The sequence below is a fragment of the Bos taurus genome, chromosome 13 (genome assembly GCF_002263795.3).
Source record: "Bos taurus isolate L1 Dominette 01449 registration number 42190680 breed Hereford chromosome 13, ARS-UCD2.0, whole genome shotgun sequence".
Lineage (NCBI taxonomy): Eukaryota > Metazoa > Chordata > Mammalia > Artiodactyla > Bovidae > Bos > Bos taurus.
The window spans coordinates 33381969-33670326 of record NC_037340.1 but is presented as its reverse complement, the minus strand read 5'-3'; the positions used below and the strand labels follow the sequence as shown (position 1 = coordinate 33670326).

Below are 288358 nucleotides of genomic sequence, written 5' to 3'. Positions count from 1 at the left end.
GCTGCACAGTGCATCCAGAAAAAAAAAAAAAACTGCCAAGTTAAAGCATGTGCACACCTTCAAGCACACAGAGCACCCATTTTCTACTGGGACTGTATCAATGTATACTCCTACCAGCAAGCTACTGGGGTTCCCATTTCCCCACATCCCCTACATCTTTGCCAGTTCTTATCAGACTTCTAATCTTTGCCTTTCTGATAATTTGCTGCCATTTTAATATTTTTCCTGGATTATTAGTATGGCTGAGATCGCCACACTGATCATTTTAGGACCCTTTCTGGAATCATCTGTTCACATCTTTTGCTCATTTTTCTGTAAATGAATAACTATTCATTTACATGATTCATTTATACAGGGTGGATTCATCCTTTGTCACTTACAGAGATTGTAGATATGTTATCTGTCTCTGTGGCTTGTCTTTTTTACTATGGTCTCATTTATGATGCATGATTAACACTAATATAGTCAAATGACCAAGCCTGTCCTTTGTCATTTGTGTTTTTTTTTATCCTAAGAATGATTCCCCTACCCTGATGCCATAAAAGTATTCTGGTGTGTTTCCTTCTTAAAGTTTTACAGTTTCTCATGAGTCCCTAACTTGTAAATGAAGTAACATGAAAACATACTTAATGAGACCCCTGTCAAATGCCAAGTTACAAAATATAGTCTTTTTCTGAACTGATAATCTGTCCCACTGGTCTGTTCATCCAACCTTCACCAATTCTACTCTCTTTATCATCACAGCTTCAAAATAAGCCTTGGTATCTACAACAGTCCCCCACCCTGCCCAGCCATTAGTCTTCCACAAACCCACCTTTACTATTCATGGCCTTTTCTGCTTTACCATAATTATTTTAGAATCAACTTAGACATTTATCAGTCAGGAGTAGAATTGCATTGCATTTATAAATTAATGTAGAAGAAATATGAACTTTACAACATTGAGCCTTTCCATCATGATGATATCTCTTTACTTATTTTGATGTCTTTTGATACACTTTGTAATTTTTTTATAAAGACATTATTTTGTCACATATCCTATTGCTATTTTTGTTGCTATAAAAAATGCTGTCTATAATTGCATATGAATTGAAGTGAAGTGAAGTAGCTCAGTCATGTCCGACTCTTTGCAACCCCATGGACTGTAGCCTATCAGGTTCCTCCGTCCATGGGATTTTCCAGGCAAGGGTGCTGGAGTGGGGTGCCATTTTACTGACAGTTTATTGCAGGTGTACAGAAGGACTATTAAGTTTTGTACATAAGTCTTATATGGCAAACTTGCTGAATTCTCCCATTATTTGTCTGCAGTTTAAAATATAAATAGTGTAGATACTTATACTCATCTAATAGTTTATCTGAATATAAACAGATACATCTGTTATTAATGCAGCTTCGCCAGTTTTATTAGTATCTGTTTTTACTTTTTTTTTTTTTACCATCTGCAGGGACTTTTTTTGTTTGTTTTTTTTTTTTATTTTATTTTTAAACTTTACAATATTGTGTTAGTTTTGCCAAATATTGAAATGAATCCGCCATAGGTATACCTGTGTTCTGCATCCTGAACCCTCCTCCCTCCTCCCTCCCCATACCCTCCCTCTGGGTCGTCCCAGTGCACCAGCCCCAAGCATCCAGTATCGTGCATCGAACCTGGACTGGTGACTCGTTTCATACATGATATTATACATGTTTCAATGCCATTCTCCCAAATCTCCCCACCCTCTCCCTCTCCCACAGAGTCCATAAGACTGATCTATCCATCAGTGTCTCTTTTGCTGTCTCGTACACAGGGTTATTGTTACCATCTTTCTAAATTCCATATATATGCGTTAGTATACTGTATTGGTGTTTTTCTTTCTGGCTTACTTCACTCTGTATAATAGGCTCCAGTTTCATCCACCTCATTAGAACTGATTCAAATGTATTCTTTTTAATGGCTGAGTAATACTCCATTGTGTATATGTACCACAGCTTTCTTATCCATTCATCTGCTGATGGACATCTAGGTTGCTTCCATGTCCTGGCTATTATAAACAGTGCTGCGGTGAATATTGGGGTGCATGTGTCTCTTTCCCTTCTGGTTTCCTCAGTGTGTATGCCCAGCAGTGGGATTGCTGGATCATAAGGCAGTTCTATTTCCAGTTTTGTAAGGAATCTCCACACTGTTCTCTATAGTGGCTGTACTAGTTTGCATTCCCACCAACAGTGTAAGACAGTTCCCTTTTCTCCACACCCTCTCCAGCATTTATTGCTTATAGACTTTTGGATCGCAGCCATTTTGACTGGTGTGAAATGGTACCTCATAGTGGTTTTGATTTGCATTTCTCTGATAATGAGTGATGTTGAGCATCTTTTCATGTGTTTGTTAGCCATCTGTATGTCTTCTTTGGAGAAATGTCTATTTAGTTCTTAGGCCCATTTTTTGATTGGGTCATTTATTTTTCTGGAGTTGAGCTGTAGGAGTTGCTTGTATATTTTTGAGATTAGTTGTTTTTACTGTCAACATTTCCGTGTCACTATGCTTTAGGTGTGCTTCTTATAAACAGCACTGGATTCTTAAACATCCAGCCTAAGCCTCTATATTGTAACTGGTGGTAAAATACATTAAAATGTATCACAATTAGCAAAATATTTGGGTTTATATTTATCACTCTCATTTCTCATTACATTCATTTTTGAGACAAATAAAAGCTGAGAGAATTGCTGTCAAACCAATAGTACAAGAAGTATCAGAGCAAGTTCTTCAGGCAAAAGGAAATGATACCAGGTGGCAGATGGATGTTGAAGAGAGACCATAATAGGCGGAAATGGGTAAGTCTAAAGGATTTTATTATGTTTAACCTTTTTTAATTGAGTTCAGTTCAGTCGCTCAGTTGAGTCTGACTCTTTGCAACCCCATGAACCGCAGCACGCCAGGCCTCCCTGTCCATCACCAACTCCCAGAGTCCACCCAAATTCATGTCCATCGCGTCGGTGATGCCATCCAACAATGTCATCCTCTGTCGTCCCCTTCTCCTCCTGCCCTAAAACTTTCCCAGCATCAGGGTCTTTTCCAATGAGTCAGATCTTCACATCAGGTGGCCAAAGTGTTGGAGTTTCAGCGTCAACATCAGTCCTTCCAATGAACACCCAGGACTGATCTCCTTTAGGATGGACGGGTTGGATTTCCTTGCAGTTCAAGGGACTCTCAAGAGTCTTCTCCAACACCACAGCTCAAAAGCATCAGTTTTTTTGTGCTCAGTTTTCTTTATAGTCCAACTCTCACATCCATACATGACTACTGGAAAAACCATAGCCTTGACTAGACGGACCTTTGTTGGCAAAGTAATGTCTCTGCTTTTTAATATGCTGTGTCGGTGGTCATAACTTTCCTTCCAAGGAGTAAGCATCTTTTCATTGCTGCAGTTGCCATCTGAAGTGATTTTGGAGCCCCAAAAAATAAAGTCTGACACTGTTTCCACTGTTTCCCCATCTATCTGCCATGAAGTGATGGGACCAGATGCCATGATCTTAGTTTTCTGAATGCTGAGCTTTAAGCCAACTTTTTCACTCTCCTCTTTCACTTTCATCACGAGGGTCTTTAGTTCTTTTTTTTTTTCCTTTAGTTCTTCTTCACTTTCTGCCAAAAGGGTGGTGTCATCTGCATATCTGAGGTTATTGATATTTCTCCCTGCAATCTTGATTCCAGCTTGTGCTTCCTCCAGCCCAGAGTTTCTCATCATGTACTCTGCATATAAGTTAAATAAGCAGGGTGACAATATACAGACTTGACGTACTCTTTTTCCTATTTGGAACCAGTCTGTTGTTCCATGTCCAGTTCTAACTGATGCTTCCTGAACTGCATACAGGTTTCTCCAGAGGCAGGTCAGGTGGTCTGGCATTCCCATCTCTTTCAGAATTTTCCACAGTTTATTGTGATCCACACAGTCAAAGGCTTTGGCATAGTCAATAAAGCCAACTAAAAAAAGAAATAACAGTATCAGGCAGTTCAGTTCAGTCACTCAGTCATGTCCAACAGTTTTCAACCCCATGGACCGCAGCACGACAGGCCTCCCTGTCCATTGTCAACTCCTGGAGTTCACCCAAACTCATGTCCATTGAGTCGGTGATGCCATCCAACCATCTCAGTCTCTGTTGTCCTCTTCTCCTCCTGCCTTCAATCCTCCTCAGCATCAGGGTCTTTTCAAATGAGTCAGTTCTTTGCATCAGGTGGCCAAAGTATTGGAGTTTCAGCTTCAGCATCAGTCTTTCCGATGAATATTCAGGACTGATTTCCTTTAGGATGGACTGGTTTGATATCCTTGCAGTCCAAGGGACTCTCAAGAGTCTTCTCCAACACCACAGTTCAAAAGCGCAATTCTTCAGTGCTCAGCTTTCTTTATAGTCCAACACTCACATCCATACATGACTAATGGAAAAATCACCTTTGACTAGACACACTTTTGTCAGCAAGGTAATGTCTCTGCTTTTTAACATGCTGTCTAGGTTGGTCATAACTTATCTTCCAAGGAGGAAGCATCTTATAATTTCATGGCTGCAGTCACCATCTGCACTTATTTTGGAGCCCAAAAAAACAAAGTCTGTCACTGTTTTCACTGTTTCCCGATCTATTTGCCATGAAGTGATGGGACCAGATGCCATGATCTTTGTTTTCTCAATGTCAAGCTTCAAGCCAACTTTTCATTTTCCTCTTTCACATTCATCAAGAGGCTCTTTAGTTCTTCCCTTTCTGCCATAAGGGTGGTGTCATCTGCATATCTGAGGTTATTGATATTTCTCCCAGCAATCTTGATTCCAGCTTGTGCTTCTTCCAGTCTTGCATTTCTCATGATGTACTCGGCACATAAGTTAAATAAGCAAGGTGACAATATACAGCCTTGACATGCTCTTTTTCTGATTTGGAACCAGTCTGTTGTTCTATGTCCAGTTATAACTGTTGCTTCCTGAACTGCATACAGAATTCTCAAGAGGCAAGTCAGTCGGTGTCGTATTCCCATCTCTTTAAGAATTTTCCACAGTTTGTTGTGGCCCACACAGTCAAAGGCTTTGGCATAGTCGATAAAGCAGAAATAGATGTTTTTCTGGAATTCTCTTGCTTTTTTGATGATGCAATGGATGTTGGCAATTTGATCTCTGGTTCCTCTGCCTTTTCTAAATCTAGCTTGAACATCTGGAAGTTCACCATTCACGTACTATTGAAGCCTGCCTTGGAGAATTTTGAGTATTACTTTGCTAGCGTGTTAGATGAGTGCAATTGTGCAGTACTTTGAGCATTCTTTGGCATTGCCTTTCTTTGGGATTGGAATGAAAACTGACCTTTTCCAGTCCTGTGGCCACTGCTGAGTTTTCCAAATTTGCTGGCATATTGAGTGCAGCACTTTCACAGCATCATCTTTTAGGATTTGAAAGAGCTCAACTGGAATTCCATCACCTCCACTAGCTTTGTTCATAGCGATGCTTCCTCAGGTCCACTTGACTTTGCATTCCAGGATGTCTGGCTCTAGGTGAGTGATCATACCATCATGATTATCTGGGTTGTGAAGATCTTTTTTGTACAGTTCTTCTGTGTATTCTTGACACCTCTTCCTAATATCTTCTGCTTCTGTAAGGTCCATACCATTTCTGTACTTTATTGTGCCCATCTCTGCATGAGATATTATCTTGGTACCTCTAATTTTCTTGAAGAGATCTCTAGGCTTTTCCATTCTATTGTTTTCCTCTATTTCTTTGCATTGATCGCTGAAGAAGGCTTTCTTATCTCTCCTTGCTATTCTTTGGAACTCTGCATTCAAATGGGTATACCTTTCTTTTTCTCCTTTGTCTTTTGCTTCTCTTCTATCCACAGCTATTTGTAAGGCCTCCTCAGACAACCATTTTGCCTTTTTGCATTTCTTTTTCTTGGGGATGGTCTTGATCCCTGTCTCCTATACAATGTCACAAACCTCCATCCATAGTTAGATAGTGCCACAGATAGACAGGCACTCTGTCTATCAGAGATAATCCCTTGAATCTATTCATCACTTCTGCTGTATAACTGTATGGGATTTGATTTAGGTCATAGCTGAATGGTCTAGTGGTTTTCCCTAGTTTCTTCAGTTTAAGTCTGAACTTGGCAATAAGGAATTCATGGTCTGAGCCACAGTCAGCTCCCGGTCTTGTTTTTGCTGACCAAAGAACTTCTCCATGTTTGACTGCAAAGAATATAATCAATCTGATTTTGGTATTGACCATCTGGTGATGTCCATGTGTAGAATCTTCTCTTGTGTTGTTGGAAGAGGGTGTTGCTATGACCAGTGCATTCTCTTGGCAAAACTCTATCAGCCTTGCTCTCCTTCATTCTGTACTCCAAGGCCTAATTTGCCTGTTACGCCAGGTATTTCTTGACTTCCTACTTTTTCATTCCAATCCTCTAAAATGAAAAGGACATCTTTTGTGGGTGTTAGTTCTACAAGGTCTTGTAGGTCTTCACAGAACTGTTCAGCTTCTTCAGTATTACTAGGCAGGGCATAGACTTGGATTACTGTGATATTGAATGGTTTGCCTTGGAAATGAACAGAGATCATTCTGTTGTTTTTGAGATTGCATCCAAGTACTGCATTTCAGACTCTTTTGTTGACTAGAATGGCTACTCCATTTCTTCCAAGGGATTCTCGCCCACAGTAGTATAACAGTAGAGTATAGAATGTGGTTTATGACACATGTAGGACAATTAAGAACAATAGCATAAAGGAGGACAAGGGACACCTCACTATTGCTGTAAATGTCCTACACCAGAAATGAAGTGATATAGTATTATTTGAACATAGACAGTTATAAGTTAACAATGTACATTTTAAACCCTAGATCAACCACACAAATAAAGAGGCATGTATAACAAGCCAAGAGTGGAGAAAAATGCAATCATTTAAATGCCTAATACAAAAGAGGGCAGATAAGGTGAAAAAACAAACATAGAAAAGATGAAATGAACAGAAAAGAGATAGTAAGATGACAGATCTAAATCCAATGACATAATAAAATACATTAAATGTATATGTTCAAACACCACAATTAAAAGGCAGAGACTGTCATACCGGGGACAAGGGGGAAGCAAGTACTCAACTACTACATGTTGTCTACAAGAAACCCATTTATGTTTAAAGACACAGATAGATTAAAAGGATGGAATATATACTCCATGAAAACAGTAATCAAAAGAAAGCTGGAGTAGCTATACTATTATAAAACAGTAGATTTCAGAAAAAGAAATATTATCAGAGATCGTTACTGTTCTTCAGTCACTCAGTCACATCCAACTCTTTGCAACCCCATGGACTGCAGCATGCCAGGTCCCCCTGTCCCTCACCATCTCCCAGAGTTTGCCCAAGTTCATGTCCGTTGCATCAGTGATGCCCTCCAGCCATCTCATCTTCTGCCACCCTCTTCTCCTTCTGCCCTCCATCTTTCCCAGCATTAGGGATTTTTCTGCTGAGATGTCTGTTCCTATCAGATGACCAAAATACTGGAGCTTCAGCATCAGTCCTTCCAATGAATATTCAGGATCAATCTCCCATACAATTGACTGGTTTGATCTCCTTGCTGTCCAAGAGACTTTGAGGAATCCTCTAGCACCACAGTTTGAAGGCATCAATTCTGTGGCATTCTGCCTTCTTTATGGTCCAATTCTCACAACCACACATGACCATTGGAAAGACCATAGCCTTGACTATACGGACCTTTGTCAGCAGAGTAATGTCTCTGCTTTTTAACACACTGTCTAGGTTTGTCAGTTGCCTTCCTGCTAAGAAGCAACTACGTTCTGATTTCATGGTTGCAGTCACTGTCCACAGTGATTCTGGAGCCCAAGAAAAGGAAATCTGTCACTACTTCCACCTTTCCCCTTCTATTTGCCATGCAGTAATGGGGCCAGATGCCATATCTTCATATTTTTTTAAATATTTAGTCTTAAGCTGGCTCTTTCACTCTCCTCCTTCACCCTCATCAAGAGGTTCTTTAATTCCTCTTCGCTTTCTGCCATTAGAGTGGTATCATCCACATATCTGAGGTTGTTGATGTTTCTCCTGCCTATCCTGATTCTAGCTTGTAACTCATCCAGCCTGGCATTTCTCATGATGTGCTCAGCACATAGGTTAAACAAACAGGGTTTCAGCAGACAGCCCTGTCTTACTCCTTTCTTGATCTTAAACCAATCAGTTGTTCCACACAAGGTTCTAACTGTTGCTTCTTGATCTGTGTACAGGTTTCTCAGGAGACAGGTAAGATGGTATGGTATTCCCATCTAAGAGCTTTCCACAGTTTGTCATGATCCACACAATCAAAGGCTTTAATGGAGTCGATGAAACAGTTTTTCTGAAATTCCCTTGCTTTCTCTATAATCCAGCAAATGCTGGCAATTTGATTTCTAGTTCCTCTTTCTATTCTAAACCCAACTTGGACATCTGGAAGCTCTTGGTTTGCATAATGCTGAAGACTAGCATGCAAGATTTTAAGCATGACCTTACTAGCATGGGAGATGAGTGAGACTGTCCGATGGTTAGCACATTCTTTGGTACTACCCTTCTTGGGAATTAGGGTAAAGAATTGAGCTTTTCCAGTCCTGTGACCACTACTGGGTCTTCCAGATTTGCTGATGTAATGAATGCAAAACCTTGATGGCATCATCCTTTAGAGATCTGAATAGTTCTACTGAAATTTCATCGCATCCACTAACTTAACAGCAGTGCTTCTTAAGGCCCACTTGACTTTGCATTCCAGAATGTCTGGCTCTGGTGACTAACCACACCATCATAGTAATCTGGTTCATTAGTATCTTTTTTATACAGTTCTTCCATATATTCTTTCTATCTCATCTTGATCTCTTCAGTGTCTACCAGGTCTCTACAATTTTTATCCTCTATTGTGCCCGTCTTTGGGCAGAATGCTCCCTTTATGCTTCCAATTTTCCTGAAGAGATCTCTACTCTTTCCTCTTTTGTTTGCTTCTATTATTAAGCACTGTTCACTGAAGAAGGTCTTCTTGTCTCTCCTAGCTATTCTTTGGAACTCTGTGTTTAATTGGATGTATCTTTCCCCCTCTCTCTTGCTTTGTCCTTCTCTTCGTTCTTCTTCTATTTGTAAAGCCCCTCAGCTAACCACTCTGCCTTCTTGCTTTTTTCTTTGGGATGGTTTTGTTCACCACCTCCTGTGCAGTATTACAGACCTCTGTCCACAGTCCACAGATCTTCAGGCATACTGTTAACTAGATCCAGTCCTCTGAATCTTCGCTACCTCTACTGCGAATTCAAATGGGATTTAAATCATACTTGGCTGGCCTATTGTTTTTCCCAGTTTTCTTTAGTTTAAGCCTGAATTTTGCTATTAGAAGCTGATGATCTGAGCCACAGTCAGCTCCAGGTCTTGTTTTTGCTGACTGTATACAGTTTCTCCATCTTCAGCTACAAAGAATGCAATCAATTTGATTTCAGTATTGACCACTTGGTGATGTCCATGTGTAAAGTTGTCTCTTGTGTTATTGAAAAAGGGTATTTGCTATGACTAGTGCATTATCTTGGCAGAATTCAGTTAGTCTTTGTCCTGCTTCATTTTGCCCTGTTATCAGACCCAGGGATCGAACCCAGGTCTCCTGCATTGTAAGCAAGACGCTTTACCGTCTGAGCCACCAGGGAAGTCCTTATCAGAGATTACATGAGATTAAAGAAGGATATCTCATAATGATAAAGAGGTCAATTCACCATGACCTCTTTATATGAAGCAAAAATTAATAGAAGTGAAAGGAAAAATAGATAAGTATACAATTATACTTGGAGATTTCAACACTCCTTTCTTAATAATCATTAGAACAAACAGAAAATCAGTAATTATCTAGAATACTTGATAACACTATTGACCAACTTGATCTAATTGATCTGTTACTTTACTCAACAATAGTAAGATTACACATCATTTTAAAAGGTACACAGATCATTTTCCAACATAAACCAAATTCTGAGCCATAAGTCTCAATAAATTTAGAAGGACTGGAATCATGAAAAGTACTCTATCTGAATGTAATGCAATTCAACCAACTAAAAATTAATTATAGAAATATATTTAGAAAGTTATCAAATACTCAAAATTTTAAAAACTTGCTTCTAAAGAACACAAGTCAAAAAAAGTATTTTGAATTGAATGAAAATGAAAACACACCATAACAAAACTTATGAGATATACTCAAAGCAGTGATTAGAGGAAATTTGTGGTATTAAATGCTTACTTTAGGAAAGCAAAGTTTCAAATCAATTAACTAATCATCTACCTTAAGAAAGCAAAAACAAGAGCAAATTAAACCCAATGAAAGCAAAAGGAAAGAAACAGCAAAAGAGCAGACATCAATGAAATAGAAGAAATAAAAATAAAATTTTTAAAACAATTAAGAAAAATCAATAAAGTCAGAAGATGGTCATTTTAATAAAGAAATATTATGAATAACTCTATGTCAATATATTAGACAACTTAAATAGACAAATTCCTGGGAATATATAAACTTCTAAAGCCCACTTGAGCGCAGCCGAGAGGAGCTACCCCATGTCCGAGGTCAGGGGCAGCGGCCGAGAGTGCCAGGCTGTGATGGTGCAGGAACGCCTGAGAAGAGCCACGCAAGTCCGAGGTCAGGGGCGACGGCTGAAAGGAGCTACCCTGCGTCCAAGGTCAGGGGGGATGGCTGAGAGGACCTAACCCACGCCCCCACACCCAAGGCCAGGGGCGGCGGCCGGGAGGACCAACCCCACGTCCAAGGAGCGGTGGCTGCGCAGGCGCAAGAGGGCCTAGAGGAGCTATCCCACGTTGAAGGTCAGGAAGGGCGGCGGTGAGGAGATACCCCTCGTCCAAGGTAAGGAGCAACGGCTGCACTTTGCTGGAGCAGCCGTGAAGAGATATGCACGCCCAGGTAAGAGAAACCCAAGTAAGATGGTAGGTGTTGCAAGAGGGCATCAGAGGGCAGACACACTGAAACCATACTCACAGAAAACTAGTCAATCTCATCACACTAGGACCACAGCCTTGTCTAACTCAATGAAACTAAGCCGTGCCCGTGGGGCAACCCAAAACGGGCGGGTCATGGTGGAGAGATCTGATAGAATGTGGTCCACTGGAGAAGGGAATGGCAAACCACTTCAGTATTCTTGCCTTGAGAACACCGTGAACAGTATGAAAAGGCAAAATGATAGGATACTGAAAGAGAAACTCCCCAGGTCAGTAGGTAGCCAACATGCTACTGGAGATCAGTGGAGAAATAACTCCAGAAAGAATGAAGAGATGGAGCCAAAGCAAAAACAATACCCAGCTGTGGATGTGACTGGTAATAGAAGGTCCAATGCTGTAAAAAGCTATACTGCATAGGAACCTGGAATGTCAGGTCCATGAATCAAGGCAAATTGGAAGTGGTCAAACAGGAGATGGCAAGAGTGAATGTCGACATTCTAGGAATCAGCAAACTAAAATGGACTGGAATGGGTGAATTTAACTCAGATGACCTACTACTGCGGACAGGAATCCCTCAGAAGAAATGGAGTAGCCATCATGGTCAACAAAAGAGTCCAAAATGCAGTACTTGGATGCAATCTCATAAACGACAGAATAATCTCTGTTCGTTTCTAAGGCAAACCATTCAATATCACAGTAATCCAAGTCTATGCCCCAACCAGTAATGCTGAAGAAGTTGAAGTTGAATGTTTCTATGAAGACCTACAAGACCTTTTAGAACTAACACCCAAAAAAGATGTCCTTTTCATTATAGGGGACTGGGATGCAAAAGTAGGAAGTCAAGAAACACCTGGAGTAACAGGCAAATTTGGCCTTGGAGTACAGAATGAAGCAGGGCAAAGGCTCATAGAGTTTTGCCAAGAGAACGAACCGATAATAGCAAACACCCTCTTCCAACAACACAAGAGAAGACTCTACACATGGACATCACCAGATGGTCAACACCGAAACCAGATTGATTATATTCTTTGCAGCCAAAGATGGAGAAGCTCTATACAGTCAGCAAAACAAGACCGGGAGCTGACTGTGGCTCAGACCAGGAACTCCTTATTGCCAAATTCAGACTTAAATTGAAGAAAGCAGGGAAAACCACTACACCATTCAGCTATGACCTAAATCAAATCCCTTATGATTATACAGTGGAAGTGAGAAATAGATTTAAGGGCCTAGATCTGATAGATAGAGTGCCTGATGAACTATGGAATGAGGTTCGTGACATTGCACAGGAGACAGGGATCAAGACCATCCCCATGGAAAAGAAATGCAAAAAAGCAAAATGGCTGTCTGAGGAGGCCTTACATATAGCTGTGAAAAGAAGAGAAGCAAAAAGCAAAGGAGAAAAAGAAAGATATAAGCATCTGAATGCAGAGTTCCAAAGAATAGCAAGGAGAGATAAGAAAGCCTTCCTCAGCGATCAATGCAAAGAAATAGAGGAAAACAATAGAATGGGAAAGACTAGAGGTCTCTTCAAGAAAATTAGAGATACCAAGGGAACATTTCATGCAAAGATGGGCTCGATAAAGGACAGAAATGGTATGGACCTAACAGAAGCATAAGATATTAAGAAGAGGTGGCAAGACTACACAGAAGAACTGTACAAAAAAGACCTTCATGACCCAGATAATCACGATGGTGTGATCACTCACCTAGAGCCAGACATCCTGGAATGTGAAGTCAAGTGGGCCTTAGAAAGCATCACTAGGAACAAAGCTAGTGGAGGTGATGGAATTCCAGTGGAGCTATTTCAAATCCTAAAAGATGATGCTGTGAAAGTGCTGCACTCAATATGCCAGCAAATTTGGAAAACTCAGCAGTGGCCACAGGACTGGAAAAGGTCAGTTTTCATTCCAATCCCAAAGAAAGGCAATGCCAAAGAATGTTCAAACTACCGCACAATTGCACTCATCTCACATGCTAGTAAATAATGCTCAAAATTCTCCAAGCCAGGCTTCAGCAATACGTGAACCATGAACTTCCTGATGTTCAAGCTGGTTTTAGAAAAGGCAGAGGAACCAGAGATCAAATGGTCAACATCCGCTGGATCATGGAAAAAGCAAGAGAGTTCCAGAAAAACATTTCTGCTTTATTGACTATGCCAAAGCCTTTGACTGTGTGGATCACAATAAACTGTGGGAAATTCTGAAAGAAATGGGAATACCAGACCACCTGACCTGCCTCTTGAGAAATCTGTATGCAGGTCAGGAAGCAACAGTTAGAACTGGACATGGAACAACAGACTGGTTCCAAATAGGAAAAGGAGTACGTCAAGGCTGTATATTGTCACCCTGCTTATTTAACTTCTATGCAGAGTACATCATGAGAAACGCTGGACTGGAAGAAGCACAAGCTGGAATCAAGATTGCTGGGAGAAATATCAATAACTTCAGATATGCAGATGACACCACCCTTATGGCAGAAAGTGAAGAGGAACTAAAAAGCCTCTTGATGAAAGTTAAAGAGGAGAGTGAAAAAGTTGGCTTAAAGCTCAACATTCAGAAAACTAAGATCATGGCATCTGGTCCCATCACTTCATGGGAAATAGATGGGAAACAGTGGAAACAGTGTCAGCCTTTATTTTGGGGGGCTCCAAAATCACTGAAGATGGTGACTGCAGCCATGAAATTAAAAGACGCTTACTCCTTGGAAGGAAAGTTATGACCAACCTAGATAGCATATTCAAAAGCAGAGACATTACTTTGCCAACGAAGGTCCTATATCTGGTCAAGGCTATGGTTTTTCCTGTGGTCATGTACGGATGTGAGAGTTGGACTGTGAAGAAGGCTGAGCGCTGAAGAATTGATGCTTTTGAACTGTGGTGTTGGAGAAGACTCTTGAGAGTCCCTTGGACTGCAAGGAGATCCAACCAGTCCATTCTGAAGGAGATCATCCCTGGGATTTCTTTGGAAGGAATGATGCTAAAGCTGAACTCCAGTACTTTGGCCACCTCATGCGAAGAGTTGACTCATTGGAAAAGACTCTGATGCTGGGAGGGATTGGGGGCAGGAGGATAAGGGGACGACAGAGGATGAGATGGCTAGATGGCATCACTGACTCGATGGACAGGAGTCTGAGTGAACTCCGGGAGTTGGTGATGGACAGGGAGGCCTGGCATGCTGCGATTCATGGGGTCGCAAAGAGTCGGACATGACTGAGCGACTGAACTGAACTGAACTGAAAGCCCACTAAAAAACTAAGATAACCATAACAGCCCAACATTTGTTAGTTTTTAAATAAATTGTAGTTATAATTCTTCTCACAAATAAAACTCCAAGTAGTGAACTCTACTACATTTATTACATTTTAAAGGAAGAAGTAATACCCATTTTACACAAACTTTATCTACCTGATAAAGGACACATATGAAAACAGCTAATATTGCCTTTAATGGTGAAAGACTAAGTGTTTTATCCCTAAGACTGAGAACAAGACAATAATGTTCACTCTTACTATTTCTATTCAATATTATATTGGAATACCTAGCCAAAAATATTAAGCAACAAAAAGAAATAAAATGCATAGAGACAATATGATCATCTCTGGAGAAAAACCTAAAGAATATACAAAAAAGCTCCTAGAAATAAATAAAGTTCAACATAAAATATTGAAACAGTTGGAAATTGAAAAACAATACCATTTATAATGGCATCAAATGTATTCATTATTATGGGGATATTTATCAGTCAAAAAAAAAAATTCAAGACTAATGCACCTAAAATTAACAAAATACTGCCAAGAGAAATGAAAGATGACCTAAGAAAATGAATAGATATATCATGTTCATGGATCAGAAGACTCAATATTGTTAAGCTGTCAGTTCTCTTGGACTTAATCTGTGATTTCAAGAAAATGCCAATAAAATTTCAGAAGACATTTTTGGTAGAAATTTATAAGCTGATTTGAATATTTATGTGGACATGCAAAGGATCTGAAGTAGCCATAACAATTTTGATAAAGAACAAGTTGGAGGAATTATATCATCTGATTTAGAGACTTACTAATAAAATCTAGCAAGTAAGATAGTGTGATATTGACAATGAAATGAACAGGGACTCCAAAAACAGACCCCACATATATGGTCAAGTAAGACAAAAGTATGAAGATAATTCAATGGGAAAAGACAGTCTTTTCAACAAATTGTGCTGTAATAACTGGATGTTCATATGCAAGAACATGAAATTCAACCATTATGCCTCATACAAAAATTAACTTCAAATGGATCACAGACCTAAATGTAGACTCAAAACTATAAAACTTCTAAAGGAAAACATAAGGCAAAATGCTTATGACTTTGAGTTAAACTAAGACCTTTTAGGTAGGCTAAATTAAGCAGAACCATTAAAGAAATACTTGAAAAATTAGACTTCATCAAAACTTAAAACTTTTGCTTTTTGAAAGACAGTGTTGAAAAATTTAAAACCAAGCCACAGACTGGGAAAAATGTTTATAAAACATATATTTGTTCTGAACTTAAGTTCATAAAAAACACTTAAAACTCACTAATTAAAATAAGCCAATAAAAATAAGAAAATCTGACCAGACTGTTTACAAAAGAAATATGTAAATGGCAAATAAACAAATGAAAATATGTTCAACATTACTAGTCACTAAGGAAAAGCAAATTAAAACCGCAAGAAGATTCCACCAGGGAAGATTCGTTCCCTACTGGGAAGGCTGGAAGTAAAGCGCCGAGCACACTATGGTAGGCAGACCAGTGGCCTGCAGAGATGTCCATCCAGTCACTGGAACGTGTGAGTCTTGTGCACAGCTAACGCTTGTTCCTCCTTCCACCTACTTCCTTCATAGACACATTTTCTGATCATTCTTCACACTGCTTTTAGCTAACATAGTCATTTTTTTCCCTCACTAAAAAAAACAAAATTTATTTATTTGACTGCACGGGGTCTTAGTCGCAGCACATGGAATCTTTGGTTGCGACATGCAAACTTTTAGCTGCAGCACATGAGGTCTAGTTCCCTGAGTGAACTCACGCCCCCTGCACCGGGGGCATGGAGTCTTAACCCTGGACCACCAGTCCCCTTCCCTCACTCCTGATTATAAGTCTAAGAAGATACTCTTCCATTCTCTTCTGATCTCTGTTGTTAGTATTAAAAAATCTGCTGTCATTCTAACCACTGTTACCTTGTATGTGATCTCCTATCTCCCTTTGTTTTGCAGGTTTTCTCCCTTTATTTAGTATTTAATGTTCATACAGGAAGTATCTAGGTGTGGGGTTAGCCAGCTTGGGGTTTCCTGGAATTCTTCCATTGAGGGTTCACAGCTTTAATCAGTTCAGAATTATCATCTATTTTCTCCTCAAATATTTCCTCTAATTCTTTCTCTCTCATCTCCTTCTGGAACTTTTATTAGCTTTGTATTGGACATTTTCATTATTTAAATTCCCTTTCATGTTTTCCATTTTCTCTCTCCGTGCTGTTTCTTTTCAGCAATTCTCTCCTCCAGTAAGCTAATGCAGTAAAATCACTGAGATTTTTGTTCAATGAGTATATGTCAGGGACTTGCCCGGTGGTCCAGTGGCTAAGACTCCATGCTCCCAGTGCGGGGGACTGGGGTTTGATCCCTGGTCAGGGAACTAGATCTCACAAGCTGCAACTAAGAGTCTGCATGCCGCGATGGAGACTGAAGATCCCACATAACTAAGACCTGATGCAGCCAAATAAATTTTTCTTTTTAAAAAAAATTAATATATTTCACATTTCTAGAAGGCCTATTCATTATTTTGCAAACTTTCCTTCTTTATTTACAGTGTCTTGATCTTCCCTCCAGGACTTGATTCCTTCTTTTATGTTTTTAAGCATTTTTAGCATACTTTCCCCCCTCTCTCTGATTGTGCCTTTATTAGCTCAAGTTCAAGGGACTGGAATCTTGCTGTTTGTTGTGTCTGCTGACTCTTGCTCACAGCGAATTATTTCATTGTATGTTTCCTAATTTTTTAAACTCATGAGCTCATCTTTAATGAGGCTCATTTACTGAGAAGGCACAGTGAGGCCAGTGTTGTTGGAGAATCACTGCTGGGTGATTCAGGAGGGCAGACATTCCAGGGGTGTTCACTCTGGGACAGATTGTTATGTTTATTTCTCTGCTTGGAGTTTTCTTGAGCCTTGCAGAGATATTTGCATGCTTTCTGAGTGGAGTAAAGACATGTTTTGGACCCAAAGCCCAAGGGCAAGCCCAGGGCTTCATTTTTCTCTAGGGAGACTGTTTCCTTCTACTCGAGCTAAGCCAGCTTCCTCGTCTCCTCCTTGTGCCAAGAGCCAGATTTCTTCTAATCCCCCTTTCCACTGAGAGTTCAGCTCTTCAGATGTCCTGACTTAAGACTTCTCAGGATTCCAAAACCTTGTCTCCTGTCCTCAACTGGGTTTCAAGCCCAAGCTCCCAAGGTTTACTGGGAGCAAAAACAGACTCCCAGGTCAGTTCATGGGCTCACATGGCTCTGATTTTCAGTCTCCTCCTGATTTCAAAGACTCATGGCCTTGGCCATGCAGCTTCCAAGGGTCACATGCATCCTGAGTTCCCTGTGTGTTTGGGATAGGAGGGATTTCAAGTCTCTGAGTCCATCGTCTTTCTGGAATGAGAACTCTCCTCCTCCACTTATTCACGTGGCCACGTCCCAAAAAACATAATTTCAGAGTCATTCTCTGACTGTTTACACAGCCCTGAAACACATTAGTTTTGTTGAAGCATTCAGCCAATCATCCAGATGTTTTTGTCTGCACGATGCCAAATATCCAGATGTGCATCCAATTCATCTGCTATTTCCAAGCAAAACAAACTTCCATTATTAAGTACATCGCTATTTCACAAACTCAGGGATCCCGTGGCTATAATCCTGCCCCTCATTTGCTGAGACTAATGACATTACAGCCCACGACTTTCCTTCAGTCACACTGACTTCTAACGCTGTCATTCTTTTCCTTGTTGTTGTTACTGTTGTTCTTTTTTTTTTCCATAATACAGTACTGAGGTCAATAAGTATTTATTAAACTTTTGGCTGAGGGTGAAAAGAAATATCCCCCCACTCTACCCCTGGGGGATATTAAAATCTAGCTGTATTTATTTATTCGTTCTTTCATTCAATACTTTTTTGTGGCGCAGACACCGTGTTCCTGGGCAAATCATGATGAACAAGACTGGTTCCCTACCTTTGTGAAGTGGACCATTTAGTGGGACACACAAGTAATACATAATAAAAGAATAATAAAAAAACAGAATAAAAACAGTCCTAAGTGTTGTGTAGGAAAGGAGAAGTACTGTGACAGAGATCACGCATGGTCTCAGCTCAGTCTGGGGAAAGGGATGGCCTGTCTTAGCAGTGACCTAAATGGTGACCTGAGAGAGGCAGGTGGAGAGTGAGGAAAGAAAGTTCCAGACTGAGGAGCCACAGGAGGGGCCGTGGGAGGGGCTAGGGCCAAAGGAGCTCGGAGGCTGAGGGAACACAGAGACTGGCAGGGAGACTGGGAGTGTCTGCAGGAGCTGGCGTGGAAACCAAGCTGGAAGAGGAGGCTGGCATCTCATCAGGTCTGAATAGGACAGGGTTTGGATTTGGGGATTGTATTCTGAGAGCAGTAACTCCCCTGGCAAAGTCCTGGAGCAGAGGGATGACCCTGGTTGCTGGGTGGGAAGGGAGACTCAGAAGGAAGCAGGTGAGTTAAAGCTTAGCAAGAGGATGGTGGTGACGAATGAGAAGTGACGGTGGAGACAGAGGGAAAGAGATGATACAGGGCAGAGTTGGGATGTAGAGACGGACCTGGGGAGCGCGGAGAGGGCGGTAACAAGCCCAGCTTTCGCACGAGTGGCTACAGACATGGAAACACCATTCCTCAGACAGGGAAGCGTGGAAGAGAGCCAAATTCCTGAGGGAAATTTGCTCATTTGGGGCCATCTTAATTCTGAGATTAGCATGTGAATCAGTCGGTTACCTTTAGCGGCTCGATCTTATTACACTAACCTGTCATGAGACACATAAGCAGAGCCATCAAATGGATAGCAGGATGCCTATGTCTGAAGCTCAGAGGAGGCAGGTGAGGTGTGAGTGTGGGGGTCAAGGGCATGTAACTGGTCTGTCAAATCATGAAAATGGTGAACGATGATGTGGTGAGAGACAGACAGCAGGAAAGCTGTCAGAGAAGACAAGGAGTGTTGTTTTTTCTTTTAAAGAAGACTGAGTCATATGATATCACTCATAAGTGGCATCTAGTTTTTTTTAATAATATGAATAAACTTATTTACAAAACAGAAACAGACTTATAGATATCAAACACAAACTTAACAGATACCAAAGGGGGAGCATTCTGGTGGAGAGGGCTAAATGGGGAGTTTGGGATGACTGTATACTCACTACTAAATTTAAGACCGGTAACCAAGAAGGACCTACTGTATAGCACAGGGAACTCTACTCAATATTCTGGGATAACTTGTATGAGAAAAGACTCTTAAAAAGTGCAAATATATATGTGTGTGTGTGTGTGTGTGTGTGTGTGTGTATAAATGAATCATATTAATGTACAGCAGAAACTAACTTATTGTAAATCAACTATACTCCAACAAAAATTTTAAAAAATTAAAAAGACTAAGTTAGGAATATCTACAGTGGAGAGAAACAGGAGAGCTTGGTGTCATAAAAACCCAGAGAAGAGAGAGTTCTAAGGCAGAAATAGGGGGTCAACTTTTCGTTGAAAACTTTAACTTCTGAAAGGTCAAGTGAGATAAACAGTAAGAGGTGGCGGCTGGGGAGGGTGGATGCCAGAAGAGTCCCCAGAGTGAGATGGGTTAAAGCTGCAGATGGAAATGAAGAGGCGGAGCTAGAACAGGGTCCACGCTCCCTGAAGGGCTGTGGAGAGGAGACGGACTCAAGAGGAGCCCCAGAGGGAGCAGAAGGCAAGGTGGTGTGGGCGGCAGAGACGCAGGCAGAGGAGCTGGGGAGAGCTGCCTGACGAGATGAGCCCTCAGATACCAACCGGGCAGGATCTGGGTAGACAGGGAGGGCAGGAGGATTTGGGCCTGGGGACCAGTGTAGACAAGACCAAGTGAGCAGAGGTGGTCAGAGGATGAAGGGGACCCAGGAGAGACCGGGATGCAGATAGCTTTTGTGTCAGAGCTGAAAAATAAAACTGCATGGGAGGGCTTGAGTCTCTCTCCTTTTTCATCTGCCCACTTCTAAGGAAGGGTCATCATCTTTAGATGACCCTCCCCTGCATTCCAACCACAAGGCTGTAGAGGGGTTGCAGTCATGGTACCCATGCCCACCCACCAGGGACATGGGACCCCAACAGGCCAGCTGGACACACACTCCAGCCCTGAGGGCCCTGCTGGCAGAAGCTACAGAGATGCTCCTGTGCAGAGAATGAAATGGGCCTTTGGGCGGCAAGAGAGGCAGGCAGTGGGCACAATCCATGGCCTCAAGGCCACTGGGGGCCCACAAGCACCACTGTCCTTTAAGACTTTTTTGATGTGGACTATTTTTAAAGTCTTTCTGAAATTTGCTAAATACTGCTTCTGTTTTATATTCTGGTTTTTTGGGCAAGAGGCATGTGGGATCTTAGCTCCCCGACCAGGGATCAAACCCACACCCCTGCACTGGAAGGCAAGGTCTTAACCACTGGAACCATCAGGGAAGTCCCCTCAATGTATTCTTTCCTCAGGCCTCAGTGGGTTTTGCAGAGCATCACTTGTCACCAAGAGTGAGGTGGCCCAGGGAACACAATCACCCACTGTGGGGCTGAGCTGCGGGTTGAGAGGCAGTGCCCCACCCAGCCCCCAGGAGGCTAGAGGAAACTCTGCCAGGAATCACGGAAACACCCAACATCTCAGAACTAGCCCACCCCTACCTGTCTACCTGTTAGGGACAACTTTTGAAATCTTTAGTTATAGCTGGTTCATAGTTATGGTTAATTCCATTAATTTCACTTTGAAATGACATCCAAACCCCTTTTCTCCCCAACCTCAAGGATTAGCTCGTGTCAGAATCAAGGCACCAAGACTCACTGGTCTGACACAACACAAAAGCTCTCTCTGAGGAATTCACATCAAAAACTCTACAGATAACAAGCGCTGGCAAGGACGTGGAGAAACAGGAACCTTCCTATACTACTGGTGAGAGTGTAAATTGGTATAGTCACCATGGAGGACAGTACGAAGGTTCCTTAAAAAGCTAAAAACGGAGTTACCGTGTGATCCAGCAATCCCATTCCTGGGCATATATCTGGAAAAGATGAAAATTCAAATCCATAAACATACATGCAACTTAGTGTTCACAGGAGCACTGCTTGCAACAGCCCAGACATGGAAGCAACTTAAATGTCCAACAACAGAAGAATGGATAAAGAAGATGTGATATATACATGCAATGGACTATTACTCAGCCTTGAAAAGAATAAAATTCTGCCATTTACAGCAATGAGATGGATCTAAAGCATATTATGCTTAGTGAAATAAGTCAGACAGAGGAAGACAAATACTGTATGATGTCACTACATATGGAATCTAAAAATAATACCCATGGATGTATATGCTAAACAGAAACAACATGACGGGTCTTTAAACAAACCTGTGGCTACCCCTGGGGAGAGGGAAAGCGGGAGGGACGGAGGGGGACAGGAGATAGGACGGCACGGACTGCTGTGAATTACACAAGTCAGGTACAGGGATATATTTACAGTACAGAGAAATAAACTCAGTATTATCTTGCAATAATCCATAATAGAGTATAATCTGCAAAGATACTGACTATGCTGTACATCTGAAACTAACGTAATATTGTAAATCAACTATACTTCAATTTAAAAAAAAAAAAAGAGCAAAGGAATACAGAGCTTGCTGGTAAGCTGAGCTCAGGTCGTAGGTCCACAGGCTGGAGGTGGTTTCCCGCAGAGGGAATGAGCTGTGGGTTTGTGGTAGGTCAGAGGTAAGAAGATTGGGTTCCTTGCCAAAGAAGTGACAAGGAGGCATTTCCCAGCCTCCCAGGCTCTGTGGTCCATCCTCTGCTCAGGGCTGGATGCCTTATTTGGGTTGCATATATGCATAGGCGGCCCCTGGGTGCCTGCAGGCTGAGATGTTGGGCTGCAATCACTATTCCAGTCCACTTTTAGGAAGCGGCCACCAGAGCCCTGGTTCTCATTCGATGTCTGCAGAAGTCAACTTCTAGCATGGGCGGCGTGGCACTCCCATAGCCCACAGAAGCTCCCTGAATTCACACTCCACTCAAAGGGTAGATGCCAGGGCCAGGCCTCTTTGGACCACTCTGCAGGGACATGATCCCTAATGTTGTAGGGAGCGCCCCTTATAAAGAGACATGGAGCCTCAAAGGCTTCCTAACTTGGGAGACGGTCATGATATAGTATGTGAAGAATTCAGCTTATAAACTGTGCGTGGAGCAATCCCATTCCTATAAATACACATACGCATACAACTCTACCTGTGTTGTGTACATACATTTAAAAGATTGTGAAGTGACACATGCCAAACGTTAGCTGTGGTTACCTTGCAGGAGGGAGAGGGGCCTGTCGGTGACTATTACTTTATTTCCTATTCTTAACTATTTCCCCATTTTTCTACCATAAACACATAAAGGATCATTTTTTATACTCTTTTTTAAAAGCACACGTGGCAAGTGTCTTAAAACAAGCATTGAAAACCCAGAGTTTAGGGATTTCACTGGCAGGCGTGGAGGGCGTGGCTTACAGGAGGTGGACGTTGGGTGGTGTTTGTTGCCATGCTGTTTCACTGCAGTGTAGCCGCGGGGCGGAGGAGCCCACACAGTGTCCGACACACCACACTGCCCACAAAAAATCATATCCAGGGTGGCTCTCTGTGTTGCCATTCTCACTTGACTAACCATAAATAAAACCACTAGATAATAGCTGGCTGGAACCAGGGCACATAATCCCTCCACAATCAGGCTTTTATACTCCATCCAGATCACTACATGCTCACCGCTTGCTGCCCGAGGTTGGGTAGAAACCACTTAATCACAAAGCTCCAACAGACCACCCCTCTCTCAGCACTAGTAGGTAGAGTCACGGAGGAAGCCAAGGTGCCGTCTTATACTCAAAATACTTATTAGCAGTTCTTAACAGGGCTTACACATCCACGTGCAGCCTCCTGGCTTTATCCTGGGACCCTTAGAATTGAAAAAACTTCAGTGGATTTCTTTCTCAACTAACCTCACTGTCATGGAAACCCACATGCACACAGGGTTATCTACATAATGCTGCTGCTGCTGCTAAGTCACTTCAGTCGCGTTCGACTCTGTGCAACCCCATAGACGGCAGCCCACCAGGCTTCCCCGTGCCTGGGATTCTCCAGGCAAGAACATGAGTGGGTTGCCATTTCCTTCTCCAATGCATGAAAGTGAACAGTGAAAGTGAAGTCGCTTAGTTGTGCCGGACTCTATCGACCCCATGGACTGCAGCCTGCCAGGCTCCTCCATCCATGGGATTTTCCAGGCAAGAGTACTGGAGTGGGGTGCCATTGCCTTCTCCGTATCTACATAATACACATACACAAAACAGTACGTATGTGTCTAGTGCCTAAGAGCGTGGATTTTGGAGTCAAATGATAATTTGCTTTGGGGGTGTGATTTTATTTATCACACTAACCCTACAAAGGTATTCATGCCGTGTTCCATTTTATAGATGGGAAAGCTGAAGCTCTCAGAAACTCACTCAGGGTCCCACAGAAGGTAAGCACAAAGTAGAAAATGAGGCCACAATTCGCTGACCCCACAGCCTGAGCTTCTCATCCCCTGCCAGGCTAGTCCCACCTCTCCTACCTGGATCTGGCCTTGGGGATGTGTCCGTCTTAAGGATGGGTGTCACCATGTCATCTGAGATGGTTTTCTTTCCCAACAAACTTTCCAAGGAACAGACTGGACTGTCTTTCCCATTTTCTTCTATCTTCCTTCCCTCCCAATTTGCATATGTGAGCATGTACACGCATGCACACACAGTCTTTATGAAATAACCATTTGCAAAGAGTCTAAAGGGGGCTTCAGACACTGCAGGGGCCACAGCACAGCCCCCCCACCCAGCAGTGGCGCAGTGCCCAGCAGTGGCACAGGCAGGGGCTCACTCCCTGCTCTGAGGATCAAGGTCCCCTTCAGAGAGTCTGAGTTGGGGCTACCCCCCGAGTTTGTTGGGGTGATGTAGGGCTCAGTAGTGTTTCCTAAACCTCCTTGCCAACCACAGCTGGAGGAGCCCACGGAGAGGCTGTGGTGGCAGCCATTCTACGGAGGATCCCAGGAGTTCAAGGGGCTTCCCTGCCCTCAGTCTACTTCACAGGGTGGTTGCGAAGCTCTCAGGTTTCCTGCGGATGGAGGAGCCTGGTGGGCTGCAGTCCATGGGGTCGCTAAGAGTCAGACAGGACTGAGCAACTTCACTTTCACTTTTCACTTTTCATGCATCGGAGAAGGAAATGGCAACCCACTCCAGTATTTTTGCCTGCAGAATCCCAGGGACAGGGGAGCCTGGTGGGCTGCTGTCTATAGGGTCGCACACAGTCGGACACAACTGAAGCGACTTAGCAGCAACAGCAGCAGCAGGGGGCTTCCTGCAGGGATGGATTTTGACAAAACATAGAGTGTGACTCCTGTGAAGGCATCATCACCTCTGAGTGGAAGCTGGTCACCATGGTGACCATCCTGTGGAGTGTCCGTCAAAGCTCCCGCAAGGACAAAACCATCCAGAGCCCACAGACATGAGGGAAACCTAGAGGGCAGAGAAGCTGGAGGGAATTCTTGGGACACAGATTTCTTCATCTGAAAAACAGGGCTAATCATAAACAAGTGTGTGGATACACCCAGCACAGCGCCTGATGTAGAGCAAGCCTTCCCAGATTCTCTTGTAGAGCAGATCTAACTTGGTTTTCAAAACTTAGTGTCACAAATGAACTTGTTTACAAAACAGAAATAGACTCACTGACATAGAAAACTTCAGTTACCAAAGGGGATATGGGGGAGGGGGAAGAAGCAAGATAAATTAGTGGTTCAGGATTAACACACACACACTACTGTATGTAAAATAAACAAGAACCTGCTGTATAGCACACGGAACTCTACTCAATATCTTGTAATAACCTATAATAGAAGAGAATGTAAAAAAAGAATAAATTAATATATATTTATATCTGTGTGCCTAGTTGCTCAGTTGTGTCTCTTTGGGTCCCCATGGACCACAGCCCGCTCCTTTGTCCGTGGGGATTCTCGAGGCAAGAATGCCCTCCTCCAGAGGATCTTCCCAACCCAGGGATCGAAATCAGGTCTCCTGAATTACAGGTGTATTCTTTACCGTCTGAGCCACCAGGGAAGCATGTATTTATATATGTATGTATAACTGAATCACTTTGCTGTACACTTGAAATTAACACTGTAAATTATACCTCAATAAAATAATTTTTAAATAAATAAACATGCAGGACTGCAGAGCAGAGGGATTAAAGCCATCTAGCACATGCACAAAAGAGGTGAAATCTAACCCCGACTCCAGGCACCATGTAACTGACCACATTATTTCCAACAGGAATTCAACCGGTGTGTGTATCGCATGACTGGAAGGCTGGGTATAGTTCTGATATAAACTCACGTCCCCAGATTCAATCCTGAATTCAAATGGTTTTTTAAACCAAAAAAAAACCTTAATATCAACCTCAAGACCCAAATATTAGCCCAGCCAGCTGCCCCTCCCGCCTGCAGTTTCACTTGTACAAACAAACCTGTCCCCCCAGTAAGGAGGATCACACTGACTCATGCCATTGTTCACCAGGCAATTATTGTAATGAGGCAAAGCAAACTGAATGCAGGGCTAATCCAGCTGCTGTGTTGATAAAGCATAATAAGGGTGGCCGCTCCAGAGCACAATGGCAGTGTTAATTTGTGCTTTTCTACACGAGCCTGACGCTGCCTGCACCGCCAACTGCCCTCAAAACTAAACAGGAGCTAATTATGCATGTTAATTACCCAGCCCTGGGTCAGATCCCAGCGCTGGTTACAGACAGCCAAAGGCCACGCCCACGGTGCTTCCTTTGAACCCTGTGTGCGTAGAGGCTGTCAGGTGCCCAAACCCTTGCACTGGCTTCTCACTGCCTCGAAGATATATTCTTTGCACAAATGAAGATAATTCTGAAGATGAAGCTGGTCACGTCCCCACTTCCTCAATCTTGTCTTCCAAGATTCACCCAGCCTCAAATATTTTCCCCTCTTTTCTTCTCTCTGCACAGAACATTATATGGAGAAAACTTCAGCAAAGGTTAACAGGGACTTCCCTGGTGGTCCAGTGGCTAAGACACTGCTCTCTCAATGCCGGGGGCCCAGGTTTGATGTGGGACCGGGAAACTAGATCCCACATATCACGCTAAAGAACCTGAATGTCACAACTAAAGATCCTGCGTGCTGTAACTAACATTCAGCAAAGCCAAATAAATATTTTTTAAGTTAATAAATTAATAATAAACAAAAGGGCTATATGCTGTATGATTCCATTTATATAACATTCCAGAAAAGGCAAAAGTATCAAGGCAAAGGACAGATCAGTGTTGGCAGAACTGGGGATGGAGGGCAGGGCTGACTCTGAAGGGAATTTGGGGTGTTGGAACTTTTCCTATACAATTAATTATACTCATGGATATACAATTCTTAGAAATATGCAGTTGTCAAAACCCACGAGACTGTACACCACAAAGGGCATATTTTACTGTTTTGTACTTTACATAAATTAAAAATAAATTTAACCAGAGAATAAAACTTGTTCTGACCGTCTTTCTTGTTAATTTGTCTTTATTATTAGAAATTACCATTTTTTTCTGACAAATGAAATCTCTGAAATCCTAGTAAAAATGAAGAGAGGAGAAACGATTTTTTTTTAACTAATTTGTAACAAATGCACTCTGTTGTGTTTGAAATGATTAAGCAGGTGTGTATTGTTTTTTCCCTAGGAGTGCAAAACGAGTATCTATGAAGAAAGAGCACAGCAAAGGTTTGAACAATTTTCCAGTGAGATCAGTCGAGTCTTAATCTCCATGACGCCAAGACTTGGCTACAAAGGAAACTCCGGTCAATTCCCAGCTGTTTCATCTCTGTGTCCCCCAGTCTATGTGGCTGTTCAGGTTTCAGACTGTTTGCTGGTGCCACGGAGACACCATCATAGTTGGCAGCTTTCCCCAATGACACAATTGTTTTTACCCTTCCTCAACTCCCTTCACTGGGGCAGCTACAGCCTCAAGTTCTTTGTCATCTCATCTAGGCAGCAGTTGCTTAAAACACAAATCAGCGACTTTATGATGAGCTAGAATACACATCATTCTTTTCTTCTCCTTGGAACACGCACGGCAACTCCACATAAAAGCTGATGCAACATGGCAGCCTTAATTATCCCAAAGGTCATTCATTGTCACGGCAACCTAAACACTTCCACCATTTCCAAAACAATCACACCAGAACTGACAGACAGTTTTGCATTCATTTGTAATGTTAAGTGCTTAATCAACAAGTTAAATATTCTTCAGGTTCACAAGAAGGATGACAACCCCTGAATAGTTTTCTATCACCTAAGTGGGGTTTGTCTGATTAGGGCTGACAGATGTATATAAGAAAACAAGCAGCTTTACCTACACTTTTTTTTTCTTGTTGGGAATATGATAATGTAATAAAATTAGATCTTAAGATGCCTGCATGTTTGTGCCTTGAGAATCGTATGCAAACCTTTGCTGCAGAAGCCAAAGGAGAGGAAGTAGACAAATACCATAGGATATCACTTATATGTGGAATCTAAAATATGACACACAAATGAACTTATCTAAGAAACAGAAACTCACAGACACAGAGAACAGACTGATGGCTGCCAATGTATTGCAGAGGGGGATGGATTCAGAGTTCCGGGTTAGCAGATGCAAACTAGAACATACAGGATGGATAACAACAAGGTCCTACTCCACAGGGAACTATGCTCAATATCCTGTGATCATCCCTGATGAAAACAATATGAGAAAGAATGCATATATAACTGAATCACTTTGCTGTACAGCAGAAATTAACGTGACATTGTAAATCAACTATACTTTGATTTTTTTAAAAATCAGCTTAAAAAAAAAGAAGAGGAAGTAGTCTTAAAGTTTGATTCCTAATGCATCTGCTCTCTGTCCACCATGTGCTATCTGCCAATAGTGGGGGGTGGGGGCATACCGTGGATGTAAACCCTTAACTCATTGGCAAAACCACAGACTCTACAGTTAGCAGAGGCCTGAAGAGTGCCTGATTAGCTTTTCTTGAGTGCAGGGACAAAGAACACTTTACTTCACTCAAGGAATTGAGAGTTTATTATAGAAAAACACATGAACTGGCTATGAAGCTGAAAAACTCTAAGGAACCAAGACGGCTCTGGGACCCAGGACTAGATTTGTCTCTCTCTGCCACAGGCTCTCTCTGTCTCTTCCCTAAGGTATCACTGCCTTTCTTAGTCCACACACTCCCTCCCACACCTCCCAAAATGAACTTCTTCCAAGTGCCTCCCATTTTCAGCTTGCTCAGGGCCCTCTGTGACTTCTCTGGCCTCTCCCTGGCACAGAACCATTGCCAACTTGCTGGTTCACACTGTACTTCTCAGTTTTTACAGCCAAGAGCGAAGGTTTGATTGGCTCAGCACATTTTCCCCCTCCAGGCCCAAGTAAGCATGTGTCACCATCAGCCAGTGAACTGACAGCCCTGGGATCAGGCATCAACCTCAACTGCTCAGTTAAAAATGGGGGAACGTAACGCAAAACACAGCCCCTTGGCTGCAGGGGCTCCGGGTGGGCAGCCCCCATTAGAAAGCAGGGGAAGGCTGAGGGGGTGCTGTGCCCAAATCTAACAGTTGAGTTTCCTCTACTACAGGGTGTCAATTCCAGGGCTTACAACTCAGGGGGCAGGTGACAGAAATGAGCTAAACTGCCCTGGTCAGGAGGATGCACTGAACGATGGGAAACACTCGGAGGAACTGGAGAATACCGCCTAGGGTCAAGAGAAAGAGACAGCTAGCTCTGGCTGATTGTGGTCAGTATGCAGAAAAGAGGGCTTTATGCTGACAGATCCTCCAATTTTCTCAGCAGAAGTCAGAAACTTGATATTGTATGTAAAATCTCCCCAACTTTAATGTTGGCTCAAACTTTTTAACTCACGTGAGTCAACTGAAACATTCCCTCACTCTTCCATCTTCTGACCAACTGATGGCCCTCACCTTTTAATGCTTCCTGAACCACAGCAATGAGGAGCACGTGGCCATCTTTGAAGGAAGCCCAATCTGTTTCCAAAAATAATTTAAAATTCCTTCATATATTTAGAATTAATATTGTTAAAATGGCCATGCTACCCCAAAGCAAACTACAGATTTAGTGCGATCCTTATCGAAATGCCCATGATACTTTTCACAGAACTAGAATAAATAATCCTAAATTTTATATGGAACTGCAAAAGACCCATAATTGCCAAAGCAATCCTCAGGGGGAAAAAAAAAACAAAGTTGGAGGCATAACACTCCCAGACTTCAGACAATACTACAAAGCTACAGTAAGCAAAACAGTGTGGTGCCAGCACAAAAACAGACATAGAGATCAGTGGAATAGAAGAGAGCCCGTAAATAAACCCAACAGTCAATTAACCTTCAACAAAGGAGGCGAATATATAAAAGAACAGTCTCTTCAGCAAGTGCTACAGCCACATGTAAATCAATGAAGTTAGAACACTCCCTCACACCATACACAATAATTCATTCAAAATGACTGGAAGACCTACATATATGACATGATACCATAAAACTCCTAGAACACAGGTAAAACATTCTCTGACATAAATTGTAGCAATATCTCCTCAGATCAGTTTCCTCAGCCAATAGAAATAAAAGCAAAAATAAACAAATGAAACATAAACAAACTTTAAAGTTTCTGCACAGCAAAGGAAACCATAAATAAAACAAAAAGACAACCTACAGAATGGGAGAAAATATCTGTAAATGATATAATGACAAGGGATTAATTTCCCAAACATACAAACATCTCATACAACTCAATTTTTTTAAAAAGCCAATCAAAAAATAGGCAGAAGATCTAAATGGACATTTTTTCAAAGACATACAGATGGCCAACAGACACATGAAAAGATGGTCAACATCTCCAATTACAAAAGAAATGCAGATCAAAACCACAATGAGGTACCTATCACCTCACACTGGTCAGAATGGCCATCAATAAAAAGTCTACAAACAATAAAAGCCAGAGAGGGTGTGGCAAAAAGGGAACCCTCCTCTACTGTTGGTGGGAATGTAAACTGGTGCTAGCACTATGGAAACCAGTATACAGGCTCCTTAAAACCTGAACATAGAGCTACCATACGATCCAGCAATCCCAGTTCTGGGCGTACACCCAGAAAAGGTGAAAACTCTTAATTTGGAAAGATACATGCACACACTGTTCACAGCAGCACGATTCACGACAGCTAGGACAAGGGGTGTCCACAAACAGATGATCAGTTTAAGAAGGTATGGTACCATTTTACAGCAGAATATTACTCAACCATTAAAAAAAAGAACGAATCCCATTTGCAGCAACATGGAATGGACCTAGAAAATATCATAAGTGAAGTAAGTCAGACAAGTAAGTCAGAGTACATCGTGAGAAACGCTGGGCTGGATGAAGCACAAGCTGGAATCAAGATTGCTGGGAGAAATATCAATAACCTCAGATATGCAGATGACACCACCCTTATGATAGAAAGTGAAGAACTAAAGAGCCTCTTGATGAAAGTGAAAGAGGAGAGTGAAAAAGTTGGCTTAATGCTCAACATTCAGAAAGGTAAGATCATGGTGTCTGGTCCCATCAGTTCAGTTCAGTTACTCAGTCGTGTCCGATGACCCTTTGCGACCCCTTGGACTGCAGCACGCCAGGCCTCCCTGTCCATCACCAACTCCCAGAGTTTACTCAAACTCATTTCCATTGAGTTGGTGATAACATCCAACCATCTCATCCTCTGTCATCCCCTTGTCCTCCTGCCTTCAATCTTCCCAGCATTAGGGTCTTTTCAAATGAGTCAGTTCTTCAAAACAGGTGGCCAAAGTATTGGAGTTTCAGCGTCAACATCAGTCCTTCCAATGAATAATCAGGAATGATTTCCTTTAGGATGGACTGGTTGGGTCTCCTTGCAGCCCAAGGGACTCTCAAGAGTCTTCTCCAACACCACAGTTCAAAAGCACCAATTCTTCAGCCATCAATTCTGGTCCCATCACTTCATGGCAAATAGATGGGGAAACAGTGTAAACGGCGACAGACTTTATTTTGGGGGGCTCTAAAATCACTGCAGATGGTGACTGCAGCCATGAGATTAAAAGATGCTTGCTCCTTGGAAGGAAAGTTATGACCAACCTAGACAGCATATTGCCAACAAAGGTCCGTCTAGTCAAGGCTATGGTTTTTCCAGTGGTCATGTATGGATGTGAGAGTTGGACTGTGAAGAAAGCTGAGCACCGAAGAGAGGGTGACAGTATATGGAAGAACAATCCAGGTGAGATGGAGGCACTTACATCCAACTGTTTCAGTGTTTTGGGTTTGTTTGGTTTTTCCCCCACAGCTGCTTTCAAGCTCAAGCAGCAGCAACTCTTTTCTGCCCACCTGCTCCTGCATGCCTCCCCCAGCCCCCCAGTACTCAGAACCCTGCTATGGCCCAGATCAGCCACATTGTGGGTTGTTAGGCCTTTTTAAGTTCATCTGGGGGCCCGCCCTGCATCCTCACAGCTTGTACAGAACACACGTTCTCTCCGATGGTCCACTTACAATTCACCTGAGAACACAAATCACGAAGTTGGCTCTGCCTGTATATGAGAAGCTGAGGCATCACCAAATGACATGACTCATGACCAAAGGAGCACAGAAACCACAGGGCACCGAAGAATCACAGGCACTGAAGAGACAGAGCCACGGTAGTGCAGGTGGCGGGGCACGGGGGTTTCCCTGGACACCCAGGAAGTGTGGGGTCAGCTATGAAATGCAAGTGAGGTTCTTTTCTGATGTGGACCCTTTTTAAAGTTGAACTGAATTTGTTACAATATTGCTTCTATTTTACTTCTTGATTTTCTGGCCAGGAGGCAGGTGGGATCTTACCTTCCCACCAGGTATCAAACCCTTACCCCTACATTGGAAGGCAAAGTCTTAACCACTGGACCACCAGGGAAATACCTAGGCAGGGTTCTGACCAACCCCTTAAAGATGGGTGAAGAGCAACAGATACAGGATGAGTGGGCTGGTAGGAGGGGTCGGGGGGACTGACTTTGACCTTGGGGGAGCTTAAGGGGAGCTCACCACGTCCTGAGGCGCAGGGCACTGTCTTCCTGGCTTCCGTTCTTAGTGGAGCAGGTTCTGACTGTACATGGAGTTTCGTAGGGCAGCCACTGGCCCTGCTGCTTTGCCCCAGGCTGCCCAGGAACCTGGCTCCAGTTCCTTATGCCAGCTCTCTGCAGCAAGCCTCGTCTTCAGGTCAGTATGGCTCCGGAAACATCTCTGAGGTCTAGTCAGGGCCCAGGCCCTGCCCAGCACACCTAGGACCAGGACAGTAGGGAGAGGTAGCCAAACCTTCTAGCTCGCGCAGGGCACGCATAGCCAGGTGGGCGGGACCACTGCACCAGAGGGGCGGGGCTGGGAGCAAAGACCAATGAGGAAACCTTCACAAGAGGGCTTCATCCACGTGACCTTTCCCATCACGAGGATGCAGAGCTGAGGCTCCACACCTGGGCGCAAGGGGCGGGCACAGGGCCAGTCAGAGTCTAGCTTCTCAGCCAGGAATTTGAGTCAGGGTCCTACGCTTACCGAGCGGGACCAGCAACTTCTAAATCTCAACTTTTCTCATCTTTAAAGTGGATATGACAGTACAGTTGGTTCTATGATCCAACAAAGGTGTTCCTAAAAAATCCTGCTCTTGTGGCGAAGCTGGGGCTGGGGGCACCCAAAAGCTAGTAAGGGCTTCCCAGGTGGCTCAGCGGTAAGGAATCTGCCCACCAATGCAGGAGATGTGGGTTTGATTCCTGCGTCGGAAAAATGCCCTGGAGGAGATGGCAACCCACTCTATTATTCTTTCCTGGGAAATCCCATGGACAGGGGAGCCTGACGGGCTACAGTCCATGGGGTTGCAGAAGAATTGGACACGACGAAGCGACAGAACAAGAGCCAATAAAAATGGCAGCACTGTTTAACACGTGTTCTGTGGTTTAGACATTCATAACTACTACAAGTAAGTTTGGTGACTTACCTTGAATAACACCTTAAGTTTGCTTGGTAAGTGGGTGTCAGTGTGTGGGCCGGGAGGGCAGGAGGCGGGCTATCTGAAATCTGACGTAATTCGTAGCACCTGGTGTGGATGGGCGTGGTTCCCTGTAGGCAGTGAACCAAGGCCGCTGGCAGTATTGGGAGTGCGTGCGCGTGTTGTGTGCTCCTATACCTGCAGACTCACAGTTCTGCCCAAGCTCCTCGAATCCAGCCTCAGCGGCCGCCTGGCTAAAACCTCTGTGTAGTCCACCAGACACAGAATGTGCTGCAAGACCCAGGGCTTGGGCCTGCCTGGCCTAATCCTCCAGGAAAGACCGGATGAAACGGTCTGTTCTGGCTGGGTGACCCTACACAAGCCTTCCGTTGCTTCCACTAGACACACAAAGCTGGCATCCACATGCCTCCCTGGAGTGGAGCAGTGACCAAGCAGAACTTTGTGACAGGCCCCAGCTGGACTTCCTGGAAACCAAAGCTTTGGCTTTCCAGGCGGCTCCGGGGGCCTGGCTGCGGGAGGCTCTGGTGCAGATGGGGTGGGGGTGGGGGTCCAGCTTGAGGTCTTCTCCAAGCCCTCCTGAGAGCAGTGTCTGACCAAATCATTTCTTCCACTTTCCACTTTTAAGGTTACTGTTGGCCTGAGCTGGACTGGAACCTGAGCTATTTCTCAGGTTGTCTGAAAAGATCCAAATGTCCTGAAGAAGGATTTGGGCCTACCACCTGGAGACATGGCAGCCCGGGGCACTCTAGGCACCAGCTGTGTGTTGCCCTCCCCCGACCCTTACCTTCAGGCGATGGGACCTACCAGAGAGAGTTTGGTCATCAGTGATCCCCCAGAAGCAAGGTGCCAAGCCCCTCTTTTTCTCTGCACAGTGCCCCCCCACCAGATGGATGACTAATGTATCGATTCCTTAAACGAGGGGCCCCATAGGATTCAAGAACGTCCTGTGTGTTTATGGCAAAGCCCAGCTCTGTGAACCCAGCTCTGCTTCCCCACCCAAGAGGGGGCATCACTGGTTGTGAACTTCAAGATACTCAAGGTATTCAACACATCAGGGTCCTTCACAGGGGGCAAACAGTATAAGGGTGAGGCCAAGAGGACCCCATTGGGACCGACATAACTTTTGGGCTGGCAAGAAGAAAACTTGTGTCTCCAGACAGCAACAGGACTTACCAGCCTCCCCAGTGACCCATCACCAACGGAAGCCTCCTGAGGACTGCTCTCCCATCCAGCTTCTCCCATGTGCACATGGTGCTTCTCCCATGTGCACAGACTAGTCGTTGGTCTTCTTCCCTCTGTTCCAGCTCATCTCCTGGCCCCCTGCCAGCTTAACCTTCCTAAAAGATACATGTTCACTTTTCTCCTTGAAAACTTCAGATGCCAGTTTGCACAGAGCTCCCAGCTGCGCATCCTGCCTTGATTCCCATCATCCTGCTGCCTGGGGCCCCCAATCCAGCCAAATCTTGCTCCCCTCTCATAATCACACATCCACTCAGTCCAGTTTGTTTATGTCAATTTCCAGCCCCCAAGTGTCCCTTCAAGAGTAGTGTCAGCAGGAAGGATGGTGAAAGCTCCTGAACATCCTCTCTGAGGACCGCTGTGCAAAAATCATCACAGTCATCTTTTGCAGAATTCAGAAAATTAACAAAAGGCTTGCAGCAGTCAGGGAGTGTTTGCTAGTGGGGAAAGGCAGGATCTCAGCAAGAATGGTGACCTTTATGGTGTTGGAACTTCACTTACTCTCATCCCCCTCTCCCCAGTATGCTTGAAAACCAACAACCTTCAGTCCCCAAGAAAACGCTTGAGCCCCTTGCACTGCAAGGAGATCCAACCAGTCCATCCTAAAGGAAATCAGTCCTGAATATTCATCGGAAGGACTGATGCTGAAGCTGAAGCTCCAATACTTTGGCCACCTGATGGGAAGAACTGAGTCATTGGAAAAGACCCTGATGCTGGAAAAGATTGAGAGCGGGAGTAGAGGGGGACGACAGAGGATGAGATGGCTGGATGGCATCATTGACTCGATGGACGTGAGTTTGAGCAAGCTCCAGCAGTTGGTGATGGACAGGGAAGCCTGGCATGCTGTGGTTCATGGGCTCACAGAGAGTCAGAAACAATTGAGCAACTGAAGTGAACTGGCAAAAGGGGGTCAAAACCCTGTTCTCATACCTGTCTGGTGGTTCCCTGGAAGATCCTGCTTGCAAGACTTGACTTTATTTTGGAATATTACTCAGCCATAAAAAGGAATGAAATTGGATCATCTGTAGAAACATGGATGGACCTAGAGACTGTCATACAGAGGGAAGTCAGTCAGAAAAACAAGTATGTATTAATGCACATATGTGGAATCTGAAAAAATTGGTATGGATGATCTTATTTATAAAATAGAGACATAGATGTAGAGAACAAAGGTATGGCTAGCAAGGAGAAAGGGGAGACACAGGTGGGAGGATACGGCAGGTTGGGACTGACGTGTACACGCTACTGACACTGTGCATACAACGGAGGACTAATGAGGCCTGGAGAACATGGGAAATGCCACTCGGTGCTCTCGGTGACCTCAACAGGAAGGAAATTCACAACAGAGGGGACGCATGTATACACAGAGCTGATTCACTTCACTGTACAGCAGAAACTAACGTTGTAAAGCAACTAGACTTCAATTAAAATTTTAAAAAAGAAACAAAGCCAAATAAATTCTAAGTAGCAATAAGCTACAAAAAAAAAAAAAAAATGACTGGTCTGTATTTGACCCGACTAGAAGTTCACTTAGTGAAAACAGTCTCTTCCGTTGCCTCCTCGCTGTCCCTGACAAGACCAGAAGCCCTCTCAGCTCAGGGCTGTTGCTACCGCCCGGTGCATCCTGCCCTGGATCCACGAGCCTCACTCCCCACCTCCTTCAAGTCCTTGTTTGCACGTCGCGTTCTCAACGAGGCCTTCCCTCATTGTAAACTGCACCCCTGCTTCACTGTCTACAGAGCACTTAATACCTTCTATTGATAACATACCATATACTTTATTTGTATTAGGCTTATCATCTGTTTCTCCCATGAGAAAGTAAGTTCCCATAAAGGCAAGATTTCGGGTGTTTTCTTCAATGTACTCTCCATCACCTAGTAGAGTACCTGGTACAAAATAAATGCTCAGTATACACTTACTGAATGAGTAAGTGAAGGAAGGTTTGGGAGTGGGGAAAGTTGGTAGAAAGGTGGGGCTTCTTGTGAAGCTTGGCCTGTAGTTAGTTGTGTCCAACTCTGCGATCCCATGGACTGTAGTTCGCCAGGCTCCTCTGTCCATGGAGTTCTCCAGACAAGAATACTGGAGTGGGTTGCCATTCTCTTCTCCAGCAGATCTTCCTGACCCAGGGATCGACCCCAGGTCTCCTGCATTGCGGGCAGATTGTTTACCATCTGAGCCACAAGAGATGGGAACTTATTTGCAGGAGAAATTGGTCATTGAGTCTTGAAACACTTCCAGGGATAAAACCAAATCCTTTGCTTTCGTCAGCACCTCCATGCCAGGCACACAGCACATTTCTGTGGATTTATTTGAGACCAGAGTCTGGCCTTTCTCCAGGAAGTCGTAAGAATACAGAAGCCCCCAGGAGTCCCCATGAGCCACTGAAGGTAGATGGGAGTGATTATGTCTAAAGGAAGTTGACTTATTTTTGTTTGGTTTTGTTTAACAAACAATCCCTTCAGAAGTGATACTCCAAATAAACATGTTCCCTCGGAGGCCAGTGTGCATTTCAGCAATATTCCTAGAAACATCTTCATGGTCGGCAAGTTTTTTTATTGTACACAACAGCAAATTTTCACTTTTGCAAAGTGGGCTTATTTTTGCGAATGACCCAAAGTTTCTTAAAGCAAAAATCTAGGAAGTAAACCAGCTGAGAGGATTTGTAACCTACTGAATGGGTCAAGCGTGTGTTTGGAGTTGAAGGTCGGGTGGTCACTGCTTTGCACAGTTCCTGCTCCGATCCTGGTGGTCTGTCCACTGAGCTGCTGCTGCAGGGTCCTTGGCAGTGGTCAGCATAATCCTTTGGTGTGGATGGCTCCCTGGGGGGATGAGGGACACAGAGGTGGGGATGACGCCCAGACTCCGGGGGTGGTGGGGGGGGCGGTGCTTTGAGGAAGCAGTGTGTGGCAACGTCCCTTGACAAGCCTCAGCAAGGGCTTTTGGTGGACAAAGGAAAGCCTGTTGGATTCTGAATCAAAACCCAGTGTTTTTAGATGCCCGTAACTTCCTGGTTTGGGAAGTTATGTGGTTGACCATATCTCAGGAGGGAGACAAGGTAACTCAAGTACCCCCCATCTCACTTCCTTCTGCATTTTTTCAGTCCTGCTCTGTATTTCCAGGATGCCCAAAGTCTTCTCCAAAAGATGCCTGAGGACCAAGGGGAATGCTGCAGAAATGGTTTCCCAGGCTGCCATCCGTGCTGTCTCAAAGCTGTAGCGGGGCAGAGGGGTGCTAAGACTTTCTGTTTCTCCCTTCTCAGGGTTTCTTAATTGGTGTCTTTTTATTTTATTTATTTATTTTGGCCACACTCTGCAGCATGCAGGATCTCTGTCCCTTGATCAGGGATTGAACCCAGGCCCCCTAGGTTGGGAGTAGGAAGTCTTAACCACTGGACCACCAGGGAAGCCCCTCAGACTTTCTTTTCTTAAAAGATTAGGTCTCCGGACCAAGATGGAGTAGATACACCTCTCTTTATTCTTCCTATAAAGTACAAATAGAAACCCTGGAATTAACATGTAATTTTATTTATAAATTTACATTTAATAATAAATATATTAAAATATTTAACATACATTTTCCAAATTAACATCTAAATATTTATAAAATAAATGAATTCTATATTTACATATGTACTCTTAGACCACATAGAAAGAAGAAAGACCATATAAATAAGATAAATACAATATATTTCTTTTCTTGAGTTTTATAAATTTTGTTTGGTTGAAGCAAAAATTATAACATTATTCAATGAGGTTCTAAATGTATAGAGAAGAAATACTTAAAACAATTATATTTTAAACAAGGTTGAGTGAAGGGACTTAGTGGGAGGTAAAGTTTGGGTACTTTACTCAAACTGGTAAAATGTCAACAGCAGTTAACTGCTATAAATCATATATGCATAATATAATATCCAGAGCAACAGCTGAAACAGCTATACAAAGAGATATACTCAGAAACACTATATAAAAATTGAAACATGACTCTAAAACAGATGTTCAAGTAACCAATACTAAGATGGGAAAATAAAAGCAAAGAACAGAAAACAAAAAATAAAAGGGCAGACTTAGGCCCTTCACATACCAGAAATTACATGAAAGTAAATAGTCGGTAGCAATTAAGAAACTTAAGTGAAAGTTGCTCAGTCATATCTGACTCTTTGGGACCCCATGGACCAGACAGTCCATGGAATTCTCCAGGTCAGAATTCTAGAGTGGGTAGCCTTTCCCTTCTCCTGGGGATCTTCCCAACCCAGGGATCGAACCCAGGTCTTCCACATTGCAGGTGGATTCTTTACCAGCTGAGCCACAAGGAAAGCCCAAGAATACTGGAGTGGGTAACCTATCCTTTCTCCAGGGGATCTTCCTGACCCAGGAATTGAACCAGTGACTCCTGCACTGCAGGCAGATTCTTTACCAACTGAGCTATCAGGGAAGCCCCCGGTTCAATTCCTGGGCTGGGAAGACCCACTGGAGAAGGGAGAGGCTACCCACTCCAGCATTCTTTGGCTTCTCTGGTGGCTGAGACAGTAAAGAATTCACCTGCAAGGTGGAAGACCTAGGTTCGATCCCTGGGTTGGAAAGATCCCCTGGAGAAGGCCAGTATTCTGGCCTGGAGAATTCCATGGACTGTATGTAGTCCATGGGGTTGCAAAGAGTTGGACATGACTGAGCGACTTTCACTTTCACTCTCCTGCGTTGCAGGCAGATTCTTTACCAGCAGAGCTGCCAGGATGATTCTACTTAAATCACATTTTCTAAATGATAAAATGAAAGAGCTTATCAAGGGATAGGAATGATGAGAGGAACAGGGAGACCTTTGTGGTGAGTGGAAGGTTCTGGGTATTGGCTGCAGGGAAGGTTACACAAATGCACACATGTGATAAGATGGCACTTATGTGCAACACAACTGTATCCATGTCGAAGTCCTGATTTCCACATGGTTCCATTGTTGTGTAAGATGTTACCTTTGGATGGAACAGGATAAGTGGTACCCAAGGCCTCTCTCCACCATCTTCACAGCTTCCAAGGAACCTACAGTTACTTCGGAAGAGAAGGGATGATGGCTGCAAAGAGCTGTCTGGATTCTGACATCAGGTCTGATATGCTCTGGGGTGGGAACTGTAGTGAAGTTCCAGGCTCCCGCTCTTACGCTTCCCTGACACCCCCAACACCCTGGCCCACCTGGCAGTTAGAAAACTATCATTTTCAAAGTTCTTACAGTTTTGGTCTTCTAAGGAGATATGAAGTTCTCTTAGGACAAAATGCTCCTTTTCCTGGGGGGAAAAAAAAAAAAACACTTTAGGCTGGAGACAGTAAAATTAAGAACCAGCTGAGGAAACTGAATGTAATTTGGAAAAGACATGGAAGTTAGCATTTCTCTTAGTAAGATGAAGTGAGTGTGTGTTCACAGCATGGCGTGGTTGTTTTCTGTGGAGAAATGTCTTGTTTTGGGGGGGTGTATACTACATGGTATAAGTTCCAATACTTTGGCCACCTATTGTGAAGAGTCGACTCACTGGAAAAGACCCTGATGCTGGGAGAGATTGAAGGCAGGAGGAGAAGGGGACAGCAAAGGATGAGATGGTTGGATGGCATCACTGACTTAATGGACATGAGTCTGAGCAAACTCTGGGAGATGGTGAAGGACAGGGAAGCCTGGCGTGCTGCAGTCTAAGGGATCGCAAAGAGTCGGACACGACTGAGCGACTGAACAACGACATACGACATGGTGCCTGTGGATGACCTTGTTCTTACAGCACCAGGCATGCAGTTTGCTGTTTCCAAGAAGACGGCACTGAACAGAGAGGAGGATGGGAAGGACAGGTGGGCCTGCTTCTCCCCTGGCCCGGGAAAAGAGACAGGGCAGGAGGGCCGAGTCAGACTTGCCATCTCACACATGATGCTGTTTATGACAGAAGATTCTAGAACATTCCAATCCTGGAACCATACGTTCTATGGGATCACGGTGGGCTCTGCAGCCAATCCGCCTGGACTCAGAGGTCAGCCTCTGCCCCCATGCACTGTGGAGTCATGGCTCAGTCACTAACATGCCCACGCCCTTCTCTGCAACTGTTCAGTGGGCACAGTGACAGTAACTGCCTCAGAAGGCTGTGGGCATCCAAGACTTAGGGGAGCTAAGTAAGCTCTGCAATTTTATCCTCCTCCCAGTGTTCTGGGGAAGTCTCTCAAAGGCCCAAGGATGCACGAATTTCTGTGTCGCCTGGGAAGATGGTTTGGGGCCAAGAACTGAGCTTGGAGTGGGCGGGCGGGGGAGTGCTGTCTTCTCTGTGAGCCTCCTGTCTGCTTCCCTGGACCCTGCGGCAAGGAGACGGCCACCTGGAGGCTTCCGATAGTGGGGGCACATTCTCTCCAGCTCCGTGGACCCAGCGGGTAAGCTAGGGTAAGGAAAAGGGGCCCTGGGTCAGGTTTGGGTCTGTGGCCTCAGAGCAGCTACTCCTGAGAGAAGCTGAGAGTCCCTTTCTCTTCCGTGTGTGCTCAGGCCACAGCCCTTGGCTGTCTACTGCACAGCGTCATCAGAGGACTGGGTCTTACTCTCTCTCCCCCTCAGACTTTCTCTGGCAGCCCTGAGTTCCTGGCCTTTCTGTGATCCCCACCTTTCCCATCGCCCTCCACCAGGAGGGAGAGGTAAGTCCCTCCAGCTTCCATCAGCCACACGGCCCTGCCCACCTTTGCAGGACAGGGTAGGGACAATTCCACAGGTAACCTCCCTGGAGGAGGGACAGAGGCAGAAGGTTTGCTCACTTGGACTGTATGTGCCTCATGAGGGGAAACGTGTCAAGTTCTTTATCAAGGCTTCTCTCCTGGGTACCCCCTTCACTGACTCCCAGGCTCTGTGGCCCTGAGGTTTGGAGCCTGACCAGCACAGACACAGCCCCTGAAGCCGTATGTTTTACTGGGAATTGCCAGAGAGAAAAACCGTGGCTCAGACTGAATTCTATTTATTCCAGTGGGCTCGCTGCAACAAAGTATCTGTTGTTGCTGCTGCTGCTAAGTCACTTCAGTTGTGTCCAACTCTGTGCGACCCCACAGACGGCAGCCTACCAGGCTCCCCAATAAATAAATGAAAAGATGCTCACCATCATTCATTATTCAGTTCAGTTCAGTTCAGTCGCTCAGTCGTGTCCGACTCTTTGCGACCCCATGAATCACAGCATGCCAGACCTCCCTGTCCATCACCAACTCCCAGAGTTCACTCAAACTCACATCCATCGAGTCAGTGATGCCATCCAGCCATCTCATCCTCTGTCGTCCCCTTCTCCTCCTGCCCCCAATCCCTCTCAGCATCAGGGTCTTTTTCCAATGAGTCAGCTCTTCGCATGAGGTGGCCAAAGTATTGGAGTTTCAGCTTTAGCATCATTCCTTCCAAAGAACACCCAGGACTGGTCTCCTTTAGGATGGACTGGTTGGATCTCCTTGCAGTCCAAGGGACTCTCAAGAGTCTTCTCCAACACCACAGTTCAAAAGCATAAATTCTTCGGCACTCAGCTTTCTTCATGACCACTGGAAAAACCATATGCAAATGAAAACTACAATAAGGAATCACCTCATACCAGTCAGAATGACCATCATCAGAGAGTCCACAAACAACAAGTGCTGGAGAGGGGGTGCACTGCTGGTGGGAATGTAAATTGATACCACCATTATGGAAGACAACATAAAGATTCCTTTAAAAACTAGGAATAAAACCACCATATGATGCAGCAATACCACTTTTAGGCATATGCCCTGAGGAAACCAAAGCTGAAAAAGACACATGTAGCCCAATGTTCATTGCAGCACTATTCATAACAGCTAGGACATGGAAGCAACACAGACGTCCATCAACAGATGAATGGATAAAGAAGCTGTGGTACGTATATACAATGGAATACTGCTGCTGCTAAGTCACTTCAGTCGTGTCCAACTCTATGCGACCCCATAGACGGAAGCCCACCAGATTCCCCCGTCCCTGGGATTCTCCAGGCAAGAACACTGGAGTGGGTTGTTGTTTCCTTCTCCAGTGCATGAAAGTGAAAAGTGAAAGAGAAGTCATTCAGTCGTGTCTGACTATTAGTGATCCCATGGACTGCAGCCTACTCAGCCATAAAAAGGAATGCATTTGAGTCAGTTCTAATGAGGTGGATGAACCCAGAGCCTATTTATACAGAGTGAAATAAGTCAGAAAGAGAAAAAAAAATATCATGTATTAACACATATACATGGAATTTAGAAAGACGGTACTGATGAACCTGAATCTTCAGGACAGCAATACAGGTGCAGACACAGAGAACAGGCTTCTGGACACAGCTGCGGAGAGGAAGATGCAGACATAGAGAACAGACTTCTGGACACAGCTGCGGAGAGGAAGGAGAGGGTGAGATGAGTGGAGAGAGTAACATGGAAGCATATACACTACCGTATGTAAAATACACAGCCAAGGGGAATTTGCTATATGACTCAGGGAACTCAAACTGGGGTTCTGTAATAACCTAGAGGGGTGTGAAAGGATGGGAGGTGGGAGGCAGATTCAAGAGGGAGGGGACATATGTACCCCTATGGGTAATTCATGTTGATGTATGACAGAAATCAAACCAATATTGTAAAGCAATCATCAAACAATTAAAAACAAATAAATATTTAAAAAATCTGTTGTTTCTGCCTGTCCAGTACATATCCATTCCCCCTTCTCTAGAACAGCCCCCAGATTTTCCTTGGGGACCCACTCTCCCTACAACCTCAGTGATCATTCTTGGATCGATGAGAAGACTTCTGCGAAGTCATGAACAAGGTTTTGCTCTTAAAAAGAGATGCAAGAAAGGGCTTAAAGTCCCCATTTCAGGTAGTTTTTCTTTTTCAAAGTTGTTTGGTTATTCTAGGTCCTTTGCATTTCCATTTGAATTTTAGAATCAGTGGACGGTTTCTACATAAAAACTACTGGAATTTTGGTAGATATTGCCTTAAATCTACAGACATTTTAAAATTTATATTGAGTCTACTGATACCATAACAGGGTAAATATATTTCTCAATTTTTTAGGTCTTGTTTAATTTCTTTCAACAATGTTTTGCAGCTTGCAGTGTACAGATCTTACATATTATCTTTTGTCAAATTTATTCCTAATTTCATATGTTTGATGCTATTGTATTAGGTTGGTGCAAATGCAATTGCAATTGCAATTTCGGACTGTGAATTTTTAAATCACTGTAACTAGGCTCAAACACATCTTTATTAATCAAAATAGGAACCATTACAATCAACATATTTTGCCAAAAAGAAATAAGTTTATTACTGTAGCTTAGTAAGCTGAGGCTCAAAATTCGACAAACTCTTGAAAGCATTTTCTGCCTTCTGATGGTTGTGGAAGCATTTTCCCTGCAAAAAGTTGTCGAGATGCTTGAAGATGTGCTAGTCGGTTGCCAACACGTCAGGTGAATATGGCAGATGAAGCAAAACTTCGTAGCCCAACTCATTCAACTTTTGCAGCATTGGTTGTGTGACATGCAGCTGGGTGTTGTCGTGGAGAAGATCTGAGCCCTTTCTGTTGACCAACGCTGGCTGTGGGTGTTCCAGTTTTTGGTGCATTTCATTGACTTGCTGAGCATACTCCTCAGATGTAATGGCTTCACCAGGATTCAGAAAGCTGTAGTGGATCAGACAGGCAGCAGGCCACCAGACAGCAGCCATTACCTTTTTTTGGTGCAAGTTTGGCTTTGGGAAGTGATTTGGAGCTTCGATTCAGTTCAGTCATTTGAGCTGGTTGTCTCCAGTTGTCATATAAAATCCAATTTTCATTGCACGTCACAATTCAATAGAGAAATGATTCATGGTTGTTGCGTAGAATAAGAGAAGACGACACTTCAAAATGAAGATTTTAAATTTTTGGTCGGCTAATGAGGTGTCCACTTATCAAGATTTTTCACCTTTCCAATTTACTTCAAATGTCCAATGACTGTAGAATGGTCCATGTTGATTTCTTTGCCAACTTCTCATGTAGTTGAAAGAGGATCAGCTTCAATGATGCACTCAGTTGGTTGCTGTCACTTCCGATGGCCAGCCTCTGCACTCATTTTCAAGGCTCTCATCTCCTTAAAAAACTTCTTGAACAACCACTGCACTATACATTCGTCAGCAGTTCCTGGGCCAAATGTGTTATTGATGTTGCGAGTTGCCTCCACTGCTTTATGACTTATTTTGAACTTGAATAAGAAAATCGCTCTAATTTGCTTTTTGTCTATCATTTCCATAGTCTAAAATAAATATAAAATACACAGCAAGTAATAAGTCATTAACAAAGATAAAGTGAGAAATGTGCATTAAAATCATGTATAGCATAACCACGTTTATTTAAGAATGTAATACATTACCAAACAGCAAAACTCAACAATGCAAAACTGCAAGTACTTTTGTACTTGGGCTTCCCAGGTGGCACTAATGGTAAAGAACCTCCTGCCAACGCAGGAGACATAAGAGACTTGGGTTCGATTCCTGGGTCAGGAAGATTCCCTGGAGGAAGGCCTGGCCACCCACTCCAATATTCTTGCCTGGAGAATCCCATGGATGGAGGAGCCTGGCAGGCTACAGTCCATAGGGTCGCAGAATTGGACATGACTGAGGTGACTTAGCATGCAATATATGATTTTTTTTAATTACAATTCTGGATAGCTTATTGCTGGTATATATAAATAAATTTTATTTCTGTATTATTAATATTGTATCCTACAGGCGTGCAATATTTACTTATTAGTTGATCATATTGACCATAGACGGTCATACTGTCTGCAAAGAACGATACCTGTTGCTGCCCCCTTTCCAGTCTGAGGGCTTCCCTGATAGCTCAGTTGGTAAAGAATCCACCTGCAATGCAGGAGACCTTTGTTCAATTCCTGGGTTGAGAAGATCTGCTGGAGAAGGGATAAGCTGCCCACTTCAGTATTCCTGGGCTTCCCTTATCGCTCAGCTGGTAAAGAATCCACCTGCAATGCAGGAGACCTGGGTTCGATCCCTGGGTTGGGAAGATCCCCTGGAGAAGGGAACGGCTACCCACTCCAGTATTCTGGCCTGGAGAATTCCATGGACTGTCTAGTCCATGAGGTCGCAAAGGGTCGAACATGACTGAGCAACTTTAACTTTCCAGTCTGAATGTCCTTTATTTCTCTAGTACAAACGTCGAATAGAAGTTGTGAGAGCAGGCATCTTTGTCTTCTTTCTGATCTTTAGAAAAGGAAAGGATGATCTTTAGAAAAGGAAAGGATTTTGCCTTTCACCATTAATTATAACATTCAGAAAACGAAGATCATGGCATCTGGTCCCATCACTTCATGGGAAATAGATGGGGAAACAGTGGAAACAGTGTCAGACTTTATTTTGGGGGGGGCTCCAAAATCACTGCAGATGGTGACTGTAGCCATGAAATTAAAAGACACTTACTCCTTGGAAGAAAAGTTATGACCAACCTAGATAGCGTATTGAAAAGCAGAGATTTTACTTTGCCAACAAAGGTCCATCTAGTCGAGGCTATGGTTTTTCCAGTGGTCATATATGGATGTGAAAGTTGGACTGTGAAGAAAGCTGAGCGCCGAAGAATTGATGCTTTTGAACTGTGGTGTTGGGGAAGACTCTTGAGAGTCCCTTGGACTGCAAGGAGATCCAACCAGTCCATTCTGAAGGAGATCAGCCCTGGGATTTCTTTGGAAGGAATGATGCTAAAGCTGAAACTCCAGTACTTTGGCCACCTCATGCGAAGAGTTGACTCATGGGAAAAGACTCTGATGCTGGGAGGGATTGGGGGCAGGAGGAGAAGGGGACGACAGAGGTGACTCGATGGACATGAGTCTGAGTGAACTCTGGGAGTTGGTGATGGACAGGGAGGCCTGGCGTGCTGCGATTCATGGGGTCGCAAAGAGTCGGACATGACTGAGCAACTGAACTGAACTGATACATTTGTTTCATAGCTGCCTCTTATTCTGCTGAGAAAGTTCCCTTCTACTACCAGAGTTTTGTTTTTTAATCAGAAACAAATGTTGGGCTTTGTTAAATGTTTTTTCTATGGCTACTGAGATAATTATATAATTTCTTCTTTGACTTGCTGGTTAGTTATAAATGTGTCATCCCATGTATAATTATTTGGAGATTTTCCAAGTTTCTGTCACTGATTTGTGATTTAATTCCACCACGGTCAGAGAACACACTTTACAGGACTTGAATCTTGACTTTTTTTAGTCTCAGACTGGAGTGTGACCCATCTTGGTACATCTTCGCATGCACTAGCAAGGAAAGTGTGTTCCGCTATTGTTGGGTGATGTGATCTGTAAACGTCAATTGGGCTGAGTTGGTGGAGGGTGTCATCCAAGCTGTCTACATCTTTGCTGATCTTCTGTCCACTTGTTCTACTGATGAGTGACAGCATGGTGTTGAAATCTGACTGTAATTGTGGGTTTGTCTGTTTCCTCTTGCAAGTCTATTAGTTTCTGTTTCATCTATTTTGAAGCTTTGTTATTCAGTGCATAAACATTTAGAATTGCTATGTCACCCTGATGAATGGATACCGTAATCATTATGAAAGGACACTTTTTAATGCCTGATATATTATTTGTTCTATAATCTGCTTTGTCTGATACTAATATTCTCTCTCTAGCTTTCTTTCGATTAGGAGCTAGCATATCTTTTTTCAATCCTTTCACTCTTAACCTACTTGTGTCTTAATAACATCGCCTTTCTTGAAGCATACAGCCTTCTCCTGGTTAGAGTCTTCAGCTTCTTCACATATACAACAATGAACAGGGCCCATCAATCTTCCTTCACACTCATGCTCAATTTTCTCTTTGACCTTGATGGGGATTAAATGGAGGCAAATGGTAGGGCTGAGGCAGAGCATACAGAGAGGAGCTTTAGTTCACCCTGCCATAAACACTATCTTATAACTTAGGTTGAATCCCATCACACATCAGCCATATGTCCTTGGGCAAGCTCCTTAACCACCCTGAGCCTCAGTTTCCCCATCAACAAAATGAATTGAATAATGTCGGCTTGGTAGAGTTATAAATAATCTGCGCATAACGCCTTCCCCAGGGTCCAAAGCTCATTTGGTGATAGATACTAACCCGCTGTTATTATTACTTCTATATTAATGTATGTACCATACACATGAATATATTTACATTACAAATCAACCTCTTATGTGAGCACAAAGCAGTCATCATACTTTTTTTTTAATTAACTTGCTGTGCCAGGGAGGTAATAAAAGGAATGAAATCAGCATGTTTTTTCCAACGTGCTTGTCATAAATTAAGCCCCTAGTCAAGTGCCCTTCTCAGGGAGGTTTGGCTAATGGAGCTTGCTCTGGAATCATGTGATTATAACTCCAACCTTGCAGAACCTTGACAAGGAACAAGGGTCCTAGGCTTTCATAGGGCGCTACCCCTGGGTCTTTTGCATCTGACATATTAATTCCTGCCTCTTCCTGTAAAGATAATTCATGCTCCTTGGCAGCATTGTGGAAGGCACAATGCCTGGTGCCAGGAGTCTCCTGCAAACTTCAGCAGGGCCGTATTATAATGTGCCACTAGATTAATCCAGCCATCTAAAATATATTTTTTAAGAGCCAAAGGTCTTTCCCATGAATAACCTGGCGAGTATTTGAGCTTCATTATAATTTCGCTCTAATGGAGTTTGGGGAAATGAAATGGGAGTTATTAGCCAAATTTATAAGACTGTCTCCTGCGAAAAGAGGGGATGACTTAGCAGACGAGGTGCACTGGCTAACTCCCTGGCCCAGGAGACACAGCCAGCCTCCAGTTTGCAAACACAAAAATATCCCCACCTGATACCCACTTTCCTGTGCTCCCAGTACAGGGCCGGCAGAGCATTTAGAACCGGAGGGAGCACTGCACACACACCCCCCAGTGGGCTCCTCTCCTCCATGTTCAGAATCCTACTCTGCAAGCCCACCAATCGGTTTTTGTCCAAAAGAATTGAAATTAGAATCTCAAAGAGGTCTTAGCACTCCAGTGTTCATTACAGTATCACTCACGACAGTCAGGATGTGGAATGACCTAAATGTCCAGCGACAGATGAACAGATAAAGAAGATGCGACAGGGACATGCAAAAGAATACCATTCAGACTTCAGAGAGAGAAATTCTGCAAAATTGGACAACACAAGTGAAGCTTGAGGACATTATGCTCAGTGAATAAGTCAATCAGAAAAAACCCTGGTTCCACTTATATGAGGTATGTGAAATGAAAAAGTCAAACTCCTATGGTATCAAAGAGTAGAACGCTGGTTACGAGAGACTGGAAACAGAGGGGAAAGGGAAGTTACTGATGGACAGGCAGGAAGTTTCAGTCAAGTGAAATGAACAAACTCTAGGGTTTGCTGTACCACACTGAACCAACAGTCAAGGATTATAATCATCTGATGTCACTCACAGGATACGTGAGATATAGCGACACCAGTGAACTTGTTTACGAAAACACAGAATCACAGACATAGAGAACAGATTTGTGGTTATCAAGGGAGTGGGGGAGGGGCAAATTAGGAGTTGGGGATTAACAGATACAAACTGCTATATATCAAATAGATAAACAAGGATCTACTGTATAGCACAGGGAACTATAACCAATATCCTGTAACAAGCCATAACGGAAAACTGAAACACTTGACTATACAGAAGAAACTAACACAAGATTGTAAAGCATCTATATATCAATAAAAATAATAGTAAATTTAAATAAATTTTTTAAAAAATAATAGATTATATACTTAAAAGTCTGTTTGCAATTCCCCTGGTGGTCCAGAAATTAGGACTCAGCACTTTCATTGCAGGGGCCTGAGTGCACCCCCCTGGTCAGGGAAGTAAAATCCTACAAGCCAGAAAAACAAAACCAAAATTTTGTTAAGTGGATGGATCTCAAGTTAAGTGTTATTAACACACCAACATTTTTAAAAGTTCATAATAGAGTTAAACATTAAAAAAAAAAATTACCCCACCACAAAAGACCATGGTGTTGGTGATCCCACTGGAGCCTACATGAACACATTCTCCTGCTGGTATCTGGAGAGTTTTAAAACCACCTCACTGAAGGGCAGAGGCACCTTCAGGAGGGAGTATCTTGAACAAGAAAACGGCTGAATGAGGCTCTTGAAGGATAGAGACTCACGTTCCCTCTAGGGAAGTCGGGAGCCATCATCTGGGGAGAAACAGTCCCGGAGGGCGGGGAGTGACAGAGGATGGGGCCCCCAGGGACATGCCCAGGACCCTGGGTGCCCAGAAAGAGGAGGGGCTCCAGGGGCCTGGAGGTGGGACGGGCTGCGTCTGCCTGAAGGAGAACTCTCAGCACGGCTCTTAGATCGTAAGGAACTCAGGGTGGAGAGAGAGACCACGAACAGCAATGACACGGACATTGCTACTGAGCACATGTGTTCAGATTAGCACGTGTGTTCACTCAGTAGCACATTGCTACTGAGTTCATGCAGGTGGTCCTAACAGAGGACCACAGGCTGGAGGCTTAAACAATGTGGAGGCTGGAAGCCCAGGATCAGTGCATCTGCAGGGAAGGTCTCCTCCCAGGCCTCTCTCTGGCTGGGAGATGCCGTCTTCTCCCTGTATCCTCACGTGGTGTCTCTTCTGTGCATGTCTGTGTCCTAATCAACTCTTCTTTTAAGGACACCAATCACATGGGATTAGGGTCCATCCCAGGGACCTCATTTTAATGTAATCACCCTTATAAAGAGTCTCCAAATACTTTCACTCTCCTGAGGTCCTGGGGGTTAGGATGTCAATGAGTGTTTGGGGGATGTAAATCAGCCCACTGGGCTGTAACTCTTAGAATCTGTATGTTTATCCTGTAAAGCCACAATGAGTCCCATTCATGGGTGTTCCCTGGGCTTTCTCATGCACCTGATCTGCAAAGCATACCTGTGAGATAGGCAGCATCACCGTCCACGCTTTAGAGATGAGGACATGAGGCCCAGAGTGGCCAAGCAATTCACCTGGTTTGAAGGCAGGACTGACCACAGCCCGCCTGCGACCTGAGGCTGCACCTTAGATCACATCACCTGCCTCTATTCCCGGGCTTGTTACAGAAAAATGTGCAGGACCTAGAAGAGAGAGGATGATGACGACTAAATAAAAGTCACTCACAGTCCCACCCGTCTGGACTCTACACATAGACTTGGATTCTGCCGTGCAGTCTCCCTGTCCCATCGGACATCAGCTTCCTTAACTCGGGCTAACGTCCTGAATGTCACTTTGCTGGGGACAGAGCCAAAGGAGAGCTAATGACACTTGAAAACTGCGTCCATGAAACTTCAAGGATGGGGACATCGATGATGCTATGGTGCTGGGTGTGAAAAGCTGATTCCTATACACCGTCTGCAGGATGAGCCCAATTGAAACAAACAAACAAAAAAGACAACACCAGACTGCTAAGTGTAGATCTCTGGCTCAGGTGGAACCATGGGTGATACTAATTTTCCTCCAAGATCACCTGTATTTATTTCCTGTTTCTCAAATGTGCCATCATGAGTGTGTGGACAAAATGACCTCTGGGAGCAGAAATGAAAACAATAAATGTCGTGAGAGAAAAACTACCCCACGCCCACTCACCACACTGCAGGTGCAATTCACTGATGGGGCCTCAGTTCTGGAAGATTCCTCCATATGCATTTGGAAAGGAAAACAAAGGCAGCACACAGTGTCTGTGAGGAAGTCTCTTGGCAACAACATCCTGAGTGAGAAGTGATAAAAGAACCACATTCCTAAAAGCAGCCCGAAGTGGCCACTCAAATAGTAAAACTGACGCAGGGGTTTGAAAACAAAGTCCCAGCTTTCAGCCGGCGTTTCCTGAGCCAGTGAGTGCAGCCACTGAGGAAGAGGAAGCTGGTGCCCCCAGAACCCCCCGGGGGCCCTGTGCTGCCACCCACGCTGAGGCCCTTAAGGCCAGAGGTCTCCATCCTGTCGCCCCAGGTGGAGGAGCACCTGCCTCAGGTGCCCTTGGGGACCCAGCCCACGGCTCTGTGGCTCTGTCTGCCCCTCCACTGGCGCCTGGGGAGGGGGGCTCCCAGGCTCCTAGTACAGGGAGCAGGGTGCACTTGGATGGGGACCTGGGCAGGCCAGGGTTGAGGCTGGGCACAGGTCCCACCTTGGGCCACCTGCTTCCTGCCGGGCTGCAGAGCCAGGCAGACACAATGGGCAGGCCCCACGTCAGACTCTTAGGGGAAGAAACTCACTCTTTGTGGACCGAGAGATCAGGACAGGATATCTATAACGGTTTAAAGAAAAAAAAAAGCCTGGGCTGCAACCCCCTCTTTCCCCAAGCACTTCCGAAATGTCGTGCAACACACCCAGCTCTTTAAATATCCAAACCCAGAATAAATGTGCCGACAGCATTTCCCCCGGCAACCCGGGCCCCATGGCTGGCGGCTGAGTCAGGCTCCGAGTGACGGAGCTGGAGTGGGCCACCCAGATCAACAGGCTTGGCGGAGACCGGGGCGCCCAGCACTCAGCACTCCTGCCCTGGTGCCCTCTCCCCAAAGTCCCTGCCCCCATCAGGGGACACCTGGGTGTCCCTAACCACTGTGCCCCCTGCCTTCCCACAGTGGGGCGCACTCCCTGCTCTTGCGCTGGTAAATGAGCTACAGGATTGAGGGAAGAAAAGGACCTTCTAATAAGATCCAGGCAGAACCCGGCTAAACCCTGGCACCGATTCCCATCCTCCTGTTTGTCCCTGGACAAAGTGGCCACTTGGACCCAACAGCTCTTTGTGGGGGGCGCTGTCCCATGACCGAGTGGGTGACGGCTCTGGACTGGACAGATCCTTTTAAGATCCTTACAAATATGTTTAGACAGGCGTTTCTCCTAAGAATTTTGAATGTCTACCCAGTTGAATTATACATGCTACATGCTAAGTCGCTTTAGTTGTGTCTGACTCTCTGCAACCACACAGACTATAGCCCACCAGGCTCCTCTGTCCATGGGATTCTCCAGGCAAGGATCCTGGAGTAGGTTGCCACATCCTTCTCCAGGAGATCTTCCCAACCAGGGACCAAACTGACATCTCTTATGTCTCCTGAACTGGTAGTCCAGTTCTTTGCCTCTAGTGCCACCTGGAAGTCCAGTTGAACTATATATATGTATGTGTGTTCTTTTTGCAAGTTCTGGTTTTCTGTTAAAACATGTTTTGGCCTCTGGTTGAATACAGTGTCTACCAGACCTCAAGGTGTGAGGCAGATACAAGCAGAGTTGATTTGGTTGAGGTGGGGGCTGGGGCTCAATGCTCATTCACCCAGAGACATATCCTGGGACCCTGAACAATGGACCAGGTAATAATAGTATTCTATGGGCTCACATACCTGAGAACCCCTGATTCACCATCATGTGAGTCCGCATAGTGCAGGGAACATCCTTAGGGTTTGACTCACTCCTTCTCCGCTTCCAATAGAAAATAAGGATGAGAAGAGGTTGTGGACCTGAATTAAAATGGAACCAGAGGCTCACAGTGAAATGAGGCAGAGCCAAGCCCAACAGAAATCATTCATTTTGTTAGTCAACAAAAACATGCTAAGCACTTACCATGTGCCAGCCCCAGTACGAGGCACAGCAAATGATATACAGAAAAGTAATTCAGTCTTTATCCATGTGGAGGTTTATGTTCTAAACAAAATTAACATAAATACAAAAAAATCATAAATGGAAGATACAATTTATTTTTTCAGGGATCCATTTACATGAGCTACCCTTTCAAGCAGTGGTGATCCAGGACTTCCTGGAAGAAGTGACATTTGAAGAAGGGTTTGGTTTTCACAGGTGGCGGGGAGAGGATGGCCCTCTAGAACAAGGAAGCAGCAGGCACAAAGGCCCAAGGCCCCCTGGTCGCACAGGCTGACAGCTCCAGGTAGTGCATTCATGGAGTCTGTCGAGTCTGCCGCCTGGCATCTGCCCTGCTGGAAAGCTCAGACGTGATCGGGGAAATAGGGAGGGACCTGGATAGAGCAGCAGACGGAGATCAGATGCCAGGGTGAGGTTGCAACCAGAGTGCAGGAGGCCTGGGACACCAGATAAGGTGCTGTCACTCCACACTGTGAACAGTGGGCAGGGGCTAAGGGGCTTTAAGCGGATAAGTGACACCAGAGGGTGGCTTTAGTAAGCCAAGCCCAGCAGGGGTGGGAGGGTGTGATGGAAGAGGAGAAAGATGCTGGAAGGGACCGCTGATGGGGCACCTGTGGATGGAGACAGGCTGGGAAGGCAAAATAGAGGTGAGAGATTAAAAAAAAAAATTCCCCCAGGAGACTCAGCCAGACCTAGCAAACCCCTACCTTTGGAGGCCAAGGGACAGGTCACGGGGATTAGAGGCCTGGTCTGGGTGCCTGGGGAGCAGTGGGTGCCTCCTGCACACTTAGGGAAGAGGGCAGGCATGCTGGGGCTCTGTGGACATGTGGGATGCTTGATTTTTAGGCTGGAAGGTTTTGGGCGTTGGAGGGAAAGTTCAAAGAACCAGATCAACCCTTGAGCAGGGCCTTCCCCCTATCCTACACGAGTGGATACAAAAGCCCCTGATGCTGGTGGTGAGATGGTCTGCCTTTGGGTGAGGGTTACCGATTACAGCACCCACATTCCCGAAGCTTCCATCAGGTTCCTGTCCCTCCTCTTCTTCCCTGGAACACGGGGCTCCCAAGGGAGGAAAGCTGGAAAGGAGACTTCCTTATGGACGATGTGGGCGACAGTTACCAGAGCAAGAAAGGGGACTCCCCCAGTCCCGTATCTTCCAGTTGAGCGACGCTGCTGAGGGTAAACAGCAACCAAAACAATCCCAGTTGCTTGCCACTTGGAAGATTATTATCTGAGCAGTTGGTGGATGGGAACTGTTTTTCAAACAAGCTATCAAAACAAACCCAGAGAGCACATGTGCGAGGCCACTGGCCTGTGAGTCGCTGAGGAAGGAAACCAGCAAACCAGCGGCCCCTCCATCACGTGTCCTCCTGCCAGGGGGCAGGTCCCCCAGATCGCCTGGGGTGGGGAGGCCCAGGGTCCAGCAAGGGAGGGTCTGGAGAGTGAGGGTCTAGCGAGTGAGATGCAGAAACTACCTCTGAAAACAGGGAGGCTTAGGTGACCGGGCTGCAAGCCAGTAGGGCAGGGCTGGCAGCCACTTGTCCAGGCCATCACCTGAGAGCCTGAAACTCTTGAGTGCAAACATCAGATGTTATTTATAGCCGTCTGTTGAAATCCGTGTTACAAGGATTATGATGTTTACAAGGATGAATCGTAGGTACCTCTCCTTTCTCGCCCCTCCGGCTCAACCTAGAGATGTTTTCATGTGCAGACTTCTCTTTCTTGAGCTCATTTTTCTTTAAAAAAAAGAAAAAGAACTCACAAGGGTAGGACAACAAATCGTTCTTATTTAAAACCCTGGTGAGGCCGAGGCACCTGAGCTTCCTGGAGGGAATGAGGAGCAGCTTTCTAAACAAAACTCTGCAGGCTGTCTTAAAGGGGTTTGTCTGCAGTCCTGGTTGGGGGGGGGGGCGGGATTTTCCTAGAGGGGCAGAATTCCTCCCTTCCCTCTGTTCTACCCCGAGCATCCCCTACATAAAGCTCATAAACACCCCCTGACTCTTGCCCCAACTTTGTGTTGGCTGCCCTTATTTTCAAATCACAGGCTGTAGTTCGTCTCACACAGGCGGGTTGGAAGTTTGGAGGAGTCAGTTTAATGAAAAAGGGGAGTGAGGCAGAGCTAGAGAAAAAACTAGTGGTTACAGTGGGGAGGAGGGGAAGGAGAATATGGGGTGTGGGAACAGGAGGTATAAAACTGCTGGCTTTAAGATGGGCTCAGGGATGTCTTATACAATACAGGGAAGATAGCCAGTATTTTGTAATCGCTGTAAATGGAAAGACATCTTTAAAAACTGTACAAAAATTTTTTAAAAAATGAAAAATAGGAGTCCCCTGGTGGGCTAGTGGTTAGGATTCCAGACTTTCACTGCCATGGCCCAGGTTCAAGCCCTGTTTGGGGCACTGAGATCCTGTAAGCTGCGCGGTGCAAACCCCACCTCCAAAAAATAAAAATTAAATCTTGTCAGTGCTGGCCAAAAAAAAGCAGTGCTTAAGGAAACACTAGAAATAATGTAAAATCCTCTATGGCCACAGCCTTAAAACTGGATTTCTCTTAGGAGTTTGGGGTTAACAGATATACACTACTATATATAAAATAGATAAACAACAACAAGCTACTGTATAGCAAAGGGAAATACATTCACTATCTTGTAACAACCTATGGAGAAGACTCTGAAAAAGAACAGGTATATCTGTGGTAGGTTGTGGTTTAGTGGCCAAGTCGTGTCCAACTCTGCGACCCCATGGACCGTAGCCCGCCAGTCTCCTTTGTTCATGGGATTTCCCAGGTAAGAATTCTGGAGTAGATTGCCATTTCCTTTTCCAGGGATCTTCCCAACCCAGGGATCAAACCTGGGATTCCTGAATTGCAGATAACTTTTTACCATCTGAGCCACCAGGGACCACACCAAACAGATGAACAGACCAAATGAAACATGCACAGGGAGAGGCGGCAGCACGGCTGCGCTTGCAGACGCGACACCGTGACACGAGCAGAGAGTAGCTGGGCACTTACTCACCCGAAGGCAAAGTGACACCTAATCCATGGGGACTGAGGTCGGAAGAGGGCTCCCACGGGGCTACTGCCTGGGAGCTGGGAGGCCCCGTGTCTTGGTCTGGGGGCGGCTACACAGAGTATAAAGGTTAAACAGTGACTCGGGTGTGTGTAAGACCACTGCACTGCACGCAGGCAGGCAGGCACCTCCACAGAACATCTTAAAGCGGGATGCTGTGTCCTACATGAGCATATTTGCTTCCGTAATCTAGACAGCATATTAAAAAGCAGAGGTGTTACTTTGCCAACAGAGGTCTGTATAGTCAAAGCTATGATTTTTTCCAGTAGTTATATAAGGATGTGAGAGCTGAACCATAAAGAAGGCTGAGCAACAAAAAACAGATGCTTTTGAACCGCGGTGTTAGGGAAGAATCTTGAGAGTCCCTTGGACTGCAAGGAGATCAAACCAGTCAATCCTAAAGGAAATCAGTCCTGAATATTCATTGGAAGGACTGATACTGAAGCTGAAGCTCCAACTTTGGCCACCTGATTGATGCAAAGAGCTCATTAGAAAAGACCCTGATGCTGGGAAAGATTGAAGGCGGGAGGAGAAAGGGACGAGAGAGGATGAGATGGTTGGATGGCATCATCGACTCAAAGGACATATGAGTTTGAGCAAACTCTGAGAGACGGTGAAGGACAGGGAGGCCTGGCATGCTGCAGTCCATGGGGTCGCAAAGAGTCGGACACAACTGAGTGACTGAACAACAACATCTGCTTCCTGTTGCTGCTGTGACAAATTATCACAGAAGCAGTGGCTTAAGATGGCTGAAATGTATGATTGCACTGGAGGTCAGAAATGAACCATCAAAGCATCATCAGGCCTGAGTTCCTTCTAGAGGCTTTGAGGAGGAGCCTTTTCCTGCCTGAACAGCCTATAGAAGCCACCTGTGTCCCTCGCCTCGTGGCCCCTTCTCATATCACTGGAGCCTCTTGCTTCTGTCATCACACCCCGACTGTTGTCAGGTTTCCTTCTTTGCTTTTTTGGCCACACCCCCACAGCTTGCAGGATGATCATCAGTCCCAGGACCAGGGACTACCGAACCTGGGCCACTGCAGCGAAGGTGCTGAGTCCTAACCACTGGACCACAGGGACTCCCTGGTTTCCTTCTTGTAAGGATCCTTGCAGTTAACTCTGGGCCCATCTGGATAATCCACAATAATCTCTTCATCTTAAAAGTCCTTAATTTAATCACAGCTGCCGAGTCTTTCCTGCCATGTAAGGTCACATCCTCACAATTCTGGACATGAGGACATGGATGTTTCCAGAGGGGGAAGGGGCATTATTCAGCCTTCATAATAAGGGGACATGGAGGTCAAGGCCAAATAAGACCACCAAAGGTATTAGGATAATTAATATAATAGCTGCTGTTGGGACACAAGAACCCCCAAACCTCCATGGCTTTATACAATAACAGGGGCTCTTGTTTTATTTTATGGGTTTTATGGCCATGCTGTGCAGCATGTGGGATCTTAGTTCCCCAACAAGAGATTGAACTCATGCCCCCTGCATCAGAAGTGTAAAGTTTTAACCACTGGACCACCAGGGAAGTCCCCTAATCTAGGCCCAGGATCCCCATAGGAACCTTAGAATTCAGGGGAGCTGTGAACCCAGATGGGAGAAAAAAAATCTTTATTTTCTCTAAACTTAGCACTTCAATAATAAATGTAGTCAATAAGTCACATTAGTACTGGTAGTATTTGTAATAGAAATTAGACATTTTCACATCAAGTTACAAGTTACTTTGTCTATATCAAAATACCCTTATACTCATCACTACTTCAAAAGGATTCTGGTTATGAAATCTCCCCCTGTATATTATTTTATAATGGACTAATAAAGAAGTGTACATATTAAATTATCACAATTTTCATATTTTACTAACTGTATTTGACTATGAATTTTAATCTAGTACTCTATTTTACCCACTTTCAGATAACCCCCCAAAAAATGCTTTTTGATTAAAAAAAAAACATTTCTGGGGAGAAATCTACAGGCTTCACCAAATCAACAGAGTGGTCCACAGTACCCACACAGACACACACAAACACAAACAAAAGAGGCCCTGAAATGCGGGAGTCTTTTTCACTTCTAGAAGTATAACGCAGGCCGGGTGGCACCCTGCACTGCAGCTGTCCCACTGGGAACATGTGACCTTCAAGTGACCCCACAGGCCCTGTGGGTGTGGGCTTCTTACTGGAGTGGGAAGCTCCCCCAGACTCCCTGAAGCAACTTCTCCTTCAGATCACAAGCCTGGGGCAGAGGCTCCCCCAGGTCTGCAGGGAGTTATTTATGAAGCACTCCCAGCAAGCCATTTGGGCCGGGGTCCCCATCCCCTGGGCCATGGCCTATTAGGAACTGGGCCACACAATAGGAGGTGAGGGGTGGGCGAGTGGATGGCAGCTGCATCTGTCATTACTCACATCACCGCCTGAGAACCATCCCTCCACCCCCCATCCTTGGAAAAACTGTCTTCACCAAAACTGGGCCCTGGTGCCGAAAAGGTTGGGGACTGCTGGTTTAGGGGACAAAGCTACTTTTTTCAGAGTGTGGGGACCAGGGTGGCCTACACACACCAGTCTAAAGGCTTGATGTGTTTTCATGACTCCTCCGAGCTCATTCTAACTCCACCCTTATGCATCCCCCAGACCATTATGCTCTCTTCTCTCCAAGCATAATGAAGGCAAGAGTCTCCAGTGTGCTCTGCTATGGGACTGGCTTCCCACTCCCTTCCCTGGGTACACAACCCTCAGGCGTTGGCTCACACCTCAGACCTTCCGGACTGCTTCACCACTGACCCATCCCTGACCTCGTTCTTGGTGGCCCGTGGCTCCTTCAGGGAGGTTCAGACCTTACCTTCCAGTCCTGGTTCCCATCTCACCTCGACCGCCTCTGAGCTCCTCCAAGACACCCCTGTGCTACAGTAGGTGGTCTTGCCTCATCCAGACACAGTGACTCACCCGGATGTTTGAGGGGAAGAAGCAGAGACCCCACCTGGGCCATTTATCCTTCTTTCTTCTTCGAAGTCTTCTCCCAGGTTCCCCTTTCTGGTAAAGGCCAAAGGCCCTTCAGTAGAACTAGAGGAAGGGCGCTTTTCCACTCACAACTGTTGACTCCAGGCTCCCACCGGTTTGGGCCATTCTTCTTGGTCCAAACTACAATCTTCTTCCTTTTCCTCTCCCTGTAAGAATCCCTAACCCCATGCTACATGCCTCTGAGAAAAAGGGGAGCCTTGTACCCTGAGAAGCTCATGGTAGAAGGGGCCCTATTCATATACCACTGGTACCAAGAAAATTCTCCACCCTTCCCTGGAAAGAGGAGCCACGAACCAACGCTCACTCCCACCCGCTCCAGGAGGACCCTCCTGAGACAAGAAATCAGGGCTCAAGTCCAGGATGTAGACTTGGCCTTGGGGTCTGACTGTGGGTGGGTATGTTAGGGGGGTCACACATCCCTCCCCGTGGCCTCGCCTGGCCCCCCACCTGTGCTCTCCCCCCTCATCTGGCCCCCACAAGCTCCCTGACTTCCCTGTAGCTCAAACAGTAAAGAATATGCCTGCAATGCAGGAGACCAGGGTTCAATCCCTGAGTCAGGAAGATCTTCTGGAGAAGGGAATGGCAGCCCACTCCAGTATTCTTGCCTGGAGAATTCCATGGCAGAGAAGCCTGGCGGGCTACAGTCTGTGGGGTTGCAAAGAGTCAGACATGACTGAGCGACTAACATGCACAGCCCCCTGAGTCCAGATCTCCAAACCAGGGCCAAAAGCAGGAGGGACTCACGTTTGTGGCAGGAAGCCCTGTGCCCTCTCCCTCTGACCGTGAGCCATCTGCCCCCATCCCCACTGCAGGCGGGCTCCGCGCCCACCCCTCCCTGCCCAGTGTCTGTCTCCTCCATCGGCCCCTGCTGCCTTGCCTCCAAGGTCTTGCCTGTCCCTCCCCTCTGTTTACAAGGCCCAGTGACCGTGGGACGGGCCTGGTCCTGCTGCCCCCTCAGAACCACGGTTCAACAACGTGGAACTCACCTTCTTTCCCTGACTCTGCTGCCCCCTCCATGTTCAGCACCCAATGGGTGGTCTGCGGGCCATCGACCCCTGCCTTCCCCACCACCCCTGCTGCTCCAGCTCTGGCCTGGCCTCTGGATGTGTCTCCACAGCCCCAAGTCCCTCCCTCTGGCCCCGCAGCCAACTCCTCACCAGCCAGCGTCCCTCCAGCACTTCCCCGATGGTATCTACAAGGAACTTTGGGAATACCTGCCTGATTATTTCATTCCAAGCAACTCTTACCTGTTTTGAGGCTCTAAAAACTTTTCTAGGCTCCTGTTTGCCCACAGGCTTTTCTCAGTCTTGTCCCAGCCCACCTGGCAAAGCCATGCACCCCACCTTCCTCCTCCCACACCCCGACACGAACACCCATGTACCCACACGTGCACATGCATGTGTAGACTACGCCCATCTGCTCCTTCATATGTGTGATTATTTAGAGTTGACAAGTCTTTGCACTTGGGAGACGACACCTGTCACCACTTCTTAAGCACATCGCACACGGGTTTTCTGCGCTTTCCCCTCTCCACTGGCTGTGACTAGGCCCCACAGCGCCCCCTGTGCGGCACCGTGCCTGCTTGCTGGGCGGAGTGAAGACCTTCTGCATCTCTTATGTGTCTGCCTTGATGGGAGAGGCAGAGGGGTGGAGATGACAACCCCTTCTGGAGGGGACAGGAGTCACTAATATGTGTCCCAAGACCAGGACCAGGGCTCAGCATGCTTGCTACAGAAGCGAGTGAGCAGATGTCCCTGCGGTGTTCCAAGTGTTCTCGAAGCTTCTCTTTCACCCCCAGGAAGCTCCAGCCCCAGAGCCACCGGGCTGTGAACACCAGGGGATGATGCAGTCTCAGGCCCCAGCAGAAGTGAGGCAGTGTCCTGGAGGTTGGGGGTGGGGTAGGCGGAAGGGGCTGCCCCGCCTGCTACGGCTGCTGCTGATACTCACCACAGTCACACCCCTCCTAACATCCCTTACACTTGGCTGGGGAAACAGAAAAAGTCCCAGTCAGCCCCTAACGTGGCATCACTGAGACCCCAGCCCGTCATCTGAGGCCTCACCTGTCCCTTCAGTCCAGCTCCCCCTGGGACCAGGTCATGGGCAAGAGGTGAGGGGTTTACTCCCAGGGGGTGCCTGGACTTCCCTGGGGTGGGGGACAAAGGAGCCAGCATCCAGAGCCTCCTCAGTTGTGGCCTGGAGGCTCTCACCCCCCCACCTCCTGCCCTGTCGGAAGCAACACTGCGGTGAAACATTCAGGACTTCTATTTTTTGGAGGAGTCTCATTTGGCTTACAGGGTTGGTTTTTTTTTTTTTTCCTTCCACTTTAATGAACCAAGTATTTGGAAAATTAGCTCACAGAGTCATGCCACCAACACCAAATTAGAGCCATCTGTACAGATAAAACAGTTAGGAGCTTTTGTGCCACTGCGGGCCGAGATGTATGGCTCATTCAGGCTCAGAGGGCCCACTTTATCCCTGAATTCCTTTTTTTTCCCCTAACACAGAAGAAGCCTCAGTCAGCGCGTAGGAAACAGGAAGGAACCCGTTGTTTTAAATAGCAGACGGCAGAGAATTGACTCATTATGGTCTGTTCATTCAGCGAGTGACAGCCAGAAGGCAGCCCGCTCGCCACCCCCCTTTCCCTGAGATGCAGGTCAGGGGGCACGGCCAGGGTTTTCTCACAGTCTGGAAGAATCCAGTGCAAGCCCTTTCCAAGGGAACTGGTGAATGCCAAGGTTTCTATCTTGCCAGGGACTTTACAATATTAGTGTCTTTAAAAAAAAAGAAGACAAAAACAAGAACGCCAGTAAAACCCTACAAGAATAGCCGGAAGTCAGACATCCTGTGTTTCCCTTCCTCAGCCTGATCTACTCCGAGGAGGCAAACACCCTTTCGAGCCTTCCTTTCTTATCTTGGCAACGGTCTATTTTCATTTCTCCGGGATGTGAGGCAAGAGGAGGGGGTGGCCTCTGGGGGGGACAGGGCCCCCCTCAAAGGCAGCCTCACGCAGGGAGAGGGGGTGCCCTCGGGGCTGTTAGTCTCAGGAGCTCACGGTTTAATCTGTCTCAAATCCATCGCTGTGACACCCAAGCACACTGATTAGTCCTGCCTGAAGCTATCCTGGCCTCTGAATTTAATTTTTTTTTAAGTGCACTGTGTTGTTTTCAATGTTCAAACTGGAATCCAGGTGTCAAGATGGGGCCTGAGGGAGATGAGAGCATGAGATCCCAGGGTACTGCAGCTCACATCCGCCCTCCACTGTCCGCATCTTCTTGGTCCAAGGAAACCCAGGGTCACCTAATTTCCAACAGATGAGCTGGGGGACCTTGAAACTGACCTGCCTACATTCTCTTTCCAAGGCTCCCCAGCCATGAAAACCCACAGCCTCAAGATTCCCCAGCCCAGAGTACCGCACCTCCCAACCCAGGCACCATTGTCAGAGCTCACAGAGCTGTTTGGGCTCTCGTTTTCACCTGAAACCGAGAGTGATTCCTGTTGCCAACAGGAGTAATCTAAACATCACTCCACAGCCTGAAACTGCAACCAGGATGCATAATAAGGAATTTGAAACAGAAAAAAAAAAAAAGTCACTCCAAGTGTCAGTACAACCCCGGACCCTCACGGCAGCAGAGTCAGCATTTTCTGGCGAAGTCTTTCCCCGCCTTGGCCCCCTTCTGAATATGCCCCACAGTTAGGGCTCTCAGATCCTCAGGAGGTGGGCTAAAATCCTAGAGGCTGAGGTTAGGGGAAAACCTGGCACTTTTTCATTTTCTTCAAAGCCATTTTGCAAGCCTACAGGTGTCAGTATAAGCCAAAGAATGGGTCTTGTCACAGATGAAAAGTCAGAGTAATCATACCATTTCTTGTCTAAATCTGGACACTGTTGATAGTGAAAAGAAAAGCTATTCATAATCATGCTGAAACACCAAGCGTAGAGGGTGACTGTCCCAGGCAACCGGGACGTACAGTCACCCTGTGAACTGGGAACTCTTAAACTGGTGCTGGTCCAATGTTGGTCATCCATTTGGTTTCTTTTTAATACAACACCCAAGTGCCCCTAAGTCTGATGGGTGGAGGGGTTGAAGAGGGCAAGGAAGGCAGGGGTCAGCCAGCATGCCTAACAGCCACGCGAGAGTCGGGAATAAGGAACAAGGGGATTTTTTCATCCTGGAAAGGTGGGCTGTACTACAGACTGGAGAAAACCAGGTCACTTTTCTTGCATGAGCTGCCAGCTGCTCTTAGCAAAGTAATTGAGTTCTGCCAGCATCCTCTCCAGCTGCAAAGAACAGCAGAGTCCTGAGTCCTGAGGTTGGAATTGCAAGCCAGCCTCTGTGATATCTATCAAAGCAGATAGATATACTCACTCATCTTGGCTTTTGGTCCAAAGACCCAGGGTGAAGGCGTTCTCCATCGTCCTCTCTAACAGACACAGTGACAGATCCACTGATCTAGATGCTCCCTGTCCTGAGCAAGGCTAGAGGACCAGATCGGAAATCCTTCTAGGCCTCCCATCAACCGACCAGGCCAGCAGTATTGTAAATGACAACGTCCTCTGTCTTCAGAGGCAAATTATCTGAAGTAGTTACATTTTAACTTTTCTCTCCTCAGATCTGCCCCCCACTTCCACCAAAATCAAAAAGGTCTTAACTGTTTGATGGAAACTTGCTCATTTATTTGAAAAAGGTCTTCTTTTTTAGGGTAGAAACACTCCACTGGCCTACAAAATGGTATTCTATTACATACCTGATCCTCAACCTCTAGGCAAAAAGTACATTGAAATAACACTGAAATGATCCAGTGGTTACAAAGATGCAATTACTCTTCCAGAAACATCATACACTGAGCATAGGATCCAAGAAACCTCCTTTATTTTACAACATATTACTTGATAGGGAAAAAGGTCCCCTGTGTAACCATAAAAAGAAACAAGGAATAAGCATATTTTTAGTATCCTCATCGGAGAAGGCAATGGCAACCCACTCCAGTACTCTTGCCTGGAAGATCCCATGGACGGAGGAGCCTGGTAGGCCGCAGTCCATGGGGTCACTAGGAGTTGGACACAACTGAAGCGGCTTGGCAGCAGCAGCAGTATCCTCATATCAACTGGACTGAATAACAGATTAGAATTTAAAATCAGTTTTTCTCTAGAGTCAGTCCTCATAACAGTACTTCATTTTCCCTGGTTACAGTTACTGTTGGTGGTGATTACCACAGTCTTTTACTAGACTGTGATCTCCCAAAACGCAAGGATTCTGCTTTGTTCATGTATTTATTTCCAGAAAGGTGTTCAATAAATATAGGATAAATATGTAAAGTCTAAGTATCAAATTATGGCAATAAACATAAATGGCTAAAATTTCTTCAAAGCCTCAGATTAAACTGAAAAACAAAATCTAGAACTTTTTTTGCTTTTAAGAGTTATATCTAAACTTTACAATATTGTATTAGTTTTGCCAAATATCGAAATGAATCCGCCACAGGTATACATGTGTTCCCCATCCTGAACCCTCCTCCCTCCTCCCTCCCCATACCCTCCCTCTGGGTCATCCCAGTGCACCAGCCCCAAGCGTCCAGTACCGTGCATCGAACCTGGACTGGCAACTCGTTTCATACATGATATTATACATGTTTCAATGCCATTCTCCCATATCTTCCCACCCTCTCCCTCTCCCACCGAGTCCATAAGACTGATCTATACAACAGTGTCTCTTTTGCTGTCTCGTACACAGGGTTAAGTTTAAAAATAAAATAAAATTTAAAAAAAAAAAAAAGAAAAATGAAAGCATATGGTCATACAAAAACCTGTATACAAATGTTAATAATAGCCCCAAAGAGATATAAGCCTCCAACTGATAACAGATAAATAAATGTGGTATGTCCATACAATGAAAAAAAAAAAAAGTTATATCTAGAGACCTCCCTGGTAGTCCAGTGATTAAGATTCCACACTCCCAATACAGGGGGCCAGGGTTTAACCTCTCGTCAGGAAACTAGATTCCACTTGCCACAACTAAAGAGTTCACATCCAGTTAAAAGTCTGTGTTTCACAACTGAGAGTTCACATGCCACAGCTACAGATCCTGCACGCCGCAATAAAAACTGAAGACCCTGTGTGCCACAACTAAGACCCAGCACAGCCGAATAAACAAATACAAATATCTGAAAGGTATATCTCAAATATAAAATACATGGCCCCCAAATGCTAAATACAATAGGACTGTGCTAATCACAGAAAACTAGTCAATCTGATCACACAGACCACAGCCTTGTCTAACTCAGTGAAACTAAGCCATGCCCTGTGGTGTCACCCAAGACGGGCAGGTCATGGTGGAGAGGTCTGACAGAATGTGGTCCACTGGAGAAGGAATGGCAAACCACTTCAGTATTCTTGCCTTGAGAACCCCATGAACAGTATGAAAAGGCAAAATGATAGGATACTGAAAGGGGAACTCCCCAGGTCGGTAGATGCCCAATATGCTACTGGCAATCAGTGGAGAAATAACTCCGGAAAGAATGAAGGGATGGAGCCAAAGCAAAAACAATACCCAGCTGTGGATGTGACTGGTGATAGAAGCAAGGTCCGATGCTGTAAAGAGCAATACTGCATAGGAACCTGGAATGTTAGGTCCATGAATCAAGGCAAATTGGAAGTGGTCAAACAGGAGATGGCAAGAGTGAACGTCGACATTCTAGGAATCAGCGAACTGAAATGGACCGGAATGGGTGAATTTAACTCAGATGACCATTATATCTACTACTGTGGGCAGGAATCCCTTAGAAGAAATGGAGTAGCCATCATAGTCAACAGAAGAGTCCAAAATGCAGTACTTGGATGCAATCTCAAAAACAACAGAATGATCTCTGTTCGTTTCCAAGGCAAACCACTCAATATCACAGTAATCCAAGTCTATACCCCAACCAGTAACGCTGAAGAAGCTGAAGTTGAACAGTTCTATGAAGACCTACAAGATCTTTTAGAACCAACACCCAAAAAAGATGTCCTTTTCCTTACAGGGGGCTGGAATGCAAAAGCAGGAAGTCAAGAAACACCTGGAGTAACTGGCAAATTTGGCCTTGGAATACAGAATGAAGCAGGGCAAAGACTAATAGAGTTTTGCCAAGAGAATGCACTGGTCATAGCAAACACCCTCTTCCAACAACACAAGAGAAGACTCTACACATGGACATCACCAGATGGTCAACAGTGAAATCAGACTGATTATATTCTTTGCAGCCAAAGATGGAGAAGCTCTATACAGTCAGCAAAACAAGACCCAGAGCTGACTGTGGCTCAGATCATGAATTCCTTATTGCCAAATTCAGATTTAAATTGAACAAAGTAGGGAAAACTACTAGACCATTCAGGTATGACCTACATCAAATTCCTTACGATTATACAGTGCAAGTGAGAAATAGATTTAAGGGCCTAGATCTGATAGATAGAGTGCCTGATGAACTATGGATGGCGGTTCGTGACATTGTACAGGAGACAGGGATCAAGACCATCCCCATGGAAAAGAAATGCAAAAAAGCAAAATGGCTGTCTGGGGAGGCCTTACAAATAGCTATGAAAAGAAGAGAAGCGAAAAGCAAAGGAGAAAAGGAAAGATATAAGCATCTGAATGCAGAGTTCCAAAGAATAGCAAGGAGAGATAAGAAAGCCTTCTTCAGCAATCAATGCAAGGAAATAGAGGAAAACAACAGAATGGGAAAGACTAGAGATCTCTTCAAGAAAATCAGAGATACCAAGGGAACATTTCATGCAAAGATGGGCTCAATAAAGGACAGAAATGGTATGGACCTAACAGAAGCATAAGATATTAAGAAGAGGTGGCAAGAATACACAGAAGAACTGTACAAAAAAGATCTTCAGGACCAAAATAATCACGATGGTGTGATCACTCACCTAGAGCCAGACATCCTGGAACATGAAGTCAAGTGGGACTTAGAAAGCATCACTACAAACAAAGCTAGTGGAGGATGGAATTCCAGTGGAGCTATTTCAAATCCTAAAAGATGATGCTGTGAAAGTGCTGCAATCAATATGCCAGCAAATTTGGAAAACTCAGCAGTGGCCACAGGACTGGAAAAGTTCCGTGTTCATTCCAATCCCAAAGAAAGGCAATGCCAAAGAATGCTCAAACTACCGCACAATTGCACTCATCGGAGAAGGCAATGACAACCCACTCCAATACTCTTGCCTGGAAAATCCCATGGACAGAGGAGCCTGGTAGGCTGCAGTCCATGGGGTCACTAAGAGTCGGAAACGACTGAGCGACTTTACTTTCACTTTTCACTTTCATGCCACGGAGAAGGAGGTGGCAACCCACTCCAGTGTTCTTGCCTGGAGAATACCAGGGACAGAGGAGCCTAGTGGGCTGCCGTCTATGGGGTCACACAGAGTCGGACACGACTGAAGTGACTTAGCAGCAGCAGCAGCACACGCTAGTAAAGTAATGCTCAAAATTCTCCAAGCCAGGCTTCAGCGATATGTGAACCATGAACTTCCAGATGTTCAAGCTGGTTTTAGAAAAGGCAGAGGAACCAGAGACCAAATTGCCAACATCCGTTGGATCATGGAAAAAGCAAGAGAGTTCCAGAAAAACATCTATTTCAGCTTTATTGACTATGCCAAAGCCTTTGACTGTGTGGATCACAATAAACTGTGGAAAATTCTGAAAGAGATGGGAATACCAGACCACCTGATCTGCCTCTTGAGCAACCTATATGCAGGTCAGGAAGCAAGAGTTAGAACTGGACATGGAACAACAGACTGGTTCCAAATAGGAAAAGGAGTACGTCAAGGCTGTATATTGTCACCATGTTTATTTAACTTATATGCAGAGTACATCATGAGAAATGCTGGGCTGGAAGAAGCAAAAGCTGGAATCAAGATTGCCAGGAGAAATATCAATAACCTCAGATATACATATGACACTACCCTTATGGCAGAAAGTGAAGAGGAACTCAAAAGCCTCTTGATTAAAGTGAAAGAGGAGAGTGAAAAAGTTGGCTTAAAGCTCAACATTCAGAAAACTAAGATCATGGCATCTGGTCCCATCACTTCATGGGAAATAGATGGGGAAACAGTGGAAACAGTGTCAGACTTTATTTTGGGGGGCTCCAAAATCACCGCAGATGGTGACTGCAGCCTTGAAATTAAGAGACGCTTACTCCTTGGAAGGAAAGTTATGACCAACCTAGATAGCATATTCAAAAGCAGAGACATTACTTTGCCGACAAAGGTCCGTCTAGTCAAGGCTATGGTTTTTCCTGTGGTCATGTATGGATGTGAGAGTTGGACTGTGAAGAAAGCTGAGTGCCGAAGAATTGATGCTTTTGAACTGTGGTGTTGGAGAAGACTCTTGAGAGTCCCCTGGACTGCAAGGAGATCCAACCAGTCCATTCTGAAGGAGATCAGCCCTGGGATTTCTTTGGAAGGACTGATGCCAAAGCTGAAGCTCCAATACTCTGGCCACCTCATGAGAAGAGTTGACTCATTGAAAAAGACTCTGATGCTGGGAGGGATTGGGGGCAGGAGGAGAAGAGAACGACAGAGGTTGAGATGGCTGGATGGCATCACCGACTCGATGGATATGAATTTGAGTGAACTCCAGGAGTTGGTGATGGACAGGGAGGCCTGGCATGCTGCGATTCATGGGGTCGTAAAGAGTCAGACACAACTGAGCGACTGAACTGAACTGAACTGAATGAAATGTAAAAAGAAACATGAGCACAGAGAAAACAGAATTGACAACACTGATATAGAAGTAGAATTTAAAGCTGTGGTACATATACACAATGGAGTATTACTCAGCCATTAAAAAGAATACATTTGAATCAGTTCTAATGAGGTGGATGAAACTGGAGCCTATTATACAGAGTGAAGTAAGCCAGAAGGAAAAACATAAATACAGTATACTAACGCATATATATGGAATTTAGAAAGATGGTAACAATAACCTGGTGTACGAGACAACAAAAGAGACACTGATGTATAGAACAGTCTTATGGACTCTGTGGGAGAGGGAGAGGGTGGGAAGATTTGGGAGAGTGACATTGAAACATGTAGAATATCATGTAAGAAACGAGTTGCCAGTCCAGGTTCGATGCGCGATACTGGATGCTTGGGGCTGGTGCACTGGGACAACCCAGAGGGATGGTGTGGGGAGGGAGGAGGGAGGAGGGTTCAGGATGGGGAACACATGTATGCCTGTGGCGGATTCATTTTGATATTTGGCAAAACTAATACAATTATGTAAAGTTTAAAAATAAAATAAAATTTAAAAAATAAAAAATAAAAAAAATAAAAATTAAAAAAAAAAAGAAGTAGAATTTAAGACAGATCATTAAATCAAATAATTTTATATTGTCACAGATAAAATCAACTGAATTTGCCACAGAATTATTTATTTTTATGGGTTTCATTTGTTTGTTGAGGGGTGTACTAAACAATCATTCTAGGATTTATTCAGTCCAATGCTTTCTGAGCAAAACAATCTGAATATTCATTTGCCGACTATGACAACAAATTACGTAATGTAGAAAAAAAACTATTTAGAAAAAAAAACTATTTATATACACATATTGACAGAAACACAATTGCCAGGGGATATATTAATAGATCCATCATGCCCCAATACTAGACAAAGTAAATTGAAAAACAGATTTAAACAATAATGGTAACATCTTGTGTTGAGTCTGCTTCTGGGTAGGACGTAGAAAGTTGCAAGCGCATCTCGCTCTCACCCTAACAAGTAAAACAATCTGGATGAACTACAAAACCATAGTTTTTTGGAGCTTGTCATGGAACACTGGATGCAAAGTAAGCTCAACCATCAAACATGACAAGCTATTTGAGGGTGATAAGATACCTACAGCTTCTCTCACTTCTGATCTCTGGTAGTTTCAGGAGGAGGAAGAATCCTCCATAGTTGTGGATAAAGAGAAGCCAGCTGAAATTGTAAAAGCCCTTTTAACAACCGTGTGTGGGCTGGAATCACTGGAATTCCAAGGAGTCCCAGCCTCAAACTCAGTCTGTTCCCAACACTGCTTCCCCATAGACTTCACTGAGTTTTCAGAGCAATATGCCAAAGGATGAGATGCCAAACAGGAGACCTGAGAGAGACATCACCTGAAGTATTTGGGTCCCCCACCAAGTTCAAGGCAGCCAATCTGTGACAATAGAGTGAGAGCAGAGTAGGAAAGCTGAGAAAAATCAATACAAGGTACACCAGATTGCTAGCTTCCAAGAGATGGAGGCAAGGAAGGGTGGCTGAGAGAAACTGTTCTAGGAATACCTTTCTATACAGGTATAATAAGCCTGGGGCAAAAGCAGAGAGCAAAGAAAATGCCTCATAACTCAGAATCCTGATAACCTGTAATGCAATAGGAGAGACCACCTATGGCTCAGAAAACTGGTCACCCAGCTGAAAAGAACAAAGAATTCTCCAGAATCATAGCAGTACTCAGAGTCCCAAGGCCTAGAGAAGGGAAAGTCCTGATTATACTCTCAAAACAGTTTCATCTGTTTGTCACTCAAAGAAAGATGAAATAAAACTCAGCCCCAATTACGCAAATTTTAACTCAGCTCCTCAATTTTAATGTCCCTACCTGGAGGTAAATATTCTTTACTTCACCCTCTGTTATTTTATACAAAATCATGAAACATCTAAACAATCAGAAAAATATAATTTATGATCAAAAGAAGAAATAATCAATAGAAGCAAACAGTAAGCTCTGATCCAAATTTTAAATTTTTCAGGCAATGATTTTAGAATAACTATGAAAGTAATGCTAAAGGACCTAGTGAAGTGAAGTGAAACTGCAAGTCGCTCAGCTGTGTCCAACCGACTCTTTGCAACACCATGGACTATACAGGCCATGGAATTCTCCAGGCCAGAATACTGGAGTGGGCAACCTTTCCCTTCTCCAGGGGATCTTCCCAACCCAGGGACTGAACCCAGGTCTCCCACATTGCAGGCGGCTTCTTTACCAGCTGAGCCACAAGGGAAGCCCAAAGGACCTAGTAGGAAGGTGGAAAACATAATAAGACAAGTAATTTCCAGAGACAGAGAAATTGTAACAGAATCAAACAGGAATGTTGGAAATTAAAAACCACATTACAAATAAAGGACTCAACAGATGGCCTTAATGGCAGGCTGGACTCAGCAAAGAAAAAAAAAATCAGCAGACTTACAGACAGGGAAATAGAAATTTTCAGATGGAAACCAAAGGAAAAATGAGTGAAAAGAACAATACAAAGAATTTGAGATCTGTCTGTGAGGCAATATCAAATATCTAGTATCTTAATATATGTGTAATTGGAGTCCCAGAAGGAGAGTTAAAAAAAGAAAAGAGCAGAAAATTATTCGGGCAGATAATGGTCAGTGAACTTCCAAATCCACAAATCCAAGAAACCCAGCAAATCTCAAGTAGGACAGATTAAAAGAAAACCTCAGCACATCATGATCAAACTACTGAAAATCAAAAGTAAAAAGCAAATTTAAGAGAAACCAGCAAAAAAGGACATATTATTTCTCACCAGAAACAATGTAGGGCCAAAGGCAATGGAATATCTCTTAACGCTGAAAGAAAAAAAACTGTTAACCTGAAATACTATACCCAATACCAAGTTGCTTCAAAACTGAAGTCAAAATGATGGTATTTCCAGACACATAAAAACTTGTCTCCAGTACACTTGCACTTACACTTAGTACTTCAAGAAATGCTATGAAGAGTTTCCAAACTTAAAGAGTTATGTCTTACTGAAGGGAAACAACATACCAGATTGAACCCCAGATTTGCAGGAAGGAATGAAGACCAACAAGAAGGGTAAATATCAGTGCAAATAGTTAATATATTTATTATTATATTTATTATATATAATAAATATATATAATATATATATATATATAATATATATAATATAATATAAAGTTAATATAATAATAGTAGTAATGTTATATGTGCGTGCATGCATGTTTATAATATTCTAAAATACTTTTTAAACATACTGACCACTTAAACCAAAAATAATAATATGCATTCTGGGTATTATAGCATAAGACAGTAAGAACACAAAATATGAGCTAGAACAAATTAAATTCTTACATAGCTCATGAAGGATGTATTACTAGAAGGCATGAGCAACCACTACAAGAAATATAACAAACATATAAAAAGTCAATATAGGAAATAAAACAGAATATTAAGTATTACTCAGTTCTCACACCCCCAAAATGGGCAGAAAATGGAGGGAGGGGAAATAGGGCTATCAGTCAAACAGTACAAAGTTTCAACTATGACACAGTATACAGTACAAAGTTTCAACTAAGATAAATAAGTCCTCAAGATCTACTGTATAGCATAGTCTATACTTGATAATACTCTATTGTACTCTTCAAAATTTGCTAAGAGTACAGATCTTAAGTGTTCTTATTGAAAAAAAGATAAAAGCAAAGAGAAAGCAGGAGGAAGTCTTTGGAGGTGATGGATAGGACTAAGGCACTGATTGCGATGATGATTTTATAGACGTCCACTTATCTCCAAAGTCTTGAAGTGTGTACATTAAATATAGACAGTTTTTTTGTACGTCAAATTTCAATAAAGTGTTTAAGTTAGGGACAAAAAAATCGAAAGAATGAAGAATTAATGAGATGGATAATAACCAATTCAACTGGGAGACATAAATCCAATCATATAATAATGACAATGAATGAAAATGGACTAAATATAGCAATTAAGGGTCAATTTGACAGACTGAATACAGAAGCAAGATGAAATATGTACTGTTAAATATAAAGACACAGGTTGAAAGCAAAAGAGTGCAACACACCACACAAATTTTAATCATGACAGAATCGTGTGTTAGTCGCTCAGTCGTATCCAACTCTTTGTGACCCCATGGACTGTAGCCCGCCAGGCTCCTCTGTCCATGGAATTCTCCAGACAAGAATACTGGAGTGGGTTGCCATTCCCTTCTCCAGGGGATGTTCCTGACTCAGGAATCAAACCTGAGTATCCTGCATTGCAGGCAAATTCTTTACTGTCTGACCCAACGGGGTTGGTATGGCTACAATACCGATCAAACAAAGAAGCCTTTAAGTAAAAGAGTATTACTAGAGTTTTAAGACAAAGAATATTGACTCTTTAGGTCAAAGAGTATTACTTTAAGTCAAAGAGCATTACTAAAGAGGATCCCTTCCTAATAATAAAAGGATTAATTTGTCAAGAAAACAAATGCATGCAACTCGTAAGTTATCCTCAAAACACATTTTTTTTTAAATCAAAAAAACCAGGGACTTCCCTGGTGGTCCAGTGGCTAAGATACCCCACTCTCAATTCAGGGGGCCCAGGTTCTATCCCTGGGCCAGGCCAGGCCAGGGAACTATATCCCAGATGTTGCAACTAAAGATCCTGCACAATGCAACTAAGACCCAGCTCAGCCAAATAAAAAAATAAAACATTTTTTAATCAAAGAAATTAAAGGAAGGATAGGCAAAGCCACAGAGATAGTGGAAGATTTTTTAACATCCTTCATTCAGTAACTGACAGGGAAAAAAATACCAGTAATAATACAGATGATTAGAACAATATGATCAATTAGCTTTACCAAATTAACATCAGATATGAAGATGACACCACCCTTATGGCAGAAAGTGAAGAGGAACTAAAAAGCCTCTTGATGAAAGTGAAAGAGGAGAGTGAAAAAGTTGGCTTAAAGCTCAACATTCAGAAAACTAAAATCATGGCATCTGGTCCCATCACTTCATGGGAATTAGATGGGGAAACAGTGGAAACACTGTCAGACTTTATTTGGGGGGGCTCCAAAATCACTGCAGATGGTGACTGCAGCCATGAAATTAAAAGACTCTTACTCCTTGGAAGGAAAGTTATGACCAACATAGACAGCATATTGAAAAGCAGAGATACTACTTTGCCAACAAAGATCCATCTAGTCAAGGCTATGGTTTTTCCAGTGGTCATGTATGGATGTGAGAGTTGGACTGTGAAGAAAGCTGAGCACCAAAGAATTGATGCTTTTGAACTGTGGTGTTGGAGAAGACTCTTGCGAGTCCCTTGGACTGCAAGGAGATCCAACCAGTCCATTCTAAAGGAGACCAGTCCTGGGTGTTCTTTGGAAGGAATGATGCTAAAGCTGAAACTCCAATACTTCGGCCACCTAATGCGAAGAGCTGACTCATTGGAAAAAGACCCTGATGCTGAGAGGTTTGGGGGCAGGACGAGAAGGGGACGACAGAGGATGAGATGGCTGGATGGCATCACTGACTTCATGCACATGAGTCTGAGTGAACTCCGGGAGTTGATGGACAGGGAGGCCTGGCGTGCTGAGACTCATGGGGTCGCAAAGAGTCAGACACGACTGAGCGACTGAACTGAACTGAACTGAATATTTTTCAGACACCAAGTAGGCCATAAACTGGGCAGTAAGTCTCCATGAATATCAAAGGATTGAAATAGTACACAGCGGGGACTTCTCTGGTGGTACAGTGGATAAGAATCTGTCTGCTAATGCAGGGGACACAGATTCAATTCCTGGTCTGGAAAGATTCTACATGCCTTGGAGCAACTAAACCTGTTCCCCACAACTACTAAGCCTGCGCTCTAGAGCCTGAGAGCTGCAACCACTGAAGCCCATTCACCTAGAGCCCACACTCTGCAACAAAGAGGCCACTGCAATGAGAACACCAAGCAGCACAATTAGAGAGTGGCCCCCACCTGCCGCAACTAGAGAACACCCGCTTGCAGCAACGAAGACCCACAGAGCCAGTCTATCTGTATGGCTGATTCACTTTACTATACAGCAGAAACCAACACAACATTGTCCCCCAATAACAATTAACTAAAAAGAAGAAATATTACACAGTGTATTTTCTAACCTTAACTGAACTGTTGACTTATTTCATGGCTCTTAAAAAACACACAATGCACATTCTTTTGGAGTTTATATGAAAGTTATAAAACTGATAAAACGCTAATTAACAAAAACAAATTGCCTAATACATTTTTTTTCATTTCAATAAATGTATTTCCAAAGATTACATAATCTTTGTATTTGCAGATGATTTATGATGTCAAGAACTTCCCAGGTGGCTTGGTGGTAAAGAATCCACCTGACAAAGCAGAATCTACAGGAGATGTGGATTCTATCCCTGGGTCAGAGGGTCCTCTGGAGTAGGAAATGGCAGCCCACTCCAGGATTCTTGCTTGAAAAATTCCATGGACAGAGGAACCTGATGGGCTACAGTCCATGGGGTCACAAGGAGTCGGACATGCCTAATAAAATTTTGCTCAGAAAAAATTTCAATCTATCTTCTGTGATCTCAAATGATAAAATCCAAAATTCAAAGTTTTATACTAAAACAATGATTTTTAAAACCCTAATCAGCTGGATATTTTTAAAAATACCCTTCAAAGTAGCAATGGTTTAAGAAGAAATTTAAGAATATAATGGCAGGCTATTTTGAGAAAAACAATAATGAGATCACTTTTGAAACCAACTGCTCAAAGATGAGATAAAAAAGGAGGAGAGATGAGCAGGTAGAGCACAGGGGATTTTTATTTTTTTATTGAAGGTTAATTGCTTTACAGAATTTTGTTGTTTTCTGTCAAACTCAACATGAATCAGTCATAGATATACATATATCCCCTCCCTTTTGAACCTCCCTCCCATCTCCCTCCCCACCCCATCCCTCTAGGTTGATACAGAGCCCCTGTTTGAGTTTCCTAAGCCATACAGCAATCCCTGTTGGCTATCTACTTTACATATGGTAATGTAAGTTTCCATGTTACTCTTTCCATACATCTCACTCTCTCCTTCCCTCTCCCCATGTCCATAAGTCTACTCTCTATGTCTGTTTCTCCATCGCTGCCCTGTAAGTAAATTTTTCAGTACCATTTTTCTAGATTCCATATATACATGCATTAGAATACTATATTTATCTTTCTCTTTCTGACTCACTTCACTCTGTATAATAGGTTCTAGGTTCATCCACCTCATCAGAACTGACTCAAATGTGTTCCTTTCTATGATGACTAATACTCCATTGTGTACATGTATCACAGCTTCTTTATCCATTCATCTGTCAGTGGACATCTAGGTTGCTTCCATGTTCTAGCTACTGAGAAAATAGTGCAGCAATGAACAATGGGATACATGTGTCTTTTTAAATTTTGGTTTCTTCAGGGTATATGCCTAGGAGTGGGATTGCTGGATCATATGGTGGTTTTATTCCCAGTTTTTTAAGGAATCTCATCTTCCATGGTGGCTGTATCAATTTACATTCCCACCAACAGTGTAAAAGCATTCCCTTTTCTCCATACCCTCTCCAGCATTTATTGTTTGTGGACTTTTTGATGATGGCCATTCTGACCAGTGTGAGGTGATATCTCATTGTAGTTTTGATTTGAATTTCTCTAATAATGAGCGATGTTGAGCACATTTTCATGTGTTTGTTAGCCATCTGTACGTCTTCTTTGGGAAAATGTCTGTTTAGGTCTTTTTCCCACTTTTTGATTGGGTTGTTTGTTTTTCTGGTGTTGAGTTGTATGAGCTGCTTGTATATTTTGGAAATTAATCCTTAGTCAGTTGTTTCATTTGCTATTTTCGCCCATTCTGAGGGCTGTCTTTTCACCTTGCTTATAGTTTCTTTTGCTGGAGCACAGAGGATTTTAGGGCAGTGAAAATACTCTATGATACTATAAGGATGGATACACGTCATTTTGCATTTGTCCAAACCCATTTTATATACAGAATGTATAACACTACAAGTGAACCCTAATGTAAACTGTGGTCTTTGGGTAATTGTCAAGTGTAGGCTTGACAACTATAACAAACATACCACTCTGGTGGAGGATGTTGATAACGGGGGAGCAATGTATGTGAGGGGGAGGGGAGTTTATGGGAAATCTCTATACCTTCCAATCAATTTTACTGTGAACATAAAACTGCTCTAAAATATAAAGTCTGCTTTTAAAAAAAATAGTTAAACTCAGAGGAAACATCATAGCCTTGTGCTGGTTTAGTCACTAAGTTGTGTTCGACCTTTTGTATCCATGGACTGTAGTCCACCAGGCTCCTCTGTCTATGGGATTTCCCAGGCAAGAATACTGGAGTGGGTAGCCATTTCCTTCTCCAAGGGATCTTCCTGACACAGGGATCAAATCCAGGTCTCCTTCATTGCAGGCAGATTCTTTACCAACTGAGCCACCAGGGAAGCCCATCATAACCATCAATATTCTTTTTATATAAAAAATTTAACAAAGAAAATATCTTAAAATTAATATAGAAGCAGAAAAAATAAGTTAGTAAAAAAATGAATTAAGTAAATAAAAAACCTGGTTCTTTGACAAGAAACAAAACTGATAAACATCTGGCAAATATAATAAAGACAACAGCTTTAACAAAAAAATTAATAAATTGGATATGAGGAAGTGATAAACATCAGAGATAAAGGTACAAAGGCGATTAAAACTATTCACAATTTTACAGTAATAAACTTGGAAATGACCACCAAAAAATGCTTCTCATAGTAAATATAAATAATCAGTACTTTTGCAATGAAAATCAATGCAATTAGATTTAGAAGGCTTGAAAAGATCAAGATCTGAGAAAGTTAGGTAGGAACCACCATCAAAGCAGACCTGGAACTCTGATGGATTTCCTGGTAGATTTCTTTAAATTGTCAATGTGTGATTAACTCCTATGTTACATAAACTTTTTCAGAAAGTACAAAAAAAGTGGAAGGAAAGTTATTTAATTTACTTAATAAATCACATAACCTTGACACCAAAATCTAATGAAGGTGAAAAGAAAACAGGTAAGGGGAGGGCAGAGAATCTTTGGCGCAGGGGGAGCAGGGCTCCATGCAGATCGCTGATCAATGGTGCTAGGCAGGGAGAGGAAACGCCAAGATACACCCACAGGGTGGACACAGGAAGACATGAGTCACTTCCATTTCTGAACCTCTCCACACAGAAAGAAATAAAGAAATGCCAAAACAAATTTTCAAATATAATAACATTTGACAACCACTTTAAATACTTACAAAAATATAAACAAATGCAAAACTATTAAAGCATCATGTGGAGATAATGCCAAGAGTAGATGTGAAGCTTTTAAGGAAGTGAGATCCTTCTAGCTAGCACACCCCCTCCACACACGCGTGCACACACACACACACACACACACACACACAGATGGACTAATGCTAAGAGCAGAGTTTGTAAGAAGCAGCAGAAACAGAAACTTTATAAACATTTCTGGTAACAATGCTTTATGTTCCTGCCTCCTGAGTGTGAAGCACCACGAAGGGTATAACTTGGTTGTCAATAACATTATTGTAACAGAGAAGAACAAATCTGACTCCATATTAGACCTGTTTCCTTTACTTTAACCTTTGTATTTTGTGCTTTTTCTACTGCCTGAAATATACAGGATAGTCCATTCTCAAGGCCCTGACCTTTAAAGGCATAACATTTTCCCATTCATAGAGATAAAAGTTGCAGAACAGAGAATAACACTTGTATTCAGTTCAGTTCAGTTCAGTCACTCAGTCGTGTTCGACTCTTTGCGACCCCATGAACTGCAGCACGCCAGGCCTCCCTGTCCATCACCAATTCCCGGAGTTCACTCAGACTCACGTCCATCAAGTCAGGGATGCCATCCAGCCATCTCATCCTCTGTTGTCCCCTTCCCCTCCTGTCCCCAATCCCTCCCAGCATCAGAGTCTTTTCCAATGAGTCAACTCTTTGCATGAGGTGGCCAAAGTACTGGAGTTTCAGCTTTAGCATCATTCCTTCCAAAGAACACCCATGGCTGATCTCCTTTAGAATGGACTGGTTGAATCTCCTTGCAGTCCAAGGGACTCTCAAGAGTCTTCTCCAACACCACAGTTCAAAAGCATCAATTCTTCGGTGCTTAGCTTTCTTCACAGTCCAACTCTCACATCCATACATGACCACTGGAAAAACCATAGCCTTGACTAGACGGACCTTTGTTGGCAAAGTAATGTCTCTGCTTTTTAATATGCTATCTAGGTTGGTCATAACTTTCCTTCCAAGGAGTAAGCGTCTTTTAATTTCATGGCTACAATCACCATCTGCAGTGATTTTGGAGCCCAGAAAAATAAAGTCTGACAGTGTTTCCACTGTTTCCCCATCTATTTCCCATGAAGTGATGGGACCGGATGCCTATGGTTGGAGGTTTATAGGAACATTGTGACCAGACCTATGGGAACAGCTGCAAGAACAGAGGATTCCCACAACCAGGAAGTCTTCAACAATGAGCCACAACCCTCTCCCTTTTTAGTATGAAAGCAGCCTGAATCTTAACTCAGGTAAGATGTTTCTTTGGGACACTGTCCACCATCTTCTGTGTCTGCTGGTTTTCTGAATAAATTCACGATTCCTTCCCCCAACAAGTTGTCTCCCCATTTATTGACTTATGCAGTGAGCAGTTTGAGCTTGGACTCAGTAACGTGATCGTTTATGATGAAATACTATCAGAACAAAATAGTCTAGGGATGGTATGGGGAGGGAGGAGGGAGGAGGGTTCAGAATGGGGAACACATGTATACCTGTGGCGGATTCATTTTGATATTTGGCAAAACTAATACAATTATGTAAAGTTTAAAAATAAAATAAAATTAGAAAAAAAAAGTCTTTATATGATTATCCTTATTATATGCTATTACCTCAAAAGTTCTAATAATGAAATTTGCAGAAAGAAGTGTTGCCAATCTACCTTATCCATCTCCGGCAGGGAATACCTTCCATGCCTCAGTTTCTGCTTCCCAGACCTGTAGAAAGCCTAGGGCCAGGTCTGGATAGGCCAAGGACAGCCTTGTGTTAGCCCAGAGCCCCTGCTGCCTTCTTCCCTCAGGTGCTGTGCTTATTCTGTCCCGCTGCTCCCAACTCCTTTGTCACATTATAATTTTTAATAATTTATTTATTTTTAAAATTAATTTATGTATTTTAATTGGAGGCTAATTACTTACGATATTATAGTGGTTTTTGCCATACATTGACATGAATCAGTGGAGAAGGCAATGGCACCCCACTCCAGTACTCTTGCCTGGAAAATCCCATGGATGGAGGAGCCTGGTAGGCTGCAGTCCATGGGGTCGCTAAGAGTCAGACACGACTGAGCGACTTCACTTTGACTTTTCAGTTTCATGCATTGGAGAAGGAAATGGCAACCCACTCCAGTGTTCTTGCCTGGAGAAAACCAGGGACGGGGCAGCCTGGTGGGCTGCCGTCTATGCGGTCGCACAGAGTCAGACACGACTGAAGCGACTCAGCAGCAGCCAGACATGAATCAGCTGTGGGTGTACATGTGTCCCCCATCCTGAACCCTCCTCCCTCCCCATCCCATCCCTCAGGGTCATCCCAGTGCAGCCCTGAGCACCCTGTCTCATGCATTGAACCTGAACTGGTGATCCATTTCACATATGGTAATATACATGTTTCAATGCTATTCTCTCAAATCATCCCACCCTCGCCTTCTCCCACAGAGTCCAAAAGTCTGTTCTTTACATCTGTGTCTCTTTTGCTGTCTCGCATGTAGGGTCATCATTACCACCTTTCTAAATTCCATATATATGCATTAATATACTGTATTGGTGTTTTTCTTTCTGATTTACTTCACTCTGTATAATAGGTTCCAGCAAAGATACTCAGATGTCTCTTGGCCTCATTTGGCAAACTGGCCTCCTTCACAACTGCATGTGGGTTCCAGCCAATTGGACATTAACAGAAATGGTGTATGCAATTTCTAGGGGTCATGAAAGGAGGAGATAAGCCCATATCTTCCCCTTTTCTCCTTCCTGCTGGCTGAAATGCAGACACGAGTGCTAGAGTTAAAGCAGCCATCACAGGCACGAGGCAAATTTGTCAACAGAGCACAGCACAATGGAGCAATAAGATATACGAGCCCAGGCGGCTGGCTCACCTTAGGATGAGCACAATTTCCCCAAAGTCTGTGTGAATCTGGGGCCAGCAAAGAGGAGAAGAGGCTGGAAGGTAGAGGCACAGCACTGGCCTCCTCAGAGGAGGCTCTGTCTCCTGCCTGATGGGAAAGGTATCTGGGTTCCTCTTTGCCAAGTTTCCTCCTATCAAGCACTGCCTGAGATGCTCACCTCCTAAAGTTGCAACATCAGCTGTCACCTGCTCTGCATAACCAGATGCCATTCTTCTTTGCATCAGCTAGACCTCCTACCCACTTTCAGCTTGTAGAAAGATGCCAGAGAAATTAGGTTGGTGTCAAGCTGGGTGCAATTAACACCCCTTCCTGCCTTTATCCTGGATTAGTTTAATAACTGTCTTTGCAGGTCTTATTCAGAGCTCCTCACAATTGCTGCCAAACACCTCCTTGGCTCTACATGCAAGAGAATCAAAAGCAGCTATGTCTCAGGAGCCCATGTGTGAGTAACCCATGTAGGATGAACATGCCTGAGAATCCCTTTTAGACAAGGAGTCCCATTCACTGGTGTAGGTACCCCACCTGACACCCTCAGGAGCATCCTCCCAGCCTTGGACCCCTGATTCCTGCCTCCCTGCCCTCAGGTGGTCCGTCCAGGTGGAAGCTCCTACTGTTCTTTCCAGAGCTGAGAGAGAGAAATGGGACTCTACTCCTCTTCAAGATGACTGGCAGGTCTGGGGAGGAAGCAAGGGGCTGCAGCTGCACAGACCTCCCCCAGCGAGGTCTTGATGAACTCTGGGGAGAAGGAGCAAGAAGAATCCAGGGCAAGTAAAGAGAGAGGACAAAGATGTACTCTAAAGACCCTTCTGAGTCTTCTCTGAAAACTGCCCTGAGCCTGTACTTCCCCATCAATGGTGAGTTGGTTGTACAATGCAGTGGTGACCTGCAAGTCAGCTAAATCTTCAGTCCACTTAAAATCTATATAAGGTTGGCTCCACTTCTTCTCCCATGACTCTCAGGTATTCAGAGCACTCCTAGAGATTTCACACACTCATTTAGGGGCTTCAGTTGTCACATCATTTCTGCCACTACCCTTGAAATCTTGGACTCACATACTTCTGACCAAGACGTGACGGTCATACCATCCTTGACTTGTGCACACTCAGGATGGCACTAGATGTACCTGCCCATCAGGGCGCAAACACTGACCATCAGAGTAGATGCCAGCTGTTAGCACATGGCTACCAGATGAACACAAGCAAGCAAGGCAGAGAGTTCCCACAGGCACACACACTTTACAAATTGTTGAAAGCTGAGAGGAGAGGTCATTTGTATACCAAATAATCTTAGATCATCATTCTTACTCAAAAAGTTACTGTGGTGACACCCCCATCAAGGCCCCCACCTCTCATGCTTTTCACTCACATCAGACACCATGAGATGTCTCCCTAACAGCCACCTCCCGCCTTTCTCCAGGTAACGAAACCTCATTTTTATTCAAGCTTGGGGGCTATGCTCTCCAAAGGTGAGCCCTCCCACAGGACCAGTGGATGAACCACAATGAGCCTGACTGATCCTGACAATCCCATTGATGTTGGTCAGGGGCAGGTAAAGGTATGGACACATGAAAACAGGGCAATCAGAGCTAGCCAGGGGTAGCCTCCTAGAAGCTTCTGGAAAATAATTTCCTTCCGAGTAAAATTTATAAGATACAAAAGGAAACACCCTCTCCTGATCCCCTTCTGCCCTGCCTTCAAATGCAATGGCAAGAAGACTGTCTGCCCAGACCTGGACAGATGTCACACCACCAGAAGGGAGGGTGCCCAGGCTGAGGACAGCGGGCAAGAGCCTGGGTCCTCCAGAACCACTGACCTCAGACCCCTTCTCATGGAAGGCTGTCTCCCCTCCCGCGTTCCAGCCACTTTAAGAAACCTCCTGCTTCTTATGGCCACATGGTCTTTCACCAACTCAAGGTCCTCTGCCTTCGCCTCTGAGATCAAGTTCTCATTTTCTTCTGAAGTCTAGTTTAAACAGATCTTTCATTGCTTGGGTCCCCCGCAAAACCATGCCTTTCATAGTGTCATTTTTATCCCAAAAAAGTTTAGTCAACATATTTTCCCAAAGACTATTCTCTCCCTAAGAAAAATTCTGGTGCAGCCTTGAGTAGGCTTTTTGTCTACAACAGGGCAGCTCTCTCATTCAGGGATCTGCAAGAGACAACAGCCTCCACAAATCACGGGATGCCCTGTTGTCCTCTGTTGATTTCACACTTAATGGTTGTAGAACCCAGAGTAAAGTTCAAGTCGTTGCAGTCTCGGAAAACCCACACTCCCACCCACAGGGACCCCTTCTAAACCTTGATTCCTGGAGGAGCTGGACCTTGGAACAAGGGCCTCTTCCCCTCTCACGCCAGGCTTTCTTTCCCGCCTTCACCTCCCAGTTCTGCTACTGACACATCCTTCTCCTCTCCGCAAACTACGTAGTTCCCCCTGTTCTTCCCGACCCAGCATCCTTCTCATACAACCATGCCCTCTTCTCTTCTTTCTCCCTTTTTCGTCCAATTCCTTAACATCCCACATGAACCCACGCTTGCCAGTCTCCACTCCAAGCACCTGCCTGATATGCAACAAGCACTTCTGCAGCCCCCATGGTTGCCAGCTGCTGGATCAGGCTGGGGAACCAGTTGTAATCAAGACAGTCCCAGACTTCCCTGGTGGCATAATGGATAAGAATCTGCCTGCCAATACAAGGGACATGAGTTTGATCCCTGATCCGGGAAGATTTCACATGCCGCACAGCAACTGAACCTGCACAGCACCACACAGGTTCAGTAGCTCAGAGCCTGCGAGCTGCAGCAACCGAAGCCTGCATGCCCGAGGGCCCACGGGCCACAGCTCATGAGCCCCGGTGCTCCGACCACTGAAGCACGTGTGCCTAGAGCTCTGCAACAGAAAAGCCACTGCAGAGAAAGGCCCACGCCCCACAACTAGAGAGTAGCCCCTACTGGCCACAACCAGAGAAAGCCCATGAGCAGCAACGAAGACTCAGCACAGCCAAAATAAATTTTAAAATATTTTACATACCCTGCTTTCCAACAATGGACAGATGTCAGTCTGGAAACATGGACTTAAATTACACATTAGACCAGATGGATTTAGCAGACATTCACAGAACTTTCCATTCAAAGGCAGCAGAGTATGCATTATTCTCAAGGGCACATGGAACATATTCCAGGAAAAAATTATATGTTAGGCCACAAAGCAAGTCTTAAAAATTTGAGAAGACTAACACTGTATCAAGCATGGGACTCATGCAGCAGCAGGAAGGAGCAGAACAAGTGACGGGTCCCCTTGCTCCCCTGGGAGGAGAGCGAGCTGGCTCCTCAAATAAGGTGGTGGTGGGCGTGGATCGTGGGTCCCACTGGAGGCGTGGCTTAGGTGGCTGCCCACCTGCTTGGTGGTGCTCTGTGTAGGGGTCACTGCACAGTATCCCTTGTTTTTTCTCCCAGCCCCTCCGAAGTGGCAGTTGGTTTGTGGCCTTTCTATATCTTATTGTTCATAAATGCCCTGACTGTGCCTGAGTGTAGTTATTTTTAGTCCCGTATAGTTTCTCTGCTGGAAGAGATGTCTATTCAGCTGTAAGCATTGCAGTAAAGGGTCCTGGGTCCCAGGTCTCATCCTAGCTTACCCAAGAAACGGGCTTGGAGTGACCCCAGGAAGGAGCAGTGCAGAAAAAGGGTGGGAAACAGGGGAGGAGGGGAACCAGCCTGAGGACTTGTCAGCAAGTCGCCTTAGGTGGACACCGGGACCCAGTCTTACCAGTGCCCACCCGAGCATGAAGGGGAAGCCATCCCACAGTCGCTCTGATGGCCACAGGTCCAAGAAGCCTCTGAGGCACTGATGCTTCCGGATGGCACACCTGGGGGTGCGTACAGCCTGCAGGCACTGCCCACGCCAAGGCTTAGGAGAGTCCCAGGACAGAGACCTAGAGGCCAAGGGGAGGCGCTGACAGGATGCACCTGCACCAGCTGGCGTTCATCAGAGGAAGGGGAAGAGGCTCACGTGTGCCCAGGAGGCCCCCGCGCATGCACTGTCTGGGCGTTACCCCTCAGAGCGTCCATCTAGGGGACAGAGCGGATGTGTGCCTAACTGAGAGAGGGAGGGAGAGGAGGTGGAACAGAAAGGGACAGAAAGAGGAAAAATGCCTTCATTTATTCTATCAATCCTTCTTAGTCAGCCACATTTCCCCTGCTGCCCCAGGGAAAGAAGCCACAGATTAAACAAGAGAGAGAGAGACCTACAAATGGTTAATTCTCAGCTTTGAGTTTCCAGTGGCCTTAATGAAGTGTAAGGGGTTTTCTTCAAGATTAGTTTCACCTGTACTCGAGTTTTGCTTTACATTTTGATTTTAAACATAAGTCTAGAATATGATGCTACTTACACAGCAAAAGGGACTCTGCAGTTGTGATGAAGGATTCTGAGGTGGTGAGATGATCCTGGATTATTTGGGGGACGGCAGAGCATAATCACTAGGGCTTCCCTGGTGGCTCAGATGGTAAAGAGTCTGCCTGCAATGCAGGAGACCTGGGTTCGATTTCTGGGTCAGGAAGATCCCCTGGAGCAGGGCATGGCAACCCACTCCAGTATTCTCGCCTGGGAAATCCCATGGACACAGGAGCCTGGCAGGCTACAGTCCCTGGGGTCACAGAGAGTCGGACACAGCTGAAGCGACTTAGCACACATGCACGCTTGCCATAGTGTATTCACAAGGATCTTCCCGTTAAGGGAGAAGCAGGGTCACAGTCAGAGGAGGAGATGTGACAATAGAAGGGAAGGTCAGAGAGAATGATTTGAAGATGCCACCCTGCCAGGGTGAAGATGCAAGTAGGGGCACTCACCAAGGGTGTCGGCTGTCTCTGGAAGCTGGACAAGGAAGGAAACAAGTTTCCCCCAGGGCCTCCAGAAGGAACACAGCCCTGCTGAATTTGATTTTAGGACATGTGACCTCCAAAACTGTAAATCTGTGTAGTTTTCTTTCTTTTTATTTTTGGCCAAGTCGTGTGGCATGTGGGATCTTAACTCCCCAACCAGGGATTGAACCCGTGCCCCCTGCATTGGGAGAGCAGAATCTTAACCACTGGACCTCCAGGCAAGTCCCAAATTTGTGTAGTTTTAAGCCACTACATTTGTGGTCATTTATTACAGCAGCAGCAGGAAAGCCGACACAAACCTGGACAAGCATATTTCCTCCTCTGGAAAGGGAGGGTCATCACTGTGTCTCTAACCACTGTTATGAGCATCAAACCCAATGTCGTAAATGCCATGCTTACACAAATGAATAATGATAGTTCAGTAAACGATAATTCTTCTTCCTCACTGCCCGGCTTGTCACCTCCACCTGGAAAGCACCTCAGAAAGCATTAAGGAAAATACAACACGGAGTTAAACTAACCAGTGAGGTGGGGAAGCTGGTTTTCATGTAAGGTCACCACTTTGCATATGACACCACGGGGGCTCTGGGAAGTTAGGCAAATTGCCCAACGTCAACTGCCCAAGGTCAGTGGGAAACAGAATCAAACTGTTTCACTCCTGACCCTTAGTTGGGAGGGTAGTTGACCACAGTCAGGCTTCTCATCTAGGGAGTCCTTTCCGTAGCCACCCACATGACTGCTGATTCAGGCAGGCGGTGCCCAGGAACCTGCGTTTCATCCAGCTCCCTCGGTATTTGCATACAGGCTGGTGGAGTGACCCCCAGGTGAGAAATGCTGCCCCACCTGTGTGGCCAGACAGCTGTGAGCTGTCAAATGCTTCCATCTGCTTCCACTTCTTTGAGTATACTGGAGGCCACAGACGCCCCACCATGTTGTTGACTTTTTATTTTGAAAAATTTCAAACATACGGAAAAAGACTACATGGATGACCACCCACAGACCCACCACCCAGACTGAAGAACTGCTAGCGTGGCTGTGTCTATATTTACAGCCACATATTTTCCTTTTCGCCTGAACCATCTCAAAGTGTGATACAGACAGTGTGACATTTTAAAAACTGCATCTGAAAATGAAAGCTATTTTCCTACTACCCACAAGAATTCATCACACTTCACAAACTGTTTTCTAAAGACATTCTAATGAAGAAGCATGACTTCAGTTTTCAATATTCCCTAATACTGGTTCATATTCAAATTTCCCCAATTTCCCTCCAGATGTCTTTAATAGGTGACTTCTTCCTTTTTTTTTTTTTTAAATCAGGAAGTGTCACTATCACTTTTGAGGTGACTAGTCTAGACAGTTTGAGGATTTCCAAGGTGGCATGCTGACAGAAGGTTTTCTGTGCCCAGAGGAGCACTGGGTTGAAAGGCTGCCCCTCTCCCTCCCCAGCACCCACCTGCCAACATCGCTGCCCTCCTCCCATATTCTTTGGCCCTTTCATAAGATTGACAGAACAGCATTCCTCCTCCCAAAATGACAGATCCTCTTCCTACACCTACAGCTCTCTCTCCAGGTTCTGGGAACCACTCAGACCCAGATAAGACAGGGGATCCCAGTTCCCCCCAGCCCGAAGGTGCTGTACCTGTTGCTTTCCTTTCACCATGCTCTGCTGCTGCTGCTGCTAAGTCGCTTCAGTCGTGTCTGACTCTGTGCAACCCCATGGACTGCAACCCACCAGGCTCCCCGTCCCTGGGATTCTCCAGACAAGAACACTGGAGTAAAAAAAAAAAAAAAAAAAGAACACTGGAGTGGGTTGCCATTTCCTTCTCCAATGCATGAAAGTGAAAAGTCAAAGTGAAGTCGCTCAGTCGTGTCCAACTCTTTGCAACCCCATGGACTGCAGCCCACCAGGCTCCTCCATCCACCAGGCATTTTCCAGGCAAGAGTACTGGAGTGGGGTGCCACCGCCTTCTCCTCACCATGCTCACAACCCTGTAAATATCTCTTTGTAAAACCCTCTTCAATTACCCCATTTCATGGCACCTTCCCTTTCCCATTGACACTCTGACTGATGAAGTCACTGGTATCAAGGATGGGCCCAGAGGAACATAACTCTCATGTGAGATTCAAGGATGGGACTGCTCACATCCTGGAGATGTACTGGGATGAACCCCTCACCAGAGGGAAAGAACCTGCAGGTCACCTATAAAATACAGTAGCATCATACTTGCTCAAATTATCCCTGGCAGTGGCACTGGAGAAATGCAGATGGAAGGCAAGACGTCGGTAGGTGGAGTGGCTTGGCTGTGCTGACAGTGGTGATTACAGGTCTGTGGGGTAGGATGTCTTCTCTGACAGCCCCGGAGACCATACACAGAAAAGGGACAAACTGAAGGTCCTGAATGACCAACTCGGAACATGGGTAGAGATCCCCAAGTCCTTCATGGTAGTCTTGACGGAGTCACTGATGGCCTGTTGGGCAGATATTCCCAGGGTCTGTGGGAACCAGGTGCAGACATGCAATTACATTTTCAACTCCACCAGACTTCTTATCTTTTCCACTGGTTGCAAAAGGTGGGATCCCGACCCCCAGGCTGGGACATCTGAGCAGACAGACGTGGCTGCCATGTCACCTCAGGACCATCCCACACCCTTCCTGTGGCCTTCATCCAAGCCCATGATCAGAGTTCTATTCTAGGATAGCCCAGATGGAGACGGACACAGCCTAGAACAGGAGGAGAGGGCCTGTAGGCCAAAAGGTTCATAGGAAACCAGCAGGAATCCATGCAGCATCTTCAAAGGAAGTTCTAAGGGCACTGGGTGGAGATGGATAAAACATAAGACTGGATCAGAGAGAATTTAATGAAACAGTCATGTTCACTGAAGAGTCAGAATTCCATGTGCTGGTGTGAGCCCCTGGGAGGGGAATCTGAGCTACGCTGGACTCAACAGTGGCTGGAAGAGGAGGAGGACTTCTCCAGCACTCTGAAGGAAAGGAAAATGTAGGCTCAGGACATGAGGAATGTTGGCGGGACCTCTTCTACACAACATCATAGCCACACCTACCCCCTCCCCGAGAGGCCCAGACCATAGCTCCCTCCACGGGGGCCAGAGAATTCCACTGTCAAGCGTTCACAGGCCTCCCTGAGAAGTTCTTCTCGGCTGTTTCCTGGAAGCAGGAAATGACAGTGGGAGAGGCTGCAGTGGAATTAGGCTCCCTGATGTTAATGGCAAAGAAGTGAGATTCCAGCAGAGGAGGGGTCGGGGTCGGGGTGGGGGGGGCAGGGGGTGGTTCAAAGACACAATGCACACAGTCATAAGAACTTGGCCTGGAGCGGTCTTGGGAACATTTGGGCCTCCAAGGACCTCTGGCCCTGGCTAACGGATCATGGGGTCCCTGGCCTGTGGAGATGTGCAGACTATTAAGATGCTGCTTGATGGCACTTCCCTGGTGGTCCAGGGGTTAAGAATCTGCCTTCCAATGCAGGCGATGTGGGTACGATTGCTGGAACTAAGATCCCACATGCCACAGGGCAGCAAAAGCCCACACACTGCAACTACTAAGCCTATGGGCCTCAACTAGAGATTCCACATGCTGCAACTAAGACCCGAAGCAGCCAAATAAACAAACACTGAAGAAAAAAGAGATGCTGCTTGACATACATAAGCAGAAAAATTCTGGGTCTAGTGGGCAAAATCACAGTGGAGAAACAAAACTTAGCCCATGTTTGGACCCAAAGGCCCAGGATCCCTTGACTTGGGGTGGGGGCAGGGATCTCTGTGAGCAAGCATGTACAACGCAGCCACAGGTCTACTGTGAACCTCCCCCCGATCCTCCCCAGAAGACACCTGGTGCCACTGAAGAGAAGAGGGAAAGGGAACTATCCAGACCTTCCAGGGACTATTAGGTACTATTAATATTTCTCATCTCATGCTAACCACAGGAGACTCAAATTTCCGCAACAGACCCACAGTCAGAGTGTGAACTCATGGAGATCAGGCCTTACAGTGGGTCCCTGAGGGTCTATCCTGTTGTCATTTCCCCAGAATGTATACTAGTAATAGATAAGTTACTATTGTTCCCTGAATCTCACAGTGGCTTGCTGACTCATGGAATGAAGCCCATTATGGTAGTAAGGCCCAAAAGGAAACCATCTCCTTTCAAGTGGAACCTCCCCCCAACCCCCGCTACCAAGATAATGAACCCAAAGAAATATCAAAACCCCTTAGAGAATTGCACAGCTTAGTGCAACCATCAAATACTTAAAAGACGCAGGAGTGGTGATTCTGACCACATTAATATTTAACTCACATTTGACTGGTGCAGAAACCAAACAGATCATACAGAATGACTACAGATTATAGAGTGGTCACATGGTGACGCCAAGTGCAAATGCAGTTCCAGATGGGTATCTGTACTAGGACAAGGCAAAAACACACTTGGCACCTGATAAGAAGCTCTAGTCCTAGGGAAAGCATTTCTTTGATTCCAAGTAGCTAAGCTGATTGCCTTCACATGGCCGGGACGCCAGTATACTCCACCTGAGGCTTTATGTCAGGGCTGAATCAACCATCTTGTTTTCTGTTGTACTACAGTCCACAAGAACTTGATCATCTAGATGCTCAGAGAACATCACTGTATTTCATGGGTGTCACTATGCAAACTGGACCTGGTGAGCAGGAAGTAGAAAATATTTTAGGTGCCTTAGTAAGTCACATGCATTTCAGGGGACTGGAGATAAACCCCATGAAAGTTTGGAGGTGTTTCATATTATGAATTTTCTAGGGACCCGGGGGTCCAAAACAAGGGTTCCAGGAAAACATCTACTTCTGCTTTATTGACTACGGCAAAGCCTTTGATTGTATAGATCACAACAAACTGTGGAAAATTCTTAAAAGAGATGGGAATACCAGACTACCTTATCTGCCTCCTAAGAAATCTGTATGCAGGTCAAGAAGCAACAGTTAGAATTGGACATGGAACAAGAGACTGGTTCCAAATCAGGAAAGGAGTATGTCAAGGCTGCATATTGTCACCCGCTTATTTAACTTATATGCAGAGTACATTATGGGAAATGCCAGGCTGGATGAAGCACAAGCTGGAATCAAGATTGCTGGGAGAAATATCAAAAATCTCAGATATGCAGATGACACCTTATGGCAGAAAGCAAAGAACCTCTTGATGAAAGTGAAAGAGGAGTGAAAAAACTGGCTTAAAATTCAACATTCATAAAAGTAACATCATGGCATTCAGTCCCATCACTTCATGGTAAATAGATAGGAAAACAATGGAAACAGTGAGAAATTTTATTTCTGGGGTCTCCAAAATCACTGCAGATGGTGACTGCAGCCATAAAATTAAAAGACACCTGCTCCTTGGAAGAAAAGCTATGATCAAGCTAGACAGCATATTAAAAAGCAGAGACATTACTTGACTGACAAAGGTCTGTCTAGTCAAACCTATGATTTTTCCAGTAGTCATGTATGGATGTGAGAGTTGGACCATAAAAAAAGCTGAGCACCAAAGAATTGATGCTTTTGAACTGTGGTGTTGGAGAAGACTCTTGAGAGTCCCTTGGACTACAAGGAGAGCCAACCAGTCCATCCTAAAGGAAATCAGTCCTGAATATTCATTGGAAGGACTGATGCTGAAACTGAAACTCCAATACTTTGGTCACCTGAAGAACTGGCTCATTGGAAAAGACCCTGATGCTGGGAAAGATTGAAGGCAGGAGAAGGGGACAACAGAGGATGAGATGGTTGGATGGCATCACCAAAGTGATGGACATGAGTTTGAGCAAGCTCCGGGAGTTGGTGATGGACACGGAAGCCTGGCATGCTGCAGTCCACGGGGTCACAAAGAGTCGGACACAACTGAACGACTGAACTGACTAACTGAGGGGTCCAAAAAATGTCGGGAGTGAGTGACAAAGTGCACTTCCTAATACAAAGAAAGATACCATATTTGGTAGACCTGTGGGTTTGGGGGTTTAACACACACCACACTTCGGTATGCTGTTCTGACCCATTACAAGGGCAATGACTGAAGCATGGATCTACAGTGATTCACGAGCAGAGACTAATGGGTTGGCCAACTAGTCAAGAACTTAAACAGAACGAGATTGGAAGACTGGTGATGAGGTGGGCTTGGAAGAGGTATGCAGATGTACTCTCCATACAGTATATGGAGAGTATATTATTCCCTGAGCTGAATCATCAGTCACCTGGGGACACGTTGATGACACTGAATCCCTTCCACCATGGTGGGGGCAGCAATTTGCCCTTGTAGGAACAGGTGCAATAGTCTACATAAGTTTTTGCTTTCCATGACCATAACACTCTGCCAGCACCATCATTCCCTATAGAATGCCTTTTTCAACATAGATCACCTGTTGCCTAAGACCAGGACAAAATGTTCTTTAAGTGCAAAGAAAATGCAGCAGAGGGTTTATTCCAATAATGCCAGTCCATGGCTCACCTGTGTGCATCCTGTGTAAAGGTCTTCAGCCCCATGCATGTTGAGACAGCTTTTCACCAGCCTCTGAATAGACAGTCAAGAAGTCACCCAACAAGGCTCTACTGTGGTCTCAACTGGTTCAAACACTAGCTTGCTTGCTGGAAGGGTACCATGGACTGAATCTGTTTTCCCCAAATCCACATCTCAAAATCCTAACCTCTATATTTCAGGTGGGGCCTTTGGGAGGTGATGAGGTCATGAGGGTGAAGCCCTCAGGAATGGGACTAATGCCCTTATCAAAAGACTCCCACGAGTTCCATCCTCTCTTTCCACCACGCGAGGTGACGTCAAGAAGTTGGGGGTCAGTAACCTGGAAGAGGCCCTCACCAGAACCTGACCATGCTGGCACCTTGATCTTGGACTTCCAGCCTCCAGAACAATGAGAAATAAATTTACCCAAGTCCGTGGCACTTTGTTAACCAGTCTGAACAGCCTGAGGCAAGGGTTCTGGAGCACTGGACTCACTCACAGCAACATCTTAGGAAGAATCCCCCAAATGGTGGGCCAACTGGAGTGCTGCAGACGAGCTCCAGAAAGGCCATGAGAGAGGACCCCGCCCTCCAGGACAGCTGGGCAGGTCCTGAGCAGCTGAGCCACCTCACTGAAGGCTCCCAGGAGGGCAGCCAGGGGCACGGAGTCCGATGGCATGCACATGGTCCTGAAGGCACACAGGAGAACAACGCCCCGCACCTGCGGCCCTGCCCCCTGGCCCTGGGCTCGGGCAGCCAGTCACAGAGTCTGCAGCTGCTGCCCGTGAACGAGGGGCCCATGCGCTGCTGGAGGACCTTGTGTTCCGTGTGCCCAGAGAAGGCCCGTGGGGGTGGGGAGGGGCTCCGGGCAGGCTCAGCTCAACCTCAGCTTCACTTACACTGGACACTTTCATCGTGATTTTGGGTGACAGGCCTTTGAGTCGTCTAAGCTAACTGAGGAAGCATCGCTCTAAAAAGGCATGTTCACTCTCCCAATAAGAACTGCTTTATTAAAAAGAGTTGATGGGAACTAAACTAGTTTAATTTAGATCAAACCAGTCAATCTTAAGGGAAATCAACCCTGAATACTCATTGGAAGGACTGATGCTGAAGCTGAAACTCCAGGATTTTGGTGATCTGATGCAAACAGACAACTCATTGGAAAAGTCCCTGATGCTGGGAAAGACTGAAGGCAGAAGGAGAAGGGGACGTCAGAGGATGAGATGGCTGGACGCCATCACCAATGCAATGGATATAAACTTGGGCAAACCTCAGGAGATGGTGAAGGACAGAGAGGCCTGGCGTGCTGTGGTCCATGGGGTCCCAAAGAGTCGGACACGACTGGGCAACCGAACAACAACTAGTTTGGACTTGAAATTCTAGTCACATCGTCCCTGACACACAAGTCACCATTATACATGACACGAATTATACATGACACGAAAAAGGAGCTGTTAAGATTCCTTAAATACAAATCCATATAAAAACAAAAATACATGTATTACATATATTTACTAAATATATTTAAATGTATTCTATTTGTTTACATATAAATATATACATAACTGTAACAGCTGTAAGTATGTGAATGGTGTAAAACACTGTATCACATCCTATCACTTAGTACTACAGAAACATCTCCTCCATGCACCGCAGTTTGCCACGTAAATACTGCTGTTTTCTTGGGTGCTATGTGGTGGGAAATGCTGGAAGCTCTGCCCTAACATATTAGAGGCCCTCATTTCCCTGCCTCGACACCTGCCAGGCCTAGAGCAGAGCAGACAGACCACAACCAGGGGCTGATGGCCAAATGGAATCTCCCTAAACACAACCTCGCCTCTCATCATCATCTCCCTCAAAATAGCAAAAATAACTCCCCACAGGGTTAAAACCCTCCTTCTGGGTTTTTTATATGGCAACACACACACACATGCAGTGTCTTCTGAGGTGACCCTGACATAAGAGTATGAATCAACCTGGGAGGAGATGATGGGTTTTGAGGAAAAAGAGGGACAAAATAACCAGTAAATGATAAAGAAAAATTCTACCTAGAACCCTGGTGTGTCATGGGGACTAGGTTAGTTAGCCACAGCTGACACTGACACATCCGAGGTTGAAATGTCTGGGTCCTCAGGTTTCTAGATCCTTCTAGGAATCCAAATAAAGAGGGTGAGCTTAACAAAAGAGAGCAGGAGTAATGTGAATGAGCCAGACACAAAAGAGTGTACTTTCTGACTGCATTTTACAAAGAATAAAAACAGGCTAAATTAGTCTACGACCTTAGAAATCAGGACAGTGGTTAACACGGGCAGATGGGGGCGGGGGGCAGGCGGGAAGGCGGGAAAAGGCCACAGGAAGGGCTTCTGGGCTGTTGACAATGTAATGTCACTCAACATAAATGTTGGTTACATGGGCTCTTTCTGTTTGTGAAAATGTATAGAGTTGCATACTTAGACAAGTACTTTTGTGTTTGTGTATTCTGCTTCAGTGAAAATATTTTAAATAAAATGGCAGAGAGAGAGACCATACAAACACAAAGTCCTTGCTAGTCAGGCACTGGGTGTGGAAGACAGAAGACAAAGACAAAACTTCCAGGGGCCCCAGCTGACCAGAAGCTCTGAATGTGAAGTAACAAGTCATGTTACTAGATGCAAAGAAAGCAAGCCAGCCTGACAGCTGGGCTATAATAATGGATGCTTGTATGACTTACAGAGATTCAAAAGTGATTCTTCTGTGATTTCATGTAGCTCCTTGAGCCCTGATCAGAATAATGGGGAATTTTTATGAACATCCTTTCAAAAGAACATTGAGAACTTTAACAGATTCAGAGAAGAGCAATAGAGATGATTAAAGACATGAGAAACAGACCCTCAAAAAAAGGTTACAATTAATGCATTTTTATTAAAAAATGGGTGCTGGTCCTCTAACCTTGGTAAGTGGTGAGATGACTCCCCAACCTTTTCCTCTAATCCTCTGGTCCCCTCCCTTTTTCCTATGGGCTGGAGGACCCGGCCAAGCCAAATAAGTCAGCTGGTGCTAATTTATTGAGCAGATATGTCAATGTCATCCTGAAAGAAAAAAAGATGTTCAGTTGTTAAAAGCAGGAGTCAGAATAATTGGGGTGGCTTAGCTTGCGTAAGAGATTTCACTGGCCTTAAAATAGCTGAAGAATTTTGAGAAGGGAGTTGATCAGTTACTCTTCACCTCAGACAGAATGGAAGTAAACCATCTTAAAGCACAGATTTCAGCAGGACCCCAGAAAACAGAAAAATGAATCACCAGGCCCCGAGGATCCTCAGGAGGAAAAATTGGGCCACTCTGACCAGGTGAGGTTCTTACTGACATCATAATTTTTATTATCTCCTGAGTAATGAGTTCGATTTTATTTATAACAGGGACAATAGCTTACCCTTGTACAGCCTTGGAGTTCTCAAGAGATGCTTTTATGTGCATTTGACTCAACTTAGAATCTGCTTTTAAACCCGTGTCGCCAGAGGGAAAGTGGAGGCTGAGAAGTGGCCCCAGGGCAGCCGGTGGGCAGGCCCTGCAGCCCTCCTGGTCCCTGGGGCTGGGAGCTGGGGCAGGCCTGCCAGGCTGGGGGTTGGGGGGAGCTGCAGGCAGGGGCTGCCGGCTGTCACCCATCACCATGGTGACCTCTCAACCAGCAGCTGCTACGGTCCCCACCCTTGGGAAGGCATCTGAAGGGCTTGCTTCTGCTGCAAGTTGGGCCAGGGCAGGCCCCGCAGAGGCCTGTAGCCTCAGGAAACCCTGGTCTCTTGCACAGCCTCTCCCGCGGCTCCCAGCAGAATCCAGGGGCCGCTTCAGAGCACGCACTGCCAGGCCAGCCTGAGAAAGGTCCCCGGGCACCCACATGCTCTCGCTGCTGTGTCTCGTCGTCCTGGGAAAGTCCAAGGCCTGGAGGAGAGACCACGGTTGGAAAGCATTTTTTCAAGTGAAAAGGGAATGACGTGGTCTCTTTGGTTGAGGCCAAGACTCGATCCCCTCGTCCACCTGGCACTGAGTCCACGTCGGAGCTGATGCTGGTGGGGGCCTTCCGGGGGACCCCTCCAGGCCGGAATCCTGGAGAGCCAGCTGCCCCTTCATCTCAACAACCTGCTGCCCCTTGAGCAGCCCCAGATCCCCGACCCCTCCCCCACCTCAGAGCCCCCTGCACACTCCAGCCCCCACCCTCTGCATGGCACCTGCCGCCTGGCACACACAAAGCCCGGCCAGGCCAACGCCCGAGGGAGCCAACAGCTGGCAGGCCATCCCTCAGGCCGGCGCCTGCCCCGCTGGGCCCCAGGGAGGAGGGGGGCTCTTGATGGGGAGCCTCTCTGGCAAGACATCTGCTCCCCTGGCCCCGAGATCTGAGGGGCGGATGCAGGAGCTGGGAGGGGGCAGTCCCTTCTCTGCAGCTGTGCCAAGCGGGTCCCCACCCCACGCCTTTCATGCCTGCTCCTCTCCCCCTCCACCCCCGTCAGCTGGCGTCTCGGGAAGAGAAGTGTCACAAACAAAGCTGTCTGCTGGCGGCCGTCCAGGCGCCCCGGGGGCCCTGCACCCCCTACCTCAGGCCTCTCCCTGAGCACAGCTCTGGGCCCCAGCCAGGCCAGGGCAGGGTACTGCCCAGCCTGGTCTGACACAGATATGGGCGGGCAGGGTGGGGGGCGGTGTGGGGCTGGGGCCACAAGTGACAGATGAGCGGGAGGCCCCTGTCACTCCATCACCAGCCTGGAGCCTCCCTGGCGGCAGGACAAGCAGCAGCCCCCGACTCCGATCAGGTCTTCTCTCGCCCTTGGCCAGAGCTCCCGACTGAACGGGGAAGCAGCGGGCAGCAGACAAAGGCCCAGGAGTGGGGGAAATTAGTTTTGGGGTGAAAACCGACATCAAGGACCCCAACCCACTTCTATGAGCCTGGCTGGAAGCAAGTAAAAACCCTGTCGTCATCCCCTCATTAGCATAAGGATGTAAAAAACACACAAGCCGTTCTGCCCCTGGCCTTGCCAGAGAGAGCAGTTTATAAAGCGACTGAGGGGCCCAGACTCTCCTGTGGCCCGAGACTGACTCCTCTCTAGGCAACTGCTGGCGGCGCCCAGAATAGGAAGTCATGAACTCAGCGGCAGGTGGCGACGGCGTGACCTCCAGGCCCTGTCACTGCAGGGGACCTCATCCCCCCTCAGCCGCTGGGACCCGTGTCCAGGACACAGCCCTGTCCCGAGGGCCTGAGCAGACACGGACGCACCTCTGGGGAAGCCCCAGGCCAGGGTGCAACAGCAGGGGTGCTGGGGGCCTGGAATCACATCTGCCCAGATTTTCTGGGTTTGCAGATCATGCTTCTAACTTCCTTCCCACCCCTGGCGACTCAGAGATGCGTCAGAACAACTCCTAGGCAGAGGAGCTCACATACTAGGTGAGCGTGGGGCAGGGAGTCCCGTGACACATCATTCCCGTCACTTCCCCGATGCCAAGCTGGGCACTCCCTGCTGGGTTCTGAGAAGCTCCAGCCGTGGCAGAGAGCGGGAGGGAGGCCTGGGGCATCCTGAGAATCATACAGAGCTTCCCCCTGCATGGCTTGGGCATGGATGGTCCTCGAGCAGACCAGGACATCACGGGGCATCACAGGAGGGTGGGTGGGTGGGTGGGTGTGTGTATCACAGCACATCACAGGAGCCTGTGTGTCTATGTACATCATAATGCATCACAAGAGCCTGTGTATGCATATCACAGCGCATCACAAGAGCCTGTGTGTGCACATGCACGCGTGCACGTACACACACACACACACACACTGAGGTAAGCATCACTCCCTGCCCAGCTCCTCCTTTATCCCTCCTCTCCCCCTTCCTCCCCACCCGCTGCCCCGTCTGCACGCCATCACTGAGGGCCTTGAAGCTCACATCTCATTACTCTGCTCACGATGCTGCCACGACACTGACGCCATCCGTTGACTCGACTCTTCCCCTCTCTAGTTCTGAGAAGTGACAGCAGTGGCAGTGCTTGTTTGTGGTCGAGGACAGGGTGCTCTTGGCGTGAACAGAATCCTCCAGACGGTTCACCAATGCCCTGCTCAGCCATCCATCCCCCAGGCCCTGCCCCAAGGGCCAGGCCCGACGTGAGCCAGCCTGGTTTCCTTGACACTTCAGCCGTCTCAGCATCCACACCACAGCAAATGGAACATGTATTTTTAATGAATGAGACAAGCCCCATGCTTTTAATAGGGCAAAAGGAGGGAAACACTTAGCCACAGACACGGAATGGGCTTTACTCTCCCAGGAGTTCTTCCAGAGACAAGAGTGTGAGAGGCGATCAAAGCAAGAGAGAGAGGGAACCGTCCTGCATCGCCCCATGCAGCTCTCAGCTGTCCTCAGACTCTGCACCTGAGCCCCTGAGAGCCCGGAATAAGGATGCAGAAGGCATGACAGGGGCCCAGGGCACCCATGAAAAGAACAGTACTCTGGGCGCCCATCAAGGCACCCTCGGATCCACCATTTAACTTCTCTGAAATTGTTTCCCTACAACATAAACATGCCCTGCCTGCCTCACTCGATGGCTGTGAAGGACAAATGGGATCAGAACCAGAAGAGGGTCAGGCAAGCCCAATGCTCCCTTCCATGGAAAGGTGAGCCCTCAGAGGCCAGGGCACAGGAAAGGCTAGGAGGGCCGCGAGGAGGGGAGTGGGCCCACCTCCCCCTCCCCCCTCTTCCCCATGCTGCTCCCGCCACAGGCTGAAGTGCCCCCCACAAAGATCAGAGGTTGACGTCTTAACCCCCAGCACCTCAGAATGTGGCTGAGGTCTTTAAAGAAGTAATCAAGTGCAAACAGGGTCCTGGGGGCGGGCCCCAACCCAATATTCCAGTGTCCTTATGAGCAGAGGAGACTAGGCCACGGATGCACACAGAGGGAAGGCCTGTGAAAGGCTCAGAAGAAGGAGCGAGGCCTCAGGAGAAACCAACCTGCCCACACCTCCACCCCTGCCTTCCAGCCTCCAGACCTGTAAGCAAATGTGTTTCTGTTGTTTAAGCTCCCTGTCTGTGATACTTTGTAACAGTTGCCCTGGGGAACAGATACAGACCTGACCTTTGGCCCCAGGTGCTGTCCTGCAGAACTGCCGACTCTGCTGAGCGCTCATGACGCCTGGTCACAGGGTGCTCCCACCGGTCAGGCCAGGACACTCTCAGTGAAAGACACCCACTGCAGGGGTGGTTTCTGTCCCACTGCTAAGACATCTGGGAGAGTGTGACCTGTGTATCTCAGACAAGGTGCAGAAGGGGGTCTCAAAGGGGTGTCCAAGTGTAGCTGTCAGGATCATCTGGGGAGACTGATCAAAATGCAGACTCCTAAAACAAAACGCAGAGCTACCACCTGAGTGTAATCCAACCCCTGGTCATATACACAGAGAAAACCATAATTTCAAAAGGCACATGCACCCCAATGCTCACAGCAGCATCATTTATAATAGCCAAGACATGGACATGACCTAAATGCCCATCAACAGAGGGATGGAGAAAGAAGATGTAACACATATATACAATGGAATATTCAGGTCAGTTCAGTGACTCAGGCATGTCTGACTCTTTGCCACCCCATGGACTGCAGCACGCCACGCCTGTCCATCACCAACTCCCGGAGCTTGCTCAAACTCATGTGCATTGAGTTGGTGATGCCATTCAACCATCTCATCCTCTGTCATCCCCTTCTCCTCTTGCCCTCAGTCAGGGTCTCGCATCAGGGTCTTTTCTAATGAGTTGGCTCTTTGCATCAGCTGGCCAAAGTAATGGAGCTTCAGCATCAGTCCTTCCAATGAATATTCAAGACTGACCTCCTTTGGGATGGACTGGTTGGATTTTCTTGCAGTCCAAAGGACTCTCTAGAGTCTTCTCCAATACCACAGTTGAAAAGCATCAATTATTCAGCAGTCAGCTTTCTTTATAGTCCAGTTCTCACATCCATACCATGACTATTGGAAAAACCATAGCTTTGACTAGACAGACCTTTGTCAGCAAAGTAATGTCTCAGTTTTTTAATGTGCTAAGTTGGTCATAGCTTTTCTTCCAGGGAGCAAGCATCTTTTAATTTCATGGCTGCAGCCACCATCTGCACTGATTTTGGAGCCCAAGAAAATCAAGTCTGTCACTGTTTCCATTGTTTCCCCATCTATTTGCCATGAAGTGATGGGACTGGATGCCATGATCTTAGTTTTTTGAATGCTGAGTTTACTCAATCATAAAAAAATGAGATAATGCCATTTGCAGCAACATGGATGGACCTAGAGAGTGTCATACTAAGTAAATCAGAGAAAGACAAATAACAAATATCATATGATATCATTTACATGTGCAATCTAGAAAAATGATACAAATGAACTTATTACAAAACAGAAACAGGCTCACAGATATGAAAAACAAGCTTATGGTTACCAAAGGGGACGGAAAGAGGGATAAATTAGGAGTTTGGGATTGAAATATATGCACTATCATATATAAAATAATGATTGCTGCCCCAGTACTTAATGAAGGAGAAGGAGTGGGAGGCATGGAAGGCATGTATCCCAAGGGTGAGCCATCAAGTGATGGCTGGCATCATCAAAATGGACATCATGAGGCCCCTTCCACTCACAGGAGGTAAACAGAATAAGGATGAGGACTTCCCTGTGGCCCAGCAGTTAAGAGTCCACCTGCCAACACAGGGGACACAGGTTCAATGCCTTATTCAGAAAGATCCCACGTACTGTGGGGCAGTGCTCCCAAGAACCACAGCTACTGAGCCTGTGCTCCAGAGCTCGTGCCCCACAACAGAAGTCACTGCATGAGAAGCCCATGCGCCACAACACAGGGCAGCCCCTGCTCGCTGCAACTAGAGAAACGCAGCGACAAAAGCTCAGAGCAGACAAAAATAACATCAATAAAAATGTTTTAAAAGGAAGATGGAAATGCAGAAACACCCGATCCTCTTCATCGCCAAAAACCATGAACAATTTTGTGTCCTTTGACTTTAGGGTAGCATCCCAATCTTCTCATGAAGTGCACCTGCTAATCTCTGGACATGCTTTTAAGCGCTGCACAATTTGGCTACAGGGTTTCCTTGGAAGGCCAATTACAGACACTGCCCAAAAGCTGATGGTCAGGACCCCAGGGGAGCAGGCCCTCCTCCTCCTGCTGAGGGGGACCTGCCACCAGGCCCACAGCAGCTCCAGGAGCAGGTGAGGGTAGAGACGCTCCCCCTTGTCCTGGCAGCAGGTCTGTGAGCCCAGGCGCTGTCTCAGGGCTGTCTGGGTGGGCGCCAGGGGAGAGGATAGACAATAGGGAACCAGACTGGGGCTGTTTTCTTTTCTGAAAAGATCTTCATTTCCACGTTAATTGCAATTTCTGGCCAGCCTGGGTTTCAGACTCAGTCACAGCGCCTTTCGGCAAATCGCTCCTGGCCTGCTTCCTCCAACTCCTTTTTCTCAGCCAGATGCAGCCAGTCATAAGTTGACAGGGAAAAACACAGCTCTCCAAATTATTCTGCTGTCTTGTCTGGGGTTATGTGGTTGTTGCCGTTCAGTTGCTAAGTGGTGTCCAACTCTTTGCAACCCCATGGACCACAGAATGCTTCCCTGTCCTTCACCATCTCCCAGACTTGGTTCAAACTTGGAGTTATTATGGAGCTTGGGACAAACTCCAAATGGGTCTCAGCTGTCAAGGATGCTGATCTGAGCTGCTGCTGCTGCTGCTAAGTCGCTTCAGTCGTGTCCGACTCTGTGCAACCCCATAGATGGCAGCCCACCAGGCTCCCCTGTCCCTGGGATTCTCCAGGCAAGAATACTGGAGTGGGTTGCCATTTCCTTCTCCAATGCATGAAGGTGAAAAGTGAAAGTGAAGTCGCTCAGTCCTGTCCGACTCTGAGCGACCCCATGGACTGCAGCCTACCGGGCTCCTCTGTCTATGGGATTTTCAAGGCAAGAGTACCGGAGTGGGGTGCCATCACCTTCTCCGTGATCTGAGCTTCCACCTCTCAACTTCCCCATCTCGTCTTCATGCATGCTCACTGAAGACAAGTGAATTCTTTCCTCTTGACCCTCTCTACACTGCTCCACAAACCCAGGACCACATGGAGGGCCGAGATGGCCCCTCACCCAGGACTGGACTAACCCTCCCATTTGAAAGGCCTTTTCTGCTAGTACTTAATGAGGCAAATGCCCTTAAGGGCTGGACTGTGGGGCTGACCAGATGTGGATGGAGAAGGGGAATGTGGAGGGTGGAAAGGAGTCAGCAGAGAAGAGAAAGGGATTCCAGCAGAACCGAGCCCAGAAGTGGGGACAACACAGCCCGTCTGGTTTAATTAGAGCAGTAGTTCCAGGCCTCAGGTGGTAAAGGCAGAAGTTTGTGTTTTTAGTACTTGAGGGCAAAACCAGGGATCAGGTTAGGTGTTCTGCACAGAGTAATGATGGAAGAATGTTTTTTTCTCAGGGTGTTAACGAGCTGACGTTCAGGGCCCTGAAAGGCTCATACACCTAAGTCCTGGCCTTCCAGCCCCAGTGAAACTGAAATTTACAAAACTGATGTATTTCGAACGGGTCCACTTTCTCCTTGGGGCAATTCATCAGTCAGATGTATCACGGGCGCTAGTGGAAAAAAAGGAATTCTCTAAAATTCGGAGGGAAAACAAACCCTGAATACAAAGGTTGTAGACCAACTCATTTCACCAAATGTCCAAGACTTAGAAACAAGCCTACAGGAGTCCCAGGACTGGGAAGACGGTAGATGGGTGCTCACTGCTGGGTGCAAGGCCCTTCAGAGCCCACGCACAGGTGGGGTGGGTGGGGCAGTGGGGAGGGGAGAGGATGGTGAGCCCCCACCTGCACCGGTGAGAGGAGTCGGGCTCTACCTGAGGCCCTGACCCCGCGTCCCTTCCGGGCGTCCAGGTGGGCGACAGGGCCCTCGCACAGAAAGCGGTCTTTCTGCTCCATCAGGGACCAGGGCTCGCCCACCAGGCCTGTGCAGGAGGCTTTGCTGTGATGGAGAAAGCAGTCTTCCTTCAAGCAACATCCTCGACGTCCCGTCGGGAAGCTTTGCACGTGACGTAGATGTGCTCGGACAGACTCGAGGTCAGAAGCCGTTAACTTAAAACCACAGCAAAGTCCGGGCAGGGCTGAGCCTCCAGCACTCGAACGGGGCTCCAGGCACTAGGCTTAACCTCAGTCTACAGCGCAGCGGTAACCACGGCGACCGCGCCCGACCCTAGGTCACGCCCGCCCCGCGGTCACGCCCCACCCCTGGAAGCCCCGCCTCCCTACTTCCCATTGGCCACACGTTCCAGCGCTCCCCAAAGCCACCAATCACCGGCCACGTCTCCTTACAAAGGGTGAAGAGACGCCTATGGCCAGAAGCTGTGCTCGGATGAAAGCTAGGTTGATGGCTTAATTTAGGTTAACGTAAACTCCAAGGAAATGGCAACCCACTGCAGTGTTCTTGCCTGGAGAATCCCAGGGATGGGGGAGCCTGGTGGCTGCCGTCTATGGGGTCACACAGAGTCGGACACGGCTGAAGTGACTTAGCAGCAGCAGCAAACTCCAATCGAAGCAGCAAAAAGCAAGCAGGATGATCTAATCGCGTATATATAAAGGAGCAATCCCAGAGCAAAAGCAGCTCCTAATGACCGGCTCTGGACCGTGTCTGTGCAAAGAGTCATCAGGTTGAGCTACTCCTGGATGTCTGTCTGTCTAGACTGGAGTTCAGGCTCCATTACTTCCTGACTCGGTGTCACTTCTCATCCGGGGGGCCTCGGTGTCCTCAGTTTAGAGAGAAGGCCTGCACAGTCTATGAGAACCCTTCCAACTTCAGATTTCTCTAAGCTGCCGAGTCTAAGTTACTGCACGGGACCCAACGCTGTTCATCGTTCAGACTTGAACGGGAAAGCATTGAGTGGGAGGCTGATTTAACTTTGCTTTTTTTCCCCTTTGCCTGTGTCTGCAGAAGAAGAAAGAGCTGTCTCATTCCCCTCTGCCAGAGGAAAAAAATCAATAGGTGTTTAATCTGCAAGGGAGATGAATTTCCCTTCCAAGTCAAGGAAATGCCGGACTGCTCTGGGCTGAGGATTGATAGAAGTGTCAGATGCCAGAGATGACAGCGCCGGTAAACAATCCCATAAAACACCACCCCCACCACCGGCTTTACAGATGAGGAGTCTGTGGCCCAGAAACGCTAGGGGACTTGTGCAAGGCCGCCCAGCTGTCAGAGCCAGGAACAAATCAATGCCCTTACTGCCACACACCACCGTGGACAGCTTTGGCCACTTGCTTAACGTAGGGACCCCCTTTTCCTGTGCCGCCCCCTCTTCTTCCTCTCATATCGCCCACTAATACCTGGAAACATACAATCCAACCCTGGAACTTCAGAGGCCAGGACTAAGCTGAGTGTCTGGCGCATTCCTTTTAAAAAGGAAGAATGGGCTACCTTTAACTTGGCCACGATCTGAAGTTCTGAAAATGCTAGTGATTCTGCAACACAAAGGCTTCAGCTTTACAGGACTTGCAGCTGGTTTCACAAACTTTCAAAGCCTTAAAAAGCAGAGTGATGGGGGTCAGAAAAACAGCAGATCCTCTTATTTCCCGATTGTCCCAAATCCACAGAACAGAATCCACTGGATTTGTCACCTGCAAAGTCTTACAGCCGCCATCCCAGAATCAATTCCTCCATTTTACCAAACCTACCTCATTGCCTGTCATCTTGGATAACCTCCTTTACCCAGCATCCTATGTTCCTGAACTCCTATATAGTCTCAGCACATATGAGACAAGAGGTAATCTCAGAAGCCTCTCTCTGGTCTATTTTCACCCTGTTGCCTCTGCCCACCTTCCACCCAGGGCTGTGGCCTCCTGCTTTCCCATCATGCATGCCAATTCAAAACACTTTTCAGGCTTCCCATGGTTTTCTCCTAGTTTTCTAGCTAATTCCAGAAATCCAACTTCTCTGTTGCCTCCAAAGTTTGTCCAGTGCTGCTCTGAGACAGCCAAAGAGCAATCAGCCAAACCGGTTCACCAACTGCAGAAACTGGAAGGTGATGTCACCAAGAAGGAGGAGGGGAAGAGGAGGAGAAGAAACAGAAGAAAAAACAGAAGGCAAAGGGCTGAAATATATCCCCTTCAAAAAGAATCTAAAAAAGCATAGATACATGTATAACTGAGCCACTTTGCTGTACACCTGAAACTAACACAACATTGTAAATCAACTACACTCCAATAAAAAAGAAAATAAAAATGGATCCCTTTTCACCCTACAGAGCAAAGCCCAAAATCGGTTCATAGCAGAGCCTACCCATCACTAACTGCATCACTCATTCATTTAACCAACACTTGGAGCACCTCCTCTGTGCTGGCCCTGGGGGTACACTAGCAAATGAGCCAGGCAATTTCCAAGCCCCTCAGAGCCCACAGGCTTGGGCCCCCAGCTCAGAAACAGCGTGAAATGTTCTGGTTGGACAGTGCAAGAATGAGAGGAGGGAGACGTGACTGGAGCCAAGTTCTCAGAGGGGATGAGATTGGGGGGGGGGGGGGCGGATCTCCCAGAGCATCATACTCAGCGTCGAGTTAGAATTTTATCTGTATCTTAAGTACAATGAAAAGTTTGCAGAGTTTGAGCAGCACAGCAGTGTGATCTGATTGACATTTGTAAACCCGCTCTGGCTACTGTGGGGCTCATGTAGCATTATCCAGAGAGGAGTTTTCTTGGCCTGAGAAGAAATCCACGCAGCCACCATGACTAGACATCCTCTTCTGCACTTGAATCTGCTCCAGGAGGGGATTGCTCATTCCACCCAGTCTGGCTTGGGGCATCATTGACTGGGGACCTCCAGGTTTGTAAAGCATTCTCTTATGCAAAGTTATGAACTAGATTTTGTCCAAAGTCTTTCCTGCGAGCGCCTCCTGCCTACAATCCTCTGCCTTTTTTTCTTTTTTAATATTTATTTGGCTGCACTGTGTCCTAGCTGCAGCACGTGGGATCCTTAGTTGCGGCATGAGGGATCTAGTTTCCTGACCAAGGACCAGGCCCCTGCATCAGGAGCTCCAAGTCTCAACCACTGGACCACCAAGCAAGTCCCTCGCCCTCTGCTTTAAACCACTGTCATGTTTGCTGAATGAACCAATGAAATACCAAGTAGATGGCTGGCTGGCTGGCTAGTGGGATGAAGTAACGTGGGCGCATGTTGGAGGGAGCCAGGGAAAGGTCCAAGGGGAGAAGAGATGATCAAGGGCAGCAGTGGAGACGCTGATCTCACCTCTTAAGTGGCCGCCCGCTTACTCTGGTTCAGCCCTCGGTCCACCTTCACAGCTCTTTAGCTGCCTGGAGACCTAGCAGATGGCCTGAAGCAAGCATCACAAATCTCCCCAAGTGCCCTGCTCCTTGAGGGCAAATAAATCCCCCCTTCTCTTCAGACCCCATGATTGCGTCCCCCACTCTGGGCCACAGGATTTCCAACTCCCTAGATTTCCACTCCAGCCCCGGCGGTGTTAGGAGAACCCAGGAAGAAAGAAGGGAGGTGCAGGCTGCTGAGACACCAGGTCAGGGTTCCCTGTGGGGCCAGAGACAAAGATGGAAGCAGAATCTACCCCTACCCAAACCACAAGGCTGGTCCTCGGATTCCCAAGGCCCCTCCGTCCTGCAGTCCATGGGGTCGCAGAGTCGGACACCACTGAGTGATGAACAACCGCGCCCTGCCCACTGGTGTGTGCCACTGCAGTGACAGGCAGTGCCAAAGCTCGCCAACCACGCCACTGTCCCCCACCACCCAGGGAATCCAGGCCATCCACGCCTGCCGTGTGTGAGGCTGCCGCCTCCCCCAGGAGCCGCTTTCAATGCTTTGATCTGAATCCTGTGTCAGATCACCCATCCCCTTCCTGGGGACAGAACCTCTGGACAGAGAAACAAGCTCCATGTGCCGGCTTAGGGGACCAAGAGATGCAGAAGAAAATGCCACCACCTCAGTGTGAGGCCACCCTACTTGGGAAATCTGGCTTTTCGGATTCTGAGGGGGAGCCCCACTTTCATTAGCAAAAAGACAGAGGGAGAAGGAGGGAAGGAGCCAGGGAGAACGCCAGGGCCAAAGTACTCAGCAAGGTCTGCTTTTGTCCTCCTGCGAGGGGTCCAGAGGGAAGGAAATGCTTTCCCCGTGGTCTAAGTTAGGAGGTTTCTTTGCCCCGGCACTTGATCACTTGATCCCTGGACACAGCGGCATGTGAACAGTTATCATCCCATAGACAGTTTCCAGCAACAGAACCTCCCTGGCTGGCTCCACTCCCCCCTCTAAGGGAGGTGACTGTGTTCCCAAGGCATCCTGCACCTGCCCCCCCAGACCCCCCAGGGCCAGGACACTCATCCTGGCAGAACAGGAAGGGCCTGCGGCAAAGGATGCCAATGGGGGCCACTGTCTGAGGTCACTCAGGCTTCCTGTCCAGAACTGCCCTCCCTGGGGCCCCTGGGCTCCACAAATGCCCCAGACAGACCACGGTCCTCTCCTCCAGCAGGCAGATGAATTCACAGGAAGACAGACCCAGGGCTGGGGGAGAGCACTCTGAAGGACGCTGGTAAGCACAATAGTTACAACAGATTTCCTAAGTCACTGTAGGCAATTTGTGATAAATAAATATAAAACACTCCCTTAAAATGTATAGGTTCTCTGAATAAGCATTTCCACTTCTAAGAATCCACCCCTTAAAGCTAAGCCAGGAACATGGCAAACAGGAAAAAATGGGAAACAACCCAAGTGCCTAATCACAGGGGACTGAATGGTGTCTTGTACTTTGAGACAACAGTTACAGACCCCTAGCAAACACAACATTTGAGTACACATCCTGATAAAGGAGTATTTATTTATAATAAGTTGTGTATAGGTACTATGGCACTAAACATGTGCATTTAAAACACATAATATGGGCATTTTAAGCAGTATTTTAACTTTAAAATTTTTATTTTATTCATTAGTAGCACAGCAACATTTAGGCTTCAAGAGAGTAATGTGATTTTTTGGACATGCTCAGTTATTTCTTTTTGCATTTTCATGCCATTCATGGGGTTTAAAGGAAATTAACCCTGAATATTCATTGGAAGGATTGATGCTGAAGCTGAAGCTCCAATACTTTGGCCATCTGATGCAAAGAGCTGACTCCCTAGAAAAGACCCTGATTCTGGGAAAGACTGAAGGCAGGAGGAGAAGGGGACGACAGAGGATGAGATGGTTGGATGGCATCACCAACTCAATGGACCTGAGTCTGAGCAAACTCCAGTAGATGGTGAAGGACAGGGAAGCCTGACATGCTGCAGTCCGTGGGGTTGCAAAAAGTCGAACATGACTGAGCGACTGAACAACAAGTTATTTCTTAAAATCCTTAGTGGTACACACTTTGTGATACAACTGTTGAAAGTTCAATATATTTCTCTGCTTGGTTAGAAAGCTGCCATAATCGAAAACAATCTTTTGTGAAGGCAGATACAAATAGGAGAAAGCCATACCTGGGCACATAATAAATCAAAATAATTTTTCATTCTTATATACATGCTTAGTATATGAGATTTGTACTGGAAATGAGCTAAGTAAATTTTCCACTTCTATGATGTCAATTAATCCATTCTACATTTTTAAATATTTTTAATGAATGAACCCAAAACACTAACAATTTCATGGGAAGATCTTTAAACAAGTTAGAAAATTCTTTTCTACATTTTCGAGTGAGTAAATATGACAGTGTGTATATATAACTGCACTTTTCCAGCAACAAAATAGCATAACATTGGAAATCAAAATGTTCTCACTACTTCACTCAAAAAGCACTACTTTTCATTGTTAAAATGTCACCAAAACCTGAAGGGAAGATCCCGTGTATTTGTTTTGAAAGTTAAGTGACACAGTATGAGAAGCCACCAAATTCGTGTTTTTTTAGCTTTTTAAAGTAATTTGCTGCATGATACACATCCAACCCTGTGTACATAAAACACTTTTTTTGGTCATTCCCTATGTCCTTAAAAATTATTATAAAGATTCTGCTATATATTTACAGCTTTGTTTTATAAATGGAACCAGGCAAGAATACTGCAGTGGGTTGCCATTTCCTGCTCCGGGAGATCTTCCCAAACCAGAGATCAAACCCACATCTCCTGTGTATACTGCATTGCAGGCAGATTCTTTACCCACTGAGTCATTAGGGAAGTCCATATAAATGGAGCCATATCCCTGATATTCAGTGTAGAACTTTGTGCTCCAATTTCAAATTCCTTGCTATAGTAATTTGTTCATAAATAAATTTCAAGCACGGCATAAATTATCAGCTATTTGTGGAACACTTACTAGGCGTCAGGCATAGTTTAAGCACTTTACATACATTAGCTCATTTAACTTTTGCAAGTATGTCTCATGCAGATACAATTATTATCCTCATTTTACAGGTGAGGAACCTGAGGCCCAGACAGGTTAAGTAACTTGCTCAAGTCACACAGAAGCACTGGAATTTGAACCATGATGGTCCAGTTGCAAGGACAATGTTCTTCCCCACTGGGCAGACCACTATCTATGTGTCTATGTCTATCTACTGAAGTTCAAGAATCTTCTGGTTAAAGCAGGCCTTCTATTTTCTATCTGCTCTTATATCTACATCTTGTTATTGGTGTTTTTAACCATTATTGAAAGCATTATTTAATACTGAGAATATACACCCTTCAATTATCCTTCCTGAAGTGACTTACGAAAACGTAATTCATGTGTTTTGCTTTTGAAACAGAACTCAGCAAATGTTGTAACCCGGTGGCTCAGTGGTAAAGAATCTACCTGCCAATGCAGGAGACCAGGGTTGGATCCCAGATCCTACATTGCCAGGGCAACTAAACCTGTGCAACACAACTACTGAACCCACGTGCTGCACCTTCCGAAGCCCCCACGCTCTAGAGCCCGTGCTCCTCAACAAGAGAAGCCACAGCAATGAAAAGCCTGCACACTGCAGCTAGAGTAACCTCTGCTTGCCACAACTTGAGAAAAGCCCGTGCGCAGCAATGAAGACCCAGGACAGCCAAAAATAAAATAAATTATTTACATCACACCAATGACATAATACCATACCAATGTTTTCTTAGATCAGTCTGCCAAGGAAACAGAAATAAAAGCAAAAATAAACAAATGAGACCTAATCAAATGTATAAGATTTTGCAATCAAAGGAAACCATAAACAACGCAGAAAGACAACCTACTGACTGGGAGAAAATATTTACAAATGATACAACCAACAAAGGTTTAGTTTTCAAAATACACAAATAGTTCATACAACTCAAAAACAATAAAACAAACAGTCCACTCAAAAGAACCAGCAAAAGACCTAAACAGACACTTCTCCAAAGAAGACACAGAGATGGCCAAAGACCCATGAAAAGATGCTCAACATTTCTAATCATCAGAGAAATGCAAATCAAAGTCACAATGAGGTATCACCTCACACTGGTCAGAATGGTCATCAGCAAAAGTCTACAAACAAATGCCACAGAGGGTGTTGAGAAAAGGGAATTCTCCTACACTGTTGGTGGGAATGTAAACTGGTGCAGGCACTATGGAAAACAGTATGGAAAACAGTTCCTTAAAAACCTAAAAATAGAGCTACTATATGATCCAGCAATCTCACTCCTGGGCATATATCCAGAAAAGGTGAAAACTCCAATTTGGAAAGATACATGTACCCCAATGTTCATAGCAGCACTATTTACAATAGCCAAGACATGGAAACAACCTAAATGTTCATCCAGAGATGAACGGATAAAGAAGATATGGTCCATATACACAATGGAATATTACATAGCAATTAAAAAGAATAAAGTAATGCCATTTGCATCAACATGATGAACCTAGAGATTATCATACTAAGTGAAGTAAGTCAGAAAGAGGAAGTCAAATACCATATGATATCACTTAGACGTGGAATCTAAAATATGACACAATGAAATTATCTGTGAAAGAGATTCACACAGAGAACAGATTTGTGGTTGCCAAGGGGGAGGGGAGAAGGACAGAGTGGGAGTTTGGGGTTAGCAAATGCAAACCATTATATACAGAATGGATAAACAACAATGTCTAACCCTATAGCACAGGGAACTATATTCCCCGCTGGGTAGACCACTATTTACGTGCCTATGTCTATCTACTGAAGTTCAAGAATCTTCTGGTTAAAGCAGGCCTTCTATTTTCTAACTGTAATAAACTATAATGGAAAAGACTATAAAAAAGAATCTAATATATAACTAAATCATTTTGCTGTCCACCAGAAACAAACACAACATTGTAAATCAACTATACTTCAATAAAATAAATTTAAAAAGAAAAAGGTGTATACATGCACATGACATTTATTACATAAACGGCAGGGGCAAAAGCTTCATGCCGTCATCACCCGTGCGGACCCGCACCCTTTGGGCTAAGTGGGTGTGGGGTGCACATGTCCTCCTGGAAAGGAGAGAGGGAACACAGCAGCAGAGCTGAACTTCTGTGCTTGGGGTATCGATGCAGGATGGGGGTGGACGGTGAGCCAGGAGATGCCTAAAGCCTGGTCCAGTCCCAGATGCTGGGGCTGGGGGACCAAGGGGCGGCAGCCCATTTCCCAGTTTCCAGCCCTGATCCTGGCAGAAGACTGCCTGTCAGCTTGGTCTCAGCAATGACCGGTGCTATTCTAACGCTATTTTTCCAAAGGATCCTGACCAGACTTCACGTCCTGGGCTCACGTGTTCAACAACGTTTGGGTCCTGGGTCCAAAGACGGTAGTCTTCCCAAGTGACACAGAGATGAGGCATCAGAAACAGGAGGCCCGTGGTCCAAGGCTGCAGACCGCACTCCCTGCTGCCCCGGGCCTGCTCAGCCTTCCGTCCGGGTACCACGGCCTCCACTCCACATGGGCCCGTCCCCCACGTCCCCCACGTCCCCCACGTCCCCCACGTCCCCCACGTCCCCCACGTCCCCCACGTCCCCCACGTCCCCCACGTCCCCACGTCCCCCACGTCCCCCACGTCCCCCACGTCCCCCACGTCCCCCACGTCCCCCACGTCCCCCACGTCCCCCACACACGCCTCTCCCCGCCCCCGACGCACATCTCTCCCCTCCCCGCCCCCCACGCACATCTCTCCCCACCCCCACTCACGCCTCTCCCCACCCCCGACGCACATCTCTCCCCGCCCTCTCGCCCGCCCGACCCCGGCCCAGCAACGCGAGGGTTCCTTTGGCCTCAGGTCCAGGCTGATCTGGAACAGCCGATGGGGGCACCCAGCCTTCGTTCTGACCTCTACTTTGGGAGGCCGCCCAGGCCCGGCAGGAGCCCAGCACAGATCCCTGGGGTGACCTGGGACTGACTGCCCATCCCTGGCCGGAGGGGATGAGCCGGGGGTCCTGAGTCAGCTTCACCCCGCAGGGCCTGGGCTTCCTCTGTTGCAGACGCTCATCTGAAAGATGAGGTTCCCACCAGCTCGGCTGCTCAACCAGCGCTGGGCACGGCAGTGTGTGGGGCCAACAGGTGCCTCCTGTACCTGGATCTAAGCCTCAGGCCGGAGAGAGAAGTTGAAGATGTGATTTCTTGCACCTGCCGTGTACTGAGCCCCAGACCACGGACCATTTGCACACGTGCTGTCTTTAATCCCATGAACAGCCCTGGGATGGTCGGCTCTTTCATCTTCAGTCTTACAGATGAGGAAACTGGCTCGGAGAAGTTGAATAAATAAATTGACTAACATCTCGCAGACCGAAAGCGGGAAGCCGGACCTGTGAGCCCGGGAGTGTGTCTGGGGACCCTTCAGTCCGTCCTGGAGACAGCACTGAGCAGTCTGACCAGTCAGCAGGTCCTTCGGAGCCCTGTCGTGAACTCTGTCCCAAGGTCCACTATGGAACCCACCTACGACAGGGCAGACCAGCTGGCTGGCATGTGGCCCCCAGGCAGCAGTGGGCACAGGTTCTCAGACACAGTTCCTGCCACTCATTGGAACTTCACTCCCTAGCCCCGCATAAGTCCCTGGACCAGGCCTTCCCAAACCGTAACGGCTCTTCTCTGAGATGGTGGAGGACAAAGTGGAGGGGACAGAACTGTGATTTAACAGAAGGGCGGCTGGGACGGGGGGCAGCCAAGGTCTGTATGGAAATACAGCTGAGTCTGCAGTGAGCCCGTGTTGCAGATTATCTAGCTTCCTGGGCCCCCAGTTCAGCCCACTGAGATGCATGTGAGGGCATGTGTGCTTGTGTGAGTGTGAGCACATGCCCAGTGTGTGTGTGTGCATGCATGTGTGCATGAGTTCATGTCCACATGTGAGTGTGTGAGTGCATGTCCAGTGTGTGTGCATGCGTGTGCATGTGTGAGTGTGTGTGTGTGAGAGCACACGTCCGGGCGTGTGTTGAGGAGGACACAGATTCTCACCAGCTGGGGTCGGGGAGGTATTTTAGTTTGAGGCGCCAGAGCCCACATGTGCTCCTCTCTCACCGGCTCCGACCTCCTATTTTATGGGGGGGAAGGAAAGCCCCAGGCAAGCTGAAGAGGCCACCAGGAGAGCCGATTATGATGTTTAAGAGCTAATGCTACCACCCACGACTCTGTGTTTATGAAGGACCTTCGCTCACCATCACTCTCATAAACTGTGTGCAGGGCAAGCACTTGGGGGGCAGGGCCATCAGCCCTTATCCCAGAGGAGGAGAGGGGCCCCTGCTTCTGGGCGGGTGAGAGCACAGAGGCCAGGAGGCAGACACTCTTGCCCGCTGCCTGGCCCCGGCCACGTGGCCAACTACAGAAGGTGACAGATCCCGCTAAGGGATGCCACCTGGCACACACAGGGGGGCCGTTCCCATAAATCAACAGTGGGCCCACGTCTCAGGAAGGCCCCTGCAAGCCTCCTGCCTGGGAAAAGAGGAGAAAAAAAACAAAGAAGGGGTCAGTGGCTGTCCTCCATGACTGAGAACAGGGCCCTGAGGGCAGAGTTAGGGCAAGAACCTCAGGAATCCCTAAACTCCCTAATTCTCCCAGGAGAATCCCAGAGCTCTGAACCAAAACCAGGTTCCCTTAAACCCAGTTCCTCTGCCAAGTTTGTGATTATCCAAAACTTTATTCCCTTTCTTGCCCTCTACCCATTCTCCTCAAGATGGAGTTATGTCAAAGGAAAGAGGGGACTGAAACCAAGAAGGGCCCTGTGCGGCCCTCCAGGCACAAAAGCCCCTGTTTCTTGTCTGTAGAAAAAGGCTATAGTCTCCTAGGTCTTGCCTGAACTCCAAAGAGCAGACTGTGTGTGTGTGTGTGTGTGTGTGTGTATGTGTGTGTGTGTGTGTGTGTGTGCGCGCGCGTGCGCATGCACACGCGCACATGCTCAGTCGCATCTGACTCTTGGTGACCCCATGGACCTCTGTCCACAGGATTTTCCCAGCAAGAATACTGGAGTGGTTGCCATTTCCTCCTCCAGGGGATCTTTCTGACTCAGGGATCGAACCTGCGTCTCTTGTGTCTCCTGCATAGGCAGGCAGATTTTTTACCACTATGCCACCAGGTCAGACTTAAGCCGTTGCTAATTACGAAAGCTAGGGAACACAGAAACAAAGAAAATGCAGTTAAGAAAAAATAATGACGCTGGTTCAGGAATAAAACAGAGTCCTAGTTCAGAATTCCCTGGTAGTCCAGTGATTAACACTCCACTGCAGGGGGCTCAGATCTGATCCCTGGCTGGGAAACTAAGATCCTTCATGCCACGTGTGGTGTGGCCAAAAAGAGCGATCTAGTGGGTATATCTGAGTTTTCCTTTAGGAACTAAGGACACCCTGCCCCCCCGGTGGAGAATGCTGACCACATGCTGACCACAAGCACTAGACCCCAGACTGGTTGGAACCAGAAGTTGACAATTGAGATTCCTACAACATCACCCTGCACCATCAACCAATCAGAAGAAAGTCATGCATCCTTCAGCCCTCCCCACAAATGTGGCCTTTAAAAACGCTCCCCTGAAAATCATCAGGGGATTTAGGTCTTTTAATCATGAGTTGCCTGGTCTCCTTGTTTGGCATCTGCAATAAATGCTATAACTTCCTCCATTGCAGCCTGGTGTCAGTAAGTTGGCTTTGCTGCTCTGAGGGCAAGTGAACTTATGTTTGGTTTGGTAACAGAACCCCTAGGGTGGTCGACATGGGTGAGTGCTGCCCAGTCCAGAACAGACAGTCCTGTAGTCGCTGAGGAGATGCTGGTTCCCTTGGGAGGATTTGCTTCCGCTCCTGCATCTACAGCTCCAAGGTACTCTCCCTGAGAACCACCATGATCTCTTCTGCAAAGTCGGTGCAGAGTTAGTTCCTTCCGATCCTTCCAGCTCCTCTTATTCTGAGTCTACAACTGGGCAGAGACTCCCGTTGAAGGCGGGACGGAAGATGGTCCTAGCACCTCCAAGTGGGGAGAGATATTCCAGCAGGCATGGAGCCCACCTCCTGCGCTTTGTGGATGAGGAGACCTGAGCTGCAGAGATATCACAGACATGCCCAAGGTTAAGGATGAAGCTGAGGGCAGGACCCAGGCTTCTCAGTAGCCTGAGGCAACAAGGCTCCGCTTTGTGGCTGCTTGATTTCTGAAATGGCACTTGTGCTCGGAAACAGTGACGCTGAAAAAAAAGCTAACCGGTTTCTAGCTTTAAATAGTGATTGGTAAAAATAAGAAAGCCTCCTGCTCCAGCTCTTTGGTGTTGTCCCCACCCCCCACCCCCATCACCTCCTGCAGGCAAAGGCGGGAATTAATCACTGCTGTTCACAGAGCAGCACTGTTCATGTAGCCTCTCAAAGATGCTGAAGCCTTGGGAGAGGGTGAACATCGATTTCCAATACTGTGCAAACAAAGGGGGGTGGAAGAGAAGGAGAGGCAGGATGGGGTGATAGGAGCCCGGGGAGAGGCCCCGTTCTAGGTCCACGTGGTCTCTTCACCAGCCCAGGGCCAGCCTGGCCATGTGGACTTGATTGTAACTCTGTGCGAATTCAGGAGAACCACACATGTTGGGGAGCACCCAGCTGCCTCAGGCAAAACCCTTTGCTTTTAGAAAGGCAAAACCTCTTTTGAACACAAATACGGATCTTTCTAAAATGGATGGGAAAGTTGCACAACACTGTGAGTGTACTAACGCCATTGAACTTACATTTATTTAATACAAAGGGTCAAAATGGTAGATTGTATGTTACGTGTATTTTAGCATAGTTTTCTAAATGGCGAAATCTCCTAATGGGAATAAAGAAAAAACTGGTCCATGTTTTAAGAGATCTGGCCTCTAGAGAGATGGCACAAGCCCTTGTGCTCCCAGGAGTCTGGAACAGCATTGAGCCCAGAGGGCTGGCCCAGGCGAGCTCTAATTAATGGGGAAACAGTCCTCAGAAGCCATGTTCCAAGGCTACAGTCACTGAAAGGGAAACAACCATCAAAGAGAACTGATTCAGCTTGCCAGAACCCGTATCTAGTAGACACAGACCTTGCCCTGCCAGAACCCCCAGGAGATGCACCTAAGTCTTGTCTGTGTGGGCACAGTGCCAGGGTAGGGGTTACGGCAGCACACAGCAGGACACTGTCATAGAAAGGATCAGACTTGAGGACTTGTGCCGGGAGGGGCCTAGGGCATCAAGTTCATGTCACAAAAACTGACTTTAAGAAATACATGATCCGAATTCCCTGGTGCTTCAGTGGCTAGGACTCCGTGCCTTCACTGCCAGGGCTGGGTTCAATCCATAGTCAGGGACCTAAAATCCCACAAGCCACACAGTGCAGCCAAAAGAAAAAGAAAAAAAGAAATACACGATTCGATTTACAATAAACAAAAAGACCTGGAAACAACCAAAATGGCCATCAACAAATGAATGAATAAAGAAGATGTGGTACATATAAACAATGGAATACTACTCAGCCACAAAAAAGAATGAAATAATGCCATTTGCAGCATCATGTATGGACGTAGAGATTATCATACTAAGTAAAGTAAGTCAGACAGAGAAACACAAATATCACATGATATCATTCACATGTGGAAATCTAAAAGAATAGTACAACTGAACTTATTTACAAAACAGAGACAGACTCACAGATATAGAAAACACACTTATGGTTACCAAAGGGGAGAAGGGAATGATAAATTGGGAGCTTGGGGTTAACATGCACACTATGCTATGCTCTGCTTCAGTCGTGTCCGACTCTGTGCGACCCCATAGATGGCAGCCCACCAGGCTCCCCCGTCCCTGGGATTCTCCAGGCAAGAACACTGGAGTGGGTTGCCATTTCCTTCTCCAATGCATGAAAGTGAAAAGTGAAAGTGAAGTCGCTCAGTCATATCTGACTCTTAGCGGCCCCATGGACTGCAGCCTAACAGGCTCCTCCGTCCATGGGATTTTCCAAGCAAGAGGACTGGAGTGGGGTGCCATTGCCTTCTCCGGTACATAAAACAGATAACTAATAAGGGCCTACTGTATAGCACAAGGAACTATATTCAGTATCTTGTATTATTATTTAATGTAAGAATTGTTTAAAAGACTATAGATATAGACATATATTAAATATATGTGTGTGTGTAACCAAATCATTCTGTACACCTGGAATTAACACAGTATTGTAAATCAACTATACTTCAATTTTTTAATCAGTTCCTCAAAAAGTTAACATAGAATTACTTTATGACCCAGGAATTCTACTCCCAGGCATGTGCCCAAAAGAGTTGAAGGCAAGGACTCAAAAAGATACCTGTGCCCTCATGTTCACAGCAGCATTATTCACAACAGCCAAAAGGAGGACACAATCCAAGCGTCCATCAATGGGTGAGTGAATAAACAACAGATGGTGTATATCCAATGGAATATTATTCCACCGTAAAAAGGAAGTAAATTCTGACACATCCCACAGCACGGATGAACCTTGAGGATGTTATGCTAAATGAAATAAGCCATTCACAAAAGGACAAATGTGGTATGATTCCATGCACATGCAGAGCCAAGAGCAATGACATTCACAGAGGCAGGAAGGAGATGAGGGGTTACTAGGGACTGGGGAAGGGGGAATAGGGAGTCAGTATTTCACAGGGACAGAGTTTCTATTCAAGGTGATGAAAAACTTCTGGAAGTGAATAGTGGTGATGGTTGCACAACCTTGTGAATATACTTGAGTTCAGTCACTCAGTTGTGTCCGACTCTTTGCGACCCCAACCACAGCACATCAGGCCTCCCTGTCCCTCACTAACTCCCAGAGTTCACCCAAACTCAAGTCCATTGAGTCGGTGATGCCATTCAACCATCTCATCCTCTGTCGTCCCCTTCTCCTCCTGCCCTCAATCTTTCCCAGCATCAGGGTCTTTTCAAATGAGTCAGTTCTTCGCATCAGGTGGCCAAAGTATTGGAGTTTCAGCTTCAACATCAGCCCTTCCAAAGAACACCCAGGGCTGATCTCCTTCAGAATGGACTGGTTGGATCTCCTTGCAGTCCAAGGGACTCTCAAGAATCTTCTCCAACACCACAGTTCAAAAGCATCAATTCTTTGGCGCTCAGCTTTCTTTATGGTCCAACTCTCACATCCATACATGACTACTGGAAAAACCATAGCCTTGACTAGATGGACCTTTGTTGACAAAGTAATGTCTCTGCTTTTTAATATGCTGTCAAGGTTGGTCATAACTTTCCTTCCAAGGAGTAAGCGTCTTTTAACTTCATGGCTGCAATCACCATCTGCAGTGATTTTGGAGCCCCCCCAAAATAAAGTCGGCCACTGTTTCCACTGTTTCCCCATCTATTTGCCATGAAGTGATGGGACCGGATGCCATGATCTTAGTTTTCTGAATGAATATACTTGCTGCTGCTGCGTCACTTTAGTCGTGTCCGACTCTGTGCGACCCCATAGACGGCAGCACACCAGGCTTCCCGTCCCTGGGATTCTCCAAGCAAGAACACTGGAGTGGGTTGCCATTTCCTTCTCCATTGCATGAAAGTGAAAAGTGAAAGTGAAGTTGCTCAGTCGTGTCCAACTCTAGCGACCCCATGAACTGCAGCCCACCAGGCTCCTCCATCCATGGGATTTTCTAGGCAAAAGTACTGGAGTGGGGTGCCACTGCCTTCTCCGAATGAATATACTTAGTGCCACTGAATTATATACTTAAAATCATCAATTTCATGTATGTATATTTTACTACAGTTAAAAACAATTCTTCAGTTACTTAATTCCTCAGCAGAAAACCCACTTCACTCCCAGGTTTGCTTCAGGCCTCCACAGGCTGGGAGAAGCGGCAAGCAAGAGTGTTGGGTGAATTTCTGATTCTTGTAGGAGCACGCAGGATTTCCAGATCACATTGTCCACTGGAGAAACAATTAAATCCTGGAGACAATAGAAACACCATGAAACTGACCAGCGAGAGAGGTAACAGAACATTTGAGCATCTCAGCTGCTCAACGGTTGTTAAAATGGGCAGACTGATGGGTTTTAGCTTTAACAGCCTCTTTGGGCAAAGAAACAGGAACAAAGGCCTGCCCTGACAACCACCACTGCGATAGGCGCCCAACAGGAGCCCCTGCCTGCAGGGATGCCTGCCCTTGGGGCTACACTTCCTCTCTGCCCAGAAGCATACACAGCACAGCAGCACATGTGACAACGACCTTGGCAGCTGACAAGGCAAGGCAAGCGCACACCCCAGCCTGGCCACTGGACTTGCAGCCTAGATTCCCAGGGAAACTCAAGCCAAGCCTGTGGTGCCAGGTGGTCCCAGAAGCACCCACCGGCCCCTCGGGACAGGTAAATGGATGCTGGCAGCCACTCTCACTACTGTGACCCCCTCCCCATCACCCCCTCCACCGCCTGCCCCCTGTCCCTCTCTGTCTACAGCTCTGCCTTCTTGCCATTTCCTTGGAGCTCCCCAGCTCTGCTCTCCTTCCTCAGCCCCCCGTGGGCTGGACATTCTTTGTGGACCAGGTAACCCTTCTCATCCTTTTGACCTCAGCCCCAGAGGCATTTCCTCAGGGAAGCTTTCTCTGACCCCAAATCTAACCCAGGCCCTTCTGTAATTACCCTTTTATAAACCTGGTTCCTGGCTTTCAGAGCACTTAAATCGCCGGTTTTGAATTATACATTTATTAGTGGGATGATTTGAATAATATCTCTATCCTTCACTAGACAATCAACACCCGGACAGCAGAAAACATATCTGGTAATATTCATCATAATCCCAGCATCTCATACATTGGAAAGACTTGAAATTGTTTTTGAACGAACAGCTTAGACTTGGGGTTTGTCTCAATTTTGCCTCTTGTTCTGTGCCCTCTGTCAGCCACTGATCTTGCTGAAATATAGTTTTTGTAACAAAGCAACTTGTACCCTTTTAACATTTAAAACTGAGTAGCATCTTTCCTTTCCAGTGAAACAAAAAGAAAATTCAAAAATAACCAAGAACAAAATTACAATAGAGAATGTCAATTGCAAATAAGATCCTACAGGTTCTGTTGCTTCTCCCATCGAGTGGCTGGGCTCAAGCTATCATTAGGAGACAATTTTATTTTAAAAGTGCCATCTGAAACTGCAAGTATGTCTGTTAAACATCACAATTCCCAGGGCTCTTAAAAGGACCAAATAAAATCAATATATAGTACTTCCCTGACAGTCCAGTGGTGAGGACTCTATGCTTCCACTGCAGGGGACATGGGTTCCATAGCTGGTGGGGGAACTAAGATCCTGTGTGCCACAAGGTGTGACCAAATATACAGATAGATAGATAGATCCCCTGGAGGAGAGCATGGCAACCCCCTCCAGTATTCTTGCCTGGAGAATCCCATGGACAGAGGAGCCTGGCGGGTTATAGTCCATAGAGTTGCAGAGTCAGACACAACTGAAGTGACTTAGCATGCACATACACACGCGCGCACACACACACACACACAAATGATTAGGTACTTACTGTAAACCAGGTACTACACAAGGTGCTTCCAAGACATTCTCTCATTTAATCCTTGTCCTAGAACTGAAAAGAAGGTATAATTGTCTGAATTTTATGTTTGAAGAAATTAAAGTCCTTAAAAGTTCAAGAAATTTGCTTCAACTCCAGTTGAGAAATATGAGACTGGAACTCAGGTCTCTGACTGCAGTGCCCATATTCTCCTGACCCCAAGACTCCGGATCTTCCCAGGGTGCACCTCACCCAGCACTGCCCTGAAACCGACCAGCTGCTGGCCGTCTAGAATCCAGGAGGGAATGTAGAGGGTCTCTGCTTTCCATGTCCTTCCCAAACTCACTAGAAGTTTGGAATGCAGAGCACCACATTCCCTAGTATAAGGGCAGCTGAGCAAGGACCCGGATCTGCTGGGGAAACCCAGTTCTGCAGAGCATCCCAATTCCGCCACTGTGCCAGCATCTCCCTGACTCCAGTGAAGGGGCCACTTGCCTCATGTCACCAAGATCTGCTTCAGTTCATGTTCCCTTACCCTGCCCTCCACTCCCTGGTGTGAGGTTCAAACAGCCCTCAAGTGTCTATAAGATCACGCAGTGAGAGGTTGACACTAAAGGAAGCTCTCTTTCAATTTACAAACGGTTTTTTTTAAAGTGATCTTTCAACCTAAGACAAAATCCAGCTTTAAATTTTTGCCACTGTCTCCAGATCCAAAAGTACTGTTTCCTAAGTGTTTGAATAGAACTGCACTTAGTCCACTTTGGAATAGATGTACAGTTTCCATTCTGCTCTTTGGAAGGCCTTCCTGTGTTTATGGCAAGTTGTTTTCAATGTCAGTCACAGGAGCAGAAAAACCCTCTGTGTTCAGCGCACCGTCTGGTGGTGTGTGCAGGTATGTCCTTAAAATACCTGTCGGGAGTAGCGATGAAGAGTGACAGCCAGGGGCTTCCCTGGTGGCTCAGTGGATGAAGATCCACCTGCCAATGCAGGAGACACAGGTTTAATCCCTGGTCCAGGAAGATCCCACATGCCTTGGAGCAACTAAACCCATGTACCACAACTTGTGAACCGGTGCTCAAGGGCCTGTGAGCTGCAACCACTGAGCCTGTGTGCCACAACTACTGAAGCCCATCAACAAGAGAAACCACTGCAATAAAGAAGCCCTTTGCTGTTGTTCAGTCACTCAATCGTGTCAGACTCTCTGCCACCCCATGGACTGCAGCATGCCAGGCTTCCCTGTCCTTCACCATCTCCTAGAGCTTGCTCAAACTCAGGTCCATTGAGTTGGTGATGCTATCCAACTATCTCATCCTCTGTCATCCCCTTCTTCTGCCCTCAATCTTTCCTAGCATCAGGGTCTTTTCCAATGAGTCAGCTCTTCGCATCAGGTGGCCAAAGTATTGGAGTTTCAGCTTCAGTACCAGTCCTTCCAATGAATATTCAGGGTTGATTTCCTTTAAGACTGACTGATTTGATTTCTTTGCAGTCCAAGGGACTCTTTAAGAGTCTTCTCCAATACCACAGTTCAAAACAATTCTTCGGTGCTCAGCTTTATGGTGCAACTCTCACATCCATACATGACTACTGGAAAACCCACAGCTTTGACTGTACAGACCTTTGTTGGCAAAGTGATGTCTCTGCTTTTTAACATGCTATCTAGGTTTGTCATAGCTTTTCTTCCAAGGAGCAAGCGTCTTTTAATTTCATGGCTGCAGTCACTGTCCAAGTGATTTTGGAGTCCAAGAAGGTCTGTCACTGTTTCCACTGTTTCCCCATCTATTTGACCTGAAGTGATGGGATTGGATGCCATGATCTTCGTTTTTTGAATGTTGAGTTTTAAGCCAGCTTTTTCACTCTCCTCTTTTACTTTCATCAAGAGGTTCTTTAGCTCCCCTTTGCTTTCTGCCATAATGGTGGTGTCATCTGCATATCTGAGGTTACTGGTATTTCTCCCGGCAATCTTGATTCCAGCTTGTGCTTTATCCAGCCTGGCATTTTGCATGATGTTCTTTGCATATAAGTTGCACCACAATGAAGAGTAGCCCTGGCTCACCACAAATAGAGAAAGCCCACACGCAGCAATGAAGACCCAGTGCAACCAGAAATAAATATTAATTGAAAAAAATTGAAAACCAGAAAAAAATAAAACTGAAAAACAATTTTTTTGAAGTGACAACCAGAAGAGGTTCCACTCTTGTTTTCTAGGACCCTAAGATTACTCTAAACAAAAAATACCCCCAAAAAGTCAAAATACTAAGAGCTCGATGCTTGTGTTTTGAATGTCTAACCAGGTTGTGAGTGGGCAGCTATTTTAAATATACACATACTAAGTTTACTTTCTACAGAGACATTTCCAACTCCTACTCCAAGCTCAAGGAAATTAAAACACCACACACTCACTCGTCTCATCCGTATTTTCACCAAAGATAATGAACAGAGTAGACAAATCAAGCTGACAGGTAATTTACCATTAACTGTTTGATTTCATCAGTCTAGCCACAATGCATTATGAACCAGGAAAATTAGACAAGTCAAGAGGCTGATAGTATCAGTGTTTAATGTTTATTTTCCATTACCTGGCAGCACAATTATTCTCAGTAAAATATAATCGTTCTCTAAGAGAAAAACTTTTAGCAGTTTGGCTAATAAAATAGTACTATTACAAGTTCAAGCAGACTCAGCTACTTGGAGAAAGAGTCCGTGTGCCTTTTATTGATGACCGTGGTGACAGCTGGAAAACCATGCAGATTTATCACTCTGTTTAGGTGAAATGAAGGGAAACAGGACATTCTCCACACAAATAACTGCCATACCCACTAAATGAGAGCTGCTTTTCTCTTTCCCTTTTGAATGTCATGCAGAATGTCGTCATTTTTAAACAAGTTGACAGTTCTGTGCAGGTTATCACATCCCAAAGCAAGAAGAGGACAAAGTTGCTAAAAACCTTACATCAATATGTGACATAAATAAATGTCACACTTACTCTGGTGCCCTAAGCCCAGGTATAAACTCATCCAAAATGATGGCAGGTTCCCCCTGCCTATTAGACTTTCCAGAAATTGAGTTTTCAAAAATTGCTGGTTTGAAATGAGCTTCACACACAAACATTCCTGTCATAAGGGGAAATTATTCTTCCCAATGCTGTTTTGAAAAACCAATGGGATGGAATACAACTTTGAAAACAAGTGTAGATTCCTTGCTCTTCAAATGTAAGTTCAATGTTCCTAATTTTACCATTTGTGGCCCTTATGACCAGCTACCAAACAAAGTAGCTGAGAATCCAAGAAAAGTTTCAAGATAATGTCTTCTTAGAAGTAGAAAGATAATAATTTCAAGAGCATCAATGCCAAAAGAGGGAAAAGGCAGTTTCTAAGACTTAATAAGGTCCATCCTAGCTATTTACCACAGATATGCTGAGGGCTGATATGAGTAGGGAGGGAGGAATAATAATAATAAAACTGTAGCAAGGGCTTCAGTGTACAGAAAACACAGCACCTGCAGTGTGGGGACGAATGAAACAAGAGGGAGGAACACATGTCATTTCTCATTCACCCTCCACTTGCTAGTTGAGCATCCATTGATTCTTACATGAAACAAATCACTTCATGATTGCTCTTGTCTTTACTCCTTTATTCATTTTTCTCCTGGATTATTGGTCTTTTCCTTCTTACCTTCTAACAGATCTTTAAATATTAGGGAGATTAGCCCTTCAACTATAACAGATTGTGGTAATCATGAAAGAACAGTAAAAGAATATACAGCTAATAGCTATAGTAAGAGAAGTGAAATATTGAAAACTACTAGAGACAAAAGACAAAAGAAGGGGAAGAAACACCATTCCATGTTTATAGCTGTGAAGAATTTTTAGGAACTGAGGACAAGAGATCAAATGTTACTACAAAAGTTGATTACTTCACCAACATGAAAACATTAACAGCTTTGGTATACTTTGTCCTCATTCTCTGTAGCAGTGGCATTAAATTTTCACTCGCAGGGTGTATGTAGTCATTAAGGACCATATACCCTCCTGTTGGCCCTCGCTGAGTCTTATTTCTACGAGCAGTTAAATGTTTAATACACAACAACTAGTCCTTATGCTGATGTTTCCGAGACATTTTGGTAGCCTGAAACTGTAATCTAAACTTCTGTAATCGGTCCTAAACGATGGGATCATGAAAAGGGTCTTGAATTCTTAAATGCAGATGACAATGTACGCCTTTTCTACTTCAAAATTGGATAGAAAAATCCCTTGACTGATTCTTTCCTTGAGAATCTTAAATACATTGCTTCTATTTGCATCTGGTATAATGTGTTACTGTTGAAAATTCTGATAATCTAATAATTTCCTTTACAAGTCACGCGTCATTTCAAATAGATGTCCCAAAGGTTTGCTTTTCCTTACAGTCCAGTAATTCCATTAGAATGTCTTATTGATGGTTATCTTAGATTATTAGTTATACTGATATTAGTTTTATGTTAGCTATATTAATATGTTATTTGGTATGCTCTTTTATAACTTAAGGTAAGTACTCCTGAAATATTTTTAATGTCTTTTACTTGCCCTTGGTTTCCGTATGAACTCCTATTGATTCTGTATTTGACCTTTTTATCTATCTCCATTGTCACTTTAAAAAAATTTTTCACATCTTTTAAGGCATTATGTTTTATTTATCTGCACTTATGTTTCTATTTACAGTTCTGAAACATTTTAAATTCTGTCCTGAGTTCTGTCATGTTAGTTTCTGTAATTCTGATTTGATGTTTACTTTCATGTCTTATACTATTCCTTAAAAACCTTGAGTTCATTTTGAAATAAAAGATTAGTTTTCTTTATGGGCATGTGTTTCTGGAATGCTTCCATTTGCATAGGGATGCTACTATACTTTTTTCCTCACAATTTCATATGAGATTTGGCTTTGATGCTATTATTTTGCTCATTTTAAGGTCAAAGTAATCTTTCTGAACTTTTGGACTAGGGATTCAAGAAAGGTTCATTACCTTATCAGATTCATTCTGGTGTTGTTTCTGAATTGTGTTAAACATTAGGGAAGAGCAGGGGAGGGGGCTGTGTGCTGAATTTTGGAGGGGGGCTAGGCTCCTTCAACCAGCAGCTGGGTGAGGAGCAAAAAGCTCAGCAAACTATCTGAATTCAGTAATCTACACCAACCAACATACAGCCCAATGTTACCTGCAATTCAACACCAGCAGCTGCTGAGCTCAGGCTGGTCCTGTCTCCCTCCTCCACAGTCAAGCTCACAGAGGCTGAGTCAAAGAGGAAAAAGCTGCAGACCCCGTCCACCAACCCATGTTCTGGAAAGTGCTGAGCCAGTATCTCACCTTTGACCCTAGGTAATAAAGTTATTCACTAAAGAAAAAAAAAAAAACATGGCAGTTTGATTCCTGGGACTTCTTGGCTCCGTCTCTCCTGCCCACCCTGACCTAGACAATCTTCTTGATCCACTGTCCCTATCCTGCCCAATCTTGATTCCACCCCCAGCAACCCTTCTTCAGTGAGAGGCCTTGCCCTGGAAGGGACCTCTGACAGGTTAGTTTTGAGAATTCCTAGCGGAGAGTGACTCAGCCCCTCCAGTCCTGGTGGTTACACTGCGGTTCTCGGGTCTGTCAGATGCTACCCTATGGTCTTTCCTGCTCCTCTCACAGACATCGTATCCTTGCAAATCTTGGAGCGGGTGGAGCTTTATCCAGTCGCTTGTCTTTTGGGGTTTTGAGGGTATGTTACCTAGTTTTGCTGTCATTATGTTGTTGTTTTAATGTGAGAACTGAAAAACTATGCTGTAACCAGCATCTTCCCAGAATCCTTTCTATGTGTCTTCACACAGGAGGTATGATGTGGATTACTTATGTGACTGCTAACGTTGTTAAATCCACGATTTTCCTGAAACGTCAGCTAATGTTCCACTCCACATTTTACTGCTTCCCACCATGATGATCCATCTGCTGTTTAAACCCAGGCCTCATCCACTGAAACGATGCTTCATCAAAGCCATCAATATTTCCTGTATTTATCTGACAAACTTGCCTAACTTCAACTCAAGTACTCAAATTATATATGTCATTCTCAACTCAAGCTACCCGATCACAAAGCAATAAATCTCAGCTCAATCTCAGCAAGCTAGCCCAACCAAAACACTAGCAGCTGACCGGAAGGCGTATTCATAATTTATAATAAAACTACTGAGGCTGACCATCTCAGTTCACCTACTCAGTAAGGGTTTTACGTCAGAACTAAACATACACCAGTTGTCGTAATACCAATATCAAAAACATAAACACAAAAGCAGGGACTCTTGTTTCATTCACCATCATATCCCCAACGGTTAAAGCTCCGTGTTAACAAAACATATTCATATTTATTAAACAAAGTCAATGAATTTGTTAAATGAATAAATGGGATCTTAGAAGACTGTTTATATTAAAGTGTCTTCCCAACCTCCTATGCAGTGGGAGATGTTTCAGAGCTGCCTGTTATCTGAAAAAATGATTTCATATCATCTGACGCTGGCTTTGTGGAACTACTGATGCCAACTGAATATGCTCCAGCTGCTTCCAAGAGTGGTTAGACGGGTAAGAAGGTTCAGCTGTTGGTACTGGCCATGCTCAGAATCAATTTGGCTAACATAACAGGTCAGGAGGCAGAGCCATAATCAGAGGGTGTCATAAGGTGCAGCCAGGTGTCAGGAATGACACATCTGATCTGGTTTCCAACATAAGTGTTGAATTCAGGGAAACTCATAGAACTAAAAATATTGGTACCCCCCCTCTATAGAGGGGGGACCACACAGTTGTGCTGGCTTCCACAGAGGCCCTTGATTCCTCTTCAAGTCTACCCGCTCCAGGAAATCTGGATGCCATGGACACAAGAGCCTCAGGAAGCCCCAATACGGACTGTGTGAGCAGCCAATCATCTGACAGTCCAAGGCAAACAGCAACTGCTGAGACAGGCCGCGTGCATTGTCACCAGAATGCACATAACACATAAAAAAGAAGTTTCAATATGTCTCATAAATAAAAATGAACTTAGCTTGAAAACAGATGCCCCCAACAGGTAGACAAGCTGTTTCATCATCAAACAATATGTGAACATGCCAGAATATGCTTTACTTAAATGCATCACAAAGTTTAAATAGAAATAACGTAACTAATAAAGATGCTTCTTCCCTTAGGCTCATCCTTCTGAGTGACTGCCCAGCCCTCCGGCTGTAGGATTGCACACACATTCTGGGCCTCCATAACCTAAGACTGTGAATGTGAGGTCCCAGTAGGTCTGTCCTGCTTGATCCATCGATGAGACTCAGTTTTACTTAAGTGTTAAGATACCCATTTCTCTTGACCAAATATATAAACAATCTCTCAATGTCCAGGAGGCCCTGAGTACCAGGCTGAGTCCCCACTAGTCATGACCCTGACCTGACAGCTGTTCTAACTTCTACTTACGCACAGGCCTTGTTGATAGTTTCCACAGCGTCACATCTCATTCTGATGTCAGTACAGATTTCATCAACATCACAGGGTTCACAACAACTTGCAGGTTTCACTGCTACTTCCACTGTGAGCCACAACAATTAGAACTACCTAGGGAATTCCCTGGTCCAGAGGTTGAGATCCATACTTTCACTGCATGGAGCATGGATTTGATCCCTGGCTAGGGAACTAAGATTCCATATGCCTCAATTAAAAGTTCCCGCATCCAGCAACTAAGACCCCCGCAGAGCCAAATTAATAAATTTTTTTAAATATTAAAAGCAAAAACAAGCAAGCAAACAAAACAAGAAAAAACTACCTAGAAGATCTGGCTCCCAGTTAAAATCTTTACCAAGGGCTATTCTTCTGAAAACACTGGGAGAGGAAGTAAAATGAAGGGAAGGGCGGGTTGACGAGAAAAATTAAGAAACCAAACTTTTCTGGATTCATATTGTGGTGGTGCATTAAACAGTTACCTTGTTCTCGACGTGCTCTGTTTATGAGTATCATGAAAGTGCTTTTTGCATTTTGTTTTTTTTTTCCTGCAGAAGGGAAGCAATGAAGGAAATGAAAGAGTTCATTTAAGTGCCACAGTCACACAAGGCTAATCTGTAAAAGCTCAATCCAGCTGAATACACTTACAGCCACCCCTGGTCCACAAAATTTCAGTTGAGAAGCCTAATTGAGATTCTTCAGGAGAACTCCCTGCCTTCCGTAGCTACAGAAGGTCTTATTAGCATTCTGGACGTCCCGTTCTCTGCCAAGGCCTAGGGCTGACTTTGCAGTGCCTGGGCTCTGGGCTTGTGAATTTTCAACAGATTCTAATCACCATCATTGTAAGGCTGCTGATCTTGTTTTGCAGCCCCTTTGCCTTCTTCTTTTCGGTTTCAAACTGAAGTTGCAGGTAACATGATTGTATTAGTTATACTGGAATACCGTTTAAAAACAGAAACAGAAACAATGCTCCACTCAGGGACTGTAACAAACACGCTGAACTCACTAATTAAAACACCTCGGTCGCAAACTAGGCATGCTTTCTATAAAAGAGGATCGTTAGTGCAGACGGCTAGAGTTGAGAGACCAGGAAACTTAATAAAATCCTGTTTTCTACCCATTTTCAACTCTATATGGATGCAATATTGGAGTAGTTGACTTTTATAAGACCAATGAGAGGATGATACCCATCTGACTACTCTTATTTCTTTTTCACTAAAGAGACATGTTGTAGGTTCCTCTATGTATTTCTTCTAAATGCTTAAAGATGTTGGAGAAATCAGTGTCGTGAAAAACGGCATGTGTAAACATTTAATCAGAAGCCTCTCCCATGAACTGAGAAAAAAATCTCGGGGCACAATTATGGAATAATCTTTTTTTCCTCTCATTGCTATCTTAATATTTAATATTACAGGTTTACAAAGAACCTTGGGATAAAATTAAAACAGTACAAAGGTCTCCAGGTATCTACCATTATTATTATCGATGAGTTTTCATTTGTATGTAAGCAGTGACGCATTCGGGCTTCCCTGGTGGCTCAATGGCAAAGAATCCACCCCCCAATGCACGACACACAGGTTTGATCCCTGGGTCAGGAAGATCCCAGGAGAAGAAAATGGCAACCCACTCCAGTATTCTTGCCGGGAAATCCCATGAACAGAGGAGCCTGGCGTGATGCAGTCCACTGGGTGCCAAAACGCTGGACAGGACTTAGCAACTGAACGACACACATACACATACATGTGTGTATGCATACATAACACAACTGTCTATGCCCAAAGTTTGGCTGAATTATTCCATTTGTGCTTTTCACATAAGAGAAAAAAAATCTATAGGTTTGCCTCTACCTAAAAGGTAACAATGCTTTTTTTCTTAACTAACTTTTTCTAAAGTAAAAGGCAAAATTTCTTACGGCAGTATTTGGCAAAACTAATACAATTATGTAAAGTTTAAAAATAAAATAAAGTTTAAAAAATAAAATAAAAAAATAAATCGTATTTTCTTGTATTGAAATAGAACATACTTGAATATACTTTTTTCTTTCCATTTCCAACTTTTTTTTTTAAATGACACTCTGAAGGAAAGTCTATTAGTAAATGAAATTTCACTGACAATTTATTTCAGCTTTTAATATATTTTCTACTAAAAATCAAGCTATCAAGACAGGAAAAATTACTGGTTTTGTTATGACAAAACAAGTGAGAATTTTTAATTCACAGAGGATGAAAACACAAGACATTGATCTCATTGTACATACAATATTACAATAAGCTGATTAGCCATGGACTATTAAAACATTTAAGACTTCACATACACACGTGTACTTTGAAACAAGAAACACAGGACAATTTTATTCTTTGATATGCTGTAACTACCAAGAGAAAGAACATCACTGATTTGCATCTAATTGTTTTCCTGGCATACAATCACTACACAGGCCAGGCCTAGGGCATACTGTATACGGTTATGGACATCTTTAGGCAAATATAAACATTCTTATCTGGGGGATTTTTCTCCCTGCCCAAGACAATCTGCTTTCCCACTGCTGTCAAATAGCTTAGTTTGTTATCAATTTAATAAGATCACAACCACAAACAATACTTTTACCACAAAACTCAGGCGAGGGGTTTTAGACAGGTCATACAAAAAATATTTGTTCCCAAGAAAACGAATCTGTAAATTGTAAATGTGATCCTAAGAAAAAGAGTCTTGGTTACAAATCATTCACTTTCAAATACTGATGAAGAAACAGAGGGCAGGGGCGGGGCGGGTGGAGAGGGCACTAGTGTGGTGGGGAGCAGGAAAGGCGTGAAATGAGGGAGACGTATTTGCCACAGGAAATACCGGATTCACTGGATTTTTTTTAAAATGAGGTATTATAAAAAGTGTGCCAGTAAATGCAAAAGCAAAACAAAATTAAAAACCAAAATGCACATTTCCAATGGAAAAAATCTCTAAACCTCTTATAGTTTTCTTTATTCGGATTAGACATTTCATTTACAGCAGTTAATCTAGAAAAATACATTTTAAAAAAATCTTCAGCAGACCATGCTCTCTGTAACAAAACCTTCCAAACCCTGTTTTATTATACAAACCGATCTACATTAGTAATGTAAAAAGAAATTCTCAGATTTAGCAATGTCATTTTCGATCTGACCTCTATCTAATTTACATATGGGTTTCCACTATTCATACTGCAGAGTTAGAATTCTGTAATAAATTTTTTTCTAATGTATTCTGTACATATTAAATAATCTAAAAGGTTCCTCTTGTAGTGCATTTACCATTTAGCAAGTCTATTCAGCATTTTTCCAGTACCATTTGCATTACAGTGATTTGCTGTAAATGTAATTAAAATCTAAAAGTGCACACAGTTAACTTCCTCAAATAACGGCCTGTTTCTGGAGGAAACCTAATATTCACAGAGAAGAATGATCAGTATCGTGATTAGAAACAAGGGGTTAGAATGCACTCTGAGACTATACAACACAATTATATACATGAGCTAAAGGACAGTCTTCAGCCTGAACTTACATCAAAGAAAGTTGGCTTCTCCACAGGGTCATACCAAGCACTCAATATGGCACTAGAGAGAATTAGGATTGTTAGCTACAAGTCAGTGTAGTATAGACAGCCCCAAAAATACCCTGAACTGGCTTATGCTAAATTCAACTCTAGTATATCACAGTGTTTTAAGTACTATTAGTGTGCTGCTGTGTTACACAGTGAAGACAGCCAGCCTTCATCAAGGGATGCTGTCTGGGTTGTAATGAGTCCTAGCACTCAGACTGCCACTGCATGCAGAAACCCTGGAAAGAAATACACAGGTTTCGAAACAGACGTACTTCACTTTGTTTTAAATGCCCAGGAGCGTTTTCAAAATAACTGATTGTAAGCTTGTTCTATCAAGTAATGAACCTATCAAATCATGAGAAGAAATTCTACGTTTTCCAGTTTAAGGAGAAAAAAATGTATTCTTACCAAATTATCCAGTGTATATGACTGGTTAGAATCGCAAGTTTTGATTTTTTTTTTTTAACTGAAATTCAGAGTGTGAAATGCAAACATTTAGGATAAAATTAATTCAAAGGTACACACAGGTTTATCAACTTGCAACAAAGCAGCAAATATGAGGGCCTAACACACATCTGGACTCTTCCGTTCCCTTCTGATCCCTCAGAAAAGTGCAAAATCAAAGAGTCACTGCTTGGTCCAAACATAAGATACGTCAGGTACAAGGATCTGGAATCTGATGAAATCCAGCTTCTATTCCACAGGTTGTCTTCAGTAAGTGTCAGCGTCCAAAGATGGAATTTATCTCGAGAAGAATTAATTCTACGATCTGATTCTGGTAGACAGTATGGACCGCTATGTTACCAGTCTCCTTCTCTGGCTTGAGCAGAGTGGGACCAAAAACAATCGCTATGCTCTGATAGGTCATTCGGTTTTTTTCTCCATTTTCTATAACTCTAAGAGGAAAATAAAATTGTTAAAAGAGAAAATTTAAAAATTGGGGAAATTCTTCAGTGTTATAAACAGTTTGCATTCAGCAAAGAGAAATAATGCTCGTTTCCCTAAGGTACATATAAACTATTTAACCAAACAGAATTCACTCTGAATAATATGGAAAATTTTCTTTTGGATAAACTTAGGTGACAGGTATAATTGAACACCTGCTATAATTCAGATAACAATGATTCCCCCACTGAAGTGACAGGGAAATCTCATTAGAGCACAGAGAATAAACTTTGAAATTTACTCATTTTTGCTATTAAAAAAAAAAAAATCTCATGCTGTGATCACTTATTTTAGAAAACTGGTCTTCTTCCTATCCGAAGTTTTAAAGTAACTATATGGTAATTTAGACCTAATTACCCCGACTTTAAGGTAACTGAATATTCCTCTCTTAATAACCAATCTCATCTCCATAATAATTAACTTAAGCAACTATGTCTGAACACTTACTACATGCTAGACATTATATATTAATAAAAGTTTCACATATAAAATTAACTTTAATGTATTCTTTATACCAAACCATGTTACCTACAAGGAACTGGGGCTCAGAGACGTTATCTTTCTTATGTTACAAAGACAGCAGAGCAGCACAGCTGGGCTCTGAACCTGGGTCTGGTCACCTGGCCCCCGGGGTCCCACACCACATAGCATGTCTGTGCACTTCTCTGACCTTCTTTTTCCCCAATTACTCCTTCTCTGCCGCCGTGAAACTCTTACCTTTTGAGATGTCTGAACAGAATCTGCATTGTGTCCTGATTTGGCTTTGGCAACTGTTTGATCAGGTCCTTCACAGCAGAGACACGCTGTCGTGGCTCTTGTTCTGGAAAAAAAAAAAAAAAAAAAGAGTGGAGAGTCTGCATGAAACTGAAAGCCGTGACAGGGTGTTTTGGAACCTGGTATTTGGTGATACGCAGTGACACCTGGTGGTCACATTTAAAAATTCTGAGTGAAGCGATTCTTTGAAAAAAACTTGTTTCAAGTAAGATCAAAAGGAATTGCAGTAGCTTGATCTGTATGTACAGAGGGTTTTCAACATCTGGGGGGAAACTGAGTGCAACTACATACTTACTAATTGCATTAACAAAATCATTAAAATGATTAAATGTAAAGAGAGGTTCCGGTAATTCTCGAAAAAACATTTTGAGGGCTCCAGTGATGACATGAATATCTTCCCATTTACTATCCTTCAAGTCCAATTTCTCATCTGCAAAACAGAAGGAATAGGAAATTCTTGGAAATTATTTTAAACCAAATCTAACAGTATGAGTGATTCTTCTGTATGTAACAACAGGGAATATGACCTCACCGTGATTGACTGCAAATCTCAGCTTCTGGATCACTGCTAGGTTGCCACTAACTCTGTAAATCCCATCAACATCCAGTCCTAAGAGACAAATGACAATAATTCAAGACTGAAGTTCTTGTTGGTCTCATCTACAGATGCTTTCATGTCTTAGAATTCTTATTTATTAACATTTAGCCTAAAATAAAATTTCTCTTTTCCTCTCAATGGCTTTTTATAGCTACTTGGCAGGGAAAGAGGAGTGGAGATTCACTCTGAACTGTTTGGTAAACAGCAACAAATCTACTTTATCATGCAGACTGTGGATCCTCTCACAGAAATCATCTCAACCTTGAAATACTAACAATTTATGATAAACTTCAACAAACACTTGAGGATAAATCAAACAGTAAAGAAAGCTGGTAGATAAAATCAGCCTACCCATTTCTTCATATATCATTTGATAGTGTAAATGTACGCATTAAGGCACCCTCTAAAAAATGTCAAATTACTGCTGTTGTTCAGTTGCTAAGTCGAGTCCAACTCTGTGACCCCATGGACTGCAACACACCAGCCTTCCCTGTCCTTCACTGTCTCCCAGAATTTGCCCAAATTCATGTCCATTGAGTTGGTGATGCTATCTAACCACCTCATCTTCTGCTGCCTTCCTCTTCTACTACTGCCCTCAACCTCTCCCACTACTGCCCTCAACCTCTCCCAGCAATTACGGTCTTTTCCAACAAGTAGCTCTTCGCATCAGGTGGCCAAAGTATTGGAGCTTCAACATTAGTCCTTCCAACGAATATTTAGGGTTGATTTCCTTTAGACTGGTTTGATCTCCTTGCAGCCGAAGGGACTCTAAAGAGTCAGTGTTTATAATAAACTTAATATAAAGTGAAAGTGTTACTCGCTCAGTCATGTCCTACTGTTTGTGAACCCCATAGATTGTAACCCACGAGGCTCTTCTGTTCATGGAATTCTCCAGGCAAGAATACTGGAGTGGCTAGCCATTCCCTTCTCCAGGGGATCTTCCTGACCCAGGAATCAAACCTGGGTCTCCTGCATTGCTGGCAGATTCTTTACCATCTGAGCCACCAGAGAAGCCCAATAGACTTAATACAAGCCAGCAACTAAAATGATGGTTCTAAAAGAAGAACTGATAATTTGAGATAGCTATTAATTTCTTTTATTTATTATGTAGAATAGAATCATTTGAAACTCACACAATGAAATCCCCCAAAGTTCAAATATTCAATAAATGATGATGCACATATTAACATTATCTAATGTGCTTATTATTCATTTAACTTCCAGTAAAGGCAAGGACCATGGCTGCTCTATTGTAGGGCTGATAAAGATCAGACAAGAGATCCGTAAGCAGCAGTAATTACATTTTATGCAAACATTTTCATTACACAAGAATTTTTTAATGACATACTGATGTAAGTTAATGTGACTGCAGTCAAGATACTGTTATTTTAAAAGCTAGTATAAATAACACTAATAAATAACATGCTAAAATTAACCAAAACAGAAATTAATTTAAGTCTTCTTTTACAAGAAATGATATAAAGAGGATTTGTCTATTTGGACACTTTATAGTTGACTTAGCAGTTTTGGAAGGTCATCTCATTTTTATTATAAACAGAAGAAACTTTCTCTTGGTAAGTAAACACCATCTCCAATACTGTCCAATCATTTCTTAAACACAGTTTCACAATCACCACTTTCATTTTAAGCAAATATCAACTCCAAATGGCTTCAAGGAATACCATATCCTTAATCAACCCTAAGTACTGAACATTCAACAGATGACTGCAAAGCTCTTAATTTGAAACAGTACAAAAGAGTAAGTTTTTCTTTTTTTTGCAAAACATGCTTTTCTTGACAATTTACAACTAAAAAGAACTTCTGGTTCCAACACTCAAAATCAAAAATCCTAGGGGTTTGAATGGCAAAACAGTGGGCTGGTGTGCTTAACATTTAAAAAAAAATTTTTTTTTTCCTTACCATATTGCTCGACATGTTCAATGCATAATTTCACAAATTTTGGCACTGTGCTATTCTCTCTCTGACACAGATTAGAAAGATTGGCTCCAAATACCTGATCTGGAAGAGATTTTAAGAAATAACAGTTCACAAAGTGGCTAAACCACTGGGAGCTCAACAGGAGGCATCCTTGCAAAGGTGCACTTCACCACGACACATGCCCTTCTGATCTGTACTCTGTTGACTGCTTCCAACTGTATTTCACCACATGGTTTTCCTTCTTCATGAAGCTCCAGAACACCTTCCCTCACTCCTGCCTGGCTCCTCTGCTCATTTTTGGTGGCCACACCTCGCGGCTTTCAGGATCTTAGTTCCCTGACCAAGGACTGAACCTGCACTTGGCAATTGAAAGCACAAAGTCCTAAGAACTGGACCATCAGGGAAGTCCCTGACTCCCTTCTTACTTTCTCATCCCGTGCAGAGGACAGGATCAATCTCCCCACCCCAGATGGAGCTTCTCATCACTCCTAGTCTCAGCTAGTATGTCACCTCCTTAGACGAACCTTCTTTGGGACTTTGCTTGTGATCCAGTGGCTAAGACTCCATGCTTCCAACGCAGGGGGCCCAGGTTCAATCCCTGGCTGGGGAACTAGATCCCACATCCTGCAACTAAGACTTTCCATGCTGCAGCTAAGAGTTCACATGTTGCAACTGAAGATCCCGTGTGCCACAACAAAGTCCCAGAGCAGCCAAATAAATAAATACTGGGGGAAAAAAAAACCCCTCTGACTATGCTACCTAAGGTAACCCAACTCTAGTCACTCTATTTTATCACTGTGTTCAATTCTTCGTGGAACTCATCACTATTTTAAGTTACCTTGTCTGTATCTCATCTTTATAGACGTTTCTTTTTTTCCCCAGCAAATGCTTTGCTTATTTTAAACATGTTCATTGGACTGTAGTTGATTTACAAGGTTGTGTTAATTTCAGGTGTACAGCAAAATGATGCAGTTACACATACATATGTTGACTCTTTTTTAGATTCTTTTCCCCTATAGGCCACTACAGAGCACTGGGTGGAGTTCCCCGTGCTATACAGTAGGTTCTCTTTAGTTACCCATTTTACACATAGTAGTGTTTACTGAAACTTATTTCTATATTTTAGTTTACATGCTTTGCAAACAGATGTCCCAACAATAGTCTCTGTTAGAATCTTGACAAAAGACAGGCATAATATATATATTATGCTACCTTTTATTATATTTTTTACTGATGAACAAATGTCTTTTGAGTTATGTATTAGAAAATTCTACCTTTGAAATTAAACACACTTTTAAGAATTAAAGGTATACACAGCCCATGTAATTTTAAAGAATATTAAAAGATCTTATTAGTGAATTGTGACCCTTACACTTGAAAAAAATATAAAAATTAGTTAGGAAAAAGCACTTTATACTAATTTTGTAATTACCTTAAATGAGAATTGAAGGCAAACAATCAAGAATAAAATTGTTCATTATCTTTCTTCTTTTTTTTCTACTGTTAGTGACTATTCAATATTTCTTCTGATCTGTGTATCTCAAAACTAAAAATCTTAATTGTCTTCTGAAAGTTTGCCACCCAACCCACCACATCTGTGTAGTTCCTCTGGTGCAGGGTTTCTAAAAACTGAATTTGGTATTTACGTCTGTTCAATGCTTTAAACTCACATGCATTTAAAAATCAATTTTAATTACTCAAATGTATTGCAATCACTGAACTGATAATGAATAAGGAATGAAAACATTTTTACTGTTTCGAAATTACTCAGCTATAAATGTAAAACGTCTTATTTCTGATTCTGGCCAAAGTTCATTGCTATAAACATCACTTCTACCTACCTTTAATATAACCTTTTTCACGAACAGCTTGCAAAGTGGGGCGTCGTGTAAGAAACTTCTTCAAGTTTTTCTTGGTTTTTTTCTGTTCTGAAGAATCTATGCTAGATACTTTTGCGGCTTAAGACAGATAGATATTAAGCATTTCATAAGATAAACGCTTTTTTGATAAAAAATTTTCCACCTAGCATTCAAAGTATATTAATCTCATATATAAAAATCACAGTAAATCAATTATTCTAACTTTAATATGGTTTAAAGAGTAACTCTTGAAGAATTAAATTAACACAGACCCAATTTCAAAGTAATACACCACACAAAACATTCCATTTCTATCATTTATTAAATAATGAGTATATATTAGAGTGGAAAACACTGGCCACAAACAGTGCCTTCTTTGGTACGTGTGCCAAGACATTTGTAAGTTATACTAAGTCGCTTCAGTCGTGTCCGACTCTGTGCAACCCCATAGATGGAAGACCACCAGATTCCTGCCCCGTCCCTGGGATTCTCCAGGCAATAACACTGGAATGGGTTGCCATTTCCTTTTCCATTCTAATATATACTCATTATTTAATAAATGATGCTATGTATAGTCTTAGACTATCCCCCAGTTTTAGAGCATAAAATGAAGAGCAAAAAGTAAAGAAACCATCCTATAAAACATAAACAAAACCTCCACCCTTCCTGATCCTTACTCAACTGGGAGCTGGGGGTTGTGTATGTATACATATATATTAAGATGTACTCATATGTACACACATATATGTATATACATATCCATCACCATTATTTGTGCCTCAAGCTGAACTCAGACTCATCATAAGTATCCCTACCCTGAGCTAAGGATGGGATCACCTGGAAAATGTTCTACATTTCTTGTAGTCCTGATTTCTTTTTTGATTACCATAACACAAATTTGAAAAGTAAACTTCTTGAAAATAACTATATGTGAAGAAAGTTGAGAGCACAAACAATATGTGAGGAAAGGATTAAAAGAATACAATTTTCATGTGTTTACACTGTTATATGGTGACAGTGTCAGTAATAGGCCTGAACAATTAGAATGTAAAAGAACAAAAGAACTGATTTTTCTACTCCTTCAGTTACTGTGAAGACCAAAAGTTCCGAGTTAAATGTGGATCTGTTCAAATAGATTTAACAAAGTTCAGAGTCATGGCTAATGGCCTGTTTAAACTATGTAATTTACAAGAGGCCTGCTTTAGAAAATGCAATCCCTGAAACTGCTGGCTCACTCTGGTCCTGTATGTATAATGTCGTCTGGAGGTTAAATTCATGCACCTACCTGCATAGACATCCATGAGTCAGAGGCGGCTGCCTGGTGTTCAGTTTGGAACTACAGTACATATCCCCTAACTTTTGACTTCTTAATGTGTAAGGATCTTAAACAGTAATTACATATTTTTCAGTTCATAAAATTCAGCTTCCTAGAGACCTCAACATAAGTGCATTCTGTTGTGTACATTTTTTTTTTCTCTTGAAAAGGTAATGCAATATATGCTGCCATTGGGGTGCATATGATTAGGGTGAAAAATTACAGTGAGTAAACGAAGATAGAGAACACGGAAACACTGAGGCTGCTACTACTGAACCTTACACTCTTGTAACAGTGGTGACTCCACTCAGCATTTACACTCTGAAGAGCTAAGAGAATAATGAGCTTACTCAAACCACTAGCAAAACTGGGAAAGAAAAACTTACAACGCAATTTCTTCGGCTCCTTCTGGTCCTTTTCTTTATCGTGCTTTTCTATTCCTGGTGAATCTGGTATCTCCTCTTCAATTGCTTCATCGGGTTCTACTGTCTGTTAGGTAGAGATTTTCCAAACACATATTACTTTTACGATTACTTTAGATGCAATTCTCAGAATGATCAGTGATCAACTCTTCCACATGACTTTAAGGAACGATTTAGTATACAGAATCCATGATTTAGATATTTTATAAATATTATAAAAAATACTTTTTCTCCCCCATTGATGGCATTAATTCTGAATTTCAATAAAGAAAAAAATTACTGATAATTCACAAGAATAATGGGTTTGTACTAATAGTGACACTATCTTGCCTCAAGTGACAGTAATAATCGTTTGATCAAGTGGCAGTGATAACTGTTAGAAGGTCAGGATGTACCTGCAGTGACAGATCAGGATGAGGCTACACTGTTGGTAACAGGACAGACAAAGCTTACCTGCAATGGCACCGTAACCGTTTCACAGCAACAGTCTTTTAAAGCTGCACTTTGTGTCAACAGTTCATCCTTACTCCCAGACCCTAGAACTCATTTAAGCCTAACTAAGTTTACTTCTACAAGTTAGAAAGCAGACTGAATTCTCAAAACTGAAAACACTGCTCTGCCTTTCATTCTGAGATCCTTATTCCACCAAGAATCCATTTCTGTGCACAGTGTAAGGAAAAGCTCCGGCTTCTCCTTGGGCCTCCAGCTGACCAGCACGCACCCTGTCCCGGCACACTGAAAGGTATGTGGGTCTGTCTCCAGCTTCTTTATTCTGTTCCACGGGTCTGTGTACCTCTCCCATTATGGATAGGTAGCTTTATCAGGGCCTGACATATGAAACTGCAAGTCTTCTGCAAGGGTGTCTATCCTTAGTCCTTTGCATTTCTAAATGAATTTTAGAAAGAGCTTGTCAAGTTCTATCAGAAAACCCACTGGGATTCTGAAGGAGATCCAAATACCTCAAACCTAAAAATTTATAAATCATTTGGAAGAATATTATATCTTTATATAACTGAATCTTTTAATCCATGAACACAATATACTTCTCATTTAATTAAGATTTGGCAATGTCTCTCAATAAAGTTTTGTATTTTTCCCTGAAGAAGTTTTGCCCATCTCTTGCTTTCAGTATCTTTTGCTACTCTGCAAACAGTATACATTTAAAATTTTTATAATCAATAATATAGTCTTCCCTTTTCAGTTGGCTTATTTCCTGAACCTGGAGGCCTTAATTAAAAAAAAAAACCACTTTCTCCACAAGGCCTCCCTTGATCCCTCCACTAGTGTTAGCCTCTACATAATCGGAGTCTTTATACGTTCGTTATATTAACTGTTCGGCTGTCTGTCTTCAGTAGTCTTCTGCCTTTGACTGTAAGCTCTACGCGTCTGGCTGCATGCTGCTACATCCCAGTGCATAAGACACTCACGCGTTTGGTAAATGAACAGCAATATCCTTGCTTTCAAAGGATAGTGAATGGATTACTGTGACTAGAGCAGAAAGCCCATTCTGGGTAGAGGAAAAGGTACATCTGGATAGACAGACTGCGCTCAGGCTGTTGAACTTTAATACGAATCATCAGGTTTCTGAGCAGGAGGGGATTATAAAAGTGACTTAGGAAGTTTATACTGTAGTGGCACTAAGAATGGATTGGTGTGGGATGGTGTAAGGTGAAATTAACGAAAACTGTTCAGGGCTTACTCTTAGTATAAAAATTTTAAAGACCTGTCCATGGTTTCAGAAATAAATGAAAAAGGACAAGGTTCAGAAATTTCATACAGTATTACAGACTGCAAAGGAATAATTCACATCTAGACTGGTGAATAATTTACTAGAAGAGTAAAAGTTGGAGGTGAAAGAGTTAAAAAAAAAAATTCAGATTTAATATCTGGGTGTTCTAAACTGGGTGAATCACAGAATTTGGGAGCATAAAAGGATACTTGGAGACAATCCAGTCCAATTTTTTTTTTTTAGTAGAAAAACTGAGACCCACAGAAAGAGAACACTTGCATATGATCACAAACCTGAATAATGAAGCATTACTAACAAAGTCTCTGAGAGACACCTCAATCTCTACTAAAGCCAGTGATTCCCCAACTTTCTTCTGTCTCCATTTAGTTTAAAATCATTATACTCCTAAGTATCCGCTTTCCTTTCACTTCTGTCACTGACATATGATCCTTAATCAGGAGCCATGTCTCCATATGCTGAGGGGGTAGGAATACAGTCTAAGAAAGTGCAGCTTCAAGTTGTTCAATACTGCTCTTACTAACTCAGCTTCAGAATATAAATATGAAGTTCTTTTAGGTATAATACATATGAGAAGAAATTTACCAGGAACACAAGGGTACTGTAAGTAGAAAAGTTACTAGGAAAGAGAAAGTGCGAATGACCAGACGACTTCATTCATCTCACCATTTTGCTCAGTACCAGTTTCCACCAAACGGTATGATTTCCAGCACTTCCAGTTGATGACAAGATGACAATAGAGCATAGTGGCTGGCCCTGCCTCTGGAGCTAATTTCTTTTTGAACCAATGCCTCATGTGACAGTTACATGAAATCTACTGGTGGCAAACATCCTATAAATGTGAATGTTAAATCACTCATCAGCCTCTCATGTGCTCATGGCTCAGTCACTCAGTAATGTCCAACTCTTTGCGACCCCACGAACTGTAGCCCATCAGGCTTCTCTGTTTACAGGATTTCATGCCAAGAACACTGGAGCGGGTTTGCCATGCCCTCCTCCAGGGGAGCTTCCTGACCCAGCAATCAAACCCGCATCTCTTATGTCTCCTGCACTGCAAACAGATTCTTTACCGTTGAGCCAATGGGGAAGCCCCATCAGGCCCTACGAATTGCTAAATTGATCACTGTCAAATATGCATTTTTTAAAAGTATTTTTTCACACATAAATTGGAAACTAGATATACAATAAATAGCCAAAAAAAAAAAGGAAGAAAGATTAAACAGCTCTAAGGTAAAAAAAAAAACAACCCTAAGTCAAACACATACCTGATTACTGATGGTACTACTGAGAACTTTAAACCAATCGTTGATAACAGTGTCATTGTCAGACTGAATCAGCAATTCAGTTCCTTGACGGGTTTTCAGCTTTAAAGAAGGAAAAAAAAAAAAAAAAAATATATATATATATATATATATATATATATGTGGTTAGTGCTTTCAATCAAGTAAATGGATTTAATTCAAAGTCTACTAAACCACCAGCAGAAGATGAGATGCCATATATTATATTAATGGTGATGCAAGGTTACAGATTCCACAGTAATGCCATTATCCTTTATTTTAGTATAAAATAATACCAGCTGAATTATTTTACAAAACATGACGTTTTTCTCACAATACATTCTCAAAAAAAGCTAATAATTTAGGATACCAAACTATCACACAAACACCACAAAACTTGCTGAAATCTTATATACGTCATCATTAAAAGCAAATTCAAGTATCTAGGCTATGCATTTTAAATGAGAATTGAAATATGATTTGTAAAGAAATAAATCCTATGATAGTTTTACATGAACTAGAGAAATTTTTTCTCTCTGGTTAAAAAAGATAAATATAGACGGGAATATAGAAGGGTTGGACTTTCAATATTTCCTACTTAGTATGAAAATATAGTGACCTAGTACAAAGAGAGGGCACAGACAATAATTTTCACATCCCCTTTAGACAGAAACATTACTGAGCTATCAAACCATGAACTAACTAAAGTAAGGATACTATGTATGATTCTATATGAATGTGGTAACAAATTTACATATGACATCCTTGGATCAACTGAAGAAGGATTTTGAACTAGCCACAGAGAGCATTCCTTCTATTTTCTGGCTGGTGAATGTTTGATTTCCTTTTTTCCCAGAGGAACATATGGCAATGCTTATCAAACAACATTCTGAGATATATTCCTCAAACAACTCCTATAATAATGTTTTAAAAGATACCCCTCAAAAAATAAACAAACGATTCATTATGTGATGTTAATTTAGAAAATACTGGATTGAGGAGATCTGAACAAGACTCTATCCTTCCAGACTTCTTGGAGTTTTGTTCCTCCAGGGCGCACTGTGGTTTTCTAACAGAGGAATAAAATACACCGTATTTCCCCAATTTATTTGGCCATGGGACCCTCTTCATTCTGGAATGAAACAAGGCTACCTCAGGAAACAGTAATTTCCTTCCCTGAATTTCTTCTTAGAGAGCAGGCCAAGCAATCAATCAATAGTGAATATTCACTGCACGTAAGATACTCTGTTCTGTTAGAGGTTCTCACTTAAAAATAAGAATAGCGTTAAAACATGTATACTACCATATGTGAAACAGATCACCAGTCTTCGATGCCTAAGACAGGGCACTCAGGGCGCACTGGGACAACCCTGAGGGATGGAATTGGGAGGGAGGTGGGAGGGGGGTTCAGGATGGGGGACACATGTACACCCATGCTGATTCATGTGACTGTATGGCAAAAACCACTACAATATTGTAAAGTAATTAGCCTTCAATTAAAATAAATAATTTAATTTTAAAAATGAATGAAATAAAAGTTTTTGATACATGCTAAAAAAAATTAAGCAAAAAATGCAGTCTCTGCTTGAAAATTTTTTCTTCTTTTTGGATAATCTAGTGGGGAAATAATTTACAGAAGATGTTAACTCCAGCTACATGAAACAAGTGCTATTTTAAATGCATAAACTTGCAACATCTCTATTGTGAGTCTTGTAACAGAGGAAACATTTGACAAGCAGAGACTAGCAGCCCTTGGTACTGAAGGTAGACTCATCAGGAGTAAAAATCAACAGGACAGAAACACTTAGGTTCCACTTGGGAAACGTCAACTCTTCCAATACCCCTGGACAACAGGAGGAAAGGCCTGAGACAGGAGGCTCTAAAGGAAGGCTATTTGCAAAGCTGGTCTGAACACCCCTCTGTTCTCCACACACGCAGTGTGACCGCGGCTCCTCCACCAGCAGGGGGACCCTGAATTTTTGGCCGGCCACCTGGCTTGCTTTAAGACGCAGAACACACTGGTGTTTGACTCTTCATCCAGATCTCAAGAAGCCCTGGGGCTCCCACTCTGGCCCTTTGGGAAACCTGAATGCAAAGAAGCCTGGAGTCACTCCACTGAACAAAGAGAGAGCCAGTGAGAAGGAGCCCAGCCAGCAGCAAGCACTGAGCCTGGAGAGGGCAACTAGACTGTTCAGCCCCATTCAAGCTGCTGGACGACTGAAGCCTGGTGACTGGACCTGGGTGAGGTCAGAACCACCATTCAGCTCTAAGCATCAGAACCACCACTCCGCTCTGGGCAGGCCAAACTGAGCAAACGACGTGAGTCTTTTCTTGGGCTACTGAGTTTGGGGTGGTCTCTTAGGCAGTATGTGTTACTGTGGGGAGCTTTTTATGACACTGGGAAGGCTTTAACTTACTTTTTAATATTCAATCTTGTGGATAAAGGGAACCACACCTTTTATTGATGCTGGGGAAATTCAAGACTTGGAACAAAGGCTTATAATATAAAGTCTGAGATCTAATCACTTACGCAAATGAAGTTAGATCTTTACACCAGCTTTTTTGACTTAAAAGTTAAGTCAAATACAAACTGACTTAATGACTAACTCTGCCTTAACTTGTCACACTGAAAGACAATTTCCCCAATAATTCAGAACATAAAATTACTATGGTTAAGAATGAGGATTATACTTTGACAATAATTTATTACCTCAAATACATTCTTTTTGCTGGATTTATCCTTTGAAGCCATCTCGATGGTCGCTCCCTTAAGGTCCACTGTGAACTCCGGTTTGGACTGATTACTCCCAAACTTGGTTTTGGAAAAAAGGAAAAACCTTTGTTATATTTATGTACATACATGTATCCAAGAAGGATTAAGACCAATTTTGTATTATTAACAATAAACAAAACAGGGGGTTACCTCAAATTCTTCTCTCTTTATATCATAAAATAACAATTCCTACTTGAAATTGAAAAATGTTTGTAAGACATGATTACATACAGTTCATTGAAAAGGAAACAAAATGGCTCAACCTCCATCATTATAAGAAAAATACAAAGTAAAGCCACGCTAAAATCTTTTTTCACCCATTAGTATAAAAACAACAACAAAAAGTTTGATGGAAAATGACATTGGTGAGGCTAGAGAGTAATAGGCCCTCATTTGCAAGTGGGCTATAAACCAGAATTCCTGGAGAGGAAAAATTGCTAATACTATATTTTCAAATTTATAAACACGTGTATACTGTGACTGAGCAATTCTGTTTTATTGAATTTATTCTAAACTATCCATAATTATGTAAAATGACGTGTTCAAAAGGTCATATTCTTATATACATACAAATAACATCTGGCAGATAACCAAGTTCTTTTCCACCAAATAAACATTCTCTAAACCGGATTCTGTACTTTCAAAGGTTATTTCCTTATTGACTCTTTATGTTGTCAACAACTAACAATAACTTGTAAAAACAAAATCCTGAGCCCCATGTTCTTTTATTCAGCCTTTACTGGAAATAAAAGCTGGAGTCAGATGCTCTAAAGCCTCAGCAATTGAAAGAGGAATGGTGAACTGATCAGGAAGACAGTGAACATGGGTGGTTTGAGAAGAAGCAGCACTTAGTTGGCTATTATATTTTGTTAACCAAATAAGGAAAAGGTTAGTAAGCAGCAGAAAAATGTATGTTAAATATAGACCTACTCTATATATTGCCATCATTAACTTAAATTTCTGTTTCATCTATTAACTGAGAATAGAAAATAGCATTCCTATGTTACTGTAGGATTTGGGGGTTTAAAAAATCCTTACAGGCTGATGAATTGTAATCTTCAAGTTCATAAAGATTTTTTATAGAAAATCTCACTTGCTAAAATATTTTCAAATTCTATGTGTCATCGAAAATGAATCTTACCCACCAACCTTGTGAAAACTTATTCACTATTCACAACGTCAATGACAACATTTGTAATTTCACTTTTCATAAATGCTTCAACTTCATCTGTTCCCTTTTACTACATCTTTTCAGCTGGTTTTAAATACTATAGCTGACATAACTAAACAAAACTCAAGGTATTATATGGGATTTATTAGTGGAATCAAAACAAAATTCAGACTATTTCATGGAACTAGTGAACAATTTAAAAATCACAAAACAAATTTTAACAATTCTACAGAGCCTCTGCCTTCTTTATACCTTTTGTCATTCAAAAAACATTAAAATTAATTCACATTGTAATTTAAAAATCACTGTAATTAAATCACAAAGCTATGATGGGCACAGATAACTTTCTGAGCAAATCTGATGTATTTCAAAAGTTATAAAACTTAAATGGATACATTTAACAAAACAATAAATACAGTTTAACTTGTCATCATGACATGGTTGGTAGATAGTTATAAGCTAAGATATAAATAACCAACCGAATAAGTTACAGTAACCAAATACAATGACATGACAAGGAATGCTATAAAAATACTCTACTGTGGTCGGCAAAATTTCATGTTTGCTATCCATTATTTCTCAAAATCCAGTACTGCTTTTCTCCACTGTAATCATCGCCCCAATGCATTCATGGAAAAGAAAACAGAACTACTGTGGCAAGGGACATGCAACAAGAACACATACAGTGACAGCGGAAACAGGATCAGATTTTACATATGCGACAGCAGGCCGGCGGCGGACAGAGATTTTCCAGGAAGAAAGCAGCGAGAGCAGGAGCTCAGAGACTGAGCCCTGCTGGCAGAATGACTTGATGGGAAAAGGGAAGAAAATGACGATGTCATTACAGTGCACAATGGCAAAATGACATACAAGAGAAAACCATAATGGAACCAGGCAGGACAAAAATACAACTGCAAGCAGACACAACACAGGCAAAGCTACATCTCCAAAATATTTTGCAAAAGCCCTAGAATTTACCTCAGAGTATTTTCTGACTTTGTTATTCTATCAATTCACGCTTATCTTTAAGATGAATGCTTTTTACAACTTACTGTGAACAGACCTGTCCTCCCTTATATTCACAAGGGAAGACTTGGGGGGTAATAAAGAGGAGTCATACAGCCCCTCCTCACAAAGCCTTGAGCCTCCTCCCTGTGGCTGGCGGGGCCACGTACTCTGGTTCCTGTCTAAGATCTCTCTGAGGAGAGGCCCTGCCGTCCAGCTCGCCTTCCCCTTACTCGGGGACTGTGGCTCTCCACCAGAGGCAAGGCTGTCACCCAGAGGACACCTGGCGAGGTCTGGAGACGAGCTGGAGGTGGGCGTGTTGCCATGACCCGCTGAACAAATAAGGTGAAAGGAGTAAGAAAAAGGCAAGTGTAATTTAAGTTACTGATCTAACAACCCAGGGGACAACTAATACTTTCCAGGAAACAAGTGACGTCTACCCATCCCAAAGGAGAAGGAGAGGCTGGCTGGATTCTGGATGATGCGGCACTGGTGTCATATTATCTTACAGGCAGCATGTGCACATTTCATTTGCTCCATCTTAACTACCCATGAAATCAAAAATAAATATAAAGCGTGAATGGTTTTCTAAAAACAGAGGTTCAAATAGTATGGATGGTTTGGCTCAGCATCCCATCAATGAATATATGCCCAGGAGTGAGTGTAAGATCTGAATTGGCTATTTCTTCCAGGGGATATCAGTAGAGGTTTTTCCACTTAGTGTGAAACTAATCTGTAAAGAATCATACGTCTCCAACACGGTCCTGGAACAAACCATCGGAGCCCAACTGAAGGAAACGTAATGTCTTCCAACAGCAAAGGGAAAAACTGACTCTGCCAGAGACTGACTCCTGACAGCATCTTCCTAAGTTACACTCAAAGGAAATTTTCACTGGAGGTGATTCTTGTCTTTTTGGCTGACATGCCAGCCTCAGGTAAGACGTGATTTCACTATATAAACAGGACACATTTTACTTGTGATAGATCTAGCTGGTGAGTGAGTAGAGAAACAAAGCTAGGAGTCTTTCAAATCCTTTGTGAACAATCCTAATTACAGAGTTAATTAAAAAGCATCTTGCATATTTCATCAATTTTTAATATTTATGAGTGCTACATACACCAAAATATATTACATATACTTACACATTTTTTAATTTGAATAATCTTATTTGCTTTTACTTAGGCCACTTAAATTAGTTTCAATTCCCTTATTATGTGTTACATATGGGAAGAAAAAGCAAGGTGGTTTGAGATTTTTTAGTTAGCCATACAATAAAAATTAAGAATTGACTGCATAATCAAGCATTTTATCATATCCCACATCTGTTTAGTTTTTAAGACTATAAAACACAGTGTGACTGTTTTATCAAATTATATCAATCTGAAATGATTATCATAATGTATTACTGACAATATATAAATAAAATTTCATTTAAAGGCAAAAACTCAAATAGTGAATCTCTAAAGTTAAAACGCTATTAAGAATTTCACAACTTCAAAATTGGTGAGCTCAGTGAATTTTAAACTATGTTTCTGCTATTATCACATGGTAATGCAGTAACCCAACTTGAGATGATGAACAGAAATGCCCTACGCCCTCTGCTGGCATTAGTTTTAATTATGAGTTCTGATTTATGTAAAGTCTTCAAGAGATCTTAAAATGCAACCATCAGTCTATACTAATGGTTCTGTGCTGGGGTATTCACTTAACATCCCCTAATTAGAAAAAAAAATTCATTTTCTTTAAGTCACAGTGGTGCCAGTGGTAAAGAACCTGCCTGCCAATGCAGGAGACATGAGACATGGGTTTGATCCCTGTGTGGGGAAGATCCCTTGGAAAAGGAAACGGCTACCCACTCCAGTATTCTCACCTAGAAAATCCCATGGACAGAGGAGTTTGGTGGGCTATAGTCCATAGGGTTGCAAAGAATTGGATACGACTGAAGCAAATTAGCAGCACGGACATATTTGCCTACCTCAATGATGCCTCACTTACCACAGTGATCTATGTACTTGTTTTATCTGTATATACTACAACTTGGCAATCTTTAGGGATTCGTAATTATCAAATAAATGATCATTATCCAACTTTCTTCAGGAACTTTTTTATTACTTTAATCTCTAATTGCTTCTCCATTGCTTTCATTCACTTCCTTCACTCAATTTCAAATAAAAGTTGAGCCACAAGTAGGAAGAATAAATAAATGCATCGTCTTCTAGAAATGCATTAATATAACAAAAAAGTACCATACGCTTCCCCTCAGGTGACAAAGGAAAAATAATTATCAATTTACTTTAAGACAAGTCAAATAAAAATTTCAATCTTCTAATGTGGATAAGCGTATTACAGGTCAGTTTCACTGTACTGTCAGACCAGAGAGCAAATCAAAGCATCAGAGAAGCAAAACAGAAGAAATATTCCAGAAAGTTCCTATCTGCACTCAACCCAACAGTTTTGGAGGTTACTACATCATGGTATTTGAGGACTAGCACGCTCTGAACAATGTTACATAACTGTAAAGGTATGTGACTAAGATTTGCTTTGATTTTAGAAATGGATTTCTCTTTTATCAAAGATAAGGCCAACAGGTCCTAGTCATTTTAAAGCAACTCAGTAATTTTAAGAAATATTCATTAAGGTAGGATATAAAGCAGACAAAAGACATTAGCTTAATTTCATTTTTAAATCTTTTTGGAAATACCCAGAGCATGGACTCTGGAGCCAAAATGGTACCCAGATCTGTCACTTACGTAGCTCTAAGACTTTGAGCGAGTCACTTAACTGTTTCACATCTCATTTTCTCATCTCCAACAGCAGGAGAGGGGATGACAAACAGTATTCCCCCAGAGTTAAGAGAGTAACACAGATATATATATATATACACACATACACACACACACAACACATACACACACACCATCTTCTATACTTAGAACAGTATCTCATACATTTTCAGGATTCAAAAAATGTTAACCTATTATGATATGTCACAAATTATAATTTTTGGTATTTGTATTATAAATAACAGAGAATTAACAGTAGTAAACACTCAAATATACAAACAGCTTCAAAGTCCCACAAGTAATAGTGACATTTTATTTTCTTCTGAAAGCAGGCTGGTATCATATATAGACACAGAAACCTGACTAGTATCCAAGGGTCAGGTTACAAATCAAGGTGGGGCTTGCTACATGACAGCTTATTCTCTAACTAAATACCTGAAAGAGCAAAATTTTAACAATAGGAGTCAACTTTTCTAAATGGCCCTTTTCTTTCTGAGTCAAAATGCATCTTTAACTAAGAAAGCCTCATTTATTTGCACATGAGGGGTAGTTAGAAGGACTCTGGACTACCTTATGAAATTCAAGTGCAATACTGTCCACATAATTTAAATGTGTAAAGCCTCCAAAGAAGAGAAATACTTACCCAACTTGTGCTACTTCCTTGGGTTTTAGTGAAGAGTAAAGATGAACCCTGCAAAACGGCCCAAGAAGACAACCAGTTCTTTCTGTAATGAAAAGATGGCCAGTGAGAACCCCATACCCTGTTTTTCCAACCAAACTTAAAAAATTAAAATCGACTTCACCAATATCAATGTGGTCCACGATTTATACTCATTACTGACATTCTTACTGTTTTTATTGGGGATATAATTCAAATGGAAACTACAATCATTTTATATCCCCAAAGCAAATGAAGTAAATTAGAGATACAGATTATCAGAATAACTACCCATCTAATCATGTTCACATGGGAGTAATCTGGCAAACACATCTGTGACCAAGGACACCAATTCCAAATCATATGAATGGATAGCAACATTTGGCAAGAATTCTTATTCACAATCAAAAAGCAGACAAACAGGATTATCTTACCTAATTCACTGTAGACTGTTTTATATGTCTTAGCTATTGTCCTTCCCCTAATGAGGATGCACTAGGTAAGGACTAGACAGCAGGTACATTCTAAATTCCATGCTTAATGATCATCACTAAGGTTGCTAAAGTGAGGCATTCAAAAACTTTTCTAAATTACAGAATCAACACACATACTCTATCAAAATGCTGAGCACAGAAATGTATAAAGGAAAGGCCTCGTTTCTTCTCTTTCAATCCCTACTCTAGAGGTAAAAGTGTTTACCTTTTAGGCGATTTACTTGCTGGCAGGCTAAAATGAACATAAAATATATCTTCCATAGGAATTTAAGGCTTGCCTTACAGCCAAACATACAGCATGTTTTGTGAAAACTTTACAGACATTCCTAAGAAGGTTTATTCTCCATTTGCAGAATGTAGAATTTAGTATCTATCAATTAGACCTACTTTATTATTTTACAACTTTTTACATCTACTTGCCTTGAAAAGTAAAATAAAGTTTACTCCTACGGGGGTCTCTATTTTTCCTTTTATTTCCTGTTTTGCTAATAGTCATTATGCTACCTACTTGGACTATTTCTAATGATTAGGTTTTCACTGTGAGTTGATCCATAGGGCTTTATCATTTTAAAGATGTTAGTGATTCCCCTTAGTTGAAACTATCTACTTTCTCTATAGAAATGGATATTCTCATATTCTTTTGATATGCCTTTGTGTTTAATTTTTCTAAATCATTTTTAGAGGTCTCTTTTAAGACTGAGCTGGATTTTGCTTTGTGCTTCACTCTGAGCACGTTTTTCTTTCAACGAGCAACATATTTTGGAAGGATTTTCATTTCTAAATTTATTTTATACTCAATCTTATATTTATTTAGATAGTATCTACTCAGTTCAGTTCAGTCGCTCAGTCGTGTCCAACTCTTTGTGACCCCATGAATCGCAGCACACCAGGCCTCCCTGTCCATCACCAACTTCCGGAGTTCACTCAGACTCACGTCCATCAAGTCAGGGATGCCATCCAGCCATCTCATCTTCTGTCGTCCCCTTCTCCTCCTGCCCCCAATCCATCCCAGCATCAGAGTCTTTTCCAATGAGTCAACTCTTTGCATGAGGTGGCCAAAGTACTGGAGTTTCAGCCTCAGCATCATTCCTTCCAAAGAACACCCAGGACCGATCTCCTTTAGAATGGATTGGTTGGATCTCCTTGCAGTCCAAGGGACTCTCAAGAGCCTTCTCCAACACCACAGGTCAAAAGCATCAATTCTTTGGCGCTCAGCTTTCTTCACAGTCCAACTCTGGCATCCATACATGACCACTGAAAAAACCATAGCCTTGACTAGACGGACCTTTGTTGGCAAAGTAATGTCTCTGCTTTTCAATATGCTGTCTAGGTTGGTCATAACTTTTCTTCCAAGGAGTAAGCATCTTTTAATTTCATGGCTGCAGTCATCATCTGCAGTGATCTTGGAGCCCCAAAAAATAAAGTCTGACAGTGTTTCCACTGTTTTCCCATCTATTTCCCGTAAAGTGATGGGACCAGATGCCATGATCTTCGTTTTCTGAATGCTGAGTTTTAAGCCAACTTTTTCACTCTCCTCTTTCACCTTCATCAAGAGGCTTTTTATAGTTCCTCTTCACTTTCTGCCATAAGGGTGGTGTCATCTGCATATCTGAGGTTACTGATATTTCTCCCGGCAATCTTGATTCCAGCTTGTGCTTCTTCCAGCCCAGCGTTTCTCATGATGTACTCTGCATAGAAGTTAAACAAGCAGGGTGACAATATACAGCCTTGATGTACTCCTTTTCCTATTTGGAACCAGTCTGTTGTTCCATGTCCGGTTCTAACTGTTGCTTCCTGACCTGCATACAAATTTCTCAAGAGGCACATCAGGTGGTCTGGTATTCCCATCTCTTTCAGAATTTTCCACAGTTTATTGTGATCCACATAGTCAAAAGCTTTGGCATAGTCAATAAAGCAGAACTAGATGTTTATCTGGAACTCTCTTGCTTTTTCGATGATCCAGCGGATGTTGGCAATTTGGTCTCTGGTTCCTCTGCCTTTTCTAAAACCAGCTTGAACATCTGGAAATTCATGGTTCACGTATTGCTGAAGCCTGGCTTGGAGAATTTTGAGCATTACTTTACTAGCCTCTCTGAAAAATGCTAAAATATATTTCCACTTCAAATATACTTCTACTTTAAATAAGCTTTTTGACTTTAATTTTCAAAATCAGAAAAACTGTGGAATGTATACCTCAGGATAAATAATGGATATTTGAATACTGAGTGAATGATAGTTCCCTTGAGGTCTGTGTGACTGAGTTGCAGGCAGAAATTAGTCACGTTTTTTTCATGGAACCAATTTTTTTTCCCCTAAAAAAACAACTGGCTGTGATACACTGTGATTATTTAAACTTGACTATTTGGCAGGTAGACATTAACTCAAAAATGGATGAAGTGAGCCTGTCATTTCAAGGAAAATAAATGATAGTATATGTTGACAATAACAAATTAAAGCTGTCAAACAGAAAGCAGAATTTTGGAAAACTCAGCACTTGTGCCACGGTAAGGTTGACAATATTTCAAAACTTAGTGACTCTGACAATGATAATATTGATTTGTGATTCTTTGGTATCATAAAATAAAATGTGCCAACATTTGAAAACTCAGCAAACTTCATAAACTGGTATATTCCAAATGACCTACAAGATGCTACAAAATTATGCACAGGTAAAGATTCATGCAAAATGCAACACAGACCCATGAATTTTAACATAACTGAGTATGAAAAGTCAGTCTCTCCCAAAAGGAAGCTTCCATAAGCCTCTGATCCTTATCCATCAGAGGGCAGACAGAATGAAAACCACAGTCACAGAAAACTAACCACACTGATCACATGGACCACAGCCTTGTCTAACTCAATGAAACTATGAGCCATGCTCTGTAGGGCCACCCAAGACGGAAGGGTCAGGGTGGAGAGTTCTGACAAAACATGGTCCACTGGAGAAGGGAATGGCAAACCACTTCAGTATTCTTGCCTTGAGAACCCGATGAACAGTATGAAAAGGCAAAAAGATACAACACTGAAAGAGTAACTCCCCAGGTCAGTAGGTACTCAATATGCTACTGGAGAAGAGTGGAGAAATAACTCCAGAAAGAATACGAGATGGAGCCAAAGCAAGAACAGTGCCCAGTTGTGGGTGTGACTGGTGATGGAAGTAAAGTCCAAAGCTGTAAAGAACAATACTGCATAGGAACCAGGAATGTTAGGTCCATGAATCAAGGTAAATTAGAAGTGGTCAAACAGGAGATGGCAAGAGTGAACATTGACATTTTAGGAATCACTGAACTAAAATGGACTGGAATGGGCAAATTTAATTCAGATGACCATTATATCTATTACTCTGGATAAGAATTTCTTAGAAGAAATGGAGTAGCCATCAAAGTCAACAAAAGAGTCCAAAATGCAGGGTACAATCTCAAGAATGACAGAATGATCTCTGTTCATTTCCAAGGCAAACAATTCAGTATCACAGTAATCCGAGTCTATGCCCCAACCAGTAACACTGAAGAAGCTGAACGGTTCTATGAGGACCTACAAGACCTTCTAGAACTAACACCCAAAAAAGATGTTCTTTTCATCATAGGGGACGGAATGCAAAAGTGGGAAGTCAAGAGATACCTGGAGTAACAGGTAAATTTGGCCTTGGAGTACAGAATGAAGCAGGGCAAAGGCTAACAGAGTTTTGCCAAGAGAATGCACTGGTCATAGCAAACACCTTCCTCCAACAACACAAGACAAGACTCTACACATGGACATCACCAGATGGTCAATACCAAAATCAGACTGATTATATTCTTTGCAGCCAAAGATGGAGAAGCTCTATACAGTCAGCAAAAAAAAAAAAAAAAAGACTGGGAACTGTGGCTCAGATCATGAACTGCTTATTGCCAAATTCAGACTTAAACTGAAGTAGGGAAAACCACTAGATCATTCAGATATGGCCTAAATCAAATCCCTTACAATTATACAGTGGAAGTGACAGATTCAAGGGATTAGATCTGATAGACAGAGTGCCTGAAGAACTATGGATGGAGGTTTGTGACACTGTACAGGAGGCAGGGATCAAGACCATCTCCAATTAAAAAAATGCAAAAATACAAAATGGTCATCTGAGGAGGCCTTACAAATAGCTGAGAAAAGAAGGGAAGCCAAAGGCAAAGGATAAAAGGAAAGACATACCCACTTGAATGTAGAGTTCCAAAGAATAGCAGAGAAAGATGAGATGATCAATGCAAAGAAATAGAGGAAAACAATAGAATGGGAAAGACTAGAGATCTCTTCAAGAAAATCAGATACATCAGGGGAACATTTCATGCAAAGATGGGAACAATAAAGGACAGAAACAGTATGCTGTTAAAGTGCTACACTCAATATGCCAACGAATTTGGAAAACTCAGCAGTGGCCACAGGACTGGAAAAGGTCAGTTTCATTCCAATCCCAAAGAAAGGCAATGCCAAAGAATGTTCAAACTACCACCACAGTTGCACTCATCTCATACGCTAGCAAAGTAATGCTCGAAATTCTCCAAGGCAGGCTTCAACAGTACATGAACCATGTTAACTTCCAGATGTTCAAGCTGGATTTAGAAAAGGCAGAGGAACCAGAGATCAAATTGCCAACATCCGTTGGATCATTGAAGAAGCAGGAGACTTCCAAAAAATAATCTACTTCTGTTTTATTGATTACGCCAAAGCCTTTGACTGTGTAGATCACACCAAACTGTGGAAAATTCTTAAAGAAATGGGAATACCAGACCACCTGACTTGCTTCCTGAGAAATCTGTATGCAAGTCAAGAAGCAACGGTTAGAACCAGACATGGAACAACAGACTGGTTCCAAATTGGGAAAGGAATATGTCAAGGCTGTATACTGTCACCCTGCTTATTTAACTTCTATGCAGAGTATATCATGCCAAATGCCGGGCTGGATGAAGCACAAGCTGGAATCAAGATTACTGGGAGAAATATCAATAACCTCAGATACGCAGATGACACCAGCCTTATGGCAAAAAGCAAAGAACTAAAGAATCTCTTCATGAAAGTGAAAGAGTGAAAAAGCTGGCTTAAAACTCAACATTCAGAAAACAAAGATCATGGCATCCAATCCCATCACTTCATGGCAATTACATGGAGAAACAATGGAAACAGTGAGAGACTTTAATTATGGGGGCTCCAAAAGCACTGCAGATGGTGACTGCGGCCATGAAATTAAAAGACGCCTGCTCCTTGGAAGAAAAGCTATGACCAACCTAGGCAACATGTTAAAGAGCAGAGACATTAATTACTTTGCTGACAAAGATCCGTCTAGTCAAAGCTATGGTTTTTCCAGTCGTCATGTATGGATGTGAGAGTTGGAGTATAAAGAAAGCTGATCACCTAAGAACTGATGCTTTTGAACTGAGGTGTTGGAGAAGACTCTTGAGAGTCCCTTGGACTGCAAGGAGATCCAACCAGTCAGTCCTAAAGGAATCAGTCCTGAATATTCACTGGAAGGACTGATGCTGAAGCTGAAACTCTTATACTTTGACCACCTGATACAAAGAACTAACTCCTTGGAAAAGACCCTGATGCTGGGAAAGACTGAAGGCAGAAGAAGGGGACAACAGAGAATGAGATGGTTGGATGGCATCACTGACTCAATGGACATGAGTTTGAGCAAGCTCTGGGAGTTGGTGATGGACAGGGCATGCTACAGTCCATGGGGTTGCAAAGAGTCAAGATAAAACTGAGTGACTGAACAACAAAATGTGAATAAATCTGAATATAATGAAATAGATGTACTCTTAGGAAAAGTATTCTAGAAGAAGAAAATCCAAAAAACTATTATGAGAAAAACAACAACGAAAACAAAGTAGCCAAAGACCTACTTGCACTACTTATTCCCAAAAGAAAAAAAAAGATCCAATTCACCGACTTCTACCAAGGAACAGCTTAAGGAATAGACAACTGCAGTACTTGTAAAAGTTATTTCAGAGTACTTAAGAGACAAACTTCCAAGTACAAAAATCTGACAAAGACAGTTCAATTAAAGCAAATCTAAAAACCTCGACTACACGTAAATTTTAAACTGTTTCTTAAACAGATTGACACTAAAAACCACAGCATTTCAACATTTTTTTTTTTTTAAATCAGAGAAAATGTAACTTAAAAAGAGTTAATTTCCTAAATTCATTACCCAAAAAGCCAACAACCTGGACTTCCCCAGTGGCGCAATGGATAAAAATCTGCCTGCCAATGCAAAGGACACAGGTTAGATCCCTGGCCTGGGAAGATTCCACAGCAGTGGGGCAACTAAGCTCACGCACCGCAGCTACTGAGCCTGTGCTCCACAACACGAGAACCACTGCCATCAGAAGCGCGTTCACTGTAGCCAGAGTAGTGCCCTCTTGCTGCAGCTGGAGAAAGCCTCCACAGCAACAAAGAGCCAGCGCAGCCAAAATGAATTAATTAGATAAAAAAAAACCCAACAATCCAAGAGAAAAAAAGTCAGAGTATAAACTGATAATTCAACAACAACAACAAAGAAATACATACGGTTTGTGACACTCTACACCACTAAAAGAAACGCAAATAAAAATACAATTTCTCTCTAACCTCCAGTAGCAAAGATCAAAGAGTCTGACAACATAATGAACTGACAAAGGTGCAGAGAAAACCCAGGCTCCTGGAAGTTGGGACTGACTGAGGACCTTGAGGTATAATCTGGAATTGTATCAATGGGACCACTACATATGGCTTAGCAACTCCACTTCTATAAAATTTATTCTACAGGCATATCTACATACTCACAAAATGAGCTGTGCAAGACACGGAGTGTAATACTGTTTGTAATAGCAAAAGATGTAAAAGTCCTAAATGTCTACCAATAGACAGGCATATACTTGCAAAGAACAATTAAATAAACTATGATACAGCCATATAACTATAGGCTTCCCAGGTGGCTCTGGGGAAAGAAAGAATCTGCCTGCCAATGCAGGAGTTCCATCCGTGGGGCGGGCAACCCAATCCAGTATTCTTGCCTGACAAATCCATGGACAGAGGAGCCTGGCAGGCTACAGTCCACAGGGTCACAAAAGAGTCAGACACGACTGAGCAACATCATCAACATGCAGCAGTTAAAATCAATGTGCCAATTGTACATGCAATGAAACAGAACCATCTCCAAGATAAACTGTTAAAAGATTGTTAAAAGTAACCTATGTGTGTTTGTGTGTGTGTGGGGGGGGGTGTGTGTGTGTGTGTATGTGTAATGTGTATATATATATATATATATATATATATATTCATTCTATCTCTGGTGGAAAACAGTCCATCTCACTAGACCTAACTGGTTGTCTCTGGGGAGGGAACTGATGGCTGGTAACTGGATTTGACTCTTCTGTATACCTTTGTGTTTTGCCATGTGCATTCATTACTTATTGAAAAGAATTTTAATAAAGCTAATGGTTGCTCTGAATCGCCTGCCTTATCATTTCTGAATTTAACCTTACCCTAAGAAATGTGTCAAGATAAAGAAAATTTTTGCTACACTTCCTAACAATCTTTTATATATATATATATATATAGTATTAGAAAATACATCTGAAATGCTTTGAAACTGTTAATCACTTCTACTAGAATATAATTTATATAGTTTTTATTTATATCAGATAAAAAATATCATTAATGATTTGTGTACTTACCGAACCTTTTTTCCATTTTCAGTAATTTTTGTTACATTTAATAATCCATATTTCTCTTGACCCTATGGTATGGAACAGAGGTATTACTGTTTATACATCATTCATATAGGCAATGAGGTCTAAATTCTTACATACAACTGAATCAAAATGATCTGGTACTCTAATATTAGCTTAAAAGAAAAGATTAGTCAGTAGTAATATGTTTAGTTGTATAATATGTTAAAAATACAATTTTCTAATACTTCTGTAAAGTTATTTTCAGTTAAAAAAATTATTTTCAGTTATTTTTATAATTAAGCACTTGGTCTTCTCAAGTAACAGCAGCCATAAGGTAAAGTCAAACTAGATTTCCATATGAATGCTACAAGTCAGCACTGGAAAAGTGATTTATGACTTTCTGTTCAAAGCAAGGGATACAATGCTATAAGGATAAATATCACAAGAAAAGGAATTATTTATTCTGTTGTCACTGTACAACATTATAGTCTGAAAATTATTTAAGATACCCACTTTGTCAGAATATAAAAATAACCAGGTGGAACAAATGCAGTGACTGTATTTAATAAAGTAACTGGTACTCTGCATAGAATTGGCCTTAATGTGGCATAAAGAATTCACTACATGCTCCATTAAACATATGATCACATGGTGAACTGGGCTCTAGACTAACTACACCTATTAGTCAGTGGATGTAAAACCCAGTTACACAGCTTTACCATCACACCCTAGGAAGGCAAAAGCCGCTGTGCTCAAGTTAAATATCATCTTAACATCCTTCCAGGTGGGACTGAAGAAGGGCTTCTCACTGCTCTCGCCTCCTATATTCAAATCAATTTAATCAAAATGAGTTGATGCCTATAGCAATCATCAGCATTAATGAGCACTGTACACACAGGACAAAGCAGTCAATTTTATTTCAACTGAAACATACATACGATATACACACACAGGGAAAAAAGACTCCCAATTCAGAATTTACTTCTAACTATTTGACTCATACCTCAGCTATGTTCTCAATGTACTTTAATTAGGAAAAACAACCAAATTTTTCTTGTACAGGAGATAAATATTAAGTATTTTCTCACTAATGTCTAAAAGATAATATTTCCCTGGTCTGATAAGAAAAAGTCACATCTATAGACAAAGCTGACTAACTGTTCTATTAATCACTTTTGTACACTGGGAACTTGGGAAATATCCACACTACTGAAATTTTTTTCACAAAGCTTAAGGTTGGCTCTCCTTAGATATGCCAAGTCTGATTCTTTTTGTAAGAACTCTCTATTGCCTCTCAATAAAAACATCAATTACACAGTTAAAAGCATGCACAGGACATTAAGAACATTCCCTATTTCAGAATGCAGAGAAGGGGGGAAAAAAAACTTTCAACGATCCAGAAACTAAGTAACATTAATCTGAAAGGATGGGCCCTGGTTGTGTAAGCACAGGAGCAGGAATAAGCCTACTAAAAACGCCAAAGCTGGAACAGTGTGGGTGAACAAGCAGAGACACGACGGAAATGCCAGCATCAAAACAGGAAGAGAAACGGAAGGGACAGCAGCAGTGACAGATGGCCAGAGCCTAAGGGATGAAAAAACACTCTGGATCAGGGATTCTTACCTGAGCTGTGAATGGACCGATACTGCACAAAACCGTGCCTGTGCAGACATCGTTCAAGGGCAGGGCCCAGAGTACCCAGGAAATTCTCACAGGGACCAAGACCCAAGCACTAACGCTCTAAGGAGCAAGCACTCAACGTGAACGTAAGAACAAAATCTGCCACATTCAAAGCATACAGGTGCAAAGCAATGACCACACCAACGAGAAGTGCAGTGAGAAAGGCACCCCTAACTCCCCCTGTGAGGAAGGAAGGGGGTCAGAGCAGCTTGCTAGAGACTGAGGACCAGGAGGAGCTAGATGGAAACACAGCGGGTGGAGATGACAAACCGGTGAGGCCAGAGAGGCCAAAGGAGCATCAGCTGCAAGAGCTGTAAGTTCTCTCCACGTACTGAGGTGGAGAAGTAGCAAGAAACAAAGGCAGTGGAGAGAATGAAGCAGACGCAGGTGACAATGGACTCAAGCAGAACACTCCTAGTTACCACAAGAGACGCTCAGGCCTGGACCAGGGCAGTAAGCGAGTCAAAGTGTTAGTCGCTCAGTCGTGTCCAACTCTTTGCGACCCTGTGGACTGTAGCCCATCAGACTCCTCTGTCCATGGAATTCTCCAGGCAAGAATACTGGAGTGGGTTGCCATTCCCTTCTCCAGTGAAGGAGTGAACAGGGGCCAAATGTGAGAATTATTCAGAAGACAGAGCTGACAGGGATGGGAAGAGGGAAGAGCTGGGAATCTCCCAAGCTCAAGCAGCTGGGTAGAGGGGGGTCCCTCAGCGTCAAGAACGCTCTTTGTTGTTGTTTTTCACTTTTTGGCAGCGACAAGCAGCATGTGGGATTTTAATTCCCCGACCAGGGACTGAATCTGTCCCTCCTGCATTGGATGCATAGGGTCTTACCACAGGACCACCAGGCATTCTCTAGAGGAGCTTTCCCAACCCCTCAAGTAGGAGCTCCTCCACCTATGACTACGGCCCCTCGTTCACCTACTGTGTTGCATTTAATGCAAAGCACTATTACATATAATTTACTCACCCTCTATCAGGCTGTATGCTGGAACTAGATCTGCTGTGCTCATCGCTGTATGACAGCACCCAGCACAGTGGCTAGCAGCAACCTGGGGCTCAATATATATTTATTGAAGTAATTAACCCACAAAGTAGCTGTGTGGTGCGGCCAAAAAATAAAATTAAATAAAATAAAAGAGGGCATTAAGAAAAGAAATATAAGAGAAGGTCAGTGATGGAAGGTCAGTAATTAAAGAACAAAGTAGCTGTGCTATCACACTACTAAGAAATGTAAGAGAGGGACTTCCCTGAGTCCAGTGGTTAAGAATTCACCTGCCAACGCAGGGCACATGGGTTACATTCCTGGTTCAGGAAGACCCCCACGTGCCACAGAGCAACAAAGAAAGATCCCGCATGCCGCAATGCAGATCCTGCATGCCACAACGCAGATCCTGCATGCCACAACAGTAGGAGCCCGTGCACCTAGAGCCTGTGCCCCAAAACAAGAGAAGCCACCACAGTGGGAAGCTGGCACACTGCAACTAGAGTAGCTCCTGCGCACTGCAACTAGAGAAAGCCTGTGCAGAGCAACAAAGACCCAGCGCAGCCAAAAACAAACAAATAACTCCTCTCTTCCACTGCAGGGGGTGTGGGTTTGATCCCTGGTCAGGAAGTTAAGATCCTGGATGCTGTGTGCTACAGCCAAAAAATAAAATTTAATAATAAAAGAAGGCATTAAAAAAAGACATGTAAGAGAAGGTCAGTGATGGAGAAAATAAAGCTTTAGCTCTTAAACACTGAAGTTCTGCATCTGACATAAAAGTGATGAGCAGGAGGATACAGGTTTGACTATCCAGGTGTGAGCTTTGGAAAAAGGAATTTAGACAGATTTTTCATACTATTTGGTGTACTTTTCTCCACTTAGGATCAAAGTCCATCAATGTGTTTGTGTAGCTTACTAAAATAACTTCATAAAAACTTTGTTAGGTCCTCTAAAATCTGTCCATACTCACACAAATATTTCTTAGCCCTCTAAAAACTGTCCATACTCACACACAAATATTTCTTAGTCTAAATATGCTGATACTCCAAAGTTTCCAAAGGAAACTTCAAGTTGAAAATAAGCAGGAAAGTTTTACTAAGAACTAGTAAAATTGGTTAAGGTTGAACCAAAAAGACTGTAATAAGATTGTCTTAACCTAATAAGGCAAGAAAACAATCAAATATTTGTTCCGTTGAGTAATCTGGGAAAACTTCCACAGGTTCATAACCTCTTTGCAGGCTCCAGAATTTGTAACTGATTTTGCATTCATTTAGTAAAGTAAACATTTCCCAATTTTGGGTAATAACTGTTAATATCAAAATCAATATCTCCCAAGAAAACTTTTATCTTCAGTTAATCATCTTATAATAATGTAATAAAAAGATTCTTTCCACACAGAGGAAGAATATAATGTCAAAAAAGAACCACTGTAATGAAACTTCCAGGACAGGTAAATCCATACAGATCTTCAAACTAGAGCTTACTGCGGGGACGGGAGAAGGGGCAGGGAAATGTACAGTGACTGCTTGATGGGTAGGGGTCTCCTGATGAAAGCGTCCTAAAACTAGGCACATATTGTAAATACACTAAAGCCACTGAATTACAAACTTTAAAATAGTTAATGACTAATTTTATGTTAAGTGAGTTTCACCTAGATTAAAAAAATGTTTAAAGAACCAGTTTTATTTAAAAAAAATTAATGTCTAAATCATGTTCAATGGAAAAAAATTAAGACAATCTATCCACTAAACACACTTGTTAAAGAACGTGTTGAAATGTCCTTTGCTCCAAAGTGGATCAAGCACTTTAATACCATTATTTGAAAACATAAGGTCAAAGCTTGTTTCCAAATTATATATTCAAAATTGTATTCACTATTTAGTAACTGAAAACTTTAAAATGCATATTCTCATAGGTACATTGGGACAAATAGAGATTAGGTCTTTAGATCAGCCTACAAAATCCTACTGAATCCATGCTCTAGTCATACTGTAGAGAAATATTATCAATTTTTTAAAAGATGTATAGACTACCTATTTCTAAAAAGGACTTCAGGTGACTATGAAAAACAATGTATTTGAAAACTGGAAAGAACAAGAAAAAAATGAACATGTTTAAAATTTGTATTAACGGATGAAATTTTAATCTGTTTTGATTAGAAGAGACGGAATGAAGACATTATATGCAAGTGAACAAAGCTTGTAAAAAAAGACCACGTATTATATGATTCTATTCATATGAAAGGACCAGAACAGGCAAATCTAGTGAGATATAAAGTAATTACTGGCTGCTTAGGGCTTGATGGAGTGTGGAGGTAGAAGGGGTCATGACAGATGAGTACTTCTTTTCAAGGTGATGAAGATATTCTAAATAAGTGTAACAATAGTTTCATGTATCTGAATATATTAATACTAACAACCACCAAACTGTACAGTTTAAATGGGTGAATGGTACAGTATGTTAGTTATATTTCAATACAGTTTTAATTTAAAAAAAAAGAGAGAGATTTGAGAGGTAGCTGGGCAATTTGCAGAGATTTAAAGATGACACCAAGTAACTAACACTAACAGTGTCAGTTTCATTTCTACATTTGTAGCTTCTTTTTTCTTACCACTAAGGCTTTATGCCAACCAGATTTTAAGTCAAAGAACTAAGAAGATATTTGCTCATATTAACTGGGTAAGAGTGGGAAAGACAGGTAAAAGACTCAGTTCAAACAGTACGAGTGGAGGACAGGGAGCAGAGGCTGAGGAAGATATTCAGGGGACAGAAGCCTCTGGGCGTGGGGGCAGTTGGAGGGTGCTGAACTGGGGGATGGGGGGAAGGACACTCTACACTTATGAGAAAACAGAATAGCCTTAGGCAAAATTAACAGAGTTGTTTTTTTTTCCCCCCACATGCAAGCAAATAAAGAACGAAACAGAATCCTGGTGAGGTAGTTCCCTGCCACAGCCATGAGAGGGGACCCTGAGTCCAGACAGTCAGGGTGCTTGGCAAACCCTTGAGAAAGGATAACTGCCTGGGGGAAAAAGCTGCAAACAGTCCTTTGTAACCTACGTGGGACATTTATAAACTCATGTTTCTAGGATTACCTAGAAATTCCCTTTTACCAAAATATAAATAATTTATAAAAGGTCTTCTTAGAAGTTATACATTACCCATACTTTAGTTTAAAAAGGTTTTCCTTTTTCTAGATAGATGGATAAATTAAGATACTGTAGTAACAGTACCTTAGGTTCATACAATAATTATTGACAAAACCACTAAAATCACATTTACTTTTATCTTTATTTGATGTTTACGTACCCAGGACTGTGTTAAACAATGTAAAAGAAAAAAGGAGAAAACAGCCCCTATCTATCCCTATGAGTCCCTTTGCAGTTTAAACTCTCAGCAGGGAGATGGGGGAACACAAGGTAACTTTCACTCCATGGATGCAGTCAATGACTTGCAACTCAGAGAACTGTTATGCTGAGGTTAGTGGGGGCAGGACCTACAGAGTCCTCCTCCAAGTCAGCTCAGGATTAACTGTAAGTGCAGAGAAGCCAAGGAGCAGGGTAGGCAATGAAACCTTCTGAGCAACATCAGAAGGACAGGTGGACAACATGTTAGACGAATCAAAAGACCAGACTTGCTCAGGGAAGGGAGGAAGAGCCTGTAAAAGGAAAGCACCATCTGTGAAAATCTGGGTCCCTAGGAAATCAGAAGTATCCTAATAAAGTTTATTCCTTAAAATTAAGGAAATAACAATGAAAGTTTGTTTTTTAAAAAACTTTACAAATTTTATTTCTTCATTCGGCAAAACTCCCTGGAACAGCAAAACTCTACTGCACTGAGTACTCTGGTTCTGCTCTAAGAAAGCTCTCCTTTGTCTAGTGGGGAAGACATTAACTAAGGGTTGGAAGCTCCTACAAGAAATAAGAAATGAAAAGAGTTGCTCTATTTTATGGAATCAAATAACATATACTTAAATGCTATGAAGAGGACTACAGGGAAAGTATGAAAGTGAAAATGATAGTGGCTCAGTCCTGTCCGACTTTTTGTGACCCCATGGACTGTTGCCCGCCACGCTCTGTCCATGGAATTTCCCAGGCAAGACTACTGGAATGGGTAGCCATTCCCTTCTCCAGGAGATCTTCCCGACCCAGCGATTGAACCCAGATCTCCTGCATTACAGGCAGATCCTTTACTGACCCACCAGGGAAATCCACTACAGGGAAATCTGACCAAATCTAGAGGATTAGAATAAAATTCTGAGTCTGAACCAAGCTCTAAGGAATGACCTAGAAGTTGACTGGACAAAGATATGAGGGACACGGGTTTCAGTACATGAAGGCCCTGGAGCTGAAGAGCCAGAGGGCAGTGAGAACAAGTGAGCGGGGCTGAGGACCCAGGACAGGCACAGCCTCGCAGACCTCAACACAGAGTTTAGTCCCCCTTTCTGAAAGGAAATGGAGCCACTGGAGGGGAAGAGGAGGAGCAGCAAATTGCAGGAAGACTTGGGGAGGGAGGTCCTGCAAACATTGAGGTCAAGTAGAATTTCTCCATCGTTAAGAGTGAAGAGAAGTCACCGGCGGTTTTCCAAGCTTAGGAGAAACCTCAGGTTGAGTTAGGTACTGCCAATATTACCTGGCATAGGCTGGGTGATGCATCTGACGGTTTAGAAGGGAAAAGGGCATCTAAGCTCGTTAATAAGGAGGAGGGTGCTTCTTACCTTTGGACTGTTGGCCTGAGGAAGAAAGGGTAATGTGTAAACTTGATAGTATTCTCCAGGGACTTTAACATTTATGTTCAAAAGCCAAACATAAATTCATCCCTTATAAATATGGTATACAAGTTGATCATGAAGGTACCATATTTTGCACAAAGCAGAGAATTTTTAAATCAGTAAAATTTAATTAATTTTTAATTAATTAAAAATTTAATTAATTTAATTTTTAATTTAAACCTATTATCTGGTTATTTTTTGAGAGACCAATGAAATTTTATAGAAGCTCAAGAGATATTTAAACATTACACTTAAGAGAAAATTAATTTGCTGAAACTGATTGAAATAATTGGACTATATTTTCTACTTGCTGCTATCATACTAACTGTATCTTGGTGCTTTGGTGAAGAGGGAGAAGACTCATGTTCAGGATAGCAGGGTTTTGAGGCAGATGGAGATTCCTACAAAAAATAAGTAATGAAAAATGTTACTCTATTTCATATAATTGTATTTCTCCCTCTACTCATAGAAGGAGAGCTTAATAAGGGAGGCTGAGAAAAATTTTTTCCTAGTTACTTCCCTTCTATATTTAGCTATGAAACTAATATGGTACAGATGTGAAAACTACAGATGTCATAAAGTTTATAAAATATGGCATATTTTGTACCAATTACTATAAACTTAAATATCATATACAGGATTACTCAAAAGAAATGAGGCATGCTGCCTTAAAATCATGATGCTGCATCAGCTTAAATTAACCATATTTAAAATAAATAAAATCTGCACACTTGTGGATAAAAATGTTAACAGTCAACATGTTAATTTGCTCTTGGTGTGAATCCTGGTAGGATTTGGCACAGAACACTCACAGGAACTACTTGGCAACTGCCAGAATGAGAACTTGTATTTAATTAAACTGCTATTAATATTTAATATAATTTATAGCTAACCCCAGTTATTTGAAATAAACAAAGATTTTTTTTTAGTATGCAAAGAAGAAACCTCAGATTTGCAGATTAATAACTCACCCGAAAAAAAAGGAATATTTTAAAATCTAAGCCTACAAGAGTATAATAGAAGGAAGCCAATAATGTGCATTCTCAAAGAAATTCTGCTTTGTCAATATTAGAATGGTATGTGATTTCTACCTCAGGTATTTGTAACACTATTCATGGAGGATAGGACCAAAGAAACATTTTATTGGTACCAACAGCCAAGTTCCATTTAAATGTTCTCTGTTCTCCTAGAAGCTTTGAATAATTTCAGGAAAAGAGAATTAGGAAAATCATATGCCAACATCTATTATTAACTTTCCGATAAAGCCAGATAATTTCTCTGGACATTCATCTTCACATCTGTATCATCTACTTTTCTATACTTATGAAACTGGATAAAATACTGGTGATGAGCCTGGGAATTTTTATTAAATCACAATACAAAACCGTTAATTCAACATCCATTTACTTGGAAAAAAGTCTTCAGGTTCATAACCTATACAATTTGTAAATACAGAAACTAGGCAGCAGTGAAATTTTACAGGAAGAATTCCTGAAGGGACAACCTTAAAAGCAAACATCCAAGGCCTACATATAAATAGAGAAAACATTAAAATCATATCAAATATTTCTTTATAAAAAGAAATTACATTTAATGTCCAAATGACAGTTTAGCCTCATTTAAGTATTTTTTTCGACAGCTTCAGAAGTTTTGCTTTTCCACTTCTTGACTTCTCAAAGAGTGCTTAATATTAAAACAGTGTGAGAAAAAGACGGAAGATTTGATGACCCATAAACTAGAAAATAAGTAACTGAATAAAATGAGTGGTAACTACATACCCTCACCTACTTCCTTCAAGGTTGTCTGGCAACTGAATTAGGACCTATAGCATTGTAACAACATTTGCCACACAGTATTAGGTTTCTATGATTACTTTTCAAGTTATGCAGATTTTACCCCTTGTATTAGTCCACCAGGTTGTTCTGGTATAGTCCCTCTTTTATAATCTTGAATCTTAAAAACATATATACTAGAAGATGATGATAAGTAACAGAGTTTATCTGATGAAATAATTATCTAAGATTCCCATTTATAAAGGTAGAGGGGAAAAAGCCATTTCTACAAAAATAAGTCTAGTCTCAAGAAAATCACGTTATCATATTCTGAAACAATTAGATAAAAAAGGATATGAAATAAGAACTCCACATGTTATTCTAATAATATACTGAAAATGAATCTCAAGAAAGATTACAAAGAGGTAAGAAATTTTAAGTCTACACCAGCAAAAAAAGCATCCTTTTTATTCTAGAGTTCACTGGATGATGCAATAGAGTTGGTTCAACCATAGCTTGGGCATTAGAGCATTCATCACATACAGTACAGGAGTTTTTTGTATACAATGAAGTGTAATCTGGTTCTTATAGTTAAATGAATTTTTCTATTATTAATAAAATCTCTAGGACTCTTACCTATATAGGTTAACTTAAATTCTAATATATTTCCAAGCCTTCAATAGCACAGACTCCAGAATTTCATTCCTTTAATATGCCCTCTACACTCCACCACCTAATATCCTTACAAATAGAAATTAGAAGTTCTTATTTGACTGACTGATAGAGACAATTTAAAAATGAATTTAGGACTCAAAGTATCCAAACACAGAGAAATATGCCTCAGGAGAGGGCCTCCTGCTTTCACTAACGTGCCTGCAAATGCAGGAAACCTATTAACTATGCCGAAGGAGAATCCTGTTGGTAAAATAGAGAGTCCCCAGTGCCAAATATTTCAGTTTTAGGGTGTTACTGCCACTCTCACTTCATCAGCACCACTTTAACATCAGTATGTCTGATGTCTATAAATCTGTAGTAAGTTCCTATTCTATCACCGGACTTGAGGTCACAAGGTAAAGATGTAACTCACAAGGAAGTTAAAAATTCTACCGCTTTTCCAATCTCATGTTTGCATCAAAATCCACTCCCTATTTCAAACAGAGAACAAGACTTCTCAGAAGCACTTTGAGCAGAGAGCTGTTAGGGAAACAGGAGGAGCAGGCTTTCAATCTTCCTGGGATGGGAAAGTTAATTAAATGTCTTTACCATTAAATCTCTTAGAAACTGAAGACAAACAATAATGATGTGTGAATTTAAAATGAGATTATGAAAAAAATCTATCACCCACCAGGCCCAAATGTTATCAGGTATACATACATCATTATGCCATAAGTCAAAAACCAGAAAACTTCAAAACCAATCCCCACTCTGGGACAAACAGATATGGCATGCAATAAAACAGTCACCACCAAGGCATGAGACTCAACAAAGAAGAAAATAAAGCATAAAGAACTTGCCCAAGTTCTCAACAGATTTATTTTCTCAGAATGTCCTACCTTGTCATTGGCGTCCAGCACAATGGTGCTATGTCTCCACTTTGACAATACTATTGGTTCTTGCAGCCGCCTGTCCAGACTCCTACTTTTAATAATTTCTCTTTGCTGCTGAGATGAAGCGTTGTACTAAAGAAAACAAATTACACCTCATAAATAATAGAAACAAAAGTGGAATCTAAACATGCTGGCTCCGAGTGACACGTGGCATCAGGCAAAGCTCACCAGGTGACACTAAAAGGAGTTCACTCATCTCTGACCAGCACCTGGCACAAGTTCACACACTTGGGTGTTGGAGAGACCGAGTTCATGTTATTTTTGGCAAAATACTTAATATCCCCAAGTCTAAATTGCATTCACTGTAAAACAGATACAACAGAAGCAGAGGGTTAAATAGCATATAAAAAGTGCTAAATGTTGCCCTGATAGGGTCTCAATAAATATTAGTTATTATGATTTGTAAAATGAGATTACCAGACTAATTAATTTTTTAAAGTTCCTTCTACTCTGAAAATCCACATGAATTCAGTTATTGGCTTATGTTTTTAAAATGATGCTTTCATACACAACAGTACGTTGCTGCTGCTGCTGCTAAGTTGCTTCAGTCATGTCTGACTCTGTGCGACCCCATAGACAGAAGCCCACCAGGGTCCCCCGTCCCTGGGATTCTCCAGGTAATAACACTGGAGTGGGTTGCCATTTCCTTCTCCAATGCATGAAAGTGAAAAGTCAAAGTGAAGTCGCTCAGTTGTGTCTGACTCTTAGCGACCCCATGGACTGCAGCCCACCAGGCTCCTCCATCCATGGGATTTTCCAGGCAAGAGTACTGGAGTGGGGTGCCATTGCCTTCTCCACACAATAGTATATTCACATTTTAAAGGGCTTTTTGTTTTTACTTTTACTTTCCATTTATAGGCCAAGTACACTACTATTTATTTCTCTGAAGTGGTAAAATGCAACCAAGTCAAACAGTAGTGACCGTACTAGTGCCAGACACCAATCGTGAATATATCAGTTGTGTACAAAGGATAAGTGCTGTGCTTAGTCACTCAGTTACGTCCCACACTTTTCGACCCCATGGACTGTAGCCCACCAGGCTCCTCTGTCCACGGGGATTCCCCACTGCAGTGGGTCGTCATGCCCTCCTCACAAAGGATAAGTAGTAACTGCCAATAAAAAACTACATATAAAATTAAGAACACATTATTAATAAGATTCTAAGTCTTGCAATGTTTGAAATGTCAAGTAGACCACCAGGCATAAACATTTGAGAAATGTGAGGTTTAAGAGTTATGCTGTTTCATACAGGCAGTTTTAATATATTATAAATAATAAATTATAATAAAATGACAAAAGAAAATTCATCTATTTTTAAGGGATACATTCCTCTCCTGACACCAAAGTATTCCTAATACCTACTTCTCAAAAAACCCCAGTAAATCTTAAATTATTTTATTAAATTTCAATAATACATAATTTATACTGTTTTTATTATTTTAAAAAAACCTTCCAACATCTTTCTCCACAGTATGTCATTTCTTCCCTTTCCAAAATGAGTCCATGCAGGCCCTCCAAACTATTTCCCAAAGCTGTTACTTCATTTTTCACATCAGAATTTGCCAAAGCCAGGCAGTCACATGGGTATATGTTTTTCACTCACTGTTGCCTAACAAACAGCAATCTTAAAATCTGTTACACAAGTTCACAAAAGGATCATTTATAGAATGAACAAAGATGAAGATTAAAGGCTTCCCCCCAAAAAATTCTGTGAAATAAATTTAAGTGCAGAAACCCAGTTATTAAGTAGAGTTGTATTATCACTTCAATACAATCATTGTTAGGAACAATTAAAATGTGCAGTTGTGTGTAGCTTGTGTATGAACTTTAATGGATATCTACCCTAGCTTTTGAACTTTATAATTACCACAACTGTTTAGAAATCCTTTTAGCAGGGCAACAAAAACAATGTAAAATTAAACTGGGTAATAATCACCATTTTAAAGGTGTTGACAGTTTTACTAGGCAATCGTATGTTCATAAAAGCAAATAAAGCATAAATAAAATGTGATATAAAATCTAATGTAGACAGAAGACAAAAATAAAGTGTCACGTAATTTTAGAAAAGAAAAGTAAGACGACACCACAGTTAAAATACACACACAAACACATCTAGTTGAACAAGATGACTAAAACTTTACATTTAAAAAATCTTAAAAAACACCTCTTTTAAGAATTTTAATTGCATTTTTATTTGAATAATTTCAAACATACAAGAGAATAGCAACTATAGTAAAAACCCACCACTGAGCTCCAACATAACTAAGACAGGTAACTTTCTGATTAATAGAGAAATAAAATATGAGGGTACCCTGAGCACATTTTTTAGATTCCGTTCCTCTTCCCCTCCCCAGCAAGGGCTTCCCTGGTGGCTCAGAAAGTAAAGAATCTGCCTTGCAACGCCGGACACCTTGGATCGATGCCGGGGTCTGGAAGATCCCCTGCAGAAGGAAATGGCAACCCACTCCAGTATTCTTGCCTGGAGAATCCCAGGGACGGGGGAGCCTGGTGGGCTGCCATCTATGGGGTCACACAGAGTCAGACACGACTGAAGTGACTTAGCAGCAGCATAACTACGTATTATTTGTGGGCTTTTAAATTTTATATAAATGGAATCATATCACACATATCAATCTTCCATTTGGTTTTTCACTCAATAATCTTTTTATTAAAAAACAACAACAACAAAAAACTAAATCCATGTTGGTGAGTTTGCAGCTCAAATTCATTTATACTTCACTTCCTCATAACACTACCTTGTATGTGGATGATAGGGGTAGAGTAGGATAATCAAATAGCTCAGAAATACCATTTGAGGAGTGTAGATAGAGAGGAACTTTAGGGGGCTCTGGAAGACCACAATACGTTAATGATCACTGAAGAAAGCAGGCTTGCTTAACCACAAAACCAAGCAGGCTTGCTTAGCGGCAAAACCCATGCAACCGAAGCCTGAGACATGCCCCCAAACAATAAAACAATGCTGGCATGAGACCCACATCCTGCCTAGTGAACTAAGTTAACGATACCTAGGACATGCTCTCTGCCTGCATAAAGAAAAGAGTGATTTATGGAAAGGTGACACTCCAAAGTGAAAGACCCTCATTGTACTGAGACCTGAAGTAATTTTTCCATAGCAGCATGACAGCCCTGGCTTGACCAGGCAGGGACAAAACTCCCCTGCCCCATCTGGAGGAGGAGCTGATGATGAAAGCATGATGTCTACTCAAGAATGAGACAGATGGTCTTTTGCCCTTCCCTACTTTTCCTTTGATTATAAAACTGCAACCCAGTAAGTTCTCAGCATTTGTCACTCTCTCACCCACCCACTTGTAAGCCCCACAAGTGTCTTACTCTAATAGTCACATCTTATCCACTACTTTGCCTCTTGCTGAATTCTTTTTGTGCTGAGATACAAAGGACCAGAGCTCTCTGGAGCCCAGTGAAACGCCACCTAGCAGTTTCACAGACAGCACAATTTAACCTTCTGAACGGTGGGGTACTGACAGCACTCCACCAGCAGAATATAATACTCTCCACTGCCTTACTTGGTACTGTTCAATTTATATGCATTTGTGTATAGAAAATAAATGTATATACTTATGTATAATGTTACTTCATTGCTTTCATTCTCCTGGTGACGTGGAAATTCTTTTCAAATACTTATTTCATGAATTTCCTTTCCTCCATATGGCTTAGTCATGTTAGGTGGTTAGAATAGGAAAAAGGAGTCCAGAATGGTGGTGGCTAAAAGACAAGGAAGAGAAAAGCCCACGAAAATAGAACAAAGGAAGGTCTGAGGACCACAGTGAGGACCTCAGGTAGAACAAACAGCACTCCTGACTAGCCCAAGTTACATAGGGCAGGCCCAGGGGGAGGAAAAACATATAAAAAGAGGAGCCAGAGGGCCCGGGGTCTCTCTCCCGCGCGCACTGTCTCTCTTTCTCTCTCTCTCCCCCTCTACTTCGCGGCTTTTGGGTCAGCATGCCCTCATGCCTGGAGGATGTATTTTCCAAATAAAACTGAGCTGTAACACGGAGCTGTAACACTGTCTGAGAACTGTGACACACCTAGGGCTTTAACGTCCGTCGCTTCAAATTTTTGTTGTGACGAGACAGAACCAAGGAAATTACACACTACCCTGACAGTCATGTATTTTGCCTACCTTCAATTAGGTTCTCTCTCTCACTAGTGTGTACATAAAGAACCAGCAAGTTCTTTATACATTTTGGTTTCTAAGCCTTTGTAAGCTTTGCAAATTGAATGTAGCTTTTCTGAGCCCAAAGCTCATCTCTTCCCCTTTGTGTATGGTATCTTTAATATTAAAAGGTGTTCTGCTGCTGGATTGTAGGTAGTCACATCTGTCCATCTTTTCCTTTATAGTTTTTCCTTACACAGTCTTATTGAAGAAATGCTTCCTACTCTGAAGTCAAAGACATTCTCTGATCCAGCATTCTATAGCCTTTAAAGTTTTGCTTATTACATTTACAACTGTCATCTACCTGGAATTAATCATTAGGTGAGAAGTCAAGATCTATGTTTATTTCATTTTCCCCCCTGGGAATAACCAATAATCTTCGAAATATTTATTGTACAGTCCATGCTTTACCCAGGGATTTGTGATGCTACATCTGAGGTTCCTATTCTATTCTGCTGGTCTATTTCTCTGCACATGTGCCTACAACTTAATCACTAAAGCAGGGACCCCACCCCTCTCCTATTCTTGAGTAGACATTCTCCCTACTCAGGAATATTTTGGTTCTTCATAGACTTTTGCTTGCAAGTAAAATTTAGCATCAATTCAAAAAAACAAAAAAGGTAGAGACAGGAATAGTAAATGGAAATGCAGTGAATTTACAGATCAATGGGGACACTGTTACAATGTTAAGCATCCCAACCCAAGATCATAATGGTATATCGCATCATTTCAGGTCATCTTTTATGTCCCTCAATTCTGCTCTGAAATTTTCTTAAGATCTTACAAACTTTCTATAGGTATAATCTTAGGATTCTTCTTGGCGTTGTTGCTGCTGCTAATATAAAAAAGAACTTTATTCCTATCATATTTTCAAATTAACTTTTTACTAGAGAATTGGGTAGTTTTTAGGTTGATTTTATATCCAGCAAACTTGCTGAACTAGTAACAGTTCTAAGTTTGGCAAATCTCCTGATTTTCTAATAATAAAAGGAACAACTGCGTCTCTTAATTCTTCTTTGTTTTTTTTTAATTGTTGAATAGAAGCACTGACAGGAAAGTTATAGTCTAAGACCTAATTCTAATGGCAAAGCTTCTGCAATGGCACCATGAAGTATGAGACTTACTATAAACTATATGATAAGTAATCTTCAGCATGATGTAATATATCATTACATTTGAAGTGATCTTTTTGTAGAAACATATAATTGGGTCATGGTTTTTATCATTTCCAGAAATATTCAATAGCTCTGTTTAAACCATTTACATTTAATGTAATTTATTTATATGTTAGGATTTAAGTCTGTTGCTTTGTTTTATATTCTGTTTATCATGCCTGTTTCTCCTTTCCTGTCTTCCTATGGACTATCCTGAGTTTTTACTAATATAATTTAATCTATAGCTCTTTAAGTCTATTTTGCATTACAGTTTTTTAGTGCTTACTCTAGGTATTACAAATTATGTATTTAATTCCTCCCAATCTACCAATATCAGAATTTTACTATTTCAAGTGAAATGTAGAAACCTTACCAACAATTATGTCACACTACTCTCCCCTCTTCACAATACAGTTGTCCTAGATACCATCTCCACCTTAGAAATGTTCTAATTTTTTTAAAGGTCAAACATAATTTTTTTGATTTCCTCTTTGATTTCCTAAGTGATCAATTGGTTGTCTAGTAGCATATAGTTTAATCTCCACGTGTTTGTGTTTTTTACAGTTTTTTTCCTTGCAGTTAGATTCCTAATCTCAAAGCAGTGTGACTGGAAAAGTTGCCTGACATGATTTCAATTTTCTTGAATTTACTGAGGCACACTTTGTGGCCCAGCATGTGATCAATCCTGGAGAATGCTCTACGTGCATTTGAGAATGTGTACTCTGCTGCTTTTGGATGGAATGCTCTATAAATATCAATTAAGCCCATCCAGCCTTGGGTGTCATTTAAAGCCTATGTTTTCTTATTCATTTTCTGTCTGGATGATCTCTCCATTGATCAAAGTGGGGTGTTAAAGTCCCCCACTACTGTTATGTTACTGTTGATTTCTCCTTTTATGGCTGTTCACATTTGCCTTATATATTGAAATATTCCTATGTTGCGTATGTATATATTTACAATTGTTATATCTTTTTCTTGGATTGATCGTTTGATCTTTATGCAGTGTCCACGGTCTCTTATAACTATCTTTATTTTAAAGCCTATTTTGTCTGATATGAATATTGCTATTGCAGCTTTCTTTTGATTTCTATTTGCATAGAATATCTTCTTCAGTTCAGTTCAGTTGCTCAGTCGTGTCCGCCTCTTTGCGACACCATGAATCGCAGCACGCCAGGCCTCCCTGTCCATCACCAACTCCCGGAGTTCACTCAGACTCTCGTCCATTGAGTCAGGGATGCCAACCAGCCATCTCATCCTCTGTTTGTCCCCTTCTCCTCCTGCCCTCAATCCCTCCCAGCATCAGAGTCTTTTCCAATGAGTCAACAATTCACATGAGGTGGCCAAAGTACTTGAGTGTCAGCTTTCGCATCATTCCTTCCAAAGAAATCCCAGGGCTGATCTCCTTCAGAATGGACTGGTTGGATCTCCTTGCAGTCCAAGGGACTCTCAAGCGTCTTCTCCAACACCACAGGTCAAAAACATCAATTCTTCAGCACTCAGCCTTCTTCACAGTCCAACTCTCACATCCATAAATGACCACAGGAAAAACCACAGCCTTGACTAGACAGACCTTTGTTGGCAAAGTAATGTCTCTGCTTTGGAATATGCTATCTAGGTTGGTCATAACTTTCCTTCCAAGGAGTAAGCGTCTTTTAATTTCATGGCTGCAGTCACCATCTGCAGTGATCTTGGAGCCCCCAAAAATAAAGTCTGACACTGTTTCCACTGTTTCCCCATCTATTTCCCATGAAGTGATGGGACCAGATGCATGATCTTCATTTTCTGAATGTTGAGTTTTAAGCCAACTTTTTCACTCTCCTCTTTCACTTTCATCAAGAGGCTTTTTAGCTCCTCTTCACTTTCTGCCATAAGGGTGGTGTCATCTGCATATCTTAGGTTATTGATACTTCTCCCGGCAATCTTGATTCCAGCTTGTGCTTCTTCCAGCCCAGCGTTTCTCATGATGTACTCTGCATAGAAGTTAAATAAGCAGGGTGACAATATACAGCCTTGATGTACTCCTTTTCCTATTTGGAACCAGTCTGTTGGTCCATGTCCAGTTCTAACTGTTGCTTCCTGACCTGCATATAGATTTCTCAAGAGGCAGGTCAGGTGGTCTGGTAGTCCCATCTCTTTCAGAATTTTCCACAGTTTATTGTGATCCACACAGTCAAAGGCTTTGGCATAGTCAATAAAGGAGAAATAGATGTTTTTCTGGAACTCTCTTGCTTTTTCCATGATCCAGCAGATGCTGGCAGTTTGATCTGTGGTTCCTCTGCCTTTTCTAAAACCAGCTTGAACATCAGGAAGTTCACAGTTCACGTAATGTCTTCTTATATCCCTTTAAAATGCAAGACAAATGTGTCTTCAGATATTCAGCCTTCCCATTATACTCTGTTCATTTTTAACGTCCCAAGTTTTCTTCATTTATCATTTCTCTTCCGTTTTAAGGATTTCTGATAGCAATTCTTTGAGAACAAGACTGTTGGTAATAAATCTCTGGGTTTACTTTAATCTGAAAATGTCTTTATTTTACTTTCATGCCTGAAGGATATTTTTGCTGGATATACAATCATGAATTTTTTTCTTTCCACATTTGTAAAATGTTGCACCACTTCCTTCTGGCTTCATGGGTTCTAATAAGACATCCTCTGTTATTCAAATCATTATTACCCCCACAAAGTACTGTGTGGTTTCACTGAGTTGCTTTCACGATATTTCTTGGAGCGGGGGGGAAGACGAAGTCTTTAGTTTTCAGAAATCTGATTACAGTGTGTCTGGATGTGGGTTTCTTCGAGTCCATACTGTTTGGTATTTACTCAGCTTCGTGAATCTGGTGGTTTGTCTTTTATCAAATCTGAGATGTTTTCAAACATTGTTTCTGAAAATATTTTTCAGCCTCACACTCTTTCTTCACTCCTTCTGGAATTCTCATGAAATGAATGTTAGGTCTTCTGTATGGTCCCACAGATCTCTGAGCCTGTTCATTTTCCTAAAATGTATTTATTTACTCTACCTAGGACCCTATATTCCTCTCACAGCAGAGGCAGAGGTGGAAAAGCAAGCCCTGGTGTACAAGCCCTTTTCAATACCATGTTTATGACACATTTGCTCACATCCCATCAGTGGAAGCAAGTCACATGTCTAGACTATATTCAGTCATGGTAACAGCAGGACAATACGCCCCCATTCACAGCAAGAGGTCACTACAAAGGTACACAGCAAAAAGCACTGATACGGCAGTGGGTGAGGAGTGGGTCAAGTGATACAAACTGCCACCACAGGTAATCTTGCTTTTTACCCTTTGATGGCTATTAAGACTGTCTCCCTCTACTGAAGTTTCACGGACTCAGTAAAATTTGTCAATAGGTGTATTTACTTTTCTGTGTTCTGTCAGTATTGAAGGCTCCAGTTGAAGACTGATGCTTTCCTTTAGTTTCAGAAAATTCCAAGAAATTATATTTCCAAAATACTATTTATCTACCACTTCTTCCATTTTCTTCTTCGAGAATTCCTCATTTGTGCATACAGGAAACTTTCCACCCATGTTCCATCTCCTTTAACCATATTTTAATATTTGTTATCTTCCTGTCCCTCTGACTATAGTTTATTCTATCCATTGCACTATATTTTTTAATGATTTTTTTATATATCCATGTATCTCTAAACTACTAATATTTTTCTTTAAATTGACTTACTTTGGGAAAAAGAAAAATTTATTTAGAAACTAATGTCTATCTGATAATTGACACTACAGATACATCTGCTACTCATAGGTGTTTTCTAAAATGTTAAAATAAGGTACCAATTAAAATGTAAATGGTTGCTCAGATATCATTAATATTTACATATATTTATATCTTAATACTAACAGTGGTAAGTACACAACCATTTTGAAACCTACTGCTTTAGATAAACTCAGCCCTGGAGCATTTATCTTTAGAAAGCCAGTGAGATCCTGGAAGGTCTCATTACTACATGCTGCTAATGATTGACTCAACTATAATACACATCTACATACAAGAATAAACTTGAATACTGAGTTGCTTTTCTTTTAAATAAGTTTAACACCAACTTCCTGCAGAAAACTCAACAAATTTAAGAGAACTCTTTGCATTACTGCCACTTAAAGGGGATCTTAGATCCAGGAACACTGAAAACTGAGTCAAAAAACTTTTAAATAGGGATTATCAATATTATATAGCTATAAATGTATGTCACAGAATAATTAAAGCAACAGATTCTCAATGAATTATGGAAAAACTAGTCTTGCTGCTTTTTAAGCGCTGAATAAAAATTTTAAAATAAACCTGTTGTAACCATTCTCAGGTATTACTTCATCCGCTATTTTTACACAGAAACTCAGAGTTAAGGTTTATTACCTTTGGCAACTCCCATTCTGACCGAGATCCATCTGCACTGTAGTAATACTGTCTACCTTGATCGTCAACATGCTTGAGCCACTATAAAAACAAAACAGGTGTTATATTTTAAACACAAAGTTGAGCTTAAGCTTATAAAATCATAGGTATTAGATGATATTCTTATGAATTTTATTCTATTTGCTCAAAAACATTCCAAAAGAAATATAACAAACTTATACTAACAGACTTGCATTTTAAGTTCAATAAAAATAAGTAACTAAATATTAAATGCAAATTTATTTTCTCTCTTTCATCCAGTGTCAAGCTAGTGATCCAAGCACCACTTAACAACACAACAAGAAATGGATAACATAAAGATACAAAGATACATATACGGACAACATATATATGTATGTGGACACAAGGACACACAACCCTGAAATCAGGTTGAGAAATTAACAAAAGGGAATTTTTCTTCAATCTTTAAGGATGAAACTACTAAACGATTTAATCCAAACTTCATACAAACCCTTAGAATTACCTGCTATAGCCAACACAGCTTATTCATACAATTTAAGTAACACCAACAACAAAACTTCATATAATACCGGAAATATGAAGGAGTAAAGACTAAAACATATGATCTTGATTGTGAAATAAATGAAAATTATTGTTTTCATGTGTTCTAGTGTTAAATAATTAAAGAAACAATGTGGAGTGAAAAAACCTATCTCCATTTATTCACAAGGCTTTTATTTTTTAAACTAGCACAACCAACCATTACCTTCTCTGATGATAAACACATAAAATTACAGCAAGTATTCTCACACTAATTAATTAATCATAAAGCACTAGATTCATGGTTTTTGTTTTACATAACTTGGTTATAAAAGAAACAGCAATGTAGGAAGTGAGGGGGATTATTATGACATGTTGAGAAAACTATTCCCAAAAAACTAATTGCCAAGAAAAACACAAAGAAATATGTTTATTGAAGAGGCATAAACAGAATGACACTCAACGGGTCTAACTCTTAAAAAGATTCTGTCTTAAACAGGTTGACACCACAAAAATTATGATAACTGGAAGCAGTTTAAAACCATGAATCAGTAGTTACACTGAGTTTTCAGACTGTCAGCTGACAGGACTACAGAATTACAAGAAAATATTTTCATGAGTTTTTAAAATACTACTAGAGCTTCAGTACACAACAATTTTATGAGAGGAATCTGCCAAGAAAACTAGATGAGAAAAAAAGAATGTACCTTTTCATTAGTATAGTCACTGGTATATAAGGTATGCCCACGTTCATCCAACTCTTCTGACCAACCCCTTGGAGGAGAACCACACTGACTATCTGACTGGCTGTGACAAATGCTGTGGTAGTTTTCTTCTGATGAAAAAAGCTACAAATAGTCAGAAACATAAGGATTGTTCTTCTTTGAATATATATATACAGCAGTTGAAAATCTAAGCAATTGACTTTATTTGGCTATACATACTAAAAGATCTTGAATATATTCAAGTATTTAATTTTCAAAACAAATTGTTTAGTCTTTTTAATGGTACATTGTAAGTGGTGCAGGGGAAATTAATAAGTTATTATGTTGCATTAATGCAAGCCTACAAATATTCACTATAATGAAACTAAAAACAATGTTTTCAGACTGAGAGATAAAAATGCTACCTTCTACGTTGTGCTACTTTCAACTGAAATCAGGTTAAAAAATGATGGGGACAGAGCAAATGTATGTACGCACATTTATATGTAAGCAAAGTAGGAGGTGAGGGCTCTTCATTAGACTGAGATACTTGAACATTTCACCTATTAATTGCAAGTTCCTAGCCAAACACCCAATAGAAAGTGCTTACTAAATATATCTTGAGCTAATTTTTTTAAAGTGTGTGGGATGGGAGAGGGGAGGAAAAGACACTAGCTCTGTAACTCTGTATTTTATTTTCTAATTGATCATAAAGTTTTCCTGACTCACTCAACACAAATGCTTGTTAAAAACTATTCAAAACTATACTTTAAAAGAAAAAAAATTGAATGAATTCAAACATAACACCGAAAAATTAAGAAATTCAGTGTAATATTTACTGGGCTAATTCTGCAAATGACCCTTCCAGGGTCACATTCAGGTAAAACAGTTTCTACAATTACATCTACTCAATAGATCAAATTTTATACCATCGTATTTGGTCTGAAACACTCAGATGTGTACAAGTAACAAACATCCTAATGTCAGTAACATGTTCATAAAAACTGACAAAGACAACTTTAGAGAAGTCTTGAATGGAGTGAGCTGTACATGTTCTGTAATAGCAGTGGTTAAAAAAAATGGAAAACCTAACTGAATCCTGAAAAATCAGGATTATTTTAATCCAATTGAGACCACTTAAAACATAAGCTAATATCAGAGAGGTACAATAAGAATCTTTTAGAAACAGAATAAAAGGCAATCTGTATGGAGAATATTATTCAGCCATTAAAAAAAAAAAGAAATTTAGTTATTTGGGACAACACAGATAGATTTTGAGGCCAGTATGTTAAATGAAATAACTTGCAGAAGAAAGACAAATACCCAGCAATCTCACTCACATGTGGAATGTGGAAACAAACCAAACAAGCAAGCTCACAGGCACAGAGAACAGACTGGTGGTTGACAGAGACATGGGCAATGGGCGAAGAGGGTCAGAAGGTACAGACTCCTAGTGACAAAACAAATTAAGTCCTGAGGATGGAGTCTACAGCATGGTTACAGAGTTAATAATACAACATTGCACGTTTGAAATTTGCTAATAAAAGAGTAGATCTTAAAAGTTCTCATTCCCAGAAAAAAAAATGCTGCAACTATGTATGGTGACAGATACTAACTAGGTTTATTGTGATCATTTTGGCAATATATACAAATGTCACATCATATTACATCACAGTTTTTTCCAAAACCATCAAGGAGCAAGAGGTTAATAAACACTCAGGAACAAAACTAACTGGAAGCATGAATCCAGATCGGTAAGGAGAATAAAAAGGCAGCATTCTCTGAGAAGGCATTTGCCAAACCTTGAGCTAAAACATTAGTTTTCAAGACCATGCAGACATGCTGGGGAACAGGACTCGGGACAATGTAAGGCAGGGAGTCCCACAATAAAGACAGGGGACCCCAAAGAATTATACCTGCAGATTATAGGGTAAACCAGAAACAAATCTTGTCTCTCTACTGCATACTAGGAAAATCACAGGAATAATTGGGGGAAATCAGAGGAGAACCCAACAAGCCAGTCTTTATGCATTCAAATTACTACTACCTAGGTGGCCTAGGGAAACTAAAACTGAAAATTTAGTTTCAAATGTTCATAGGATACTAGTTTCCCCAGGCACATGAGAGAAACACAAGGATAGCCTCTCAGAAGGAAACTTTCAAAGTCAGCATTTAAGATTTGTTATCTATGATTTCCAACAACTATCATCTCACATTAAAACATACACACACGATATGAATCAAACAGCATGAGTGAGAGTCAGCAGAAAAACAGCATATTCAGACTCTTAAAGCCTTTATATACTGCAATTATCAAAAATAAAGTAGAAAATAAGATCCAAGAAAAATATGACAAATAAATGCAATATACGATCATTCACTGGATCCTTTACTGCAGGAATAAAAAACATAAAGGATATTAACTAACCAGTGAGAAACACTGAATATTAACTTTGTATTAAATAATATTCAGATATTAAATTTCTTGGATGTGATAAATGCATTTTTCAATGTTTTCAATTTGTTTTACTGGAAAAAGTCCTTATACTTAGAGAATAAAACATTACATTGTCTGGACAAATGATTCAGATTAAAATAATTAGTGGAGATAGAAGGGTGAAAGGAGGTAGAAAGAAATGTGTGCAACTCTTGAAGTCCACGCGCCCTAGAGTCCAAGCTCCGCAGAGAAGCCACCACAGTGAGAAGCCTGCACACTGCAACTAGACAGTAGCCCCTGCTCACCGCAACTAGAGAAAGCCCGTGTGAAGCAACGAAGACCCAGTCCAGTAAAGAAGAAAGAAACCAGGCAAATGTGGTGAAGTGGTAACAACTTGTACACCAGATGAAGGGTGCCGAGTATACAGAGGCTCAAGGTGCTATTCTTTCCACTTTTCTGTATGTTTCACAATTTTCAAACTAGTAACATGGGTAGCTCCCCCAAACAAATTAAAAATAACACTTCTTTTAAGTTCAAGGGTTGGTTTAATATCACATAAACACACACGATGAAGAGAGAAACAGCAAACGGGAGCCTAACTTGAAAATGACTGAAGACAAAGCACGGAGAGGGACAGCAATAAAATGTTAAGTATAACGGAAATCCAGAAACAGGACTAACGGAGTAAGCAGATTAAACATTTATCTAATCAAAGTCCCAAAATGAGAGGAAAGAGAAAATGAGACAGGAGCTGTATATAGATAATGCATATAGATATACAGGAATTTTCCAGAGCTAATCAAAGGTAGAAACTCCTTAAATTTGGGATTCCCAACAAAGCCTGGGCAGGAAATAAAAAAAGATAACTTCACCTAATCACATCACAGTGAAATTACAGGCACAAGGTCCTCAAAGCCTCCTGCAAGAAGAGACCTATAGACTGAATTGTGCATATTAATAACAGAAGCCTGAAAACATGAGAGTAAGTCTCAAGGAACTGGGAAAAAAACAAAAAGCAAACAATCACCTTAGAAATGTGTACCAGTAAAGACAGTCTTGAAAAATAATGAAAAATAAATTTCCAGGCAAATGAAAACCAAGACTCTATCACTAATGGAGGCTCACCAAGGAAACTTAAAGGTATGGATATGTACTTAAGGCAGTAAAAAAATTATTCAAGATAATGTAATCTGCCTAAGAAATCTCAAAAAGAAAGTGGTAAATATGAGGATTAATTTTAAGCCCCCCATGTACAACAGTGGGGATTCCCTGGTGGCTCAGTGGTAAAGAACCCACCTGCCAAGCAGGAGGCATGGGTTTAATCCCTGGGCTGGGAAGATCCCCTGAAGAAGGAAATGGCAACCTACTCCAGTATTCTTGCCGAGAGAAAAACCCATGGACAGAGGAGCTTAGTGGGCTACTGTCCATGGGATCACCAAAGAGCTGGACATGAATTAGTCACTAAACAACAAATGTACCACAGTCGTGGGGGGCAAAGGGGACTAGAAAATGGAAATAAACAACAACAAAGAGCCCCACAGCACTTAAAGAGTTCTTGGAGGGTTTCAAGGAGCAAGCAGATGCTGATTAATTGTAGACGCTGACACGTACGCTGGTTACAGCTTCTAAGGTAGCGTTCTTAGCAGCAGCAGCACAGACAGTCAGGGCCAGATTATTCCTCATGGTGGGAGCTGTCGTGTGAATCACAGGATGCACAATAGTTTCTCTGGCCTCTACCCACGAGACACTGGTAACCCTTCCTGAGCTGTAACAACTCAGAACATCCCCAGACACTGCCTAATGTTCCCTGCAGACAAAACTGCCCTAGGTGAGAACCACTGTTCTAGGGCAACCACTAAAATAACAAGCTTGTGAGTTAGAATGAAAGAGAAGCTTGCTCCCACTTGAACCCCAATAAGGTAACAGTACTGAAATAAGCTCAAAAAGATCTGAACCCCCAAGAACAGGGAGAACACAGAAAGACACAAGAGCCATAGAACTCTGGAGGCTGAGAAGCAGATGAACAAAAACCTAAATTATCCACAAAGCAAGCAGAATCTAAACGGGTGGGGGTTGGGGTGGCACTGAGGAGGAAAGATGAAATCCACCAAGTTTACACAGCAACGTCTTCAAATGGCTCGGGTTCCTCCTGGAACCGAGGTACTAAACTGAGGACTGAGATAGCCAGGATCCCCTTCTCATGCCGGGCCACCAGTGTGCACCCTCCGTTCCTGCAGCAGAAGCACAGGGACTGATTCCCTCTCAAGAGAAATTCTGAGCTGGGAAATAACAGGCACAACTAGAACACGGGTACCAGACAGAAAGAGGGGAGACTAATGGGCTGTGTGTGAAATAAATGCTGCTACCAACACCCTGGGCAGCTCTTACTGGCCAGTGTTCTGACTTCTGCAGACTGGTCAGTCTGAAAGGGAAGACCTCATGGTTCCAACACTGGAGACATCCAACATGCAGCTGACCAAGATCACCATAAAGTCAAGTTCAAAATGCCTCGCAATTGTGAGAAAAAATGATCTCCAACCTAGAATTCTGCTCTCAGGCAAACTCTCAAGTAAATGTGAGAATACAGTGTCAACATTTTCACACACACGGTCTGTTTTACCTCCATATGCAACCTTTCTCAAGAAGTTACTGGAAGGTGTGCCCTGGCCACTCTGGAAACATCTATTTTTACACAATATGTGCAGAGAGTAGAGGTGTGAGCTCAGACTGCAATTTACAAATCACTCCCATCTAGTCTCTGAAGCGTAACAGAAACCTAAGAAAGGCTATTATTCAAGTTTCCGTGTATACTTTAAATCCCTTTATTCTATAATTTAGCCATTTCCCTAATTCTTCCAAATGATAAGACTTTACTTTATTATGGACATGCAGGACAACTTACTTTCAAATCTTTCTAGACACACAAATTCAAATCACTTCCCTAACACTTTTCTTATTATAGTAACGCATGAACAATTTCTCACTAACCCTCTACCTCATTCCTCAACTCTGAAAGTATTAATACAAGCTACCACCAAAGCATAGCTATAAATAACCAACTGAAAAATAGGACAAGAGGAGGGGTTATTAACTATACAAAGCTCTTAGACTCTGCCTTACACAGGATGTGTTGCCTGATTCCTCCAGCTCCTACCTAGCTGGAGTTCTGTTTCTGCTGTACAAGTCAGCTGCTCTAAGAGCAGGAGTCCTGTGTGTGTGCAGGCGCTGCCGTCTACCATACAGCGGGATGTAACTCCGTGCCATCCATCCTACCCAGGCTTCTCTGCACATCTGCAGTCCCAGCCCGGGGGGATCAGGGGATAGAGGGGGTGTGGGTGTGTGTGGGTGTGTGTGGGTATGTGTGTGTGTAGAGGGGTGGGTGGGTGTGTGTGTGTATGGGGGGTGGGTGTGTGTGTGTGGATGGGTGGGCAGGTGTGTGTGTGTGTGTGTGTGTGTGTGTTGCACCGCCCTCCAGGGGTGTGTGTGTGTGTTGCACTGAGTATGTGTGTCTGTGTGTGTGTCTATGAAACCAAGGTTGGGGAAATGGTAATGGACACTTGTCAGAGAAAATGAGGATTTCAGGGACTTCCCTGGTAGTTCAGTGGTTAAGACCCACACTTCCACTGCAGGCGCACAGATTCGATCCCTGGTAGGGGAACTAAGATTCCACAAGCTACATGGCACGGCCAAAAAAACAGAAAACAACCAGCCAATCAAGAAATGATGTTTTTAGAGTGAACTGTCAGACTTAGAGGGTGTTCAGCCTGTAGCAAAGGACTTGTATTATACTTATTTCCCCTACACAGACATAAAAAGTGATCTTGTACCTCTAACAAAAACTGAGAAGTATCTTGCCAGTCCCATCAAATCATAAAGAAAAGCATCAAATAACTGGGTTTTTGTTTGGCTAAATCACATCACATATTTTCTTCCCTTCTTTTTCTAAAAAATCGTAACTGCTTTGGCAATGACAATGACTGGATTAGTATCTTCTAGCATGTGAGGGAAACCAAGGGCAATAGGCAACATTAACCCAGTTAACTCTAGACAAGTAAGCATGCCACAGGGCTAGCTGCCGTCTACTATCTACACACTAGGAAGCAACAAGCAGTAATATGATAAAACTTGGAAAGAAGATTTAGTATCTTAGAGATTTCAAAGGTTAGAAGCAAACCTATTTACTTCTCTGAGCAACGAAAAGAGAAAAAGCTCCGTAACTCACTGGTTGACCCCCTAGCTCCTCATACCTCTTGATCCCCTGGACTCTGGGAATCTCCTTTGCTTGTGTTCGTATCTCGAGTCCAACGAGGGGGTTTCCAAGTTCTTTCCTGTGTACCTCTGTTATAGTAATAACAACGCCCTGAACTATCTTTATGAGTTTCCCATTCTCCATTAATCTGAATTGCTGGGCTTCCGGGGAGCGGGGGAAGAGCCGACTGGGATATCTTCAGTTCTTGCAGGTTAGCGTAGACAGGAGAATCAGGTCGCCCTTGATTTGGAGGTGTCGTTGCCTATGAAAGATTTGAAATACCCATGTTTACACATGTATAATGCTTATAAATAAAAATTAAATAAAACATGAGATTTATAAACATAAATGCAAATTCATTTTAAAACATATATGGAGGTGTGTATATATATTAAAGGAAATGAGAATTTAAGTTTTAATGTTCATAGTTTGAAAAAATAAGAATTTAACAGTTTTAATATTCATAGTTTGAAAAACAAACATAAAAGCTTTCAGAAGAACCCAGAGTGTACTTAGTTACTGCCCCTCACCCTGAGAGCACACTCAACTAGCAGCTGGGAGCGGCGGGCTCCAGTTTAAGATCTGGCCTGACAAGCTGCAAAACCACAGACTAGATCGCTTCATCTCTATGAAACAGAACTGTTTAATCTCTGTAAGTGAAGAAATTGGATTAAACCACTTAGGTCTCCACTGGCTCTAAAACTCCACAATTTTAAAGCAATTTTTAAAATACAAAACGTCTTACACAGAAGTCAGCACTTACTCAGAAAACTATAAAAAAATTTTATATCCTAAGCTCTAATATTAAATCAAGAATATAAGTAAAAGATAAGGAGATATAGTAGTACTTCAGCCAAGAATTTACCACATACTACTCCTTCCCAGTTATAATTTCTCAGTGTGTGTGTGTGCGTGTGTGTGCTCAGTCGCTCAGTTGTGCCCGGCTCTTTTTGACCTTATGGACTAGCTTGCAAGGTTCCTCTGTCCATGGGATTTTTCAGGCAAGAATATTGGACTGGGTTGCTATTTCCTTTTTCCAACTAATGTTCCCAACTCAGGGATCCAACCTGCGTTTCTTGTATCTCCTGCATTGGCAGGCGGATTCTTTACCACTGAGCCACCTGGGAAGCCTGTTTCTCAGTAGCCCTAAACAAATCTTTACTCTCTTCTTAGTTTATTTATATGTGAAATTCCTAAGAGCAGAAAAAACAACTAGCTGTAACTCTGATTTACACGCTTATTTAATTTCAACTTTCAGTTTTACATTTATTTGTAAATGTCTCACTAGATGTCAGTCAAGAGCAGAATACTCTTCACACACTTTGCATAAGGACCTTGTAAACTGTACTACAGAGAAGGCAATGGTACCCCACTCCAGTACTCTTGCCTGGAAAATCCCATGGATGGAGGAGCCTGGTAGGCTGTAGTCCATGAGGTCACTAAGAGTCGGACACACTGAGCGACTTCACTTTCACTTTCACGCATTGGAAAAGGAAATGGCAACCCATTCCTGTGTTCTTGCCTGGAGAATCCCAGGGACAGGGGAGCCTGGTGGGCTGCCATCTATGGGGTCGCACAGAGTCGGACACGACTGAAGCAACTTAGCAGCAGCAGCAGCAGCAAACTGTACTAACAGTTATAGATGCTGAAAGAATAAGCACACATCTAAGAACACATTTTTATGTTGGGTGTTTGTATATATTAGCTTCCTTTTACAACAGAGTTTCTCAGCCTTGGCATCACTAACATTTGGGGACAGATCCTTTTTTATAGGGGGCTATCCTGTGCAGTACATTATGTCCACTAGCACCTCCGGCCTCCACCTACTCAATGACAGCGGTTTCTTCCCACTGTGACCATTAAAGAGTCTCCAGATGCGGCCAAATGTTCTATGGGGACATCACTGCCCCTGATTGAGAACCACTGCTTTGCTATATTAATCTGAGAACCACTCAGATGTCCCATTACTTCTACAATATACCAGAGTTTTATGAATATCTGAAAACACTGAATTTTTTTAAAAGGGGGAAATGTGAATGTATACACCAAATCAATTTTATTGAAATTAAAGCTCTTTAACTTCTAAAATATCATTTACTTATAAATTAATTATAATGACTCTAAATCACAGAATAAGCTTTAAAAAAAAGAAAATAGTAAAAATTACCCAAGACATGAATACATTTATAAAATGGTTACCTTTGGTCTTTTTACACATGGTAATTATGCAAATACTCTATTAAGTGATACTAATGAGACCATTTTCCTATAAAGGTCAGCTCTGAATTTAGACTATCACCAAACAGTATCTTTCTATGAAGAAAATCTATCCATGAAGACAGATTTCCATGTATTTCATTTCCAGACTAATTTCATACCCTGTTGAATTAGCCAGGGTAACAATGCTTCTCTGACTAAAACAAACTCTGTTAATATAACAAACAATTCTACATAGTAAATCATTTCCTAGGAACTTACCTAGAGAATTCAACAAGAGTTAAAGAAGCTCTTTGCCCCTGGTACTTTACTAAACTTGGGGAAATAAAGATGCCAAGAAATAGCCATTTTCTAAATGATTTTACAACACATGCTACTACAGCTTTAAGAAATAACTAATTAACTAACTTCTATTTAGACACTTCAGTTTTTCCAATCTAAAAAAAGTGAAATGCTTTAAAAAGTTTATAGCTAGCATAATTCTGAAACAAAAGCAGAGAACTAAGTGAAATAAAAGTATAAACCAATCTTACTTACAAATGGAAATGAAAATATACTCAATAAACCATTAGCATTCAAATCTAGCACTGCATTAAATAAATCAGGAAAAAGCAGAAATGTTGAGGATCTGTCTTCAGAAAATCTATTACTGTAATTCTTTACATTAATATATTGACTTGATCACCACCGATGCCAACCAAGTTACTGATAAAATTCAACATGGATTAAGGATAAAACTCTTAGCAAGTGAACAGGTGATGCCTCCTTAAAATGACTACAAATTATTCAAAATAAACATCATACTCAGCAAGGTACTGCTAAGAAAGTAGCATTTTCATTAAAGTCCAGAATAATTCCAGGATGCCAAATATCACTGTTTTTATTCAACAAATGTACTAAGATAGGAAATGTACTAAGATGCAAAAAAAAAGTGAACTCCTAAGTACTCGAAGGAAAACAACCCTGATATTTGTCACTGATGTAACCAATATTTGAAAACCTAAGCCTATGAAAAGTACCAAGAAGGTGAGTAAGTTGGCCAGATAAGATGATCATTTGGTCAGTTCCCAACAGATGAACAATGACAAATTAGAAAATACAACAGAATTTTTAAAATCTCATCTACACTAAGAGAAGTGTTAAAACACTTACAAGTAAGCTTTAAAAAAAAAAAAAAGAGGAATACTTATAAAACTTTCCTCAGGTACCCAAAATTATATTAATACTTACATGTTACTCCTCCAAAAATTAATCTATAAATTCTACAAATTCAATGCAATGTTTGGCATGCATTATAGTTAGTTCACAGTCTTACAGGCAGTAGCCCTGAGGGAAATTTACTGAATGAACAAGTGAACAAACAAGTGAAAAAAAGAATGCAAACACATATACCCCAGTAAAAGCAGAATTGAGAAACTCGGAGCTGGTTACATGTGATAAAGATAGGTGACCAGGAAAACATCCACATTTCTATTAGGGAAAAGGATGGATAACCATGTCGTCATTTAAGACAGGAACTATCTAAAAGTGGACTGACAGTCAAGCATTCCGCAGTGCAAAGGTTACAAATATGAGTTTTAAAATGTCTTGTCTTCTAGGACCTCTAATATAGTAAAAGAAAGTGAAACAAAGATCCTTTAAATGCATAACAGACATACTGTTAGAGCTACACGTGGGAGAGTGTGGGAGCAAAAAATGAACAGGCCTGGAAATAAGGGAATAAGCCTCAAAAATGAACACGGAAGTATTAGCCAAGTCAAAGCTGTGGATACAGGAAGCCGCAAGAACAAACATATAAAAAAAAGCATGGTGTGGTCGGGGAGGATGCCGCCTGAGAGGGCAGGTGATAGGAACAACACAAGAAAGATGTAAGAGAAGCGAACGTCTAACAAGGAGATTTGTGTGTTGTGTTCAAAGGCAGATGTCGCCCAGCAGCATTTAAGGAATTACTGGACAAGTTAAGCCAGGAAGCACATTCTGATTTAAAATTTAGAAATACTGCAGATTTTAGATGAACACAACTAGAGGCAGCGATGAGTTAGGAGGTCAGTAACAGACCGAAGATGAGAACTGCAACGACACAAGGAGAGCAGGAATGGAGAAGCAGGGCTAGGTGCAAGAAGAGATTAGAAAGTCAAATTAACGTGCAGAGTGTATGTCTGTCTGTGGGAAGCTTGTTTTTTGGTGTGTGTTTAACCATGGGTTAAATAACACTGAGATGAAGAATAGGACACAGAAAGACAGAGGAGTTCCACTTACACTGCAGTAGGTCAGTACTCCTTTTAAAAGTCTGGGTGGAAATGCTCAGACTATCAGGTAGACAGATTGAGAGCTCAGTACAGAAATCAGTGCTAAAAATATAAAAGTCATCAGCAAACAGATGGGGCCCCAAACTAGAGAATACACAGAAGGAAGGAAGGGGTAACACAGACCCCTAGAGAATACTAAGCAGTTGCTTTATGAATTAAAATGAAAACACAGGTATCAAGTTAGCATGGGGTCTGGCAAAGGTGACTTTTGGTGGTAATATTACAATTACCAATGCAATTAATAAGGTACCAAGCAAAGTAGGAGGATCCAGTAAAGGAAACAGAAAGTCAGAAATAGGCAGCCTCACAGGAAAAGATGGTATTTAAAAAGAAAAGGAACTAGCTTCCCTCTGAAGACTTCAATACAAGGGCCATGAAGCAAACACTAGATTCAGGAGTTAAGAAGCCATTAAAAGACACCAGCTTCCAGCCAGGAGGATCCAAAATTATGTTCCTGCCATGAACAACTAGAAAAGTAAATAAAATATAGGAAACGAGTATTTTCAGGCCTTATACCACAGAACAAGCAGCTCAGAACTACGATCCCTAAGAGAAGAAACGAAGGACAAGCACCAACCGCCCCCCAGCACTTCCGCTTGGAGGCAGTTTCCAGAACTCAAGGGGAAACCAAGAGTCTAGGAATCTTAGTAACACAACAGAGATACAGGCTCGCAATTACCACTTAAGGTAACAAATGAAATAATACAAGAAATGAAAACATATAAATTGGGGTTCCCTGGTAGTTCAAGTGGCTAAGACTCTGCACTCCCAATGCAGGGGGTCTGGGTTCAAATCCTGGTCAGGGAACTAGGTGCCACATGCCGCAACTGAAGAGTTTACACACCACAACTAAAAGACCCCACATGTCAAAATTAAGACCTGGCACAACCAAATAATAATTAAACAAAAATAAATATTTTTAAAGAAAGAAAGAAAATACATAAATATCAAACATTGAGGAGAAAGGAAAAGGAGAAAAGTATAGACCCCAATTTTTTTAAATCAGAGAATCTTCAAAACTGATAAACCAAGAAACAGAGACAAGAGTTATGTCTGAAATCAAGAGATGTAACAGCAATCTAAGTAGATCACACAATTAGAAGAGGTTTATTGACAATGGACAAATGGTAAAACTTCAATATTTCACACTCTAATTTACCACTAAATGTTTGGACAGATGTTCATTTGAAATGTTGTTCATTTGCTGTTACAAATAGTTTCAGCAGAAATAAAAACTTTGTTTTTCTAACAAACTAACTCCAAACTTAGACCTGAAGAAGGAAATGACAACCCACTCCAGTACTCTTGCCTGCAAATCCTACTGACAGAGGATCCTGGTGGGCTACAGCCCATAGGGTCTCAAAGAGTTGGACACGACTGAACGATTGAGTACAAACTTAAGATCAACTTAAACCTTCAATTTCCAAAATGTATAGAAAGAGAACAGAAGAGGGCTCAGTGTTTTTAATATTCCGATCGTGGCAAAAAAGACACTGTCCCTGTTTATTACCAACTGTTTAAATGACAGAAAAATTCAAGGGAACTACCACTCATTGATCACTAACAAGTTTCCTCAAGAACTCTTGAAAATTTAAATTCTTGGTAGAAAAAATACTTAGAATGAAGTACCAAATTTATGCTTACATGTACACAAAACATGTACTGACTACAACAAGGGATGGTTCCATAATTACATACCATTTTTTCCTGGTGAACCAAAACTATGGGTTTTTAAATGAACATAATGCTGGTGAAGATGAATGTTAACTCCAGTTTATTGCTGGTGATTTTAGCCAGCTGAATCCTTCTGGAAAACATTTTGACAGTATGTTTCAAAAGCTTTTAAAAATATTTTCAGGAAAAAGGGGAGATAAAAAAATCTACACATAGAAAAAAATTTCCTGCAAAGATGTTTATTCCAATGTTATTTATCAGAAATAAATGAGACACAATCTAAATGTCCAACAACAGAAGGTTAAGTAAATAATGACCTAACATACGAGGCAATACCATAAAAGCAATGAAATGTTAATGGTTTCTGAACACGACAAAAAAATTTTTATGAGGTTAATCAGAAAAGCAAAATAGAAATGTGCATTTCACTTCCAACTTAAAATTTTAAAGTATGAAGAAAAAAAAAGTTAATAAACATTATGGGTCTCTGACAAGGCTTTCACTCAGATCTAATGCAGAGATTGAAACTTTTACAGACAAGCAAAAGGGAAGAGTTCAGTACCAAATCAGCTTTAGAAGAAATGTTAAAGGGACTTCTCTTAAGCAAAAAAGGTTACAACCAGAAACATGAAAATTATGAAAGGTAAAGGCAAATATCCAGGAAAGGAAGTAAATCAACCTCATAGGAAAGTTAAAAGACAAAAGTAGTAAAACCATCTATATTCACAATAAGTGATACAAAACAGGAAAAGGTGTAAAATATGATGTCAAAAACAGTAAATGTGGGAGAGTGGGGAGTAAAAATGCAGGGTTGTTAAAATGTGTTTAGAGATCAGCAACTTGAAATAATCATTTACAGACAGATATAAACTTCACGGTAACCACAAAACCAAAAATCTACAATAGTACACATAGAAAAGAGAAAAGAATTCAAACACAGCAACAAAGACAGCCAGAAAGTCACAAGGAAAGAAAAGACAGAAATACTAAGTCAGTATGTTGTGTAACAGGACCTAATGAATTGTTGTAGGTCAATTACACTTCAAACAAACAAACTCAGTGAAAGAGATCAGATTTGTGGCTGCCAGAGGCAGAGGAAATTGGATGAAGGTGGTCAAAAGCTGTAAGATAAAGAAGTACTAGGAATGCACTGTACAACATGATAAATATAATAGTGCTGCATGTTTTATATGAAAGAGAGTAAATTCTAAGTTCTCATCACAAAAAACCAATTTTCTTCTATTTGTTTAATTTTGTATCTGTATGAGAAGATGGATGTTCACTAAACTTACTGTGATAATCACCTCATGATGTATGTAAACCAAATCATTATAATATATACCCTTAAACATATACAGTACCATATGTTAACAATATCTCAATAAAATTGGAGGAAAAAATTCAAAAGTTACAATTTTAAAAAATTGGTTTTCTTGGGAATTCCCTGGTAATCCAGGGGTTAAGACTTCATGCTTCCAATGCAGGGGCACAGATTCTATCTCTAGTCAGAGAACTAAGATCCCACATGCCGTGCAGCAGGGCCAAAAAAAAGTTATAGTGAGTTTATACACAGACTCATCACATCAGCTCCAAACACATGGTAGTGACAGGAAAAAGAAAAAACTAAGAAGGAAGGGAAAGGAAGAAAGTGTTTGGCGGGTGGGCGGGGGGTGCGGGGGCGGGGGGGGGGGAGAATCTCTAATTTTAAGTATGCTTTGTGATTTTTATGTGCACTATTGTTCAGAAGATACTCAATCTTTCTAAATGGACTTATGGCAAACCAGTTCCCTGGTCCAATATGCTTGAACTATGAAAAAAGTGAAAGTGTTAGTCACTCAACTGTGTCCAACTCTCTGGGACCCCAAGGACTGTAGGTAGCCCACCTGGATCCTCTGTCCATGGAATTCTCTGGGTAAGAATACTGAAGTGGGTTGCCATTCCATTCTCCAGGGCATCTTCCCAACCCAGGGATCAAACCTGGGTCTCCTGCATTGCAGGCAGATTCTTTACTGTCTGGGCCAGCAAAATATATATATGGAGAAGGCAATGGCACCCCACTCCAGTACTCTTGCCTGGAAAATCCCATGGACGGAAGGCCTGGTGGGCTGTAGTCCATGGGGTCGCTAAGAGTCGGACACGACTGAGCAACTTCACTTTCACTTTTCACTTTCATGCATTGGAGAAGGAAATGGCAACCCACTCCAGTGTTCTTGCCTGGAGAACCCCAGGGACGGGGAAGCCTCATGGGCTGCCGTCTATTGGGTCGCACAGAGTCAGACATGACTGAAGCGACTTAGCAGCATATATAATATATATATATATATATATATATATATATATATATATATATATAAAGTTAAAAGACAATTCTTAAAGTCTATACCACCAATCACTTCTTACTCAGCATACAATTCAAAGGAAATAAGAAGTACTTCCAATATATGAATGAAAAATCAGTTTTCAAATATATAACTTATTATACGATTAAAGTGAACAAACATGAACTGTTCATGGATTGCCACCAACAAAAATAAGTGGATTTTTCATACAAAAAAAAAAAAAAAAAACTTCAAAAGGAGAACAAAGAAACAAAGTTAATTTTATGGGTCATACCTGTCATTAATTAACAACTGAACTGGGACCAGTATCTCTGCACATGACCCAATTTGGTATTTAAAAAAAGATCTGGCCTGTTCCACTTTTATCCATACACAGATGAAAACAGTCTTCCCACTATCCACAGAAAGGAAAAATTGGGGAACCACATACAAAGAAGGTAACTTTAAACTTCAATTGTGCCTAAATCCTTACTTTAATAGCAAAAATACTGAAAGTTGTCCTCTTTGACATTAGCTCAATAACTGCTTGTAAAATAAATTTTAGAGAACAGAATACATATTAGCTATACCTCTTGTTTCTTAACTAGTAAGAGCTATGCTACTCTGTACTAACACTTCAGTATTAAGTATTATATCTACCTTACCATAAATGCTGATTTATATTACTGAATAATCAGTATAAGTCCCTGCAACCTATAATCATACCTTTATATTTAGATTTATGGGAGGAAAAATACATTTACCAAAGCATCAGACTCCAAAATAGAATTTTAATTACTTTTTAAATTCTATTTAATTCATGTGGAAAATGACATTTACTGCCTTTGGTAATTTACCTGTTTAAACTCTGCTTTACCATAATTGCTAATTATAATAACATTAGGGCCAGTTAGCAGAATGAGGACAAAAAGAAAAAAAAATTGTCAACAAGCCAATATTCAGTTAAAATAGAAGTGAAATTTTAGTTTCACAACTGAAAACTTTGTATCAATTTTAAACTGAAAAATCTGACTTTTCAATAGACAATCTTCTCCCTTAAAAGTCAAATTTGGAGGGGAGAGGAATATATTACCCTTTAATAATTTTTTAACACAAAAACTTGCAAGTTGAAGAGACGAAAGCATGTCAGCATTGAGATCTCAGGCTGTCAACAGTATACTGATATTTTCTGTGACTCACTTATTTAACTATCACTTAAAAATGAATAATGAGCCAGATGGCTCAGCAGGTAAAGAATCTATCTGGCAATGTAGGAGACACAGGAGATGCAGGTTCAATCTCTGGGTCAGGAAGATCCCCTGGAGAAGGAAATGGCAACCCACTCCAGTCTTCTCCCTTGGGAAACTCCATGGACTAGGGCGCCTGGCGGGTCACAGTCCATGGGGTCGCAGGGAGTCAGGCACGACTTAGCGACTAAACAGCAACAACGTGAGCCAGGCAGGAGGCGAACATGATGCAGCCTCTCAGGGTCAGCAGCTGAGTGAAGAGAGAGATGGGCAGGCAAGGCCTCCAGTGGCAGGAGGTGAGCGCAGCACTGAACAGAGAGAAGAGGGTACGACATGGTCAGGAAAAGGCTCCCACCAGATGTTAACTGCATCCTTAAGGAAAGCAGAAGAAGCTGGGGACTCCATGAAGTGGGGAGGGACCTTCCAAGTACACACGGTCGTATGTTTTTAAACTGACATAACCCAAGGAAAGGAAATGCAGTCTTCCAATAACTGGTAGCTAAGTGAGTTCAGTGCTGTGGAAAGCTTTTGCAGATGTTATTTTCATGGTAGATAATTTATTTTTCTTACTGGTTCTCCAGCTATTGCAACTCAAGGCCGCTCAACTTCTCTAGGACTTGCTGCCTGACACTCATCTACTGAAGTGTCACCTGGCTTCTGTCCTCCCCCATTCTGATCACTGTGCCAACACCCTGAAACCCCTTTCACATATCACAGGTCTGTCATCTCCGCCTCCTCCCTGACAGACATAACAAGGCAGGTCCTGAGCAGGGAAGCGGGAGGCCTACGGACGCTGGTTTCTGGGAACCACACAAACACACTGATGGAGTCACTCCTGTGCCACCAAACCTGCAGGAACCGCGGCCAACAAAAATCACTGTGACTCACAACTCTGGACCTACCGGGGGGTGGACAGGATCTGACAGATACCACAGTGAAGAGCCTGGGGTCCCAAGGACCACACATACACAGTCGCAAGGGGGTGTGTGCACAGCTGGGGGTTGTAAGGGATTTGCCAAAAAGGAACAAATGACAAATCTCCCCTTGGAAATGAAGCCCGCCCCTCTCCAGCATCAGCTCCTGTTGCCCTCACGTGCGTCCTCCCTGGGCCTTACTGGTCAGCAGCTTGTTGCGGAGCTCACAACACTGCACTGTCATCCCAGGGGTACGTGTGCCTTTCTCTCTGGAGCTGGATCACCTTCCAGGCACAAATGTCTGCCCGGTTTCTCTCTTCCTCTTCAGCGCTGAGCACAGCACCCGCACATGGCAAGCCCTCAGGATGCTCCTGAAGGGAAATCCTTTTGACGGAACTAAAGATGTCATGAAACCCATGCACTGAAGTTAATTTCCAACTCCTCTGTTTACAGTCTCCCTGGGACATCTTAACTGACAGCACTGCTTCAGTAAAACCAAACTCTCTCTCAAACACCCACCTCCTTCCCCTGGACGGCAGACGTGGTGTCTAAAACCAGCATGGCTCCTCCACAGAAGCCCACACTCATCACCTCCTCGGCCGCAACCTCTGCCCATAATATACTGTCCTCCTATCTTCACAGGACTTCCCTGGTGGCTCAGACGATCACGACACCATCAGGAGCTCCTCACAGGGAGATCTCAGAGTCACCCCGTCTCTTCTCTCTACCTCCATGAGCTTCCACCAACTCTTTCTCCTACTCTAACTTGAATTCCTTCCCCTCTTATCCTGAGACAACTGCCTCAGTTTGGGTTCTCACCATCATTTGGCTGAATGAGTACAAGTCCCATTTCTTCATCTTTTCCAAATGGTCCTCCAGTCCCACAAGTCCTTCTCTGAAAACAAACCTGATCTTATTACTTACCTACTTTAAAAACATCAAAAAGGAGCTTCCCTGGTGGCTCAGGGGTAAAGAATCCACCTGTCGATGCAGGGGACATCACTTCAATCCCTGATTCAGGAAGATCCCACATGCCAAGGAGCAACTAACCTGTGCACCACAACTACTGAGCCTGTGCTCTAGAGCCTGGGCGCTGCAACTACAGAGCCCACGCACCACAACTACTGAAGCCCACACACCCTAGAGCCCATGCTCTGCGACGAAAAGCCACTGCTACCAGAAGCCTGTGCACCACACTTAGAGAGTAGCCCCTGCTTGCCGCAACTTGAGAAAAGCCCATGCAGCAACGAAGACCCAGCCCAGCAATACATAAGTTTATATATATATATAAAATTAACAAACATTTCAATGATTGTAGAAGTTCAAATTTCACAGCAGACAATTTAAGGCTCCTAAAAATTTTAAAACATTATCCCTCTATCTATGATAAACTGTCCGCAATCCAGGAACCACATACAAACCATAAAGAGCTGGTTCAAAGGGCATTTTCTCTTGAGATGCTCCTCTATTCATCAGGGGCAGAATTTGCAGATTTCCTGTGCATCTAGAGCAGCACTAACGCAAATACCATGTAAGCCAGATCATTTAAAATTTTCCAATGGCCACATTAAAAAGGTAAAAATAAAGAGGTGAACTGAATTCTAATAATGTATGTTTAAACCAGTATGTAAAATATTAGTATTCTACTGTATCATCAATGTCAAAATTGAACTCTTTTTTATTAAGTCTTCAAAACCAGAGTGTATTATACAGCACTTTTCAGTTCAGATCTTAAAACTTTCATCAAAAATACTGCGTATGTATTTGGATTTCATAAAATTTAAAGTTGAAAAGTAGATTCACAGATTCAAATTATTCTAAACCATCTTAAACACTTTTCCAATACATGAATCAAGTATCAGTTTTAAAATTTTAACTTGGAATAACTAAAATAAGCTCAGTTCCTCCGTCTTACTGGCCACATTCTAAGTGTTAAACAACCATACTTGGCCAGTGGCTGCCGGGCTGCAGCACTTCGTACTCAAATGTACTAACTGTCCCCAGCACATCACATAGTAATCAGTTGTCATTCTGCCTCCCGGTAAACTGTAAGCCCCTGAAGAGTTTAGAGCAAGACCACGTCTTAATTATCACAGGTTTTCAAAGTCTAGAACTGAAGATTCCTGAAGTTCTGACTCAACAGTCTAATGATTTCTGCTTTCCCAGTCCACAGAATGTTTAAGGTAGAAAGGTAAAGGAGATAGCCACTAGGAACTAATATTTATTGATGAAACCTCATTATTAATCTGTGTTGAAAGTATTCAGCCAGAGATGCTTGCCCTTGGTGGGTTAAGCAAACAAAATTCCTCAGAAGGACATTCTGCTGAAATAACGTGCCTTAGTTACTATTTTATGCTGATGAAGCCATGGTGCAACCGCCTAGTCTGCTGCCATTCACATTATAAATCTCCCTCCCTGGGGACATGAATGGTAACTCTACACTCAGCACCCAGGGGATGACCAAAGAATACTCTGTTGCTGAAATTTCCAGAGGGTAAAAGTTTAGGGTACAATTACAAAGGGGAAAAAAATGCTCTGTTTAATTATTGAAAGTATGCACCACACGTACAAATGTAATCTTAGAAGCTGAAGTTTCCAGCAAGAATAAAAAATATAATAATTTAAAAAGGATACAAAATTAATCAATAGTAATATGGGACACATTTAAAGAGTTGACACACTATCTTTTCTCTCATTTTCTGAAAAATGATTTTTTCTTTTAATTTAATTGGTGGAAAATTGCTTTACAATGTTCCTCTTGAGCCTCCCTCCCCTCCCCCATCCTAGCCCTCTAGATCCTCAACAGAACGCAAGGCTGGGCTCCCTGTGTTGCATAGCAACGTCTTACCAGCTAGCATTTTACACAGGTCTATGCTACTTTCGGAGAAGGCAATGGCAACCCACTCCAGTACTCCTGCCTGGAAAATCCCATGGGTGGAGGAGCCTGGTGGGCTGCAATCCATGGGGTTGCGAAGAGTCGGACACAACTGAGTGACTTCACTTTCACTTTTTACTTTCATGCATCAGAGAAAGAAATGGCAACCCACTCCAGTGTTCTTGCCTGGAGAATCCCAGGGACGGGAGAGCCTGGTGGGCTGCCATCTCTGGGGTCGCACAGAGTCGGACACGACTGAAGCGACTTAGCATGCTACTTTCTCCATTCGTCCCACTCTCTCCTCCCCTGTGTCCACAAGTCTGTTCTCTGTATGTGTCTCATTCCTTCCCTGCAAATAGGTTCATCAGTACCGTTTTTCTAGATTCCATACATATGCCTTAATATAAGATAATTGTTTTTCTCTTCCTGATTTACTTCACTCTGTATAACAGGTTCTAGGTTCATTCACCTCACTAGAACTGACTCAAATTCATTCTTTTTTATGGCTGAGTAATATTCCAGTGTATATATGTACCACATTTTCTCTAACCACTCATCTATTGACGGACATCTAGGCTGCTTTCATGTCCTGGCTACTGTAAACAGTGCTGCAGTGAACACTGGGGTACATGTGTCTTTTTCAGTTAGTCTTCTCAGGGTATGTGTCCAGTAGTGGGATTACCGGGTTGTATGGTAGTTTCATTCCTACTTTTTAAAAGAATCACCATACTGTTCTTCATAGTGGCTGTTAGCAATTTACATTCCCACCAAACTATTCTTTGATGTTTTTTCAAAAAATAAAGATTCCAGAAATAAAATATTTTGAAAAATTTTCATTATCCAAGGAAAAGAATTTATAAACTGTTACTCTGAATAAATACAACTAAATAAATGTGTTTCTAACTTACCACATGTCATAATTCATTAACAAGTCTGCATGAGAACAGTGTAATACAGCTCCTTGGATAATTTATTATTATATTAATTTCAAACTGAGTGTTAGTTTTAAGTTTTGAAGCATTATTTCCTTAAAGTTATATTGAAAACCTCTGAAGTATCCAAAGTGAATAAAAAATAGATGATTTTCCACCATTTTGATTGCCTAGCGAGAAATACTAAAGCCCTGAATTCCTTTACAAATGCTCAAAATAGGTATTTAAATACGTAGCAGTATGAGTCTATAAATATAAAAATATGTACGCTCTCACACACACATATACATGTACAAAAGACGTTCAAAAGACCATGTAAGCTTTTGCAATTTATTTCATGGACTTATGGCTGGTTTTGTTTGTTTGTTTTTGTTTATCTACATTTTCTAATTTATTCTTCAAAGCACACATTTATTTTGAAGATTAAAAATCTGTGGGGGAAAAAAGGGCCATTAGTTTTAAACCCACAAAACCATTCTGGAATGACATTTAAGAAGTTCTGTAGCCTAAGCTACAAAGGTAGGAACATTTATGATATCCATGAAGGTCAACCATCAAAACTTCAAGGTTACCCAGAAAATCTAGAGCAGGCAAGGAATGAAGTGCTTCATCATGATTGTAAGTATTCTGGGTTCATTCTAGACCAAAAGTGTAGTCACTGAACTTGGAATTATGATCCTCACAGGAAGTCACAATGTGAATACAGCTCCCTTTATCAAGTTCTGCAAGTAGCTAATGGATAAAGCAGGGCAGGTGGAATGGGACTGTTCTGTAATGACAGTGGTCAAAAGTCTAGCACTTCTTTGAGCCATTCATCCTAGTTTCACAAGTTGAGGCCTGTCTAGACATTAGGTAATCATTCTGAGTCCTTCTTTCTTAGGAACCATCACCACCATTCATCTCTAGAACTCTTCATCTTCCAAAACTGAAACTCTATACCCATTACACAATACCCTCCAGCCCCCACTACCCCAGCCCCAGGCAACCAACATTCCACTTTCTGTTTCTTGAAGTTGACTACTCTAGGTGCTTCAGATAAGTGGAATTATACAATACTTGTCCTTCTGTAACTGGCCTATTTCATAACATCCTCAAGTTCTACCCATGCTCTAGTATATGTCAATATTTACTTCTTTTTAAGGCTGAATAACATCCCATTCTACGTATGCACATCCAACATTTTGCTTATGTATGCATCTGTTGATGGAACTTAGGGTGCTTCCACCTTTTGGCTGTCATGAATAATGCTATGAATATAGACACACAAGTATCTGTTGTAGCCCCTGCTTTCAAATCCTGTGATGACTGACTATATATGTTCATTTGACTGGGCTAAGGAGATGCTCAGATAGACAGTAAAACATTACTTTTGTGTGTGTGTGTGTAAGGGCATCCTCAGAAGAGATTAGGGTTGCATCAGCAGACTGCATCAAGAAGACTGTCCTCACCAGTGGGGTCAAGCACCACTCAATAGTTCAGGATCTCAGCTGAACAGAAAGGCAGAGGGAGAGCAAATTTACTCCCAGCTTGAGCTGAGATGCCCACATCTCCTGCTCCAAGGACTTTGGCTCTCCTGGTTCTTGGGCCTTGGACCACCCCCTCCACCCTCCACCCAGGTCTCAGCGTATCTGACTCAGACTGAATCACAGACTGGCTTCCCGGGATCTCCAGTTTGCAGACAGCAGATGAGACTGTGGGACTTCTCAGTCTCTAGAACAGCATGAGCCGATTGCTATAAAACATCTGCTCTGATAGGTATCTATATATACCCTATGGGTTTTGTCTCTTGGGAGAACCCTGACTGGTAGAGATTTATACTCAGAGTCCTTTTCTCTTGAAACTCCTTTAGACTCACTGCTACCCTCAGAGGGCATTTATGAAAAAATAAGACTGATACTTCATGTGTTTTCTGCTTCCCAACATCTTACACACAAGCTAAAGAACATTAATTCAAAAGAAAGGGAAAATCAGTCAGCAGCTAAGTTTAAAAACAATTTCTTTTTGCTCCTCTCGACCACCTCATACAGTTGCATTCCCTGGGAGAAAAACATAAGCCATTCTACTTATATTTCAAAGTGCAGAAAACAATATCTACCTAACAAATGTACTCCAGGTCTACAGAGAGTTAATGCTACTCAAAGCTGCAGCTTGTTATCCAAGATCTTTCGTATCCTTTTAGGGCCCTGCTGACCTCTCTTCATCAAAACTGGCTCTCAGTTCAGAATTTTCAGAGAAGACTCCTAAATACAAGACATATTTCCCTTAAGTCAAATTAACCCCAATCGTCATCTAAAGACATTATTGCTCTGTTCGAAGGCTCATGTGAGATATAGCGGCTCCCTATATGTCTGTTCCTTTATATTAGGTATCTGAACATTCACAGGACAAATAAAAAGGTTTCCATTCAGGATTCGGAAGTCTCTCCATATAAAAGCAGACAAACAAGAAGATCTGCAGCAGAGACCTACATTCAGCTACAATTTACCAACTTCTTGCCTAGTCTGTCATTTTGGGGCACTGCTGGCTCTTCAGAATGAGATATATTGAAAGTGGCATCAAAATGTCTGGTTCCTTTTAATAGAATAAAAAGCTAGTCATAGGAAGGAACAGTCTTCTCAGGCTCCATATTCTATTTTGGTGAATGGACTAACATAAAATCTATGGCACGTATGTTATCAGAGCAAGTAACTATATTAAGAGTATGGCAGAAAGTGAAGAAGAACTAAAGAGCCTCTTGATGAAAGTGAAAGAGGAGAGTAAAAAAGTTGATTTAAAGCTCAACATTCAGAAAACTACGATCATGGCATCCAGTCCCAGCACTTCATGGCAAATAGATGGGGAAACAGTGGAAACAGTGGCTGACTTTATTTTGGGGGGCTCAAAGATCACTGCAGATGGTGACTGCAGCCATGAAATTAAAAGATGCTTATCCTTGAAGGAAAGTTATGACCAATCTAGACAGCATATTAAAAAGCAAAAACATTACTTTGTCAACAAAGGTCCATCTAGTCAAGGCTATGGTTTTTCCAGTGGTCATGTATGGATGTGAGAGTTGGACTATAAAGAAAGCTGAGCGCCGAAGAATTGATGCTTTTGAACTGTGGTGTTGGAGAAGACTCTTGAGAGTCCCTTGGACTGCAAGGAGATCTAACCAGTCCATCCTAAAGGAGATCAGTCCTGGGTGTTCATTGGAAGGACTGATGCTGAAGCTGAAACTCCAATTACTTTGGCTACCTGATGCCAAGAGCTGACTCATTTGAAAAGACCCTGATGCTGGGCAAGATTGAGAGCAGGAGGAGAAGGGGATGACAGAGGATGAGATGGTTGGATGGCATCATAGACTCAATGGACATGGGTTTGGGTGGACTCCAGGAGTTGGTGATGGACAGGGAGGCCAGGCGTGCTGCAGTTCATGGGGTCACAGAGTCGGACACGACTGAGCAACTGAACTGAACTGATACCATTTTTCTTATTACAGTACATTTTGTTTTTAGGGGAACACTGAGATTTATTAATTCCTACTTAAATCTTTAAAGCCATAGCTGAAAAGATAAAAAGCCCACATTCCCCCCACTTGATTGTATCAAGAGTTAACAGCCGGCTGTTAAGTTATTGCGGGCTTCCCAGGCGGTGTTGTCTCCTGCCAATGCAGGAGCTGCAACAGACTCGGGATTGATTCCTGGGTCAGGAAAATCCACTAGAGAAGGAATGCCAACCCATTCCAGTATTCTTGCCTGGAAAATTCCATGGACAGAGAAGTCTCATGGGCTACAGTCAATGGGGTCTCAAAGAGTCAGGACATGACTGAGTGACTGAGTACATACACATTAAAAGTTACTGTAACTGATGAAAAAACATCATTTTTCTCCATAGTCTCATTTAAATTACAGTACCAAAACCGTCAATGAGAAAAATTACTTTAACTGAAACATGAAAGAGATGGTTTTTCTATAAAGTTTTTATCTCTACATATGTTACATTACTTGAATATTTAGCAATAACATCCACATGACATAGAAACAAGATAAAAGAAAATCGACATACTCAAGGGAGATATTTAGCAGATAACTGATAAATATATATATATTTATTTATTTATGGCCACACCACACACATGCAAGACCTTATTCCCCAACCAGGAATGGAACCCATGCTCCCTACAGTGGACGCACAGCGTCTTAACCACTGGACTGTCAGAGAAGTCCCGTAAATGATAAAATTTTAAAACCACACTTTGCTGGCCAGAAAAGTAACATATTAATAAGCTGCACAAGAAATCTACCTCCCTTTTTTAAAAAACTGGAAAATGGAGAAAATAATTAAAAAGAAAAAACCTCCAAAAAATTGATTCAAGTATAATCAGTTGATGTTCCCAATGAAGCTGTAACTATAACAGGTGCATGCTGTGAACTTTTGCTTAAAATGTTTAATTTTTAAACATCCTGCACTTCCATAATTTCAAAATGAAAATCCTGTTTCCTTCAATACATAAAAATCTCAACTGTCTTATGCCAGCTGATGAACTTTTTGAGCAATTAAATAACAATTCTGTTTCAGAAGTCTCAAATGTTATCTGTGTAACAATGTTTCTGTAGTTTTGTATTTGAATATTTTATTGTATTTTACACCTTTTAAAATGAAATACGAAAAACGAAAAAAAAATACTGCAGCTTTTCCGTATCTCCTTATGGTACGGGGACAGGCAAACTATGGAACAAACCCAGTCTGCTGCTTGTTTTTGTAAAGGAAGCTTGACTGAAGCACAGCCATGCTCCTTTGTCCCCAATGTCTCTGGCTGCTTTATTTCACAACAGTAGAGTTGAATGCTTGTGACTAAGGCCATACAGCTCACAAAACCCAAAGTATTTGCTATCTGGCTTTTCAGAGAAAGCTGCCAACTCCTGTGTCAACACCCTCCCCCACTGTAAGCTAGATTTTATTAAAACCAAGTACACAAAACTTCGATGAATATGCACTATACTGCATTATTCCCAAGTAATTACTTCAAATAACTACAAAATTTATATTCCTTCAAGGTTGACATTCTCCTTCCATAAAGACCTCAGAAAGGATGAAGAGAAAATGCAATCTTCAGCTATGTAAGTGTCACCTTCCCGTTAACAGTGAGCGTCAACTCATTTTTTTTAATTTATATGGTAATTTTAACAACTATTTCAAAGACAAGAAAATTTCCCTTGCTTAACTACGAAAATACAGTTACCACAAAGAACTTCAGTGGTTTCCTTTAAAGAAAGGAAAATCTTATTTAAAACATTTAACTTTATTAGAACCTAGCCTAAGTCAAACAGTCACAAAAATTAAGTGCAGAATTTCTAGCTTTCTTACTTATTGTCTAACTTATCTAACTTATCCTTCCCTACAAACTTTTCCTTTGACCTCCTATCTTGTATCACCCAGTTCGTTGCCTTATCCTACTAGCATCCCCACAAATCACCTAACATGCTTACATTTGGCTCCAGCTTAAACAAAAGTCAACAGAGACTAACAGACTGACAGGAGGCTGGCAGTTTTTGTATCACATAATTTCTTCAACTAAAATCGCAGCCACCTACACTACCAGAGTCATGCTACAGTCTCCTCCATGGCTCCCACATGCCACAGCAATGGCTCCCACACGCTGCTGCAAGGTTTCCCGCAGGTCTCTCCTTCAGCAATGCCTGGAGGTCAGGGAAGGAAGAGGGAAGCAATAGAGATGATCTACCATTCTACACAGGTTTCCAGTATTCATTCAAAAGTAGAGCTCTATGAAAAGATATGCTGTGTGCTCACCATCAAATACCCACAACCTTGTACAATACAAGATACACAGCTGGTGCTCAACAAATATTTAAGGAATGCACGTATGACTATATTATTCCAGTAAATCTAAAGTCATGATTCCTATTTTATTCTTTTCCATCAGTGTTTTCCTTTCCAAATTAAAAAAATGATTAAAATATTTAACAAATATGTACAAAAAAAATCTAACAGTTCTATTAAAAGTCAATTGTTCTCAGTGGGTATCAAAAAACTATTGTTCAGTGGTGATCATCCTGTAAAGTGTCTCTATGTTGTGCACAAGGAACTAACATAGTATTGTAGGTCAATCATACTTCAAAACACAGACTCATGGGAAAAGAGATCAGGTTTGTGGTTACCAAAGGCAGAAGGGGAATGTTGGCGGGGAAGATGAACTGGATAAGGTGGTCAAAAGGTACAAACCTAGTTATAAGATAAATAAGCAGTAGGAATGTAATGTACAACATGATTAATCAATATAATTAATGCTGCTGTATGTTATATATGAAAGTTAAGAGTAAATCCTAAAAGTTCTCATCAAACTCATTTTTTTTTCTTTAACCTTGTATCTACATAAGATGATGGATATTCACTAAATGTATTGTGATCACTCATTTCATTATGTATGTAATCATTTCATCATGCTATATTTCATCAAACTTACACAGTACTGTATGTCAAATATATCTTGATACAATTGGAAAAGAAAAAAATTACTGCTTAATTTGATGTGTCCAAACTTCTCTGAACTACAGGGAAGACACTGCAGATTCTGTTTTCAATATTCTGCCTTGTTATGGTCTCAGAAAAATACTTATCTAGAAAACATAGCCTTACATCACTTAATAGAAAATAATCAAATGTAGACATATACATGTAAGTATCTACATCAAATTACCTCAGTATTTAAGTTCCACCTTTAATATTTTGATCAGATAATTGTATTTCTATGATTTGTATTCATTCATTCACTTGCTAAATAAATTTTATATCTTGCATAATAAAACTAGGCTTTTGATATTTTTCTATTTTTTAATTAAAAAGTCAAAAATATATAGTTCTATCTAGTACTAGGAGTACACCTAAGAAAGGACTTACATAGTTTGTGGACCAGCCAGTACTCTAAGAACTTATATAAATTCAACTAATCTTCATAAAAACCCCGTGACAGAGGTATTATGGTAAGTCCCATTTTACAGAGGGGGAAATACTTCCAGAAAAATTCAAGTACTTGTCCAGGTTTAGACAACCAAAATGTGATCAACCTGAACACTGAGCGCAGGCAACCTGGCTCTTTGCCTGTCTTATCCTATACTGCCTCTCTCCTTCATTAATGGGTAAAAATTTTATTAAAGTTATAAATATAATAATGAATTTTCAGAAAAGGTTAACAGTTACAAGCTATAAAAAACTTGTGTACTGCAAGCACACAAAAACTAGCCTTTGGAAGTATATTACAGGCTAAAATTGGAAAAACAAGAATAAGACTTTGGCCCGTGAATAAGATCTCTGTTTGACAACACACATGTTAATTATGAAACAGAATTGAGAAGTCATAGTTTTTCATGTCTTTTGATTTAACTAGTCTTTCAGACTCTCCTCCATTGACTTAGTGTTAGTCGCTCAGTCGTGTCTGACTCTGCCACTCTATGGACTGTAGCCTGCCAGGCTCCTCTGTCCATGGAGTTCTCCAGGCAAGAACAATGGGGTGGGTAGCCATTCCCGTCTCCAGGGGATCTTCGCTACCCAGGGATCCAACCCAGGTCTCCTGCACTGCAGGCAGATTCTTTACCATCTGAGCCACCAGGGAATGAATGTCTTTTGATTTAACTGGTCTTTCATGCTCTCCTTCACTTGCTTATTCATTCAAGAAATGTTCAATACATCCTGACTGACAGGACAGAAAGGAGTTCCTGTCCTTGAGAAAAAAAATAAAATAAAAATGTGCCTAAGACAATTACATTACCGTCACAGGAATAGATGTCCTGGGCCCACAGATACATGTAAGAGGCCCAATACAGTATACAAAATACACAAAGCACATTCAAAGAGATTCTAAACCAATGTGCCAACCATGTGTTTTTTAAAAAAACAGGCATGCCTCCTTAGAAGTTAGAAAATCCTTTTTGAAGATTATCAAATAGAAATCCAGAGTTTTGAACTGTCTTTCTCAATAAAATTTTCCTTTCGCAATAACAACAACAAAAATACACAGACATGAATATTTACTAAGGATATACTCTGTCTGAGGCACTTGACTTACTCATCTCATTACTGTTCTCAGCACCCAGGAGTTTCATAATTGCTCCTCATGAGGAAGTTGCTGAACTACGATTTAAAACTAGGTCTGTTTGATTTCAAAGTCCAGGCTATTACTCACTACCTATACTGTCCCAACCAATTTCTTAGAGCTGTGCTTAATGAACACTTTTGTTACTACAGTGTAAAATATTTTGAAATTTAATAACGGGCACATTCTCTCTCCCTAAAGTTACAAACAGAAAAACACTAAGAAATATTAAGTGCTAAGTTATTTCACTTTAATTTCATTTTGCCTATCTTTTAGTAAAATATTTGAGAATACTGTTTTATACTTTTTGTAAATCATAACCTAACACAGTAAAGATTGAGAGCAGGAGGAAAGGGGACGATACAGGATGAGATGGTTGGATGGCATCACCGACTCAATGGGCATGAGTTCGGTAGGCTCCGGGAGTTGGTGATGGACAGGGAGGCCTGGCGGCTGCAGTTCATGGAATCACAAAGAGTCAGACATGACTGAGCGACTGAACTGAACTGAACACAGCAAAAGTAATCAATAAATATTTTAACTAATTAAATACTGTGTTTCCTCTCTGTGAGCATGGCAGCCAATCAACTTAGTTCAGATTTACTACCTCCCACTCGTTCTCAGAAGCATCAATATATTCTCACTTATACGCGTCAGGACAAATGTGTCATCATGGGTGCTGCACCATAACACTATGAAAAATCCAACTTCCAAATGTTGGTAAGTTTTGTGATGCAACATAAAAGCAGGATAATTAACAGTCCGAAAGTATGTTCCACTAGGAAAGATTACATAATTCAACACCTGAGCATTTACAAATATGGGGCACTAGATAGTTTTAAGCAAAAAAAGAATTCTCAAGATTCATTTTCAAGGTTCTTCAGTATTTTGAAGCAACAACAACAAAAAAATCACAATCACTTGGAAACTATAAAATAACTGCCAAGACACACCTACCCATTTCTTTCAAATACGAGCTTCACGGGCTTCCCTGGCTGGGTGGTGAAGAATTCACCTGCCAATGTAGGAAACGTAGGTTTGATCCCTAATCTGGGAAGATTCCCACATGCCTCGAAGCAACTAGGCCCGTGCACCACAACTATTAAGCCTGTGCTCTAGAGCCTGGGGGCCACGACACTGAAGCCCGCCTGCCTGGAGCCCATGCTCTGCAGCAAGAGAAGTCACTGCAATGAGAAATCCACACACTGCAACTAGAAAGTCGCCCCTGCTCACCACAACTTGAGGAAAGCCCACACAGCAATGAAGACCCACTCAAGTTGTGGTCAAAAATAAATAAGTTTTATATAAAAAAATGAGCTTCACATACTCTTCTGTCTACAGTGCTACACACCTGTCTGCTCTCCCAAGCCAGGGATGGGACAGCCTCACACTCAACTAGTTGCTCAAAGAGACAGGGAGGCCGAGCATCCTCCTCTCAGGACCTTCTGCTAGATGATGCACTTGGGTCCTTGAGATTCTAACTAACACGACTGTGGTCTTTATCTGTGGAAAAGTTAGTAGACAGGAAGATAAATAAGGTCAGACATACACTGTGGGCTCTCATTAAGAGGCCAAAAAGTAAAATTCAAAAGGTAGAGTCATCAAAATAAGTCCACATCTGTAGGATTTTAAGTGAATATCAGAATAGTGAACACAGAAATAAACAGATCACAGAATAGGAGAAACAAGTTTTTTGGTTTAGATGAATTTTTTTTAATCAGACATATAGAAAAGTAAACATTTACATTTAAAAAAAATTATAGTAATCAGAGCCTATCTAATCAAAACTGTTAACTGGAATTTTTCAACATTTCCACTTTAGCAGAATTAAGACAAATGACACATGATAGTATGATTATTTTTTTCTTCAAAAGTAACACTGCATATGTCCTGGAGACACTACAAACTAATAAATATACTGCTATAAAGGCAACGAATCGTAATGATGATGATGCCTACAAAAGTCTGATTCTTTAAAGAAAGCCCTGGTAATCTTTCAATGCTTTTACTTCTGTTGGAGAGTGAGCTGAAATATGCTAAAATATGAGCTCCTTAAAAGCAGAAGCCAGACTAGACGTGGCATCTATTCCAGCATGTAGAAAGCCTTTAATCGGTGATGAATCAAACATGGATGCTGGCTATTCAATTAGGCAAAAATTTCTGTTCCCCAGAAAAACTGATTGAGGTTTCAGTGCATTGAGAAATACGTATTTATTTACTCCCTAAGACTCACGTTAATTATCTCCTCATCCAAACTTGCTTCAAATGTTAGTTCAACAAGCTAAACAGATAAAAGAAGAGCAATGTTGAGTTCATCTTATAGGAAAGTCCGGGAAAACAGTCCCGCCACTGAGGCAGGCATCCCCGCTCAACATACCAAGCCTAACTGACACACAGGCAGACTCATCCTCCCACTGTCCGTTTGGCAACCTTTCCAGTTTCTAACTTCAGCACACACAGAAAAAAACTTTCCACAGTCTGACTACGGGAAATCATCCCTTCCTCTTTTCCATCTGTATAGAGACACAAGTCTTTCACTTCTTCTCACTTCATTTTTGCATACTAAAGGTTTTCCAATCTTGAAACTGAGAATTTTCATACTGTGCCCTCCTTGGGGAGACGGGACTTTCTTTATGTACACTGTAAGTAATATTTTATGTAAGTATAAACCATTTCTAAGGCAAGAAAATTTTCAACATTTTAATATTACTATAGTTCATAATCAGAGAAGGCAATGGCACACGACTCCAATACTCAATACTCCATATACATTTACAACAAAAAGTTAAATTTAATTCTATGTATGATTAAAAGATCACTGACTATCTGGCTTACCAAACTTACTGATAACAGATTTTAATTCATCTGTCTGAGATACAGTTTAGCCAACATGTCTCTAGCCTAATTGTTAAACATTTTACAAAAAAAATCTTATCATCAAGCCCTGAACCACTAACATATACCCTGAACCGTACATAAAGGCATTTGATTCTAAGGAGAAGAATCCTACAAGGCCTCCCTCAAATACTGCTTTCTGAGCTACGTGCACACCCTTTCACCAAAATAGCATTCTCAAAAACAGTTTTGGTCTGAGAGCCCCTTTACACTCTTAAAAATTACCTGGGATACAGAAGAGCTTTTGCTCACGGAGATTATATCTACTGATGTATAGTATTTTAAGTTAAAACTAAAAGGAAATTTTTAAATTGTTAAATTTATTTCAAAATAATAAACCTGTCACATGCTAGTATGAATATGTATTTAGAAAAATAATGATGGTCTCCCAAAAAATGTTAGTGAGGGAAACAGCACCATTTTACATTTACAAATCTCTTCATTATCTGGATTCTCAAAAGTGCTTCCACATTAAATCTTTGCAATGTGTTGCTCCAGCTGAAGTACATAAACAAAAAATGGTCTTATGCAGATAATAAAAGGAGAAATATTTTAATAGGCTTTTCAGGTAATTGTGGACATTCTTTGACATTCCTCCAAAACTCAATGAGTAGTATTTTCTTAAAGGTTCATTGAAATGTGGAATCTACAATCACATCAATTTGGACTTCTCTGGTGGTCCAATGGTCAAGAATACACTCGCCAAATGCCAGGAACATGAGTTTGATCCCTGGTCCAGGAAAAGCCAATATGCCACAGAGCAACTAAGCCTGAACACACAACTACTGAAGCCCACGTCTGTGCTCCTCAACAAGAGACATCACCACAATGAGAAGTTCGATACTACGAACAAGAGAGTAGCCCCAACTTGCCACAACTAGAGAATGCCCGTGCAGCAGTGAAGACCCAGCACAGCCAAAAAAAGACATTTAAAAAAATTTTTTAATAACTAAATAAAATCACACCAATTAACTATTAGTACTTTGTCAAATTAAAATCCACTGGTCTACCTTGTCCTTGAAAGATTCCTGTATCCATCATGCATTGATCACTTGAAAATTTTTAATCTACTGAGTTAGGCTTATCTTATTTTCCAAATGTTGAAACATTTCATTACATGATATCAAAAACAAAAACCGAACACAAAATCCTTAACATCATCACTTTCATCAGGAAAGTCTTAAAACTGAAAAACTATAAGTTCGTGGTAGCAGATGCAAGTTTTCAAGATTCTAATTTTCACTTGAAATCTTGATTTTTATCATTTGCAACACAAATCTTTTTTTTTCCCTAAGAGACAGCCTTATTTTGTTCATTTTTGAGAGAGAATGTCTAACAAACGCCTGCTGTGAAGAAGCAGTTTGTCCGCCATTCTTTCAAATACAATTGGTGTTCCATGAAAAAACTGGTTAGACTCACACAGCTCAATCAAAGTCAGGATTTTGATATAATTATTTTAAAGTATTTTAAGGGTATAAATACTCCCGTGACTTCATAAACTGAAAATATGCAATTGTTTCTTCAATGTAAAAAGAGAGCTGTGAAGCAAGCACACATGTAACCATCTATTCCAGCACATGACACAGCAAAGATGCCCAACTAACAATGACTGGGTTCCTTCCACCATTCTCTTTCACTATAATATTAATATCCATGAACTCCCTCTAGCTCTTTATTTTTCTACTTCTCTTTTAAGGCCAACCTGTCACTTACCTACCTTCAACCACTTTTAAGTTACTGAATTCCACTCTATGAGACAGAAAAACAGATAGTATTCAACCACAGGTTATGAAAAGAGGGCTTTAGAAATTAAGCATCTCATAGACACAAATTTCTCTGGTTTAGAAGTCTAGTCCTTTCCCTCTTTGTGTACCTAGTTACATTCATGATTTCCCAGAAATCTGAGCTCGAGTGTTGTTATAATATGCTTCAAAATAATTGTTGTGATAAAATTGTTTGAGGAGTCATTCTGAGTTTACACCATCTGTCTGGCATTTACTGAAGCAATTGCTAAAGATATTCTATGCATACAGATGAGATTTTTCTCAACAAAAAAGCAAAAATGTTTCCACATCTGTTGTTTTTGTTGCTATGTCACCTAGATTAACAAATTCTTTCCGAGAAAGAAAACAGGGTGAAAACATAGAACATTTTTAATATACACATTTTTTTAATGGCTATTAAAATTATATCAACTTTTCAACCATCTTTTTCTACTGCTTCGCTACTATCATACTAAAATTATGTCTGTGTATGTATACATACATATATCTAAAGAGACAGAGAAATTTCTAAAATCTCAAGTCAACTGATACTGTGATTTTAATCTTTAAACAATGTCTAAGACTTTTTAAAATCATAGGTTGGAAAATTCATGCATTAAAGACTATCAGAATCAGTCTACAGATGTGAAGAAATTTATATCCAATCGATCTTACACAGTATCCAGGAATTCTAAAACATAAAGAATGCAATCATTCCACATTCCAAAAGATAGATATATTCCAATGTACAGCAAATAATTGTACCATATGAACATTTATTGCTTCTGACTACCGAGTAAGCCTCCAGGACCTAGGCACCAGCCCCATCCTTTCTTCGATTATCTGCTCTCCACCAAATGATGAGATTCTGATGGAAATGCCAATTACACCACCTGCACACCTCACACCTTCTTTGTGAAGGGGCTGATGTAGAAGAGTGCTCAACCCACCTACCAGCGCAATTGATCCGTAGATGAGTCCAAGACAATTAAGCTAAGGGGGGACGTCCCTGCAAAGGGTTTCACACGTGAACTTCAGGCCTTTGTTCTGGATCTGACTGCGATGATAAATGCCTGGAGCAGTCCATGGCTGTAACCTGTGTATTAGAGCTCTCCACAAAAAGAGATACAAGATGTAAGATGGATGGATGGATGGATGGATGGATGGATGGAGGTAGGTAGGCAGACACAGAGATTTACTTTCAGGAACTGGCTCATGAAATTGTGAAGGTTCGGCCAGTCCAAAACCTGCAAGGCAGGCCGGGAGACCAAGGCAAGAACAGCAGTTGAGCTCAAAGGTAGTCTGCTGGTAGAATTCCTTCTTACCAAGGGGAGGTTCTGTTCTCTGTGCTATTAAAACCTTCAACTGACTGGAGGGGGCCCACCCACAAAATGGAGGACAATCCGCTTTACTCAGAGTCTCCCAATTTACATGTTAATCTCATCCCAAAAGATACCTTCACAGAAATATCCATTTGGTCAAATAATGTTTGACCAAATATCTCGGCACCATGGTCTAACCAAACTGACACAAAATTTAACCATCACAAGTTCATCTATTATCAATTATAGATATATCACATTAAGCATTTTAAGTTGCTCCCCCCACCTTTTTTGGGGGGAAGGGCTGCATGGCACAGTTTGACGGTCTTAGTTTCCAGACCAGGGATTGAGCCCATCCCCTCAGGAATGAAAGCAAGGAGTCTTAACCACTGGATCACCAGGGAATTCCCCTAAGTTGCTATTAAAAAAAAAAATCAGTATTGCCCTGGGACTTTCCTGGCAGTCCAGTGGTTAAGACTCTGCGCTTCCACTGCAGCAGGCATGGGTTGGATTTCTGGTCAGGGAATTAAGATCTCACATGCCACGCAGCATGGCCAAAACATTTTTAAATTTCTTTTAATTAAAAAAAAAACCTCAATATTGCCTTCACCACACAGATTACTGACTGTCTTATATCTTGTCAGAAATTTGCTGGCAGAAATAGGCAGGATACAATCTTTGGCTTTAAGGACGACAATCTGAAGGGTAGGACATGTACACAGGGAATATCACGTTGCTCGTCCTGTGCCAGACTAGAATCAGCCTGGTAACGGCGTCGTGGCCAGCTCTTCCCCTGGCCTTCACAGCACTTGGTGACTGAGCTGGCACAGAATGGGCATGAAGTAGGAAGACCCAAGACTGAACCTCAGAAGAGGATGTGGTCACCTGCTATTGTCTGCTTGCCCAGCACTCTCCCTTATTCTGGGAACAGCATGTCTGCCACTTCTTTAGGGGAAGTGCTTTTCCTCAGGTTTCATCTATGCAGTTTGGGTAGGGTCCAACCATGCCCAGGTCATAAGCATAAGAATATCGCAAGCCAAGTCAATTCCTTCTCCAAGATTTTCTGAACTAGAATTACGGGAGGAAAAACAGATGCTCTGATAGAAAAACTAAGAATGTGACCCCAGTGCCCAGCAGCAACTTGTCTACAGCCATGGGGAAGACGTCTGTTTGGAAGAATGACGGCATCGTGGAGAGAGAATCAGAGATGAGAGAGAAAAAGGATAAAAGGAATCCTGATAGGCCTTCCCTGACACAGGTTCGATCCCTAGTCCAGGCAGACCCCACGTGACATGGAGCGACTAAGCCCATGCGCCAAAACTGAGTCCGTGCGCCTAGAGTCCATGCTCCGCAACGAGAAGCCACCACAATGAGAAGCCCATGCACAGCAATGAAGACCCCTACTCACCACAATTAGAGAAAGCCTGTACATAGTGACAAAGACCCAGCACAGCCAAAAATATTTTAAAAAAAGCAATCCTCACAGTGAAAAGGCCCCAGTTCCAATCACCCTTAACACCTACATACGTAAATCCATCCTGCAATTTGGTTATGTGAGTCAATAAATTCACTTTTGCTTAAACAGGACACAGCTGGGTTTCTACCCTTAAGCTCTGACTAAAAGACAAGAATTAAAGCAGAAAAAAGGTAAAATGCATCTAGGAATCATGAGGCAGAAGGACAGGTAAAGGTTAGAAGAAAGGTAAAGAAGAGACCAGGGAAGCCTGGCGTGCTGCAGTCCATGGGGCTGCAAAGAGTTGGACACGACCGAGAGACTGAACTCAACTGAACCGAAAGAAGAGACCGACTTGTCTTAGAAAAGGAAAAGGTAAAAAAAAAAAGGTCAGGAAAGACGTGAAAAGGAGGAGAATGTAAGAAGTTCTATGTGGACTCTAAGCTCAGGGGCATGCATGAATATACATACAGGTGTTTTATTGGAAAGATGGCCTATGGTTTTCACTAGATGCTCAAAAAGGGCGCAACCAAACAAGAGAAAGGGGCCTGGTAAGCAGATCAATGCTAAATTAAGAGGCTCTGTTCCAGAAGGAAGCTAATGACAGATAATAAAGCATTTACTTTCTAATACCAGCAGTTTCTGAGTGAAGACCCCCAACAGTTAGAAGCAGGTGCTCTTCTCCTGGAGAAGAGAAGGCATGCCAAGGAGAATAAGAGCAGTCATCCTAAGAGATCTCAATTAATTTTGCCTTCAGGTTTGACCCATCTGTAATTTCAAACAGATCTAGTTTCTCTCCCAAATTTCCACATAATTAGACATTCATGCCTAAACTTCCTTAAAGAAGATTCATCAATTTTCACTCCATAATTCCTTTGTCCAAAATCTTCACTTTAATAATCTGGGTTTCTGGATACCATGAAATTAGAGCAAAATTTGGTGTAAATGTGTGTGCATTTCTTGAGAAAGGAGTTCACTTTCCATCAAATTCTAATAAGACTCCTGGGACTGTATGAACGTGTATGTAGTCAAACACATAAAACCAAACAAAAAAACTTTTATTCTTTCCTGTTTTGATTTAGTAGAAAAGTTTGACAGATGATGATCCCAGAGAGCAGAAACAGAAGATGGTGTTTCCCAAACACTACTCAGAGAAGGAGAATATAAAGAAAACAAAGCCAAAAGGATGCTGCAGCTGAAAAACCTCACAATTTTGCCTAAGCGTGGCTCTCTTTATTTACAGTTGTGATCAGGTTGATTACAGAGGAAAAAGTCAAAATAACAATACCACCCAAAAAAACACTGCTGATCCTGTCACTCTCAGGAATGTCACTAATTAAAATATTACTGCACTATGATTCCATTTTAATACCAACAACTCTCCATTGTGTGGAGGTGGTGATCATTTTTGCAGATTATTAGAATCCTTTTCCTTTACTTCTTACCACCCATTAGTACTTTATATGCTCAAAGCAAGGGACAGTCAAAGAAATGGAGTGAAACTGAAATGTCAATCAAACCACATTACTACTTGCCACGATAGGTTAACAGGATAAGAAAATTACTGAGGGGACTTTCCTGGTGGTCCAGTGGTTAAGAATCCACCTGCCAATGCAGGGGACAAGCCCTGGTCTGGGAAGATCCCACATGCCATGGACCGACTGAACCCACGCGCCTCAACTCCTGAGTCTAAACCAGAGCCTGCGAGCTGCAGCTGCTGAAGCCCAATTCTCAGCTCCATTTTCAGAGATCAGAAGACTGAGTTCAGAACCTGCCCGTGGACATACAACTACACAGCAGCAGGTTTCAAATCTCGAAAGCCACACCTATTCTAAGTTCACTGCCCTAAATTTTAAAACTAAAATAAACAATACCCAAAACAAGAGAGGCGGGAGGACTTTCCTAGCAAACCAGTAGTTGGGACTCCAAGTTTCCAATGCAGGGGGCATGGGTTCAGTCCCTGGTCAGGGAACTAAGAGCCCACTTGCCCTCAAGTGCAATCAAGAAAATATTTTAAAATAATAACAACAACAGTACTCAAGAGACAATTCCAACTGCTTTCTAAGTAAGACACTGGACTTCATTCACACTTGACCAAAGACAATTATGATGTAAATACTGAAGATTAGGTTTTCAGACAAATTCACCAAAACATAGTCAAGCCATTATCTAGCAGAAGTCATCAGCCCCCAAATCTCCTAAAATTTCTAATTTCCGAACTGCTGTAAAGCAATAAATTAAACAGGAAGTTTGTGGTGAGTCTGAGCAGGTGACAAAGCAGCATTTCAGCAAATTTTAAGACAGCTAAGTCCTGGTTCCAGCAGCATGGCAGGGGAAGGACTTAACAGAAAGATCTACCAATGGCAAACGAGGATTTGGATGAAAGGGGACATTATTAGCTGGCGCTATACAAAGCTAATTTATATCTGTTTTTAGATTCAGCACCATCTTTGTGGAAACAGATTTAGGAAAATCTCTAACAAACACTGAAACCTTTTATACCTAATCCTGAATCAACCAAAAAATCCAATTAGCCTGAAAAATTACATCTCTCAGCATTCTTCTTTGTTTAATAAATACTGTTTGTATAATAGGTATCTTTTAAATACTCCCTAGAGTGCAACTGCACACACAGTGTGACTCTTACTTGGTAAATACACAGCTGTGCATACGCATGTATAATTAAAGTCTTGTATTTTTTAATACAATAAACATCTATATAAATAGTCCACATAATTTGGGAATGAAGACTAAAAGGAAATACTTAAATATTTTTGAATTAAAAACAAAGCTTAAATCTATAAAAATTAGAGGGGTGATTTTATGAGCCCAGTACACAATGATAACATCTTGAAATGTTGATGAACAGCTCCATATATAAAATTTTCCAGATTAATTTAATATTAGACTTCAAAGGGCAGAAATACATTGAGTTGGCACTGTCAAAGAAGAAATTCTTTCTATAAATATATCTGCCAACATAAGAAGCTATTATAAACATAATTTAAACATTATTAGATTTACAGTCATCATAAATATTCATATTGTATTTTTAAAATAACATGATTCTAAGCTTGACAGCATTCTGGCCTTCTTCCTAAAGTCATCGTTCTCCCTCTGGCATCCCGTTAGCCTCACAGATGAAAGTCTGCCATCTCGACTCTCCAGCTTTAGACCTCATTTTCGAACTACAGGGAATCAGGAAACTTGACACTCAAGGCTGGTAAGACACATATTAAAGGAATATTAATGAGATCATGAGAGAAAAATAGGACATCAGGAGCAAAGTGCACTCTTTTTAAGCTGTTCGAAGGCTTGGAGCACTGAACTAACACTGATTTTTCAGTTTCATCCTCAGATCAACCGTTAGTATAAACTCTGAAATGACCTAAAAACTTGTTGCTCTGGGGACCTTCCTGGCAGTCCAGTGGTTAGGTCTCTGCATTTCCACTGCAGGGGGCACGGCTTCCATCCCTAGCTGGGGAACTAAGATCTCACATGCCACACGGCACGACAAAAAAAAAATGTTGTTCTGATGAAGACACTGCATATGATATGTCTATTTTAATGGGGGGTGGGGCAGGGAGGTGAATTGAATTTTATGATTTTCTTTGACTCAAATTTTGGAATATCTATATTGCATCACAGCTTTTTGCCTCTAACTTCATCTCTCTAATAACATTCTTCATAAACCCTATGCTGTGTCACAGGTCACACAGCACTTTTGGATGACTTTTAAACAGAAAATGACTTCAAACAGAAACATGCATCTTTGATGGGATATTAATCCAAGTCTCCCCTTCCATGTATCTATAGCTAAACACTGATCCTCATTATATCCGGCACATCTACTACACGTCATTGCCGTTGTTTAGTCACTAAGTTGTGTCCAAATCTTTTGTAGCCCACCAGGCTCCTCTGTCCATAGGATTTCCCAGGCATCCATACTGTCCATAGTATTCTTATACTAGAGTGGGCTGCCATTTCCCTCTTCAGGGTACCGGGTACTATCCTAGGCACCGGAAATACAGAAATGAACAAGACACAGTAGGGAGCTTGGCCTTGGAGACTCCTATAGACTGACTCATGAGAAGAAAGAAAACAAGCAGAAGTGTGATGAGTACACCAAAGCAAAAGGACAGGGCACAGCAGAAGCTCATGACGAGAGACCCTCCCCTGCCACTGCTGAGCGGCAGAGAGGCCACCCTCTAACCAAGACTGTTAGGTGGTCAAGATACGGAACACTTAAAACACTTTAAAACTACCATTAAAAACTTTCCAATCACTTCCAGTTCTGGGGGAAAGAAAGGTACTTTATCCTATCCCTCACTTAGGTATAAATAAAAACATAAAACAAACAGAAGACGACTCAAAGGCAGAGAGAAGATAAACCTCCTATGACCTCAGGACCCAAGGAACCACAGGCTGATGAGCTCCCTGAGCTTACTTGTGGCTTCATCCATCCAAGTTTGAAGAGGGAAGTCAGCAAATCCAGAAACACCAACAGGCACTGACCAAAAGAGCCCCAACAAATCCCTGCTGCAGATGGAGCAAGAGATCCAGGAAAGGGGAAGACCAGCAAGACTGAAAGCTTTGGATATTAACACTCTAGTCCGGCCAAATGCCACAGAACAAACCAACGATTCCACCCACAGACCACCAGTGGTGACAAACACCCCAAAGCCCCACCAAGGTGGCGTCAGAGAAGGCAGGGGAAGGAACCAGGGCGACCACTGCCGGATGGTCACAGACGTCCCCTCACCACCACCGCACCACACACACACGCCCAACAGAGGAGGCTGAGTGAGGAATCAGAGCTTCCGCCAGTGCCGAGCAGCAAGGAGCCCTTCCTGAGCAGGAGATCAGTGGGGCCATGTGGGGCAAGCAATGAGGCATTTCAGCACCCCCAGCCAGAAAAGGCAACACAGAGATTTACTGGGGAACCAGACACTAATGAGGAACTCTCACTAATGAGAAGGCCCAAAACATGTGGACTTAAAGAAGTTCAAGCCTCTGATACCCACATCAAACATTAAAAACAGTCCAATTTCTAGCCGGGCTTCCCAGGTGGCTCAGTGTTAAAGAAGAATCTGCCTCCCAATGTAGGAGATACGGGTTCCATCCTTGAGTTGGGAAGGCCCCCTGGAGAAGGAAATGGCAACCCACTCCAGTATTCTTGCCTGGAGAAATCCCATGAGCAGAGGAGCCTGGCGGGCTACAGCCCATAGAATCTCAAGAGTCGAACACAACTTAGCAACTCAACAACAACAACAATTTTTAGCCAGGTTAACCTAACACTGGAGAAGGCAATGGCAAGCCACTCCAGTACTCTTGCCTGGAAAATCCCATGGACGGAGGAGCCTGGTAGGCTGCAGTCCATGGGGTCACGAAGAGTCGGACACGACTAAGCGACTTCACTTTCACTTTTCACTTTCCTGCATTGGAGAAGGAAATGGCAACCCACTCCAGTGTTCTTGCCTGGAGAATCCCAGGGATGGGGGAGCCTGGTGGGCTCCTGTCTATGGGGTCATACAGAGTGGAACACGAATGAAGCAACTTAGCAGCAGCAGCAGCAGCAACCTAACACTGCACAATAGAGGCCCAACAACACACAGGCGGCTCTCAGGAAAAACTCCAAGCACAGCCAAGGCACTGAGAACGCCAGCCACACTACAGCGCCAAACTCAGGCACGGCGCAGATGCTGGGGTTGTCAGACAGGCAATTCAAAATAACTGCTTTTAATATCTTAAGGGCTGTGAAAGAAAAAGTAGACAAAATACTACAAGAAATGAGTAATTCAAGCAGAGGAATGGAAAATCTCAGACAGAATAAAAAAGAAATGCTACAAACTAAAGCGCTGTAACAGACAAAATGGCTGTGAAGTGATGATCAGTAGACTGGACATGGATGGGAAAAGAATCAGTGAGCGTGAAGATACGTCAATAGAAATTTCCCAAACTGAAAACACGATAAGTACCAAAGTGAAAGTGAGAGTGTCAGTTGCTCAGTCATGTCCCACACAAATATCAAAATACCAAAAAACACACACAAAGCCACACCATCACAATAAAAAAAAAAAAGCAAAACCATGAAGAAACACTGAATGAAAAGGATCTACTGATGGCAAATAAGCACATGAAAGAGGTTCAATGATAGGGAAATGCAAATTAAAACCACAACCTACTACTACATACCTATCAGAATGGCCAAAGTGACACAGGGGCTTCCTGGGTGGACCAGTGGTTAAGGATCCACCTTCCAATTCAGGGGTTACAGGTTTGGTCCCTGATGGGGCAACTAAGCCCACCCACAATGAGAGAGAAGTCCATGTGCCACAACAAAAACCCAGTGGAGACAAAAAAAGAGAAAAAACAAGTGACAACACCAACTGCTGCTGAGCACGCAGAGAACCTGGATCATAAGCACCGCTATTAATGGTATAAACGTTAAGATGTATGGCCACTCTGGAAAATAGTTTGGCAGTTTCTTGAAAAATCAAACATGCACACAGCAATTATACTCATGGGCATTTACGGCAGAGAAATAAAAAGGTAAATTCACAGAAAAATCTGTGCAGGAATGTTTACATGTAGCAGCTTTGTTGGCAATAGCCAGGTGAAGCACAGTACATCCATACCACGGAATACTAGTCATCAACAAAAAGAACACTGATACAGCAACAACCTGCACCAATCTCTCAAGAATTATGCTGAATCAAAGTCAACCCCAAAGGGTTAAACAGGCTTTAAGTCCATTTATATACTACTCCTGAAATGACCGTATTATAAAAATGAAGAACAGATTAGTGGCCACTAGGGGTTAAGTAGCTTTGGGGGTGGGGGGGTAGCGGGTGTGGTGATAAGGGGTCCTCTTGTTGATGGAAATGGTCAGCATCTGACTGTACCAACGTCGACACTTCAACTGTGGTGTTATCCAAGATGTCACCACTGCAGGTACAGAGGGCACAGGCGAGCCCTCCAAATGACTTCCTACAATTGCTTAAGAAGCTACAATCTTCTCAGAATGCAAAGTTTAATTAAAGGAGACTGATCAATGGTAGTATGTCAGAAAAACGGAAATCTCCTAGCAGAAAAATGGAGGGTAGGGGTGTGGCTGCTGACTGAGAGGGGGCTCACGGCTGTGCAGAAGCACAAAGCCATCAAGATTAGTACAATGCACACAATGGATTACGTGATATGCCTCAATGAAAAATTACTTTACACTGCCTTTTGATTATTCATATTGTTCACTGTAATCATGGTATTGATTACATATAAAAATATCCTAATTGTCTGTAAATTGGTCAACAATGAGACCATGGGTAGCTTTCAGCAGAAGCTGTTTACATGGGGTGCTGAAGCCATACGAGAACAGATTACGGAAGGAGCAGGAAATGAGCAGATGCAGAGAAGTAAACACGCGCAACTCTTCCCAGAAGCTGCCAGTAAAGAGGGGAAGGTGATGCTCAGAGGGGAAGGTACTACTAAAAAGCTTTATTAAAACAGAAAAAAATGAGCAAATTTACATACTGAAGGGACAAACTTGGTAAATAATGACTTTAAAGCCACATGAGCACACCCCTACACAATGTTTGATAAGAGGTTTCTGAAAAAGAAGGAACAAATATGAAGAGGCCACTCTCTGACAGGAGAGGCCACGCCTGCACAGCCTGCACCGGGAGAGATGACTGTGGACAGACGCACTCGTAGGTTTCATGCTGCCAATACAGTGACAGCAACGACAACAACAGGGCGGACAGCTCTGTGGTACTGCGTGCACACTGGGACAGCCGGCCCCAGCGTCCAGCATCTGACCCTCACACCCTGCGGGGTCTCCTCCACAGAGAACAGGGTGTGTGGTCAGATGTGACAGCGTGCAACTTCCAACTTCAGACCATAAGAAGACAACGCACCTCCTTCTGAGGGAAAAGCTAGATGCAATATCCAAGTATCTGCAGAGAGGCCCAACCAGCCCCACGTGAGTGACCATCCTAGAGGCAGCTGCCCCTGCCTGGCCAAGCCTTCATGAGACAGCAACTTCATGAGAGACCCTACGCCTTTAAAACCGCCAAATACGCTGCTTCTAAATGACTGACCCACAGAAACTGTGAGAGAATAAATGTTTACTGTTTTAAGCCAGGAGATCTGAGAGTAAGTTACCAAGCAGCAGTAGAGACCTACCTACTTACTTACAGGCCAGGCACAGTTCTAAGCATGTGAGGTACAAAGTAACTCACCTGTGATCCCCACATCAAGAGGAGCAAACAGATACACAGAAGTTAAGCACTTTGCCCCAATCATCACTCAGCTGGTAAGAGATATGCAGAGTGAAGTAAGCCAGAAAGAAAAACACCAATACAGTATACTAACGCATATACATGGAATTTAGAAAGATGGTAACGATAACCCTGTATGCAAGACAGCAAAAGAGACACAGATGTGTAGAACAGTCTTATAGACTATAGACTCTATGGGAGAGGGCGGGGGTGGGATGATTTGGGAGAATAGCATTGAAACATGTATAATATCATATGTGAAATAAATCGCCAGTCCAGGTTCGATGCATGATATAGGATGCTCGGGGCTGGTGCACTGGGATGACCCAGAGGGATGGGATGGGGAAGGAGATGGGACGGGGGTTCAGGATGGGGAACACGTGTACACCCATGGCGGATTCATGCTGATGTATGGCAAAACCAATACAATATTGTAAAGTTTTTAAAAAAAAAGAGAGAGAGAGAGAGATGGATCCAGATTCAAATCTAAAGTCAGTTCAATTAACTGCTGGGCACGCATTCCCAAACAGAAGCAGTTCCCATTCCAAGGCTTACATTTCTGCTGTGATATAGGAGGAAAGACTCTCTGGTAAGAGAACAGGGAAAAGCAGGTGAATCAGAGAACTGAATAAAATGGAAAAGATTTGAAACAACTGCCATGAAGAGTTAGGACAGGGTCTGGCTAGAGAAATCTAACAGGATTTCCAAACAGTCCATGAGAGATCAGGAGGCATGACCTACACAGTGAATTTAAGATGAGCACAATGAAAAGAACAGAGGGCTTCTAGTGTGCCCACACACAAAGCGTAAGTTCAAGTGTGAAACAGTGGTGATGGCCAGATGGAGAAGATAACACATGCCTTTCCCAAGTGCAACTGGTACAATAAGGAGTCATGTACAGAAAAGTTCCAGAACACGCTGTATATTCTACATCAAAGTATCACAAAAGGACTGAAGAAAAGACTAAGGCGAATGATGATAAGCTGGCAGCACTCTTCATGCAACTGCCTTGGCCTCAAGCATCACAAGATTTTCTAGAGAACCTTCCCTTTTTCCTATCTCCATTCAAAACGTCATGAGAAAAATTAAAGCCTATAAAAGAAAAAGAACATACTAGTTTCATTACAATCAGACCACACTGCAGAGCAGCCTCACAATTACTCACTGACTTAATTTGATGAGATCTTACAACAGAGCTTTAGGCCCAAAACTTATCAAATTCACTTAATATTAAACTTTTCTAAATACATTCAGGTTTCAATTTCATGCATGCTTTTAAAATTACTTCACTTTACTTGACAAACTGGCACAAACTAATTTCAAACAACACACAAGAGGGCGGGGCACGGGGGGGAATCAAACCATAGATACAAAATTTTTTCCAAGACACTTAAGACACAAAAGTGCTTGAACAGATAAAAGTGTGTAAGCTCGCTCTCTCTCTCTATATGTATATATATTTTTGTATTTTTAAAATATTCCAAATTAATAAACAAGTTTCAAACAACAAGAGTTAGTATTCCTATGACATTTTCCCTTACTTTCATTATTACTTGAAGACTTAGTAAAAACCAGTCAGAGTAAGTGCAGTCAGAAAACAAAAATTTTCTAGTAAAAGAAAAGTGTCCAAACTTGGGGCAGTTCTAGTCCTACAGAGGAACAGGAATACTTAGGGAAACCTTAAAGTGAACCTCCATCAGCCAAAAAGTTATTTCACATGTTCTCTCTCTCTCTCTCTGGATAAACCTACGTACTCTGAAAATAAAGTAAAATTTAAAAATAAAGTAAAAAAAAATACTTTGAAATAAAAAAAAATAAAGTACTCTGAAAATAAAGTTTAAAAAAAAAGCCTATGTACTCTGAACATAAAGCAAAACAATTCTTAAGTCTTACAAAGATTTTAATTAAAATAACACCTATAATAAAGAATTTGTAAAAAACAAGGTCGCACTGTATAGCACTGGGAGCTATATTCAATATCCTGTAGTAAACAAAATGGAAAAAATATGAAAAAAAATATATATGTATACATGAATTACTCGGCTGTACAGCAGAAATTAACACCACCATACTTTGATAAAGTAAATTTGTAAAGATAATAACACCTATAATCAAATGGTTCTGCAGGTGGCACAAGTGTTCCATCACCACCCGTCAGTCGGTCTTACCCTTATCTGCTCAGTGGAGCTGCTGCTCAGCTCATCGCCAGACTCCGAATCCTGCTGGATCCGTTCTGAGCCTTCTCCCACTGAATCACAAGACTGTTCCTGGGGGAAGCCAGGTTTCTCTACCTCCAAGAACTCCGGACCGGGAAAGTGACCAAATAAGCGTGTCCTATTCTGGCCAGGAACTTTGGGAGAATGTGAGTCACTGTTGAGTTTTCCATTATTGTGGGTCAGGTCCAGGCTGAGGTTGATGGTCTGACCTGGAATGTAAGTGGGCCCAAAATTCTGATTGGCATCACGAACAAGACCTGTTCCTTGAACAGAAGACGAGGATGTCTTCCCAAAGCTTGACAGCTCGGGCAACCTGTTCACATTCTCCGAAGACCTCTGGAGGTGGAGACTCTGCGCCGTCTTCACAGAGTGGTTCGGCAGCCCCGCGGCCGGCTTCACCGGCGGCATCAGGGCTCGGCGGCCCACCTCTTTCACGTACTGGGCCGGCACGTAGAACGCTTTGGAACTCTCGTCTGGCTTGACCTGCCACCAGTCGTCATTGGTCTTCTTCACCAGGAGGTACCGCTCCCCTTGCTTTATCACAATCTTCCTGTCCTTCGCTTCGTACTCGTAATCATACTCCACCTCGATGTACACTGGCCCTGGAAGAGCCTTCCCGCCTCTGTCAGCCATCTTCACTCAGCAATATTCACCTCTCAGAAAGGACGCTTGGCCACATTGTGGCTTTGTGGATCACTGCAGCTGTTTTTATTTAACTGGGGAAGAGAATACAGAAAAAAGTTAACCTGGTCTGGATTTTTAATATTCATTCACAAGCATCACATGATAAAGAACAATACCTTCAAATCTCAAATCTAGAAACTAAACCTGTGCCTAATACTGTATTTACCACCCTGAAGTAAAAATGCTCTCATTCTAAAGGAAATCTACATATTTCAATCATTTATGACCAAAGCCAAACCAATGACTGAAATGGCAAATACGCTAACCAGTCAGACATACGACTATCAAAAATAAGAGGTGAGAGGAACTCTCCTTCTCTTCCTGACTGCTCACACCTCCTTCTCTCTCTCAGAAAGGCTCACTAACAATGATACATGTTAGGCACTGACCAAGGGCCAGGCATTAAGCCAGGTTCACTGTGTGTCTCACCTAAAACCCTCTTTGAAGCTGAAGCTACAATTTCAATGATCCTCAATGCCATTCAATGAATTCTCGAAAATTCTCTATTTTCTAAAATGATCAAGGGTATGACTGAGCTTTTAAAAAAAAAGTGATCCAAATATGTAAGTTTAATTTCCTAGTACTAATGGGAAAAAAACACCAGTTATTTTTAGGCAAAATACACAGAGAAAATAAACTGCTAATTTACTTTTGTTTCCTCTTACAACCCCCCTAGGAGGACCACAATCCTCATTAAGCTGAATTCCACAAACTCCAACAAATATCCAATCTTTTTAGTTGTAAATGTCAAAAATAAATTATATACACACCACTCAAAATCTACTAGAAACAGACCTAACCTGGCTTAAGAAATCTAGGATTCACTTTTATTTCTATACCAATTTCAAATATTTTAGTACCTTGTAAAACACAGCATTTAGGCTTCAAAATGATCACAGGAGCTCGATTTTGCTCAATTCAAGTCAGGCCCCAACCACTGTGGGATGAAGGCGGTTTCCCAAGAAGTTACGTCTAAGTCCTAACACAGGACCTGTGAATGTGACTATACTTGGACATAGGGTCTTGGCAGATACAGTCAATCTCAGATGAGTTGTGCTGATTAGGGTGGGCCCAAAATCCAATGGGCTTCCCCAGTTGCTCAGATGGTAAAGCGATTGCCTGCAACGCAGGAGACCCGGGTTCAATCCCTGGGTTGGGAAGATCCCCTGGAGAAAGAAATGGCAACCCGCTCCAGTACTATTGCCTGGAAAATTCCATGGACGGAGGACCCTGGTAGGCTATGGTCCATGGGGTCACAAAGAGTTGCACACAACTGAGTGACTTCACTTTCTCTATTTTTTCTAAAATCCAATGTGTTTCTAAGGAGGGAAGAGGGGAGATAAGGAGAGGAGACACACAAAGGAAGATGACCACGTGTAGATAGAGGCAGAACTTGGGGATGAAGCAGCTACAAGTTAAGGAACACCAAGGACTGCCAGCAGGCGCCAGAGGCTGGTACAGGCGAGGAAGCATTCTCCCTGGAGTACTTAGTCCTCCGGCTCCAAAACAAGTAGACACATTTCCGTTTTTTTTGGTGGTGTTTTTGACCGCGCCACACAGCATGCAGGATCTCAGTTCCTCGACCAGGGATTGAACCCACACACCCTGCAGTGGGAGCACAGAGCCCTCACCACTGGACCCCTAGGAAATGACCCAAGTTTCTGTAGTTTAAGTCCACAGTTTGCAGCACTTTGTTTGATACAGCAGCCCCAGGAAAACACACTCAGCCCAATACTCGAGAATTCTCAGGCAAACCTGAGTAACTCTTGACTACACCAGAAATGTTTACACAAGGTCCCACAACGGCCTACCAATTTTCCTCAGCACCCAAGTACTGGGCACGGCATTACTGACGCCGTATGTGCCATAACCACCACACCCTGAGGACAACATCCTCCAAAACAGATAAAGCCCAGGTGATAACTAGTCACACAATTTCTGCAACTCAAATTTACTTTGTAGAAACAAATTACTTGGATAATGAATTTAATAGAGTAATGCTGTTTCAAAAAATAGTAAAAATAAGAAACGTACCTTAGAAGAACTAAACATCCAGCATTACATTTAAACCTATAAAAAAAAATAAATTTCATTAATTTTAACCAGGATTGCTGAAAGCAGACTAAGGAAGGCGATGTTACTGGCAGTGCACGACTGTTTTTACAACAGCTGTAAGGAACACCAACAATTCTGCACATCAGGGCTGTGTCCAGCAACACCCTCCAAACACATAAAAACACAAAGTATACTTCACCACTGCCCCTCCTACTTCATTTCCACTTTGCTTCAACTTCATTTCCACCTTTGTTATCCTGACAGAAATGACTTTTTAAAATTTAACATGTTTCTCATGTTAAAAGTTGTTAACATGAGAAACAACTTTTATAAAAATTGTGAGACATTCTATGAGAAACACACCTGAATGCTTTAAACAGTTTCATGAAATGAGGGAGTCTTCTAGATTAAAGACAACTAGGACACAACCGCCAGATCCACTGGGGTGTTCCAACAGGCACCCAAAACTTCACCACATCCAGAATCTACCCCGCCAGAAACTACCTTGCCAAATCCACCCAGTCCTTCCTGACACGGTAAATAGAAATTCTAAGCTTCCAATCATTCCGCCTTTACTTTCAAGCATTACCAGAACATTAGTCACCAGGAGCGTTAATCCTTTTACCTACAGAAAAGGTTTTCACTACAGCTTTTCAAAATTCCACACTGAAATACTTACCCTCAGGCAATTTGTTACTTTCCAGGAAGTAACAATTTAAGAAACACCTTTGAAGATAATGAACAAATAAGGGAATCCACAGAAGGCTAGGGGCGCCCAGATGAACCAGAGCTGGTCAGACACTGATCCGCAGGAAAGGAGCAAAGGAAGCAAAAAGAATAAGGAGTAAACTGCAAGGGGAGGGGCGAGGGGCAGTGAGAGGCGGCCCTGCCACCACAGCTGCCCCACTGACCGCACACAGATAAGGAGAAGGAGGAGGAGGAGTCAGGGAGAACATAAGGCAGTTTCACTACACTCAGCATGGGACGCCCAGACTCAAGCTTTCATTACTGTAAAGGAAATGAGAACTGCAGGGTGGAGGAAGATGGAGAAGCAGTTCAAAGACCGCAGACAAAACAGGTAGGTAGACACAAGGCAGGTGACAGGAGCCAGAGGGCACGGGGCGGGGGGGCGCGAGGGAGAGGAGGCGAATAACAGGAACTGAGACAGTAAGTAAGCAAGCGTTAGTTGCTCAGTCATGCCGGACTCTTTGCAACCCCATGGACTGCAGCCCACCAGGCTCCTCTGTCCCTGAGATTTTCCAGGCAAGGATACTGGAGTGGGTTGTCATCTCCTCCTCCAGGGGATCTTCCCAACCCAGGGATTGAACCTGGGTCTCCTGCACTGCAGGCAGATTTTTTACCAACTGAGCTACAAGGGAATAGGGGTGAGGGGTGAAGTGGGAAGCCCCTGAGACGACTAAAATAATAAACTTCTAGAAAGTCATATCGCAGGAATTATATATTGCAATCCAAGGTCTAAGAAAAGTTGGACATAACAAATATGAAGAGAAAAGCCCTATTAAAAACTATATGTACAAATAAAATTGTGGGATGGCTCTAAAATACTTCCCCTGGAATAGGAAATGGCAACCCACTCCAGTATTCTTGCCTGGGAAATCCCATGGACAGAGGGACCTAGCAGGCCACACAGAGTCAGACACAACTTTGCCACTGAACAATAGTATGCCACCACACAGCACACACACACTCTAAAAACTGAGATCTAAGGGCAACTGATCTGCAAATACATGGATAACTCATGCTCCTATTTTTATTTAAAAACGTAAGCTGTATTAAAACAGATGTTTATGGTTTTAATTTTGGTTTGCTTCTTCCTCTATTCCCCAAACTATGGATTCTTTTTTATTTTGTATTGAATCATAGCTGATTTACAATATAGTGCAAGTTTCAGGTGTACAGCACAGAGATTCAGTTACACACACACACACACACACACACACACATTCTTTTTCAAATTCCTTTCCCTTTAGGTTACTTGTTGCTGTTGTTTAGTCCCTAAGTTGGGTCCAACTCTTTGCAACCTACCGACTATAGGCCGCCAGGCTCCTCTGTCCATGGGATGTGCCAGACAAGAATACTGGAGTGAGCTGTCATTTCCTCCTCCAGGGGATCTTCCTGACCCAGGGACTGAACTCCCATCTCCTGCACCGGAGGCAGATTCCTTTCCACTGAGCCACCTGGGAAGCCCTATTACATACTACTGTTTATCCTGCTATCTTAACCTCTCAAGTATTTTGGTTAGCATCCTTACTCATTTAACACCATCACCCTCTTAAACACAACACTCCACTTACTGAAATATGTTCAACATCCATCACCACACTCCTCTACCCTTTTTCATCACACACACACACACAACTACTAAGAACCCAACCATTAGGATAGAGCTCTGCATGTCTACTGTCCAGTAACAACCACTGCTTCTCTTTGCGGCATGAAGCACTTCTTACCCATGGACCTTCTGCTATTTCAATAAGAACAGACACACAACTGTTTAGAGCTTTTACTTCGCTCCCCACCAAATCAGATACATTTCTACCTTGCTATTTTAAACTCTTAATGGCCTCCTCCTTTCTGTCTACAATTTTTCTCATTTCTTTCCGAGCACAAATTACACAGCTCAGCAAATGCTATCTTCCTCCCCCTGGACATCTGCTTTAATCAACTACATCTCACAGAATGAGATCATTACCTGGTACAACAGGAAGTAAACAAGTAAACAAAGTCTCAAGAGGACTGTGACAAATGTATCCATAATTAATGACCAAATTTAAGACCAAATATCCAAATTTAAGTTTGATACATATATGTACTAAATATTTAACAATTTTAATACCATGAACAACAAAATCCTAATACAGCCTCACATATGTATCAATCCACTTAAAAATATCACAATTTAAGTACCAATTCTTGACATGAAGTCCTCCAGCAGCTTTACAAGTACTTGTTTAACACTCCCTGAATAGGCCTCTACTAAAGAAATCAAATAGACCTTAATAAGCACAACAAAAAAGTTTAAAACAACTCCAGCATAAGTTCCAGAATAAGAAAGTATTTCACCGAATAGTTCTCTAGATCATTCACTTAACAAGAAACTATAGGCCATGATAGGGATACTAAGGTTTCTTCTGAATGTGCAATCCCTGTTTTCCAAGAATAAAAATGTATAGGATATAAGGTATTTCTTTAGGCCTAAAGAAGACAAGCAAAATATACTGATTCGTTGTCATAAACTATTCTGGTCATAAAGAAACAGTAAAAAAAAAAAAAAAAAGTAAAAAAAAAAAAAGAAACAGTAAAAATAGGAGGGATACAGGAAATAATCAGTTAACTGGAAAGCAATAGAAAACACAGTCAAGCATAAACTGATAAAGGAAATTCAAAACCAGATTTAAATACAAAAAGAGGAAACAACAAAAGAAGTATTTCAGAAAGCAAGCATCTTTTAATAAAAGTGATACTTGCATGTAGTATTTCAGAAAGATCTATGCCAGGAAGTCCTCCTTTAGTCAGAAAAGAGGGGGACCTAAGAATTTTTCTTGGATTGTTATGAGAGTGCGAAAATATTCCAATTTATTTTTTAGATATTCATTTATTTGGCTGATTTGGGTCGTAGTTGCAGCACAGATCTTTGATGCATCATACAGGACCTTGCCATTGCTGGGCATGGACTCTCTAAATTGCAGGGGTCAGGTTTGGCTGCTCTGTGGTAAGTGGGATCTCAGCTCCCCAACCAGGAATTGAGCCCCTGACCCCTGCATTGCAAGGCAGATTCTTAACCACTGGAAGAGGAGGGAAGTCTCAAAAATATTCCAATTTTAAAAGGAAGTAATATGACCTTGGGTTTGATAATGAATTTTTAAATGCACCTCCAAATGCATAATTCATGAAAGAGAAAATTAAAGAGGACCTTCTTAAAATTACAAATTCCTGCTTTGTGAAAGATACAGAAAATGAAAACATGAACCAGAGACAAGGAGAAAATATCTGTAAAATAGATGTCTGATGAAGGGCTTTTATCCAGAACACACAGAGAACTCTTAAAACTCAACAAAAGAACCAACTTTTTTAATGGAAAACAATCTGAAAAGACACATCATGAAAGAATATAAGCACATGAAAAAATACTCAACTTTGTGTCATTCAGTTCAGTTCAGTCGCTCAGTCGTGTCCGACTCTTTGCAACCCCATGAATTGCAGCACGCCAGGCCTCCCTGTCCATCACCAACTCCCGGAGTTCACTCAGACTCACGTCCATCCAGTCAGTGATGCCATCCAGCCATCTCATCCTCTGTCATCCCCTTCTCCTCCTGCCCCCAATCCCTCCCAGCATCAGTCTTTTCCAATGAGTCAACTCTTCGCATGAGGTGGCCAAAGTACTGGAGTTTCAGCTTTAGCATCATTCCTTCCAAAGAAATCCCAGGGCTGATCTCCTTCAGAATGGACTGGTTGGATCTCCTTGCAGTCCAAGGGACTCGCAAGAGTCTTCTCCAACACCACAGTTCAAAAGCATCAATTCTTCGGCACTCAGCTTTCTTCACAGTCCAACTCTCACATCAATACATGACCACTGGAAAAACCATAGCCTTGACTAGACAGACCTTTGTTGGCAAAGTAATGTCTCTGCTTTTCAATATGCTATCTAGGTTGGTCATAACTTTCCTTCCAAGGAGTAAGCGTCTTTTAATTTCATGGCTGCAGTCACCATCTGCAGTGATTTTGGAGCCCACAAAAATAAAGTTTGACACTGTTCCCACTGTTTCCCCATCTATTTCCTATGATGGGACCAGATGCCATGATCTTCGTTTTCTGAATGTTGAGCTTTAAGCCAACTTTTTCACTCTCCTCTTTCACTTTCAGCAAGAGGCTTTTTAGTTCCTCTTCACTTTCTGCCATAAGGGTGGTGTTATCTGCATATCTGAGGTTATTGATATTTCTCCCGGCAATCTTGATTCCAGCTTGTTTCTCTTCCAGTCCAGCGTTTCTCATGATGTACTCTGCATATAAGTTAAATAAGCAGGGTGACAATATACAGCCTTGACGTGCTCCTTTTCCTATTTGGAACCAGTCTGTTGTTCCATGTCCAGTTCTAACTGGTGCTTCCTGACCTGCATATAGGTTTCTCAAGAGGCAGATCAGGTGGTCTGGTATTCCCATCTCTTTTAGAATTTTCCACAGTTTATTGTGATCCACACAGTCAAAGGCTTTGGCATAGTCAATAAAGCAGAAATAAATGTTTTTCTGGAACTCTCTTGCTTTTTCAATGATCCAGGGATGTTGGCAATTTGATCTGTGGTTCCTCTGCCTTTTCTAAAACCAGCTTGAACATCTGGAAGTTCACAGTTCACGTATTGCTGAAGCCTGGCTTGGAGAATTTTGAGCATGACTTTACTAGCGTGTGAAATGAGTGCAACTGTGCTGTAGATTGAGCATTCTTTGGCATTGCCTTTCTTTGGGACTGGAATGAAAACGGAACAAACTGAAACAATGAGATATCACTGTACCACTATTAGAATGGCTAAAATCCCAAAGACTGACACCACCAAATGCTGATAAGGATGTAGAGCAATGGGAACTTTCACTCACTGCTAGTGGGGATGCAAAATGGTGGAGGCAGTTTGGAAGTCATTTAATAGTTTCTACACAAGTGAATGTTGTCTTACCATACAATCTAGCAACAAGGTTGATGATATGAAATCTTATTTCTACAAAAAGCCCTGCATGCAAATATTCAGAGCAGCTGCCCAAAACTGGAAGCAATCAAAATGTCTTTCAAAAGGTGAAAGGATAGACTGTGAGACAGCCAAACAATACTATTCAGTCAGTCAGTTCAGTCGCTCAGTTGTGTCCGACTCTTTGCAACCCCATGAACCACAGCACGCCAGTCCTCCCTGTCCATCACCAACTCCCGGAGTTCACCCAAACTCATGTCCATTGAGTCGGTGATGCCATCCAACCATCTCATCCTCTGTCGTCCCCTTCTCCTGCCACCCTCAATCTTTCCCAGCATCAGGGTCTTTTCAGAAGAGTCAGCTCTTCGCATGAGGTGGCCAAAGTATTGGAGTTTCAGCTTCAACATTAGTCCTTCCAATGAACACACACGGCTGATCTCCTTCAGAATGGACTGGTTGGATCTCCTTGCAGTCCAAGGGACTCTCAAGAGTCTTCTCCAACACCCCAGTTCAAAAGCATCAATTCTTCTGCGCTCAGCTTTCTTCACAGTCCAGCTCTCACATTCATACATGACCACAGGAAAAACCATAGCCTTGACTAGATGGACCTTTCATTACTATTCAGTAATAAAAAGAAAAGAGCTATTGAGCTATGAAGACAGAAGTGAGTCTCAGATTTATTTTGTTAAGTGAAAGAAAAATATATAGACAGAAGAGGCAACATATAGAATGATTCTATCGTGTGGCAGTCTGGAAAAGTCAAAACCACAGAGACGGTGATTGCTAGGGGTGAGAGGCAGGGAGGGAGGGTTCCACAGGTGAAGCACTGCGGATTCCTTCAGGTCAATAAACTATTCTGTATGATGCTGTAATGGTGTACACAATACGTTATGCACTTGTCAAAACCCATTCATCTTTACAACACAAGCATGTACTCCAATGTTTTCAAATTCTAAATAATCATTTAGGAGGTTGAGGGGATCCCAGCAGGGAAGCAGATGTGACTCGATGGTCAAGCAGTATTACACACGGATGGAATGACCTCACCGAACAGAGCAGGAATGGCGGCAGAGGCTGACGTCACTTACTGTGGAAATAAGTCAAGTTTATAAGAACACAAAGGAACTGCATATAACTAACACATAAACAACATCTCCTGTGGGAGTATGAACTAAAAATTCTGATACTGCTACGCGCATACACACACTGGAATTGAAAAATTAAGTATAGAGAATGTAGATGGTGGGAGCCAAGTTTCCCAATGTTGGAATTTATAGACACGCAAGGGAGGAAGCTAGAATGATTCTGCGATAACGGATTAGACCTGGAAACAGAAATGTGAACTCACTTTGTTTACCACAGATTCAGATTGCACAAACAAGTATTACAGATATATGGCTATATGCTTAGTACACCACACATGAATCCTGCTGTCAGAAGAAATGACACCTTAGCAGCAACAAGCACACACAGCACTCACACACAGGTCTCTAATACCATTCTTCAAATAAAAGGACCAAGGCTTTTTGGAGAAATAACTGATTCAAGGCCCGGGGCAGGAAATATACAAAATGAGCTTGGAGCCTGTAGTGACACATTCTCCCAACCTGGCTTTTATGTGCTTGATTTCAATGCTTCCTATCATTAGAGAACTGTCTTCTTAAACTGTAACTCAAACTAAAAGTGGTATCATGCGTACTTGACATTCCTATGAACATATCTTACATTATGCTGCCCCACTTTAAATAAACTTACATTCCATCTCTTGTTTACTTTCATACAATGCTTTTCTCATCAAAACACAAATTACATTTAAGAGGTACTACGAGTTCTCCATTATCAGTGGTTGTTATAGCTCTGGGTCCACTCTAAAGTGACCTCATCTTATACATGGAAATATAAATACTGACCCAAATGACAGAGCAGAAAATGAGGAGCCTACTGTATTCCCAAAAAATCTGTAAATTCAGTACTCTACTGAACAGTCCTGATCAAGCCCTTTCACATTAAAAACCATTAAACTGGCTTTTAATCCTTTCAGATTCACTCACACACGAAGAATTTTAATGGGATGACATAGGCTACCACGAGGGATAGTCTAAAGGTAAAAAAACTCAATTATTAAAAAGACTAAAAAACAAAAGGAATATTTGCTTGATGCAACAGGTTAAACTTCCTTTTCCTTCGTAGTCTATGTCACCAAACGCTAACTATACAATAGTAGCTTCCCATGAACCTTTAAAATCACTCCTCTATGACCAGCCTAGACAGCATATTAAAAAGCAGAGATATTACTTTACCAACAAAGATCCGTCTAGTCAAGGCTATGGTTTTTCCAGTGGTTATGTATGGATGTGAGAGTTGAACTATAAAGAAAGCTGAGCACAGAAGAATTGATGCTTTTGAGCTGTGGTGTTGGAGAAGACTCTTGAGAGTCCCTTGGACTGCAAGGAGATCCAATCAGTCCATCCTAAAGGAGATCAGTCCTGGGTGTTCATTGGAAGGACTGATGTTGAAGCTGAAACTCCAATACTTTGGCCACCTCATGCGAAGAGCTGACTCTTCTGAAAAGACCCTGATGCTGGGAAAGATTGAGGGTGGCAGGAGAAGGGGACGACAGAGGATGAGATGGTTGGATGGCATCACCGACTCAATGGACATGAGTTTGGGTGAACTCCGGGAGTTGGTGATGGACAGGGAGGCCTGGCGTGCTGCGATTCATGGGGTCGCAGAGTCAGACACGACTGAGCGGCTGAACTGAACTATGATCAACATTCGGCTTCCACATTTTTCAGCTCTCACTCCCTTCTACATGCACTCCAGTCTATGGATTCTTCCTCCTAGATTCTGAACACCTGAGTCCCACATTTTAATTTTTCACTAAGAACTTTCTAAAATAATCAGCTAAGGGAGTTCCCCAGTGGCCTAGTGGTTACAATCCCAGGATTTCACTGCCATGGCCCGGGGCTCAATCCCTGCAAGCCACAATCACCACGTAGCCAAATTAACTAACTAGCTTAAAAAAAAAAAAAAGAAATTATCATTTTTACAGTTCACATAATTTTCATCTTGCCTCTGCGGCATCCCACCCACTGTGCTTGTTGTAACACCTTGATTTCCCTCTGGGGAGCACCCATTCATTGCCCAGGGTCTCAGTTCACGTCACTAATCGTTGTTACATATTAAAGAGAAAATCATAAACTTGGTGTTTACTAAGTTTTATAAGACCTCTAATCCTCTAATAATTCACTTTAGAAGAAAAACTCCATTCACTTCAGGACTCCACTGGTTACCCAAGCATTAACTGCCACCCCACCCTGACCAACTCAGATATTCCTCTGCAACTATACACATTACCCTCCTAATCTCTGAAATGACTATTTACATTCAACTTAATTCCATGCTTAAAAAACAAAAACATATAGCTCACAAAACAAAAAAACAAATATAGTGATTATTATGGTGGGGTCATTGCAAAGGTCTAGTCAGGCATCAATAACTTACTTTAAAAAAAAAAAGAAAAAAGTACTCATTATAAAGGTTAAATTATGCCAATCTACTTCAAAATAAATTGCAATAAGCAGAGTCAGGTAGGCAAAGGACCTGAATAGACATTTTTCCAAGGAAAATACACACATGACCAATAAGCAAATCAAATGCAAATCAAAGCCATAATGAGACACCATGCCACATCCATGAGAGTGGCTACTGTAAAAATAACAACAGAAATAAGGAGGTGAGGAGGTGGAGAAACTGGAATTCATGTGCCCTGCTGGTGGGAATGTAAAATGGAGAATATAATTTAAATCAGTTTATACAAGTCTACCCCAAAACTATAAAAATCACTTCAATCCTCACACAGCTTTCAATCCTCTTAAAAAGTAAAGACTGAAAGGCAAATAAACATTCACCCTTTTAGAAAACTGAAAAGTAGCACTTCTGTAGCACAGACAGTGATGAACTGCTGCTGCTGCCAATGCCCAGGCCGCAGACGGGAGCCGGTGCGCAGCCCAGCCGCTCCCATCGCTCAGGCTGCTTGCTGCCTGAACACCACCGCCCCCACCACCCTGCTCAGGTCTGTGGAAAAGCTGTCTTCCATGAAACCAACCCCTCATGCCCAAAAGGTTAGGGACTGCGGCCTTACAAGTTCCTGTCCTCTACTGGAAGGAAAAACAAAAAACATGACTCTTCTCATTCAAATTTAAATTGTTTTACAAAACATTAGAAAACCAATTATGCAAACTAAAATCAAAACAAGGTAATACTACCCACCAATTAGAATAAAGTTATTTTTAAAAAACAAAGACAATATCAAGGGCTGACAAAGATACCAACAACTGGACACACATTCAGTACTAGTGGGAATGCTAAATGGTACAGCTAGTTCAGTAGTTTCTTATAAACATACATGTTCTGTTGACTATATTCTAGTCCATGAAACAAATCTTAATAAATCTGTAAGGACTGGAATAACATAAATAATATACTCTGAAAACTCCACAACAACATACTTCTAAATAAACCACAGGTCGAACAAGAAATCAAATAAGAGATATGAATTGGGTGAAAATGAAAAGGTGACATCTCAGAGTTTGTGGGATGCAGCCATAGCAGTGCTCAGAGAAAATTTATATACCAAATGCCAACAATCAGAAAAGAAAAATGTCTCACATCAGTGATGTAAGCTTGCACTCTAAGAAACTAAAGAAGAGCAAATTAAACCCAAAGCAAGCAGAAGAAAGGACATGATAAAGATCAGAGCAGAAATCAGTAAACGAGAAAACAGAAAAATGTTAGAGGAAATCAATGAAAACCAGAAGCTGGTTCTTCAAAAAAGATCAGTAATACTGACAATCCTCTAGCCAAATTGACCAAGGACTAAAGAGAAAAAACACAAATAGCCAGCATTAAGAATGAAACAAGGGATATAACTATAGATCTTAAAGACATTAAAAGGAAAACAAGAGAACATTATAAACAGCTTTATGCTAATAAATTCATCAATTTAGATGAACCAGATACATGTCTTTGACAAATTACTAAAGCTTGCTTAAGAAACAGATAACCTAAATCATTCTATGTTTATTAAATAAACTGAATCTGTCTATAAAAATCTTCCCACAAAGAAAACTCCTGGCCAAGATGGCTCCACTGGTGAATTTTACCAAAGTGTAAGGAAAACAATACCAACTCTAAACAAACTTCTTACAGAAAATTGAAACAGACGGAGAACACATCCCAACTCATTCTATGAAGTCAGCGTGTCTTCATGCCAAAACCAGAAAAAGAAGTTATAAAAGAGAAAAACTACAGACCAATATCCCTTATGAACATAGTCACAAATATCTCAGACACAAACTTATCTCCAACAAAGAACTCATACATAGAATACACAAAAACTGTAGAAGTCAAGAAGACAAATACCCAATAAAAAAGGGGCAAAACATAGGAATGGACAAGTATTCATATCCAAGGAGGAGGATTTATAGATGGTAAAGAAGTCCATGAAAAGATGCCCGAAGTCTTTAGTCCTTAGGAAAATGCAAATTAAAAACACAAATAACATCACACACCTACTGGAATGACTAAAATTAAAAGGCTGACCATACCAGTATTTCTGAGAATGTGGAGCAACCAGAATTCTGACATACTGCTGGTGGGGATGTAGAACAGTACAACTACTTTGGGAAAAGTTGGGCAGATTCTTAAAACCTTGAAATATACACCAACCATACGACCCAGGGATTCTACTCCTTGGTATTTACCAAAGAAGATAAAAACACAAGTCCATATAAAGACCTGTCCACGAATGTATACAGTGGTTTATTTGTAACAGCACCTAAATGGAAGCAACCCAATGACCACCAACAGGTGACCACATAAAGTAACTGTGTAATATCCACACGATGGGATATCAATCAATAATAAAAAGGAACAAAATGCTGATATACACAACAAACTGGATGAATCTCAAGATAATTTTGTTGAGTGAAAAAAATCCAGACAAGAAAGAGCACATACTCTATGATTACACCTACATAACATTCTAGAAAATACAAAGTAATAAACAGTGACAGAAAGCAGATCAGAAACACACAGAAATAGTTACCAGGGAACAAAAGCAATGAATTACCTTTGGGCTTAAGGAAATTAGGAGGTGAGAGATGGGTATGTCTGCTATCCTGAAAATGGTGATGATTTTACAGGCCTACTCCTATGTCAAAACTCATCAAAATGCACACTTAAAATATGTCCAGTTTATTTTACAGCAATTATACCTCAATAAAGCTGTTAAACAAAACTCTAATAAGGCAAATTAAAACCACCAGATATCAGGGACTTCCCTGGAGGTCAAGTAGTTAAGAATCTGCTTTCCAATGCAGGGGACTCGGGTTCAATCCCTGGTGGGAAAACTAAGATACCACGTGCCACCAGACAACTAAGCCTGAGAGCCTCAACTAGAGGACCGGTGCATGGCAACTACTGAGCCCAGGGCTGTGGCGCCTGTGCAACACAAGCAAAGACCATGCCTGCCACAACTAACACTGAAGCAGCCAAAAATAAATAAATATTAAGAAAAAAAAAAACCACACCAGGTATCACTACGCCCCTACCAGAATGGCTTTAAATACACATTAAGGATATTTTGCAGGGCAAGGATACCAGCAACTGGGAACTCTCATTCACTGCTGGTGGTAATGTAGAGTAGTACCGCTACCATGGAAAGCACTTTGGCAATTTCTTAGTTAAACATACATTTAATATATGATCTAGAAATTCCTCTTCTAGGTATGTATCCAAGAAAAACGAAAGCATAAGTCCTTGCAAAGGCCTTACATGAAAATCCGTAACAGCTTTATTCATAACAGCCAGAAACTGGAAATGACCCAGAGGCCTATCAAGTGGTGAATGCCTAAACCAACTGTGGTTCAACCCTCTGTAAAACAGGAAACAACACAAACTTCAGAAGATCCCTGTGAGAATGGGTAGAGAAAACATGAAAAAGTACTTAGTAAACTATAAAGCATGATAAAAAAGCATCGCATTAATCACAGCTTCCTCAAGGAAACCAAACGGAGACAGAAAAGCACCAACCATATACAGTATATAACCATCAATGTCTGGCTTGTTTTGCTTAGAACAATGCTAAGCAATGTCGCTGCTCACGCCGTTTTATTGTTGACTTTTATTTTAGTGTATGTATATTTTAACTCAATAAAACTATTTTTTAAAACAAACTAGTAATACACAGCAACATACAGGCAATTTTCAGCTTAACTTTTAAAGACACTGCTCTAACTTCAAAACGTATTAACAGTTTGAATTCTCCAGTGGTGAAGGAGCACAGGACTCAGGGTTGAAGGACTGAAATTTAAATCAGGGCTTGCCATTTAGCAACTCACAGGCCCTCAGCACCTGAACTATCTATAAAACTAAAGAAGCAATACATACCTCAAAAGATCCTTAGGAAAATGGAAAGAGAAAGAGTACTTTGTAAACTGGAATGCATGATACAAAACACTCACATTAATTAGCACTTACTCAAAGAGAACACTCACAACTGAACTGATTGCTTTTAAAATGAGCACCTTGTCAAATGTCCCTGTTTCTGCCTCTAGCTAGCTATGTAACCTCAGACAAGGCACCCAACCTCTCTGAGCCTCAGCGTTTTTTCCATTTGTGAAAGGGAGCTGATTAATAGTATATATCACATATTGTGAAAGTTAAACAAGTGAATATGCGCAAAGGACTTGGTATAATCCCTAGCACATGTTAAGTGCTTTGTAAGTTTTAGTTCTTAATACTAAAATACTATTATTACCCTAGGAGACCTAACTGTAGCCTCCATCCTGCCACCCAAGCTGTAGTAGGGCAGGTCATATTAGTGATCCAGATCACTGCGTCTCACTTTTAGTGAAAGACGGCATCACCTGGAGAGCTGCTTTAAAAAAAAAACATTCTTGGGACTTCCCTGATGGGCCAGTGGTTAAGACTCTGAGCGTCCACTGCAGGGGGCACGGGTTCAACACCGGGTCTGGGAACTAAGATTCCACATGCCACACGGTGTGGAAACAACAACAACTAAAAACACGTTCTTTTAGATGAGTTTTAGCTTCACAGATTTACTGCAAAGATAGTACAGAGTTCCCATATACCCTGTACACTGTTCCCCCGACACATTAGTACAGTATATTCATCACACTCCATGAACCAATACTGACAATAATGACCATATTCCTTAATTTTCCCCTAATGAATTTTTCCTGTTATGTGATCATATCCAAAACACCACATACGCATTCTATAGTCATATGCTGTAGATTAATGAAATCCCAGATATTCCAATGAGAGTAGGTTTGAGGTGGGGCCCAAAAATGTGCATTTCTAACAAGTTCCCAAGGGTTGCTGATGCAGCCAATCTGAAAGCTCACTTAGAACAGCAGTGATTTAGACTGCAGACTCCAGAACCACCACTGTTCAACACAGCAGCCACTGCTAAGCGAATGTGCCTACTGAGCATGTAACTTGTGGCTAACCTAAACCGAGGCGTGCTCTAAGTGTAAAACACACATGGGAGTCTGAAGCTGTCATACAGACAAAATGATAATAAGATTTATCTCATGGCTTCTTTGTAACGTCCTTACTTATCGTGTGAGTACTAAACACTTGAGAATTACAAAGGTGACTGGCATCACATTTCCACGTGACAGCACTAGTGTGAGGTCCTGGCAGCACTGGTATTACATGGGGCTTAAGAAGTTCAGGTGATTCCCACAAACACTAAAATTTGAGACGCACTAGATTATCAAGGCAAGAGGTGCTTAGAGAGGTCATGATCTGGTAGTTCAGTTCAATTAAAAAACTGGTCAACTGCACACTGAAACTGCAAAATATTAAGTCAATAAAACAGGAAAATGGCTGAATCACTGCAAAGCCATCCAAAAATGAGGATGTGGCACAATTAGAACAGTTAACAATTAAAGAAACCACAAAGATAGCGGCCCAATTGGTTCCTCAAAAGAGCATGATTTTGAAGCACAATGATGCTATGTGGTACCATCGTGCCTTTTCACTTTTGATTCATTCAACAAAACAATGCATGTTTGCAAGTACAACTAAAACTATTCCATATAAGATAAAAGTTTAATTTCACTCTTCTCTCTCACTACTACAAAACTGTAATGTCCACTTTAGGCAGATTTACCTTAACCTGCTTTTTCCTAGCACCAGTTTTCTCATATACGCAAAAATGAGTGTGTGAGTGTGAAAGTCGCTCAGTCATGTCTGACTCTTTGCAACCCTTTGGACTACACAGTCCGTGGAATTCTCCAGGCCAGAATACTGGAGTGGGTAGCCGTTCCCTTCTCCAGGGGATCTTCCCAATCCAGGGATCAAACCCAGGTCTCCCACATTGCAGGCAGATTCTTTACCAGCTGAGCCATCAGGGAAGCTACCACTTAGTAATTTTACACAGCATCGTATTCACTGTCTTAATTAACTTAAACTGTTTGTTACCCTTTTATTCTCAGAATTGTCAACTGCATCACTTGAAGCACTTTACACATTTTCTGTCAACCTAGTAAAAAAAGCACTCTGCAGATACTTTCTTATTAATGAAAGAACTGCCAAATGGTTGACTACAAATAATACACTGTTTTTTCTGCAGTATTTACGTATTTTCACTTGTGCCTCACAACTAGTGTAGTATGTAAAAAAAAAACAAAAAACTAAAGATACATAAAATATTGACTATATATGGACAACCACTCTACAGATGGCATCACATCACATCACAAGAATCAGTGCGTTAGCAATCTTCTCCAACTTCTGTCCTCCATAAAGTAGGAACAGAAACCTACCACCCCATACTGGGGCATGCACGTGCAATATGGTACATTAGACTTCATTTAACTCATCTTCCCCAGAGAGTCCCTTTCCAGAGCAGCAGAGCATCCTACAACCAGGGGTCACACCGACATGCCCAGCTCCTCAGGTTCTTCCAGTTGCCCCACTCAGGGTCAAATCTTTAGAGGCTGAGTCAAGCCAAACTCTGCTCAGAAACATTTCCAAGGCATTGTCTAAAACAGAGAGAAAGAGAGAAATACTGGCCCCAGCAGCCAGACCATCTACTCCGACCAAAAGATAACACAAAAGACATCCTGTCCTGTCAGGCACCCTCCTGCGGATCAGGTAAGGAACACTGGATATAGATCCACCTCCAGGCCACCATTTCCCAGCGTCTGGGTATGAAAGAGGCGCGGCCAGGAGCTGGACGTTTTTGAGCCACCCTTCACTGTAACATTCAGAGTCTTCCAAGGTCTCACCTTCAGAAGTTGAGCGGCAGAATCTTAATCAGAACCCGAGTGGACTCTTCATTCAAAGTTCCTTCCTTCCTCCCCGTATTCACCTCCTATTAGGAACACATACCTCAATGTTCCAAAAAATCCACCACCGGGGCTTCTCTGGAGGTCTGGTGGGTAAGAATCCGCCTTGCAATGCAGGTGACACGGGTTCGGTCCCTAGTCCCAGAAGATCCTACAGGCCGCGGAGCAACTAAGCCCTTGAGACACAACTACCTGCCCCAACTACCAAAGCCCGCACTCTAGAGCCCAGAGGACACAAGAGAAGCCACAGCAAAGAGAAGACCACCCACCACAACGAACGGTTGCCCCTGCTTCCCGCAACTAGAGAAAAAGCCTGCGCACAGCAAACGAAGACCCAGCACAGCTCAAAATAACGTAAACAAATCTTTTCTTTTAATTACCTCCCATGTTCTAATTAACCAAAAAGCAACACGAATGTTAACAACCTGTCCCGAGAACAAATACTTCACTTGGAGACACATCAGAACTTTCATACAGCCACGCTTTGAACATGCTCGCCTTCCCAAGTGCCTGGAAAACGGCGGCTGCCGTCAGGAGGAAAACATCACCACGCCTCGAGAATGACCCTGTGGCCTTTTCGTGTCAAAGGGTCTGCGGTAACTTCAGACGCCACACGTCAAGGACAGTCATCCTTAGAAGACAATCCACACACACACACACTCACACACACCTGAGAAGAGCACAGAGGGTGCTCTGAAATTAAGAACGGTGGAGGAGAATCCTCGCAGAAGGGCTAGAAAGAAGCAGATGCCCACTGAGCAGGGGCGGGGCACCTCTAGAAGCTTCAGAAGTCCCCATGCCCAGTCTGGGGGGATCAATAGCCTTCGAGGAGCCCCAGATCGGCTCCCGGGGCTGCTGGGCGGGCGGGGGTTGCACCCCCTGCAGCAGTTGAGGAGCGGGCTCGCCGCCGGCGGGAGGCCAGAAAGGAGGGCGGCACCACCAGCCTTTTACACACACACACACACACACACACACACACAGCCCGCCACCCTCCTTCCTGGGGGCGGGGCGGCGGGCACTGCCCTCTCACAGGAAGTCAGGAAACCCGGGGGGCAGAGGAGCCACAACTTCCAGCCATTTAAAACCCCGTCGCCCACGTCGGCCGAGCGGCAGGCAGCGGCCCGGCGCCCCGCGCCCGCCCGGCGCCCGGACCCCGCCGGCCGCACCTTGCGCACCCCGGCGTCGCCGCGCGCCAGCACACGCCTCCCCCGGCCCCGCAGCCCCGGCCCCGGGCGCCTTTGTGCAGCGCCGCCCCGACCTGCCCTCCGCCCGGGCTCCCCTCTCCTCACCAACCTCACCGAGGGCCCGGCGGCTTCGCGGGGGGGCGGCTCCCTCCTGGCCCTGCTTGGCGGCGGCGGGGCGCCCAGACGAACCTGAAGGGCGCTCACTCAGCGGCGGCCGCGGCCGGCGCGTCCCCGCAGGCGGCTCTCCCGGGGCGGGTGAGTTCCAGGGCACGTCGGAGCGCGCCGGCGCGGGGGCGGGGCGGGGCGGGGCGGGGCCACGTGACGGGGCGGGGCGCGGCGCACGTGACCGCCGGGCGGGCGCCAGGGGAGCGGGCGGCGTGGATCCGGGAGGAGGAGGGGAGAGGAGGGTAGAGGCGGGGGGAGGGGCCGAGGATCGCAACAGGCGCGCGAGCTGCTCGCCGAGGGAGGGGGGCGGTGGCGCCTTTAAACACCAAGTGGGAAAAGTTGAGGAGACGCCGGTGGGGAAAACGAGGGAAGGGCAGAAGGAAAACGGCCCGAGCCCTGGGGTGGCAGGAGTGGGGCCCAGGGGAGAAGGGGGCGTGGGCCCGCCTGTCCCCTTTCTCGTGCGGCTAGGAGCGCTGCCGGGCGAGGGTCAGCCTTTCCGGGCCCAGAAATCGGAGGAAGTCCCCTCGCGACCTCACCTGACGGAAGGGAACTCTGGAGACCCTGGTCCACAACCCGGTCCCGGACCTTCGCCGGGACCACCCGGCAGAGTGCGAAAACAGCGCGCACACTCCGCGGGCGGGCGGGCGGCTCCAGGGAGGCTTCTGCCATGTGCAAACCCTGTGAGGGCCACGATGTCATTGCCCAAAGTCACCCCAGCTTGCAGCGCTTGCAGGATGACAGCACGGAATCTGGAAGTCGGAGGCATAACAGGTTTCCCTGGGGAGCCTGTGGAGGGAGTTCTGCTGAACTGGGAATCGGGAGAGAGACCTGGCTCATGCCATTGTCACTTCGCCCTTCTCGACCTCAACTGTGAAAGGAGCATGTTGGCGAGTCCAAAGCCTCCTTCTAAGATTCAAGGACAGAAAAATCACTGCTATGTATTCGGACTGCAGAAAACATTGGTTACTAACCAATTGTGTCTATTATGGTGCAGAGATGAAATTTTAATAAAACAAGCAAAAGAAAAAAGGTCAGGGTATGATTCAAGAGCCAGTCTCTGGAACTGGCTCCTTTGTATTCTTCACATCATGCTTGAAGATGCTGTTGTGTCTGACTTCCCCGTCACAAGCTGAACTCCCAGTTATCCTGTAGTGACTGCAAAGAACCCAGTGGGATATTGGCAAGACTTTTAACAACTGTAGTTTACTGACTTCTTATAAAATTAAATCTAATGGGGGAGCTAAAGTTTTAAGATCTTCTTTTAGGAAGAAAAGGACTTCCTGGAGGTCCAGTGGTTAAGACTCTGAGCAATCCCTGATCCAGGAACTAAGATCTCACATGCCTGCAGCACAGCCAAGAAAGGAAAAAGAAAACATGCACAAGCCTGAGGCCATACTTTCTCTGACCATCCACTGGACAATACACCCACTTTGCTTGGCATCATTTGTCCTTTCTGTCTCCCTTACTTCCTAACAAGTAATATTTTGCATGCCCTTGTTCAGCAGACAAGAGTACTGCTGGTGTATGCTTCTGACACTGTTTTCCATAAAACCCCTGGGATCTCTTTATAGAATCAAAACAGGGACAGACAGCAAAAGGGAAACTGTGCCCTGATGGGCATGTGCTGATAACCTTATCTTCCGTGTTCCCCAAGCCTGAGTTGGACACCCGTGGTTTCAGCTTCAGATAGAACTAAACAGTTTGCACACACTTGCTGATCTGCACATAACTCCACTTCCTATTTCACAACCTAATCTCAGATGCTACAACAGTGCCCACAGTATGCTGATCACTACCAACAGCGGATGGAGTCAGATAAAAAGAGCTCTCGCCCAAGTGTGTTGTTTAAAAGGACCTGATGGAAAGCTATGAAATCATATGCAACATTGCCTCTAGTCGGTTTTAAATAACACTGGTAGCATACGTCTGGTGCCTGTGCCCAGGATCTCAACAGATCATTTTCAGGATATTGACATTTAACTTGTGTCTTAAGAAGTAGCATAGAGTTCCAAAATGTAAGCTCCACAGAGGCAGAGATTTGAGTCTGATTTGTTTAGGTAGGTAGCTCCAAAAGCCTAAAAGCACTTGGCATGCAGTAGATGTACAGTAAATTTCTGTTGAATGTATTTTGGAGTGAAAACGTACTCTAAATTGCTGAATAAATTTGTCCTTTCTTCCTTATTCTTTAATAGGTAACCCACTTTGTGCATTTCTGAATGAAATGAAAAAGGCATAAAATTATATCTGGCCCCACTGCTTTGGCTGAAATATATAGAAAGAAGAATTTGGCAGTGTCTATCAATATTACAAATGTATGCATACTCTGAACCTCCAATTTCACCTCTAGGGATCTAGCCCACATATGTAGTTCCACACATGAGAAATGACAAGGTATTTCTTATCCTTGAAACAGCTTAAATATATCCATAAGCAAGACACCAAATTACGATATAACCATACATTTGACCACTATGTAGCTGTTAACAACAACAACAACAAAAAGTTCTTCGTGTTTTAATATTGAGATTTCTGGGGCTTCCTTGGTGGCTGCATGGTAAAGAATCTGCCTGCCGATGCAGGAGACACGGGTTCAATCCCTGTTCTGGGAAGATCCTACATGCTGTGAAGCAACTGAGCCCGTGCACCACAACTATTGAGCCTGTACTCCAGACCATGGGAACCACAACTTCTGAAGCCCCCATGACTTAGAGCCCATGCTCTGCAACAAGAGAAGCCACTGCAGTGGGAAACCTGCACACCACAACCAGAGAGTAACCCCTGCTTGCTGCAACCAGAGAAAAGCCCACACAGGAATGAAGACCCAACACAGCCAAAAAAAAAATGCTTTTTTTTTTAAATTAAGATTTCCAAAAAAAAAAAAAAGATTTCCAAGATTTTTTTGTTCCATGAAAAAAGCAGAAAAATGGAACAGAATAATGTACTAGCATGTACATATATTAAAGTAGGACAAAGTAACTTGAGTTATGAGAAGTCTGTGGATAGAAGATATAGAAAGGACTTTTCACTGTATTCCTATTTAAACTTTGATATTCAAACCATGAAAAGGATTTACCTATTCAAACAAAAAAATATTTTAAATTTTCTAGTATCTTTATTTTGTTATTAAGACATTCAGGTTTCATCTATTTTATCAAAGTTCACCTGGTTAGAATGAGAATATCAGGTATATTAGTACACATTATCAGGTTTAAAAATTCAGAGTTATTTTCATTAAGTTCAACTATCTTTAACAATCCAAGAATTACGATATTTAGTTTAGGGCTTAGTATAAATCATATCACATGTAGGTACATTTTCAAGAGTGCTTTATTTTTCTTTAAGTAGAGACTTAAGTTTTAATGAATTGGATCCTCTATTTTAGATACTAAAATAAAAATTTTATGGACCATTTGTTCATCTCCTAATTATGGTTGAGAAAAAACACTGAAGGCATGTGTTTCTGTATGTATCTGTTCACTGGTCCGCTTTGTAATGCCAACTGCCTCCTGTTTCCACAGGTTACGCAGATGCTCTAGAAATTATATTACCTAATATGTTTCAGTATTTGAGTGTATTTATTTGTGGGCTTAAATTCCAGAAATATCAAAGGGAATTATAATTATAGGCATGGCATTCCAATTTACATAACACCATCTCTTTAAGGATTTTAAAAACTTTGTTAATATTGTCTTGTAAAATCTCACCATTTTCACCATATAAATTTACATGATCAGTTTTTTTACACCCATTAAAAACAAGTGCAGGCATGAATAATTACGACTTAGGGAAAATTGCCACCTGGAACTTCTTTTCAAAATTATATAGGCAGATGGGACTTCCTCAGCGGTCCAGCAGTTAAGACTCTGAGCTTCCAGTGTAGGAGGCTCCAGTTCAATCCCTGGTCCAGGAACTAAGATCCCACAGGTAGTGCAGTCCAGCCAAGTTTGGGGGAAAAAAAAATTATATGTAGGGCTTTCTAGAACAAGAAAATTAGTTGTTGTTCAGTTGCTAAGTCATGTCCAACTCTTTGAACTGACACTATGAACTGTAGCATGCCACACTTCCTTGTCCTTCATTATCTCCTGAGTTTGCTCAAACTCATGTCCACTGAGACATGATGCCATCCAACTATCTCATCTTCTGTCGTCCCCTTCTACTTTTGCCTTCAATCTTTCCCAGAATCAGGATCTTCCAATGAGTCAGCTCTTCGCATCAGGGCTGAAGTATTGAAGCTTCAGCTTCAGCACCAGTCCTTCCAATGAATATTCAGGGTTGATTTCCTTTAGGATTGACTGGTTTGATCTCCTTGCAGTCCAAGGGACTCGCATGAGTCTTCTCCAGCACCACAGTTCGAAAGCACCAGTTCTTCAGTGCTCAGCCTTCTTTATGGTCCAACTTTCATACCTGTACACGACTACCTGAAAAACCATAGCTTTGACTATACGGACCTTTGTCAGCAAAGAGATGTCTCTGCTTTTTAATATGCTGTCTAGGTTTGTCATAGCTTTTCTTCCAAGGAGCAAGTGTCTTTTAATTTCATGGCTGTAGTCGCAGTCCACATTGATTTTGGAGCCCAAGAAAATGAAATCTGTTACTGTTTCCACTTTTTCTCCATCTATTTGCCATGAAGTGGTAAGACTGGACACCATGATCTTCATTTTGTGAATGTTGACTTTTAAGCCAGCTTTTTCACTCTCGTCTTTCACCTTCAACAAGAGGCTCTGTAGTTCCTCTTCACTTTCTGCCATTAAAGTGGTATCATGTGCATATCTGAGGTTATTTCTCCCAGAAATCCTGATTCCAGCTTGTGAGTTATCCAGTGCAGCATTTTGTATGGTGTATTCATCATATAAATTAAATAAACCTTGACGTACTCCTTTCCCAATTTTGAACTAGTCCGTTGTTCTATGTCCGGTTCTAATTGTTGCTTCTTGTCCTGCATACAAGTTTCTCAGGAGGCAGATAATGTGGTCTGGTATTTCTATCTCTTTAAGAACATTCCACAGATAGTTGTAATCCACACAGTCAAAGGGCTTTGGCATAGTCAATGAAACAGAAGTGGATGTTTTTTGGAATTCCCTTGCTTCTTCTATGATCCAGTGTATGTTGGTAGTTTGATCTCTGGCCTTTTCTAAATCCAGCTTGTATATCTGGAAGTTCTCGGTTCATTTACTGCTGAAGCCTAGCTTGAAGGATTTTGAGCATAATCTTGCTATCATGTGAAATGAGTGCAATTGTATAGTAATATGAACATTCTATGGCATTGACTTTCTTTGGGATTGGAATGAAAACTGACCAATGCTGAAAATTAGTAAAATTTAGACTATTATCAGCCAATCAAATATGTTTGTATTGATAATATTTTCTGCCTATAGCCTCCAAATAAAATATGCATTCATTTCACTTTTGTATTTATCTCCAACATTTAAAAAAGGCAGTAAGGAAATGATCCTAAAAATCAATAATCCATAATTCACTATTTAAGCCTTTCACACTGCATGAACAATGTTTACTACTACTACTAAGTCGCTTCAGTTGTGTCCGACTCTGCGACCCCATGGACTGCAGCCCACCAGGCTCCCCTGTCCCTGGGATTCTCCAGGCAAGAACACTGGAGTGGGTTGCCATTTCCTTCTCCAATGCATGAAAGTGAAAAGTGAAAAGTGAAAGTGAACTCGCTCAGTCGTGTCCAACTCTTAGCCACCCCATGGACTGCAGCCCACCAGGCTCCTCCATCCATGGGATTTTCCGGGCAACAGTACTGGAGTGGGGTGCCATTGCCTTAATGTTTACCAAAACTAGACAGTAGTGCAGTGTTTCCACGTGAAACATAGTTAAGGTAGAAATACTATTTCTTGATTTAAAAATAAAGCTACTCCCCTAACTAGAAACAAGGCAAGGATATCTGCTTTCACCACTTTTGGTCAACATTGTGTCAGTGTTTCTTAGCAAGTAACTGGTGATAAGTAAATGTGCAAATAACACTTTATGTAAACGTATGTAATTTGGTATCGATGAAAGTGAAAGTTGCTCAGTCGTGTCCGACTCTTTGAAACCCCATGGACTATACAGTCCCAGAATTCTCCAGGCCAGAATACTGGAGTGGGTAGCTGTTCCCTTCTCCAGGGGATCTTCCCAACCCAAGGATCAAACCCAGGTCTCCCACATTGCAGGCAGATTCTTTACCAGCTGAGCCACCAGGGAAGCCCAAAAATACTGGAATGGGTAGCCTGTCCCTTCTCCAGGGGATCTTCCCTGCCCAGGAATCAAACCAGGGTCTCCTGCATTGCAGGTGGATTCTTTACCAGCTGAGCTACCAACCATCCAAACAAATCATGTTACTAAAATCCATATGATAGGTGCATCAGGCTGGGTCAGAGGATTAAATGAGATAAAAGCATCTAGTCCCTTTTCCTGCCACCTAACATTGGGAAGATCCCCAGGAGAAGGAAATGGCAACCCACTCCAGTATTCTTTCCTGGGAAATCCCATGGACAGAGGAGCCTGGCAGGCTACGGTCCATGGAATCACAAGAGTTGGATACGACTTTGGGACTAAACGACCAACATTTGGCAGGTAGTCAGTAATTGATAAAATTGAACTTCTGTAGAGTTTTTTTCAACTCTTAGTAAAAGAGTAATTTGTTATAAAATTGTTATAAAGTGTACAGATTTACACAGGTAGAAGAAGAAAGTATACCTCTTTCTTCGGTTGGGTTCCTCCAGTAAGACCTGAGGCAAGGATTAAAGTGCAGGAAGACTGAAGGTGATGGAAGGACCAGTGTTAGGGGTGAGGAAGTGAGATGGGGAAGAAGGCAGTCACTCCAGGATGCTGAATCCAGCCTGCAGGCACTTGGCGGTTAATCCCACTATGCAGATTCTAAGAGCCAAGAAATAATAACCTCTCCTTTATTTTCAAATACAACTGAGTGGCTCTAAGCTCAAATACAAACTTTATTTCGTGGGATTTTTGAAACACATGTGCAGATGGGGCTGGCCAGCACAACTGCATTTTCCCAAATATGCTCCATGAGTCCTCCAGCTCCACGACAGCAGGAGCCTAGGCCACTTTTAGTTGAGCCTGTAAAATTTACATTGTCTGCAGCCTTTGTACTTTCAATTCACCCTAATAATCATCACTAACATTTGATTGAGGAATCAATCCTGGAGAATTGTCTCAGTTCCACACTTTAGAAGTCACATTTTGGGGGAGGAGTAAATTAGGAGGTTGGATTAACATATACACACTGCTATGCATAAAATAGATAATCAACAAGGACCTACTGTATAACATAGGGAACTCTACTCAAAACTCTTTAATAATCTATGAGGGAAGAATCTGATAAAGAATAAATATTAGGTATATGAATAACCAAGTCATTTTGCTATACAACGGAAAATAACACAACATTGTAAATCAACTATACTCCAACATAAAATAAAAATTTTAATAAATTTCAAAAAAGAAACATGTTTTTGTACAATCCAAATTATATTTAAAATATTAGAATATTAAAATGCATGTTGTCCTCTTTATTGCTACACTGAAGTATAACCATATCAATTCCCAGCATAAATCCAAATGTGATGATACTACAAAACTCTAAGTCAGATCAACTATAAATCAGATATCTTGGCAATATAGACTATCCAAATAGCTGAGAACCACAAAAAGAAAAAAGAAAAAAGGGCAAGGCATGTTGTTGGCGCTGAGGCGGAACAGAGTTCATGCACAGAACTTTTACTGGATCCAAAATTCTGAATTCATCAGGCTGGTTATTCTCCATCCCAACCACCATCCCCAGATGCCTTCTCCAGCCTTCTCTGCCCTGCTTCATGCCCTGGAGGCTAACCCCTTGCGATTTCATCACAGCCAGTCTCCCTTGCCCTGCAGCTCTTGGTTGGAAGGCGCTGACAGAGGTTAGAGGGTGGACAGAGAGAAAGGCCAGGGTGTCCACTTCCCTCCATTCTGTGCCTCGAAAGTTCTGGTGGAAAGACAGCTGCTCACCACCCCAAATGCATTTCCCTGAGGAAGCCCTTCTGCATGGTTTGCGCTCTCTCCAGGCTCTGGGACCCTGGTATTTCCTCCTGTACCCAGAGGCCAGGCCTGAGGATGGCTTCTGGCTGCAAACCTCACTCCTTTATCTGTTCCTTTTCCCTACCCCCACTTCCGAGAATAGTTCCAGCACCTCCATTAAATTCACTTAGCTGGACCTTTTCCTGATGGGACCCTGGCTGATACATTTGGTTAACTGACTTCCTAACCAGGAACAGATTAGAAATATAACAGGCCTGGGAGTTCCCTGGTGGCCTGGTAGTTAGGATTCTGCGCTTTCACTCCAGGGCTCAAGCCCTAGTTGGGGAACTGGGATCCTCAAGCCATGTAAAGCAGACCAAAACACAAAGAAATATAACAGGCCCTTGGCAATTTTTTTGTGCCACTGAAATTAGAAGGATTCCAAGGAATACTTCAGCAAAAATAATAATGACCAACATCTGAAGGCAAGTGAAATGAGAAAATACTATATAAAAAGCAGGGAAAAGACAAAAAGCAACTAGTGCTCAGAGCTGTTTTGAACACATTTAGTAAAGGCTTTTCAAGAACTCTGAAGGTCACTGACCTTTTTTTATGATGTTGGTTTGAAAGACTTTTAAGTGTTTCTAGTCCTTGAAGCTTGGTGGCAATCATCCTAAAAGTTGTCGTTTAGTCGCTCAGTTGTGTCCAGCTTTCTGCAACCTATGGACTGTAGCCCGCCAGGCTCCTCTGTCCAGGGGATTTCCCAGGCAAGAATACTGGAGTGGGTTGCCACTTCCTTCTCCAGAGCATCTTCCCAACCCAGGGATCAAACCCACATCTCCTGCATTGGCAAGCGGGTTCTTTACCACTGAGCCACCTGGGAAGCACCTGTAAACCTCCCCAAAGGAAAGTTTTTAAAATAAAAATGCAGGTTTCACTAGGCCTGGAGAATTCTTTGAACAGAGGAGCCTGGTAGGCTACAGTCCATGGGGTTGCAGAGAGTCGGACACGACTGAGGAACTAAGAGTTTCAGGAACCTCTGTGGCTGCTACTCTGCCTCTCAGGGATGACTCTAACCATTGGAATGGAGAAAGGAAAGGGACAGAACATCTACCAAAAACACAGTCTCCACCATCAGGTCCTTACACAAAACAGTTTACATTAGCACCGTTACAGATAAAACCAACCCATTGCCACTAGATGCCAGCTAATGCTCTAGGTATTCAGATTTGTTTTCTCAAATTTGAGTTTCTGTAAGTCTAAGAGAATTGATTATACTTTTCATTTTTATTTCTATTCATACTATTCATTTTAATTTCTAAAAGCACAATAAGCAACATCATAAGACAAACACCATTCACTAGAAGGAATACATTTTAAGTAAAAGATGAGTTGTATCTTAATACAGCTAGTTAAGAAAAGGAAGGATATCACCAATTCTTTAGACCCACTGTGCCTAGTTATTGAAGAATTTATGTTGAAATTGAATTTTTGACAGGGGAAAAAATTCAAATTCCAGGGAGCACTGTACGACATCTGTTGATAAGATCATGACAGCATTTACGTAGCTGTCATGGTAACCAGAATTTAATCCTCCATTAGTGTCTTGGAACAACCAGGCACCCCAGGAAGCGAGGAGGATGATTCAGCTGATGGCACGCTCCCTTCCTTGTGAGTCAGGAAAATACCAAAGCTCCCACTCAGCGTTGTCAGGGTACCTTATATGAGACATAAAATGCAGCCACTCTGTGATCTGTGACACTGGCCACAGGGGCTTCATTACACAGTCCTGTAAAATCTATTTTCATTGATTTTGAGACCAACTTTTACTTTGTGCTGTGGGCAGGTTTTACTTTCCTTTTTGTCTTTTCAGTTCAGTTCAGTTCAGTTGCTCAGTCGTGTCCAACTCGTTGCGACTTCATGAATCACAGCACACCAGGCCTCCCTGTCCATCACCAACTCCCGGAGTTCACTCAGACTCACGTCCATCGAGTCAGTGATGCCATCCATAGGCAAACATATATATTAGTATGTATTTTAAATAACATGCTGCCGGTATGTTTTCTGTGGTTATTTGTTTGTTTCTGGCCACACCTCTTGGCTTGCAGGATCTTAGTTTCCCAGCCATGGATTGAACCCAGGCCTCAGCAGTGAAAACACCGAGTCCTAACCACTGGACTGCCAGGAAATTCCTTCCTCTGCCCCCTTTTTTTGAAAAAAAAAAAAAAATATTATCATATTTGCAACTTATTCCTTTTGGGTGCAAGGTCACTGGGAGAGTAAAACAGTTCTTTTTGCTGCCTTACCAGTTTGGTTTGAAAGTAAAAGATAAGATTGAAACTAATGGCTAAAATGAGGTATTTTTTTTAATCTTCATTCCATGGTATAACAGCTGCAGAATCTAAAATGGTCAGAGCTATCCAATTCAAATCCAGGGTTGTGGTAAAGCCTCTGTGCTTTGTATAGAATTCTGAAAGGTCTGTGAGGTCTGAGTGAGCCATCTAATGGCTCTGCAACACTGAGGATTTTGCACAGTGTGCAAAATTGAAAAGATGCCGTTTAACGGACGGAATAAAATGAGGCAGATAATATGGCTACTTTGAAAAATCACCAGAAAAGTTCTTGCCACATAGGACTTTCTTGCCATTGGTTTTCAGTTTGATTGACACGCTCATACTCTTTGCACACGTGCATGGGCCTGCACAGAGCCAGGAAAGAGAGGATTTTGTACATCTAAGAAGACATTAAATCCTAACTAGGACGGAGAAAGCATGTGATAGAAAATGAAAGTTCTTTTGTAGTTGGAGAGACCTAGAGGTGATCATACTAAGTAAAGGAAGGCAGAAAGACAAATATCATATAATGTCACTTACATGTGGAATCTAAAACATGGCGCAAGTGAACCTGTCTACAAAACAGAAACAGATGCACAGACGCAGAGAACAGACGAGTGGTTGCCAGGGAGGAGGCAGGGCAGGGGCGGGGAAGGATGGGCTGGGAGTTTGGGGTTAGCAGATGCAGACTATTACCTTTGAGGGGCAGGCAGCATGAGGGATCTTAGCTCCCCTACCAGGGATTGAACCTGTTCCCTCTGCAGTGAAAGCGTGGAGTCCTAACCACTAGCCCACCAGGGAAGCCCCCAGACTATTACATTTAGAACAGATAAACAACAAGGTCCTACTGTATATCCAACCTCCTGGGATAAACCATAATGGAAAAGAATATAAAAAAGAATATATCTATACATGTATAACTGAATCACTTGGCTGTACAGCAGAAATTAATACAACATTGTAAATCAACTACAACAAAAAATAAAAATAAGATTTAAGAGTTCTTTAATAGTTAAAGAAATGGGGAGGAAAAAGAAAAAACTCTCTCCCTTGGTTTGACATATGATCTCAGCTCTCCATCTGAGCAGGTGGCTTCTCTGGCCCCACTTGTAATTCATGTGTTTGAACTCTTGACCATTTGAATGTATCTACTAATACAACTTCCCATAGCTTCACGCAAATAAACCAACATGTTGCTTGTTCACTCAGTCTCTGATAAAGAAGATTCTCCCATGTACTGACATTCAGTTGTCTTAAGGTAGTCCACATCATTGCTGGAGTTCACACACTTTTCCTTAAACAATGAACTGAAAAGAAAGAGCTATTTTCTTAAACCATAAAGATTCCAGAGCCAGGACTTCCCTGGTAGTCCAGTGACTGAGATGCAACACTCTCAATGCAGGGTCCCCAGGTTCAATCCCTGGTCAGGGAACTAGATCTCACATGCCACAGATAAAGATCCCACGTGCCACAATGAAGACTGAAGATCCTGCGTGCCCCAGCTAAGACTCGGCACAGTCAAATGAACAAATATTTGTTTTAAAAAAGAAAAAGATCTCAGAGCCCTCTTTCTGATTTATTTCTTTTCGTCCTAGTCCATCTAGTGAAGTGAGATCGCACACCCACTGCCAAACTGGTTCTGCTTCATTTTGGTGACCTTCATTCTCCTGGGTGTTTACAGTCCTGCTTAGGCTAATAGAGAAAATGAGCTAGTGCCTTGCACACCAGAGTCCCAAAAGAGTCCGTTTGATTGAAGTCTGCTCTTTGACCCTTGTTTCTTAAACATTTAGACGTATAGCGTTTTACATGTACATAAATTCACATGCTGTTGTCGAACATTTTTACACCCATAGTTTAGCCTATGTGAAGTAATTATTTTTACTAGCAACAAAAATTTAGAGACTTTCCTGGTGGTCCAGTGGCTGGGACTCCGTGCTCCCAATATAGGGGGCCCAGGCTCGATCCCTAGTCGGGGAGCTAGATCCCACATGCCATAACTGGGACCCAGTACAACCAAATAAATAAATAGATACAAAAATTTTTTAGCTTTCATAGAACACAAATGGGGCTGGAAACAGTTTCTGTCAAAGATGATAAGGAAAATGGACTTCACTGGCTGTTCAGAGGTTAAGAGCCTGGGCTTTCAGTGCAGGGGCACCAGTTCGATCCCTGGTCAGGGAAGTTCCGCATGCCACCGGACCCCGCTGAAAAAGAAAAGATTGTAAGAAAATCAAATTGAGTTCTTTAACTTGATGGTGCTTAGTAACTTTCAACTCACTGGACCGTGTGGGGAGAGAGGAAGGCAGTAGAAAGACTTCTGGAGGGAATTCAGACCCCTAGATTAACAGTCCATTTCTGTCATTAATTAGCAGTGTCATCTTAAACAAGTATCATCTTGGGTGCTTCCTCTCACAGCTTCAGTTCCTCCGCCAGTGAATCGAGAGAGCTGGCTGGGATGAGATCCTATTCATCCCCAGTGTTCCTTGATTCTCTGTATCACCTCAAGATATTTGACAAAGGAAGTCGTTCTGGGGTCTTAATTTTTTAAACCTTATTTATTTATTTATTGAACTGCATCGCGTCTTAGTTGCGGCACACAGAAGCTTCGTTGTGTCATGCTGGATGTTATCCACGCGGGGACCAGGGAGCGAACCCACGTCTCCTGCATTGCAGGGTGGATCCCTTATCACCGTGCCACCAGAGAAGTCCCTTAACTTAACTTTTAAAACTAACACTGCAGTGTAATCACAGTTAATGCTCTTCCTTTCACCCACAAAATATTTTTCTTGTATAATGTAATCTTCCAAATACCCCTTGGATAAGATGAGGAACTATTATCCCCATTTTCCAGACGCAGAAATTTGGGGAGTTCAGAGTCATTATTGGACTTCCCTGGTGGCTCAGACGGTAAAGAATCCACCTGCAATGCAGAAGACCTGGGTTCGATCCCTGGGTTGGGAAGATCCCCTGAAGGAGGGCATGGCAACCCACTCCAGTATTCTTGCCTGGAGAATCCCCATGGACAGAGGAGCCTGGTGGGCTGCAGTCCATGGGGTCACAAAGAGTCAGACACGACTGAGCGACTAAGCAGTTGCAGAGTCATTATTAGCATTTGAGTTCCTGTTACTGGTCTGCCCTTTTTTGAGGCTAGTTCTCCATAGTCACAAGGGCTTCCCTTGTGGCTCACCTGCAATGCGGGATACCTGGATTCGATCCCTGGGCTGGGAAGATTCCCTGGAGAAGGGTAAGGCTACCCACTCCAGTATTCTGGCCTGGAGAATTCCATGGATTTTATAATCCATGGGGTGACAAAGAGTCGGACATGACTGGGCGACTTTCACTTTCTCCATAGTCACCAGCTCAAGGTGAGAACAAATAGGTTATTTAGCTCCTGACCCATCACTGCAAAGCAGGGGAGTCTGTATTTATATCCCCATCTTGTCTTGTACGTGCTCTTATTGCATCCAGGGAAGAAAAATACGTGGAAGTGCCTGCCTTTCAGGAAGTGGTTACAAAATTAAGGATGCCACTCCAAATTAAATAACATCTAATTAAGTCATTGACAAATCTCCCTGGAATGGACACTTTGTGAAGCCACCATGGCTTCACAGTGGCTCATGCTGAGATATATGCCTCATGATACATAATATACATAATATGATATTTGAAAATGTGTAGAAAGCAGTATTAAAATGAGAACAGGGTTTAGTGAAAGAACAGAGCCTTTTATCTCAGTAGCATGACCTTTCATTTCCCTTCTACAACAGAGAGAAATGTATCACTTGTCTTTCCTATTCTTCCCAGTTTCCCCTTGACTCTGCTGTTCGGATGCTGAGTCTGGAATGACATAAAGAGGAGGAATTCACAGCGTTGCAGACAGAAGGCCTTTCTCTGGACAGTGCTTGTTAGTTCTCTTTGTAAGTAGGGATAACAAAGACCCCAAGAGATGAACAGACAAAGGACATAAGTAAACAATTCACAAAAGAGGAAATTCAGGTCTTTGGCAAACAGTGGTAAAAGGTTCCATCTCACTCATAATCAAAGACATGCAAATTAAAATACTAATGAGAGACCATTTAGGGAAGTGGTTTGTTGTTTGTTGTTTATGATAATATTGGCATCAGTGTGAAAGCTGCTTTCTTGCCCATTGCTAGGGGAAACCAGCAGCTCTGCAAAAAAGAAAATTGGCAATGATAAAAATCAGAACTAAAGCATTAAAATATTTCATGCTTTTTTCATGTTTTGTTAAAGATTTATTTATGTTTTCATTAAAAAAAAATTTGCCTGTGGTGGGTCTTGCTGCACTCTGCTTTTTCTAGTTTCTGTGAAAGTGAAAGTGAAGTGAAAGTTGCTCAGCCACATCCGACTTTTTGCAACCCCATGGACTGTCCATGGAATTTTCCAGGCCAGAATACTGGAGTGGATAGCCTTTCCCTTCTCCAGGGGATCTTCCCAACCCAGGAACTGAACCAGAGTCTCCCCCATTGCAGGCGGATTCTTTACCAACTGAGCTATCAGGGAAGCCCCCAGTTGCTGTAAGTGGTGGCTTCTCCTCATTGGAGAGCTCTGGCTTCTCAGTGCAGTGGTTTCTCTTGTTGCAGAGAATGGGCTCTAGGCATGCAGGTTTCAGGACTTGCAGCATGTGGACTCAGTAGTTATGGCGCAGTTGTGGGGCTTAGTTGTTCCGAGGCATGAGGAATCTTCCCAGACCAGGGATCAAACCACTGTTCCTTGCATTGCAAGGTGGATTCTAAACCACTGGACCACCAGTGAGCTAGTAATTCCACTCTTGGGAATCTATTCTAAGAAAGTCTAAGTATGGAAACCATTTTGTATACATTGATGTGTTCATCATAGGGTTGTTTGTTAAACCAAAAAGGAGACACTAAATAATTGTCCAATAATGGCTTAGTTAGGTATGACTCATCCTTACCAAAACGTTGTGAAACAATTAAAATTAAGTCATTCTAATCTCATAAGAAAACAGATATGTTATTATATAATGTGGAAATTAGGTCAGAAAAGCCATGAAAACAGTTTTGCGTAAAGATAAAAAAAAAACAAACTTATTTCTAGAAGAAAGAAAACAATGAAAGAAATTGCTAAAATGTTAATAGGAGTTGTCTTCAGATTGGTAACTCTTCTTTTTTATTTTTCTGCATTCTTCAATAGTTTTATATTGATCATTTAGGATTTTTTATAGTGATAAAAATATTTTTTGAAAAAGATAAAAGGTTGGACTTTCCTGGCACATTCAGTGGTTAAGACTCCAAGTTCCCAATGCAGGGGGCATGGATTTGACCCCTGGTTAGGGAACTAAGACCCTGAATACTACACAACATGACTAAAAAATAAATTAAAAAGATAAAAGCTTAACATTTTTCATTATAGCCTCCTTTAAAAGGGGCTTCCCTCATAGCTCAGTTGGTAAAGAATTTGCTTTCAATGCAGGAGACCCCGTTCTTCAATTCCTGGAACGGGAAGATCCTCTGGAGAAGGAAATGGCAACCCACTCCAGTATTCTCGCCTGGAGAATCCCATGGACAGAGGAGCCTGGAGGGCTGCAGTACATGGGATCGCAAGAGTTGGACATGACTTAGCGACTAAACATGACCATCTCCTTTAACAATTTTGTCTGAAGGAAAAACTGAATTCCCTGGATCACATCTCTCATAACTATTATTTTTTCTTTTTGATTTCTATACTATCCTCACCTATATTAAATAGACCACTTGATCTATTAACTAAAACAAAAAGAAATATTCCTAACAGTCTCCTTGGAAATTTCGTATGAATGTGCCCTAAAACACAGCTTCGTTTCCATTCTTTCCACTTCACTGTGAACTCTAGAAGTGTCATCTCACTCACAAGCCAGAACTTCTTTTTAAAATTTCTTTGTGACTCTATTGTTATTTTTCAAAAAGGAAAATGCTGAAAACAATGATAAAAGTCAGTATTATTTAGTCTTCAAAAAGAACAGCCTGGCCTTTATCAGAGAACTATCCAGTACTCGGAAACAAAGAACCCAGAGGAGGAGAAAACGACAGCTATTCAGTGGGAGGCGGAAGTCCTGTCCCCTGAGCCTGTCGCGGAAAGACCTGCACCTTGAGTTTGGACTATCGAGCACCAGGCATCATGTGGGCCAGATGGTCCACTGTTGGCTTGGATATTTGTGATGCCGTCTAAAATCAAAACCAAGTAGATACACTAAACTAAACAGATTTTGAAAGACCAGCAAATTGGTGTCAGCAGGACAGAGACACAAACTTCAGATTTCATCAGCAGTTTCTGCAACTTCTTTCTTCCTCCTTTTTCTTAAAATACCCTTCCTGAATTTGTGTCTCCTGTTAGGAACCATGCAACATCTTTTTGGCCATGAATGTGGCCAAAAAATGTGGTTGATACTTACATATCAACACCGTCTCCACCTTATCTTCTGTTTTTTTTTACTATGATTCAAGAAACAAAAAAAAAAGAAAAGAAAAGAAACGGTGCAGATCGTTTCCTTCTGTGATTCCACAATAATAAAGATGAGTGACGTGATCCCTTTTATGACGGTTGTTGTTGGCCCCCAGAGGGTCAGGCTTAGCAACCCACTGTTTATCCTCTTCTCCTGGGACTTATCATTTTTCCTACATTACATGTTGAGCACTCACAGCCCTTTTAATGCTCACACCCTTGTGTACATTCCATTCATCGTGCTCAGCCATTATGGATTATTGCCATCTGGTGGAAAAACAGGGTTGACTACCAGATGGTAGTTTTGAAATTTCTGAAAGTAAAATGAAGTTGTTTTCATCAGGAGAAAAATGCATTTCTTTCTCTCATGCATATTCCTGGGAATCTGAATACGACAAGTGATGGACACGTACACGCTGCTGTATTTAACATGGATAACCAACAAGCACCTACCATGTAGCACAGGAAACTCTGCTCAGTATTATGTAACAACCTAATTGGGAAAAGAATTTGGAAAAAGAATAGATACATGGATATGTATAACTGACTCACTTTGCTATACAACTGAAACTAACACAACATTGTAAATCAACTGTTGTTATTTAGTCACTAAGTTGTGTCCAGCTCTTTGTGACCCCATGGACTGTAGCCCACCAAGCTCCTCCGTCCCTGGGATTTCCCAGGCAAGAATACTGGAATAGGTTGCCATTTCCTTCTCCAGGTGATCTTCCCAAGCCAGGGATTGAACCCATACTCCAATAAAAATAAAAAGTTAAAAAAAATAGAATAAGTATTTTTCTATTCCATTTCACTTGGAGGAGGAAGGGGTATGCAAGTTCAGCTGCTTAAGAGTCAACATGAAAGTGTTGACTTTCTATTTTGATTATAAGAACTGTGCTTGCAAAGAAGTTTCACTATGTTTTTAAGCAACCCTATGATCTTAAGACAGAAAAATGACAAAACAAAACAGCTAAAGTTTCTCAATTGCCTTTCCCTTCACCAGGGAGAAATACAGTATTAGATTGCTTCTACTTCTAAGTTTTGTAATAGCACAGTTGAGTCACTGAGCAATTTTCAGATATATTAGTTCTTAACATAAGATTCATTCATAGTCAAAATTTAATAGTATTCAAAGTGACAGGATGAATATGATTCCAAAACAATGAGGCGTTTCTTTTTCCCAAGTTGTCATAAAATTTACTAACACTATTACTGTTTATAAAAATCTAAATTCAACAAGATATCAGGTCTGAACACCTCAAAACTGTCAACATTATAAAAGACAAAGATGGCAGAGAAAAAGAGCTTTATGAGACATAAGCACCAAAGACAGTGAGTGATTCTTGATTGGACTGTGATTCTGGAAAGAGAAAAATACAACTAGAGGAAATTTGAATACAGGCTATATAATAGCGAATATTATTGTAAGAGTGTTAAATTTCTTAGAGAAGATAATTCTCTTGTTATATAAGAGAATGTCTTTTTCTTGGAAGATGCAGAATAAATATTTAGGTGTAAAACTTACTTTTAATTGGTTGAAAAGTATATATAGAGAAATGAAGTATATGTAGCAAAATAATAATTTGTGAATCTAGCAGAAGGGCTTATGGATTTCCATTGTTTAATTTTTTCAAGTTTCCATAGGCTTCAATTTTTTTAAATAAAAAATTGGGGGACTTCAGTGGCAGTCTAATTGCTAAGACTCCAAGCTTCCACTGCAGGCAGTGAGGTTCGATCCCTGGTCAGGGAACTAAGATGCCATTATACCATGAGGCCAAAAAAATTGGGACCAAAAAAAAAAAACAAACAACTAGTCTTTAAAAAAAACTTTAAAGAGAACTTCTTTGTCACCCTATGATACAAATGTCATTATTGAGTAAGTATATCATTCACTGGAGTGTATCATTCCAGTTACAGGCCTGTTAGTCTTATTTTTTGCTTTGTTTTGTTTCACTGTGTCATGTGGCTTATGGGATCTTAGTCCCCAACCAGGGATTGAACCCAGGCCCTCAGCAGTGAAAGTACCAAGTCCTAACCACTGTTCCACCTAGCAATTCCTTGGGCCTGTTAGTCTTGTTACCAGATGTAATACCATGAATAAGGTCACTTAGTGGGATCAAAAACATCAGGTGGGTTATGCTTCCAGCCATGATGTAGTAGGTATTGGATTTACCCTCTTACCTTAATTAAGAAATTGGAAATATAAAACACTGGCTCACAGATATGGACCCAAAAAAAAGCTTAAGACAGTGTTCCTGGGAATTTCCTGGCAGTTCAGTGGTTAGGGGGCTTCCCTTGTGGCTCAGCTGGTAAAAGAATCTACCTGCAATGCAGGAGACCTGGGTTTGATCCCTGGGTTGGGAAGATCCCCTAGAGAAGGGAAAGGCTACCCACTCCAATATTCTGGCCTAGAGAATTCCATGGACTCTGTGGTCCATTGGGTTGCAAAGAGTTGGACACGACTGAGCAACTTTCACTTTCACTTTTCAGTGGTTAGGACTCAGTGCTTTCACTGCTAAAGGCCTGGTCTCAATCTCTGGTTGGGAAACTAAGATCCCACAAGCCACATGGCATAGCCAAAGAAGAAGACAGTGTTCCCTCAGATAAGGAAACCCCTGAGGGGTCCCAGCTCACCATCCACACTTTCCAGGCTGTAGCTCAAGGAGTTGTAGTTGTTCAGTCACTCAGTCAAGTCCAGCTGTTTGCGACCCCATGAACTGCAGCACACCAGGCTTCCCTGTCCTTCACTATCTCCCAAAGTTTGCTCAAACTCATGTCCGTTGAGTCGGTGATGCCATCCAACCATCTCATCTTCTGTCGCCCCCTTCTCCTCTTGCCCTCAGTCTTTCCTAACATTAGGGTCTTTTCCAATGAGTCAGCTCTTCACGTCGGGTGGCCAAAGTATTGGGACTTCAGCTTTAGCATTGGTCCTTCCAATGAATATTCAGGATTGATTTCCTTTAGGATTGACTGGTTGGATCTCCTTGCAGTCCAAGGGAATCTCAAGAGTCTTCTCCGGCTCCAGGAGGGAGAAATGCAAATGGTGCCCAAGGGAATCTCTGAGCTGAAGAACCATGAAAATGACAGAACTGAAGTGAAAGCGGTTATAACTTGCAGGGCAGAGCACAGGAGAGCAGAGAACCCTCTGAGAGAGAGCCTTGGAGAACTTCAGAGGGTTCCCTCAAGTCCTCAGCTGAGCTGCGATCAGAACATTCCTGTGAGGAAAGAGCCCGAGGCTAGAGAAAGTACTACCACCTGTAAGGAGGAGGCTGAACACTCCTTAGAGGCCAAACCTCTGCCAGAACAAAAACCTCTTCACTACCACACATTAAGTCAAACACTAAAAAGAATATGTCCTCAGGAGAGGGGCCAGATTAGAAGGAAGGCTGCTTGGGCTCCACCTCACAAAATGTAAAAGTGAACCTTGAAAAGATCAAATGGTTTTCAAGTTGTTTAACTGCAAATCAGGATAAAGCTCAAAAGATACTTATAGGAATATAATAATAATCCTGCATCCAACAATATAAAATTCACAGTCTAGTGTCTGCACAAAATGACAGAACAAAAAGAAGCAGGAAAACACAACCCACAGTGAGAAAAAAAATCAATCAATAGACATAGACCTCAATATGGAACTTATGATAGAATTGGTGGATGGGAACATTAAAACAGTTGTTATACTGCATGTGTTAAAGAAGCATGACAAAGGGATACTTGGAGATGTAATCTGGGAATTACCTGGCAGTCCAACGGTTAGGACTCCACACTTCCATTGCAGGGGATACAGACTTGATCCTTGGTTGGGAAGTAAAATCCCACAAGCTATGCAGTATGGCCAAAAGAAAAAGAAAAGATGTAATCCACATTTCCACACTGGACTTTTAAATATGGAAAACACACAAAAAAGACACTAGATGGGACTAACAGCAGATCAGACGATACAGAAGAAAAGATTAGTGAACTTGATATGTAAAAAAATCTTAAAGACTCCACACAAAAACTATTCAAACTGATAAAAGAATTTAGCAAGTTAGCAGGATACAAGATAAATATACGGAAATTGGTTGCATTTCTTTACACTAACAATGAATACCAGAAAGGGAATGTACACAATCCATTTTACTTTTTATGTTCTAAAATATTTACGTATTTACTTGACTGTGCCAGGTCTCAGTTGCAGCATGCAAGATCTTTAGTTGTGGTATGCAAACTCTTAGTTGTGGCATGTGGGATTTAGTTCCCTGACCAGGGATCAACCCAAGTCACCAGCATTAGGAGTTCAGAGTCTTAGCCACTGAACCACCTTGGAAGTACCAACAATCCCTTTTAAAATTCTATCAAAAAAATAAAACACTTAGGAATAAACCTTACCAAGGGGTGAAAGACTTATATGCTGAGAACTACAAAGCATTAATAAAGGCAACTGAAGAGGATTCAAAGAAATGGAAAGATATCTCATGCTGTTGGATTGGAAGAATTAATATTGCTAAGATGACCATACCACCCAAAGAAATCTATAAATTTAATCTGCTTCCCTGGTGGCTTAGATACCTGCAATGTAGGAGAACCAGGTTTGATCCTTGGGTCAGGAAAATCCCCTGGAGAAGGGAATGGATACTCACTCCAGTATTCTTGCCTGGAGAATTCCATGGACAGAGGAGCCTGGTGAGCTGCAGTCCATGGGGTCACAAAGAGTCAGACACAACTGGGCAACTAACACTATCAAATTACCCATGACATTTTTCACAGAACTAGAACAAATAATCCTAAAATGTATATGAAATCATAAAATACCCAGCAGTGACAAAGCAGTACTGAAGAAAAAGAACAAGGCAGACAGCATAATCCTCCCAGACTTCAGACAATACTACAAAGCTACAGGAATCAAAACAACATGCCATTGGCACAAAATGAGACAGAGCAATCAATGGACAGAATAAAGGTGAGCATCATTTCTGTCATCATGGAATTTAGTATATCTTCGTAAAGAAATCTGAACATTGATTGTTTTTATCAGCCTAGATTAGACTACTTCAAAGCATGATATTTTCCCAAAACAATAAGAGGGAAGGAAAGTGGCTGTTGGATACTTTAATTAGATTAAAATAAACAAAATCAATGGAACTGGTCATTGTTGGCTTGAGTAGGTTGCTGGAAAAGACTAAAGGTTCCAAACCACTGATTTTTCTTTTATCTTTTCCTTTAGGGAATAAGGTTTCACTTATATCATTGCTGTTAGTAAAAGCAGCCGTTTCTTAGGATGCAGTGGAACAGTACATCTGGAATTTTTTTAAATGGTCTCTTCTAGTACCCCTCTTCCTATTTAGTGATAGAGCGATTGTCATCCATACTCTGGCAGGGCTAGCCTTATGTATGGGTAAGATGAGCAACTTAAAAGTACTCAAAATATTTATCCCCATTACGCCTGAAACTCTAGCACTTGAGAGTTTCCTTTGGGTTGGGTATTTTGTCTTTAAGAGTTTTTTTTTAATTGGAATATAGTTGATTTACAATGTTGTATTAGTTTCAGGTATACAGAAAAATGATTCAATTATACATATACATATATCTATTCTTTTTCAAATTATTTTCTCATTTAGGTTATTACAGAGTATTGGGCAGAGTTCCCTGTGTTATACAGTAGGTTACTGTTGATTGTCTATCTTACAGATAGTAGTGTATATATATGGCTTCCCAGGTGGCACTAGTGATAAACAATCCACCTGCCAACGCAGGAGATGCAAGAGATGTGGGTTTGATCCCCGGGTCGGGAATATTCCCTGGAGTAGGAAGTGGCACCCCACTCCAGTACTCTTGCCTGGAAACTCCCATGGACAGAGGAGCCTTGTGGGCTACAGTCCATGAGACTGCAGAGTCAGACACGACTGAGCAACTGGGCGCACACAGTGCGTATATGCTAATCATGAATTCTTAATTTATCCATCTCCCCCACCTTTCCCCTTTGGTAACCATAAGTTTGTTTTCCATGTCTGTGGGTCTGTTTTCCATTTTGTAAATAAGTTCATTTGTACCCTATTTTTAGATTCCACATATAAGACATATCATATGGTATTCCTCTTTCTGTCTGACTTATTCACTCATATGACAATCTCTAAGTCCATCCACACTACTGCATATGAAGAGGTTTTTTTAAATTAATTAATATTTTGGCCACATCACATGGCATGCAGAATCTTGGTTCCTAGATCAGGGATAGAACCCGTGCCCCCTGCAGTGGAATTATGGAGCCCTAAGCACTAGACTTAGGGAATTCATTGTCACTTATTTCTTGGGATATTTTTTATTTAGGTTAGAAAAGAAAGCACTGAGCCCTCAAGTAGGTTTAAGCTCAAACTACACAAAGTATCCCAGAGGTTTGAGAAGGGGCTGTGGATGGACTTAATCATATGAGAAAACGTGCAGTCCAGGACGGACCTATGACAGAATCTCAGAGGTCTGACTCTTGAAAAGCCTAATATCAAATGGTAGCATCTATTACTGCTGAGCAACCATTTCACCTCCACAGGGTTGAATGCACTGTTGGAGACGTGGTCTGACTTCCTTTTCGGTCAGGGAAGGGTTTCACTACACGAGGAAGCAAATGATGAGGTTGTTTGCTTGGAATTTGCAGTTGCACTCTGCTCAACATGAGCTGTAAATACACAAGCCCTTTTTCAAAAATCTGTGACACACTTAGAAGATCTCATATTCAACATAAGCAGTAAACCAAATGCACAGAAGACATATGCCAACCGTCTGCCACCCTCATCAGTAGGAGGGCTTCAGAAATACACTTCTAACTAAACCACTTTTGTTGAGAATCGCCTTTGATGGCTGAGAATTTTGCTAATGACATACTTGATTTAAACACATGTAGTCAAGTCCAGAATATAGGAATGTTTAAATTATAGCCCACGTTTGCAGGTAACAGCTTTAAAAACGCTGTGGAATAAACAGTGAAGATTGGTCTCTGTTTGGGTGTAATTATACACAGTTTTCAGTTCCTTTCACTAAACATATGTTGAGCACTTGCTGTGTTAAATTCCAAGATGCAAAGATGAAGACGCTCTGATCTGTGCACACATTTTATTGATTTTTTTGGCTCCAATGCACAGCATGTGGGATCTTAGGCCCCTCGCCACCAAGGATCAAACCTGTGCCACCTGCAATGGAAGCCAGGAGTCTTAAGCACTGCACTGCCAGGGAAATCTCATGAGATTAAAGTTTAAAAAAAAAACTGCAATTAGTTTCAAAAGATTGGACTTCTACTTCCGGCCCAGATGGCGTGACAGCAACAACTGGATTTACCTTTCTCCTTTCTGAAACAATTTTGAAAGACAGGAAAATACAGGAAACGAGTGTTTTCAGACACTGCACCCCAGGACAACAATCTCTGAGAGAGTGGAGACAAGTGAGGTGAGCACTGTGGTTGTCTCAGCCTACTGCCTGGAGAGTTTTGCAGGGGCAGCTCAGACAGTGGGAACCCCGGTGGACCTGGTGTCCAGGGAGGCTGTGACATTGTGTCCTTGAGCAGTCCAGTGGCAGCGATGGGAGTGCCACCCAAGGAAATAGCTCCAGAGACCAGTGGAGGGTCCCCAAGGGCCTTCAGTTGAGGACTGGTCAGCCCCTGAGTGTGGGGAAACTACTCAAAGGTAGGACCAGAGGGACTCATCCTGGAATGAAGAACCTTATCATTCCCAGGGCATCAGGTGGGAGCATGCAAAAAGCCACTCCACTGCCTCAGAGGAGTGGCAAGATGCGCTCCGGAATGAAGGCCATTCTCAGCCCGCCTGGCAAAGCTTAGCAGAACTGTGGAAAGGATTGAACTCTTTCCAAGTAATTTAACTGCTTCTCAGAACAAAGCTCAAGAAAACTTTCATAGGAATAGAAAAATATCTGGCACCTAAGAAGGTAAAATTCACAATGTCTGGCATCCAGTGAAAAATGACCAGGCATGCAAACAAGCAGAAAAATACCATGAATCATGAGGAGAAAAAGCAATCCATAGAAACAGACCCAGAAATGACATGGACATTAGACAAAGATAAAATTAGTGGCAAAGACATTACAACAGTTGTTATGTTAATAATTATATGTGATTATATATTCCATATGTTTAAGAATCTAAACAAAAGAGTAAGCACTTGAAGTAACAAAATGGAATAAAATTTAAAAAACATAATAGGTACAAAAAATATAATGTCTACAGTGAAAAACATACTGGATGTGAATAGCTGCAGATAAGACACAACTAAAGAAAAGAGTAGTGATGCAGAGATTTCCCTGGTGGTTCAGTGCCTGACTCCAAGCTCCCAAGCAGGGGCCCCAGGGTCAATCCCTGGTGGTGGAACTAGATCCCACGTGCCACAGCTAAGAGCCTGCATGCCGCAACTAAAAAAAAAAGGTCCCACTGGCCACAACTAAGACCCAGTGTGGCCAAATAAATAGAGTATACTGGATAGTAATAGAAACTTTCCAAAATGAAACACACGGAGAAAAAAGGTTGAAGCAGAATGACCAGAGCATCAGTGAACTACAGGACAACTTCGAGTTACATACACATACATGTAGGGCCAAAGTTGATCGGTTGATGGGTGGGCACTTTGACCATGGCCAGGTCAATGACTTTCTTCTCTAGGGTTTTGAATTGAAAACCCAGAAAGAATCAGGTCAGTCTCGCTCTGCATGACTAAAGCAGGGAAAATGGAAATCTTTATTGTTTCCCACCAGGTAAACTGAGAAGCAGAAGAATTTAGTCCACATCAAAAGGAGATATGAAATGGATAATGGGGGGTGTGGTGGCGGGTGGGAGGTACAGAGGTATAATCTGGAGAGAAATCATCAGGATTTTAGGTTCTGGTTCCAGGTCTTTCTGAACCTAGTTGTACCCCCATCCTGTCCAGATTCTCCTTAGATTCTGTGAAATATAGTAGGGTTTTTTGTTTATTTTTGGTCATCTATAGTGAAACAGGCCTTGGAAATTCCCCTGCAGTCCAGTGGCTAGCACTCTGTCCTTCTACTTCAGGGCACATGGGTTCAATCTCTGGTAGGGGAATTAAGATCCCAAAGCATTGCCAAGGGAGGGAAAAAGGCCTTAAATTATGTACAGACCTTGCATATGATCTTGGACATGTTCGGATGTTCTTTGATTTCTGACACAGGTTTGGAACATCTGTGGGCTATTGACATGGATGTGTCCTCTAGGGAGGTGAATAGACTCATCTGGAGCTCAGAGAAGAACTGTGTGACCCAAATTTACACATTTATAATTACTATGACTTACATTTCTATCAGCCTATAAAATAGATTCCCTAAATCGAAGGGAGGATGTGAAGTTGACAATGGCAACATGCAGACGGAGACATAATAAGACCAAAGATGGAAAACAATCACATTAAAGAGACAAAAGAGCCTCCAGGAAAGACTGAGAAGGAGTATTTTCCAAGGCAGGATGGAAGCATGATGTGCAGAGATCAAGAGAGAAGGGAACCTGAAGAAAGAGGAAACCAATGCCACTGTCGGATTCCTAAAGGACTGTGACATTCCTGACCCTTGGCTGACAACCACCAACTTCCTGTGTTTCTAACCTAACTTCCCATTTTCAGCCCATATTAACCATACCAGAGCCCCTATTTCCCTGTTTCTGACCTCAGCATGCTAACTGAACCAAAGTTATTCATCTCTTTTAGGAGAGTTTGACTTTGGCAGTCTCCACCCTACATTATTCTACAATACCTGCCACATATTGAAAACCCATCAAAACAGATCCACAGAGAAGAGCTGAGCCCTTCTCCTCAAGACAAGTGCATGCACACCTATGCTCCTGGGGAGACAAGGAAGGAGCTGGAGGGGCCTATATGGTCTTATAAGAGGAAACCAGCCTCACAGAGCTAATAAATCCCTCGTAGGAGGCACATACGCATATGTACAAAAGCTCATGAATAGCGTCCATTAAGATTTTCAAAAAGCCTTTCACAAAGTTTCACACAAAAGGCTATTTTAGAAATTGAGTCACCATGAAGTGATGGAGACTAGGGGTGAAGCAGAGGGAAGTTGCTTAGAGACATGAAATAATGGTTTAGGATTCAGGAGCTCTCCTTGGGGGAAGAAGTATAAACATTGGCATTCCTCTATGATTAGTCTCACTTAATGATTTTATGAATTGTTTAGAGCAGTGATTATGAAAAGCCCAAGTATATAGGAATAACCTCAAGTTAACATGAAAATACTGAACTGGTTTTCATACAGGCAAAAATAAAGTCTTGTTTTTTATTTTGTTTATGTATTTATTTATTTATCTGGCCACACTGTTCAGCAAGTGGGATCTTAGTTCCCGTGGATCAAACTCACGCCCGTGCATTGGGAGCACAGAGTCTTAACCACTGGACTGCCAGGGAGGTCCCCAAATCAAGTCTTGACCTTATGGAACAATAATCTAAAGGATACTTAAAAGATTCACTTAACAATTCCTGAGGATCTACTGTGTGGCCAGCTATTGTGCTGCACGTTAGGCAGGAAATAATAATTAGGAAAGCATTTGTCCCCGTTCTTAGGGAACTTAAATGGAACAAGAAGACGTTTCCTGAATCTTGAGAAAAGTAAATTAAAGGTGAATAAAGGAAGTAGTTCAAACAATAGGAAACACATGGAGCTTGGTTTTCTAAACATTATGCTGACAAGGTTAAAAAATTTAAATATACTAAATGTATTCAGACAACTTTATAAAAGCCACTGCTATGATGGTTTTATTAAGGGAAGATAGTGTATTTGCGACCACATACATAACATCTGGATATATTAGAACCATTTTGTTGTTGTTGTTGTGATGAAAGTGATTAAAAACCCCATTCAAAGCTAACTAAGAAAAGAAAAGAAAAGACTTCCTCGTGGTCCCGTGATTAAGGCTTTGTGCTCCCAATGCAGGGAGTCCATGTTCGATCACTACTCAGAAAACTCAATCCCACGTGCCACAATTAAGAACCCACATGATGCAGTGCAGCCAAATAAATTAAAAAAGCAAAAGAAAAGGTAAGCCTGACTTTAGGCAGAGCTGGGCTCAGAGAGGTAGGAGATGTACGAGAATTTGGTGTGTTTAACTCACTCTGCACCTCTCAGCTCTGTTTTATTCTAAGAATTTTTTCACATGGAGCAAAGGAGTCCTATATATAGACACAGGAGCCAGAAGAATTCCAGTTTCCCACGTTTCACAGCACCTGTGATCCTAAGAGGCCTGGTTTCTGCCAGCACCTGTGTCAATTCCTGAAAAAGGACTCTGTGTGTCTCATCCCCAAACCAGTCATTCCGGCCACGGAGATGCAGTATTGTTACTGACCAGGCTGGGGACACCGTGGCTGCCCAACCCCAAGAGCCAAGGTGAGGCGAGCTTTCAGTTTCCAGAGCCACAGAGACTGAGAAGGAGCAAGGAGTCATTTCCCAAACAGATGGCAGGCAGACAAAAATAACAGAGCATATCCAGCTACTTCCTCTCCATAAGATCCTCATGGACTGATTTTGATCATGGAAAGAGTCTCTGAAATCAGCCCCCTCTGATCTCTGCCTCCTGGTATTACATTGTTCTATGATCCCCTCCCTTCCACGTGGGCTGGATTGAGTGACTCACTTCTAGAGAAGACAATCTGGTGGAGGCGATGGTGTCAGTTCTGAGACTGGGTGATGAAGGACTGCAGATTCCATCTTGGTGGCCCCAACTTTTGCTGCCTATCTCTTGCCTGGTTCCCTTGGGGAAGCTGGCGACCATGTTGTCAGTCAGCCCCTATGCAGAGGCTCAGGTGAGTAAGATTGAAAGTTGATTTCCTGAGACTGATAATAACCAGGTGTGTGAGCTTAGAAGTGGCTTCTACCCTCCAGGTCTAGTCTTTAGATGAGAACCCAGACCTAGCTGATTGCTCACCTGCAGCTTCATGCAGCTCAGCTCAACTGTACCTAGATTCCTGCTCCACAAAAATGGAAAGAAGCAGCATTTTTATTTATACAAGCCACTGTTGGAGGCAATTTGTTAAACAGCAATAAGTAACTAATACTCTGGGGTTGGTGCAATAAAGTAATATTTATGTTCTCATGTACAAATGCCCCAAAATAGATAAATACATACAGGATCAGGCAAATAAATCTGTTCAAATGTCATATGTGATTTCTGCCATATGTTTGAATATCTTCTGGGTTGAATGTGAAGAAACCAAACTTTTCTCCACTAGATGAAATGACTGGGTATTATTTTTTATCTATAAATAGACGGACTGTGTAGTTGTTGTCTTGCATCTTTTTAAATGCAAATTTTAAGTCAAGATCCAGCAAGTACAGCATCCTGTACGCAGGTAAAGTCTACTCCTGCTGCTGCTTCTAAGTCGCTTCAGTCGTGTCCGACTCTGCGCGACCCCATAGACGGCAGCACACCAGGCTCCTCTGTCCATGGGATTTTCCAGGCAAGGACACTGGAGTGGGTTGCCATTGCCTTCTCCGAGGTAAAGTCTAGACTATGTTATTTGGCTATGTTCTGGACTGTTTCTCTAATTTCTCCATGGTTCAAATAAGGTTTTCAATTGTAATATAAGGCGGAAAAAAAATCATTTTTCCAAGTTTCCTTTGACTCATTTAAAAGATCTGACACAAGTCTCCACAAAGTGAAGGTCCCTATAAGGTCAATACGACTTTGAAGATCTGTTTGTGCCTTGTGTTTGCAGGTTACCTAAGAACCTCTCCCTGATGAAAAGCCTAAATAATCTCCAAGGAAAAAAGAAAGAGGAGAGTCCAATATCAAAAGAATGTTTTGTCGAAGCCAATTTTCTTTAGCAACAGTTTTACAATCAAAATAAAGATATTTTAAAATGTATAAATCCACACTCCTGGGTATAAACACCAGACTGATATGGCTCCATTAAAACATCAAGCTGTAGCCTCTGTAAACTGTGTTGGTAATAGAGATGGGTTGATTAACTTCAATTCAAGTACGCATACCTGCTACTATTTCCAGAAGTTAATTGCTACTCTTGGGCATTTTAAACTTATGTATATAGTGTTGAGTGGGAGTTTCCTGTGATGATTGCCCTAATATTTCACTGAATTCTAATTAGCAGCTGATTACCATTCCTCCTGTCACCACGTAACCCCAATTGCTGCTGTAACTTTATTTTTTCAAATACAACAGAAAGTCTGTCCCTAAGTTGTGTCCAATTCTTTTGTGACCCCATGGACTATCACCCGCCAGGCTCCTCTGTTCATGGGATTTCCCAGGCAAGAATACTGGAGTGGGTTGCCGTTTCCTTCTCCAGTGCTCAAACCTGGGTCTCCTGCTTGGCAGGTGGATTCTTTACTATCTGAGCCACCAAGGAATCTCCACAACAGAGGGAGGTTCCAACAAGTTCTGCAGGGGACAAATTTCATTTGCTGTGATTGCTGTAAGATGTAGCTGTATCCAGAAAATTAGCATGCTCAATGTCGAATCAAAACAAAGTTGATTTGGAATTCCCTAGGGGTCCAGTAGTTATGAACCCGCCTGCCAATGGAGAGGCTATGAGTTCAATCCCTGGTCTGGGAAGATTCCACATGTCTCGGGGTAACTAAGCCTGTGTGCCACAACTACTGAGCCCACAGCCTGGAGCCTGTGCTCTGCAACGAGAAGCCCACGCTCCACAACCAGAGAGTACCCCCGCTTGCCATGACATAGAAAGCCTGTGTGAAGCAACAAAGACCTAGGCAACCAAATAAATACTTTAAAAACCCCAAAAAACAAAGTTGATTTGCTTGTGTATTTTGGGAGACCAGTGGCTCAAAATAAGCCTCTAATATGCCTCCCACCTTCTTATGGGATCCAGGTTTTCTTCCAAGAAATTGGAAGCAGGACCCTTTATTTGGAATTCATAGGAATTCAATAAATATTTAGAATTTATTACAAGTTACTGGTAAACTAGTTTTATGATGCAAATCCCTTCATCCTAAACAATTCTCATTCATATGTATAGACAATTACATGTTTTAACATATATTTCATTTGGGTGAGTTGTGTTTTTTTTCTTTCCTTTTTCTTCCTTAGCTAATTTTCTATTACTGTTGAGGACTGCTTTACAGCTATTTAATTTTTTTAATTTTTAAAAACTATGTATCTATTTATTTGACTCTGTCCGGTCTTAGTTTGGCTCTTGGGATCTTTGTGGCTCTGCCACACATGGGATCTCAGTTCCCCAACCAGGGATTGGGCCTATGTCCCCTGCATTGCAAGGCAGATTCTTAACTTCCCTGGACCACCAGGGACGTCCTGAAGCTACTTAATTTTTGTTGTTGTTTTTCAGTTCTTAGAAATTTAATGAGAAAAATTCTCTGAATACACACGCTGATACAAAGATACCTCCTTATTGCCTACAATAATGCCAGGATATATTCAAGGTTATTGACCCCAAGGAACTGAAGTAGTATTGAAACGGAGCAGAACCCTGTAGTCCTTGCCCTCCATGTTTCAGGCTGCCTTTTGTCTGTGGAAAAACTTTAGCCAAAGGATAAGTTTAATCAGAAAAGTGAGAAAACACAAAAATAAAGAAAAGCAGTTGAATAGGACAAAACAATAATATTTTGGCCAGTAAGCAAAGTCAAGGGCCTTTCTTTCCTCCTTAAAGGCTATAGATAATATTCTGAGCCATATCCTGTGAGCTGTCTTATAGACACGGAAACCTCCCCCAGGTGGAAGAAGTTAACTCTACTGTGATCAGACTGTAGCCACAACATAAGCTGCAACAGTTCTGAGAATTGGCCTCAAAGAAATGGGAACCCAGGAACTAAAGATTTGCTGTACTTAAAATGATCAAGAAGAAACTGGTCAGACCACTGATGACCGATTTCAAGATGATCATCACCACTGACTGTGTCGTTTCTACATGGAGCCCCCTCCCTCCACCTGTAAAAGCTCTTGCCCGCTGGTTGTCAGGTGGGGGGAGTCAGCCTTTGGGCCTTCGTCCCCCTGCCTCACCAGTTTGCCAGCATCCAAAATAAAGCAAGCTTTCCTTTCCACCAACCTTGCCTCTTTATTGGCTTTTGAGCAGTGAGCAGCTAGGCCCCACTTTTTATTACAGTGTCTGCAGGGTTAGATGTTCTGCTGTCTGTAGGATCTGGAGCAGAAACAGAGGTGATAGTTCCATCTTCCCTCCCAGGGTCAAGACCCTTGACACCCCAGTCTGGGACTGGTTTGTTTGCCCTGGAATCATGGCCAAGCTAAGTTGGTGCCCTTGTAGCACTATTATGGAGGGATTCTATGTACCACCTTAATTTTACACTGAAAAGCTAAGTTTTCTTTTTTTAAATCTCAACTCAAGATAATTCCACAGAGAGATGATTATGGCTTTATAGCTTTTTTTCTTTTTGCCATGCAGCTTGTAAGATCTTAGTTCCCTGACCAGGGATTGAACTGAGGCCCTTGGCAGTAGAAGTGCCGAGTCCTAACCCCTGGCCTGCCAGGGAATTCCTAAGAGAAATGGTTATTATGTATGATTATTAGCCTACTTAGAGCAGAAGAGACTTCTATATATAATTCCAAAGCCAGGGCGGCGGGGGGGGGGGGGGGGGTCATAATGAGGAAGTTTGCTAGATTTTGCTATAAAAAAGGGGAAAACATTTTCAAGTTTAAAAAAATACCACAAATAAAGCAAACAGGCACCTGAAAAGAATGGGAGGTACCTGCAATATATATGGCAGAGGATTAGGGCTCATGTTGTTAATACATAGAGAGTTCTTTCTAATCTCCACAAATAGAAGTTTCTATTTCTTTTCTTCTTTTGGGGATAGAGGCAGTGAAAATGGTTACATTTGGCACACCATCCTAGGCTGACTTGAGACACAGCCTCGAATCAAATCAGTCTGCCCTGACCCCTGGTATGAGAACTGTTTACTTTTATACCAAGGAGAGTGGGGCCACACCGAAGTCCACATGTGGCCTGTGCCCCGGTCAAGTCCTAGGGGTTCATGCTGTGGACTGAGCATCCCACTGAGACGCTGAAACAAAACTCCACATCATCTGGGCCCTTGGCGCCTCCACGGTTGTTAAGTGTGTCCGTGACAGGATCAAGTGTCCTCTTCTTACTCAGGAGCAGAAAATCATTAGGGAAGTGTTGAGGGTACAAGCACAGACTCAGGAAGCTAAATTTAAATGTCTTATTTTTTTTTCTAGATTTTACTGGAGTCTAGTTGATTTACAATGTTGTGTTTATTTCTTCTGCACAGCAAAGTGACTCAGATATATATATTAATTATATACGTATACATAGATGTTCTTTTTCATCTTTTTCCATTAGGGTTTGTCACCAAAAGCTAAATTTAAAAATGGAGTTTTTTTTTTTCTGTAAAGTTGTGTAATTTTTTTAAAATTTACTTTAAATTGGAGGATAATTGCTTTACAATGTTGTGTTGGTTTCTGCTGTTCGACAAAGTGAATCAGCTATACCTATACACATCCCGCCCCCCCCTGCCTTGAGCCTCCCTCCCACCCCTGGAGGCCATCACAGAGCACCAGGTTGAGCTCCCTGTGCTGTACAGCAGCTTGTCACCAGCCCTCTGTTTCACACATGTATATAAAGGATATAAAGGATATACATGTCAGTGCTTCTCTCTCCATTTGTCCCATTGTCTCCTTCCCCTCTTTTGTCCACAGGTCATTCTCTGCGTCTGCATCTCTTTTCCTGTCCTGCAAATAGGTTCATCAGTACCAAAAAACGGACTTTTTTGAATAATTGTTTAAAAAATCAAAAGGTTTATAAAAAAATTAAGTCATGGGAAAGTGAATGGGCACATTTTCACCAAATCTGGGGATATTTTAGGGGCAGTGTGATTTTAATTTTTTTTATTCTTTTTTATTTTTTTGGCTGCGTGGCTTGTGGAATCTTAGTTCCCCAACCAGAGATTGAAGCCTAGCTCTTGGCAGTGAAAGTGAGGAATCCTAATCACTGAACCGCCAGGTGACTTTAAATATAGTCTAAGTGTTATACCAGGAATCCTTCCGGGGGAACTCTGGGAAAACCAAGGGAGGTGGGAAGTCCTCCTTATGGCAGCAGAACCTGAAGTTCAGAGTGAGGCTCTTGGGGTCCCTGCTGGGCACACCTGCCTATGAGTATTCACAGCAGATAAACAGAGAGACTTGTCAGAACCGGATGAGTTGAGCCAGGGGGAGGGCTGCCCTCAGTGCCTCGCACACTGGCTTGTGCATTTGTTTATTCAGCAAATCTTTATTGAGTGACTGCTGTATACCAGGCACTCTGCTAGGTGCTGAGGATACAAGAGTGAACAAAATGGACACCAACAGTGAACAAAACAGATACCCTCCCCCCACTTATGTTCTACTGACACGTAGGAAGAAACCATAAAACGCAGCTGGTGTTTTAACAAAATACAAAAGATGCACAATTTAAAAACCAAAATAGGAACCCTCCCTACACTGCTGGTGGGAATGTAAATGGGCGCAGCCACTATGGAAAACAGTATGGAGATTCCTCAAAAAACTGAAAAGAGCACTGTTCATACCATATGATCCAGCAATCCCATTCCTGGGTATACATCCAGAGAAAATGAAAACACAAATTGGAAACGACAAATGAACCCTAATGTTCATAGCAGCACTGTTCACACAGCCAAGATATAACAGCAACCTAAATGTCCACTGACAGAATGGATAAAGAAGATGTGGTCTATATATACTATGGAATACTATTCAGCCATAAAAAGAATGAAAATTTGCCATTTGCAGCAACTTGGATGGACTTGGAGGGCATTATTATAAGTGCAATAAATAAGACAGAGGAAAACAAATACTGTGTGATATCACTTATACATGGGACCTAAAAAATACAACCATACTTCTCTGGTGGTACAGTGGATAAGAGTCTGCCTGCCAATTCAGGGGACACGGGTTTGGTCCCTGGTCTGGGAAGATTCCGCGTGTCACGGAGCAACTAAGTGTGGGAGCCACAGCCACTAAAGCCCACATGTCTGGAGCCTGTGCTCCACGAGAGAAGCCACCACAATGAGAAGCCCACGCTCCTCAGTGAAAAGTAGCCCCTGCTCACTGCAACTAGAGAAAGCCAGCAAGTAGCAATAAAGATCCAGTGCAACCAAAAATAAAGTAATTAAAAGTACAGCAAACAGTTGAGAAGATGCACAGATATAGAAAACAAAGTAGCACTTACCAGTGGGTAGAGGGGAGCGGGGAGAGGCAGTATAAGGGTAGGGGATTTAACTACTACGTACAAAATAAGCTAAAGGGATATATTGTACAACACAAGGAATGCAGTAAGTATTTTAGAATAACTATAAATGGAGTATAACCTCTAAAAATTGTGAATGACTACATCGTACACCTGTAACATATAATGTTAGACAGCAACTATATGTCAATAAAAACAAACAAAAGCCAAGACATCGTTTTTTTCACCAGCTAGATTGGCCAAAGTTCTCTGATAAACATAATTCTCACCAGGTTTGGGCCAACCTGGTGTGGAAAAATAAGCAGTTTAATCTAGTTCCAGGAGCAGGGGAGTGGCAGTATGAGTTGGTACAAACTTTCAGGACAGCAACTGACTGTATGTATCAACAGTCTTTACTCCTCCAGTGCCACATCTCCTGATTTGTTTTTAATTTATTTTGGCCACACCACATACGATATGTGGGATCTTAGTTCCCCGACCAGAGATCAAACTCTCGCCCTCTGCAGTGGAATTGAGAAGCCCTACCCACCAGGGAAGTCCCCCCCCCCCACTTTTTTTTCTGATTTATTATCCTAAGGAAATATTCATGGATTACGCAAAGATTTCTATATAAGAAGGAAGGTAGATGGTTCAAGCTTGAGCCTGGGCTCGGACAAGCCAGGGCTGCCAGGCAGGTTTTGCACCTGCCATGTGTGTGACCTCCAAGCTAAGTGGTGGGTGTCAGAGGCTGGGTGAATGTAGGCCGGTGACAGAACCTCCAGGAAGTGTTCCTCACGGTAAAATGGTGATAATAGGATTCACTGCATGGGACGAACAATAAATGAGAAAATGCACAGAAGCACTTAGCACAATGCCTGGAACTTGGGGAGGCTTCATTATACATAAACCAAAGAAAGAAAAAAAGGAGTATATGTTCAGTCTAGTGTCATTTTTATGCTGGTAAAAAAAGAGAGGGAGACAGAAATTGCCTAAGGGATTTAAGATTAATATTAGAGAAGAAAGACCATCCCAACATTGAAAATCACGCTGCAGATGAACAGTCAGTGGCATGGAAAATGATCACAGTGCATTGTTAGGTGAAAAACAATTGGTTATAATAGTACATTCAACAAAAATCCAATTTTAGGAAAAAAAAAGAAAAACAATACTATGCATTTCCCACAATGAACATGAATTATTTTATAATTGAAATAAACCCTGCATATTATTTATAGCAGACATATGTGGGCTTTTGGATGTCTAGCATCACCCCAATTCCTTATAACATCCCAGTATTCTTATGGGGAATAATCTTTTTTGCTGTGGGAGAAAGAGGAGGGCAGTTTGTGGCTCCCATATCTACTTTCACATATGGAAGTCAAGAGGGCTTTGGCTCCGGAGGTGGTGCTACAGGAAGGGTGGGTCTTTGGGAAGATGGTTTTAGTGAGGTGATGGTACTATGGGTGGAGAAGTGGGTGGGGCCAGGATTAGCTTCATCGCTACCCTTTCTCCAGCCCAGGTTTCCTCCTCCTATTGTGTTCAGGAGCCCCTCTTAACCTTCCAATAAATTCTTTTCTGCCTAAATTAGCCAGAATTTATTTCTGTTGCTTGTTGTTGTTACTAAGAACTGTTATTAGTAAGTTATTTTTAATAACTGGAAAATGAATTAGGCAAGCTGCACTTAATATAACTACAGCTGCAGGACCATACTTTGCAGGAATAGTCTCATGCACGCAGGCAGGTGAGGCTGAGAGAGTAAAAAGGAAATGCTACATCACCTGGTTTTGCCCACCGACTGCCAAACGTCTGGAATTTTGGAGATGAAAATTCATGGAAAAATTCAGATGCTCTCAAATATCCAGTTGTTTGAGATGGTGTGGAGGCTGATGATATTCATCAATCTTCGTAATCTGGGTTGACTTAGAATTTAGAACAGTTAACTAAACTAAAATGAATGAAGACCTGAAGCATGATACGGATTAACCACATTTACTAGTAGTTAGGAAAGCTTCCCCTGTATACTGCATTATGAAACCATAGACCTGGAGCTAACATGCTTTCAAACTTCACCCCAGGAGGAGGATCTGAATGACAGCTTTGTGGTGATGCTTTAATAATAGCAAACACCTGCATGTATTCATCTGCACTTAATTTGGTAGCATGATACCATTTGTTTTTGAAAGATTTCAAAGCCATCTGCTATTAAGATGATTAGTGCCCTGAAATACAGTGAATTTACTAGATATTAGTCATACACCCTCATCGCTCATCTCTACAACATTTCAGGATGCTTGGCCCCTAAAATCTCTTGACTTGCCTTAATTATTTTGCCAATTTTTCTCTCTCATGGCAACCCACTACTTGCCAACTGTAAGTCTGACCCAAGCTTTGGACAAGTTCTCACAGCTAGAGAACACAGCAGGTTTCACAGAAAACCATTATCCAGCTTTCTGGGAAAAATTACTCTAAATAGCATTTTCACTCATTATGCTATTTTTTATAATTTGCAATCAGTGCTGTTGAGGGCAGTAGAAAAATTTGTTACACAATTAAAAAATTTTTTTAACTTTTTGTGTTATATTGGAGTATGGCCAATGAATAGTGTCATGATAGTTTCAGGTGGACAGTGAAGGGACTCAGCCATACACATACACGGATCCATTCTCCCCCAGTCGCCCCTCCCATCCAGGCTGCCACACTGAGAAGGGTTCCCTGGGGCATGTCACACAATTTTACATAAACCAACACTTCTCACATTGAGATGTGCATATGGATCACTGAAGGATCTTTGTAAAAAACACCCGATTCAGTGGGTATTCTGGTTATCTGTCGCTGGGCAGCAGATCATCTCAAACACAGAGGCCTACAGTAGCCATTAGATGAATAATCATTTATTTTGCTCACAAACCTACACTTTGGGTGGGGAGAGCTCACTCCCACGCTTGCTTATATGGGAAACACTGGAGTGGGAGCTGAAATCACTTGAAGACTTACACTCAGTCTGGCGGTTGATGCTGGCTGTTGCCTGATATCCTAGCTTGGGCGCTTGACCAGAAACCCAAACCTCTCCCTTCCATTTGGATGCCTGGCCTCCTTACCGCATGGTGGCTGGCTTTTATTACTACCAAGTGTACCAATGACACAAGGCAGAAGAGCATGGCCTCACTTTGGAAGTTACAGAGTGTCACTTCTGCCAGACGCTATTGGTGGGGATTGTCCTAATGATTTTCCCAGGTTTAAGGGCAAGAGACATTACCCACATCACTTGATGGGAGGTTAACAGGAGGTCAACTCTCCCTCTTAGCGCAGTCGGTAAAGAGTCTGCCTGCAATGCAGGAGACCTGGGTGTGATCCCTGGGTCAGGAAGATCCCCTGGAGAAGGAAATGGCAACCCACTCCAGTATTCTTGCCTGGAGAATCCCATCCTCAGAGGAGCCTGGCAGCCTACAGTCTGTGGGTTGTAAGAGTCGGACACGACTGGGTGACTAAGCACACAGCACAATTCACAACACGTGGGGTCGGGCCCTTCCCTCCTCTCCAATCTCTCCTCTCTGGCTCACTACCCTCCAGCACAGAACCTTTCTGTTTTTCAAACATGCCAAGGATTCTCCTCCCTCATGCTGTGAACATCTTCCTACAAAATACATTTTTGCACATGGGTGTATTTTAGTAGAATCAGTTCTTAGAACTGGAAGTGCTGGAGATACTCAACTGACATAAGAATTTTTTCAGCCTTTGTATATTCCACTGGAAGTGAATAGTGGTACATTTTGCTGAAGAGAAAAACCATGTTTGATCACAAGGTACTGGCACAGACCTCACTGGTGCTGTTTCTTGAATACTGCGTATTATCTTTTCTAAATTCTGAAAAACTCAAAATTCCATAAAACATTGGTCCCCAAGGACTTCAAGTACGCTATTGTGGACTTTAATCACGTCTGGGTTTTTTTTCAGTTCACTTTGGGACGTGTTAAATTGCAGTTGCCTATGGGGTCTTCAAGTGTAAATGGCCTGCAAGCAGTTGGATATATGAGTTAGAAACTTATGGGAGAGGTGGGGTTGAAAAAGCAGATTTGGGGTTTATCAATAGGTACATTAAAATCATGAGGGTATGTGTCAGAAAGCATGTTTTGCTGGGAGAACAAAGGGAACATCCAAGTTCAAGGGATGGATGCAAGAGTCCCTTGGGGGAAAGGGACAGAGTGAAGAGTGGAGAAGAAAGCGTGAACTGGACAGGGCGGAGGTGCCATCGCTCTGGGCTGGG

At 42.4% G+C, this 288358-nt stretch overlaps 1 protein-coding gene and 1 long non-coding RNA gene across 17 annotated transcripts; both read right to left on the bottom strand.

Moving 5' to 3' along the window:
* Positions 1 to 35606: 35606 nt before the first annotated feature.
* On the bottom strand, positions 35607 to 42027 carry LOC112449276 (uncharacterized). 2 transcript variants are annotated; one of them, XR_009496860.1, is made up of 4 exons: positions 40279 to 42027; positions 39754 to 39808; positions 39500 to 39575; positions 35607 to 38016 (listed from the first exon to the last, which is right to left on the bottom strand). It is a non-coding gene; the product is annotated as an uncharacterized lncRNA (long non-coding RNA). The 2 variants fall into 2 exon arrangements; XR_003037756.2 differs by having other exon boundaries at positions 35608 to 37355.
* Positions 42028 to 131048: 89021 nt separating this feature from the next.
* ARHGAP12 (Rho GTPase activating protein 12) lies at positions 131049 to 249202 on the bottom strand. Of its 15 annotated transcripts, none has more exons than XM_059892723.1 (20): positions 249055 to 249202; positions 231660 to 231695; positions 228894 to 229657; positions 188440 to 188703; positions 181759 to 181899; positions 180512 to 180592; positions 170727 to 170852; positions 167728 to 167802; positions 159973 to 160034; positions 151779 to 151860; positions 148031 to 148153; positions 146113 to 146214; positions 143388 to 143486; positions 140340 to 140442; positions 138621 to 138737; positions 136762 to 136860; positions 134776 to 134853; positions 134539 to 134673; positions 134187 to 134289; positions 131049 to 133420 (listed from the first exon to the last, which is right to left on the bottom strand). In XM_059892723.1, the coding sequence occupies exons 3-20, from the start codon at positions 229572 to 229574 to the stop codon at positions 133246 to 133248; spliced, it is 2646 nt and encodes an 881-aa protein (XP_059748706.1). In that variant the 5' UTR covers positions 229575 to 229657; positions 231660 to 231695; positions 249055 to 249202; the 3' UTR covers positions 131049 to 133245.
* Between the last annotated feature and the right edge of the window lie 39156 nt (positions 249203 to 288358).

What these genes read in the sequence shown, in the direction of transcription:
- ARHGAP12 (XM_059892723.1), bottom strand. Translation starts at nt 229,574, where the DNA reads ATGGCTGACAGAGGCGGGAAGGCTCTTCCAGGGCCAGTGTACATCGAG. An exon ending in TGATTTTGTTAATGCAATTA is followed by an intron (nt 134,290 to 134,538) that starts GTAAGTATGTAG and finishes TTTTTTTTCCAG; the next exon opens with AACAAGAGCCACGACAGCGT. An exon ending in CTGTTCAGACATCTCAAAAG is followed by an intron (nt 133,421 to 134,186) that starts GTAAGAGTTTCA and finishes TTTTCCTCTTAG; the next exon opens with AGTTATAGAAAATGGAGAAA.